The 222,727-nt window shown below is 45.1% G+C and overlaps 2 protein-coding genes across 3 annotated transcripts; one reads left to right on the forward strand and one right to left on the reverse strand.

The window, feature by feature from the left end:
* The first annotated feature begins 5,037 nt into the window (after nucleotides 1-5,037).
* GPX4 (glutathione peroxidase 4) lies at nucleotides 5,038-29,576 on the forward strand. Its single transcript, XM_034422672.3, has 7 exons — nucleotides 5,038-5,220; nucleotides 22,709-22,803; nucleotides 24,540-24,684; nucleotides 25,805-25,956; nucleotides 26,828-26,852; nucleotides 27,053-27,112; nucleotides 29,316-29,576. The coding sequence occupies exons 1-7, from the start codon at nucleotides 5,146-5,148 to the stop codon at nucleotides 29,346-29,348; spliced, it is 585 nt and encodes a 194-aa protein (XP_034278563.1). The 5' UTR covers nucleotides 5,038-5,145; the 3' UTR covers nucleotides 29,349-29,576.
* Nucleotides 29,577-38,912: 9,336 nt separating this feature from the next.
* On the reverse strand, nucleotides 38,913-201,090 carry SBNO2 (strawberry notch homolog 2). Of its 2 annotated transcripts, none has more exons than XM_087873738.1 (32): nucleotides 200,836-201,090; nucleotides 154,193-154,417; nucleotides 149,148-149,227; nucleotides 132,177-132,300; nucleotides 101,819-101,986; nucleotides 94,042-94,137; nucleotides 89,861-89,957; nucleotides 85,117-85,277; nucleotides 84,686-84,819; nucleotides 82,038-82,128; nucleotides 80,582-80,725; nucleotides 79,473-79,590; nucleotides 78,274-78,379; nucleotides 77,134-77,287; nucleotides 74,010-74,186; nucleotides 72,795-72,892; nucleotides 71,217-71,299; nucleotides 67,934-68,149; nucleotides 66,720-66,895; nucleotides 64,530-64,661; nucleotides 62,847-62,982; nucleotides 60,427-60,539; nucleotides 56,738-56,809; nucleotides 53,354-53,462; nucleotides 50,065-50,139; nucleotides 47,949-48,092; nucleotides 46,252-46,346; nucleotides 44,921-45,013; nucleotides 43,317-43,448; nucleotides 43,139-43,215; nucleotides 41,143-41,333; nucleotides 38,913-39,608 (listed from the first exon to the last, which is right to left on the reverse strand). In XM_087873738.1, the coding sequence occupies exons 2-32, from the start codon at nucleotides 154,319-154,321 to the stop codon at nucleotides 39,007-39,009; spliced, it is 4,323 nt and encodes a 1,440-aa protein (XP_087729864.1). In that variant the 5' UTR covers nucleotides 154,322-154,417; nucleotides 200,836-201,090; the 3' UTR covers nucleotides 38,913-39,006. The 2 variants fall into 2 exon arrangements, with proteins under 2 accessions (XP_087729864.1, XP_087729817.1); XM_087873691.1 differs by having other exon boundaries at nucleotides 94,033-94,137; nucleotides 200,836-201,041.
* Between the last annotated feature and the right edge of the window lie 21,637 nt (nucleotides 201,091-222,727).

Below are 222,727 nucleotides of genomic sequence, written 5' to 3' on the forward strand. Positions count from 1 at the left end.
TTAAATATAAATTAAATATAAATTAAATTTATACAGCTGTGAGTCTGACAGCTATTATTTATTTATTAAATTTATATGCTGTTCATCTCGCTATCAAGTACTCTAGTAGGCAGCTTAGCAGATAAAAAAAGAGAATGGAAATCATTACATTAAAATGACAAATATTAACATTAAAATATAAAAGCAATACAAAGTCAACCACAAAAATTGGAAAGAAACTTTAAAAAGCAGATAGGAGTCTTCCCTTTAAGAAGTTCAACCACTTCCCCTTAAAATATTATTTTATTCATTTGTATTCCATCTTATTATTTTTACAAATAATTCAAGGGGGCAAACATATCAACACACCTTCCTTTCCTCCTCACTACAACAACAGCCCTGTGAGGTGGCTTGGCTGAGAGAGGACTGACCCAAAATCACCCAGCCAGCTTTCATGCATAAGGCAGCATGAATTCAAACGCTCTGACTTTCCAGACTGGTGCCTTAAATACCTGAACAAACTGGCTGCCAATTATCCTGATTATCCTCCCAATCCTATACAGGTAGTCCTCAATTTACGACCACAATTGAGCCCAACATTTATGTTGCTGTTAGAAGAAATATCCTTCTGAGTTCAGCTCCAAGTGGGGAAAAAGACACTGGAAACATGGAGACTGCTTGGAAAGATGGTTTAATGGTGGACAGGATCACATGGTTTGAGTTCCTGAACAGAAAAGGGTGAGATGCAGCGAGTCCCCGGGTTTTATGCCCTCTCTGGCTTTGAACTTCCTGGGGCCCCGAAAGAGTATCTTGATTGGTTGTCAGACTCCCAGGGGTTGGGGGTCTTAGCTAGCTTTGCCGGCTGATGTAATCTTCCCAGGTGCCATGTGGTGAGTTTCTGTTGCTAGAAGGGTTCTATTGTGTTAGTTTCTGTTGCTAGATGGGTCCTATTGTGTTGCAGATGATGGTCCATTGACAAAGATGGGAGGGAATTGAGTTTCTGCCTCTGGCCCATTGACAAAGGTGTGGGGGGGAAGAAGGTGGGAGCTGCTTGGTCTTAAACATGCTTCTCCATTTCTCATCCAGGGAAACATAATATTCTGCCTTTTTAATATTTCCTAAAATATTTCATTCTTCTAGGAAAGGGGTGGGTGCTAACTTCTTACATTGCTAAGTGAAAAATTTGTTAAGTGAGTTTTGCCCCTTTTTACGACTTTTCTTGCCACATTTGTTAAGTGAATCACTGCAGTTGTTAAATTAGTAACATGGTTATTAAGTGAATCTAGCTTCCCCATTGACTTTGCTTGTCAGAAGATTGCAAAAGGGGATCACGTGATCCTAGGACACTGCAGCCGCCATAAATGTGAGTCAGTTGTCAAGCATCTGAATGTGAATCATATGACCATGGGGATGCTGCAACAGTCATAAGTGTGAAAAATGGTCATAACTCACTTTTTTCAGTATCGTCGTAACTTTGAATCATCACTAAATGAACAGTTGTAAGTCGAGGACTACCTGTATACAGTATTAGCACCATGGAAGAAAAAAAAGGGAATCTTATATGTATCTTTTTCCTCCTCTTTGGATGTGGATTTGGTTCTATATTCAATTTTAATTCTGTATTTCCATTTCTGTTCATCTTATGTGGAATGCTGTTCCTAAAGAAATACGTTGTTTAACTAATAGGCTCATTAAGTAGCCTTTGAACCTTTTTACTTTCAGTTTAAAATATCCTTGGCCAATTGACCACCTCCAGAAGAAAGGCTAGGGTAGTACTGCCTATGAACTTAATCTTACTTTGGCCATGGTGGCGCAGTGTTTAGACTGCAGTATTGCAGGCTAACTCTGCCCACAGCCAGCAGTTCAATCCTCATCAGCTCAAGGTTTACTCAGCTTTCCATCTTCCCGAGGTCAGTAAAATGAAGACTCAGATTGTTGGGGGCAATATGCTGACTCTGAAAACCGCTTAGAGGGAGCTGTAAAGTACTGTGGAAAGTCAGCACCCACCCACCCACCCACCTAGAAAATTAAATATTTCGGGGAATATTAAAAAGGCAGGATAGAATATTTCTAAAGAGAAATGGGGGAAAAAAATTTCTAAAGGGAAATGAGGGGGAGGGAATTAAGGGAGGCAGATACCAGCACCGGTCTCTCTGCCCCAAGCAGAAACTGAGGAGGCCACCTTTTAGAAATGCAGATTTGGTAATCTATTTAGAAAGACTGGATCAGACAGAAACTCCAGATAAGCAACACAATTAGGCAAGACAAAATTAGCTCAGACAAACACCTAGGATTTGCATTTCCCCTTTTGCCTGTAGAGCCAGCCATGATCTCTACATGACTCCATAGGAATCCAGAAGGCATAACACCCAGCCACTCTCAACTCCATTTTGTCATCTGTCCCAGAATCACATGGTTCTGTTTGTTGGTGGTTCTGTTCATCAATAAACCAACTTTCTTTCCAATCAGCCTCCATTTTATTCCTGGCTTGAACCAGGAATTTTTCTTCCTACAGTACTATGGCAAGGTATATAATATAAGTGTATAGAAGTCAAAGTGCTATTGCTATTTTGTTCTAATAAGACTGCTAATTGAATGATTTTGGGCAATTTTGGTAATTAACAAGGATGATGTATACAAGTACAATTAATTAAGAGTATAGAAGCCACTAAATCATGCTCAGATAATAGACTGAACTTCTGGGAAGGTACTACACACACCTTGGCTCCAGGTGTTCATTTTGTTGTTGTAGGAAGTTAGCACCCACCCCTTTCCTGGAAGAGTGAAATATTTTAGGAAATATGAAAAAGGCAGAATATTATGTTTCCCTGGATGAGAAATGGAGAAGCATATTTTACAGACAAAGCAGCTCCTACCTTCCTGCCCCCTACCCTTTGTCAATGGGCCATTAAGGCCTGGGCCAGTCTATTCTACATAACAAAGATCTGCCTCCTTCAGGCAGAGCCCTAGTAGGAATTGCCAAAGATCCAACAAAGATAGGATTAGCCCTCTACACAATAGCAGCAGAAACTCACCACATGTCACCTGGGAAGCACATGTGACCATCAGCCAGCAAGGCCCCCACCCCCTGGGAGTCTGACAACCAATCAGGATACTCTTTCGGGGCCCCAAGAAATGCAGAGCCAGAGAGAGCATAAAAACCTGAGGATTTACTGTATCTGCCCCCTTTTCTGTTCAGGAACTCAAGCCATGTACTCCTGTCCACCATTAAACCATCTTTCCAAGCAGTCTCCATGTTTCCAGTGTCTGTTTCCCCACTTGGAGTGGAACCCAGAAGGATATTTCTTCCAACATTGTCACATCTAAACATTTTTGACCAGCATATAAGGGCGTGATGATGAAGAGGTGGCACGCAGAGCCCTTTCTGTGGGCACACGTGTGGTCACCAGCTGCTCATCTGGTTTCCAGCCAACTGGTCTTCGTGGGCACCAGAGCACAGGAAAATGGCCCCAAAAAAGCCAAAACTCAGGCTGTTTTCCAGATCATTTTCTGGGCTGCTTTTGGCCCGAAAAACAGCCTGAAAACGGCCTGAAAAACAGCCCAAAAAAGGGCCTGAAAATGGCCTGAAAAAGGCCAAAAAACCAGGCCGTTTTCCAGATTATTTTTCAGGCTGCTTTTGGCCCAAAAACCAGCCTGAAAAACAGCCCAAAAAAGGTCCTGAGAACAGCCCGAAAAAGGCCAAAAAACAGGTTGTTTTCTTTTTCTTTTTTTTTATTGAAAAGTTTTTTAAAGAAAAACAACAATTTTCCCCAACCCCTTTTCCCATCCACCCACCCCCACCAACCCTTGTCACCCCTCCCCCCACCACTTCCCAGAGCAAAATACAAGGTATTTCAATTAACAATTAAACTAACAACCCCCCCACACCTTAACTGCACCATAAGTAACATAATTTTAAGATTTAACATTCACTCATAAGCTGTTTGATATTTTCTAGTCTGATACTTATTTTGAATATAATCAATCCATCTGCTCCATTCCAACATATATCTTTCTTGAGTATAATCCTTCAGATATGCTGAAATTTTTGCCATTTCAGCTAAATTAGCAACTTTCAACAGGTTGTTTTCCAGATAATTTTCCAGGCTGCTTTTGGCCTGAAAAACGGCCTGAAAACGGCCTGAAAAACAGTCTGAAAAAGGGCTTGAAAACAGCCCGAAAAAGGCCAAAAAACAGGTCGTTTTCCTGGCCAGCTGGTCTTGGGGTTTCTGGCACTCCAGCGTGTGCACAGTTTGGGCACTCAGGTGCCAAAAAGGTTTGCCATCACTGAGATAGGGCGTAAAAATAGCCACTTCCCTTATCTTATGGTTTTCCAATCCTCAACAAACCTCTCTAGCACTTGCTCTACCTCTCTGTTCGTTCATTACCTCTGATTGTTACGTTCTTGGAAATTTTTGCTGCTTTAGCAAATGGCAAAGAGGAACCCAGAGTGGGATGGAGCCCATTAAATGGCTCATGTGATCAGCTGTCGCTGGGGCGGGAGGTGGTGTGTGTGTGATTTTATTACATGAATTTATTTGATTTTTTAATTAGTTTTACTGTTTGTAAATGTGGTTTTTACATTCTGTAAGCCGCCTTGAGTCGCCATGGGCGAATAGGCAGCAATATATATTTAATAAATAATAATCTTCTGCCTTCTTGCCTGAAGTACCTTATGGGATAATTTTTTGATATATAATTAAGCCTATCACATTTTGAATGGGAAAAAAAGTGCTGGGTCAGAGAGAGAGAGAGAGAGAGAGAGAGAGAGAGTGTTCTACTGCCATCTAGTGGATGAGCGCATTTTGGCAGCCACCAGACGGCTTAAACTAAACGTGCTCGCGCTGCCTAACGGCTGGACCAAAGCAGTTGGGATGTAGTTCTTTCGGATTAGCTCGCTGAGCTGCCAATCACGGCAGGCCTCAGCCAATTGACGACCGTGTTCGAAGAAGCCAGAGAAGGAGGGCGGCACCAGCCCCTCTGTTGCGGCACGCAACCCCGCCCTCCAGCCTCCTCCCATTGGTCAAAAGGCTTTAGAGAGGCGTTCTCGACCGGTGGGGCTGGGCGCGGCCAACGAGGAGGAGCCATCTTGTGATTGGCTCTGGCGGGGAGGCGGAGGGGTGTGAAGGTCAGATTAAAGGAGGAGCGGAGAGACCTGCAGATGAGATGAGTTTGCGGCGTTTCGCTTGTAAGACGCTCCTTTGTGGGTTCTTGGTAGGGCGCGGCCTCACAAGAGTGATGGTAAGTTGCCAGCGGGTGTGGGTCTCCCGTCGAGGACGCTCTAGTCATTGGCGGTGTTCTCTATGGTCGGATCATAGAGCGGTCGCCCTGAAGGGGGCTACCTTGGATCTCCTTGGAGGACCCATATAATCTCCTTTTTTTAGAGCCCCTGGGAGGACTTTCCCCCTAATCCCTTTGAGGTTGTCGCTTTTAAAACTTCTCTTCCAATGAACATAATTTCCCCCAAAATATTAGGGTAGGACGAGGCTGGAGGCCAGTAAAATGGCATATGGATGGAGGGGAAAGTATTGCCCTAGGCTAGGGAAATATGAATTTTTATTGATTTTTGTTAACAATGGTTGGCTTTTGGGGATTGTTTTTATTGTTTTGGGAGTGCCTGGGGTGATTTAATGCAGCAAAGGTCTTCTTTGCAGGTGACTTAAACCTTAATTCCCAAGAACTCTTTGAAAATAGGGCAGAAACCATGTTTTTTTTCCCCTATAATACTTTGGGTGGGCAGATAGTCCTCGATGTATGACCACAATTGAGGCCAACATTTCTCTTAAGTGAGACCCTTGTTAAATGAGTGTTGCCCCATTTTACGACCTTTGGTGCCCCAGTTGTTAAGTGAATTACTGCTGTTGATAAGTGAGTCACACGGTGGTTAAGTGAATTCGGCTTCCCCATTGATTTTGCTTGTCAAAAGCTTGCAAAGGGGGATTGCGTGACCTTGGGGACCCAGCAATGGTCATAAGTGTGAAGCAATTGCCAAGCATCTTGAATTTTGATCACATCATCATGGGGCTGCTAGAAAGCTCGTAGGTGTGAAAAATGCTCCTAGGTCATTTTTTTCAGTGTTGTAACTTTGAATGGTCACTAAATGAACTGCTGTAAGGTGAGGATTTACCTGTATTTGGGCTTTAGGGTTACTGCTTTTCTAGAGCTGCTTGCCTGCCCCAACTGGGGTAAAGTAATGCTTTTAGGATATAAATTTCATTATACTATAAAAGGATCATGAAACGGAAAGCTACTCCTTCCCAGAGCAGGTGGTTGTAATTTTAAATGGATGTCTTCAGATGCCTTTCAGAGATAAAATTATACTCTTAATTGTTTATCTTAAAACAGTGATCTGGGGTTATTGGAGCTCCCTAGAGAACGGTTCTTAGATGAAAAAACAGCTGCAGCTGAGTGGCTGCATTGAGCCCTTGGGGATAGAATAAAGTAAAATACATCTGTGCAAAATGCATTTAAATATGTTTGGGCAAGTTGGTTTTTAAAATTTTAGTTAGGGATAAGGGCCAAAACGACGGAATCTACTGAGCCTCTGCTCAGAGTCAGTGTCCCATAACAGACTCTCTTTCATGCCTTATATTTATTAAACAATCTATCAACTGTGCAAGTCATCCAAGCAATTCTAGGAGAAGTCCTTGAGTTAGTGGGCGGCCATAGAAATACTCTTAAATAAAAATAAAATACCACAAATTAAAACGGAATATGCCAAAGGTGTTTTTCCAAAAGACAACAGGACTTGAGTTTTTGTTTTTTTTTTCCCTTTGAAAACGTTTTGTTTCTCATTCAAGAAGTTGTAAAGAAACTTCTTGGACGAGAAGGGAAACATTTTCAATGGGGAAAAACCCCAAGAAAGTCCAGTTGCCTTTTGGATCAACTATAATCTGAATGATGGAGAATCTCCGCAGATGATTAAAACAGAAGTAACAAAAACGCAGAGAACTAGATTTGTAAATCCTCATTGCTTTGCCCCCTAAGCCTAGTTAGATAAATCAGGACTTCACAACTCTTCTGAAGCCTACGATGATCCTACAGATACTCTTCCAGTAGGACTGAAGTGCCTACTGTTTAAAGAGCCTGCCTACTTCACAACTTTGTCCCTTTGTAATCTAGAAAAATCTTCTGAAAAGCTTTGTGTCTTCTCCTATGACAGCCTGATTCTGTAGACCAAACTGTTTCTTTACTAATAATGAATTTTACACCCCAAAAGGAGAGCTTCTGAATTTGGAAGTGCAGTCTGAGCTAGTTATCCTATTGTGCCTATACATATGCTATATATGCTTACAAGTTGATAAGAATCTGTTTTGAAACTTCCCTGAGCTGCTGACTTCCAGGTGAAAGCAATTAAGTGTTGCGTTCAGTAGTTAAAAGCAAGCCACTGTTACTCAAGGCTGCCTTTTGTGAAAACTTACACGCAATGGGGAAAAAAATATCTGCACCTCAGGGTTGAACTGTGGGGTCCTTGGTGCTCTCTGAGCTTGGTGATTTCCTTGCAGACATTTAATTACCCAACTAGGTAACAACATCAGTGCTAGTAGGGAGAGGGGTTTGCTCCCAATTTATATTCTAGCGGCTTGCCCTGTCAGTATTTATTAGTTACCCAACTAGATAACAGCATTCATGCAAGTGAGAGTGGGGGATTTGTTCCCTGTTTATATATAGTAGTCTGCCCATATTGGTGGGGGTGGGTTTCTCCTTGGTTGTCCCTTGGTTAGAGAAAGTAAACAAGTTAAATTGCCTTTCTATAGCATTCAAGAGATCCTAATAAAAACCCTGAGAAGAAAAAGACCAGAGAACAAAAAGTCAATACCCAGATAAGCAGGGTTTAACACCAAACAAACAATCAAGTAGAAAGCAATAGCTTAATCAGCCAAGCTCAGAGAGCACCAAGGATTCCACTTAACACAATTAAGTTGTTGCTTTGCTCCACCTTAAGTAAACATTAGAACTACACAAAAGCAGCTCTTTGAGTCAGGATTATATCCTCCCCCTATATGCCATGGGCTGGGAAAAGATTGTGTGGTTTTGCCAGAAGATGCCATGTAGGCCAAACGCTGAAGAGTTTGCAGCCTCAGTACATTTAGGGATGGGGGGGTTGGTTGGAGAAGGGAAAAGGTCAGCAGTATTCCTGCCAAGATTAAAGCGAGACATTTTCAGAAATATTTCTAGCTTTCCTTTTGATGTTAACATGAAGCTCTGAGTTAATTTATAAACATTAAACATAATTGGGATTTCAGGTTTACGCTCAGATGCAGCAAATTAATTTTTTTTTCATATTCTGACCCTCCCAACTGTGGAAAATCCCAGCATTTTCAAATATGACAAATTAAGAGCCATTTGACCATTAATGACTAATAGCTGTAATTATGTATTTTTTAAAAAATTGCTTCATATTACAGCTTGTAGAAGTGAGTGCAGGTAGCCTTCAACTTACAACCATTTGTTTAGTGACCGTTTCAAGATACAACTGCCCAGAAAACGGAGATTTGTGATCATTTTTCACAGGGCCATTGCAGCATCCCAGAGTCGCATGATCAAAATTAGGGTGCTAGGCAACTGGGATGTATTTATTTGCAGTGTCCCAGAGTCGTGTGATCCTCCTTTGCCACCTTCTGACAAGCAATGTGACTGGGGAAACCAGATTAATTTAACAACCGTGTGACTCACTTAATAACTGCTGGGATTCACTGCACAACTATGGCAAGGAAGGTTGTAAAATGGGGCAAAATTCACTTAACTCTCTCACTTAGCAACAGAAATGTTGGGTTCTATCCTGTTCCCCCCAAAATAAGACATCCCCTGATAATAAGCCCAATCGGGCCTTTGAGTGTGTGGCAATAAGGCCAAGCGCTTATTTCAGGGTTCAAAAAAATATAAGACAGGGTCTTATTTTCAGGGAAACACGGTATTGTATCATAAGTTTTTTTTTTGCAATTTTTTTTTTTTCAAACACACAAATTACATCTTTTTGGAACAGAGCTTTGATCCGGTCATCAATTTGTACAATTTTTTGTCATCTTTAACACAATTTTATCTATTCTATTTTGCCATAACACTTATCTCTTAATCTTAAATCACCTATCTCAATTAATACCATCTTAAAAAAAAAGTTCTCAAATTTACTTAATTAAAACAATTACCCTTCTATTAACCCACCTTAAATCCTAATTCAATTAATACCTCATAATACATTTCACAGTTCTTACCCTAAATCCTCACTATTAATAATACAGTAAAGACATGCTTATATTTCAAAATTATTTCCATTTCTAAAACTTCCTTACATTTATTACTTTATGTAATGCTCATTAAATCTTTATTCCATTATTACTTTATCAAATTTAAATCTTATCTCTTGTCTAAAAAATATGCAATTTAACATTTAATCATAGTTCTTAATTCAAATAGGAGCCTGGATAGCTCAGCAGACTAATGCATTGTAATTTAACTCCAGCTGTCTGCAATTAGTAAGTTCGAATCTTGCCAGGCTCAAGGTTGACTCAGCCTTCCATCCTTTCAAAGGTAGGTAAATTGAGGACCCAGTTTGTGGGGGCAATAAGCTGACTTTGTAAAAAATATACAAAAGTATGGAGGCTATTGCTTAACGCATTGTAAGCCGCCCTGAGTCTCTGGAGAAGGGCTGCATATAAATCAAATTAAAAAAAAAAGTGCTATTTAATATAATTTCCTAATTATTTCCCTAAAATTCTATCTATTTAACCATACCATTCATATAAACACCAATCAAGTAATTTTTGTAAATCATAATCATGTATTGTTTCAATTGCTTAAGTAAAAAATGTTCAAGTTGTTACAATTATTATGAACATTTAAATAGGCATTGTATCATAAATTGAGGACTACCTGCACTGCAAGCTAACTGAGTACAGTGTCTGGCCCTGCTGCTTCTCTTGGTCCTAAGAACATAAAAGCTTTTCTGAGCTGTTCTTATTGTTTAAAGCTTTCAAGCACTTCTGAATCTGTTTCCACAAAAAAACAAAAATTCTAGCAAAACTGGTTTTGTTTTAAACTCCAGGAAAAATAAAGCAACTTCTGGATGAGGAATACATGGGTATACCCATTCTCCCCCCCCTCTCTTTTGGGTGCAGTATATATTTATTTTCTTCTGGATGAAGATGAAAAGCTGGTTTTGACGAAAGGTTGAATGTGGGAAAGCAACTTCATCTTCTCCCTTGCTCTTTGCCTGCAATGCAGAAATGCAATTCAAAAAATAAAATAAAATACACAGCATCGTTTTCAACATAGTTTCCTCTGGAGGCCAATGGGAAGAGCCGAACAAATCATCAGTGCCAGGGCTTCTATCTTGTTTGACCTTGGTTTATTGTGGATTAATAGATTTGGGCTATAAAAATGAAATCCAAAGTCTCCCTTCTGGCGCAATCCGTTGTTCTCTGTCCCCTTTGTGCTGATAATTGCATCATAATCAGAGGCTCGTGAAACAGATTTGCTGTTGTTGGGAGGGCAATATGACTCCGCAATGTCTCGGCTCATGTGATTGTGATGAGAAAGCAGGCACAGATTAGAGGAAAGGGGCTGGGAAGGGAATTAACTTGCATTTCTGCTTCACATGGATGGAAACTAATCAAAGAGAGAAACAACCTAGAATTAAGGAGCCAAAGCTATAGGAAATTCGGAGTAGGAAGCATTTTTTAAATAGCATCAGAAATTCCCTTGTTTCTAGTCAAATGTTTTGCGTGATTTGCACGCAATTAATTCTGGTCTTAAGTCCCCCAGCCCAGGAAAAGAGCAGGTAGTCCTCGATTTACGACCACAATTGAGGCCAAAATTTTCCATTGCTAAGTGAGACAGTTGTTAAGTGAGTTTGGTCCCATTGTATGACTTTTCTTGCCACGGTTGATAAGTGAACCACTGTATCTCTTAGTAGCATGGTGGTTAAGTGAATCTGGTTTCTCCATTGACTTTGCTTGTAAGAAAGTCACAAGAGAATATCACATGACCCCCTCAGGACACGTCAAGCAACCGTCATAAATATGAATCGGTTGCCAAGCATCTGAATTTTCATCATGTGACCACGGGTATGCTGCAAGGGTCGTAAGTGTGAAAAACAATCATAAGTCACTTTTTTCAGTGCTGTTGTACCATAGCTGCAAACGGTCACTAAATAAACTGTTGTAAGTCAAGGACTACTTGTGTATAAAAAGTATAAAATCCAAATTCAAAATTGATGCTTTGTTTAGCAGCCAAAACTGGATAAGAAAAGTTTCCTTATCAATACGGTTCTCTCCAGAATCCCCATATAATCATGATGGCGAACCTATGGCACACGTGCCCATCTCTGTGGGCACCCGCGCCATCGCCAGCTGGTTGCCTGGTTTCCAGCGCGCACATGTGCGCCAGCCAGCTGATTTCCGTGTGAGCCAGAGCACCGGGAACTATAAGACCAGCTGGTTGGCCCTAGGGGAAGGCCAGCCTGGTGCTGTTAAGATGTTTTGACTTGCATTTCTCATAATCCCTAGCCATTAATCCTGCTGGCTGGAGCTTTGAACACTTGCAGAGGGCTGCCTTTCCCCCACTGCTAAACCATAATATGGCTTGTTTGTTTTAGAGGATAAACCTGGTTGTATTTTGTAAACCTAGGCTTTGTGGGCGTGGAAAATCAGCATACTGTAGCCAGCTTAACCAGCTTGTAACTAGCTGCAGTATATGACCTAGATCAGAGTTTATGAACTTCGAGCACCAAGGACTCTCATTTCAAGCTACAGATATGCTCCTTTATCAATTGCTAGAGTCCCTGGGATCTAACGAAGATGAAAACGGGGATTAACTAAGATAAGATAACCTTTATTGTCAGTTTTTACCGTGAGCACACTGGCACACATTAAAAATGAAATTCTGTTGCCTGCTCTCAAAAGAAAGTATATATCCATACAGATACATAACACAAATATACACATATATATATAAAAAATGTGTATATTTGTGTTATGTATCTGTATGGATATATACTTTCTTTTGAGAGCAGGCAACAGAATTTCATTTTTAATATATATATATATTTTAATATATATAATATATATATATTCCTATGGGGAGAACCCATAGCTTCTACATGAAACAAGAGCTTGAAGATGACAGGGTTGTGAGCCTGTCGAAACGTTGCTATAAGAAAAACTTTTAAAGTCACTGGTAGGATTTTAGCTGAGGTTTTAAAGGACCTTGCAGACTGCTCTGTAAGGATTTTTAGAAGATTTTAACTGGGATTTTAACCAGAATTTTAAACATTTTAACCAACTTATTTACAATGACGCGGGAAAACACCCGAGATTTTAATTTTTTGCATTATAATATATAATATATATATATTATATATTCTAAAAATACGAGTTCCAAGTATATTAGTAAAGAAAGAAGCAGACATACTGCGAACTCCGGAACTTAAAATTTTAAAATTTTAAAAGAATTAAAATTTTATTTTACTAAGCTTTCGTCAGCCATCTGCTGACATTGTCAGAGTATTAAACTACCATTACAGAGATCTCTGCCTTTATATGCCATTAATCAATTTGGCCCTTACGCGTGTAATCGGCCCTTCCAGCCGTCTCCCACTTGCAATCAGCTGTGTTGTTTTTGCTGTCTTCATGCTGGATGATGGAGGCTTGATTCCTACTGTTTCCTCCCTCCTAGCTTGCTTATCAGTGGGGGGTGATGTTAGCCTGTCAGCCATGGCAATTTGCTGCCTTATCTGTGACCTTGTGGTCGGCCAGGTTTGTTTCTCATTAATCCTATCTGTTACAGTTTGAGACAACGCGGGTTGCTCTGTGTTTGGTCAGGACTAACTATGCCTTCACAGGTTGAGTCTGCATGCCCAGAGGTGGGGTGGGGGTGCCTTTAGTCTCTGCTCACTGATGGAAAGCCGTCTCTGCTCCTCCTGCAGGGTCTTTCCTGGTGTCTCAAAACCTGGTAGGCCAGTGGCAGTTTGATTATATGCCTGTTGATAGAATTGTTATTGGAGAATCAGGCTTCTTTCAGTAGGCGTCCTCCTTTACTCCTATCAAGGGGAATAACTTCAGCTTCTTGAAAATCAAGTGTGTGGTTGTGTTCCTTCATATGAGTCCAGATCTGGGAGTGCTGTTCCTTGCGTCGGAGAGCCAAGGAAACTTTGAGACACCAGGAAAGACCCTGCAGGAAGAGCAGAGACTGCTTTCCATCAGTGAGCAGAGTATGTGCGTGTGTATGTGTGAACGGTGTAGCTTCTGCTTGAGCAGGAGGTTGGACTAGCAGACCTCCAAGGTCCCTTCCAGCTCCTATTCTATTCTATTTCTATTTCTATTCTATTATTTCTATTTACTCTACTCTACTCATTTAGATAGATAGACAAACAGACAGACATAGATTGATTGATGATAGATAGATAGACATAAACAGATAGACATAGACAGACAGACATAGTTAGAGACATAGATAGACAGATAGACATAGATAAGCATTCCATGGCATAGGACCCGGGTACCTTCGAGACCGACTTCTGCCACCAATAGCCTCCCACCGGCCAGTTCGCTCCCACAGAGAGGGTCTCCTCAGGGTGCCATTGGCCAAGTTATGTCGGCTGGCGACACCCAGGGGGAGGGCCTTCTCTGTGGGAGCCCCAGCCCTGTGGAATGAACTGCCCCCGGAAATACGTAAGATCCCCGACCTCCGGGTATTTCGCTGTGCACTGAAGACCCTGTTGTTCCGCCAGGCCGGGCTATCGACATGATAATTTTAAATTGGGGTATTTTAAATTTCTGGGGTTTTAAATGGAGCCAAATTTATTTAATAATTTTAAATTTTAAATTGATGTTTGTCTTGTGTTTTTAAATAGGCTGTATACTGCCCTGAGTCCTTCGGCAGAAGGGCGGTATAGAAATAAAATTATTATTATTATTATTATTATTATTATTATTATTATTATTATTATTATTATTGACAGAGAGAGAGAGAGAGAGAGAGAGAGAGAGAAAGACAAAGACAGAGACATATATATATAAATCACTGTCCATTTTGAATACGTAGTGGAAAGAGGAAGCTTGAGAGTTCACAAGGTTGATGCTATATGGCACAGAACTTCGGCCGAATCCAGATGTTCTGCTTTGGATACCACGAAACCTCCTTCCAGAAGGTAGCAAGGAAAACAGGTTGTGAAGAGGATGTGTAGGCTAGCAGAGGTTGTGTAGTGTGGGCTTTTTTGTTGTCGTCTGACAGTAACTTTCCACTTAAACAGCAATGTAAAATCCTGGCCAGGGGTTTGTAGGAGGAGAACTTGGGTCTTAGTGTGGCAGGCCAAAATCCGTGGCAAGAAAGGTTTTATGTATGTATGTATGTATGTATGTATGTATGTATGTATGTCCAAAGGGCTCTTATAGGCTGCCGATGCTCACTTCATCCAAGGAGTGGCTTAAGGGATGTTGAATTTAAATTGGCAGGGAGGGGAAGGGAAGGAGAGGGCGTTGTGGCACACAGAGGCATGTTATGTGGGAGGCAGATCCCAGGTATGGTACCTTCTTGATTAGCAACTAATCTGCATTAAAATCTAGTTATGCTTGTTGAGGCCTTCTGAGATAACTTGGGCTAGTTCAGAACAGTCTTTCTCAGCTTGATCAGTTCTTCAGATCTATGGACTTTGGCTGCCAGAATTCCCCAGTCAAGGTGTTGAAACTCATACATCTTAAAATGGCCAAAGTTGTGATACACTGGCTAAGCTACAAGGAATCCTTGACATACCACAATTGGGACTAGAATTTCAGTTGCTAAGCGGGATGTTATTAAGTGAGTTGTTATTAAGGGTTGCAGGGTGGATTTGATTTAAATCGAGTTGATTTAAATCACAATTTAAATCATGATTGAAATCACTAGTAAAAAGGCTTGATTTAAATCAACTCGATTTAAATCATAATTTTTAAAGAGCAACTGTCATCTCTGCTACTCCTTTGACCCACTGTTGACTCACCGATAGTCCCAGTGTTGCAGAATATACAGCCTCATGCTACATAACTAAGCTCCATTTCATGCTGAATAAACTAAATTATTTATGTATCTTAAATAGAAAACTATCTTACGATAGATTTTTACCCCAAAAGTCTTTTATTAAAATAAATTCGATAAAAATCAAAAAAATCCGTTTTAAATCAAAAAAAATCTGATTTAAAAAAATCTGATTTTTTTGATTTTTTAAAAAAAATAATTGATTTTTATTCACCCTGAAGGGTTGTAAAGTGAGTTTACAACCCTTTTGTGCCACGATTGTTAAGCAAATCCCGGCAGGGACTCACAGGGTCATTAAGCGAATCCGGCCTCCCTCATTGACTTTGCTCGTCAGAAGCCATTTTGCAACTGTTCTTGTCCCCGTTGTTAAGTGAATCGCTGCACTTGTTAAGTTAGTGACATGGTTGTTAAGTGAATCTGGCTTCCCCGTTGACTTCGCTGGTCAGAAGGTTGCCAGAGTTGATCACATGATCCCGGGACACTGCAACCGTCATAAATAGGAGTCAGTTGCCGAGCAATCTGAATTTTGCAGATTGTGAAGATGTTGCAATGTTCATAAGTGTGGGAACTGGTTATGGGTCAGTTCTTTCTGTTGCAAGTTTGGATAGTCACTAATTAAATGTTGGTAAATCAAGGATTTATCTTTCCAGATTAAACTTCTATTATTAAAAAACTTAACGACATGCCTTTTCGTAATCTTTGTTAGATAGCGCTACCATATTCCTCCTGATTTGGAGATCACCCTGAAATCTGCTGGTGTTTGTGAGTTTACTAAGAGGTTAATAAAATACTGTGTTTCCCCGAAAATAAGACCCTGTTTTATATTTTTTTGAACCCTGAAATAAGCGCTTGGCCTTATTGCCATGCTCTCAAAAGTCCAATTGGGCTTATTATCAGGGGATGTCTTATTTTGGGGGGAACAGGGTAAATAATTATTAATCAGCTTATTATATAGGTTACAGGTAGTCCTCGACTTAAAATTAATTGTTTAGTGACCGTTTGAAGCAGGGTGGATTTGATTTAAATCGAGTTGATCTAAATCACAATTTAAATCATGATTTAAATCACTAGTAAAACGGCTTGATTTAAATCAACTCGATTTAAATCATAATTTTTAAAGAGCAACTGTCATCTCTGCTACTCCTTTGACCCACTGTTGACTCACCGATGGTCCCAGTGTTGCAGAATATACAGCCTCATGCTACATGACTAAGCTCCATTTCATGCTGAATAAACTAAATTATTTATGTATCTTAAATAGAAAACTATCTTACGATAGATTTTTACCCCAAAAGTTTTTTATTAAAATAAATTCGATTTAAATCAAAAAAATCCGTTTTTTTTATTTTTTTTAAAAAAATCATTGATTTTTATCCACCCTGGTTTGAAGTTACAGCAGCACTGAAAAAGGCGACTTATGACCGTTTTCACACTTATGACCGTTGCAGCATCCCCAGGGTCACGTGATCAAAATCCAGCTGCTTGGCAACTGATTCCTATGTTAGTCCTGGACCGCCAGACGGGCCGGGGCCGCCATTCGGGGGAGTGGGGGAGGAGTGGAGCCACCACCCGAGAGACCTGCATTGCCTCGCTCCGTCGTCCACAGAATGCCACCTGGCGAGAGGGCCCCAAACTTTGACTGGCTGACCGCTCCTGCATCCACGAAGCTGCCGCCTGACTAGCTGTACCCAGCTCAGTGGAAAACAGCTGTTCGTCGGCTCAGGAAAACTGCTGATTGTTGAAGCGTTGGCGGCCGCAGGATGAGCCGGGATGGGTGGCTAGGGGCATGGCTGAACTGCGGGGCCGTCTAAGCTGTCGGTGTATATACACAGGGGAACTGGGGCACAATATAAGGGGCAGGTGAGCTAACCACAGTAGCACAAACTTTGATTCCTTTTGGCTGGTCGCTTCGTGCCGGGTCCGCGTTTCCAGATAAACAATCTAACATCAACTTGTGTTGCTGGGTTTTCTTGCGCGGGACACTGGAACGGGACTTCCTGTTTATGACGGTTGCAGTGTCCCGGAGTCACATGATCCCCTTTTGCAACCTTCTGACAAAGTCAATGGGGAAGCCAGATTCACTTAATAACCATGTTACTGAGTTGACAACTGCAGTGACTCGCTTAACAACTGTGACAAGGTCGTAAAATGGGGCAAAACTCCATTTCACAACTGTCTTGCTTAGCAATGGAAATTTTGACTCCACTTCGGCACATTAGTCCAGAACTAACTCTATTTATTAAAAGTTAGTTATTATATGTATCCTCACTGTAGCTATACAGCCTCAGCCTCAACCCAATGTAAATCTTACATCACTTTAGCTCCTCCAGGCCTCTGTAGCCCAGGAAAGCTTACGGCTTTTAATAAAATTTGAGGAATGAAAGCTCCCCTTAATACCATGACTCAGTGCATCTTAATTTCTGAAACAGGATACATTCTAATTTATAAAAACTGAGGCTGTGGCTGGCACACCTTATAATGGTGCCAAGTGGTTGGCTTGAACACGCAGGAAGGGTTTTTATGACCTCACCACCAAAATTTGCCCCAATTACAGCACCCTATCAAGTTATAATATGTTATATACGTTATAATCTCACTTGGTTTCTTCACACGTCATCCTTAGTGAAGCATGCAAACCAGCGTCTGCATTTCCTGCATCAGAGAAGGAGAGCACATATTTCTCCTTCTGTCCTGGCCACTTTTTACAGAGGCACGACTGAGAGTGTTTTAACAAACTGCATCATTGTTTGGTTTGGTGGCAGCAGCGGCTTAGATAGAAAGTTCATACAGAGAGTGGTGAGGACAGTGGAGAAGATTATAGGAAGCTGCCTTTCTGTCATTCAGGATACTGCTTATAAGCGCTATGTGCTTAGAGCTCAAAGCATTGTTAGAGATCCTACACACCCACTGTATGGTCTGTTTCTGTTGCTCCCCTCTGGGAGGAGGTTTCAAAGTATTTCTAGCAGGACTATCAGATTCTGTAACAACTTTGTCTACTATGTCATCCGTCCGGTAAATTTGCAGGATTCTTTTTTTTTTTCTTCCATGTATATGTATACATTCAAACTACAGGTAGTCCTCAATTTACAACCACAATGGAGCCCAAAGTGTATGTTGCTAAGTGAGAAATTTTTTAAATGAGTTTTGTCCCACTTTATGACTTTTTCTGCCACGGGTCGTTAAGTGAATCACTGCAGTTGTGAAAAACACAGTTGTTAAGTGAATCTGGCTTCCCTGTTGACTTTGCTTGTCAGAAAGTCGCAAAAGGGGATCACGTGACCCTGGCACACTGCAACCGTCATAAATGTGAGTCAGATGTCAAGCATCCGAATGTAAATCACAAGACTATGAGGATGGGTCATAAATGTAAAAAACAGTCAAAAGGCACTTTTTTCAGTGCAGTGGTACCTTTGAACAGTCACTAAGCAAACTGTTGTAAGTCAAGGACTACCTGTAGGCTGTGATGTTTCTCTCTGTCATACATGTGTGTGTATGTGGGTATATGCACAATGGTTAACTTTTGAGAGCTAAATGAAATTTCATTTTAATTTATGCTGATTAGTGTACATTTAAAGTGACAAAGTATTCAATTCAATTCTATTCTATTTTATTCAATTCGATTCGATTCGATTCGATTCGATGCTTATGCCTGTTTTTCTCAATCGTGGCAACTTTAAGATGACTGGACTTTAACTCCCAGACTTATGGAAGTTGATGTCCAGTCATTTTAAAGTTGTCAAGATTGAGAAACATTATATTATAGGGTTAATGTCACCCGTGAAACCAGCCATGATATCCATTCTTCTTAAAAATGTTTACTTACAAATTTTGAAAGCAACAAATTTTGAAAGCCCGTGCAAAGATACAGATGAAAAACGATTGCATAACTTAATCGGAGTCTATCGGGAACAGGACAATTGATCAACCTTTGCTAGTTGGGTCACTTGTGGGGCACCCCAAAAAGAGCAACTCATAAGCCATCTTGGCTGCAACAGCCAGAGCTGAGATGTCAGTGTTTTGGTGTCTCTTAACAATGTCTGTTTATAGTTTACAGCTTCCTTAGATAAGATACAAGATATAATATATATTGTTCCCAAGAAGTATCCGCCCATGCTATCTCTGCAGGCAGATCTTGCTAATGACAGGTGTCAATTTAACGACAACAACAACAAAATGACAAGATTATTGTGCATACACTCAGAGACACAAAAGGAGAAAGACTCAATGAAATGTACAGGTTGCCCTCGACGTACGACCCCAACTGAACCCAGAATTCCCGTTACCAAGCAACAGTTGTTAAATGAGATTTGCCCCATTTTACAAGCTGCCTTGCCACAGTTGTTAAATGAAACACTGAAGTGTTAAATTAGTAACATGCTTGTTAAGTGAATCTGGCTCCCCCGATTTTTTTGTTTTGTTTTGTTTTTTAATTTGATTTATATGCCGCCCTTCTCCGAAGACTCAGGGCGGCTTACAATGTGCTCAGCAATAGCCTTCATCCTTTTGTATATTTTATACAAAGTCAGCTTATTGCCCCCACAAACCAGGTCCTCATTTTACCTACCTTAGAAAGGATGGAAGGCTGAGTCAACCTTGAGCCTTGGCGAGATTCGAACCCTGCAGTAATTGCAGGCAGCTGGTCTTAATAACCAGCTTAATAACAGGGTGCCTTAAACCCCTGTACTACCAAGGCTCTTGCCTTGACTTTGCTTGTCAGAAGGTCGCAAAAGGAGGATCATGAGACTCCAGGATACTGCAACTGTCATAAATACGAGCCAGCGTCTAAATTTTGATCATGTGATCACGGGGACGCTGCCATGGTCGTAAGTGAAAAACGGTCATAAATCACTTTTTTCAGTGCCGTCGTTAACTTTGAACGGTCGCTAAACGGATGGTCATAAGTCAAGGACTACCTGTGCACGCCCGTCTTCTAAACGCCACAGCCGATCTCGCCAGCCTAAGCATTCTTTCCCTTTTTGTTACATAGGATTAGATTTCAGATTTAAAGACTTAATTAGCATTGCTCATTGCAATTCGTTATTTCACCATTTTGCTTTGGGGTATTTTCCATCCTTTTTGCGGGGTTTCCCCTTACAGAAGTAATGCTTCCCTTATTCTTTCAAATAAAACTTTTGTTTCCTGTCCTCTCTTGAGTGGGGTAATGAATAACCTCATAACGAAACTAGCAGCAACCCACTTCAAAAGTTTCTCATGCGAAATAAACTGTCTTTGTGAATCTACTGTACAAAAAGGCCCTGTACTTTAAAGCAATATCGGTCAAGCTTGGCGAGTTTTAAAATTCGTGGACTTCAGTTCCCAGAATTCCTTAGCCAGCATGGTGGCTGGGGGATTCTGGGAGTTGAAGTCCACAGGTCTTAAAGCTGCCAAGTTTGGGGACCCCTGTTTTAGAGCAACAATGTTACGTGGGCCTTTTGAGGGCTCCCTTAAAAAGCAGGAATTGGCCCCGCCCATTCATTCACAGTCAGCAAGGTTTGTCCAAACAGTTTTTCAAAGGAATATTTATCAACACAGACCTTATCTCACTTGGCAAGCTGCCAGGTAACTTGTTGCCAAACAAGGCAAAACTTGGCACAGAGTCTCTTAGAGTCACGAACAGAACTTTTCCTCTCTTGAAACTACCGAACGGAAAACCCCCTCCCCGTTCGTTCCTCTTTTGTTTCCTTTTTTTTTTTTAATACGTTTTTATTGTTAGAAAATTATAATACAATTCCACCTTTCCGGTGTCATGGTGTTAATAAACGCATACATATACATATACTTAATATTTACATATTATTTACATGGTATTACCTAATTATCTTAGCTTAAAAAGGTACTACTCGTAGGAGTTCTTACTTATATCACATTCCATTTTCTTCCTGCTGCCTGTAGTACAGCTCATTTCAATATACCCATTTAATTAATCATCTGATTGACCTTTAACTCTCTTACACTTCACTTCGATTTTCTTTTCTCTAACCACTCATACCACATATCCCACACGCTATAGTAGTCAGTTTCCTCTCTTTCATTGATTTCTAACGTCAGTTTGTTCATTTCAGCGCATTCCATTTTCTTCCCAATTACCTGCTCTTTGGGTGGTAGCTTTTTCTCTTTCCAGTGTTGAGCGAAGGAGATTCTCGCTGCTGTTATTATATATACGATAAGGTACTTCTTCTTTCTTGCAATTTCTGTCTTCAAGATTCCCAGGAGAAATATTTTTGGTTCTAATTCAATGGTATCTCCTATTATTTCCGACAACCATTTGCATATCATCCTCCAAAATTCTTTGGCTCGTGGACAGGTCACACTTCCAACAGTTTGGACTCAGATTTGGATAAATTTTAGCGATCCTGGCTGGTGCTAAGTGCCACCTATAAATCATCTTGTATTGGTTTTCTTTATAAGTTGTTGCCCTAGTCATTTTTAAGATTGTTATTCCAAATTTGATCCCACTCATCCAGATTAATGGTTTGTCCGATATTTTTAGCCCATGCTAGCATTGGGTCCTTAACCACCTCATCTATTAAATCATACTCCACCAGATAATTATATAATTTGGCCAACAATTTATTGTCCGTGCCCATCCATATCTTGTCAAACCCATTGCTGCCTATCTCTATACCATATTGCTCTTTATCTTTCTTATATCGTGATTGGATTTGTGCATATGTCCACCATTCGATATGGATGCCCTGTTCTTTCAATTGTTCCATTGTTTTGAGATTCCCTGCCCCATCTAGTATCTCTTTATATTTTACTGTTTTGACTAATTCCAGGACGTTGGGGTATATTATCGCCTCCATTGTACATAGCCATCTGGGGACTTTAGTATATTGTTTTTTCCTAATGTCTCCCCGTATTGACATTAACGTGTCCCTTACTTTATGTTTATGGAAATGTGTTTTTGTTCTTTTCCCTGTTTCCCAGAGCTAGGCATGCCAACCCTTCTGGAGGTCGTACCCTTCCAGTGTCAAAATTCTCTTGTTTCCCAGGGTTGCCCATTCTTTTAACCAAACTAAGATTGCCGCTTTGTGGTAGGTTTCCCAAATTGGGAGTCCGAGACCACCTCTATCTTTTTTGTCCTGTAAACTCCTAATTGCAATCCTCGGTTTCTTCCCTCCCCAAATAAATTTCCTGATAATAGAGTTAAGTTCCCGAAAAAATTTCCTATCTAATTTGATACTCTGGTTTCTCTTCAGATTGTATAAATCTTTCGCCTTTTTCCTCTTTTGTTTCCTATGGGAGGGGCCAATCACCTCCAAGGTGTGGCTTTACTCCCGAGTCGACCCTACTTTCTGAGTTGTTCTTGTCTTCTGGCAGCTCTGCGCATGGGCACACTGGGAACAGGCTCCAGCTGTTTCTCTGCCTCACTGATGTCTACCTCCCTCTCTGCCTCCAATGCAGAGCCCTCATCCGAGCTTTCCCCAGCCCCCAGGACTGGCCCATGTTCATCCCCAACCTCCTCGCTGTCTGACTCTGTTGCCAGCTCCGTTGGCCCCTGGCGGGCCACAAGACGTGGGGCACCGAATCTGAGTTTGTATTTGATGCTAAATCATGGTTTGATTCAAAAGCGGCTTGTTTGGGGCTTGGCATAAAACATGTGACCCTCCCGCACTCTGCGTGTCGTTCTTGTTTTTTTGGGCCTGACAAGAAGGGATATGCTCTCCATTCACTTTTCTCTGATTCCCCCCTCCCCTATATTTCTTCCCTGCAGTGTGCTCAGAAGTTTGATTGGCAGTCGGCCAAGTCGATCTACGACTTCCATGCGCTGGATATCGACGGCAACGATGTCTCGCTGGAGAAATACAGGCAAGTTGTTCCCATCTGAGGTTGATTTGCTCTGCTGTTGTGGTTTTGGTGTTCTTCGTTTTTCAATGTGTTTAACAATTTGTAATCGAGCAGTAGGTACAGCAGATGTGTCCAAGCTTACTGACTTTAAGATGTGTGGACTTCAACTCCAGAATTCCCCAGCCAGCCATGGGAATTCTGGGAGTTGAAGTGCACTGGTCTTAAAAAGTGGCCAAAGTTGGACACTCCTGGTATACCCTGTTCCCCCAAAATAAGACATCCCCTGATAATAAGCCTAATCGGGTATATGAGCGCATGCGCTAAAATAAGCCCCCCCCCCGAAAATAAGCCCTCCCCGAAAATATTTAAAAGCAGAGCTGGAAATCAGGTAAGACGGCAAGAGGAGCCCCGTCTTGCTCCACGCGCCCCAAAATAATAAGACCTCCCCAAAAATAAGGCCAAGCACTTATTTCAGGGTTCAAAAAAATATAAGACAGGGTCTTATTTTCAGGGAAACATGGTACCAATAGTCCTCGACTTTTCCACCATACCTGTCTGAGGGTACTTAACCCGATTCCAATTCCCACCACCCCTTGTGGTCATGTGATCGCATGCCAGACGCTTGACAACGCGTCTTTAAGGCCATTTGCAGCACCCTGCAGCCGCATGTTTTCGTCAACAACCAGCATTTGCTTCCGATTTCGGCAAAACCACCCATTGGTTCGCTTAACGACTGCAGCGTTTGCTTAACGACTGTCACAGAAAAGGTTGTAAAATCAGGCCGGTCATGTGGATAACCCTTTTTATAACCATCATGAAGTGGAAATATGGCAGGCAGGCTTCATTACAGTCATAGATCGAGAACTACTTGTACCTAATATATGAGGAGGAGGAGAAGTTTGCCTGATTATAGCCATTTCTTACGAGGTTGAGGCCTGGATGGCATTTGATTCACAAGCCAGCATTGCTTGTTAGTTTTTTTCAACTGTGTTTGGAAGAATAGGTAGACAGTCTCGGCTCCTAAATATCCCATCGTTTCTTAAGAACACTGTTGCCAATCAATCTCTCCTATGTGCAGTTTTTTTAAAAAAACACGAGTATGTTTGACACATTTATTATTTTACACTTTTTGTTTTATGCTGCCTAAAGTCCAAAGTCACATCGTGTGAGAAGGGCAGCTGTAGAAGCTTGATAAATAAATAACACAGCTTGGCAGGAAAGCAGAACTGCAGCTAGTGGAGAAATTAAGTACGATTCTGGGAAGGAAGGTTTAGACCCCAGTCAGCGTGCCTGGAATTTTGGGTGGCCCTTCCAAGGACAGGTAGTCCTTGACTTACAACAGTTCATTTAGCAACCATTCGAAGTTACGATGGCACCGAAAAAGCAACTTACGGCTGTTTTTCACACTTACGCCTGTTGCATTCTGACTCCATGGTCACATGATTGAAATTCAGCTGCTTAGCAACAGAGTCAAATTTATGACGGTCGCAGTGTTCCGGGGTCATGTGATCCCATTTCGCAGCCTTCTGACAAGCTAAGTCAGTTAGGGAAGCCAGATTCAGTTAAACAAGCGTTGTCACTAACTTAACCACCGCAGGGATTCCCTTAACAGCCGTGGCAAGAAAGCTCGTAAAATGGCGCCAAAATTCACTCCACCACTTGTCTCGCTTAACAGCGGAAATGTTGAGCTCAGCTGGGGTCGTACGTCGAGGACTACCTGTGACTGTCTCTCTTGTTGCATTTGTGTGTCTCTCCAGGGGTACGGTCTGCATCATCACCAACGTGGCGACGCAGTGAGGCAAGACTGACGTAAACTACACTCAGTTTGTCGAACTGTATAGTAGATACGCTGAGAGAGGTTTACGCATTCTAGCCTTCCCCTGCAACCAGTTTGGCAAGCAGGTAGGAAAGGGGAGACGGGGGGCTGTTATTGTGTTTGTGTGTGTTTTAATGTCACAATGAAATGATCCTCCTCCTCCCCACCCCTCCTCCTTCCTAATTATCCTCTAAGGCAGGGGTCAGCAACCCGTGGCTCTGGAGCCGCATGTGGCTCTTTCATCCCTCTGCTGTGGCTCCTTGTCGCCAGTCAGTTCCACAATTGATAGGGCTTTCGGTTAGGACAGGTAGAGGAAAAAGGACACAGCGCTTGGAGGAGACTCTATGGTGGGGGAACGAGACTTCCGGTCAGCAGAGGAAAAAGGTGCCGTGCTAGGAGGAGACTCTATGGTGGAGGAACTGGACTTCTGGTTAGCTCCAGAATTGAATGGGGGGCTTCCGGTTAGGACCTTTGTGGCTCTTTGACCATTTAAGGTTGCTGACCCTTGCTCTAAGGAGAGCCAGCATAACATAGTGGGGAAAGTGATGGACTAGGAGTGAGGATACCCAGGTGCTCCCTTAGCCATGGAAGCTGATCGGCTGAATTTGGGCCAGACTGTCCATCCCAGCCAAAGAGCCAATCAGTCATAGCGCAGAAGGGACCGGAAAAAGGAGTGGGAGACCCAGGTTCTATCCCCCTCAGCCATGGAATCCCATTGGCTGAATTTCGGTCAATCCTTCCCTCTCCGCCCAAGAGCCAATCAAGAGTAATATGGAAGGCCTGGATGAGGTGTGGGCAGAACCAGGTTGTAGTCCTGCCTCAGGTGCAGAAAGAAGCTCATTGGTTGACTTTGGGCCAGTCCCTTCCTCCCAATCCAACACCTAATCGAATAGTGGGGAAGGGGCTGGACTAGGGCTGGGGAGACCCAAATCCTAGTCGTCTGAGAGGAGACAGCTAGTGGACATAATGGGATGCTGGACTAGGAGTGGAAAAATGGCCAAGAATCTATGACAAGCTGGCTAAAACAATCTTCAGACCTTCCTTACATCATGCATTGATAGGTTTTCGCTGTAAACAGTGAGCGAACGCAGTTCAAAAACAGCTGGATCTGCAACTTAAACAGACTGAATGCTAGGAACAACTGTTTAAGATCGTTTTAACCATCTTAAAAACCATCTGTCTCCCTTTTGTTTTTGTTTTTAATAGGAGCCCGGTACCGAGGAAGAAATTAAAGCATTTGCTGAAACCTACGGGGTGAAATTCGACATGTTTAGCAAGATTGAAGTCAATGGGGATAATGCTCATCCTCTCTGGAAGTGGCTAAAACACCAGCCCAAAGGCAGAGGCACTCTGGGAAAGTGAGTTCTCGCTGCCCCCAATTCTGAAAAAGTCTCTGAAAATGGGCATAGCTGATATACCACACACACCTATTGATTTATTTTTAGTTAAAATAAAGGTCTAAAACAAGTGTTTTTAGAACTTGACAACTTCAATCCGTGGTGGACTTCAACTCCCAGAATTCCCCAGCCAGCCTGTTGTAATTATTTGAAGGTTTAATAACTTTGGTTTAACTTCCAAAATTGTTCTTTTTCTCTCCCTTTCTGGAGTCGTATTATTATTTTTATTATTTTTATTATTATTATTATTTCTTTTATTCATTAAAAATGAAAGTCGGTCAGCTGAACATTTTTAAAAATGTACCACAAATGTTAATATTGTTATTAGTATTGTTGTTATTCCTGCTTTTCCCAGTTGAGTGTGTTGGCCCTCTCTCTGGTGAGAGATATCAGCCACTATTCGTCTTGGCTAGGGGTCGGCAACCTTAAACACTCAAAGAGCCACAAAGGTCCTAACCGGAAGCCCCCCATTCAATTCTGGAGCTGACCGGAAGTCCAGTTCCTCCACCATAGAGTCTCCTCCTAGCACGGCACCTTTTTCCTCTGCTGACCGGAAGTCTCGTTCCCCCACCATAGAGTCTCCTCCAAGCGCTGTGTCCTTTTTCCTCTACCTGTCCTAACCAAAAGCCCTATCAATTGTGGAGTCAACTGGCGACAAGGAGCCACAGCAGAGGGATGAAAGAGCCACATGCGGCTCCAGAGCCGTGGGTTGCTGATCCCTGATCTTGGCTTTAGTGTGGTTTAGCACAGGAAGGTTTTGAGTGAAACACTAGAAATAAAACACTAACCTTTAGAGCTAAATTATGTTTTTTCTTTCTTTCTTTCTCCCTAGTGCTATAAAGTGGAATTTTAGCAAGGTGAGTACCTTCAACTCTTTTGGGGGGGGGGGGATGTGTAATTTTTATTAAAACTTGTAAACAAAAACGGGGCAAAACTCACTTAACAACTACCCTGCTTATCAGTGGAAATGGTGGGGCTCAATTGTTGTAAGTCGAGGACTACTGTCTGTCGTCAACTTTTTGTTCAGAAAAAAACTCCTCTCCTTTTCTCCTTGCAGTTCCTGATCAACAGGGAAGGGCAGGTGGTCAAGCGATTCAGTCCCATGGATGACCCATTTGTAAGTCTGCATATTATTACGGTCGGTTGCGCAGTCAGCCAGATGTTTCGACTGGGATATTTGGGCTTTTTAGGCCACCTATTGAGTCTGTCCCAAGAACCTCTGAGACATTGTCCAGTTGCAGAGCTGGCCCAGCTCAGCCTGAGTATCTGGCCACAATGCCGAGTTAGGTGGTTCGCACACCATGCTAAACCCAGCCAGGGTGTGTTGAAAACCGTGGCTTATCTGGAGGTGGGAGAATCCAACCCAGTTGTAATCCCAACCAAGAAGGAGACCACTCATGCAGGAAAAAAAACACCAATGGCCTGAAACCAGGGATGGGATTCTACCGGTTCGGGCAAATCTGTAGCGCCGATGATCAGCTGGGAGCGAACCAGTTCACTCCAATGATCAGGTCAGCCTGCCCACCCGTCCCTGCGCTTTACTTACCTTTATCTTACCAGCTGATTGGCAAGGCAGAGCGGATTGCCGCAGCTCAGCTGTGTTACTCCCAAGTGGTAACACAGAAGGTTAGTATTTGTAAAACCACGCACGCAGTTTTTTAAACTGGCAGCATCCCACCGCTGCCTGAAACACTGTGCAAATCAAACTAACGGTGCTTCGTTCAGTAACGTAAAGCGGTCTTTAGTGTGGATGCAAAACACACACCTCTTCCCCAAGTGTGACTGCCAGAAGGCTGTTTTTGATCCAATGGCTGCTAACAGGAGGGCAGCGATGACGAACCTTTTGGACTTGGCATGGTCAAAAAAACCATAATGTGTCCGATTTAACTCTGCTGGCATCTCATTGCTTCTCCTTCCAACAAAGGACAAACAATTCTCTATCTGCCCCAGCCCCCCATTTAGACCACTCTGAATGGTGGCACTCGGTGCATTGCCAAGGCTGGGCTTGAAGGACAGGGGTGGTATTCACTTACCTTCCCTACCGATTCGCAAATGTGTGTGTGTGCGCGCAAGGCCTTCCGCGCATGCGCAGAGCCTCGAAAACGTGGAAAAGTGGGACGTCGTGACGTCTGCACGGGTGGCCGGAGCATCTCGCAGTCGCCCCTACTGGTTCGGGCGAACCGGATAGAACCAGCTGAATACGGTCAATGCTTAGGTCTCAACGTCAGCCCAATAGCAATAGCAATAGCAATAGTACTTAGACTTCTTATACTGCTTCATAGTGCTTTATAGCCCTCTCTAAGCGGTTTACATCCCTACTGCTGCCACCCAAAAAGGCCACCTTGCACGATTCCCCAAGAAACCTTCTGGATGCATTTGCCCCCGCGGTGCAGCACTTCCCAAGATGTGCCATGCTTACCTGCTACTTACCTGCATGGGGTTCTCCGTCTACTGACAGCCTCCTGCAGCCCTACCTGAGGCTGCTTCAGGTTGCACGAGGCCTTTATTCTTGAAGCCGCTTCAGAGGAACGCCCATCTGAGGCCTCCGAAACCTGCAAAAGCACACACCGTTCTTGCACAATTTTTGTAGCCTCTCAGAGGCCGTTCGAGAGCACGGCCGTCTTGCCTGGCCTCCACAGCTCCCAAAAAATCAAGACAATGATCCGTGGCTTTGGAGAATAATCGTTGGGTGCTGGTGAACGCTGGTGTGTCACGTGAAATGTTGCAGCGTCTCATCTTTGAGACGGTCTCCAGTGTTTTTTTTCAAAAGGCAGCTGGCCTATGTTTTTTTCCCCCTTGAGGAAGAAGACGTTTCGCTTCTCATCTTCATCAAGAACCGATGAAGCTTCTTGGAGGAGAAGTGAAACGTTTTCTTCTCGCTCAAGGGGGAAAAAAAAACATAGGCCGGTTGCCTTTTGAAAAAGCACCTTTGAGACAATCCTGACCTGGATGACTGAGAATCTCCATGGAATAAATATATATAATTTTCAATGTAACGTACTTTCTATATCATCTTCATGCATCAATTTTACATCTCGTTTCAAGCCATTGATACCACATATTCCAACTCTTGTAATACTCTGATTCCTCTCTGTCTTTAAGCTCCATGGTAAATTTATCCATTTCCGCACAATCGAGGACTTTTTTTTATTATCATTGCGTTTGTTGGCATGTTTTCTTGTTTCCAATTCTGGGCAAATAAGAGTCTTGCTGCTGTTGTAATATGAAGTATAGTATATTGAGTATTAAGAGTGTAAATCCTGGCCAGATGCAGCCACCTCACACCCACCCTGTTGTTTTCTTTTGTTTCGCTTCTGCAGACGATGGAAAAGGACCTGCTCCGATTCCTGTAAGCCCCGCCTGCCTCTTGTCACCCTGGCCGTGTTCCGCCAGCGTTCCTCTGGTTTACCTGTGAATTTTGCCAGGATGACGGTCTGCCTTCAAGCCAAGCCTATTTGGTGAGGCGGGTCTGAGAGATTTGGCACAAGTTCACACGGGAGGCTAGCGGGAATGTCTGTATTTGCACCCCAGGCCACACCTTCCATCTTGTACAAATAAAGATGTTTTTTTTTTCTTCAGCAGATCCAGTGTCTTGAGGTTTATGTGTAAGAGCTCTCTATCAGGCTTGGGCTGAGGGAGGTGAGGTGAGGGAGGCAGCCATTTTAGAAATGCAAAGCTACCTGAGATCTGCAGGTGAAGACGGTTAGATCTGTGCTGTCGGGATGGGAAGTGGAAATTAATTTCATTTGTTAGCCTTGGGAGAGTTGGGGCAACTTCAGGTTCTCCAAAAGTTACTTTTATTTTCTTTTATTTGTATCCCACCTTTATTTTTTACAAATAACTCAAGGGGGCAAACCTATCCTCCTAGTCTTCCCGCAACAAGAAGGCTGTGAGGTGGGTTGGGCTGAGAGATTGAGTGGCCCAAAGTCACCCTGCCAACTTCCAGGCCTAAGGCAGGACTAGAACTCCATGTTGCCTGGTGATTGGCCCGAGGTTACCTAGCCAGATTTCATGCCTAAGGTGGGACTAGAACTCCACGTCTCCAGGTGATTGGCCCAAAATCTCACAGCTAGCTTTCATACCTTAAGGCGGGACTAGAACTCCATGTCTCCAGGTGATTGGCCCAAAATCTCACAGCTAGCTTTCATACCTAAGGCAGGACTAGAACTCCATGTCTCCAGGTGATTGGCCCAAAATCTCACAGCTAGCTTTCATGCCTAAGGCGGGACTAGAACTCCACGTCTCCTGGTGATTGGCCCAAAATCTCACAGCTAGCTTTCATACCTAAGGCGGGACTAGAACTCCATGTCTCCGGGTGATTGGCCCAAAATCTCACAGCTAGCTTTCATACCTAAGGCGGGACTAGAACTCCATGTCTCGGGTGATTGGCCCAAAATCTCACAGCTACCTTTCATACCTAAGGCGGGACTAGAACTCCATGTCTCGGGTGATTGGCCCAAAATCTCACAGCTAGCTTTCATACCTAAGGCGGGACTAGAACTCCATGTCTCCAGGTGATTGGCCCGAAGTTACCTAGCCAGATTTCATGCCTAAGGTGGGACTAGAACTCCACGTCTCCTGGTGATTGGCCCAAAATCTCACAGCTAGCTTTCATACCTAAGGCGGGACTAGAACTCCACGTCTCCAGGTGATTGGCCCAAAATCTCACAGCTAGCTTTCATACCTAAGGCGGGACTAGAGCTCCACGTCTCCTGGTGATTGGCCCAAAATCTCACAGCTAGCTTTCATACCTAAGGTGGGACTAGAACTCCACGTCTCCAGGTGATTGGCCCAAAATCTCACAGCTAGCTTTCATACCTAAGGCGGGACTAGAACTCCACGTCTCCTGGTGATTGGCCCAAAATCTCACAGCTAGCTTTCATACCTAAAGCGAGACTAGAACTCCATGTCTCCAGGTGATTGGCCCAAAATCTCACAGCTAGCTTTCATACCTAAGGCGGGACTAGAACTCCATGTCTCCAGGTGATTGGCCCAAAATCTCACAGCTAGCTTTCATACCTAAGGCGGGACTAGAACTCCACGTCTCCTGGTGATTGGCCCAAAATCTCACAGCCAGCTTTCATGCCTAAAGTAGGACTAGAACTCAGTCTGCTGGCGATTAACCCAAAATCACCTAGCCAGATTTCATGCCTAAGGTGGGACTAGAGCTCCTTATCTCCTGGTGATTGGCCCAAAATCTCACAGCTAGCTTTCATACCTAAGGCGGGACTAGAACTCCATGTCTCCAGGTGATTGGCCCAAAATCTCACAGCCAGCTTTCATGCCTAAAGTAGGACTAGAACTCACAGTCTGCTGGCGATTAACCCAAAATCACCTAGCCAGATTTCATGCCTAAGGCGGGACTAGAGCTCCTTATCTCCTGGTGATTGGCCCAAAATCTCACAGCTAGCTTTCATACCTAAAGCAGGATTAAGTCTCGCCTGTCTTCCAGTTTCTAGCCTGGTGCCTTAAGCACTAGACCAAACTGGCTCTCTATTTCTTCATTGAAGCTTTACTTTTAGCACCACTGAGAGTTGGAATTTGGTGTCCCAGTTCAGCTCCAGCTAATTTGTGTTGCCTTGCGGTGCCCCCTGATTTCTCCGTAACAGGCATTAATTATTACCAGTGCCAGTGCAAGAGCAAACAAGAAATACGATGCCAAAACCGGATGAGAACTTAATTCAGATCTCTCTCCTGCCCTTTGACTCTAGTGAGGGCTCAAGGGGAGGAATGCTTTCATGTAAACAAGAAGTTTTAAGAATGACTTACGAGTAAACGATCAAAATTGAAGGGAAGATTTACTTTGGCAGAAAAGGAGCAACCTAAGTAGGAACTAAGTCCCAAGGTGGGGATTCCCTAGCATGAATGCAAAGCGGGAATAAGTTTAATGGTTGTTAAGTCAAGGACTACCTCTGCCCTCTGGAAAAAAAGAATCCGTTGAGAAACTCTCCGCATGCCAATCATTCTGACTGCTCTGTTTTTTGTACGCAAGGAAGGTCTTCCGTGTCTGAACACAGGCTTGCAGAAAACTGCATATTACATAGAATGGTAGGGCCGGAAGGGACCTCGGAGGTCTTCTAGTCCAACCCCCTGTCCAAGGCAGGAGACCTTGTATACCAGCCCAGTCAAGTAGTTGTCCAGCGTATTTTTGAAAACCTCCAGGGATGGAGCCCCCACAAGTCCAGAAGGCAAGTTATTCCATTGATTGATGGTTCTCACAGTCAAAGCATTTCTCCTTAATTCTAGTTTGGATCTCTCTTTATCAGCTTCCATCCCTTCCTTTGACCTACCTACCTACCTACCTACCTACCTACCTACCTTTCTCCATATTTTCTCCTCCTTTGTCTTCCTTCTCTTCCTCTCCCTCCTCTTCCAATCCCTTTTTCTCCTCCCCTATTTTTCTTTCCTTCCTTCCTTCCTTCGATCTACCTATCTACCTACCTTTCTCCTCATTCTTTCTCCTTCCTTTCTTGCCTTTTCTCTCCCTCCCTCCCTTTTCCAATCCTTTTCTCCTTCCCTCCCTATTCTTCCTTCCTTCCTTCGATCTACTTACCTTTTTCCATATTCTTTCTCCTTCCTTTCTTGCCTTTTCTCTCCCTCCCTCCCTTTTCCAATCCTTTTCTCCTTCCCTCCCTATTCTTCCTTCCTTCCTTCGATCTACTTACCTTTTTCCATATTCTTTCTCCTTTCTTGTCTTCCTTCTCATCCCCCTCCTCTTCCAATCCCTTTTTCTCCTCCCTCCCTATTTTTCCTTCCTTCCTTCGATCTACCTATCTACCTACCTACCTTTCTCCATATTTTCTCCTCCGTCTTCCTTCTCTTCCTCTCCCTCCCTCCCTTTTCCAGTCCCTTTCTCCTCCCTCCCTATTTTTCCTTCCTTCCTTCCTTCGATCTACTTACCTACCTACCTTTCTCCTCATTCTTTCTCCTTCCTTTCTTGCCTTCCTCTTTCTCTCCCTCCCTCCTCTTCCAATCCTTTTCTCCTTCTTCCCTCCCTAGTCTTCCTTCCTTTGATCTACCTATCTACCTTTCTCATTTTCTCCTTCCTTCTTTGCCTTTCTCCTCTTCCCCTCCCTCCCTCCGTCCCACCTCACTCCTCTTCCAATCCCTTTTTCTCCCTCCCTCCTATCCTCCCTCCCTCCCTCCCTCCCTCCATTCTTCCTCTCTCCCTCCCTGCCACCCCACCCACGTACGTACAAAAACCTTTCATTTCTTCATTCAACTGAAATGCCAATATTTTAATCCTTCTGATGCAAGTACAAAATCCTGAAATCATTAGTCAAAAGGCACATTGTTCAACAGCGAAAAAGGAAAGAATCCTCCCCCACTTTTTACATATATACATTTTTTTTTCAATTCATTATAAATATGCATAGGAAAAAAAAACAAAACCAGGAGTCATCGAAATCGGTTAAAAAGTGCCACGGGGGGGGGTGGTTGGGGGGGAAGGAAGAAAAAGGGGCTGTTTTTTTTCCCATTTACAAAATACAATCAATAGAACAAACAACATAATAATTTAATCAAAAAGTAGCTATGACATCATCTTTTTTTTTTTCCTGATAAAAATGGAGACAGACCATTTGAGGGAAGTGGGATGGATGTCCTCTGGGGGGGGCCTCCTCGGCTTTATTAGCCACTTTTCCGAGAAAGCAAGAAGAAAAATTGCATTTTTTTCCTTCTTCGCTGAATGTGAAAGAGCCACCTAGCATTCTGAAAATCACGAAGAAAGCATTATTTTGAGGTGGAATAGCAAAGAGGACAGGAGGCACTCAAAACATCTTAAAATCTTTCCTGAGTCGTAAGGCTTTTTAAAAAAAATTCTCTGGCTGCTCGTGGGCCAGCAAAACCTCCAATCGAACTAACTGGGTTTATTATGGCTATTACATTTTTAAATCCTACTGGGGGTGTTTGTGGTTAGTTCAGGGGTTTCGAATCATCTCTGTCCTCAAGCGATTTTGCATAGTTTCCTGATTTTTCCTGCTCTTTCCAATCGTTATTTTCGAGGGAAAATAAGTCATCAGGACCAAAAAAAATGCTAAGCAGGTAAAAAGATCTAAAAGCAGCTTTTAAAGTTTAAAGCAAGTTTAAGACATGTGGAGACGTCCAGCTCCCAGAATTCCCCAGCCAGCAGCGATGCTTAAATAACTTGATTTAAACACTTGTGGGTTGGGGGCAAGAAGAGCAGGGGGTTAGACTAGAAGACCTCCAAGGTCCCTTCCAACTCTTGTTATTCTGTTAAAAAAAATATTCTTAATTTTGGTTCTTGGCTATTTAGAAATTTGTATCCCTCACACAGTTGTACCGGCAATGTGTGGTAGGGATACGGTTTTGTGTGTGTATGTGTGTGTGTAAACTGCACAAAAGTGTCCAGCTTCATGGGAAGAAACTCAGAGTTTACTCGTGTCATTTGATAACTGCCATGCTAGATAGTTTAAACCAGGGGTCTCCAAGCTTGGCAACTGGAAGCCTGGCGGACTTCAACTCCCAGAATTCCCCAGCCAGCTTTGCTGGCTGGGGAATTCTGGGAGTTGAAGTCCGCCAGGCTTCCAGTTGCCAAGCTTGGAGACCCCTGGTTTAAAAGATTTAACTAGTTTTTAAGAAAGTACAAAAGAGCTGAACGGCAAGAATTATCCAAGAAAATGAAACTTTCTGTCCTATACAAGGAATCCTTTTTTAAAGGTAAGATAACAGTTGAAATTTCTCTGGACGTAACTGGCTAGGCCGAGGCCCAGCGAAATGCCTGCTGAAATGTATGTTAGAGCCCTCCCACCCACCGATACAGGTAATCCTCGGCTTATGACCGTTCGCTGAGCGACCATTCAAAGTCATGATGGAACTATTTGGGGGGGGGGCTACTTATGACCCAGATCTGAAGATCCGACAGTCGCCTCCCCTGCAGTCAGATGACCGGATTTCATTCGCATTTGAGGCCATTTGCAGTCTTGCGATCATGTGACTGTGTTTTGCTGAGGGGAAAAATCGGTTTTCGGCAAAGCTAGGCCCATAGAAGATCGTTGGTTTGCTTTATGACTGTTACACTCACTTAATGACCACGGTGGCCACTTTAGGACCGTTGCGTTCGCTTAATGACCACTGGCAAAAAAAAAACAAAAAAAAAAAAGCTCGTAAAATCAGGATGTTCACACACTGACCCATTTTATGACTGACACGATTTACAACCATGATGGGAAAAGCTCCATTGTGGTCGTAAAATCGAAGGCTATCTGTAGTGAAATGTGTGATTAAGTTTGCCCCAGATGAAAACCATGTTCCTTTTGGGGCAGATTTATGCCGATTTTGGAGAAAGCGAGGAAAATCTGGAACTCTTTGCATTGCAAAGAGGAGTTTGGGACGATATCCAATAATTTAGGAAACTTGTACGAAGTTTTAATGCCAAGGATGGAAGAGAATTTGGTCTGGTAAGTAGCAGCAGCAGCAGCTTTGAGTCCAAAAAAAAAAGGAAAATATTTGCAGCAGAAACAGACAAAGGAGTCCTTAAGATTTTTAGGGCAGCCTGCCAGCTATTGAGAAGCATCTCACATTCCCACAGGTGTGGGGTTTTTTTTGCTGTGATAGTTAGTCCCCACACCTCTGGGGAAGGGAAGGGCACCTAGGCAGGGAAGGACATCCCGGCACAGAGGTGTGCAATTGCGGCACATTTATGCCCTGTGGACTTCATCTCCCAGAATTCCTGAGCCAGCCATGTATCCCAGCGGTCATGTGATCAGGAATTCTGGGAGTTGAAGTCCACAAGGCGTACAGTGGACGTCGTTGCAAACTCCTAGACTAGAGCGACACGCTGAGGAATTGGCACTACTGGAACAAACTACTTTCGTACCAAAACACAAGAGGAATTTCAACACTGGGTATGTGCCTTTTAAAATAAAAATCTTTCGTATAGGACCATAATAAGCCATCACTTTTGGAGCTAACAAGCTCTGCAATGTTATACCCTGAATTTTGAAATGGGGAGCAAGCTGGTTTAGCCATGAAGTGAACCGGGCTGCCTTAAGCTGCTTCCACCTCTGCCCACCCACCTACCGATTTTCCTGCCTTCATAGGATGAGGCTGAAAGCCAGGAGATTCGGCCTTTGCTCTCTTGAGCAACTCGGCAACGGGGAAGAGTTAAAAAAAAAAAGCAAAAAAACTAGAGGGGCTGGAAGAAAAAAGTGTGGGAGATTAAACATCAGACCACTTTCAATTGCCATTTCTCACAAGCAAGAAAACTCAAAAAGTGGTGCCTTTAAAAAAAATCTCAGCCTTTGCAAATGGGGTGGAGTGGAAACATGTTTTCCTAAATTTTACCAGGGCAGGGGAAAAAAAGAGAACAGTTAATTCCCACTGCTCCTTTTTACGAACTTTCTTGCCACAGTTGTTAAGTGAATCGCTGCGGTTGTTAAATTAGCAACCTGGTTGTTAAGTGAATTTGGCTTCCCCGCTGACTTCTGCTGGTCACAAAAGGGGATCACGTAATTCCCAAGATGCTGAAACTGTCATAAAAAGAGCCAGTTGCCAATCATCTCAAATCTGATCATCACATGACCTGCGGGTTATGCTGCTGCATCGTTAAGGGTGACAAACGGACTCATAAGTTACTTTTTTCACTGAGCGAATGGTTGTAAGGCGAGGACTACCTGCATAACTGGAAGGAAAACAGAAATATTTGACTTTGGGGAGCTGAATTCCAGAGTGTTTCTCAACCCCCTTTATCTGGCTAAATACAGGTGGTCCTCGACTTATGACCACAACAGAGCCCAAAATTTCCGCTGCTAAGTGAGACATCTGTTAAGTGAGTTTTGCCCCATTTTACGACCTTCCTTGCCACGGTCGTTACATGAATCACCGCAATTGATAAAGTTAGTAACCCGGCTGTTAAGCGAATCTGGCTTCTCCGTTAACTTTGCTGGTTAGAAGGTCGCAAAAGGGGATCACATGACCCCCCCAAGGACACTGCAACAGTCATAAATACGAGTCAGTTGCCAAGCGTCCAAATTTTGATCACATGATCGTGCGGGATGCTAGAGGTTATAACTGTGAAAAAAACAGTGATCAGTCCCTTTTTTCAGTGCTGTTCATTGAACGGTCATTAAATGAACTGTTGTAAGTCGAGGACTATCTGTGTCGCCTTCTCAAGTTGGGCTTATTAAAACCATAATTGAACCCCCTCCTTCGTTTTAAGCACTTGGTGTTGAGCTCTGGGATTGTCACACCTCACTGCTCCCCTTCAATAAAAAATAAAGACTTTTTAAAAGAGGGGTTGGGCTACACAAAATGCACAGACACACTTTCTCGAGCCTTGGAACCCCAAAAAAAGGTTTGACCTCAAAAAGGGGCGCATGATTTCAACGCTCCTTCTAGGCACATGGGAACGGGTGAGGAGAAACCCCACTGGGTGTCTTCAGCTCTAGATTTGATTTATAAATCTCTCCCCCCACCCCACCCCCCAATAAATACATGGCGCATTGAAAACTGGCTTTCTGTGAGAATCAGAAACTTTCAAGGCCCACCACCCAGCAGAGCAGTGACGTAGTCCTTGACTTACGACCACAGGGCATCCGTCACTAAAGCAAAGAGGTCATTCAGTGAGTCGCTCCTGATTTGACCACCCCCTGGGAAGGGTTGCACATGGCAAAAGCGCCCAAGGCTTGAAAAACAGGGGCCGGTTGCCAAAAAGGATCAGATCCCAAACGTGTGACTGGTAAACGAATGGTCGCAGATCGAGGACCCCCTGGAGCTGAGAATCTACCGCTAATCTGATTGTGCAACATTTTCCATTTGTGCAAAATTTAAAAAAAATTAAAAAAAAAATCAAACCAAGGACTTTGAGAAAGTTTCCCCACCCCCCCACCTCCCTTTGGACCGTCACTTGACTTCTTTTGACAAATCAGGTACAAGGGATACAGGCAGTCCTCGGCTTACGACCACAGCGGAGCCCCAAACCTCTGCCGCGAAAGTGAAAACTTTTTGTTAAGTGAGTTTGCTGACCTTCTGCGACCTTTCTTGCCACAGTTGTTAACTGAATCAAAGCAGTTTGTTAAATGAGTCAAACTGTGGTTAAAGGGAAATCTGGGTTTGCCCCCCCCACACACACTGACTTTGCTTCGTCAGAAGGTCGCAAAAGGGGATCACGCGTGACACCCCCGGGACACTGCAACCGTCATAAATAGGAGTCAACAGCCAAGGGCCTGAATTTTGATCCCAGGACCGTGGGACTGGATACAACGGTCGTAAGTGTGAAAAACGGAAAAACGGTCCTAAGTCACTTTTTTCAGTGTCATTGTAACTTGGAAATGGTCAATAAAAGAAGTGTTGTAAGTCAAGGACTACCTGTACACGTGTGGGTATCTATGCCTGAATATATATATATATACACTGTGTGTGTGTGTGTGTGTGTGTTTGTGTGTGTATATATATATATATATATATATACACATATACAAACACACACACACACACACATGTATGTATACATACATACATATATTCATTCATACATCCGTTCTATGATTCTCACTTTCCAAAGTCAGTAGTTTTTTTTGCTGGGTAGCCCAGAAACACAAAAGTTTGGGGCTGAGAAGCGACAGGCGGATAACGAAGCCGGCAAGCAGCCGTTTTTCTAAAGTGCCCAATTCCCCCAGTTATGTCGGCATTATTGCCCCCCCATTTATCCTCTCCCAGAACCCCCCTTTGTACATATCTCTCTATACATACATATAAAAAAATTAGTACAGGCTTGACTGTATATTATATATAAATAAACTTTGTTTCTGTTAACTAGACGCAGGGGTCTCCAACCTTGGCAACTTTGAGACTTGTGGACTTCAACTCCCAGAGTTCCTCAGCCAGCTTTGCTGGCTGAGGGACTCTAGGAGTTGAAGTCCACAAGTCTCAAAGTTGCCAAGGTTGGAGACCCCTGAACTAGATTTCTCTCCGCCCACCCCTTTTGTTTTTTTGAAGTGGTCCGTTCCAACCCAGGATTAAAAACATCCCACGCCCCACCCCACCCCCAACTCAGCTGGCATCGAAGAGGTTGGAGAGGGGCCCGCTGAACTGGATGACACTCTGGCGCTCCTGCTCGCTGTTCTCGCCCCCCAAACCGTGAGGGTTCAGCATCATCTCCTCCAAGAGTTCTCGGAAGTTCAGGCTGGCCGGGGAGAAACTGTCCGCCAGGGGGAGAGGGAGGGCTGGCGTCGGGGCCATGGGTTCGTGCTGGGAAGGGGAGCCGCTGAGCGCCAGGCTGCCCACCAACCCCGTGCTGTCGTAGGGAGGGTGGAAGTTGAACTGGGAGGGGGCCGGGGGCAGCGGGGGGTGCATAGCAGGAGGAGGAGGAGGAGGAGGAGGAGGAGATGGGTGCGTCCAGAAGTCCGGAAGGCCTTCCGCGGATGGGCTGGTCAGGTCCCAGACCTCGTCCTGCGTCAAGGAAGAGTGCTGGGCAGAGAGAAATCCTGCAGGCTGGCTAAAGTCCAGCGGTGGGATGACCTGCGAGTAGGGCTGGCTGGGCACGACGGCGGCCCTCATGGCTTGAATCTGCTTCTGTTTCAGTTTGACGTTCTCGTCCATCTGCTTCAGCTCCTTCAGCACCTGATGGACGCAATTCTCCGGTATCTTGATCCCTGCAGAAGGGATAAAAACGTACCGAGTCAATTTTCGGCAGGAGGCGAGACCGCTCCAACCCCGCTCGCCCACCTCCGCGGGACCCCAACGATGAGGACGTAATCGTGGCTTAGATTCCCGTGACCTCGATGGGAGGATGAGGCTCCCAGGATCCGGGTTACAGAGAAAGGAAGGGAAGTCGGTCAATGAGGAATGAGGGGAGAACATGGGAAAAACAGATGGTCTTCAATTTACAACTGTTTAGTTGTAACTTACAATCGTTTCGTGCCTGTTCGAAGTTATAAGGGCACTGAAAATGAAAAATGACTTACAGCCATATTTAAGTCTTGTTTAAGTCTTGTAGTAGTTTGTTTCCCAGGTAGTCCTCAACTTACCACCACAATTTCTGAGGCGAAGTGAGAACTTTGTTAAGTGAGTTTTTGCTCCATTTTTCAACCTTTCTTGCCACGGTTGTTAACTGAATCACTGCAGTTAAGCTAGTCACACGGTTGTTAAGTGAATCTGGCTTCCCCATTGACTTTGCTGGTCAGAAGGGCGCAAAAGGGGATCCCGTGACCCCGGGACATTGCAATCGTCATAAATATGAGTCAGTTGCCAAGTGTCTGAATTCTGAGCATGTGACAATGGGGATGCTGCAAGTGTGAACAATGGCCATAAATCACTTTTTTCAGTGCCCTTGTAACTTCCAACAGTCATTTCATTTCATTTATTGGATTTCTATACCGCCCTACTCCCGAAGGACTCAGGGAATAAAACACATAAATACAAAATTTAAAAACAGAATAAAACCGAATTAAACAATTTGGCCGAGACAAATTTAAAACACCCAGTAATTTTAAAAACAAATTAAAATTTACATTTTAAAGGGGAAAGATTTAGGCCAGGCCAGCTTGATGGAATAAAAAAGTCTTGAGAGCGCGACGGAAGGTACGCAGATCTAGGATCCTCCGTATCTCTGGGGGGAGCTCGTTCCAGATAGTAGGTGCCCCCACAGAGAAGGCTCTCCCCCTGGGGGCCGCCAGTCGACATTGTTTGGCCGACGGCACCCGGAGGAGCCCCTCTCTATGAGACCGTACCGGCCGGTGGGAGGCTATTGGTGGTTGCAGGCGGTCCTGTAAATAACCAGGTCCTAAGCCATGGAGTGCTCTAAAGGTGATAACCAAAACCTTGAAGCGCACCCGGAAGACCACTGGGAGCCAGTGCAGCTCGCGCAGGAGAGGTGTTACATGGGAGCGCCACGTCGCTCCCATAACCACCCGCACGGCCGCACTCTGCGCCAGTTGGAGCCTCCGAGTGCTCCTCAAGGGGAGCCCCATGTAATTCATGTTCATGTCACTAAATGAACTGTTGGTAAGGCTGTTTTTGCTGTTAATTGGCTGCTCTCTTTTCCATCCCTTTCTCTGCCTCCCCGCCATCTCTCAACCTGGTTTCCATGGCCTTTAGGGGCCCCCTTCCAAATCTGGCAATTGATTGTCAGGATCTGGGATGGAGGCGATGCCACTCTTTTTGCCCCAGCTTCGGTTGGCCACTCACCAACTTGCTTTTTCTTCTCTTTGGTCTTGAGGCGGACGATCTGCAGGTAGCTGGTGTTGGTGATGTTAGACATGATGCTAGCGATTTTGGTCCAGACACGCAAGAGGGCCCCGCAAAGCATGTAATAGTGGCGTAAACGCGTGCCTTGGAAACATTCCTTTCCTTCCTGGACAACCTTGCAGTTCCTGTTCCTGGGGGTGGGTGGGTGTTATTAATAGGGAAGGTTGGGGGATGTGTGGGGGGGGGGAAGAAAAGGAAACACAAGAAAGAAAACACACTGTCAGGTGCAAAAATTCACGTCCGTAGGTGAATCTGCAATTAAACTGATTTATTCGCACAAGAATCTTCTCAACTTAAGAGTTGGCACCTGCTTAGAGTTAAGTAAGAGTCAACAGCACTCAAGGAGGGGTTGGGCTTAGTTCGTTTCTGGCTATGCAGGGATTCTAGGCTGATCCCTCTTTTCACGCCGCCTCCCTCATCGTGCGGCTACGCTGAATGGGTGGCTGTATCGAAAAAGACGCTGCTTTCTTCCTGCTCTCCTTCCCTTCTGTTGTGGCCGGCCCCTCCAGCAGCTGAATCAGAGGAGGAGGAGGAAGAGGCGTGGGAGTCAGGGCCAGCATCAAGGCAACCTGAGAGCTCAGAGGGGGGAGAGAGAAGGGAGCTGGCAGAGAGAGAGAGAGACAGAGGCGGTACCTGGGCCATCTGTCAGCCCTCAGATGGAGAGTCAACAGCCCCCAGGTCTGGAGGTGGCTGATGAGGAAGAGGAGGAACAGCTGGGTCCAGTGCCTGACGTGCAGATGTGCAGAAAGCAGAGGAGAGGAGAGCAGTGGAAATCTATGGGCCGGTCCTTGGGACCAAAGAACCACCACTACTAGTGAAGCCCCACCCTAGGTCTGGGGATAAAAGGCAGGGGGCGGAGATGAATAGATGTGGCAGACAACCATCCATCTCCCTGCTGGACAGACTTGTTAGCCTGTGGTGAGAAACTTTTTGCCGGGGCTGCTGGCGCTCCTAATAAAGGAATCATTGATTTAAGTACAGAGGGTTTGTCGTGATTGGGGATCTGGGTCAGAACACGTTTCCTTCACCCCCTGAGCTCTGCAGATCTTTGCAAGGTAAGTGAGCAGTTGTGAGGAGCAGAGGATGCCGAAGTGGCTGTGGGGACACCAAGGGGTCAGAAGTGGAGTACGTGTTATCATGAGGGGGGTGGGCTTGGGAGGCCCAAGGCACGCATCCCCAAGGCACCCCGTGCACACTTCACACTCCATGTATTCGTTTAACGAATGCATTGGAGGTCTGCTGGGCCTGGTGGCTCAGCAGACTGATAGCATTGTGATTAACACCAGCTGTCTGCAATTACTGCAAGTTCGAATCTCCCCAGCCTCAAGGTTGACTCAGCCTTCCATCCTTTCTAAGGTAGGTAAATTGAGGACCCAGTTTGTGGGGGCAATAAACTGACTTTGTATAAAATATACAAAAGGATGAAGGTTATTGCTTAACGCATTGTAAGCCGCCCTGAGTCTCCGGAGAAGGGCGGCATATAAATCAAATTTAAAAAAAGAGATGATATGGGGCAGTCGTTAACGACGTGGCTCATTTAACATTCATCTTGACTTCCCACAATAATGGGCAGGTTCCATTGCTGTCATAACGGGAGGATTTCCTGTATATGCTAGTTGCCAAGCCGCCTATTTTGGTTGTCACCGCAGGGACACTGGGATGGTTTAAATCATTTTTTTTCCAGCACTGTTGTAATTTTGAATTCATTCATTAACTAACTAACTAATTAATTAAAATAAGCAAAGGGTCGGACATTGAGGACTATCTGTAAACATTATGACTCTATCAACACCGTCATCAGAAGGGCGTCCACCCTGGCCTAACAATCTGGCAACGGGCACCTCTGCCTGTCTTCTTCATTGTCCCTCTAAGAAACTAGAATGCCTGTGTTTTCTCGATGTTTCTGTCTTTGGAGCAACCCTTGAAGGTGACTTACCATACGGCGTGGTTGCAGTGCTTCAGGGAGAAGTCGTAACTGCTCTCCCAGTGGGGCTGAGCATCCGCTGGCGACACCTGCAGGAAAGACCAGCGAGAAGGAACCGTCAAGGATTGGCGGAGGAGAAAAAAAAATGGATCTGGGGTCAGAACCGCCACGGCTTCATCCTGGGCCTTACCGGCTGGTACTTCTTAAAAAGGCTGTCCATGGTCTCCAGCTGGCTCTGCTTCCCGATGTTCGGCTTGTAGAGGGTGAAGTATTTCCCACGGGTCTGTTCGGCTAGGAGGCAAATGTATTTGTTGCCTCGAACCTGCAGGGGGGCAGAGCACTCAGAGTTAGTTTAGGGCAGAAGTCGGCAACCTGCGGCTCTGGAGCCGCATGTGGCTCTTTCATCCCTCTGCTGCGGCTCCCTGTCGCCAGTCAGCTCCACAATTGATAGGGCTTTCGGTTAGGATAGGTAGAGGAAAAAGGATGTCATGCTAGGAGGAGACACTATGGTGGGGGGAATCGGACTCCTGGTTGGCTACAGAATTAAATGGGGGGGCTTCCAGTTAGGGCCTTTGTGGCTCTTTGTGTGAAGTTTCCGAAAGATGCCCTAATTAATTCATGAGCCATGAGCCGAACTTCAAAAGAAATACAGTCAGGAGCTCCATTTCGGCAATATTCGGATGCAGTTAGAACTAATCCCACGTAGATTTACGTTCCCCTATGACCCTGTCTCTCCCCTCCTCTCTGGCCATGTCATAAATGACATTCTTCAGTTAACCACTTTGGCTGGCTGTGAAATCCAACACCCTCCTTCTGATTGCGGTCAGGAAGAATGTATGGAATGCACTTCAGTTAGGGAAATCAATCAGCTCTATCAGTTCTCCCTCCCTCCTGCTCATGGCAACTTGAAAGCTTTGCAAGTTGACATTTTGAGTGTTTAAGGTTGCCAACACCTGGTTTGGAGACTGGGGGAGAGAGAGTGGTGCTCCCCAAAACTAGGTACTGAAGATTAAGAACTTGGGAGTCACACATAGCTGAATGAGCTCAACACATGGACAATAAAAAGCTGGCATTGATCAGGTAATAGGTAACGGATAGCAAGTCTGAAGCAGTATCACCACACAATCCAAAGTGGTTTGAGGCAGAGAGTAAATAGTAGAATCTTCAGCTAAAGTAGAGGGAAGTGTTAAGAGGAGGTCAAGCTTAGAGTCCTTGCACTGCAGAAAATGGCATGGGCTTGACCTTCCCCACAATCCCTTAAATCTTATCTGATCGTTCCCAAGGGACGAGATTGTCTGGTGAGATTCTTGTAACATAGGTGACTAACAATAAAACTTCTGCTTGAGACTAATGGATAGCTCTACAGACAGAGCTCTGTAATTTAACACCAGCTGTCTGCAATTAAAGTAAGATCGAATCCCGCCAGGCTCAAGGTTGACTCAGCCTTCCATCCTTCCTAAGATAGGTAAATTGAGGACCCAGTTTGTGGGGGCAATAAGCTGACTTTGTATAAATATACAAAAGTATGAAGGCTATTGCTTAACGCATTGTAAGCCGCCCTGAGTCTCCGGAGAAGGGCGACATATAAATCAAATTTTTTTTAAAAAATGGGTATGGTATGGAATGGAATATTTGCCAGAATAACCTCCTTCTCCAAGCCCCTTAGCAGAATAACTAAGGGAAGATTTTCACTTCTGATCAAGATCCTTGCCAACCTCTCCCCTTGTGGAAAAACTATCACCCCAAAATTTCCATCAGACCCTGCCCCCCTCCATCCCCACCATTTTTTCTTACCTTGTGGGACAGGTAGAATCCATCATTAGGGCCCGTCAGATGAAGTGACTTCTCATAGGCCTCCTCCCACTTCAACCCTCTGTCCACGCTGATCTAAAGATGGGACCGAAATAAGCAAAGAAGCTGTTTAGAGTACAGGTAGCTTTTGACTCGTGGCCATTTCCCTAGCAAAATCACAACTGCACTTATAAATAATGATTTATGGCCGGTCATCGCACTTATAACTGGGGCAGCGTCCCCATGGTCATATGATCAAAATTTGGGCGCTTGGCAACCAGCATTGTATTTATCATTGTTGCAGCGTCCCAGGGCCAAGAAAGTTTAAAACAGTTATGAGAGATCTACGAAATTGTACGAAGCATGAGAAAACAGACAAGAGGCCTTCTTGGTTTCAGTTTGGAATACTTTTTTGTTATTGTGAGCTCAAAATATTTTGTCACTAGTGTTGTGGCCCGTCAGTGGAGCTGGTGACAGACTCAGACAGTGAGGAGGTTGGGGAAGAACATGGGCCAGTCCTGGAGTCTGGGGAAGTCTCTGATGAGTGCTCTGCGTCGGAGGCAGAGAGGGAGCCAGGGCCGTCCGACAGTTATCAGCTGCCTTCGGAGTCGGATCTCAGTGGGGCAGAAGAATAGCTGGAGCCTGTTCCCAGTGTGCGCATGCGCAGAGCTGCCAGGAGAAGGGAACAGCTAAGGAACAAGGGTCAACTCAGGAGTAAAGCCACAGGTGGACGGTGAATGGCCCCTCCCATAGGGAAGAAAGAGAAGCGAAAGGGGAGTTTGCAGGAGACAATTAGTTCAATTCATTAGAGTGAAGATCTGTTCCTGACTTCTTGTCAAGTAGTGTCTGCTACATCCTGGCGTTTAGAAGATATCGGCCTGGCAGCTCTCCAAGCCTGATAAAAGTCTGTAAGTTTTGAAATCTCATGAAAGACTGTTGGCCGGGAGTTTGCTGGAGAGGAATTCCCTTTAAACTAAATAAAAGAGGTTTTATCGGGACGAGGAGTCGGCTTCATGCTTTTGGGAAGCCTAGGTCAGTAGGCTTTGCATGTGGAACAGTGTTTCTCAACCTTAGCAATTCTAAGATATATGGACTTCAACTCCCAGAATTCCCCAGCCGGCCTTGCAAGGGAATTCTGGGAGTTGAAGTCCACACATCTTAGAATTGCTAAGGTTGAGAAGCACCGATGTAGAAGATTGCCGATCCAGTGGCATCTCCACTAGGCAAAGCTAGGAAAATTGCAGCCTGAGGCTTGTAAGAGGCAGCCAAGTCAGAAGAAGCAAAGGTGGACCATTACCAAAAAGAGGTTCGTGAACCCTCTTGCAAAGTCTTACCTTGTAAAAGACCACCTGGCCATCTTGTGGGTGGCCTGGCGTTAGGAAAATCTCTTTGCTCTCCTCGTAGATTTCATCAATGCCCGGAGCCAAGTCTGAGGAATGGAGAAGGCGGTGAGAATATGGAGGGTGATACCTCAGGTTGGATGGAGCTCATAAAAAAATATGCAGATGGGAATCTCTCCTAACTTTTCTCTCCCTCCCCCGACATGCGCATGTATGACCATTGTTGCATCTCCCCTTTCTTTGCCCAGTCTTGTAGTTGTGTAATGTTGCGGTGTAGGTGGGGCTGCAAATTCAAAAATTGAGAGTCCACCGCTTTTTGCCAAGTAATCTGATTTATGGGACATCACAAAATAGGCAAGGTTCAATTCAATTAAGAAGAGAGCTGGAAGAGACCTTGGAGGTCTTCTAGTCCATCCCTCTGCTCAAGCAGGAGACCCTATATCCGTGATGGCGAACCTATGGCACGTGTGCCACAGGTGGCACACGGAGCCATATTAGTGGGCACGCCAGCTCAGCTCTGGGGCACATGTGCACGCCGGCCAGCTGATTTTGGGGCCTTCTGGGCCCACCAGAAGTAGGGAAACAGGCTGTTTCCTGCCTCTGGAGGGCCTGGGGGGTGGGTGGGTGGGCAAGGCCCGTTTTTCTTTCTTACCTGGCTCCAGATCCTCTCCATTTATCTGGGAAGGGCGAAAACAGCCTTTCCCACTCCCTTGGAGGCCCTACGGAGGCTGAAAGGGCCCATTTCCTGACTCCTGGTGGGACAGGAAGTGACTTTTTTGCTGTCCCCAGCCTCCAGAGACTCCTAGAGAGGCTCCTCTCTAGGAGGGGGGGAAGGGGGTTGCGCACGCATGCGCATGTGCGCCGTGACCCTCCCCCGCCCCCACCCCCCTCCTGGCACGCGATGGCAAAAAGGTTAGTCATCACTGCCCTATATCATTTCAGACAGGTGGCTTTTCAGTCTTTTCTTGAAAACCTCCAGTGATGGAGCACCCACAACTTCTGGTGGCAAGCTGTTCCTCTGGTTATTTGTCCTCACTGTTAGGAAATTTCTCCTTAATTCCAGGTTGTTTCTCTCTTTGATTAGTTTCCATCCATTGCTTCTTGTCCTGCCCTCTGGTGCTTTGCAAAATAAATTGACCCCCTCTTCTTTGTGGCAGCCCCTCAAATACTGGAATATTGTTATCATGTCACCCCAGTCCTTCTTTTCTGTAGCCTAGCCGCACCCAAATCCTGCAACCGTTCTTCATAAGTTTTAGTCTCCAGGCCTTTAATGTAGAGTTATAATAATTACTAGGTGCTGGCCTAGAAACCAGGTGACTGAGTTCTAGTCTCACTTTAGGCATGAAAGCCAGCGAGGTGACTTTGGGCCAGTCATTCTCTGCAAGGCTGGCGGAGGGAATCATGGGATTTGAAGTCCACACTTCTTTAAGCAGCTAAGGTTGAAAAACGCTGTTCATAGAAACTCCCAGTTCTGACACAAGGCCCAAGAAGAATATTTTAAGTCTTTACCCAATACTTTCTGGATATGGAAAATTATTTTTTTCTTACTTTCTTACTTGACTGATCACCACGATGGGAAGGAAGGAAGACCGCGGACTCTCATTAAGTTACTAATTCATTTCATAATCTCTCTAACCAGGAGTACAATACGCCAGCGGGGGTTGCCAACTAGGGGTGAGCCTCCTGCTTACCCAGAATCCCCATGTCATATTTGCCATCTTTCTTGTCCCGCTCGATCAGGTAGTCGAAAGTGTCGTTGAAGTACTGGAAGAGCAGATTCTGTTTGTCAACCTCCAGGCCCAACATGCGATTTAGGAACTTGGTGATGGAACAGTCTGTGAGTGAAATAAACAAACAAACAGAGAAAAGGACGTCATGCGTTTAGTTCGTCTTGGACACCAGTTTCCTGACTCAGAAACAGTGGTGGTATTCAGCCGGTTCGGGCAAACTGGTAGTGGCAAACCGGTAGCGGTGACCTGCGGGTGGGCCCGGGCCAGCCCCGGCACTATGCCATCTATTTAGCCACATTTTCTAAGCTGCGCGAGCAGAGCAGGGGTGAAATGCTTCCGGTTCGGTAGCAATGGCGGCAGGTGGTTCGGAGAACCGGTAGCAAAAATCCCTGTGCCCCCCCCCATGCCCAGCTGAGCCGCGCGATCATCAGAGGCTGTTTTTTAATTTTTAAAAGCATTTTTTTAACAACCTCTTCCGCCCAAAAAAATGCTTTTAAAAGTTTTTTTTTAAAAAAAGCCTCTGATGATCGTGCGGCTCAGCTGGGATCATCAGAGCCTTTTAAAAGCATTTTTTCTACAACCTCTATGGCTGAAGCAACCGGTAAGATCCCACAGAGTCGGTCTCCTCCGGGTCCTGTCAGCTAAACAATGTCAGCTGGCAGGCCCGCGGGGGAAGGCCTTCTCTGTGGCTGCCCCGGCTCTCTGGAACCAATTACCTTCTGAGGTCCGGACCGCCCCCACCCTATTGGCCTTCCGGAAAGCGGTGAAGACCTGGCTCTTCTGGCAGGCCTGGGGCCGTTGATCTCGTTATAATGATCTTGCGAGACCCGTCCACGAATAGGAGTGCATGTGTTTTAACGTTTTTAAAGTTTTTAATGTTTTAATGTTTTTCTTTTTAACATTTTTTATGGGATTGTTCGCATTGTTTTATTCTTTGTTGTAAGCCACCCAGAGTCCCTTGGGAGTTGCGCAGCATAGAAATGTAAATAAATAAATAAATAAATAAATAAATAAATAAATAAATAAATAAATAAATAAATAAATAAATAAATAAATAAATAAATAAATAAATAAATAAATAATATGAGTCAGTTGCCAAGGGTCTGAATTTAGATCAAGTGACTGCAGGGATGCCGCAACGGTGGTAAATGTGAAAACGGGCCATAAGTCACTTTTTTCAGTGCCGTTGTTACTTTGAACGGACACTAAACGAACGGTTGTAAGTTGAGAACAATCTGTATCAGATGCCTAAACTAAGAGTAACGAAAGATGGAGCCTCTGAACAAAGGTTTGCCCTCCAAATTTGTGATCAACACTGCAATTGAGCTTGCAAGTCTTCTCACTCGAAGTCCTGTCCAAGTTTTGTTTCAAACCACGGGAGAACCGAAGAGTCAGAATTTTTTTTTTCTATTTATACGAAAGAGTTGAGTTGAGTTTCCACAAAGAACTGGAGATGATTTATAATCAAACGAAAGTTCATTATAATGTTCCCCTGACTCATACTGCAGGCTGAGGAGAACCATGAGCCATGTCTTCTGACCTAAGTTTCCCCAGCAGCATAAAGCCGAGTCCTTGTCCCAACAAAAAACCCTTTTATTTAATTTACAGTGAATTCCTCTCCAGCAAAGTCTTTCAAGATAACTCACAATTACCGACCTTTATCACGCTTAGAGAGTGGCCAGCAATGAACTAATTGTCTCCTGCAAACTCCACTCCCCCTTCGTTCCTCTTTTATTCCCTCTGGGAGGGGCCATTCATCATCCACCTGTGGCCTTACTCCTGAGTCGACCCTTATTCTTTAGCGGTTCCCTTCGTCTGGCAACTCTGTGCATGCGCACACTGGGAACAGGGTCCAGCTGTTCATCTGCCTCACTGATGTCCGACTCCAAAAGCAGCTGATAACTTGCATATGGCTCTGGCCCCTTCTCTGCCTCCGACGCAGAGCCCTCATCAGGACTGGCCCATGTTCCTCCCCAACCTCCTCACTGTTCAAATCCGCTGGCCACTGACGGGCCACAACACCGTGTAGAACAGAAGATAGGCGAGTAAACTGAGAGAAAGGGTGTGTGTAGCTTACCTTTCTCCATGGTCATGAAGCCGTATCGCATCTCCTTGCAAGAGATTCCCACGGAGAGGAGGGACTGCTTCATTTCTAAGAAAACCCGGAAATTTATTTTAACAGATGGAAAGCAGGTAAATCGATCAGACACATTGAATCGACTTCCCTGTGGATTAACTATAATGCAGTGCTTTTAAAAACGGCCTCACAACCCAAGCGAGGGTGTTCAATCAAGTCTCAATCAGAATCAGAATTGGAATAGAGCTGGAAGGGGCCTTGGAGGTCTTCTAGTCCAGCCCCCTGCTCAAGCCGGAGATCCTATAATCATTCTGAACAAATGGCTGTCCAGTCTTTTCTTAAAAGTCTCCAGTGCTCGATCACCCACAACTTTCTGGAGGCAAAGCTGTTCCTCTTGGTTAATTGTCCTTACTGTTAGGAAGTTTCTCCTGAATTGCAGGTTGTTTCTTTCCTTGATTAGTTCAATCAATTTTTATTTTATTTTTTATTTTGTTTCGAATTTATATACCGCACCTTCTCCCGAGGGACTCAGAGCGGTGTACAGCCAGATAAAAACATACAATACAAACATTAAAAAACAATTAAAGGGATATATATTAATTTGGCCCCAATTTAAAATAACAAACCAATTAAAAATATTTTACAAATATGTTAAAAAATATGTTAAGCCAGCCCGGCTTGCTGAAAAAAGAAAGTTTTAAGGGCACGGCGGAAGGCACCGAGGTCTTGGATTCTCCTTATCTCTGGGGGCAGCTGATTCCAGAGGGTAGGTGCCCCCACAGAGAAGGGCCTCCCCCTGGGGGTCACCAGCCTACATTGATTGGCTGATGGCACCCCGAGGAGGCCCTCTCTGTGGGAGCGCACGGGTCGGTGGGAGGTCATCCGTAGCAGCAGGCGGTCTCGAAGATAACTAGGTCCTATGCCACGGAGCGCTTTAAAGGTGGTAACCAACACCTTGAAGCGTACCCGGAAGACCACTGGGAGCCAGTGCAGCTCACGCAGGAGAGGTGTTATGTGGGAGCGCCATGCGGCTCCCGTGACTACCCACGCGGCCTCATTCTGGACCAGTTGGAGCCTCCGGGTGCTCTTCAAGGGGAGCCCCATGTAGAGAGCGTTGCAGTAGTCCAGGCGCGAGGTGACGAGGGCATGAGTGACTGTGCACAGGGAATCCCGATCAAGAAAGGGCCGCAAATTCAAGGATTCTGCAAGGGAACAGATGCCATTGGTTTGGGGAGCTAGGCTTGACTAACCCTCAGAGTTTCTAATTAACCATTTAACCACTGGAATCCTGAATTGCGTCTAGTAGTCCCCAAACTTCATGTATTTGTGTGGCTGAAATGGGAAGAAATTTTTTTGAGGGGGGTGGGGGGGAAATCACAGCTTATTGGCAGCAGAACCATCTTTCCCTACAAACAGAAACAAAATACATTTATTTGGGCTGCATGTATTCTAGCAAATAGTGGCCTCCAATTGCGAAATCCTCAGATACGGCATGGGATACAGAATGCAGGATAACAGGAGTTGGAAAGGACTTTGGAGGTCATCTAGTCCAACCCCCTACTCAAGCAGGAGACCCTATATCAGGGGTGAAACGCTCCCGGTTTGGACCGGCTCGGGCGAGTAGGTAGCGATGGTGGGGGGCAGTTCGGAGAACCGGTAGCAAAAATCCCTGCCCCTGCCCCCCCCCCATGCCCAGCTGAGCCGGGCGATCATCAGAGGCTTTTTTTTTTTTTACTTTTAAAAGCATTTTTTCTACAACCTCTTCCGACGAAAAAATGCTTTTAAAAGTAAAAAAAAAGCCTCTGATGATCGCGCAGCTCAGCTGGGATCCTCAGAAGCTTTTCAAAGCATTTTTTTCTGCAACCTCTTGGCTGAAGAGGTGGTAAAAAAATGCTTTCAAAAGGCTCTGACGATCCCAGCTGAGTTGCCTGATCGGCAGAGGGTTTTTAAAAAAACCCTCTGCCGATCAGGCAACTCAGCTGGGATCGTCAGAGCCTTTCGAAAGCATTTTTTTACATGGTTTTACATGTAAAAAATGGTTTTAAAAGTAAAAAAAAATTGGCCACGCCCACCCAGTCACATTACCCCCCCCAACTAAGCCACGCCCACAGAACCGGTAGTAACAAATTTTAGATTTCACCACTGCCCTGGCCTATGTGATTCCAGAGGCAAGTGGTTGTCCAATGTTAAAGCACCCACAACTTCTGGAGGCAAGCTGCTCCATTAATTGTTAAAGCTGCTGATTAATTGTTCTCTGTGTTAGGAAATTTCTCCTTAGTTTCAGGTTGCTTCTCTCCTTGATAGGTTTCCATTGCAATGACCTCTGAATTCCTTCTCCAAGGTTAAGTTTTTGATTCGATGGTGGGAATCTGCTGGATTTCGAACTGGGAACCATCCAGAAGCTTTATAAGCTTTATGGAAGAGCACTTGAAGGCTGTGGCCAGGGGGACTTTTTATCAAGTCTGATTCACCAGTTGCGCCCCTTTCTGGATCGGGACTTGTTAAATACGGTCACTCATGCTCTCGTTACTTCCCGCCTGGACTACTGCAATGCTCTATACATGGGGCTCCCCTTGAGGAGCACCCGGAGGCTCCAGCTGGTCCAGAATGTGGCCGTGCGGGTGGTTATGGGAACGGCATGGTGCTCCCATGTGACCCCCCCCCTCCTACGCGAACTGCACTGGCTCCCGGTGGTCTTCCAGGTGCGCTTCAAGGTTTTGGTTACCACCTTTAGAGCGCTCCATGGCATCGGACCGGGGTATTTACGAGACCCCCTTCTGCTACCAATAGCCTCTCACTGACCAATACGCTCCCATAGAGAGGGGCTTCTCAGGGTGCCATCGGCCAAACAGTGTCGATTCGCGGCCCCCAGGGGGAGAGCCTTCTCTGTGGGGGCACCTACCATCTGGAAGGAGCTCCCCTCCAGAGGTCCGGAGGATCCCGGATCTGCGCACATTTCGTCGTGCTCTCAAAACATTTTTATTTCAGCAGGCTGGCCTGGCCTAACTCTCCCTTTTAAATTTTTAAATCGTTTAATCTGTTTTACAAATTGGGTGTTTTAAATTTGTTTTCGGCCAAAATATTTAATAATTTTAATGGACTTTTAATGTTTGTATTATCTGTATTTTATCTTGGCTGTTCACCGCCCTGAGTCCCCCGGGAGTAGGGCGGTATATAAATTTGATAAATAAATAGATAAATAAATATAAGCTCACATCCTTCCCTGTAGCTAAAGATCAGCACTGTCCTTGTCTTTATTAACGTTGTAGTCCGCCCCCTCCTTGCTTACCACTGAAAAAAGCCGCATCTCCTTCTTGATAAATCTTTGGCACAGGGACTTTGCTCTCAGTCTGTTGGAAGATGGTGCGCAGGACTTTATCGAGGGCTCTGATTCCATACTGGAGAGAGGCAGAGAAAGGCATCAAAAATCTAGGCCCTACACAGGTAAAGAGCATCCTGGCTAGATGCGAGTCACATTAAGGAAATCAACCACGTCCCCTGCTCAGCCACCCTACGTTCCGTGGCATCCTTGGGGGGTCTCTGAGCCTAGTTGTTTGCTTGCAGGCGTTTCGTTACCCCGCTAGGTAACATCATCAGTGTAAGGGGAATGAGGGGTTTGCTACCTGCTTATAAATCAAGTGGTGGATTTATTTATTTATTTTATTTTATTAATCATATTTCTATGCCGCCCACTCTCCGAGGACTCTGGGCGGCTTACAACAATCGACAGTATACTAAATAGCATATTGCCCCCAACAATCTGGGTCCTCATTTTACCCACTTCGGAAGGATGGAAGGCTGAGTCAACCTTGAGCCGGTGAGATTTGATCTGCTGATCTGTTGAACTAGCAGTCAGCTGAAGTAGCTGCAGTACAGCACTCTAACCTACAGGTTGCTACAGGTTCGGTCCGGTTCTTGTGAACCAGTAGTTAACAGCGGTGGGAGGCTCCACCCACCTGCCCAGATGTCATCATTGACGCTCTGCGCATGCACAGAAGCTTCTGCGCAAGTTGCAGAAGCGCCGTGCGTAAGCGAAGTGAGCACGTGCCCGCCAGGGGTGGGTTTCACTTATGTTTGCTACCAGTTCACTCGTGCACACGCCGCTTCTGCGCATACGCAGATTGTATTTGATGATGTCCAGGCGGGTGGGCGGAGCCTCCAGCCACCCGCCGCTACCGGTAGCAACCCACCACTGGTGCGCGCACGCACGCACTCCCATTGCAAACCGGTAGCGAAGATAAGTGGAACCCACCCCTGTTATAAATACAGGTAGTCCTGGAGTTACGACCATAATGGAGTCCAAGATTTCTGTTGCTGAGCGAGACAGGTCTTAAGTGAGTTTTTGCCGGCATTTTACAACCGTTCTTGCCACCGTTGTTAAGTGAATCACTGCCGTTATTCAGTGAATTTGGATCCACCATTGGCTTGGCTTGTTAGAAGGTCACAGAAAACCAGGGGTGAAATGCTCCCGGTTCGGACCGGATCACCTGATCCAGTAGCGATGGCGGTGGGTGGTTCGGAGAACCAGTAGCAAAAATCCCTGCGGCCCCCCCCCCATCATGCTCAGCTGAGTCGCACGATCATCAGAGGCTTTTTTTTTTTTAACTTTTAAAAGCATTTTTTTTTACAACCTCTTCTAAACCTCTTTTAAAATGCTTTTAAAAGTAAAAAAAAAAGCCTCTGATGATCCCGCGGCTCAGCTGGGATCGTCAGAGGCTTTTAAAAGCATTTTTTTCTGCAACCTCTTGGCCGAAGAGGTGGTAAAAAAAATGCTTTGAAAAGTCTCTGACGATCCCAGCTGAGTTGCCTGATCAGCAGAGGCTTTTCAAAGCATTAGAAAAAATGCTTTGAAAAGCTTAAAAAAAGAAAAAAAAGTTGGCCATGCCCACCCAGTCACACTACCCTCCCCCCCACCAAGCCACGCCCACAGAACCTGTAATAACACATTTTACATTCCACCCCTGCAGAAAAGGATCATGTCCCAGACCCTGGGACTGTCATAATTATGAATCAGTTGCCAAGTGGCTGGATTCTGATCACGTGGCCGTGGGGATGATGCAACAGTCATAAGTGTGAAAAATGGTAATAAGTCACTTTTTTTACTGCCATTCTAACTTCGAACAGTCACTCAATGCACTGTTATAAGACAAGGACTGTCTCTAGTAGCTTTCCCTGCCAATTTTGGTGGAGATGTGCAAGCTAATACAGAGATTCCTTGACTTACAACCGTTTCTTTAGTGACTGAGGTGGCAATGAAAAAAGTGATTTACAACCGTTCCTTGCACTTACAACCACTGCAGCATCCATGCAGTCACATGATCAAAATTTGGGTGCATGGCAAAGAGCATGCATTTATGACCGTTGCAGCTTCCCAGGGTCATACAATGGCCATTTGTGAACTTCCCAGCCAGCTTTCCGAAAAATAAAATCAAAGGAGGAAGCCGGTTTCGCTTAATGACCGCACGAATCCCTTAACAACTAATTTATGACTGTAATTTTGTTACTTGTATCCTTACGATTTATATTGATATTGTTTCCTGATTGCTTATTTGTACCCTATGACTATCATTAAGTGTTGTACCTTATGATTCTTGAGGAACGTATCTTTTATGTACTCCGAGAGCATATGCACCAAGACAAATTCCTTGTGTGTCCAATCACACTTGGCCAATAAAAAATTCTATTCTATTGTATTAACTTAATGCAACATGATCATAATTTGAGGACTATCTGTATATACAAACACAAAGTCCACACTCCCTTCTAGCACTGATGACATTACAGGTAGTCCTCAACTTACAACAATACATTTAAGTGACCATTTGAAGTTACGTCGTCACTGAAAAAAGTGACTTATGACCATTTTTCACACTTACGACCGTGGCAGCATCCCCATGTTTGCACGAACAAAATACGGAGGCTTGGCAACGGCTCGTATTTAGGAAGGTTGATCTTAACCTTCCTAACCTTTAGGAAGGTTACGACCTTCTGACAAGCAAAGTCAATGGGGAACAATCGTGTTACTAACTTCACAACTGGCAGTAATTGACTCAACAACTACGGCAAGAAAGGCCGTAAAATGGGGCAAAAATCAGTTATCAAAAGTTTCGCTTAGCAAGAGAAAAGTTGGGCTCAATTGTGGTCGTAATTCGAGGATGACCTGCAGTTTGTTGGGTAATGCAAGCAAAAAACCAAGCTCAGAGCATCAAAAATTGCACATTTTAAGGCTCAAACGTCTGTCCTCATTTTACCCGAAGAAAATAAGGCACTAGCTGTATTTTTCCACCTCGCGCATCTGCTTGAAATGCTCTCCTTGAGGACAAAAAAACCCCCACGTCCCGGATGCCATAAAAAATAAAAGCAAAAAATACAAATCCACAGCACCTTTTCTAACTAACAGATTTTACTGAAAGGCGGAAGTTTTGGGAGACCTTCAGGCATAACCTCACCAGAGGTGGTATTCAGCCGGTTCGGGAAAACCGGTAACGGAGATCGCGGGTGGGCCTGCCCACACGCCCCTACTCTATGAGGTCCTATTTAGGCATGTTTTTGAGGCCGGGAAGGCGCGTTGAGTGAGCAAAGTGCATGCACGGAAGACTGGGCACAGGTGTGGAAGATGTGTGCGCATGCAAACCGGTGGTAAGAATATTGGAAACCCAGCGCTGAACCTCACCTTATTCTCAAAGTTGTATTTGCTGAGGTCCCGGGATTCAGTCGCTCTTCGGTCACCATGAGTTAAGGCACCCTGTGGTAAAGAGAAGGTCACACATGAAGGGCGGTATAGAAATTTAATTAATAAATAAATAATAAATAATAAATAAATGACACTGGACACAACAGCAGTTTGTGTTTCGCCGTGGCTTATTCTACGTTTTGCTAACACGATTAAGAGTCCAGCTTGACTATCTGCTCTTGGAGTAATTTTCTATCGGAAAAACCCAAATCATTTAAGGGCTAGTCTCACTTCTCACCCCGTTGGTTTCTTTCTTACATGGTTAACTTTTAATGTTAGACGTTTTTCACATTCTTTAGACCAGGGGTTTCCAATCTTGGCAACTTTAAGACTTGTGGACTTCAACTCCCAGAATTCCTCAGCCAGCTTTGTGGGAGTTGAAGTCCACAAGTCTTAAAGTGGCCAAGACTGGAGACCCCTGCTTTAGACGATTGGGAAAGAATTTGGAACAAAAATTACACTGTAACAAAATCAGCTGCTTATAAGGAAAATCAGTATAAAATGCTCTACCGCTAGCACCTTGCCCCAGCAAGGCTGGCTAAAATGTACTTGAAGCTAAGCGCAAAATGTTGGAAATGTAACCATCATCAAGGTACCTTCCTTCATGCTTGGTGGCTATGTCCTGAAGCGAAAAAGTACTGGACTAAGATACAAGGATGGCTACAAGAGCTAATAAAATGTCGAATAGAATTAAACCCAGAAACATTCCTCCTGGGAATACTGAAAACAAAATTCGATAGAAAGATAAGATATTTGATTCTACACATATTAACAGCGGCAAGAATTGCGTTCATGCAATACTGGAAGGAACACAATACACCACCAGAGGGATTGATTATTCAGAAGATCTATGAATGTGCCAAAATGGATAAAGGTGACCCTAGAACTAAAAGAAAAAGATGATTCGGAATTTTATGCGGTTTGAGAAACATGGTACACCTGGATAGATAATAGAAATAAAATATACATAAGGCAATTGAGGATTAGATATTGAATGTATATAATGTATATATTGTATGGAATGTTAATCCGAAGTATATAAAAATGACATTGTCTGTTGATTATGTACTAGAGTTGTGTAAAGGAAAATTGTAATAAAAATTATTTTTTTTTAAAAAAAGAAGTTTTTCACATTCTAATTGTTTCACATTGTTGCTTTATGATGTTGTGAGCCCCCCAGAATCACTCGATGGTGAGATAGGCGGCATATCAATTTAATAAATAGAATAAAATTGAATAGTCATTATTGTTAATTGACTAGAAAGGATAATCAAATGAGAGTTATATGTTTGAAGAGAGCATTTCTTATAAGGTCAGCAGCTGGAGGCGGATCAAAAAAAAAAGGGGGGGGGATTGCATCTCTCACATCCTGCTCCTGAGCTAGACAGCAGGAGGCCAGGAACCTCATCTCCTTTTGATGTTTTCAGACTACAACTCCCACAATTCCTTGCTGTGGTGTTTGGAGTTGGTGAAACAAAAACCCAAATAGATTTGAAGCAGGAAAGCAGTCTGGGGAGTGTTTCTCCCTGCCATTTTCATTTCAATTGCCCATCAGCTTGGTCGTCCCAGGACTTCCCTGTTTTGTCTTTGGAAGACGTTTCGCTTCTCCTCCAAGAAGCTTCTTCAGCTCTGACAGGATAGTGGGGAATGGAAGGATTTATATTCCTTACAGACAGTTGACCATTTGCATCCTTTTAGAGGGTCGCTGAGGCCACTTGGAGGTTTATCTGTGTCCTCAGGGTCACCTGAGTGGTGCTTCTGGTTCCTATAGTTTGCAATTTTTCCCCCCTCTGGAGATCCATTCCTACTCCCCCACCATTCGAAGGGTGTCCATCCCAAATTGTATAGCTCTGTGATGGCGAACCTATGGCACGCATGCCACAAGTGGCACGCGGAGCCATATTAGTGGGCACGCCAGCTCAGCTCTGGGGCGCATGCGCACGCCAGCCAGCTGATTTTCGGGCCTTCTGGGCCCACCAGAAGTAGGGAAACAGGCCTCTGTTTCCTGCCTCTGGAGGGCCTGGGGGGGTTGGGTGGACAAGGCCCATTTTTCTTTCTTACCTGGCTCCAGATCCTCTCTATTTATCTGGGAAGGGCGAAAACAGACTTTCCCACTCCCTTGGAGGCCCTACGGAGGCTGAAAGGGCCCATTTCCCAACTCCCGGTGGGACAGGAAGTGACTTTTTTGCTGTCCCCAGCCTCCAGAGACACCTAGAGAGGTTCCTAGAGAGGCTCCTCTCTAGGGGGGGAGGGGAGTTGCGCGCGCAAGCACGTGGGCACGTGCGCCATGTCCCTCCCCTGCCCCCCCCTCTCCTGGCACGCGATGGCAAAAAGGTTAGCCATCACTGGTATAGCTAAAAGTCTGTAGAGATTCTCAGTCATCCAGGTCATGGTTGTCCTAAAGGTGCTTTTTTCAGGAAGCAACTGGACTTCCTTGGGGTTATTTTCAGTGGTGGGTTTCAAAAAATTTTACTACCAGTTCTGTGGGCGTGGCTTGGTGGGCGTGGCAGGGGAAGGATACTGTAAAATCCCCATTTCCTCCCGATCAGCTGGGACTCGGGAGGTAGAGAATAGATGGGGGTGGGGCCAGTCAGAGGTGGTATTTACTGGTTCTCTGAACTACTCAAAATTTCCGCTACCGGTTCTCCAGAACTGGTCAGAACCTGCTGAAACCCACCTCTGGTTTTTTTTTCTTAAAAAAAAAAGGGGGGGGCACCCTTCGGACAACCATGACCTGGATGACTGAGAACCTCTACAGACTTCCATCAACTTCGTTATTAACTCTTTTAAACTAGTTTTAATTGGGGTTTGTTTTTTTTTTTTTCACTTTTTAACTTTCTGTTACTTTGTAAGCCACCCAGAATTGCTGCACTAAGTGAAACGGCTGGCATAGAAATTTAAGAAATAAAAGACGTTTCCCAGATAAAAACTTTTCCAAGCCCCCGTAAACCGGAATGGGCCAACTTGCCGCGGGCCAACTCACCACGGACATTTATTTATTTATTTATTTATTGGTTCGATTTATATGCCGCCCTTTCTCCGGAGACTCAGGGCGGCTTACAATGCGTTAAGCAATAGCCGTCTTACTTTTGTATATACCTGCTTAGTAGGGCTTTCAGGCCCCCCAAGCGATGTTCTTTTTTATACAAAGTCAGCTTATTGCCCCCACAATCCAGGTCCTCATTTTACCTACCTCGAAAAGGATGGAAAGCTGAGTCAATCTTGAGCCTGGTGAGATTTGAACTCGCAGTAATTGCAGGCAGCTGGTGTTACTTAACAGCACTTTAGTCTGCTGCGCCACCAAGGCTCTTGCATTTCAACTCAATGGCGATAAATGTTTCTTTGACATTATTTCCATCGACAAAAATGGAAATTAATGTCGAAGAAACAGTGGCAGATAACATTGATCGCATGAAGCTATTCCGCACGGAATTGCCCCGTGGCAGATTAGCCATGATGAATCAGCTGAGGCCAGTTGGCTGTGCTGAGTTGACTGCAATGAGTGAGTTGTCCTAGAACCCCCCCTATAAAATAGGCTCAAAATTATTCTCTCTCAAAGGGAACAGAGCAGGAGGTTGAAAACGGTGACTTTTCTTAAGGGTTTTAGGCGGGGAAAGAGAGTAACTTACAAGGCTTTCTAAGCGTTTCGCCACAATGGATGCAAACCGTCGCTCGCCAGCCAGTTCGGAGATGAGAAAAATGTACTCTGGAGCAGACACCTGGTTGGAACGATGCGTGCGGCCTGGAAGGATAAAGCAGATTGAGTAGAATCAATTAGCTGGAAGGGACCTTGGGGGTCTTCTAGTCCAGCCCTCTACCTATACTATTTCCAATAAGTGACTGTCTAGTCTCTTCTTAAAAACCTCCAGTGATGGAGCGCCCATGATTTCTGGAGGCAAGCTGTTCCACCAGTTAACTGTCCTCACCATTAGGAAGTTTCTCCTTAATTCCAGGTTGCTTCTCCCCTTGATTAGTTTCCATCCGTTGTTTCTTATCTTGCCTGCTTTGGAAAATAATTTTGACCCTCTCTTTTTCGTGGCAGCCCCTCAAATATTGGAAGACTGCTATCATGTCATCCTTAGTCCTTCTTTTCACTAGACGAGACATATCCAATTCCTGCAACCGTTCTTCATCTGCCTCAGAATAACAGAGTTGGAAGGGACCTTGGAGGTCTTCTAGTCCAACCTCCTGCTCAAGCAGGAAACCATCTATCATTTCAGACAAATGGTTGTCCAATCTCTTCTTAAAAACCTCCAGTGATGGAGCACCCACAGTTTCTGAAGGCAACGCATTCCACTGGTTAATTGTCCTCACCGTTAGGAAGTTTCTCCTGAATTCCACGTTGCTTCTCTCTTTGATTTGCTTCCAACCATTGTTTCTTGTCCTGCCCTCTGGTGCTTTGGAGAACAATTTGACCCCCTCTTCTTTGGGGCAGCCCCTCAAATACTGGAAGACTGATATCATGTCACCCCTAATTCTTCTTTTCTTTTGATTAGCCAAACCCAAATCCTGCAGCCGTTCTTCATGTTGTTCTGTCCCCGTCTCACACATGCACACAGACAGCCAGGGGTTAAATAAACTGGCAGACAACCAATTCTTCCGATAAGACGCTTGGCAGCAACCCAGTAGCTGCTTGCCAAGAACTTTACTCAATAAACAAAATACACACAGTCAAGAATTGTCCAGTTCGTAAAATAAATCCAAGGCAAATAATGTTGTTTCCAAAGATGCAATGTGACTTGATAGTAGTTAGTTTTGTCTGTCAGAGTCTGAATGGCCACCTCACCCCCTTTTATACCCTGTGGAGTGTGGTCCAGTGACTCAGCCTAATCTCTGGCACGCCTTTTCTTCTGTGGCGCGCGCTTATCTCTGCGACGCTGCCGAGGATCCAGCCAAGACTCATTACCCTCATCACTGTCCACCTGTGGCTGCGTGGACGTGCTTGGCCCCGGCCCTATCTCTTGCCCTTCAGCAGACACTGAAGGCATTGCCAGAGAGGAGGGTCATGGAGAGGGAGGCCTTGCCAACTCCTCTCCTTCACTCTCGGAGTCCTCTCCTGCCAATGACACAGGCTCAGGTAATGGAGCCACAACACATATGTTGTGAATGGACCATCCCATAGCACAATCCAGCTTTGCTGTTTGCTGCAATGAGGCAAAATTGCTGGGAGGCAGAGGCAGATTTCTTTTTCTTGTTTTCCTCACCAGAAAAAATAGGTGCGTCTTATAGTCCTGAGCGTCTTATACGCCGAAAAATACGGTAGCTTGACTCTCTTTTCTTTGTGGCAGCCCCTGAGATACTGGAAGACTGCTGTTCTGTCCCCCTTCCCCACACAGGCAAACACACAACCAGGCACGCCTGCCAAGATTTTATTAAGCAATCAGACTAGAAACCCTTGCAGATGAAGAGTTTTGGTAGTAAACTGCGAAATGCTGCCAAGTCAGTTTTCACTCACAGTAAGCAAGAGAGAGTTTATCCTCAGTCCGATTCAGTAGCAAAAAGCAATCCACGAAGCAATAGTTCGCCAAGGTCCAATCCAAATATGCACAAGCCAAATTTCAGGTAACGCGATGTGACTCTCAGGTTTTTAACTTTGACCGTCACAAAGCCTGAAGAGCAATCACACCCACTTTTATCCCTTGTGGGGTGTGGCTCAGGGACTCAGCTCAATCTCTGGCCCTCCCACGCCTCTTTCTTTGCTGCGCACGCTTCTCCCTCCGACGCTGCCTGGGATCAAGCCAGGATTCATCATCCTCGCTCCCTATCTGTTGTTGTTCCGATATGCCTTCCTCCTGGCACATCCCAGGCTGTTCCTCCTGGCCTTCGGATGGAACCTGAGGCATTGCCAGAGAGGAGGGTCCTGGAGAGGGAAGCCTTATCAGTTCCTCCCCATCACCTTCTGAGTCCTCTTCCTCTGTTAGGACAGGCTCGGGAGTCGGGGTCACAACAACTGCTATCATGTCACCCCTAGTCCTTCTTTTTGCTACACTAGATTTCCTACTTCTGGACATTCCTACAGGAGACACCAAAGCTGGCTTGAGTGTCTTACCAAATTGCTGTATGGCTCGGTCAGCACTCCAGGGCAATTCCAGCGTCATGTGGACCCGCCGTTTCTGATTCTTTACCCGTCTGTCTGCTTGGAGAGAAATCCCTGAGCTGGAGGCCTCCGAGATTATTGCTACGAGCTAAGAGAGAGACAGAGAGAGAGAGAGAGAGAAGAGAGTCAATTTTCTCAGCTGGATTTTTGGAACATGACAGCCTCCTTAATGTTTTCAAGCAAGTTGGCTCAACCCCTGCCCTGCGAGCTACGTCGGGCGGGGGGGGAGTGTGCATTTTCAAATGGAAAGTGGAGTTGAATTGTTTGCAAAGGGGGGGGGGATAAGGAGGCTGAGTCAATCTTGAGCCTGGTGAGATTTGAACTGCCAAATTGCAGGCAGCTGGCAGTCAGCAGAAGTAGCCTACAATACAGCACTCTAACCACTGCGCCACCGTGGCTCATATACTAATACCCCAATCGAGGAACTGCCAAACAAGCTAATAGTAAACAGCCCAATCAAGGAACTGCCAAGACCACTCCCATCAATACCACTAGAATATAAACTGATAATGTTACCTAGTTGGGTAGTGAAATGTCTGCAAGAAAACAACCAAGCTCAGAGAGTGCCAAGGGTCCCACAGTACACAACTGCCTAATCAAGGAACCGCCAAGACCACCCCCAGCAACACTGACAGGGCAAGCCACTAGAATATAAATTGAGAGCAAACCCCACTCCCTACTAGCACTGATGATACTACCTGTTGAGGAGCTGGCACTGGAGTCAGACAGTGAGGAGGCTGGGGAGGAATATGGGCCAGTCCTGGAGTCTGGGGAAGGCTCAGACGAGGGCTCTGCATCGGAGGCAGAGATGGGGCCAGGGCCATCTGAGAGTGATGCGCAGACTCCGGAGCCTCCAGAGTCGGACAGCAGAGAGGCAGAGGAACAGGAGGAGCCTGTTCCTAGTGCACACATGCACAGAGCTGCCAAAAGGCAAGAGCAGCTAAAGCAAAAGGGACGACTCAGGAGTAAGGCCAGGAGATGAGTGGCCCCTCCCATAAGGCTTAAAAGAGAAACAGAGGCATTTGGGCCTTTTTGCAGGAAAGCAACGTTGCTAACTCTATTTCCAGTCGGCGTCTCTTGTTTGTTTCTGAACTTCGTGGGGCTTTGCCAAGACACCTTTGGCAGGGTGTCAAAGAAGATAAAGGTTGGTGATTATCCCGAAGGACTTCTTCCAAAGGGCTTGTTTTGCTATTAATTGGAACTCAGCTGGGAATGAACGTAATTCTCAGCTGTTACAATAAAATAGGTTTGTTTGGGACTAGTTGTGTATTGTAATGACTCAGTAAGCCTAGGTCACAACGATACCTAGCTGGGTTTGCACGAAAGCCACCAAGCTCCCAGAGCACCAAGGACCCCTCGTTTCATTTCAACCCTGAGCTACAAATATTTTCCTCTATCGACTTCTAACAATCTCTGAGCGGTCGGTCCTTAAGTGAGGACTACCTGCATTCAGCCTGCATGAGCACTCAAGAGAAACCACTGCTTCTTTGACCTTCTCCAGCCATGGGGAGCTCGAGGTCAAAACACAGAGGGGTCCAATGCCTCTCATGACTCTGGCAAGATGGGGTCCCTCCCCATCCCATTCCTGGGCAGCCCCCCTGGGCAGCCCCCCCCCCGCCCCCCACCAGCACTCACTTTGTCTCCATTCATGAAACGCTCCTTCTCCTTGAGGTTCACGTGGTCAATCGAAAGGCCTTGCTCAGCTCGCGATTCAAACACCACGGAGCCACCGGGCCTCCGCACGACTCGTCCCTTCCGCCCGGTCATCTGTCCGAGAGGGAAAAGGGGACACGGGAGTTGACCCTGTTTTGTGGCTGTGTGGACGTCTGTGAGGCGTGGCTGTTCTTTGATGGCATTGTGTATAGTTTTGCTTACGGTTTTTATTTCGCTTTGAACGGTTAGCTGCCCCAAATCACGTTATTTCAGATGGGCAAATCGTATCTAATTAATTAATTGAATCTATTTTATCTAGCTATCCCTGAGAAAAGCGTAGCCGGCCACAGTCACCCTGCAAGGATGCAAGGGGACAACTCGCCGCAGTCAACATGCCATGGACAACTCAACTGTCGCCAATTCGCTACGGGACAATTTGCCGTGAGGCCATTCAGCAATTCAATTATTTAAAATAATTTTAAAAATATGTTTTCATTTCTGTCGTTCGCATCTCATTTTGTCCCTCCTTTGGCATCCTTTCTTTCATGATTCTATTCCACCATTTCTTCGATGTTAGTGTAACTCTTGTCTCGTTGAGAGCTGTCCCACAGCAAGTTGGCCGTGGCGAGTTGTCCTAGATCCTAGGTGTGCCCTAGATCCTAGGTGTGTCAAAGTCAAAGCCCAGGGGCGGTGGGTGGATCCAGCCAATGGGGTTGTCAGATCTGGCCCATGAGGCCACCCTGGAAACAGTGAAGGACCGGCCCGTGGTGCCTCTGCCAGAGAAAATGGAGCTCGGGAGGGCCGCAGGCAGTCCTCCTGGATGTCAGCGCTTCGACGCTGGCATAGAGAGCAGAGGAGAGAGAGAGATAAGCTCTGAACTTTTGCCTGCTAAATCCCTTTGAAGTCGGGTTGTCGTGGAAATGAAAGGGGGAGACATTCCTGGGAAATGACGAGACAAGAAGTCTGAAGAATGACTTGGAAGATAGCCAATGAGAAAGAGATTTGGGGATCGGAAAGGGAGGGATTGGGGGGCAAAAGGTCAGTCTTGTCCGCATCGAGTCATGATCCGGTGGCTGTGCTCAATTAAAGAAAAGATTTCCTTAAAGATTGGCAGTTTGGAAATTCATTTATTTTGAGATAGCATCGAAGTCTGACACTGAGCTCCGTTTTCGCTCGCAGCGGGTTGTAGGAGGCCCTGACAGCTGAAAACGGAGCTCGGGTGCCCGTTTTCGCTGGCAGAGTGCTCGGGCCGCCACAGGCGCCCCCGACACGTGTGACGTTGAGCTGGCCACGCCCACCCCGGCGCCAAGAGGTCAAACACAACCCTGACGCGGCTCTCAATGAAATTGAGTTTGACACCCCTGTCCTAGATCCTTGTAAGGGAGATGGGTGGCATAGAAATTTAAACAAACAAACAAATAGTTCACACCAAGATGATCTTTTCAGGCAAGGATTTTCCCAGATTCTCTTTCATGAAGGAGATCCTGAACCCAGGATCTCAAGAAGGTAAGGTTGCTTTTGAAACAAATGAGTGGAGTCACTAAGTTCATGGCTCCTTCCTATGAAGGTGGGTGCCTGATCTATCTCTGTACGAGTCTCTGCTCTCACACTTTCTCCCAGTTGATTTTAAATGGGGCGGCTCTGCCAAAAGCTGAAATAGAGGAAAGCTTAACTTTAAATGGAGAAGAACTGATCAAGAACCTTGGCAGAGCCAGTTACCGTATATAAATAGGAAGCAAACCTCTCCCTAGTGCTGATGATGTAACCTAGCTGGGTCGTGAAATGTCTGCAAGGAAACGACCAAGCTCAGAGTGCACCAAGAACCCCACAAAATAACTTCTCTCTGAAGCAATGCTAATTCTGCACCGTCTCTAATGCCTTTATATATCAAAGATACGGGTCAGGGGTCTCCAAAGTTGGCCACTTTAACACTTGTGGACTTCAACTCCCAGAATTCCTCAGCCAGCCATTCTTGTGGACTTCAACTCCCAGAATTCCTCAGACAGCCATGGCTGGCTCAGGAATTCTGGGAGTTGAAGTCCACAAGTCTTAAAGTGGCCAACTTTGGAGACTCATGGCATAGGCCATCTGAGTGTGATTTGATTTTGTGAGGCATAGAAGTCAAAAATCCTTTTGTGACGCTTCCCCTTTCTCTGGTCCCTAATGTTTTACCTCTGCTACTTTTTCTGGGCCTCCAAAGTAGTCGATCAGCTCGTCCAAAGTGTTAAGAGGTAGCTCTTTGCCCAATTCCTTCACTTGAGACAGCAGTTCCTGCTTCATGCTCTCCACGCATTCCGGAGTCCCTGATCCGTTCATCTCCTTTTGGTGGTTCGGCCAATATAGGCCAACTGTAAAGGGGAAGAGAAAGAGATTGTAGCTCTTCTTCTCTTTTCGGAGAGAGGAAAACTGGAAGGCAGAGTAGGGCAATGGTAGCCTTGTGGCTTGCATCAGTTGTAGGATGAGTAGAGTAGAGTAGAGTAGAGTAGAGTAGAGTAGAGTAGAGTAGAGTAGAGTAGAGTAGAGTAGAGTAGAGTAGAGTAGAGTAGAGTAGAAGAGAAGAGAAGAGTTGGAAGGGGCCTTGGAGGTCTTCTAGTCCAACCCCCTGCTTTGGCAGGAAACCCTATACCTGTGATGGTAAACCTGTGGCACGCGGAGTCATGTTGCCTGGCACGCCAGCTCAGCTCTGTCAGCTGATTTTCGGCCCTTTTGGGCCCACCAGAAGGGGGCCTGGGGGGGGGGAAGGCCCGTTTTTCTTTCTCCCTGGCTCCAGATCCTCTCTATGCATCTGGGGAGGGTGAAAACAGCCTTTCCCACCCCCTCGGAGGCCCGAAACGGCCCGTTTCTCAACTTCCTGCCTCCGAAGGGGTGGGGAAGGCTGTTTTCACCCTCCCCAGATGCATAGAGAGGATCTGGAGTCAGGTGAGACAGAAAAATGGGCGTGCCAGGAGTGGGGGGGTGGAAGGGGAGTCGCGCTTGCATGTGCGTGGCGGAGCACATAGAATTATGGGTGTGGGCACACGCATGAGCAAACCTCCCCCACCCCACCCCTTCCTGGCATGCGATGGCAAAAAGGTTAGCCATCACTGCCCTATACCATTTCAGACAAATGGCTGTCCAGTCTCTTCTTAAAAACTTCCAGTGATGGAAGCACCCACAACTTCTGGAGGCAAGCTCTTCCACTGATGAATTGTTCTCACTGTCAGGAAATTTCTCCTTAGTTCTCAGTTGCTTCTTTCCTTGATTACTTTCCATCCATTGCTTCTTGTCCTGCCTTCAGGTGCTTTGGAGTGGGATTTGGGGGTTCTCCAAACTGCACAGAATCTTAGTTAGAGGTTCTCCCAATCCCCCCAGCTTGTCGTGTTTGGGAGCCCGGTCAGAACACTTACTTGGATCATTACACATGGTGCCATTGATGGGTTTGTATCTGCTGGCCACGTCCTCCATTTCCACCAGGGACTCCGGAGAGGAATTGAAATCGCTCTCCAAACCTGGCTCAGAATCCGTGCTGCTCTCGGAGCTGATCTTGATGATGTCGTTGCTACTGCTGTAGTGGTCGTGGGCGATTCGCATCACTTTGTTAAGGCCTCGGACTCTCTGCTTTACTGGAGGGGGGGGAAAAAAAACCAAACAAACCCAGGAAGGATTGAAAGACCAATTCAATTCAGATCAGAGTTTCTCAACCTGAGCAACTTTCAAGACGTGTGGACTTCGACTCCCAGAATTCCCTAGTCAGCACACTGACTGGAGAATTCTGGGATTGAAGTCCACCCATCTTAAAGTTGTTCACGGTAAACAGAGATGTCAAACCCAAGGCCCGTGGGCCAGATCCAGCCTAGAAACAGTAAAAGGACCGGCTCGTGGTGCCTCTGCCAGCAAAAACGGAGCTTGGAGGGATGGGGGCGTGTACACTGCCCCCGAGCCCTGTTTTCAGCTGTGACGGCCTCCGTCGAACTGGCCACCGCCACCAACACCCACCCCCACCCCACCCGGCCCTCCAAGGTCAAACACAACCCTGATGTGGCCCTCAATGAAATTGAGTTTGACACCCCTGATGTTGAAAAACACTGGCTTTAGACAGATGCAGAAGGAAGGCAGGGAGAAGCAGTGCAATTTGCAAGGCTTAGCAACGGAGACGAGAAAACCTGCGCTTTGGCTGCATCATTTTGGACAGGGCGTTATCAAGTCCACGAAGCTGCCAGACAAAAGTTGGATGATTGAAGACAGAAAAACTAGGATCTAATCCAACGTTCACCCCAAGGTACTGGTTCTTGAACTGAAATTATTCGTCTTATTTATTTTTTTCTTTCTGCTCAATCGTGCCTGATTCTCGGCTGCAGTTTTCCTGGGAGGGATAGGCCCAAGGCCACCCAAGCTGGCTTTTCTGCCTAAGGCGGGACTAGAACTCACTGTCTCCTGGTGATTGGCTCAAAATCACCCAGCTGGCTTTTGTGCCTAAGGCGGGACTAGAACTCACTGTCTCCTGGTGATTGGCTCAAAATCACACAACTGGCTTTTGTGCCTAAATGGGACGAGACCTCATTCTCTCCTGGTGATTGGCTGAAAATATCCCAGTTGGCTTTCATCAGGGTGGATTTGATTTAAATCGAGTTGATTTAAATCACAATTTAAATCATGATTTAAATCACTAGTAAAAAGGCTTGATTTAAATCAACTCGATTTAAATCATAATTTTTAAAGAGCAACTGTCATCTCTGCTACTCCTGTGACCCACTGTTGACTCACCGATAGTCCCAGTGTTGCAGAATATACAGCCTCATGCTACATAACTAAGCTCTATTTCATGCTGAATAAACTAAATTATTTATGTATCTTAAATAGAAAACTATCTTACGATAGATTTTTACCCCAAAAGTTTTTTATTAAAATAAATTCGATAAAAATCAAAAAAATCCAATTTAAATTAAAAAAATCCAATTTAAATAAAAAAAATCTGATTTTTTTGATTTTTTTAAAAAAATCATTGACTTTTATCCACCCTGGCTTTCATGCCTAAGGCAGGACTAGAACTCAGGGTCTCCTGGTTTCTAACCCAATCCCTTAACCACTCTACCAAATTGGCCCTTGCCTCTCTTACGGTTACATATTTATGTTAATGCTGCTTCTTAGCTCTCTGTAGCATCTTGCCACTGCGTGTACAAGAATTAAAGCAGTCCTCACTTACCAACCACAACCGGGACCAGCAACTCCGTCACTAATTGAAATGTCATGTGACTGTGGCCAACTTGCATCTATTCTGGCCGCAGCTGTTAAACGTGATGTCGTGTGACTGTGACCTGCGGCTTCCCGCTGGCTTCCCCATTGACTATGCTTGTCGGAAGCCAGCAGTGAGGGTTGCAAATGGAAATTGTGGGACCATGGGACACGGCAACTGTTGTTGATGTGCATTGGTTGCTAAGCACCCAAAGGGCAACCCCCTGACCGCAGGGATTCTGCCATAGCCACGAATTCGAGGACCGATTGTAAATCTACTTTTTCAGCCCCATCATAACTTCGAATGATCACGGAACTAGGTAGTCGGTATGCGAGGATTTTCTATATTAATTGCCTAAGCAGCTGAAAAATGGAGCAGCACAGGTGAAACACGGGGCGATTCCCTCAAAGAGAGCTAGGATTCACTTGGGGAGACATTTTTAAGCAGGGAGGAGCGAAAGCTACCAATTTTTGCTATAAGCTGAATGGAGGTTTTTTTTCCTTTTCTTTTTTTTGGGGGGGGAAACATCCAAAAAAACAGGAAAAAAAAGGAACATTCAGGACAGTGTTTCCAATCAAGGCAGGGATGGAGAACCTGAGGCCCAAGCGACGCTTGGAGCCCCTGTCCATTTCGAGTGGGTTTTCTGCAGATGGTGTGACCAAATTATGATTTTTAATACACTAACAGAAAATCTCCTTTGAGCCAACTTGCTGGTGACATCGCCAGTCTATGCTGTTTTTAAGTCCTCCACTTATGACCGTTTATTTAGCGATTATTTGGAGTTATGACGGTGCTGGGGGAAAAAAAAGCAAATTATGACCAGTGCTCACACTTATGACCATTGCAGCATTCCCCACAGTCACACGATCCAAATTTGGGAATTTGGCTACCGGCATGTAGTTATGATGGTTGAGGCTCCAACTGTTCACCTTCCCAGCCAGTTAGTGACAATGGGGGAAGTCGGATTCATTTAATGACTGCAGTGACTCACTTAACAACCACGGCTAAAATAAAGCATTATAAAATTGGGTGCAAACTCACTTAACCACTGCCTTCCTTAAGCAATGAAAATGCTGGTCCCAATTAAAGTCGTTAAGTCAAGGACTACCCATTTTTGGGACACGACAGGTTCTTCACCCCCTGGGTCAGGAGGAAGGGAGACTACAAGCCAGGATTAGATGGGAAAAGGCGCCAGAAATTGCGTGAATGTGAAAAGCACAGCAGACCTAGAACAAGCCCTGGCAGCAAATGAAGGGATGAAACAGCTAGAAAGTAAAAAACAGTGAAAAAGAAAAGAAGTTTGGAAGAGCAAAATGGAGGAATGGGGGAAAATGGGGACAGGATGAGGAGGGAGAGAACAGGATACAAACTGCGGGTGTCCCGCAGAAGGTCCGAGATATCAGGATTTTGTTTAAGGGGGGGAAGGGGGGAGGGGGTGAGGATAAGAAGGATCTTACGTTTTCTTTTATTGATACTTCCTCTTTCTCTTTTTCGTTTGGTTGAAGGAAAGTGCTTCCGAATTAGTGAAAGGAAGACGCCTCTGAAAGTTAAGAGGGGATATTTTTATTCTAGCTGCCCAGGACAACGAACTGCTCACTTGAAAATGAACATCAACAACAACAAAAAAAGGCACAGAGAAAAAAAATCAAAGCTTAAAACAGAACAACCTAAAGGAAGCTCAGCGCTGCAGAGGAGGGACAGGGTTTTTTTAAAAAAATTTTGCAAAATAAAGGGTCCAGAGTCTTGAACCTGCATTTGTTTAGCCGCACTAAAATCGGTAGCCATTACTCTTTCAAAAATAAGTGTGCATTTGTTTTTTTGCAGTGCTGCCTACGATATATAGGCATTGTGGGCAGGGGTGGGATTCAGAAATTTTAGCAACTGGTTGTCTGCCCAGGTGCTGGGTGGGGGGGGGCATGGTGGGCGTGGCCTACTCGGCCTCCTGCACCACCGAGGGGGAGGGTGTGTTTTCGCCCTCCCCAGACTTCGGAGGCCAGAAATTGGCCTGTTTTTGGACTTCTGGTACTTCCAGTAGGTTCACCCCTGATGTAAGGCCCTATAAAAGCAAGCAGCTGATGAGAAGGACGGACAACGATGTACTCTCTTCCAAATTAGGCAACCTTTATGCTTTGTCCTTCTTGCTTGGCTACAGACAGGAGTCTTCACAAGACCAGATAGGAAAGGACTAAACAATGCAAAGGGCGGAGGGGGAGGGGAAAGAGGGTTGTGGTGGGATGGACTCAATGTTGATGACAGAGCTTTTGGGGAGGGGGGGGAAATGCCCTTGAGATGTCTCCCATCTTTATCCCCACCTCCCCAAATGCACGGTAGGTCATGGAGAAAGCAGTGAGCACATACACTCAGAAAAGAAAAGAAAAAAAAACAAAACACCAAAATGAGGTGGCTGTGGGAATGGCGTGGCCTGAGCTTAGCGGCTTGTTTCAGACAGAAGTTGCAGAGGTTGAGAATCTCTAGGGCAGCCAATTGATTGCATTTCCATGGATGCCAATAAAAGACCAAAAGGAAGGGCAGCTTCTCTGAGAATGCCAATGATGGAAAGGACGTTCCGGGTTTCTTATTTATTTATTTTATTTATTATTTGAATTTTTATACCGCCCTTTGCCCAAGGGACTCAGGGCAGTGCACAGCCACAATAAAAAGACAACATCTCCAGAAAATTTAAAAACAGTTTAAAACATATTAAATAATTTGGACCGTATATTAAAAACCAAAAACCTAAAACACCCATTAAAATTCATTATTTAAGCCAGCCCAGCCTGTTCAAACAGTAAAGTCTTAAGGGCATGGCGAAAGGTACGTAGGTCGGGGATCATACGTATCTCTGGGGGCAATTCTTAAAGCCGCATGAAGGGTAACGTCCATAGATGCCTGCCTTTATCAGAATGCAACGGAGCAGTGACCTTCGGGGTTCCCTCCGTGCTTTCTGCAGAATTTTGGGGGTTATAGCCCCAACATCTTGGGCCGGGACGGTGCTAGAGTTTACAAAACGTGCATCCTCCCAATGGAAAACTCACTCGGCTGCCGACACAAAGCAGTTCAGGTGCCCTTCGTTCTCGTCCAGAACTTCCCGGGTGCGCGCTTCCCCCGTCGACTGCAACCCGATCACCACGCACTGCGGAAGGCAAGCCGGGCAGAAATGAGACCAAGGATGGGCAGCATGTGGAAAAGAACAAACATCAAGATGTGGAACAGAACTGGCTGATAAAACTCAGGAATCGAAAGTGATGGAGGAAGAGTGGGGGAGAAGGGGAAGGAGAAGGAGGAAAAGGAGACAGAGGAGGAAGAGGAAAGGGAGAAGGGAAATGGGAAGGAGGTAAAGGAAGAGGGAGGGGAGGAAGAGGAGAAGTAAAATGAGGAGGAAGAGTTGAGAAGGAAAAGGAAGAGGAGGAGGAGGAGGAAGAAATAGGAGAAGATAAGGAAAAGGAAGAGGAGGAGGAGGGAGGGAAAGGAGAAGGAAAAGGAAAAGGAGGAAGAAGAGGAAAAAGAGAAGGAGGAAGAGAGGTGGAGGAGAAGGAGGAAGAGGGGGAGGGAAAGAGAAGGAGAAGGAGGAGGAGGAGGAGGAGGAGGAGGAGGAGGAGGAAAAGGAGACAGAGAAGGAAGAGGGAGAAAGGAAATGGGAAGGAGGTAAAGGCGGAGGAAGGGGGGAGGAGAAGTAAGATGAGGAGGAAGAAGTGAGAAGGAAAAGGACAGGGAGAAGGAAGAAGGCAGAGGAAGAAAGGGGAGAGGAGGAGGAGGAAGATAAAGAAAAGGAAGAGGAGGAGGGAGGGAAAGGAGAATGAGAAGGAAAAGGAGGAAGAGGAAAAAGAGAAGGAGGAAGAGAGGTGGAGAAGGAGGAAAAGGGGAGACGGAAAGAGAAGAAGAATGAGAAGGAGGAGTAAAAGGAGAGAGTGGAGGAAGAAGAAGGGGAGAAGGGAAATGGGAAGGAGGTAAAGGAGGAGGAAGGCGAGGAGGAAGAGAAGTAAGATGAGGAGGAAGAAGTGAGAAGGGAAAGGAAAAGGAGGAAGAGGAAGAAAGAGAAGGAGAAGGAAGAGAAGGAGGAGGAGGGAGGGAGGGAAAGGAGAAGGAAAAGGAAAAGGAGGAAGAAGAGGAAAAGGAGGAGGAGGAGGAAAAGGAGAATATTTGAATGGTCAACTCAAACAAAATCTGCTCTCGTTCTTCTCGCTCACATTCATGAGCGATCAGAGGCGGAGCTAAAGGAAAGGGCAGGCTCCTAAGTTCTCCTTCCTCACCTTGCCCTTGCTGAGCTCCTCCTTGGCCAGCTCCACCAGACGCCGGACTTTGGCAGCAATGCAGAGGTACTTGAAGAAGCGCTGGTGAGCCCCCCAGAACTGACCCCAGAGAGACTTCCGGGACTCCAGGCCAATGAGGTCCGCAGCCTTTTGGAAAACCACCAGGGCTTCTGCCCACTGCCGAGAAGGGGGGAGGGGGAGAGAGGATGTTTTATTTAGCAGTTATAACAGCATTTTCAGGATTTTATTTAGTAGATCTAACCCTGTGAGAGGGGAGGGACCGGCCCAAAACCAGCCAATGAGCTTCCATGTCTGAGGAGGGATTAGAACCTGGCCCCTCCCACTCCTAATCTATCTTTTTTGTCCTATATATCTGATTGGTTCTTGGGCTGAGAGGGAGGGTCCAGCCCAGAGTCAGCCAATGGGTTTGAGAGGAGCACAAGGATCTGGACCAATGAGCATCTGTATTTGAGGAGGGATTAGAATCTGGGTCCTCCCACTTCTAATCCATCTTTTTATTATTATTATTATTATTATTTTAATTTGATTTATATGCCGCCCTTCTCCGGAGACTCAGGGCGGCTTACAATGTGTTAAGCAATAGCCTTCATACTTTTGTATATTTTATACAAAGTCAGCTTATTTATTTTATTATTTTATTTATTTAGAAAAACAATTTAGAATTATTTTTTTGCCCTATATACCTGATTGACTCCTGGGCTGGGCGGGAGGGGCCGGCCCAGAATCAGCCAATGAGTTTCCTCGGCTAAGGGAGGAAGGGGCGGAGAAACTAGATTTTCCCTCTCCTAGTTCCTCGCTAAATGGGAGGGACTGGCCCCAAGTCAGCCAATGAGCTTCTGCATCTAATGGAGGAGTAGAGTCTGGATCTTCCTCCTCCTAGACCAGCCTTTTCCCCAACTATGCTTCATTGGTTCTTGGGCTGAGGGAGGGTCTGGCCCAAAAGTTCCCTTTGAGGCTTTCTGGGGCTAAGCAGAGATTTGGACCCAGATCTCACAGCTCCTTCTCTAACCACTATGCCACACTGTCCCAAAACCCCAATGAGGGACCCAAGAGACGCTGAGGGGGTCCATTCCCTGGGCTCCCCTCTTCCAAACCAGCTACAGTGGTAGCCCTACAACTTGCAACAGAGTAACTGAGTTGGAAGGGATCTTGGAGGTCTTCTAGTCCAACCCCCTGCTTAAGCAAGAGATCCCTGCACCTAGCAAAATAGAGAAGCTTCAAGGAAGGCCAGTTCAACAGTGTTACAAAACCCACGACCTAAAATGGACACCCAACATCAAAAACGTCATCGAAAAAGCACAACAAAGAATATTCTTTCTGCGCCAACTCAGGAAGCTCAAACTGCCCAAGGAGCTGCTGATCCAGTTCTACAGAGGAATTATTGAGTCTGTCACCTGCACCTCTATAACTGTCCGGTTTGGTTCTGCAACCCAACAAGACAGACACAGACTTCAGAGGATAATTAGAACGGCAGAAAAAACAATGGCTACCAACCTGCCTTCCATGGAGGATCTGTATACTGCCTGAGTCAAAAAGAGGGCTGGGAAAATATTTACCGACCCTTCGCATCCTGGACATAAACTGTTTCAACTTCTACCCTCAAAATGATGCTTTAAAGCACTGCACACCAGAACAACTAGACACAAGGGCAGTTTTTTCCCCCGAATGCCATCACTCTGCAAAACAAATAATTCCCTCAACATTGTCAAACTATTTACTAAGATTGTATTACTATTACTCTTCTCTTCCTTTCTATTACCTATCTCCTCATGACTATAATCTTGTTGCTTGTAGCTTTATGATTTATATTGTTTTATTTAGTTTCCTAGTAAGATTTGATTGCTTATTTAATCAATTTAATTTAATCAATTTAATTTAATCAATTCAATTTAATCAATTGCTTATTTGATTGCTTATTTCAGGGCCCGACGATTTTTCGTCGGGCCCTGAAAACCTATTTATTTCAACTAGCTGGGCTGGCTTGAGTTAAATTTTAAATTGATTTTAAATTGGGTTGTTTTAATTTATGGCCAAAATATTTAATTATTTTAATACTGTTTTTAAATTTTGTATGCTCTGTTTTTTACTTTGGCTGTTCACCGCCCTGAGTCCTATTTGGAGAAGGGCGGTATAGAAATGGAAACAAATAAAATAAATAAATAAATAAATAAATATTTAGTATCCTATGACTATCACTAACTCAGGGATGTCAAACTTGATTTGCATCAGGGTTCTGTTTGACCTTGGGGGGCTGGGGGGGCTGTGGCCAGCTCGATGTCACTCGTGTCGGCGCCTGTGATGTCCCAAGCGCTCTGTCAGCGAAAATGGGCTCCCAAGCTCTGTTTCGGCTGCGACGGCCTCCTGCAACCCTATGCCAGCGAAAACAGAGCTTGGGAGGGCCGCCTGTGGCAGAGGCACTGCATGGCGGTCCTTCGTTGTTTCAAGGGCGGCCCTGTGGGCCAGATCTAAGCACCCCACAGACTGGATCCGGCCCCTGTGCCTTGAGTTTGACACCTCTGCACTAAGAGTTATATCTTATGATTCTTGGTGAATGTATTTTTAATGTACCCTGCTCTTCTTCCACACCTCTCAACTGGTCAAGGAAGTCTTGTGCTATACTCAGGCTCTCTATTTTAATTTTTCTTCCTTGCCAGGTTATTAGCATCCCTTCTGGAAGGAGCCACCTGAATAGTATATTTCTTTTATTCAACTGTACTGCTAGAAATCTATATCCCTTTCTTATCTCCCGAACTCTTCTTGGTATCTGTTTTAGGATTATTATTTCTTTTTCTCGATACGTTATCTGTTCCTCTCTTGTCATGTTGTATAGAATGTCTTTTACTTTTTTCCTTGCAAAGCGGACATGTACTTCCCTAGGGAGCTTGTTCCTTCTTGCATAATTTGTCTGGACCCTATATACGTCGTCCAACTCTCTAATTATCGCCTGTTTGTCTTGTTGAAGTACATCTGCTATCAACTCCGCCATCCTATTCCTATTCCTATTCCTATTCCTAGTCTATAGAAATCAGCTGACCATAGATTCCAGGTGGCTCAAGCAAATGAGTCCAGCTATATCAGACAGCCCCGAAGCATAAAAGCTTACCAGCTTCGCTGCCTTGTTGTACACGTCCTTATATGCCGCGTCCAGTGGGATTTCTTCTATCCGGAAAGTGACTCCAGAAAAGCTGAGCTGTCGAGCGATGTACATCCCATTCACTTTCATATCCATGGCAACGATCTCCATTGCCCCAACACCTCTGCGGAGGAGGAAGACAAGAGATACAGATGACCTTTGGAGCTGCGGATTTTCCATCACCACCACAAGACCGTTCATTCATTCTTTCATTCATTCATTCATATTTATAAGCCCTTTTTCCCCAAAAGAAGATAATCAAATCGGAATAAACACTACAAGCAGAGTTTTGAGATAGAGAGTGATGTCAATGTTTGTTAGAAAAATACATCGCTAGGTATAAAACTCCCACGCCTGTCAAAGGCCAGACACACAAGTCAAACAGATCAAACAAAGATAAGGCCACACAAACAACTGCAACAGCGTTTGCAGCCTGATAAAATGTTGGTGGAGATAAGTGAAGTTAGGTCAAAATAATATCCTTGTCCAGGTTGAAAAGAGAGCTTGGGTCAGTTTTAGCATTCAAATCTAAAAAAATTGTCAGATGGAAAATGCAGTGGGTTTATTTTTAATGCCCCAGAGCAGTGGTGGGATTCAGCCGGTTTGGGTAAACCGGTAGTTAAATTGGTGGCTGGCCCCTCTCCTTCCCTGAGTCCCCACGCGCCCCATTTGGTTCCCAGGTAAGTGCAGGGAGGCCTCCTAGGCCCAAAATAGGGTGCATGGGGCGGTGCATTCCACCCCCTCCTCCCACGGCCTGTTTTTGCTCCCAGGGGGGTGCAGGAGGCCGACTGCTGCCTGTCATACCCCCATGGCCTCGCCCACCATGCCACGCCCACCCAGCCGATCATTAGGGCAGAGAACCGGTTGTTAAATTATTTGAATCCCACCACTGCCCCAGAGGCATTACCTACAAGGGAGGCCATTCAGACCAAACATCAAGAGGAACTGTTGGGCCAATGGAACAGGCTGCCTCATGAACTGGGGACTTCTCTTTCACTAGAGGTCTTGAAATAGAGGAAGGAGGGGGGGGAGGTGTCATCTGCTAGAGGTGCTCCAGGAGATCCCCCCCCCCAAACTCTGGGGTTCTGTGATAACCAGATGCAGCTTTACCTCTTTTCAATGGCATGGAGGAAGTCTTCAAAGGAGCGAAAGGGGGTGCCTTCTCCCCATATCCCCAGCCGACTCATGTAAATCATATTCTTTGGCTCAGAGGCACCTGCCGAAGAAAAAGACAGGCCGGTGGGTTGGATTGGAGAAGGAATTGTTAGATGCATTATTTCAGTGGATCAGTCCATCTCTCCCTCCCTCCCCCCTCTATCTATCTATCTATCTATCTATCTATCTATCTATCTATCTATCTATCTATCTATCTATCTATCCTTTCCAACCATCCATCCATCCCCTTCTCCCCCCTCCCTCCCTCCCTCCATTTTTCAATCTGTGGACATGTGTGGACATCCTTTCAACCTACTCTCATGCTAGCTGAGGAATTCTGGGAGTTAGGAGTCCACAATAAATTGCTGAGTTTGAGAAACTCTTCTCCTCTCGTTTGTGTCTGCCTGCTTACCTACCTCTATCATCTATCTACCTATCTGTATCTATAATCTATTCCAGTCTATCTATCTATCTGTCTATTTGTCTGGCTATTATCTATCTTTCTCTCTCTCTCTCTTTCTTTCTATCTTTCTTTTTCTTTGTCTCTCTTTCTCTTTCTCTCTTTCTTTGTCTCTCTCTCTCTCTCTTTTTCTTTGTCTCTTTCTCTTTCTTTCTTTCTCTCTTTCTTTGTCTCTTTTTCTTTCTCTCTCTCTTTCTCTCTTTCTCTCTCTCTCTTTTTCTTTGTCTCTCTTTCTTTCTCTTTCTTTCTCTCTCTCTCTCTCTCTTTTTCTTTGTCTCTCTTTCTTTCTCTCTTTCTTTCTCTCTCTCTCTCTCTCCCTCCCTCCCTCCCTCCCTCCCTCCCTCCCTCCCTATCATTCTACCTCCCTACCTCCCTATCTATTCCTCCTAACTTCAGGTCCACTCAACAACATCCTTTGTTCCCCAGAAACGGATGTTCAGAGCTAGCCTGGCTACACAAACTTGGGGAAAAAGGTGTGTTAAACAAGAAGCTCGTGTGGAAGAGAAATGGTGGATGAGGCTGGCCTTCTCCAGCTGGGTTCATGCTGCCCTGGTACAGTTAGGAATGGAGCTTTGACATCCAGAAATAGTCTACCCCCAAGTGTCAATACATCTTGATTTGGCGCTGCCCAGAGAGGATACTCTGGCTATAGACTCCTCCTGCAAATGTGCTCAGCGCGATGCGCATTGCTCACCTGTGGCACTGGCGTAGACGACTCTCGCCTGAGGCAGGTTTTTCTGCAGGTCCAATACTGCTTTGCCCATCTTGGTAGAGCTGGCATTTTTGGCTTTGTGGCATTCGTCGAACACAATCTGAGAGCGGAAGGCTCGTTAAGGGGAAACAATTCAAAAAGGATGGAGGGATCCTGGCACACAGAGGAAGGGGGTTTATGACAAACCCCCCCCCCCCAGTTCTGAAGGCAAAGGAGAGGAGAGTAAATCACGATCCTGGGCAGGGCTGCCTTCAGATGTGGTCAAAAATGTCAAGATGGCATCCAGCCACAAAAGTACAAATGAATAGCCCGATTTGAGTTCGGGAGGGAAAAAACTACCCCCCGTTGTAAAGCAATAAGAAAAAGTTAAAGCAGTCGATAAATCCAACACTTATAATCTGTAAGGCGCCAAAAGGAGGGCCAAAGTACAGATAGTTCTTGACTTACAACTATAATTGAGCCCCAATTTTCTGTTGCTAAGCGAGACGGTTCTTAAGTGAGTTTTGTCACATTTTACGACCTTTCTGGCCAGTTTTTAAGGGAATCATTGTTGTTTAAGTTAGAAACCCGGTTGTTAAGTGAATCTGGCTTCCCCATTGGCTTTGCTTGTCAGATGGTCGCAAAGGGGGATCGCCTGACCTTGGGACACTGCAACCGTCATAAATAGGAGACAATTGCTAAGCATCTGATTTTTGATCATGTGACCACGTGGATGGCTGCAATGGGCGTTAAGTGTGAAAAATGGTCATCAGTCACTTTTTTCAGTGCTGTTGTAACTTCAAATGATCACTGAGTTTAGGTTTAGAAGAGAAGAGAATAACGGAGTCGGAAGGGACCTTGGAGGTCTTCTAGTCCAACCCCCTGCTTAGGCAGGAAACCCTACACCACTTCAGACAAGTGGTTATCTAATCTCTTCCTAAAAACTTCCAGTGTTGGAGCATTCACAACTTCTGCAGGCAAGTTGTTCCTCTGATTAATTGTTCTAACTATCAGGAAACAAATGGTGGTAACTCGAGGGCCACCTGCAGCCTGTGTATTAGCCAAGGCCCCAAAACCTACAGAGTCCGGCTGTTTTATTTCTGTTAGGATACAACACCATCAAAATCGTCCTTGCACCAATCCAGAATCTGGTTCAATCTGGTCCTGTGCTGGCCGCCCGCTTGGCTTTCACCGATCAAGGCGGAGTAAGTGGCGAATAAAATCCCCTCCGAGGTAGCCGTGTCACCGTATTTAATCTACATCAGGAAAAGATTTTTAAAAATGCAAAAGAGAGAGAGGGGGGGGAGAGAGAGAGAGAGGGGGAGAGAGAGAGAGAGAGAGAGAGGGAGAGAGAGGGAGAGAGAGAGGGAGAGAGAGAGAGAGAGAGAGAGAGAGAAGGAGAGAGAGAGAGAGGGAGAGAGAGAGAGAGGTTTTCACAATGCTGACATTTTAGACACAGAAATGCATCCCACGTAAATTAACCGAGGTCCTTCGGGGGGGGGGGGGGATCATGGATGACATATTTCAGTGTTTCCTTAACCTTGGCAACTTTAAGGCAGGTGGACTTCAACTCCCAGAATTCCCCAGCCAGCCAAACACACTGACATATTTAATGCAGGGCTATTGGTGACCCAGTCTGGGTGAACGTCTGCAAAAATGAATAGTTGAACCTTCCTTCCTCACAGTCGGGCATTTGGACTTTCTCACTCTGTGCAGGAAATGCTTTCTCAGCCTTGGCAATTTTAAGATGTATACAGAGTACAACTCCCAGAATTCCCGGCAAGGCAGAGAAATCAAAGGTGACTCCGGACAATCCAGGCAAACCTTGGCAACTTTAAAATGTGTGGATATCAACACTCAGAATGAGGGAAGGAGGGAGGGAGGGAGGGAAAGAAGGAAGGAAAGAAAGAAGGACGGGGAGGGAGGGAGGAGACGGAGGAGAGGGAAGGAGTGAGTGAGTGAAGGAAGGAAGGGAGGGAGGGAGGAGAGGGAGGGAGGAAGAGAAGAAGGGAGGGAGGGAAGGAAGGAGAGGGAGGGAAGGAGTGAGAGTGAGTGAAGGAAGGAAGGAAGGAAGGGAGGAAGGGAGGAGAGGGGAGAGAAGAAGAGAAGGAGGAAGGGAAGGAAGGAAGGAAGGGGAGAGGGAAGGAGTGAAGGAAGGAAAGGGAGAGAGGAAAAGAAGGAGTAAGTGTGTGAGTGAATGAGTGAGTGAAAGAAGGAAGGAAGGAAGGAAGGAAGGAAGGAAGGAAGGAAGGAAGGAAGGAAGGAAGGGGCATTTTTCTCTTTCTCTCAATAACTATGCAATGCCATCCAATCTATGATATTCTCAAAGGCTTAGAACAGCACCAAAACACAAATAAAACATCCAAACTCAAGAGAGCCTGTGATTATCTCAATTTCCTTTAAATGAAACTATCTATTTATCATAAACAAACATAACAAGGATAAATATGGGCAAATGCAGAATCTCTTGTGCCGAGTTCTCAGTGCTCCCGCTCAACTTTCCCCATGGGGTAGGGTGGGGTGGGGGTGGGGGGAACAGAAAGGAAGCAAAAGGGGGGGGAAACCCACCTTGTTTAAAGCATGGACAGGGAGGTTAGGCGCATCGATATCCTTCAGGTCCCTCTCGGCATCGTATTTCAGATCATTTGAGACGCTGAACCTGGAAAGGAGGGGTGGGGTGGATGAGCAGAAGAGCCAAAAAGAACATGGGGGAGAGGTTTTATAAAGGAAGCCGCTTGACTGGCCTCTCAAATACCATACTTTCATTTACAGCCAGTCCTCGACTTACAACTGAGCCCCAAAATTTCTGTGGCTACGTTGTTAAATGAATTTTGCTCCCCGTTTTACGGCCCTCCTTGCCAGAGTTGTTAAGTGAATCATTGCAGTTGTTCAGTTAGGAACACACGGTTCTTAAGTGAATCTGGCTTCCCCCTTGGCTTGGTTTATCAGAAGGTCGCAAGAATACCAGAACCGTCATAAATAGGAACGATCTGAATTTTGATCACGTGACCATGGGGAATGCTGCAAAGGTCGTAAGTGTGGGAAACGGTCCTAACTAAGTCATTTTTTTTCAGTGCCGTTGTAACTTTGAACCGTCACTAAATGAACTGTCGCAAGTCGAGGATTAGATTACCTGTATTTATTTTATGAAACTTAGAGAACCTCCTTCTCACTCACAATATTATCCATCTGTGGCTGGAAACTCCTTTTTAAAAACATCACTTCAACAGCTGGAGGCAGTTGGGATATTATAGGGGCGGGGGGGGGGCGGGGAGAGAACCAACTGGCAGAGTTCCTGAGCCCTTTTGCTGGCTCTGGGTGCCCCCAACCCTTATTTGAGGGTTTAATGCCTCTTATCTCTTTGGTCTCCCAGCAGACTCTAATAAGAAATCTCGCCAGTCGTCCTCAAGGATTCGACGTCACAATTTCAGCGGGGTTGCAAGAAAAAGTCGGAAAAATTGGTCGGAATGCAAGGCCGGTGGCAAATGAGTTTTTTGTTGTGGTTATGGTTGATTGAGTAAATTCGTTTCTTTCTGGTGAGCTGTCTAGAGCTACACTGTTCGAACTGGAAGGTCATCAAAGTTGGAGCCAATTTGACCACAGGAGGAATGATATTCCAAAGGTATCAGATATATTATCATACTTTATATATTATTATATTCTATCTTTCTTTCCTCTCTCCCTTCTTGCCTTTTACCTTCCTTCCTCCTCCTCACTCACTCACTTTTCTCTTTCTTTCTTTCTTTTCCTTTCTTTCCTCCTCTTCGTCTTCTTCATCATTATCTATCTATCTATCTATCCCCTAAAATAAGACATTATTATTATTATTATTTCTTATTATTCATATTTCTATGCCGCCCACTCTCTGAGGACTCTGGGCGGCATACACCAAAGACAGTATACTAAATAGCATATTGCCCCCAACAATCTGGGTCCTCATTTTACCCACCTCGGAAGGATGGAAAGCTGAGTCAACCTTGAGCCAGTGGGACTTGATCCGCTGATCTGCTGAACTAGCAGTCAGCTGAAGTAGCTGCAGTACTGCACTCTAACTTCTGCGCCACCTTGGCTCATCCCCTGATAATAAGCCCAATCGGGCTTTTGAGCACATGCACTAAAATAAGCCTCCTCCCAAAAATAAGCCCTCCCGGAAAATATTTAAACGCAGTGCTGGGAATCAGGTAAGATGGCAAAAGGAGTTCGATCTTGCTCCATGTGCCCCAAAATAATAAGACCTCCCCGAAAATAAGGCCAAGCGCTTATTTCGGGGTTCAAAAAAATATAAGACAAGGTCTTATTTTCGGGGAAACACGGTAGCTATCTATCTTCAGTCTATCTATTTCTTCTTGATACAGTTTGGTGTAGCGGTTAAGGTAGCAGGCTAGAACTCAGGAGGAGACCGTGAGTTCTAGTCTTGTTTTACATATGAAGCCAGTCAGGTGATCTTAGACCAATCATACTCTGTCAGGCCTACTAAGGAAGCAAATTACAACTCTTTTTTTTGGGGGGGGGGGATTTTGTGTAGTGGTTAAGGCTAGAAACAAAGAAACTGAGTTCTAGTCCCGTTTTAGGCATAAAAGCCAGCTGGGTGACTTTGGGCCAACTACTAGGAGACGTGAGTTCTAGTCTCACCTTATGTCAACTCGCAAAGCATCCCTTGCCTGCTCTCGAGTTGCCATAGGCAAGGGGGATCCACATTCCAGACATCTCTCTCTCAAGGCTGTCTCCCAGGGTTACCAACAGTGGCCAGAGGGGAGTGATCTCTTGCTCCTTGGCAAATGTGACTGATGACACAGCCTTGGGGGGGGGGGAATAGGGTCAAGATTGGGCCATAAATTATGTGGGGTCAGAGTTGGCTTCACTTGAAACAGCTCCTAATAACTGGATTTCTTTTGAAGCTTGGCTCGAGGCTCGTTAGTTAATTAGGGCATCCGTTGGAGCTATGATACCTTAGGCATGAAAGCCAGTTGGGGGATTTTGGGTCAATCAGCCTTAGGAAGGAGACAATGGCAAACAAAGAGTATCGGATGCAACTGAATGTAAGAGAGAGAGATAATCTATAATAACTCATATTATAGAACGGCTACTCAAATTCTCTTTCCTGAACTAAGTTGAGGCCTTAGCCTTGAGGACCCTATACGCTGGGAAAGGAATACAGAAAAGAGATGCAATTTCTGAGAGCTTTAAAACAGGGACGCAGGGACGTGATCACTCACCACAGAGCCTTCTTCCTTCCCTTCAGATAATTTTCATAGATGATCCCTGCAATGGTCCGGCCCTTCCCTACGCCCGCACCGTCTCCTATCAGGAATCCGGCTCTCTGCCCGTTGGGAAGCAAGTTTTCGTGTTCCTAGAAATCCCAGCAGAAAGGAACCCAATGTAGGAATCGAGTGAAGAGGCACTACAGGAGCGGCTTCCAGCCGCTCGGAAGCTTACAACCCGTCTTAGCCGTGTTTCATCAATCCTGACTAGGTAGCTCAGTGACTAAGACACTGAGCTTGTCGATCAGAAAGGTCGGCAGTTCGGCGGTTCGAATCCCTCTAGTACAGGTCTCCTGCGTGAGCAGGGGGTTGGACTAGATGACCTCCAAGGTCCCTTCCAACTCTGTTACTGTAAATCCCGCCCCAAACCCACTTCGTGTGTGTACCTGGCAGGCGTAAATGATAGCTTCCAGTTGCAGCGCAGAGAGCAACCCGTTTTCGCCAATCGATTCGGGGAGAGAGAGGACGTAGGTGATATCTGGAGGAGGGACGCTGGAAAGCGTGCTGGTTTCTACCACTCGGTCAGGATGCTGCTTCCCAATTTTCGCTGTAAGACAAAGCAAAAAGACAAGTGTCAACCGTTCGAATGTTTCTCAGCTTCTCTGGAGAAACTTTAAGTTCTCTGCAAGGATCAAAGGCCGTATTAGACCATACAAGCCAACAATTCAATTAAAACCGTATTTGAGGGGGGAATTTGGGGCCCTTAGCCAGGTTTCATTCATGTATATTAATGTATGTATGTATGTATGTATGTATGTATGTATGTAAGTATGTATGTATGTGTGTATAGATAGATAGATAGATAGATAGACAGACAGACAGACAGACAGACAGACAGACAGACAGATAGATAGATAATCACTGTCCATTTTGAATTGATCTCTGGCCACCATTGCTGTTGTGACCCAGGCCCAAGTAGTTAGTATTAAATACAAACAGTTCGAAAACAGACTTTATTAGAACAGCTGAGAATTAACTCATTCTCAGTGTAGTCCAAACTAAATTAAAGCAAATTCTTCAAAACACCGCTCCTCAGTTTATCACCTGACCTTGGGATAATTAGGCAAACTGCCAAAGGCTTTTCTTGGCAAAAGTTCAGAAGCAGAAGACGCCGACAAGAAATGAATACAGTGAAACAAGAAGCAAGTCTCTCAACGTTGTTTTCCGGCAAAGAGCCCAAGAGCCATTGCTGGTCTTTTAAGCCTTATGGGAGGGGCCAATCATCTCCTGGCCTTACTCCTGAGTCGTCCTCTCTGCTTTAGCTGCTCCTGCCTTCTGGCAGCTCTTCTCATACGTGCACTAGGAACAGGCTCCTCCTGTTCCTCTGCCTCTCTACTGTCAGCCTCTGGAGGCTCTGGAGTCTGCACATCACTCCCCGATGGCCCTGGCCCCATCTCTGCCTCCGACGCAGAGCCCTCATCCGGGCCTTCCCCAGCCTCCAGGCCTGGCCCATGTCCTTCCTCAGCCTCATCACTGTCCGACTCCGCTGCCAGCTCCGCAGGCTGCGGGCGGACCACAACAATCTCTTCCAGTCAGAGATAGTCTCTGCTGTTGTTAATTGCCCTATTCTGAGCCTTCGAATCTCCTCAGGGTTATCAATGGTTTCTCCATAACTGCTAGCCAGGGCATTAACTGCAAGAGTCAACAGCCTCTTCAGTCGTGCCCAGAAGACAAACAATGATCTAAGACAGGAGGAGGCAGGAGTTTACCAAATCAGGAAGTCAGGGATTAAAGAGTATTTTCCACCTCATCCATGGCTGCTTTGCACAGGGAAAATCTGCTAAATCTTGACCTCGGATTTTAGCCCTCCTCAATCCCTCACTCTTCCAGATGGAGAAAATCACCCCTTGGCGGCTTATCTGGCTGCCTGAACTCATTCGCAGTGACTACAGATGGCTTACAGAAATAAAACCCCAAATACAAATCTCAACAAACCCCCACCTCTTGAGTCAAAAGCTTTGTTCAAGCATTACAGTAAAGTGTGTGTGTGTGTGTGTGTGTGTGTGTGTGTGTAAAAAGTGAGGAAATGAGCAGCTGAGCTCATCAGGAGCCCTGGTAGGCAGTGCTTAGAATGCAGTATTGTAGACTAACTCTGCCGATTGCCAGCAGTTCGATCCTGACCAGCTCAAGGTTGACTCAGCTTTCCATCCCTTCTGAGGTTAGTAAAATGAGGACCCAAATTGTTGGGGGCAAGAGGCTGACTCTGTAAACCACTTAGAGAAGCTGTAAAAGCCCTGTGGAGTAAAAGCCCTGTGGAGCGCTCTAAAGCACCTTTAGAGCGCTCCATGGCTTAGGGCCTGGTTATTTACGGGACCGCCTGCTGCCGCAAATGGCCTCCCACCGGCCGGTATGCTCTCACAGAGAGGGACTCCTCCGGGTGCCATCGGCCAAACAATGTCGGCTGGCAGCCCCCAGGGGGAGAGCCTTCTCTGTGGGGGCACCTACTATCTGGAACGAGCTCCCCCCGGAGATACAGAGGATCCCGGATCTATGCACCTTCCGCCGCGCTCTTAAGACCTTTTTATTTCATCAGGCTGGTCTGACCTAACCTTTCCCATTCTTTTTTAATGTAAATTTTAATGTAAATTTTAATTTGTTCTTAACCTGGGGTTTTAAATTTGTCTTGGGCTAAATTGATTTAATTCTATTTTACTTCTGCTCTTAATTTTTGTATTCTATGTGTTTTATTCTGTGCCTGTTCACAGAGGCCTTCGGGAGTAGGGCGGTATACAAATTAAATAAAATAAAATAAAAATAAATAAATTATATATATATATGTCTAAGTGCTATTGCATATTGATACTAGCTCCAAAAAGCTAGTACTGCTACCTAAACTAGTTCTCCCTCCAAAATTGGGTCCATAAAATTCAGTCCCACCACTCCCAGTGATGTCCACGGAAGACCTGAAAGCCATTCTGCCTTCCTTCCACCAACCTTCCCATGTTGTCCATCTTTGCCATAACCCCACATCTCGCAAGCGGCAAAATGACTAGTTTCACACAATATGCCAGGGTCAAATTCATGCAAGCCACACTCTTGACTGTGCCCAACGTACGAGTCTATTCAAAGGCAATCGTGTGGGACGGAATGAGATGCAGGTCTCTCCTTGACCCCCGAATCTACTTCCCTGCATCACCAAATCCTGCCGATGGAAAGGAATTCCTGCAGCTGTCCAGTCCAACCTTCGGCTCAATGCAGAGTCCAAAGTAAAGAATCTTAATCAAGGAACATGTAGGCTCTCCAAAACAAGTTGTGACTGAGTCACTGGTTTTGTTGTCCCTTGTTATGCTGCTATCATGTTGAAACCAAGGAAGCACTTATGGTTAGTTATCCTGTTTACAGATACGCTAAGAGGGAAATGGTGATTTGGTTGTGAGGAGTTCTGGGGGATTTCCTACTCACACAACCTGCCCCACCCACTACCACCCACACAGTTTAGGCTTCAAATATTTGCAGAGTCAGGAAGTTGAACGACGCAACATTGCCCCTGCCTTCCATTGGTTGCTTAGAAGAAGGTTTCCCAACCTTGCCCACTTTAAGACATATGGACTTCATGGCTGGCTGGGGAATTCTGGGAGTTACAGTCCATGTGTCTTAACGTGGCCAAGATTGGGAATCTTTGCTCTAGAAAGATTAAATTCTAATCTAAAGATTAAATTAAATTCTTTAATTCCTCTGCTGCACGAGCTGCATTGGCTTCCGGTGGACTTCCAGGTGCGCTTCAAGGTGTTGGTGACCACCTTTAAAGCGCTCCATGGCTTAGGGCCGGGGTACTTATGGGACCGTCTTCTGCCACCAATTGCCTCCCACCGGCCGGTTCGCTCCCACAGAGAGGGCCTCCTCAGGGTGCCGTCGGCCAGACAATGTCGGCTGGCGACCCCCAGGGGGAGAGCCTTCTCTGTGATGGCACCTACTCTCTGGAAAAATCTACCCCCAGAGATTCGAGTGATCCCACACCTCCGGACTTTCCGTCGGGCCCTTAAAACCTATTTTTTTCAGTTAGCCGGGCTGTCCTGATTTTATGGTGGGTTTTTTAAATTGATATTGGTTTTGAATTGAAATGTTTTAAATTATGGGCCAAACTTTATTTAATTATTTTAAATCTATTTTAACTTTTGTGTACAAATGTTTAACTTTGGCTGTTCACCGCCCTGAGTCCGAAAGGAGAAGGGCGGTATAGAAATCTGAAAAATAAATAAATAAATAAATAAATAAATAAATAAATAAATAAATAAATAAATAAATAAATAAACAAACAAATAAACAAACAAACAAACAAACAAATAAATAAATAAATAAATAAATATTTTTTTTTTTAAATTTGATTTATATGCCGCCCTTCTCCGGAGACTCAGGGCGGCTTACAGTGCATTCAGCAATAGCCTTCATCCTTTTGTATATTTATACAAAGTCAGCTTATTGCCCCCACAAACTGGGTCCTCATTTAACCTACCTTAGAAAGGATGGAAGGCTGAGTCAACCTTGAGCCTTGGAGAGATTCGAACCAGCAGTAAATTGCAGGCAGCTGTGTTAATAACAGGGTGCTTTAAACCACTGTAGTACCAAGGCTCTTATTAATTAATTAATTAATTTCCCTTCCTTAAAATTCCCACAGCTTTGCTGCTTGAGGATTCTGGGAAATGAAGTCTAATAGATCTGGGAGCACCAAGCTGGGGAAGACTGGACTACCCACATAAGAAAATGCCTGGGATTTTAAGCCAGAACTATTTTCGTTAGGCATAATACCAGAAATATATGATTTGATACTACACTGTTTTAACAGCAGCAAGAACTGTAATGTGCACAACATTGGAAAAGCGAGGAAACACCTACGGAAGAAGATATAATAAAAAAAAATATTGCACGGTGCAGAAATGGGACAGATTAACACTGAAGTTAAAAGAAAAAGAAGACACAGAATATTTTCAAACTTGGGACTTGTTTTATCAATGGTTGGACCACAGGGGTAGAAATTAGGAATTTAAGAAGTATTCCTATGTAAACGAATGGACTCAGACAGTATGCCGTTCATTAAGCACATATTGAATGTAAAGAGAAAACCAATAATACACACACACACACACAAACACACATATAAAAAGAGAAAATGCCTGGGGTTGACCCACTCACATTTGGAAGGGATATAATCGGCGTACGTCTCTGTATGACCCAGTTCTTCTGTTTCGTCATCGTCACCCTCCTCTTCCTCTTCTACCTGAGTTTGGGACTGAAATAGAATGAAAAAACAGAAATGTCAGACAGGCGAGTAGCAAAGTGGCAACAGAGCAGGTGTGTGATCCATTAGTGATACTCCCAGAATCAGAGGTGAAGATACGGGAGGGATTTGGAGAGAGATTGAGAGGGGGTGGAGTCAAGAGGGAAATTATCTTAGAGCAGCGATGGATAACCTTTTTACCATCGCGTGCCAGGAGCAGGGGGAGTGCGGATGTGTGTGTGTCATGTGTGTGTATGCCCACACCCATAATTCTATGTGCCCTGCCCCCGTGCGTGTGGGACCCCCCCACACTCCCCCCACTCCTGGCACGTGAGGGCCCGGTAGGCCCGTTTCTCTCTCCCCCCAGGCTCCAGAGCCTTTCTAGGAGTCTGAGGGCGAAAACGGCCTTCCCCAGCCCCTCAGAGGCCACCCGGAGGCCGGAAACGGTCTGTGGGCCCAGATGGCCCGAAAATCAGCTGGCCAGCGCTCACATGCGCGCCAGAGCTGAGCTTGCGTGCCCACCGATATGGCTACGCATGCCATAGGTTCACCATCACAGGCTTAGAATCTCTACATAGTCACAAGACGACAAAGTCCAACGTCCCTTGATTGCCTTTGAATCTTACCTAGTTTTACACAGGTGCAAACTGTTAGTCCGAGAAGATTCCTGTATGTGGGCTTGAAATTGAAACCTTCACAGGTGGACCTAATTGTTCATGCCTGACATTATTTAAATTAGATTCTCTACAAAACATTAATGTCTCGGCAGCTGTTGGTTTTAAAACACATGTTCATGGGCTTTTAACAAAATATAGGAAGTGGGAAAGAATACACGTGATGTAGTTATTACTTTCTGAACGGTATAAGCCAAAGCACCAGGAAACCTATTGTTGAAAAGTCTTGACTTCTATTAAGAAACTGGAAATATCATTATTTCTCATAACAAAATCAGGAAGTGAGTAAAAATGTGGGCTGGATCAAATCTCCGAATCAAGAAGGAAATATGCTTCTTCTATTATTATTATTATTATTATTATTATTACTATTACCGGGTTTCTCAGAAAATAAGACTGAGTCTTATTTTCTTTTACACTTGACAATAAGCACTTGGGCTTATTTTCAAAGCGGTCTTACTTTTTTTGAGGTGCAGCAGGCCAGACTCGGTGAGCTGGACATGCCGTGCACGCACCGTCGCCTCCATTCCAAACCTTCAGTGTTTGGAATGGAGGCTTTTTGAGGAACGGGAGGAAAATAGGGAGGGGAATTTTCCTGCCTGTCATCCATTCCTCAGTCTCAGCACAGACTGAGGGAAGGATGGCAGGCAGGAAAAAAACCCCTCCCATTTTCCTTCTGTTTGCCAAAATGCCTCCCGTTCTCCTCCCAAAAAGAGGGAAAAATCAAAGCAGCTGGTTGCAGAGCTGCCGGCTTCGGGGAAGCGGCCCAACAAGTAGAAGCACTGCACCCAGAAAGAGAAGGGCAAAAGCGGTATTTGCGCGGCCTAAGGGGCCAGTGGGCTGCAGCTGCAGCCAGACAGTTGCCCCCCTCCCCTGGCCACGCCCATCCCCCCCAGGCCAATTTTCGGGGTAGGGGTAATATTAGGGCCATCCCCAAAAAATTAGGGTTGGGCTTATTATTTGGGTGGGTCGTGTTTTCGGAGTCCTTCCCAAGGATCTGGGATAGGCAGTTGTTATTATATATTATACTAGCATCAGAGCGTGTTAATAATAATATAGGAAATACTAATGCTCTGATGGTCATTTCGAAAAATCCTTTCTTAGTGAGCACCTAGGAGCCAAGAGGAAGATACGTGGCAAATTTCAAGTTTGTAGGCTTTACGGTTCTGGAGATTTCGTGATTAATGCGTGAGTGGTTTTTGCTTTTATATATATAGATATATCGTAATATGATATATATTATGGTGTGAAAGGTATTGTTGTTGGATGTAAGCTATTCCAAGTCAAGCTGCCTTTTGCAATTGACTGAGGGGGATTTTGTCAATGCCGATGGTGTTCAAGCAGCGCTCCAGGAGTTTTGGGACTGCACACAAGGCGCCGATCGCTACCTTTGCTTTCTTTTGCCACCGTTGTATTTCGATTTGCTGATTAATGGCCACAATAAACTTACGTCATTTTATTTTCTATTTGCATATCTTTATATTTTCTGATTTTTCTCCAGTTTTTTTCTCTTCTCTTCTGCTGTCTACATGTCCACTATCTGCTGCGGTCCACTATCCAGACATTTTTTGTCTTCCTTCTCAACGATTGTTAAGTCTGGTGTGTTTGTTGTGTGGCAGGTACTTCTCTATTTGCATTCTAAGCTCCCACAGCACTTTAACTTCTTCATTTTCTATTACTTCCTCTATTTTTGTGGTCCCATAGTTCTTCCTTGCAGGCAGTGGTGGGCTTCTACCGGTTCGGCCTGGTTCGGGCGAGCCGGTAGCGACGATGGTGAGCTGAGAGCGAACCGGTTCTCTCTGACAGTTAAGTTGGCCCTCCCGCCCGCCCTGCATTATACATACCTTATATTTGGTCATTTTTAGCTCAGCTGAAAGGCGCGGTAGAGTGGACTGCTGCATCTCAGCTGTTCCACAATACACTATGCTTGCGCGGAGCGCGTGCATGATGCGAACCAGTGGTAACACCGGTTGAAACCCACCACTGCTTGCAGGTAAATTTTCTGTGGATCTTCCAATGCACCCATTGTGGCTACTTTGTCAGGCCATTGTTTGCAGTCGGTCTGTGTGATCTTCTTGCAGCTGCTAATCAAGTAAGTTTGCAACGGCAGTACTTGCTGTCTGTTGCTGTCTTCTCGATTCAACTGGCTTTGTGTGCATTTCTTGTTAAGGCTTGGTCTTTGGCAGCCAGAATTAGCCTCTCTGCTCTCTTTCTTCAACTTTCCTGCTCTTAACAATTGCCAGTTCTTTTTGTTATTTCCTTGGCCTTCAATTGTGTGTGTGTGTATGTGTGTGTGCGCTGCCCACGTAATCCTTTGCTTTGCCTTGCCATGTCCCTTTTTTATTCTTCATTTATTCTTTCTTATAGACTACAACCATTGGCATTGACAAAAACCATATCAGTCAATTGCAAAAGGCAGCTTTACTTCTAACAGCTTAGATCAGTGATGGCTAACCTTTTTGCCGCTGCGTGCCAAAAGTGGGGGGAGCGCAGGGGGATTGCACACACGCGTGCCCATACTCAATGCCCCCCTGCCCCCCCCACGCCTACATGCATGACCCCCGTGCTCCCCCGCTTTTGGCACACGATGGCACGGTGGGCAGGCATGGTAGGCCCGTTTTCGCCCTCCCCAGGCTCCAGAGGCTTTCTTGGAACTTGGGGAGGGCAAAAACATCCTTCCTCACTGCCCCGGAGGCCCTCCGGAGGCCAGGAACAGCCTGTTTCCCAACTTCCGGTGGGCCCGGAAGGCCCGAAAATCAGCTGGCCAGCATGCACATGCACACTGGAGCTGAGCTAAGGCAACACTCGCGTGCCCACAGATATGGCTCCACGTGCCACCTGTGACACGCGTGGCATAGGTTCACCATCACGGGCTTAGATCCTACGATGAGACATTTAACACCATCAAATATCCATATCTGGCTATTTCAGGTCCTTGGGAAGAACTCCAAAGATGAATAAAAATGCCAAATGCAATCAATCTGGATCTGGCAGACTATGCATTCAACCATAATACAGGTAGTCCTCGACTTAAGACCATAACAGAACCCAAATTTTCTGTTGCTAAGCAAGACATTAGCTAAGTGAGTTTTGCCACATTTTACGACCTCCCTTGCCACGCTCCCTTGTTAAGTGAATCACTGCAGTTATTAAGTAACACGGTTGTTAAGTGAGTCTGGCTTCCCCCATTGATTTTGCTTGTGGTCACATGACCCGGGACACTGCAACCGTCATAAATATGAGTCAGTTGCCAAGTGTCTGAATTTTGATCATGGGAACGCTACCATGGTTGTTAAGTGTGAAAAACAATCACAAGTCATTTTTTTCGGTGCTGTTGTAACTTCAAACGGTCACTAAATGAATTATTGTAAGTCAAGGACTACCTGTGATAATGATTGCCCTGTCTTTATTACCTTTATTACCTGAATGCTTGAAAGACGAGGGATGTCCTGAGTGGCAGTGATGTGATTTTCTATTCCCTGTAAGCCTTCTAGATTTTCCAAATCAGGAGGCAAGACCTGAACGGAAAAAGAAATATGGAAATTAGAACCATGTTAAGAGCAAATCCCAGCCAACCTCATTGGGGTGCAGAAGCTAATCATGTTAATCAGTGGATGGGAAGGTACCAGAGACCCCTAGATTGAGAAATGGGGGTTTCTAACACTCCTTTGCTGGATTTTTTTCTCATTGTGTCAACTAGACACAAGGACAGTTTTTCCCCGAATGCCATCGCTCTGCTTAACAACTAATTCCCACAACACTGTCAGATAATTTACTAAGACTTTATTACTATTATTCTTCTCTTCCTTACTAGTATCTAACTCTTCCCACTTATTACTATAACCATGTTGCTTGTATCTTTCAATTATATTGTTTTTATTTGTTTCCTAATATGATTTGATTGCTTATTTGTTCCCTATGACTATCACTAAGTGTTGTACCTTATTATTCTTGATGAATGTATTTTATTCTCCTTATGTACACTGAGAGCGTATGTACCAAAGACAAATTCCTTGTGTGTCCAATCACACTTGGCCAATAAAGAATTTTGTCCTGTCCTGTCCTGTCCTGTCCTGTCCTGTCCTACCCTATCCTATCCTATTCTATTGCCACTTTTGTGATTGTCTATTTCAGTTGGATATTTGGAGGTGGAGAATAGCTGTTCTGAGGGCAGAAAGGCACATATGCACCCCTAGAATTTTTAGGCAAGGTTTAAAAAAAAAAAAAAAACCTCCCAAGAGTTCCTAGGAGTCCTGAGAGCATCCCAGCAAAAGGCTGAATGAACTAGTGGTGGAACACTAATCGCTAATTGTTATTTGGCTGGAAAATTTTAGAGTTGCTCCTGATGGTGAAATGGGCAGCATATCAACTTAATAAATAAATAAATGCGCACCTATAGATTTTGGTTGATCAATTGATCGATTGCTTGATTCTTGATTGCCCTGAGGAGAAGGAAGGTATAGGTTTGTTGCTCATTCCAGTGGAGAAACTATCTATCTCTCTCTCTCTCTCTCTCTCTCTGTCTATCTATCTCTTTCTATCTTTCTATCTATCTCTTTCTATCTTTCTATCTATCTCTTTTTATCTATCTCTTTCTATTTTTATCTCTTTCTTTCTATCTCTTTCTTTCTTTCTATCTCTTTCTATCTTTCTCTTTCTATCTATCTATCTATCTATCTATCTATCTATCTATCTATCTATATCATCCATCCATCCATCCATCCATCCATCCATCCATCCGTGGTGGCGCAGTGGTTAGAGTGCAGTACTGCAAGCTACTTCTACTGATCATTGGCTGCCAGCAGTTTGGCAGTTCGAATCTCACAAGGCTCAAGGTTGACTCAGCCTTCCATCCTTCCAAGGTCGGTATAATGAGGACCCAGATTGTTGGGGCCAAGAGGCTGACTCTGTAAACCGCTTAGAAAGGGCTGTAAAAAGCTCTGTGAAGCGGTATATAAGTCTAAGTGCTATTTGCTATTGCTACTGCTGTCTGTCTGTCTGTCTGTCTGTCTGTCTATCATCTATATCTATCTATCTATCTATCTATCTATCTATCTATCTATCTATCTATCTATCTTCCATCCATCTATCCATCCATCCATCCATCCATCCATCCATCCATTAATCTATCTATCTATCTTTCTATCTATCCTGCCTATTGCAACTCTGGGTACTATATAAATTCATTCATTTGTTCATTTATTCATTCATTTGTTCAATTTCTGTAGACGTAATCCTGACAAGGGGAAGACCCACCAAGCCCCCTCCATCTGTCAGGTGGACAATATTGTAGAAGGATTTGCTTTCTTGTACTCTGTCCAATCAGGATTAACACACAGGCTCCAAATGTCAACAGCCCTGGGATATCTACGTTGCCAAGAACCCGCAACCTTTTCCTCTCCAGCACTTGACCAAAGAGAAGAATATCAAGAATGTACCGGTAATCTCTCTCTACTTATCAACAGGGGGGGTTGCTGCCGCCAATCTCTTTTTTCCCTTCCTCTTCTTTCCCCCTCCATTCTTCCTCTTGCATTGCATGTTAAATTGCCCAATGCAGGAGACTCTGACATATCCTCCCTCCTGGGGCCTTGTTTATATTTATTGTTTAATTGGTTCTGAGGGTTGTTTTAGAGTATTTTAATTGCTTGTTTTATTGTGCACATCCCAGAGTCACATTTCTAAAAGCGGGGGAGAGGGTAAGTAAATTAGATAAATAAATTGCAACCCATCTTTTTATGTAGACTTTTATGTCTACTTTTATGCTTCTTGGAAATGGGATTTTTTTTTTTTTATGTTGGCACCGGAAGAGATTTGAAGATTCTCTCATTCAGATGCTCACTTTATTGTTCTCTATTCATGCTATTCATAATACATGTTAATGTGCAATTGGGGAGAAGCAGTAGCAGAGTTGGAAGGGACCTTGGAGGTCATCTAGCCCAACCCCCTGCTCACACAGGAAACCTATGCTAGGGATTCGAACCGCCGACCTTTCTGATCGACAAGCTCAGCGTCTTAGCCACTGAGCCACCTAGGGAGCCACCAAAACAGTGCAATAAACAAAAACAGCACTTGTTTGTGTGATGTTGAACTGAAGGTAGCCATGGACTTAAAACTTTTCATTTAGTGACTGTTCAAAGTTCCAAGGGCACCGAAAAAAAAGTGACTTACGACCCTTTTTCACACTTGTGACCATTTACAGCATCCTCTTGGTTACGTGATCAAAATTCGGATGTGTGGCCCACACACATGATTTAAATGATAAATTGCTATATTTCTAAGATCAGAGACAAGATTTAAATTTGAATAAATAAACGTAAGGAAGTTTTAGAAATGGAAATAATTTTGAAATATAAACATGTTTGAACTGTATTGTTACTAGTGAGGATTTAGGGTAAGAATTGTGAAATGTATTATGAGGTACTAATTGAATTAAGATTTAAGGAGGGTTAATCGAAGGGTAATTGTTTTGATTAGATAAATATGAGTAAACTTTTTCTAAGAAGGTATTGGTTGAGATATGTGAGTTAAGATTAAGAAATAAGTGTTATGGCAAAATAGAATATATAAAATGTTGTTAAAGATGACAAAAAATTGAACAAATTGATGACCGGATCAAAGCTCTGTTCCGAAAAGATGTAATTTGTGTATTGGGGGAAAAAAATAAAAAAACAACTTTTTGCAAAAAAAAAAAAAAAAAAATCAGATGTGTGGCAACTGACTCGTATTTATGACGGTTGCACTGTCCCGGGGTCACGTGATTCCCTTTTGCGACCTTCTGACCAGCAAAGTCAATGGGGAAGCCAGACTTGCTTCACGACCGTGTTTCTAATTTAAAACAATTTCAGGGATTTACTTAACAACTCTGCCAAGAAAGGTCGTAAAATGGGGCGAAATTACAACTGTGTCACTTAGCAATTGAACTTCTGCGTTCAATTGTGGTTGGGTGAAAAACAGGGATGCTGCAACGGTTGTTAAGTGTGAAAAATGATCATAAATCACTTTTTTTCAGTGCCACTGTAACTCTGAACTGTCACTAAATAAATGGTTGTAAATAGAGGACTATCTATATTTAAGAGGAAGCGTGTGCATCTAACCACAAATACAAGAAAAAGCGTCCGGTAACTATAAATTCATCCATCGTTGCTTTGAGTAATCAAAACCACACAGTAGTTTTTAAGTTTGAAGCAACACTGCCCCCCAAAAAAAACACAAAAAAAAACAGCCCCACAATTGCTAGAGTTTTTTTAAAAAGCCTTTTTTCAAAAATTCTTCTTCAACTTTTATAACCAGATGAAGATTATCTATAAAAGCATAAAAATGCATTCCTGAAACTGAACCGAAATCTGGATAAACCCTAAAAGCACAAACATACTGTAATTATTTCCCTTTTTTTTTTTCAAAAAAAAGAAAAAACATTTTTACAATCTCTCTTCCATTACTGGAAGTCTGAGTCACAATTACCAGCAGGAAGTTGGACAGCAAAGTAGGGGAAGTTTTGCGTATTTTCAAGGCTGACGAACTCCAAATTTACAGGTAATCCAGCTGTTGATGTTTTATTCTGCCTAGCAGCATTCAATCGGTTGGCTAATCACCCCACAGCCTCACATGGACAGAGCCCCCTTCCCAAATTAAAGGATCGCTGTGTCAGCAAATTTAAGATTGATTTTTGAATAAAAGGCAGGGTTTTTTTCTCAACAAACAGGGCAATATGTCAAGCATTTATGGAAAGAAATGTATCTGATTCCAAGAATCAGGTTGGAAGCTTTTACCAAGGGAGATCTCCAAATTTGAAATCATGATGAATTTCCTGATTCTGAGAGCTATTAAGCCAGTTTGGATTTTAGTGGTTAAGGCAGTGGTGAAATGTAAAATTTGTTACTATTGGTGGGCGTGGCTTGGTGGTGGGTAATGTGACTGGGTGGGCGTGGCCAACTTTTTTTTTTTTTACTTTTAAAAGCATTTTTTTCTACAACCTTAAGAGGTTGCAGAAAAAAAAATTGCTTTTAAAAGCCTCTGACGATCAGGCAACTCAGGTGGGATCCTCAGAGGTTTTTAAAGGCATTTTTTTTTTCGACAACCTCTTCGGCCGAAGAGGTTGCAGAAAAAAACTTGCTTTTAAGAGCCTCTGACAATCCCAGCTGAGCCGCGCGATCTTCAAAGGCTTTTTTTTTTTTTACTTTTAAAAGTGTTTTTTCGGCCAAAGAGGTTGTAGAAAAAATGCTTTTAAAAGTAAAAAAAAAAAAGCCTCTGATGATCGCGCGGCTTAGCTGGGCATGGGGGGGGGCAGGGATTTTTGCTACCGGTTCTCCAAACTACCCGCCGCCATTGCTACCGGATCGGGCAATCCGGTCCGAACCGGGAGCATTTCACCCCTGGGTTAAGGCACCAGGTTAGAAAGCAGGTGATTGCGAGTTCTAATCCTGCCTTACATATGAAAACTGGCCGGGGGACTTTGGGCCAATCACCAGGAGACAATGAATTTTAGTCCTGCCTTAAGCATGAAACCGGTTGGGTGACCTTGGGCCAATCATTAGGAGGCTAGGAGTTCTAGTCCCACCTTAAGGCATGAAAGTCAGCTAGATGACCTTGACCCAATCATGCTCTGTCAGCCTAACTCGCCTCACAGGATTGTTGTTGTGGGGGATATAATAGGAGGGAGATGGATATGTTTGCTATCTTGAGTTATTTGTAAAAATAATAAATAATAACAACTAATAGGAATAGCACTTGGACTTACATACTGCTTTACACAAGAATAGTTTTTTCCCGAATGCCATCACTCTGCTAAACAAATAATTCCCTCAACACTGTCAAACTATTCACTAAGTCTGCATTACTATTAATCATCATTCCTATTACCCATCTCCTCCCACTTATGACTGTATGACTAACTTTGTGGCTTGTATCCTTACGATTTATATTGATATTGTTTCCTGATTGCTTATTTGTACCCTATGACTATCATTAAGTGTTGTACCTTAAGATTCTTGATGAACGTATCTTTTCCTTTATGTACACTTGAGAGCGTATGCACCAAGACAAATTCCTTGTGTGTCCAATCACACCGTGTCCAATTTTAAGAATGTTTTTTGCCACGGTTGTTAGGTAAATCACTGCAGTTGTTGAGTGAATCATATGGTCGTTAAGCGAACTGGACTTTTCCCCATTGACTTTGCTTGTCAGAAACCGGCTGGGAAGACGGCAAATGGTAATCACATGACTCCAGGATACCGCAATCGTGAATACATGCCTGTTGCCACGCACCTACATTTTGATTATATGATTGCAACTTAGAACTATGGAGAAATTTCCTGACAGTGAGAACAATTAATCAGTGGAACAACTTTGCTTCCAGAAGTTGTGAATGCTCCAACACTGGAATTTTTTAAGAAGATGCTGGATAACCATGTGTCTGAAGTGATGTAGGGTTTCCTGCCTGGGCAGGGGGCTGGACTAGAAGACCTCCAAGGTCCCTTCCAACTCTGTTATTCTATTCTATTCTATTCTATTCTATTCTATTCTATTCTATTCTATTCTATTCTATTCTATTCTATTCTATTCTATTCTATTCTACAGTGCTTTACAGCCCTCTCTAAGCGGTTTACCAAGTCAGCAAATCTCACTGGAGATTTTCAAGAAAATAGTTCATTTCTGTTTTTATTTATTTATTTACTTATTTCTATCCTGCTTTTATTATTTTGTGTAAGTAATTCAAGGCGGTGGATATACCGAATACTCCTTCCTCCTCCTATTTTTTTCCACAACAAACACCAGTGGTGGGTTGCCCCTGGTTCGGACCGGTTTGCAAGAACCGGTAGTAAAACTAGCACGAGGCTCCGCCCACCGCCCCAGATGTCATCATCAGCAATCTGCGCATGCAGATCCCGTTTGCGAACCGGTAGTCAAGGTAAGTAGAACCCACCCCTGACAAGCACCCTGTTGGGTGGGCCGGGCAGAGATAAGAGTGACTGGCCCAAAATCAGCAGGAGTTTGGACTGGAAGATCCAGCTCTATGATTGTTTTTTTCAAGACTAAGTGTACTCTTCACAATATCGTATTGCAGTACAATTATGGTAATTGTACATGTTACAATTACAAAACCGAGGAAGAGAATCCAACACCAGGTTGGGGGGGGGAGGGAGGGAGACAGAGAAAGAGACATGGGGTCAACTTATTTTCCAAATCATCAGAAGGCAGGACAAGAAGCAACGGATGGGAACTAATCAAGGAGAGAAGCAACCTAGAACTAAGGAGGAATTCCCTGACAGTGAAAACAATTAACCAGTAGAATGATTAATTGCCTCCAGAAGTTGTGGGTGCTTCAACACTGGAGGCTTTTAAGATGAGATTGGACAGACACTTGTCTCAAATTGTGTAGGTTTTCCTGCCTGAGCAGAGGGTTGTACTAGAAGACCTTGAAGGTCCCTTCCCTATTCCGTTCTGTTCTATTCTGAAAAAGAAAGAGAGAGAGAGAGAGAGAGAGAGAGAGAAAGAATTAGAATTAGAATAACAGAGTTGGAAGGGACCTTGGAGGTCTTCTAGTCCGACCCCCTGCTTAGGCAGGAAAACCTACACAATTTGAGACAAGTGTCTGTCCAATCTCATCTTAAAAGCTTCCAGTGTTGGAGCATTCACAACTTCTGGAAGCAAGTTGTTCCACTGATTAATTGTTCTGTCAGGAAATTTCTCCTTAGTTCTCAGTTGCTTCTCTCCTTGATTAGTTTCCACCCATTGCTTCTTGTCCTGCCCTCAGGGGCTTTGGAGAATAGCTTGACTCCCTCTTCTTTGTGGCAGCCCCTCAGATATTGGAAGACTGCTATCATGTCTCCCCTGGTCCTTCTTTTCATCAAACTAGACATACCCAGTTCCTGCAACCGTTCTTCATATGTTTTAGCCTTCAGTTCCCCTAATCATCTTTGTTGCTCTTCTCTGCACTCTTTCTAGAGTCTCAACTTTTTTTTTTACATTGTGGCGACCAGAAAGAGAAAGAAGAAGAAAAAGAAAAAGAGAGAGAGAGAGAGACGGAGGGAGGGAGGGAGGGAAAGAGAGGAGAAAGAGAGAGAGAAAAAGAGAAAGAGAAAGAGAGAAAGAGAAAGAGAGAAAGAGAAAGAGGAGAAGGAGAGAGAAAGCAAACGCAAAAAAGAAAAAGCAACAGAAAAAACAATAGAAAAAAGAAAAAGAGAGAGATCAGGGGCTGACCTCCATATGGTTCTGCTGTGGCACATTGACGTTGACGTCCCATATCGTTGGCACCTGGTTGAGGCTGTCAGCAGGCAGGAATTCCTGAGCATCGGCAATATCCGAGAGGGAGTCAGCGGGGGAGGAGAAGAGGGAATGGTTGGAGAGTTCATTGAGGTATGCAGAATCCTGGAGGGTTAGTAGAAAAACAAACAAACCAGCGTTACCCATCATTCGTTACAGCAGCATGAGGATTACCCGTATCCCTGGAACATTCCTGAAGCAGAAAGGTGAGTGATTTATAGCAGAGGTCTCCAACCTTGGCAACTTTACGACTTGTGGACTTCAACTCCCAGAATTCCTCAGCCTGAGGAATTCTGGGAGTTGAAGTCCACAAGTCGTAAAGTTGCCAAGGTTGGAGACCCCTGATTTATAGCATCTAGAAATCAGACCTAGCTTGATATTGTTCAATTACGCTACACAACCCTGCTTACACCTGTTTACAGTTTTACTTTCTATCACCTTAAACGAACCCGGCTGGGGAAGGTTAATCCCTGATGTTGCTATTGGTTTTTTATTTGTAGTGATTTATTTAGCTGAATAATAAATATTGGGCTCTAATGGATTGCGAGCAGGGAACAAACCGCCGACCACATTTGATAACGCTCCAGTCATGTTTCCTGGATGAAAGCAAAGGCATTGTCTACAACAGGGATCTCATCCCAAAACCCCCAAAACTTTAACCTAAAACTGTCTACTGTTGACCTCACCCCATTCCTAAGAGGCCAGACACATGCACGGAAGGCGCGCGAGCGAGCAAAGTGCATGCGTGAAGCAAGCGTGCTCGTCACGGGGTAAACTGGTGGTAAAGGTAAGTGAAACTCAGCCATGTCTACAGTCTGTCTGGGAGTTGAATATGCCCATGAGCCCATACACAAAACACACCCCGGACAGTGGTGGGTTTCAAATTTTTTTACTGCTGGTTCCGTGGGTGTGGCTTGGTGGGCGTGGCTTGGTGGACCTGGCAGGGGAAGGTTACTGCAAAATCCCCATTTCCTCCCAATCAGCTGGGACTCGGGAGGCAGAGAATAGATGAGGGCAGGGCCAGTCAGAATTTTTACTACCGGTTTTCCAAACTACTCAAAATTTATTATTAATTTATTATTTATTTATTAATTTTATTTCTATACCGCCCTTCTCCCGAAGGACTCAGGGCAGTGTACAGCCTAATTAAAAACACAAAGACAGACAAAATTAAAAATAATTAAAATTATTAAATAATAGGCCCAATTTATAAAACCCCAAATTTAAAATCCCATTTAAAACCAATTAAAATCTTTACATTTAGCCCAGCCTGGTGGAACAACATGGTTTTGAGGGCACAGTGAAACACACGGAGATCAGAGATTTTACGTATTTCTGGGGGCAGTTCATTCCACAGGGCTGGGGCTCCCACAGAGAAGGCCCTCCCCCTGGGTGTCGCCAGCCGACATAATTTGGCCGATGGCACCCTGAGGAGGCCCTCTCTGTGGGAGCGAACTGGCCGGTGGGAGGCTACTGGTGGCAGAAGACGATCTTGTAGATACCCAGGTCCTGAGCCATGGAGCGCTTTAAAGGTGGTAACCAACACCTTGAATCGCACCCGGAAGACCACTGGGAGCCAGTGCAGCTCGCACAGGAGGGGTGTAACATGGGCACGAGTTGCGCCCATAACCACCCGCGCGGCCGCATTCTGGACCAGTTGGAGCCTCCGGGTGCTTTTCAAGGGGAGCCTCATGTAGAGAGCATTGCAGTAGTCCAGTCGGGAGGTGACAAGGGCGTGAGTGACTGTGCGCAAGGCGAAATTTCTGCTACCGGTTCTCCAGAACTGGTCAGAACCGGCTGAAACCCACCTCTGACCCCAGATAAGGTAGGCAGAGCAGAAAAGTTGAGGCAGAATGGTGTGAATCAATAGCTATAAAATGTAAACGAATTAAAGCAGCCAAATTAGCTTGGTGGCTTAAACAAATTTAGCTTGAGGGCTTAAGCTCCATTAAGCTTAATGTGAACAAACCGAAGCCACACAATTAGCTTGAGGGCTAACGGTGAATTCTAGACGTAACCTTGTCCCTAGTTCAAAGCCTTGGTAGTACAGTGGTTTAATGCACCCTGTTATTAACACAGCTGCCTGCAATTTCTGCAGGTTCGAATCTTACCAGGCTCAAGGTCGACTCAGCCTTCCATCCTTTCTAAGGTAGGTTAAATGAGGACCCGGATTGTGGGGGCAATAAGCTGACTTTGTATAAATATACAAAAGTATGAAGGCTATTGCTTAACGCATTGTAAGCCGCCCTGAGTCTCCGGAGAAGGGCGGCATATAAATCAAATTAAAAAAAAAAAAAAAGCACATCTCCTGGCACGAAACCACTAGTCATTGAGGCAGTCTGGTCTAGTAGTTAAGGCACCAGGCCAGAAAGAGAAGACAGTCAGTTCGAGTCATATTTTAGCTATGAAAGCCGGCTGGGTGAGCCCAACACACCTCACAGAGTGGTGGTTGTGGGGAAAAGAGGGGGAGGAAGGTGTGTTGGATATGACTGCTGCCTTGAGTCATTTGTAAAAATAATAAAGGCGGGGTACAAATAAATCAAATCAAAATTAAAAAATCTTGTCAAGTGAAGAAAATGTGTACAGTAGGACAGACAGGGGTGGAATCAAGAGAGTGATCAGCCTGGAATCTTTACGTTCTCACAAATGTTCTATCAAGTTCTATCCATCTTGAATTCCGTTCACTTTTATTTAGCACCAATTTAGTGGACTACAGGTAATCTTCGACTTACAGCAGTTTGTTTAGTGATCGAACAAAGTTACAGTGGCACTGAAAAAAGTGACTTGTGATCGGTTTTTTTTTTACACTTAACGACTGTTGTAGCATCCCGGGGGATGGGTGGGGGTGTCACGTGATCAAAATTCAGATGCTTGGCAACCGACTTGTATTTATGATGCTTGCCATGTCCCGGGGTTGTCATGTGATCCCCTTTTGCGACCTTCTGACAAGCAAAGTCAATGGGGGAAGCCAGATTCGCTTAACGACCGTGTGCCTAACTTAATAACTGCAGGGATTCACTTATCCACGGGAGCAATAAAGATCGTAAAATGGGGCAAAACTTACTTAAGAAATGTTTTGCTTTGCGACAGAAATTTTGAACTCGATTGTGGTCATAAGTCGAGGACTGCCTGTAGGTCCCTGTGTACAGGTATGAAGAATAAATCATCTTCACTGGAATTTAACACCTGACAAAATGACAAAATGACACCAGATACGGGATCACTAACACAGCCACAGTCAGATTTTCTTAATGCAAATTGAAAGAGTTTCTTTCACTCTGGAACTGGGATCCTTTCCTGAGACTGTTCACTGCAACCACATTTGCTTTGATTGACAGCCAGCTCTTGCAAAACTGCCATTGATATTTTTTCTCAGCACCAGGACTTATAGATTGTCCTCAACTTACGACCATTATTGGGGAACAGAATTTCCATTGCTAAGCAAGGCGCTGCTTCAGTGAGCCGTGTCCAATTTTAAGAATGTTTTTTTGCCACGGTTGTTAGGTAAATCACTGCAGTTGTTGAGTGAATCATATGGTTGTTAAGCGAACGTCAATTTTCCCCATTGACTTTGCTTGTCAGAAACTGGCTGGGAAGACGGCAAACGGTAATCACATGACTCCAGGATACCGCAATCATGAATACACGCCTGTTGCCACGCACCTACATTTTGATTATATGATTGCAACTTAGAACTATGGAGAAATTTCCTGACAGTGAGAACAATTAATCAGTGGAACAACTTTGCCTCCAGAAGTTGTGAATGCTCCAACACGGGAAATTTTTAAGAAGATGCTGGATAACCATGTGTCTGAAGTGGTGTAGGGTTTCCTGCCTGGGCAGGGGGCTGGACTAGAAGACCTCCAAGGTCCCTTCCAACTCTGTTATTCTATTCTATTCTATTCTATTCTATTCTATTCTATTCTATTCTATTCTATTCTATTCTATTCTATTCTATTTCTATTTCTATTTCTATTTCTTTCTATTTCTATTCTCTATCCTATTCTATTTTCTATCCTATCCTATCCTATCCTATCCTATCCTATCCTATCCTATCCTATCTCCTATCTATCCTATCCTATCCGCAACCCCATCCTCATCCCCATTTCCATTCTAATTGTGGGAATGGTGCCATGCCTATTGAGATTCTCAATCATCCAGGTCACAGTTGTCCCAAAGGTGATTTTTCAAAAGGCAACTGGACTTTTTGTTTTTCCTTGGGAGACATTTTGCTTCTCATCCAAGAAGAAGTTAACAAGAACTGCATAAGAGAATTACTTGGCAAATCAGCACCAATTAAAATACACTCCTCCTATGTTATTTTTATAAAGTAGATTGTGAGAATGAGAAGGGTACAATGGAGTTCTGTCTATTGTCTACCCAAAAGCAAGTTCTCCAGTGTTCAGTGTTGTTTATTTCCGACTAAGTGAGTAAAGAACGGCATGACTGAAATTATTCTCTAAAAGGGAGACTTTTATAACTTCTCAGTTCTGAAGAAGCTTCTTGGATGAGAAGCGAAACGTCTTCAAGGAAGAAAACAGTAAGTCCAGCTGCCTTTTGAAAAAGCACTTTTGGGATGTTCTTAAGTACAAGGACCTTTTTTCAGTGCCGTTTTAATTTTGAACAGACGCTAAACAAATAAGAAAGAGGAATACACCGTCTGGTTCTTTGTAGGATGATATTCCATCATTACAGCCACCATGGATCTGGGTAGCTTCGAACCCACTTTCTGGAGCCTTAACAGCAAATTTATTTATTTATTAAATGCATATGTCACCCATCTCACTCTGCAAAGCAACTCTGGAGACCTTATTCTTATTTTATTAATGATGTATAGAGCTGACCAACTCACAGCAGTCTCTCGTAAACTCATGACAGCCCAGTTAAATAATAACTCCTTCTCAAAAAAAAAAAAAAAAACCACATCATCACCAGCTGCCTCACCCAAAGCTCTGGAGATAGGTAGGTCTTCAGAGGCTTACGAAAGTTAAATACAATTTTATTACTGGTCTCCATTTCCCAGTTTAAGGTCTCCAAAGAAAAAAATTCATTCATTTTAGGATGAATCCAACGAAAAAGTCTAAAACGTGGCTAAAAAAGTCTAAAAAGTGACTAAAAAAATCATTTGTTGTTTGTTTGTTTGTATATATCCCATCTTTATTATTTTTGTAAATAACTCAAGGTGGAGAATACACATAATATTCTTTCCTCCTCCTGTTTTGCCCACAACAACCCTGTGAGGTGGGTTGGGCTGAGAGAAAGGAACTGGCCCGAAGTCACTGAGCTGGCTTTCATGCTTAAGGTGGGACTAGAACTCACAGACTCCTGGTGATTGGCTCAGAGTCACCGAGCTGTCTTTCATGCCTTAGGCGGGACTAGAATTTACAGACTCCTGGTGATTGGCTCAGAGTCACCGAGCTGGCTTTCATGCCTTAGGCGGGACTAGAATTTACAGACTCCTGGTGATTGGCTCAGAGTCACCGAGCTGGCTTTCATGCCTTAGGCGGGACTAGAATTTACAGACTCCTGGTGATTGGCTCAGAGTCACCGAGCTGGCTTTCATGCCTTAGGCGGGACTAGAACTCACAGACTCCTGGTGATTGGCTCAGAGTCACCGAGCTGTCTTTCATGCCTTAGGCGGGACTAGAATTTACAGACTCCTGGTGATTGGCTCAGAGTCACCGAGCTGTCTTTCATGCCTTAGGCGGGACTAGAATTTACAGACTCCTGGTGATTGGCTCAGAGTCACCGAGCTGTCTTTCATGCCTTAGGCGGGACTAGAACTCACAGACTCCTGGTGATTGGCTCAGAGTCACCGAGCTGTCTTTCATGCCTTAGGCGGGACTAGAACTCTCAGTCTCCTGGTGATTGGCTCAGAGTCACCAAGCTGCCTTTCATGCCTAAAGCAGGACTAGAACTCACAGTCTCCTGGTTTCAAGCCCAGGTGCCTTAAACACTAAACACAATCGGTCCCAGGATCCTTGGAAATACAAAAATTCAGGGATCCTGGAATAATAGCATATAAATCCTTGTGCTTTCAGGTTGAGACGCTGCAATAGAAGAATCCTAAGATTGTTTTGGTCGATGCAATTATTAAAAGAACCCTGAGGCTGTTTTGGGCTTTTTGAAATAACAGGCAATCATTTCTATTATACTATTTTGGATGCATTTGTCCTGAATGTATGATCACACTTGCATGTGTTGGTAGGTTAATCTTTTAATCTGCTGGTCTTTTGACCATCACAAAGTAAAGAGCAAAAGAATATTTGGCACACACAGTACCACAAGGCCAGATTTTTCAAATTTCCTCTATTTTCAAATTTCCTCTATTTCTGCTGAGAGAGTAAATTTAGGGCCGGAAATGCCAAGAAATGGCAATTTGCAGGACGGCTGTCTGTAACCGATTATACAAAAATGTATTATCCCCACCAAGCGAGGGTTTGTTATGTCAATGATAAGATGCAGACACCCATGTGGAGAAATGAAACAATTTCTGAATGTAGTTGAAATTTCCTGTAATTGGGTCGCCCAACCCTTTTCCATATAAATCTGCTATTAAAAGGGAGGGAAATACAAATAGTCCTCGACTTAAGACCATCCGTTTAGCAACCGAAGTTACAATGGCACTGAAAAAGTTGACTTAATTTAATTTAATTTAATTTAATTTAATTTAATTTAATTTAATTTAATTTAATTTCCAATTTATATACCGCCCTTCTCCCTGAGGACTCAGGGCGGTGTACAGCCAAGATAAAAAACATAGAATACAAATATTAAAAAACATTTAAAAATATATATAACCAGTTATATATATATAACCATATATATGACCAGTTCTCGCACTACAACCATTGCAGTATCCCTATGTTCACATGATCAATCTTTGAGCACATAAACTTATAATACATAAATATTACACACACCAGTATTACATATAAATAAATATATATATAGGAGCCACGATGGCGCCGTGGTTAGAATGCAATATTGCAGGCAAACTCTGCCAACTGCCAGCAGTTCGATTCTGACTGGCTCAAAATTGACTCAGCCTTCCATCCTTCCAAGGTCGGTAAAATGAGGACCCAGATTGTTGGGGACAATATGCTGACTCTGTAAACTACTTATAGAGTGTTGTAAAGCACTATGAAGCGGTATATAAGTCTTAAGTGCTACTGATATTGCATATATCATATCTCAAGACCTAAAATGGACACCTAGCATCAAAAACATCATCAAAAAAGCACAAAAAGAATGTTCTTTCTGCGCCAACTCAGGAAGCTCAAACTGCCCAAGGAGCTGCTGATCCAGTTCTACAGAGGAATTCTTGAGTCTGTCATCGGCACCTCTATAACTGTCTGGTTTGGCTCTGCAACCCAACAAGACAGACAGAGACTTCAGAGGATAGTTAGAACTGCAGAAAAAAACAATTACTACCAACCTGCCTTCCATTGAGGACCTGTATACTGCATGAGTCAAAAAGAGGGCTGTGAAAATATTTACAGACCCTTCGCATCCTGGACATAAATTGTTTCAACTCCTACCTTCAAAATGACGCTATAGAGCACTGCACACCAGAACTAGACAACAAGGACAGTTTTTTCCCCAACGCCATCACTCTGCTAAACAAATAATTCCCTCAACACTGTCAAACTAGTTACTAAGTCTGCACTATTATTAATCTTCTCATCGTTCCCACCACCCGTCTCCTTCCACTTATGTATGACTGTAATTTTATTGCTTGTATCCTTACGATTTATATTGATATTGTTTCTTAATTGCTTATTTGTACCCTATGACTATCTTTAAGTGTTGTACTTTATGATTCTTGACGAATGTATCTTTTCTTTTTATGTACACCGAGAGCGTATGCACCAAAGACAAATTCCTTGTGTGTCCAATCACACATGGCCAATAAAGAAATCTAATCTAATCTAATCTAATCTAATCTAATCTAATCTAATCTAATCTAATCTAATCTAATCTAATCTAATCTATATTTATAATGGTTGCAGCATCCCAGGGTCATGTGATCACCGTTTGTGACTTTCCCAGCTGGTTTCCAACAAGCAAAGACAATGGGAGGAAAGCCAGATTCATTGAATGACGATGTTAACGACTGCAGCGATTTGGCAAAATGGTCATAAAAATCGGACGTGACTCACTTGATAACATCTTACTTATGAATGGAAATTCTGGTCCCAATTGTAGTTGTAAGTTGAGGACTAGCTGTGGTGTTTTTCGTCGACTTGCCAATCCTCTCTAATATCTTTGTCAAACAATCTGCGATGATGCTTAAAGTATAGGTAGTTCTCCACTTATGACCTCAACTGAGGCCAAAATTTCTGTTGCTAAGGGAGACATTTGTTAAGTGAACTTTGTTCTGTTTTACACAGTCTTATGTGAATGACTGTAGTTGTTCAGTTAGTAACAAAGTTGTTAAGTGATTCTGGCTTCCACATTGACTTTGCTTGTCAGAAGATCGCAAGGTGTGATCATATGATCCCGGAACTCTGCAACCGTCAGAAGTATGAGTCAGGGGTCCTTAGTGCAAACTCAGAGAGCACCAAGGACCCCTTATTTCAACCCAGAGCTACAAATATTCTCCTTTATTGGTACCAAATGTGAGTCAGTTACAAGCACCTGAATTTTGACAACGTAACCATGGGGGGTGCTACAACCATCGTAAGTGTGAAAAACGGTCATAAGTCACTTTTTACGGAGCTGTTGTAACTTCAAGCGGTCACTAAACAAATTGTTGTAAATACAGGTACTCCTCGATTTACAATAGTCCATTTAGTGACCCTTCAAAGTTACAGTGGCACTGAAAAAAGTGATTTATGACCGTTTTTCACACTTATGACGGTTGCAGCACCCCCATAGTCATGTAATCAAAATTCAGACATAGGAATATGATTAAGAAATATAGAGAAAGTAGGAGAACAATGAAAGGTACAGGTAATTATCGTCACTGGACATTAAACTGAACACACTCCATTCATGCAGTTGTTCGCTAACAAAGCGATAAACTGTAAGTGGTACGTGAGATCAACCAGTAAGTTATTGATCGTTCTAGAGATAAGAAAACCCAAATTTCGGATGTGGCACAAAGCTGAACTCCACATCTGATTTAGTTTTTTTATGGGGTTATTCATGAGGTGGAAACATACTCCGAGAATTTATTTATTTATTTAAATTTATTCGCTGCCCATTTTGCTGCCCTGCGACTCTGGGCGGCTTACAATAAAACGATACTGTAAAAGAATTAAAACTGTAAGATAGTAAATGCACATTAATAAAGAAATAGCGAACATGGTAGGAAGGATATACAATAGAGAGGAGGTGGGATCTTCTAATCCACTAACCAATCCCAAGATGACCTACGCCCCACCTGTCCGGGCTTCAGGCCAATCGGAAGAGCCAGGTTTTAAGGCCTTTACGGAAGGTCAAAAGGATGCGGAGTTTAATTATTTGTTTTTAGTTTAATTTAATTTATTTAGTTAGGATTAATTTAATTTAATTAGTGATTCTTCCAAAGAAGGAATGAGAGAATTATTCTGCTGGAAAGCATGGAAAACCCTTATTTAAAAAAACAACATATACAATGCCAGTTTGGTATATTTTCAAGGGATTTATAATTCAGTGAAGTGAGTATTATTAATATTTTTAGTGATGTACGCTGCCCTGAGTTGTGTGCTGAATATGTGGCTATATAAAATATATAAATCGAATAAATAAATAACTACATTTACAAATAAAGACTGTAATAATTAATGCTGTATTCCCTCTCTTAATAAGGATCGTTCTGCAGCAAGCAAATACTAAAATCGCAATTCTTTGACTCTTTTTTTCCCTCCTGCTGTAAGCAGTGTTAACCAACTTCAACAACTTTAAAGAAGTGTGGATTTCAATTTCCAACCAGTAAGTCTGACTGGGGAATTCTGGGAGTTGTAGTTCACACATATTAAAGTTGCTGAGGTTGACAAACACTGCTCTGGAGCCACTGGAACGTTGTTGTTGTTATTGTTGTTGTTAGTTCTACTGTTTTAATGCATGTTAAGAAAGCCAGTTTGGGGTAATGGTTAAGACACCAGGCTAGAAACTGGGAGACTGTGAGTTCTAGTCCTGCCATAGTCATGAAAGGCTGCTAAGCCAATCACCAGGAGACTGTGAGTTCTGGTCCTGCCTTAGACATGAAAACCAGTTGGGTAATTTTGCACCAATCACCAGGAGACTGTGAGTTCTAGTCCTGCCTTAGACATGAAAACTAGTTGGGTGATTTTGCACCAATCACCAGGAGACTGTGAGTTCTAGTCCTGCCTTAGACATGAAAACCAGTTGGGTGATTTTGCACCAATCACCAGGAGACTGTGAGTTCTAGTCCTGCCTTAGACATGAAAACCAGTTGGGTGATTTTGCACCAATCACCAGGAGACTGTGAGTTCTAGTCCTGCCATAGGCATGAAGCCAGTTGGGTGATTTTGCACCAATCACCAGGAGACTGTGAGTTCTAGTCCTGCCTTAGACATGAAAACCAGTTGGGTGATTTTGCACCAATCACCAGGAGACTGTGAGTTCTAGTCCTGCCTTAGACATGAAAACTAGTTGGGTGATTTTGCACCAATCACCAGGAGACTGTGAGTTCTAGTCCTGCCATAGGCATGAAGCCAGTTGGGTGACTTTGAGCCAGCCAGCCTCTCTCAGCCCTGAGCAGGAGGCAATGGTAAACCACTTCTACAAAAACCTTTCCAAGAAACCAGAAGGGACTTGTCCAGGTACACTTCAAGAATTGAGCACAACTGAATGGGGAAAAAAAAACATCCATGTTAACTGTTGAGTCTCACACAAGTGGGGAGTTGTAAAGGTTAAAATTACAAATAAATTCAGAAAATGAATTTGGGTAGCCTTGGTGGAAGGTTTATTAAAGACAGGAGGATGGATGAAGAAATTTTTAAAAAATACAAACAGGAAGACAGCGGATAGCGTGCGATTTCTGGCAAGCGATGATGTTTGTGGAAACATAAGGCTAAATTGGGTAAGTTTAACAGCGCGCTATTGCCAATTTTGTTTTATTGAAAGAAGAGTTGGCTATTCCAGGATAAATATATATATAAAAAAAACTTGAATGCGAATGGGCTAAAATGAGAAGACATAGGTTAAAAAAAAAAATCAATGGATGAGGATATGAAGTGTCTGCCGTGAAAGAATTGGCTTGGATCCAATTTCAGGTTGCTGATGATAAGACCTTAAAAAAACGGAGGTGAGTATAGCATATGGCAAATTTAGCTATATTTCCTTATCTTTTTCTCATGAGTTAATTTGACTTGCTCTTTTCTATTTTTCCTTAATCAGGGAGAGAAACAACCTAAAACTAAGAAGAAATTTCCTGACAGTGAGAACAATTAATCAGTGGAACAACTTGCCTGCAGAAGTTGTGAATGCTCCAACACTGGAAGTTTTTAAGAAGATGTTGGGTAACCATTTGTCTGAAGTGGTGTAGGGTTTCCTGCCTAAGCAGGGGTTGGACTAGAAGATCTCCAAGGTCCCTTCCAACTCTATTATTCTATTCCTATTCCTATTCCTATTCCTATTCCTTTCCATCCCATTCCACCCCACCCTATCTTATCCTACCCTATTCCTATCCTTCCCTCTCCCTCTCCCTCTCCCATTCCATTCTATTCCTTGTGGCTTGGCATCACGTTCCTTACTCCCAAAGGGAATAGGGTAATGGCTATGAATGGTGTATACAGGTAGTCCTCAACTTAAAGGTAAAGGTTCTCCTTGCGCATACGTGCTAGTCGTTCCTGACTCTAGGGGGTGGTACTCATCTCCGTTTCAAAGCCGAAGAGCCAGCGCTGTCCGAAGATGTCTCTGTGGTCATGTGGCCGGCATGACTCAACACCAAAGGCGCACGGAACACTGTTACTTTCCCACCAAAGGTGGTCCCTATTTTTCTACTTGCATTTTTTATGTGCTTTCGAACTGCTAGGTTGGCAGAAGCTGGGACAAGTCATGGGAGTTCACCCCGTTCTGTGGCACTAGGGATTCGAACCGCCAAACTGCCGACCTTTCAATCGACAAGCTCAGCATCTTAGCCACTGAGCCAGCGCGTCCCTCTGTCCTCAACTTACAACTATTTATTTTGTGACCGTTCGAAGTTACAACAGCACTGGAAAAAAGGGACTTGTGACCATTTTTTTCACACTGAACAATCCTTGCAGCATCCCTATGGTCACGTGATTAAAATTTGAACGTTTGGCAAGTGGTTCATATTTATGACGGTTGCAGCGTCCCTGGGTCACGTGATCCCCCTTTTGTAAAGTCAATGCGGAAGCCAGATTCACTTCACAACCACGTTACTGACTTAATAGCTGCACGGATACACTTAACAGCTGCGGCAAGAAAGGTCATAGAATGTGGCAAAATTCAGAGAACCAACGTCTCGCTTGGCTACAGAAACTTTGGGATCAATTCTGGTTGTAAGTCATGGACTATCTGTCATAAGGGCGGAATAAATAAATAACGAACAAACGAACAAACCAACAAATAGATAAGTCTCCTGTCATAAGGGTGGAACCAATCAGTAACAGTAACAGAGTTGGAAGGGACCTTGGAGGCCATCTAGTCCAACCCCCTGCTCACGCAGGAGGCCTGTACTAGGGATTCGAACCGCCGAACTTTCTAATCGACAAGCTCAGTGTCTTAGCCACTGAGCCACCTAGTCAGGGTTAGGGTCAATCAATCAATCAATCGGAAGCCATTTTTATCAGCAGCATAAATCCAAAAGAACTTCCCCACCTAATTAACACATACGTCAATACGCTGACATTAAAAATTTGCAGAAAATGAGCAATTCAGGAAGGAAGATGCTTAGAATTTATCGCCAACTAGATAAATCAGACTTAAACTAGACTTCTAATTCCCCCCCCCCCCAGTTCATTTTTCACAACTGCAACTTGCAGAGCCTACAAGACACCAAGAAACTAATCAAGGAGAGAAGCAACTGAGAACTAAGGAGAAATTTCAGAGGGCTGGACTAGAAGACCTCCAAGGTCCCTTCCAACTCTGTTATTCTATATTCAATGGGTGGAAACTAATCAAGGAGAGAAGCAACCTAGAACTAAGGAGAAATTTCCTGACAGTGAGAACAATTAATCAGTGGAACCACTTGCCTCCAGAAGTTGTGAATGCTCCAACACTGGAAGTTTTTAAGAAGATGTTGGACAACCATTTGTCTGAAGTAGTGTAGGGTTTCCTGCCTAAGGACGGGGCGGGACTAGAAGACCTCCAAGGTCCTTCCAACTGTTTTTCTATTCTATTCTATTCCTCTTGTATTTAAGACCCTAGTGATGTAGAAAGCCCTACATACTGTATACTCCATTGCATGAAATCCGTGAGGCTGCAAGGAAGCCACATCAAAAGCATCCTAAGAATAAATTCACATGGAATTCACCTTTGTCGGCACTGCTTTCCAAGAACAAAGCGGTCGCTAGTCACAACAAGAACACCATAATCGGATGCCCCAGGTTGAAAAAACAGAACTAGGAGGGAAATTCAGGAAAGGGGGCATTTTGGGGAAGTGGAAAAAAGGGGCCATGTTTTAAATTCTTCCTTGAAAAGTGCTGCCTGGCTGCTTCCCACTCCAGACAACTTCCTATTTTTTTACCCATCCCAGACAGACTGCAGCCTGACAAAGCTTGACGAAACACTGTAGAAGAAACTTGGCTAAAACCGGGCATGCCAAGTTTCTTACTCAAAAAAATTCAGGGGTGCATATGAAACTCAGGTTGCCGAAATCGGTGAGCAATTTGGAGACTTGTTATTAACCAGGGAAGATGTTGAGGTGTGAAAAATCATATTTCCATTCTCTACTGCCAAGTCCTTTCCGGAGCTATGTGGCCGAGCCAAATGATTGAAATAATTTTATATTAGGAGATTCTTAGTTAAAGACATTCTTCCCAATGCCAGTTGCATATTTCACAGAGATTCGGAGCCAGCACCTGTTTCAAGGGATTTAAGAAAGACGCAGGGTGGAGATCAACATTCAATAGCCAATTAGTTTTCCAATGTGTGCTAGAAACTTAACAATACTTCTGTGCTGCTCGCGGCCAGAGAGAAACTTCAAGCAGCTATTAAACATAATCGCCCTTATCCTGTTAATTATGTAAATCTCCAGGGAACAAAGAATAAATAAAAAATAAAGTATGCCTTTTGATCGTGCCTTTCTCCTCCTCCGGATCTAAGCAAATTTAAGCCCTGCATCATTTTAATAGAAATTTAATCAAAGTTAGCCTAAATTAAGAGGACCGGCTTCTCTGCTCAATTTTTAATCTTTTTAATCTGCTTTCTCTAAAACCATTTTTAAGGCTTCTAACTGGAAGACAGAATAATTCATCAGCTAATTCATCTGCTTTTGTTTTACGCTGTTTATTTATTTTTTAATAAAAAGAGAGACCTTCCAAGTGATGCTTTAACTCAGGGGGTTCTTAACTTTTTCTTCATCATGGATCCCTTTTAAATACCTTTTGTGGCCACGGAACCCCAAGACTTAACTCAAAATTTAAAGCACCAGAATTAACAAACAATTTGCGAACCTCCTGTGACACTGCGCCCCCACCCCAGGGATCAGCAGACCCCCCCAGATTGAGAACCACTGCTTTAACTAAGTATTTCGAGATCAAAATCCTTCTGTCCCATTTTTATAATTCTCACCCTTTTTATCCAATGCATGCAGCAAGAGATCCTATTTTATTGTCACAACGGTCTTATAAGGTGGACCAGGCTAAGAGGTAGGGATAAAACAAGGATTGGCATCCAGTTTTTTTATGACACCCAACTGTACGATATGTCACTAGGGTTCTGCGTCATTTCAATCAGAGTTTTGGCACGAATATATACCTGAAATGGTGCTCTAGATATAAGCACACCCCACTAATCTAGAGCAGCAACAAAAGGACTTAAAAGGAGAATAATTTATTAGCATTAAACCTTTCATTCAATGATGGCAAATAAAGAGAAAGAGAAATATAAAAAAGCTCTAATATTTAGAATGTATACTGACTTTATATAGGCAAGAGTTTTCAAGAAAGGCAAACTGAAGTTGAGGGTATTTTTACAACCGTTCTCATTTCCAATCATTCCAATTTCCTGGCTAAGCTTCCTCTTCTACCCATCACACATGGAAGAACTTTTGAAGAGTCCCTGCAATTTTGGGGGAGAAGACCTTAATCTAAATCCATGGAAGGCAGAGAAGCAAACAACCAGCATTTCGTGCCCTTTTCTCCGATGCAGAGTTTCCCTTAATCCTAGCTCCAGGGGGAAAATATTTCAGAAAACAAACCAAGCTGGCTTAACTTTTTCAGAACCAAAAAGCCATGTTTTTCTCTGGGACTTTCTTTACCAAATAAAAACCACTGGGTAAAAAAAAACCCACAACCCCTATGCAGAAAACTCTCCCTGTCTTTTCCTTTGAACATTTGACCGTTGACGCCTCTCCTGCAAAGCACCGAAGACCTTGGCCACGGCAAGGCAACCCAACCTGCCATTTGTCAAGGAAACAAAGTGAACTGAGAATTCAGAGCTTCACCACCTGCCCGCCACCACCACCTTCGTTTCCCCTCCAACCTACCCCTCTTCAAAGGAAAAGACCAAAAAAAACCCCAAAACATGTGCACACACATCCACGGCCATCCTTCTTCCTTCAACAGGGAAGGTCGAAAAAAATTACCTTGAAGAGCGAAGCGTACTTGAGCCAGAACTGCACCTGGGACATGTTAAGCCGGCATGCAACGAAAACCGACGCAGCAGGCTGGACTCCGGCAAAGTGGCTAAGCGGACGTTTCCTACCGTAAAGGTTGGCAAAGCTAGACTCATGACAGCTCGCGTGTCAGGGTCCAGCCCCGAAAGAGCCACGGAGGGTGAAGATCTGGCATGAATTTCGAAAAAGAGAGAAGACACGCCGAGAATGGGATCTTACAGGAGGGAGACGGAGGAGGAGATGGTGGCAGTGGAGGAGAAGGGGGAGGAAGAGAAGAATCTAATGTCAAGCAATGTTGGGAGAAAGCCGGTTCTTCTCTTCTCACCACCACCACCACTAAAAGAGAGAGAGAGAGAGAGAAAAAGAAGCAAATTCTCTGCTGGTAGTGATTGGTTTAGTCATCAAGGGGACGGGCGCTTTCTTCCTCTAAAAGCCTTGCCCGCCTGATTTTCAGGAAATAAAGCTTGCTTGGTAAGTCAGTGAAATTACTGGCAATGAGCACAGAATTACTGTACTGCTGTGTAATTTAAACCACAGAGCCACTGTAAACACAGCAGATATGCACCCAAGGGCTGGAATTAAAAAATAATTTTTAAAAAAAGACAGAAAGTTTGTCCCCCTTCTCCACCAGCTCCACCAATCCCAGCTGCTCCCTTCTCTCCTTTTTGCCATAAGAACTCTGGAGTTCTTGGCTTCCTAAAATTCGGGGGTTTTCTCCCCCTCCTTTATTTGGTTCAGACATTTTCCCCACCCACCCACCCACCCCAGCAAACTAGCATCAAAGGTTAAAATTAGAAGGGTCACGAGGCTTGCCGAAAAGCTGACCGAAAGAGAAACCAGACTAAAAAAAAAAAAAGCCCACGAGGTGCAGAATTCAAAACCGTGTCACATGGAGCTAGGAGTCCCTCGCACCCGGACCCCGAAGGGAGGTAGCAGCGTGCCCTGACCTGAATTAACCTGAGTTTGAGTCCTCGGTGAACCTAAAGCGGAACAAAGGAACTTTAAAAAAAAAAAAAAAAGGAAAGAAAAAAGTGCGTGGTTTGTGATTAATGGTTCCAATAACTGCAGAAGAGAAATGATGGGGCATCGTTTTGCATGAGCCACGAACGTGTACAAACAAATAGCTCTGCCTTGGGGACTTCAATTCCCAGAATTCTCCAGCCTGACTAGGGAATTCTGGGAGTTGAAGTTCCAGAGGTCTCGAAGTTGCTAAGGTTGAATCATTATGCTCTAAAGCAGTGTTTCTCAACCTTGGTAGCTTGAAGATGGGTGGACTTCAACTCCCAGAATCCCCCAGCCAGCGCTGCTGGCTGGGGCATTCTGGGAGTTGAAGTCCACCCATCTTCAAGCTACCAAGGTTGAGAAACACTGCTCTAACAGCATGGGGCAATATATTTTTTTAAGTTATAAATCAGGTTTATTTAGACTTCTAGTGAACCACAAATTCTTAAGCTCAGGCGCCGGAGTTGAATATGATCACCACCTTGGAAATAACTCCAGAGACCTGCAGTTCTGATTTTTAATCAGACAAAAGAAGAAAATTGAGTATGTCACCATACTGACTGCAGGTAGTCCCCGACTTACAACCAACAATGGAGCCCAACATTTCTGTTGGCAAGTGCAATATTTGTGAAGTGAGTTTTGCCCCATTTTACAACCTTACTTGCCACCGTTGTTAAGCGAATCACTGCAGATGTTAAGTTAGTCACAAGGTTGTTAAGTGAATCTGGCTTCCCCACTGACTACGCTCGTCAGAAGGTCACATGGCCACGGGGACACTGCAACCGTCATAAATACGAATCAGTTGCAAAGCGTTCAAATTTTTATCCTGTGACGAAGAGGATGCTACTTCGTAAGTGTGAAAAAGGGTCTTTTTTCAGTGCCGTTGTAACTTTGAATGGTCACTAAATGAACTGTTGTAAGTCAAGGATTAGGGACACAGTGGCTCAGTGGCTAAGACGCTGAGCTTGTCGATCAGAAAAGTTGGCAGTTCAGCGGTTCGAATCCCGAGTGCCGCGTAACAGAGTGAGCTCCCATGACTTGTCCCAGCTTCTGCCAACCTAGCAGTTCGAAAGCACATAAAAAATGCAAGTAGAAAAATAGGGACCACCTTTGGTGGGACCACCTTTGGTGTTCCGTGCACCTTTGGCGTTTAGTCATGCCGGCCACATGACCACGGAGACGTCTTCGGACAACGCTGACTATTCGACTTTGAAACGGAAATGAGCACCGCCCCCTAGAGTCGGGAACGACTAGCACATATGTGCAAGGGGAACCTTTGCCTTTACCTTTAAGTCAAGGACTACCCGCATATTTTCCTTGGAATTTCATTTAACAATACAGGAAAATAATTTAAATAACTTATTTTGCCTGGGGTCCTATTCCTTTGGGGGCGTGTATAGCCGGGCATTGCGTAACCTTGGCATGAGATCAACTTCCCTCATAAAAAAGGAGCTTGTAAAAGCAGGATTATCTCTGCTGTGTTTAAAGTCGAAAAGCCATCGGCTATAATCAAAGAGTACATTTTTTAAAAAAAACTTTTACAAAAATGTTAGGATCTTTACAAAGGACTGTTTTGGGTTCTTTTTCTTCTTTGGATGCAAAACCACCAGTATCTTTGCAATACTTTCAAACCGGGCTAGAAAAATCCTTGCTCGGAAAAATTATTGGATTAGGTATAAAATTGCTCTGTTTGAAGGGGTGCAAAATACAGACGCCCTACATTCAATTTTGGATTTATTTCCACTTATAAACAGGAAGTTACCTCAACGTGGTGGCCTCCAGATTTCATAGAATCATAGGAGGGACCTAAGAGGTCACCAATTCAACCCCCTATAGCAAGCTTTCTCAACCTTTCTCAAGTTTGAAGATGGGTGAACTCCCAGAATTGTCCCACTGGCAGGAGAATTCTGGGAATCGAAGTCCACCCATCTTCAAGTTGCCACACCAACCTCAAACAGATTATGATCTAGCATCTCTTTGAAAAGCTGCAGTAAAGGGCCACTTCTGAACTTCATTGCTTGAAGTGGAAAAGAGTGAAACTTTGATTTTGGGTTTTACCGAGTAGATTGATAGATCTTTACAGAAAGGGCTGGTTCATATTATTATGAAAAAAAAGCAAAAAGTTGTGATTTGATATTAATGCCTTCTTTTACTGCAACAGAGGGAGTAGGAAGTCAATGTTTCCTTTCCTTTCCTTTTTCCCTTATCCTTCCTCACCTCTCTTCCCCATTTTCCTCTCCACTGCTTTTCCATTTACTTTTGCATTTTGTATTTTACAGTATTTTATAACTCAATTAAATGTTAAACTGCGAAAAAAGAAAAGCTCCAGTAAAGGGGAAGAAACCAATGCAAGCGGTAACATGTTCCACTAATATTTTTTTTTATTTTTTTTTTTATAAACAGCTCTTCCAGTCAAGTTCCTCCTAATGTCTAATCCAGCGTGTTTCTTAACCTTAGCAACTTTTAAGATGCGTGGACTTCCAACTCCCAGAATTCCCTGTAACTCACCAAACTTTTCCACATCTAAATTAAAGCGCAAAGGGAATTAGAGGTAACCCAGAAAAGTCTGTACTGCGGTGGGCAGAATGAAGGCCCAAACTTTGATAGGTTTGAAGGCCGATTCATGCTCGGCTTGCCAGTTCCGGCAAGTTTTGGTGTGGAGTTGACTTCGTCACAGTTGTTAAGTGAATCCCTGCAGTTGATAGGTTAGTAACCCTTTGGCTGTTAAGCGAATCACAGCAGTGGGTAAGTCAGCAACATGGTTGTTAAGTGAATCTGGGTTCCCCGGGGACTTTGCTTGTCAGGAGGTCGCAAAAGGTGACCACATGACCCTGAAACTGTCATAAACATTAGTCAGTTGCTAAGCATCTGAAATCTAATCACATGATCATGGGAATGCTGCAAAGGTCGTAAGTGTGAAAACGGTCGTAAATCACTTTTTTCATTGCCATTCTAACTTTGAATGGTCACTAAATGAACTGTTGTAAGTCAAGGACTGCCTTTACTTTCTCATGATAAGTACAATTTGACAATAGCCACAACAGGCAATCCACAATTTATAACAGTACGTTTAGTTATAATGGCACTGGAAAAAAAGGACTTTATGACCCTTTATGACCCTTTTTCACATTTATGATCATTGTAGCATCCCCATATCTCAAAATCAGAATTCAGACGCTTGGCCACTGACTCATATTTATGATGGTTGCGGTCTCCAGGGCAGATCACCTTTTGCTACTTTCTGACAGGAAAGTCAATGGGGAAGCCAGATTCACTTAACAACCGTGTTACTAAGTTAAAAACTGCAGGGATTCACTTAACGACTGCAGCAAGAAAGGTGGTAAAATGGGCCAAAGCTCACTTAACAAATGTCTCACTTAGTGAAAGAAATTTGGGGGCTCAACTGTGGTCATACGTCGAGGACTACCTGTAAATTATGGATTAATAGCTAGCATCCTGCCTAAACCTATCTTGAGAAAAATGTGTTTTGGGGTCAGCATTTACAACCTATACAAGGTTGAAATTTGGCAGTTAGGAGAAAAAAGGAAGGAAAGGAAGGAAGGAAGGAAGGAAGGAAGGAAGGAAGGAAGGAAGGAAGGAAGGGAGACGGATGGAAGGAAGGAAGGAAGGAAAGGAAGGAAGGAAGGAAGGAAGGAAGGAAGGAAGGAAGACGGACGGAAGGAAGGAAGGAAGGAAGGAAGGAAGGAAGGAAGGAAGGGAGACAGACAGACAAAAGAAAGGAAGGGAGGAAGGGAGGGAGGGAGGGAGGGAGGAAGGCAGACAGACAGACAGACAGACAGACAGACAAAAAGAGGGAGGGAGGGAGGGAGGAATTTGGGACTGAAAACACGGTGAAGGCCGTACTGCTCAGTTCACAGCGGGTAGGACATCTTTGGGCATACATAAAAATAGCAATTCCTAATTTAATTGAATTAATTTTAACTTAAAAGTTCAGGAGAGAACCCTGAATCTGATCATTGGTAGGATAGGTGGTAAGGAACATATTTTCTTGAAAATCCTGGCTCCGACCTCTGACTTGAATCATTCAGGGGTAAGAAGTCCACTGTACATATTCTCAGAAGCCCTCCGCCACCAATGCTCACACCTCTTCCCATAATCGACCACAGTCATGACTACCGCTAGGAGCAGCATGGGGGTTTTCGGCCAGCAAGAGTTATCTTTAACTTCTTATGCTATGTTTGCAAAATAACTTATGATTCAGAAAGCAATTCTGCAGCCAAGGCAGCTGCCATCTAGGAGTAGAATCCGAGTAAGTCAGTGGAAATAAGGATCCTTGCAGGTGTTTCTAAGCTAGAGCAGATAGTCCTCAACTTACAACAGTTTTTACTGTAGTGACTGTTCAAAGATCACCCAAAAAAGTGACTTATGACCGTTTCTCACAATTATGACCATTGCAGCAGCCCCCTGGTCATGTGATCAAAATTCATCCGCTTGGCAACTGACTCACAGTTATGACGGTTGCAGCGTACCAGGGTCATGTGATCTCCCTTTGCGACCTTCTGACAAGCAAAGTCAAGGGGGAAGCCAGATTCACTTAACAACCCTGTTACTAATTTCACGACTGCAGTGGTTCGCTGAACAACGGTGGCAAGACCCCAAAGGTGCTTTTTCAAGAGGCAACTTGGACTTTCCTGGTTTTTCTTTGAAGACCGAGAAGCTTTTTCAGCTCTTCAAAAAGCACCTGTGGGGCAATCATGACCTGGAGGACTGAGAATCTCCATAGACCAGGGGTCTCCAACCTTGGCAACTTTAAACTTGGCGGACTTCAACTCCCAGAATTCCCCAGCCAGCTTTGCCAAGTTGCCAAGGTTGGAGACCTCTGCCATAGACAACTGTGGAAAGAAAGGTCGTAGAATGAGGCCTGGCCTAAATCTTCTTCCCTTTTTAAATGTAAATTTTAATTTGTTTTTTAAATTATGGGGTATTTTAAATTTGTCTCAGCCAAATTATTTAATTCGTTTTTATTCTATTTTAAATTTTTGTATTTATGTGTTTTATCCTGTGGTTGTTCACCGTCCTGAGTCCTTCGGGAGTAGGGCGGTATAGAAATCTAATAAAATAAATAAATAAATAAATAAATAAATAAATAAATAAATAAATAAATAAACAAACAAACAAACAAACGCCAATTAACAAATTTCTCACTTAGCAACAGGAATGTTGGGCTCACTTGTGGCTGAGGACTGGCTGTATTGTCAAAAATGGGACAAAAATGAAGAGAATTTGCACTAGGAAGCGTGAGGGACTCTGCTACAGGGCCCTTGCCTCAGAAGGCCCTCCGGACAGAAAAATGGAGGGAACTGGCCCAGTTTTGACAAATAAGCTTCGCAAACCCCCAAAATGCAGTGGGGGAGAATGGTTTCCTATTTAGTTCTTACTCTTACTTAGATAAAATAAATGCAGGTAGTTCTCGACTTATACCCATTTGTTTAGTGACTGTTCAAAGCAGTGGTGGGTTGCTACCGGTTCGCCCCGGTTCGTGCGAACCTGTAACGGCAGTGGCGGGAGGCTCTGCCCACCCACCCGGAGGCTTCTGCACATGCACAGAAACATTACAAACACGTGGACATGAGCGAACCGGTAGCAAACTTAATTGAAACCCACTACTGGTTCGAAGTTACAAAAGCACTGAATAAAGTGACTTGTGACCATTTTTCGCACTTATGACCTTGGGGATGCTCACGTGATCACAATTTGGACGCTTGGCGACTGGCATGTATTTAGGACGGTTGCAGTGTTCCTGGGGTCATGCGATCCCCTATTGTGACCTTCTCACAAGCGAAGTCAAAGGGGAAGTCAGATTCACTTAACAACCGTGTTACTCATTTAACAATTGCAGTGATTCACTTAACAACTGTGGCAAGAAAGGTCATAAAATGGGGCAAAATTCAGTTAACAACTTAACAAAATTCACTCAGCAATGGAAATTTTGGGCTCGATTTTGGGTTGTAAGTCAAAAGATGTTCTGTAAACCCAAATTTATCTCAACCAACAAAATCTACAGCCGAAATGTACATGAGTCTGGGGATTAATCATCATCGCACCAAATAGACCTGGTCAAAAATAAAGTGATGACGATCAGGAACATTGTGCCAATTTTAGCATATCAGCTAACGAAGAAAATAATGTTGGGGTCAGGCGGAACAGATCCCTCCCGAGTCCCCCCAAAAAGGGAGACAAGAACAATCACTGGGCTATAACAACATCAGCTTTCTCTGCCTTGCATTGGACCAAGGCCGCTTCCAATCCCCCTCAGGCTGCACAGCTACTGGTGGGGATGATGGGATTGGAAGTCCCATTCCTGCTAGCTTTTCACCACTCAAGCTAGAAACTGGCAGAGTATATTTGTCTATGGAGATTCTCAGTCATCCAGGTCATGGTTGTCCCAAAGGTGCTTTTTCCAGAGGCAACTGGACTTTCTGGTTTTTCTTTGAAGATGATCTTAGAATCAAGATCACATGAAGTGTTAATACCACTTTATAATGCCTTGGTAAGGCCACACTTGGAATACTGCATTCAGTTTTGATTGCCACGATGTAAACAAGATGTGGAGACTCTAAAAAGAGTGCAGAGAAGAGCAACAAAGGTGATTAGGGAACTGGAGGCTAAAACATATGAAGAACGGTTGCTGGAACTGGGTATGTCTAGCTTGATGAAGAGAAGGACTAGGGGAGACATGATAGCAGTCTTCCAATATCTAAGGGGCTGCCTCAAAGAAGAGGGAGTCAAGCTATTCTCCAAAGCCCCTGAGGGCAGGACAAGAAGCAATGGGTGGAAACTAATAAAAGAGAGAAGCAACTGAGAACTAAGGAGAAATTTCCTGACAGTGAGAACAATTAACCAGTGGAACAACTTGCCTCCAGAAGTTGTGAATTCTCCAACACTGGACGTTTTTAAGAAAATGTTGGATAACCATTTGTCTGAAGTCGTGTAGGGTTTCCTGCCTAAGCAGGGGGCTGGACTAGAAGACCTCCAAGGTCCCTCCCAACTCTGTTATTCTAAAAATGTTTCGCTTCTAATCCAAGAGAGCTGAAGAAGCTTCTCGGATGAGAAGCGAAACACGTCTTCAAAGAAAAAAACAGAAAGTCCAGTTGCCTCTTGAAAAAGCACCTTTGGGATATATTTGATCAGGTTAGGGAAGACCAATCCAGAGCACTCTTAGTGGGAGGAAAAATGATCAATTCAGCAAACCGCCAGGCTAAAAAGAGAGAGACAATACTGAGCATTAATAGCAAAATGAGAATGTCAGATTCCCAGAAAAGGCCTTGTAAAATCAGGGGGGAAAAAAACCCACAGTCGTCACATCTTAAGCTTCTCCAATAAGGTAACTAATCAAGGAGAGAAGCAACCTAGAACTAAGGAGAAATTTCCTGACAGTGAGAACAATTAATCAGTGGAACGACTTGCCTCCAGAAGTTGTGAATGCTCCCACACTGGAGGTTTTGAAGAAGAGATTGGACAACCATTTGACTGAAATGATATAGGGCAGTGATGGCTAACCTTTTTGCCTTCGTGTACCAAAAGTGGGAGGAGCACAGGGGGGGTCACACCCACGTGTGCCAACACCCATAATTCAGTACGCCTTGCCCCCACGCGCATGCGCACACGACACCCCAGCGCTTTCCCCACTTTTGGCAAGTGATGGCACGGTGGGCCCAGTAGGCCCGTTTTTCGCCCTCCCCAGGCTCCAGAGGCTTTCTTGGAGCCTGGGGAGGGCAAACACAGCCTTCCCCACCCCCTCCGGAGGCTCTCAGAGGCTGGAAATAGCCTGTTTGCCGACTTCCGGTGGGCCCGGAAGGCCCAAAAATCAGCTGACCGGCACATACCTGCGTGCCAGAGCTGAACTAGGGCAAAGCTCACGTGCCCACTGATATGGCTCTGCGTGCCACCTGTGGCACGCGTGCCATAGGTTCGCCATCACGGATATAGGGTCTCCTGCCTGAGCAGGGGGTTGGACTAGAAGTCCTCCAAGGTACCTTCCAACTCTTGATATTCTGTTTGTCTGTTATTTTGGCCACTAAATGTGTGGACTTCAAATCCCAGGACTTTTCAACCAGCGTGGCTTACTGAGGAATTCTGGGAGTTGAAGTCCAGGCGTTTTAAAGTGACCATACTTGAAAAGCATTGGTTCAATCCATCTGGAGGTCAACATTTCTGAAAGGTTAAGGAATTTACAAGCAGGATCTAGGCAAGGCAGAACAAATACATGCCCCCCCTCCCCCCAGTCTACCCACTACAGTGTTACGGGAAGCCATAGCTTGTTTCTCCGTGATTGCATCAGCCAATTGCACAGGTCACTTTTGAAGTGTCAGGTTCCTGTTTGTCAGATCACAACACTTGAGAAACATACTCCAACCGTTTAAGAGACCCCGGCTCTACCCAGACAGCAGTTGAAGCTCAAAGACCAAAAAAGAAAACTTCCAATTTTGAATCGTCCATCCCCATGGATTCTAGATGGAAGGAAGTGCATTTTAAGCCAAACAGGAATTCCTTCAGAGAGAGCGCCTGATGGTGGATCATACAGGAGAACAAAGAAATCAACATCCATTTTTTAAAATTATTATTTTGTTCTTATTGTCTATAGCAGTGTTTCTCAACCTTGGTAGCTTGAAGATGGGTGGACTTCAACTCCCAGAATCCCCCAGCCAGCAGCAGTCCACCCATCTTCAAGCTTCCAAGGTTGAGAAACACTGGTCTATAGGTTTTGTAACAATTTTTTATCTTTTTAATATTGTTAAATTGCCCAGAGGGATCTTGTCATAAGACGGGCGGTCAAGAACTTTAATAAAATAAAATAATAAATAAATAAAATATTCCAGAGGACAGGATGAGAACTAAAATCTGGAAAACTGTAGGGATTTCTTTAGACACGGGTTTGTGGGTCGGTGGATTCCCCAGACTGCCTGGGAAAGATGGAGCTTGGTTACAGAAGAATATGAAAAAGATACTATATACATCTTTGTAATATACATTCAGAGTGCCAGTTTGGTCTAGTTACCGTAGTTAAGGCACCAGGCTACAAAGCAGGAAATTGTGAGTTTTGGTCCCACTTTAGCTGGCTGGGGGACTTTGGGCCAATCACCAGGAGACGGTGAGTTCTAGTCCCATTTTAGGCTTAAAAGCCAGATGGGTGACTTTTGGGTAAATCACCAGGTGACAGGACAAAAGCAGGCTGGGGGTGTTTGCACCAATCACCAGGAGAAGGTAAGTTATAGTTCTGTTTTAGGCATGAAAGCCGGCTGGATATGTTTAGGCCAATCACCAGGAGATGGTGAGTTCTAGTCTCGCCTTAGGAGAGAAAGCTGGCTGGTTGATTTGGGGACAGTCACTCTCTCCCAGCCCAACCCACCTCACAGGATTGTTGTTGTGGGGGAAAAAAGAGGAGGAAGAAAGAATGTTATGTATATTCGCCGCCTTGAGTTACTTATACATTAATAAAGGTGGGATAAAAATAAACAATAAATAAAAGGCAATCCAAATCACCATAACATATCTAGATCAGGGGTGGGCAAATATGGCCCCTTCACGACCTGTGGACTTCAACTCCCAGAATTCCTGAGCCAGCTTGGCTGTCTCAGGAATTCTGGGAGTTGAAGTCCACAGGTTGTAAAAGGGCCACATTTGCCCACCCCTGGTCTATTTTCTCATATTCGTGCCGGAAAATATGAAATAGATGAAACAAGATAGGGTAATAGCACACATGCATACTAGAACATTTATCACAGGGGTGTCAAACTCAAGGCCGGTGGGCCGGATCTGGCCTGCTGGGTGATTAGATCTGACCCGCAGAAACAGCGAAGGACCGGCCCGCAGTACCTCTGCCAGTGAAAATGGGAGCTCTGTTTTCCCTGGCAGAAGGTTGCAGGAGGCCTTCGCAGATGAAAACAGAGCTCGGGAGCCCGTTTTTGCTGACAGAGCTCTCAGGCCACCAGAGATGCCCCCTACACAAGTGACATCAAGCTGGCCATGCCCCCGCTGGCCACACACACTGCCCCCCCCAAGGTTAAACACAACCCTGATGCAGCCCTCAATGAAATCGAGTTTGACACCTCTGATTTATGCTCTTCCTAGAATTAACATATAGATACCCTGTTTCCCTGAAAATAAGACCAAACTTAGGAAAATAGGTCTTAGCATGATTTTTCAGGATGCTCGTAATATAAGCCCTACCCCCCAAATAAATCCGAGTTAAGATTGTCAGCCAGATGGATGCATTTAGTACCGTATTTTCCCCAAAATAAGACCTAACCAGAAAATAAACCCTAATGCATATGTTGGAGCAAAAATTAATATAATTAATTTAATTTTGGTCTTCCGGGTGCGCTTCAAGGTATTGGTTCTCACCTTTAAAGCACTCCATGGCTTAGGGTCCGGTTATTTACGAGACCACCTTCTGCCACTGATAACCTCCCACTGGCCAATTCGCTCCCACAGAGAGGGCCTCCTCAGGGTGCCGTTGATCAAGCAATGTCAACTGATGACCCCCAGGGGGAGAGCCTTCTCTGTGGGGGCACCCGCCCTCTGGAACGAGCTACCCCCAGGAATACGACTGATCCCGGACCTCCGGACCTTCCGTTGAGCTTTGAAGACCTTCCTATTTCAGCAAGCTGGGCTGGCTTAAAATTTTAATGGGTTATTTTAAGGGTAATGGGTTTTAATTTTTGGGAAACCAATTCGATTTAATTCTGTTTTTAAATTATTTTAAATTTTATATTGTATGTATTTTAATTTTGGCTGTTCACCACCCTGAGTCCTTCGGGAGAAGGGCGGTATACAAATTTAAACAATAAAATAAATAATAAATAAATAAGACCCGGTCTTATTTTCGGAGAAATATAGTAGTTCTCGTTTAGTGACTATAATTGGGACGAGCAACTTGGTCATGAAGCAAAGCAGTCACTAAGTGAAACTGTGACCGTGGCTTAAGGTTTTAATTCCACTTTGCTTTGCTTTCCTTTCCAAATTGCACAGAGGGTCAACGTGAGGGGTTGGTTGGAAAGTTACTTTTTCTTCGTAATTGCGAATGGTTGCTAAACGAGGCAGTCACTAATCGAGGACCTGTAGATGTCTGGGATTGTTGAAAAGTGGTGGGGCAAGGAAAACTGGGCTATCCCTTCCCTGTCCTACAAGGATTATATCAGCTCTCCCGATAACAGCATAAATCGTTCAAAAGACAAGCTGTTAACGGTAAGGCCCTTGTTTTCCTTGGACCGGTGCCCTGATCCGCAGCTTACAATTAAGCGAGCTTTAATTGCTTCCAGGTAATTGGTTACACACCCTCAAATCTGCCTGTTCATTCATAAGTGTCAAAGCAAAAGACCAGTGAGATCACCAGACTCCCAGTGAGAAACATCAGGCTCAAGTAAAAAAACCAATAGAAGTTATTTTTCTCTACAGGTAGTCCTTGACTTACAATGGTTTGCTTAGCAACCCATTGATGTTTTCACAGAGCTACCTGGGGGGAATTACCTAAGATCCAAATTCAAACTTCCAACAGCCGCTCACATTTATGGCTGTTTCTAGCAACTCGCAGTCATGTAACTCTGTTTTTGCCGAATACCAACATTTATGAGCTGTGGTGGCGCAGTGGTTAGACTGCAGTACTGCAGGCTACTTCTGCTGCCTGCAATTCGGCAGTTCAAATCCCAGCAGGCTCAAGGTTGACTCAGCCTTCCATCCTTCCCGAGGTCAGTAAAATGAGGACCCAGGTTGCTGGGGGCAATAGGCTGACTCTGTAAACTGCTTAGAGAGGGCGGTAAAAGCACTGTAAAGCACTGTAAAGTCTAAGTCCGTGATGGCGAACCTATGGCACGCGTGCCACAGGTGGCATGCAGAGCCATATCGGTGGGCACGCGAGCGTTGCCCTAGTTCAGCTCTGGCACGCAGGTATGTGCTGGTCAGCTGATTTTTGGGCCTTCCGGGCCCACCGGAAGTCGGCAAACAGGCTATTTCCAGCCTCTGAGAGCCTCCGGAGGGGGTGGGGAAGGCTGTTTTTGCCCTCCCCAGGCTCCAAGAAAGCCTCTGGAGCCTGGGGAGGGCAAAAAACGGGCCTACTGGGCCCACCGTGCCATCGCATGCCAAAAGCGAGGAAAACGCAGGGGTGTCGCGCGTACATGCGCGTGGGGGCAAGGCGTACTGAATTATGGGTGTGGACACACGTGGGTGTGACCCCCCCATGCTCCTCCCGCTTTTGGCACACGAAGGCAAAAAGGTTAGCCATCACTGCTATTGCTACTGCTATTTTCGGATTAAAACAATGCCCATTACCAAATTACTCGTTGGTTTTAACAACCGCTGTGTTTGTTTAACGAGCACAGCGTTCACTTAGTGACCAGCTGCTGCAAACAAGCTAGTAAAATTGGGCCAGTCCCATGATTTTCCAACTGTCACAGGTTATGACAGTGATGGACAGGCTCCATTACAGTCATAACTCAAGAACTACCTTTATATAAATTAGGCCAGGGATCTGCAACCTTAAACATCCAAAGAGCCATTTGGACCCGTTTCCCACAGAAAAGAAAACACCGGGAGCCACAAAACCCTTCCCGTGCCTGACTATTTCTTGAGTGGCCACAAAACTAGCATATGTAGTTGAATTAAACATTCTGTTTTCTTCTGAAACTTTTCTTTTCTTGGATTTATCCATGGTTGGCCTACTGGGGGTTGAAAAGCTCAATAAATCACATGCCAGCGGGTGTCACACATTGGCGGTTGTGACACATAATTTGAGTGACAGGGAGCCGCAGCAGAGGGGTGAAAGAGCCACATGCGGCTCCAGAGCCGCAGGTTGCTGACCCCTGAATTAGGCAATGTAATAGGTAAGTCTCAGAAAATGACAGGAAGCAGCTCCTCTTGAAATCCCCGATTTTCATCAGCATCAAATTTTTAGGTAGAGCAGAACCTATTATACAATGTAACTACAGGTAGTCCTCGACTTATGACCACAAGGGAGCCCCAAATTTCCATGGCTAAGCAAGGCAGTTGTTAAGTGAGCTTTGCCTCGTTTTACAACCTTTTGTCCTATAGTTGTTAAGCGAACGAATGCACTTAAATGAATCACACGGCGGTTTAGGGAATCCAATTTCCCCCATTGATTTTGCTTCTCGGAAGCCAGCTCGGAAGGTTACAGGAGAGATTAATGGTTTATGTTATTAGAATAACAGAGCTGAAAGGAACCTTAGAGGTCATCTAGTCCCACCCGCTGCTTAGGCAGGAAACCCCATAGCATTTCAGACAAATGGTTATCAAATCTCTTCTTAAAAACTTCCAGCGTTGGAGCATTTACAATAGAAGGTGACTCCAAGGCACTGCAACCGTCATAAATATGAAGCAGTTGCCAAGCGTACTGAATTTTTGATCACCTGACCGTGGGGGGGATGCCGCAAAAATCAGTCATGGTTAGTTTTTCAGCGCTGTTTTAACTTCAAACGGTCACTAAGCGAATGGCCGTAAGTCGAGGGCTACCTGCAAAGCTTCGCCTTCGCAAAAGAAGAAAAAAAAAAGTTTGGCCTTCCTTACCTGAGCGAAGTCGCCATTTCTGGGTAAGAAATCAGCAAGGCCTTGAGGTGCGAAGTTGGGATCCGAGAAGAGCTGCCCGTTGGTGGAATTGGTGTAGAAATTCGAAGGGGCATTAAAATATTGCCTGTAAAGGAACGGAAAGTATTATCGGATCGGAGACTTCGTTTTGAAAGCGCTTTGCCCTGTGACTGCAGAGCAGTGGTGGGTTCCTCCCGGTTCGGCCGAGCCGGTAGCGGTGACGATATGACGTCACCGAACTGGTTCTGCTCCACCCGCCCCCCCATTATTCTTACCTTTTATTTGGCCCCACCCCCAATCTATTGCTGCCTCCTGAGTCCCAGCTGATTGGCTGGAAGGAAAAAAACTGTTTAAACTCTTGCAGGGCTTCAAAGGGCCACCCTACAGCTGATCAGTGTGGTGGTAGACCGGTGCCTCCAAAAACAAATGAGTAGACCCAGGGGTGGGTTCTAAATTTTTTTACTACCAGTTCTGTGGGCATGGCTTATTTTGTGGGTGTGGCTTGGAGGTCATGTGACTAGGTGGGCGTGGCTAGCTGGTCAGAGTCATTTCTGGAAGGTCCTCACACTTACGACCAGTCCTCGCACTTACGACCCGACTCATTTGTTTGCTTTTAACACTGATCAGCTGTAGGGCGGCCCTTTGAAGCTCCGTGGCAAGAGTTTAAACAGTTCTTTTCCCTCTAGTCATCATTTGGGACTCAGGAGGCAGCAATAGATTGGGGGTGGGACCAAATAAAAGGTAAGAATAACGTGGCGGGGTGGGAGGGCGGGGAGGAGAACCAGTTCGGTGACGTCATATCGTCACCGCTACTGGCTCGGCCGAACCGGACCGAACCGGGAGGAACCCACCACTGAGTAGACCGGTACAGCTCTGCAAGCAGTTAAAAGCCTGGTAGACCAGTACCTCTGCTAAATCCTAAAGAATTGTCACATGACCATCAAGCCACGCCCACAAAATAAGCCACGCCCACAGAACCAGTAATAAAAAATTTTAGAACCCACCCCTGCTGCAGACACAGGGGTGGAGTGGGGCTTTTATTTAAACAAAACTAAACAAAACAAAACAATAGAGCAATAGAGAAAATAAAGTAGAAAAACAAGGAACACAAAGCCACAATCAAAAGTGAAAAACAAATACGACACAGCCAAATTTACGTATCTAAGAACTACGCCTTTCTATATGTATATTATACAGGTGGTCCTCGACTTGCGACCACAACGGAGCCCAAAATTTCCCTTGCTAAGGGAGACATTGGTTAAGTGATATTTGCCCCATTTCTGGCCGCAGTTGTTAAGCGAATCACAGCAGTGGGTAAGTCAGCAACACGGTTGTTAAGTGAATCTGGGTTCCCCGTGGACTTTGCTTGTTGGAAGGTCGCAAAAGGGGATCACGTGACCCCGGGAGACTGCAACCGTCATAAATATGAGTCAGTTGCCAAGCGTCTGAATTTTGATCACGCGACCATGGGGAGGCTGCAACTGTCGTAAATGTGAAAAATGGTCATAAGTCCCTTTTTTCAGTGCCGTTGTAACTTTGAATGGTCGCTAAATGAACTGTTGTAAATCGAGGACTACCTGAGTGTAAAACAAAGGGTGACTATATTTCACTAGCACTGACAATGAATGCTTGGAAGGATACCGCATTTAAATATTTTGGCACATCGCTACCCAAACGCCCCCAAAAGTTTTAGATGACCTGATTCTGTCCTTACATTCTACCCACAATCAGCAGCTCTCCAGAAGTTTGAAATTACTAGGTACCATTGCTTTGGTCGCTTGCAATTACGTACTCACCAAGAGGCTAGTCCTCACCCTTGAAAGGGAAAGCATCTGACTGATTACAGACAGGAAGGAAAAAGAGATCCCAGCTGATCTGGATGGTATCAGTGAGTTAATTATCAGAATCTGGATTTACATTCGCCGAAACTTTACAGGTAGTCCTCGACTTATAAACATTCATTCAGCGACCGTTCAAAATTAAACAGCACTGAAAAAAAATGACTTATGACCAGTCCTTGAACTTATGAATATTGCAGCATCCCCACGTTCACATGATCAAAATTCAGGAGCCTGCACACTGGCATTTCAGATAGTCCTCGACTTACAACAGTTCATTTAGTGACGGCTAATGGCACTGAAAAAAGTAACCTGTGACCATTTTTCACACTTGATTATTGCAACATCCCCATAGTCACATAATCAAAATTCAGACGCTTGGCAACTGACTCACATTTATGACCGTTATAGTGTCCTGGGCTCATGTGATCTCCTTTTGAGACCTTCTGACCAGCAAAATCAACGGGGAAGCCAGACTCACTTAACAACCGTGTTACTAACTTAACAGCTGCAGGGATTCACTTAACAACTGTGGAAAGGAGGTCGTAAAATGGAGCAAAATTCGACCCCTGACCACAATTGAGCCCCAAATTTTTGTTGTTAAGTGAGACATTTGTTGAGCGCTGTCCCATTTTACGGTCCTTTCTCGTCTCGGTTCTTAAGTGAATCACTGCAGTTGATAACTTAGCAACCCGGTTGTTAAGTGAATCGGGCCTCCCCCATGGATTTCGCTTCTCAGAAGGCGGCCAAAGGGGATCACGTGACCTTGGGAGTCTGCAACCGTCGTTAAGTATGAACCGGTTGCCAAGCGTCTCAATTTTGATCACAGGACGCTGCCAAGGTCATAGTTGTGAAAAACAGTCATAAGTCGCTTTTTCAGTCCCCTTGAATGGTCACTAAACCAACTGTTGTAAGTTGAGGACAAAGGAGGAAGTGGGTATGTTGGACAACCTATCTCTCCTTTAAACCCTCAGGTGCTTAACTTGAGAGCTGGATAAATGCAGGCCAAGTCTTCAAGATTAGAGCCTTGGTGGCGCAGTGGACTAAGTGCTGTCAAAGTAGCACTTAGTTGCCAGCTGCCTGCAATTACTGCAAGTTCGAATCTCACCTGGCTCAAGGTTGACTCAGCCTTCCATCCTTCTGAGGTAGGTAAATTGAGGACCCGGTTTGTGGGGGCAATAAGCTGACTTTGTATAAAAAAGAACACTGTTTAGGGGGGGCCCGAAAGCCCTACTAAGCAGGTATATACAAAAGTATGAAAGGCTATTGCTTAACGCATTGTAAGCCACCCTGAGTCTCCGGAGAAGGGCGGCATATAAATCGAACTAATAAATAAATAAATAAATAAATTCAATATTAAATCTGGTTGCGGGGGGGTCAGAGAAGTGGCCTGGGCTTCATTAGATCCACAAGATCTGTGTTAAGGTTCATTGTGTTGGCCATTTAAAGCACTCCATGGCATCGGGCCTAGCTATCTTCGAGACCGCCTGCTGCTACCAACGACCTCCCACTGACCAATACGCTCCCACAGAGAGGGCCTCCTCAGGGTGCCATCAGCCAGACAGTGTAGGCTGGTGACCCCCAGGGGGAGAGCCTTCTCTGTGGGGGCACCTACTATCTGGAATGAGCTCCCCCCAGAGATAAGGAGAATCCAAGACCTCAGTGCCTTCCGCCATGCCCTTAAAACCTACTTTTTCCAGCAAGCCGGGCTGGCTTAGGAAGAAATTTTTTAAAATTTTTAAATGTTTAATTGGTTTGTGGTTTTCTAAATTTTGGGCCAAATTTATATAGATTTTAATTGTTTTTAATATTTGTATTTCATGTTTTTAATTCTGGCTGTGCACCGCCCTGAGTCCTCAGGGAGAAGGGTGGTGTATGAATTGAAAAATAAATAAATAAATAAATTCTTTTTAGATCTCCTGCCCACACATCCGTCGCCTAAGCACACACTCATGAGTTCCGCCTCCAGGCAACGGTGAGGACCAGCCACCTGAAGAGTCCTCCTTCAATAAGGGAGAGACGCACGCACACAAAGCCGCCCCCTCGGTTTACGCAAAGCAGGATAAGCAGTCGCCAGTTCACATCCTGGAGAGCGGGCGGGGGAGGGGGGGCTGAAGCCACGATAAGGAGGAGGACACTGACGCCGGCTTTCCACCCTTTAAAATCCTCTCGGTCGAAAGAGTGAGTCTGCTCGGCCGAAACCTCTGCCCACAAAGCTTGACACATGGCACCACCTTAAGTTTTGCTTTTACTCTCCCAGCCTGGCTGGTGGGAACGTCCCCGGTTCGGATGCCTCATCTTTCCAGTAAAAGGACGGCCGCGCGCTGCTATGGGACGGGCTGAGCCACAAAAGGCCAGGCAGGGCGCCAAGGCTTACATCCTGCAGAGCGGCTGAGAGCATGTGGGGACCCCTGCAGGAAGGCTGCTGCATCCCCACGGCTGGAGAAACTGCTCCTGTGTTCGGGGTTCCAAGCCCGAAGAGACAGGACCCTAAAACCAGGGCGGATCGATTTATGAAAATGTGTTTAGCTCTCTTTCTCTCTCTCTCTCCTCGAGCCGGCCGGGATTCCCAACGCAGCCGGGGGAAGTGCAGGAAGAACCTGTTTGATCTACGCTCTCTGTGGGTTTTCATCAGAGGTGGGTTTCAGCCGGTTCTGAAGAACTGGTAGCGGAAATTTTGAGTAGTTCAGAGAACTGGTAGTAAAAATTCTGACTGGCCTTGCCCCCATCTATTCTCTGCCTCCCGAGTCCCAGCTGATTGGGAGGAAATGGGTATTTTTTTCGTTTTTTTTGGCTTTAATTTATATGCCGCCCTTCTCCAGAGACTCAGGGCGGCTTACAATGCGTTAAGCAATAGCCTTCATCCTTTTGTATATTTATACAAAGTCAGCTTATTGCCCCCACAATCTGGGTCCTCATTTTACCTACCTTTGAAAGGATGGAAGGCTGAGTCAAGCTTGAGCCTGGTGAGATTCGAACCTGCAGGAATTGCAGGCAGCTGTGTTAATTACAGGGTGCATTAAACCACTGTACTACCAAGGCTACCAAGGATTTTGCAGTATCCTTCCCCGGGAGTGGGGTGAGAATGCCAGACCCACCAAGCCACGCCCACCAAGCCATGCCACACCCACCAAGCCACACCCACAGAACCGGTAGTAAAAGTTCTGACTGGCCCCGCCCCCCTCTATTCTCTGCTTCCCAAGTCCCAGCTGATTAGGAGGAAATGGGTATTTTATTTATTTATTTATTTATTTATTCGCATTTCTATACCGCCCTTCTCCTTTCGGACTCAGGGCGGTGAACAGCCAGATAAAAAACATCTATACAAACATCACAATTAAAATAGAATTAAGATAATTTATAAATTTGGCTCGTAATTTAAAACTTGTCAATTAAAATAAATATTAAAATTTTAAAAATTTTAAAACTAACCCTAAAATCAGGACAGACCGGCTAGTTGAAAAAAATGAGTTTTTAGGGCCCGACGAAAAATCCGGAGGTCGGAGATCACTCGTATCTCTGGGGGTAGATTGTTCCATAGGGTAGGTGCCACCACAGAGAAGGCTCTCCTCCTGGGGGTCGTCAGCCGGCATTGTCTGGCCGACGGCACCCTGAGGAGGCCCTCTCTGTGGGAGCGAACCGGCCGGTGGGAGGCTATTGGTGGCAGAAGGCGGTCCCGTAAGTACCCTGGCCCTAAGCCATGGAGCGCTTTAAAGGTAATCACCAACACCTTGAAGCGCACCCGGAAGTCCACCGGAAGCCAATGCAGCTCGCGCAGGAGAGGAGTCACATGGGAGCGCCCCGTCGCTCCCATAATCCCCCGCGCAGCCGCATTCTGCACCAGTTGGAGCCTCCGGGTGCACCCCAAGGGGAGCCCCATGTAGAGAGCGTTACAATAGTCCAGACGAGAAGTGACGAGTGCTTGAGTGACCGTGCGTAGGGAGTCCCGGTCCAGAAAGGGACGCAACTGGCGTATCAGGCGAACCTGACAAAAAGCCCTCCTGGCCACGGCTGTCATATGCCCTTCTAAGGACAGCCGCGCATCCAGGAGGACACCCAAGTTGCGGGCCCTCTCTGTGGGGGCCAATGATTCGCCCCCAATAACCAGCGATGGCGTCAGCTGGCTATACCGGGACGCCGGCAGCCACAGCCACTCGGTCTTGGAAGGGTTGAGTCGAAGCCTGTTTCTCCCCATCCAGACCCGCACGGCCTCCAGGCACTGGGACATCACTTCCAAGGCATCATTGGGATGGTCTGGGGTGGAAATGTACAGCTGAGTGTCATCAGCGTACTGATGGAACTCCACCCCAAAACCACGGATGATCTCACCCAGCGGCTTCACATAAATGTTGAACAGGAGGGGCGAGAGGACCGACCCTTGCGGCACCCCACAAACAAGGCGCCTTGGGGTCGACCGCTGCCCCCCTGTCAACACAGATTGCGACCGGTCGGAGAGATAGGAGGAGAACCACCGCAAAACAGTGCCCCCCACTCCCAGTCCCTCCAGCCGGCGCAACATGATACCATGGTCGATGGTATCAAAAGCCGCTGAGAGGTCTAATAGGACCAGGATAGAGGAATAACCCCTATCCCGGGCCCTCCAGAGATCATCCACCAACGCGACCAATGCCGTTTCCGTGCTGTACCCAGGTCTGAAGCCGGACTGGAGCGGATCCAGATAGACAGCTTCATCCAGGTACTGGGGAAGCTGTCGCGCCACCACACTCTCAACAACCTTCGCAATAAAGCGAAGGTTGGAGACTGGACGATAGTTAGCCAAAATAGCCGGATCCAGGGATGGCTTCTTGAGGAGAGGCCTCACCACCGCCTCTTTCAAGGCGGCCGGCAGGACACCCTCGCTCAAAGAAGCGTTAATAATCCCCTGGAGCCAGCCTCGTGTAACCTCCCGGGAAGCCAGCACCAACCAGGAGGGACACGGGTCCAATAAACATGTGGTTGCGTTCAGCCGTCCCAAGATCCTGTCCATGCAGTATCCTTCCCCGGGAGTGGGGTGAGAATGGAGATTTTACAGTATTCTTCCCCTGCCACGCCCACCAAGCCATGCCCTGTCCTACCCACCAAGCCACACCCAGAGAACCGGTAGTAAAAAATTTTTGAAACCCACCACTGGTTTTCGCGTTTTACTTCTTAAATGTTTTTAACCTTCTTGACGTCAGCAAAAAACAGGTAGTCCTCGACTTACAACAATTCGTTCAGTGACTGTTCGAAGTTACAACGGCACCGAAAAAAGTGACTTAGGAGCCCTTTTCACACTGCAGCGTCCCCCATGGTCACGTGATTTGCATTCAGATGCTTGACAACTGGTTCACATTTGTGACGGTTTGCAGTGTCCCGGGGTGGGGTGGGGGTGGGGATGGGGTGTGTGTCATGTGATCCCTTTTGCGACCTTCCGACAAGCGAAGTCAAGGGGGAAATTGTTACTTATTTAACAACTGCAGTGATTCACTTAACAAAGCTGCCAAGACAAGAAGAGTCGTAAAATGGGGCAAAACTCACTTAACAAATGTCTCACTTAGCAACATGAATTCTGGGCTCAGTTGTGGTCATAAGTCAAGGACTAACTGTATTGGGGGCCCAATTGGCAAAAGAAAGCTCAGGACCGTATTGGTTGGAAGTATGAAGAAGAGGCCTTCATCCTGCAGTGGATAGGCAATAGCTAAAATGAGGATGAGGCAGGGGTGAAATGCTCCCAGTTCGGACTGGATCGCCCGATCCAGTAGCGATGGAGGCGGGTGGTTCGGAGAACCGGTAACAAAAATCCCTGCCCCCCCATGCCCAGCTGAGCCACATAATCATCAGAGGCTTTTTTTTTAACTTTTAAAAGCATTTTTTCTACAACCTCTTCGGCCGAAAAATTGCTTTTAAAAGTAAAACAAAAAAAAGCCTCTGCTGATCAGGCAACTCAGCTGGGATCGTCAGAGGCTTTTGAAAGGATTTTTTTTTTACAATCTCTTCACTGAAGAGGTTGTAGAAAAAATGGTTTTAAAAGTTTTTTTTTAAAAAAAATTGGCCACGCCTACCCAGTCACATTATCCACCACCACCAAGCCACGCCCACAGAACCAGTAGTAACAAATTTTAGATTTCACCAGTGGGATGATTGTTATATATTATGTTCTCCTACAAATAATCCTCGTCTTACAACCATTCGTTTAGTGACCGTCAAAAGTTAAAACAGCACTAAAAAAAAGTGACTTATGACTGTTTTTCATGCTCATGACCAATATCGCATCCCCATGGTCATGTGATCAAAATTCGGACACTTGGCAACTGGTTCATATTTATGACGGTTACAGTGTCTGGAGTCACGTCATCCCCTTTTGGCAACCTTCTGGCAAGAAAAGTCAATGGGGAAGCCAGATTCACTTAACAACCGTGTTACTAATTTAACAACTGCAGGGATTCACTTAACGACTGTGGCATGAAAGGTTGCGATAGGGAACAAAATTCACACTATAACCCTCTTGCTTATAAAACAGACACTGTTGGGCTCAATTGTGGGTCATAAACTGAGGATTGTCTGTGTTTTATCTGGCATGCTGGTTTCCAAGCACCCGGATTTTGATCGCCTGAACTTGGGTTGTTAAGTGCAAAGACTGATTGTAAGTCACCTTTTTCAGTCCCGTTGTAACTTCGAATGACGGCTAAACAAATGGTTGTAAATTGAGGATTGCCCTATAGGTGCTCCTCGATTTACAAGCAGGTCGCTTAATGACTGTCCAAAGTTACAACGGCACTGAAAAAAGTGACTTATGGCCATTGTTCACACTTACGACCTTTGCGGCATCCCCATGGCCGTGTGATGAAAAGTCAGATGCTTGGTAACTGGTTCATACTTATGACTGTTGCTGTGTCCCGAGGTCACATGGTCCCCATTTTGCAACCTTTTGAGAAGCAAAATCAACGGGAACCCACTTAACAACCGGGTTACTAACTTGTCCCCCTCAGAACGGGCTCACAATCTGGGTGTCCTCCTAGACTCACAGCTAAGATTGGAACAACATCTGACAGCAGTGTTGTGGCTCCGTTGCCTGAGCCTGGGCTATCGACAGATGCAGACTCTGAGAGTGAGGGAGAGGAGTTGGCAAGGCCTCCCTCTCCAGGACCCTCCTCTCTGGCAATGCCTCCGGAGGACACCGAAGGCCAAGAGATAGGCCCAGAGCCAAGCACGTCCCCGCAGCCACAGGTGGACAGCGACAAAGGAGATAAGTGCTGGCTGGATCCTCGACAGTGGCGCAGGGAGAAGCGTGCGCAGCAGAAGGGAAGGTGTGCCAGAGATTAGCTGAGTCACTGGACCACACCCCACAGGGTATAAATGTGGGTGTGGTGGCCGGTTCAGTTTGTGATGAGCAAAAACTAGAAATAATCCATGATCTCTGCGTTACTGGACTTCTGCCTGCCTTGTCGGACTGCATTTGGACTAATCCTTGTATTGCTGAAACTTTGCCTGCTTTATCGGAATGCTTGCAGTCTAATCTGTTTTGTGTGAGTAAAGTCTGAATTGGCAGGTAGCCACTGGGTTGCTGCCAGCTTTATCTTCAAAGACTTTGTCATGTGGCTTATTAACTCCGGGCCGTCTGTGGGGATGCGTGTGTGGGACAGGGACAGAACAAGCTGTGGCTAGGGGGACCTTTGCACAGGTTCATCTGGTGCACCAATTACAACCCTACTTGGATCAGGAGGCTCTCCTCACAGTCACTCATGCCCTTGTCACCTCACAGTTGGATTATTGCAACGCGCTCTACATGAGGCTACCCTTGAAGAGTGTTTGGAGACTACAGTTGGTCCAGAATGCAGCCGCGCGAGCTATTGTGGGTGCACCTAGATACACCCATATTACACCAATTCTCCGTGAGCTGCACTGGCTCCCTATCGGTCTCCGGACGCAATTCAAGTTGTTGGTTATTACCTTTAAAGCCCTACATGGCTCAGGGCCAGGCTATCTTCGAGACCGCCTTCTACTGCATAGCTCCCATCGACCGGTAAGATCCCACAGAGTTGGTCTCCTCCAGGTCCCATCAGCTAAACAATGTTGGTTGGCGGGCCCGCAGGGGAGGGCCTTCTCTGTGGGTGCCCCGGCTCTCTGGAACCAATTACCACCTGAGGTCCGGACCGCCCCCACCCTATTGGCCTTTCGAAAAGCAGTGAAGACCTGGCTTTTCCGGCAGGCCTGGGGCCGTTGATCTCGCTACAGCGATCTTGCTAGACCCGGACATGGAATGGAGTGTATGGGTTTTTAATGTTCTTTTAAATAATTTTTTACGGGATATTGTTCGCATCGTTTTTTTGCTGTAAGCCGCCCAGAGTCCCTAGGGAGTTGGGCGGCATAGACATGAGACTAATAAATAAATAAATAAATTATCCACTGCAGTGATTCACTTAACAACGGTGGCAATAAAGGTCATAAAAGGGGTGCAAAACTCACTTAACTGAGCCGTAGTGGCACAGTGGTTAGAATGCAGTACTGTAGGCTACGTCAGCTGACTCCCAGATGCCTGCAGTTTCGCAGTCCGAGTCTCACCAGGCTCAAGGTTGACTCAGCCTTCCATCCTTCCGAGGTCGGTAAAATGAGGACCCGGATTGTTGGGAGCAATAGGCTGACTCTGTAAACCAGCGGTCACCAACAAAATTTTGGTGGTCCGCAGAAAAATTATTTGCATTTTTTATATTGCACTAAATCAGGGGTCCTCAAACCTTGGCCCATGGGCTGGATACGTGCAATGAACGTTTGTGTTGCTGCAGAGAGTCTCCCCCTTCAGGGTCTTCTTGTGTGGGTCAGAGGGGGGCAGAAATTCTGACTTGGGATCTGCTTCGGCCTCCTGGTGCCAGGGCTTTGGGCAAAGGCTGGAGGGAAGTGCCACTGGTGGCGAAGAGCCGGAGACAGTAGTGGGATTCAGATAATTTAACAACCGGTTCTCTGCCCTAATGATCGGCTGGGTAGACGTGGCTGGGTGGTCATGTGACTGGGTGGGTGTGGCCAACTTGACATCATTCACATTGAGGGGCACCTCATTTCGCCCAGCCTCTCCTCGCCATGCCTGGCCCGACCCCGCCTCTCTCCTCCCCTCCCAGCCATTCCTTGTCACGCCCAGCTACTCGTCCCGCCACCCAGCCGGGCGAGTGGCCAGGTGGCCAGGCGAGCAGGTGGGCGGTGAGGCAAAGAGTGGCTGGGTGGGGAGGGGTGAAGCGAGGCGGGGCCAGGCATGGCGAGGCACGCTATTCAGCCAGTTCACCAAACTGCACAAAAAGTTAGCTACCGGTTCTACCGAACCTGTGTGAACCAGCTGAATCCCACCATTGGCTGGAGGGCCTCGTTCCAATTGGACTGCATCATGGCCTGAAACCGGCTGACCATCTCAGCCCACTGAGCCTCCAGGCACCTGTACCTGGCCTTGCACTCCCACAGGTCTTCCCTCTGCTTCAAAAGCCTATGCTCGTAGTCCTCAGTGAGGGACTTCTGCTGAGCCTCCTTCTCAGCCAGATCCAATTTGAACTGAGCTGTTTTGCCAGCTCTTTCTTGTGGTGGCTGCTTAGCTCCAACAACTGCTTCCTGTTGGGGCCCTAAGGAGCCCGGGCGGGGAGGCAAGGAGCAGCGAGTAGAGCCTGGCAAGGCGCCCCTTGACGTGAGTGACATCGAGTTGGCCACACCCAGCCAGTCACATGACCACCTTGCCACGCCCACCCAGCCGGTCATTAGGCAGATCACATTAGTGGTCCGCGGGATTTAAAATTATGAATTTAGTGGTCCCTGAGGTCCAAAAGGTTGGTGACCCCTGCTGTAAACCGCTTAGAGAAGGCTGTAAAGCACTGTGAAGTGGTGTATAAATCTAAGTGCTATTGCTATTAACAAATGTCCCACTTAGCAACAGAACTTTTAACGAATGTCTCTCTCGTCCACAGAAACGTGGGCTCACTCAATTGCGGTCGTAAGTCAAGGACTGCCTGTAGTGCAGAGTTCCGAATCCTCGACCTGCGCCAAAGGAACCCGAGGTTACGTTAAGCCCCACGGCTGGCGTTGAGCAAAGCCGGGTGAGAACAGCCACGGAGAGAAAAGGGAGGATTGAATCCTAATCAATAACCTTCATCCACCATCTGCTACTCAATACACAGCAAACAGAAGTAGTAGGAGTAAGTAGAAGAGGAACCTCTCTTATCAATCCCCCAAGAGGGTTCAGAAAGTAGGATTTACAGTAATACTCTTGGAGAAAAAACGACCTATACGCTCTGTTCCAAGCATAGGCGGTGTCCGCTGCAGCCCTCCAGCTGCAAATAGAGCTGAGGCTGCCGCACTGAAGCAGTTCTTTCGTCTCTGCCTCCCAATGCCCAGACCTAGATGGAAAAGCACCGTTTGCAAACTCTTTTCAAGCGGTGCCGAGTTCAAAAGACACGAGAAGCTGTTCTGTTGCTGGTCTTGTGTCGGCTAGCTGGATTATCAACTGTTTTCAGCAGTTTACCCGAAAGATAAATTGGGATCTGCTGAACAGGTCTCTTTGGGAAGGTTGCAATAGCATGGGTGGACTTCAACTCCCAGAATAGCAATAGCAATAGCATGGGTGGACTTCAACTCCCAGAATTCCCCAGGCAGCATGGCTGCCTGGGGAATTCTGGGAGTTGAAGTCCACCAATCTTAATGGGGCCAAAGTTGAAAAACATTGCTCAAAGTGTAGGCTTAGAGAAATGAAGCAGGATTAACAAGCATTGTCTTGCGTGGGAAGTCCTCGATTTACAACAGTTCATTTAGTGACCGTTCAAAGTTACAACGGCACCAAAAAGGGCCATTTTTCACACTTATATGACCATTGCAGCATTGTCACATGATCAAAATTGAGCCTTGGTAGTACAGTGGTAGTACAGTACTAAGAGCCTTGGTAGTACAGTGGTCTAAGGCACCCTGTTATTAAGCTGGTTATTAAGACCAGATGCCTACAATTACTGCAGGTTCGAATCTCGCCAAGGCTCAAGGTTGACTCAGCCTTCCATCCTTTCTAAGGTAGGTAAATTGAGGACCCAGTTTGTGGGGGCAATAAGCTGACTTTGTATAAATATACAAAAGGATGAAGGCTATTGCTTAGCGCATTGTAAGCCGCCCTGAGTCTCCAGAGAAGGGCGGCATATAAATCAAATTTTTTTTAAAAAATTCAGACGTTTGGCAACTGGTTTGTATTTATGACGGTTGCAATGTCCCGGGGGTCACACGATCATTTTTTGTGACCTTCTGACCAGCAAACTCAATGGGGAAGCCAGATTCACTTAACAACTGTCTTACTAACTTAACAACTGCAATAATCCACTTAACAATTTGGCAAGAAAAGTCGTAAAATGGAGCAAAACTCACTTAACAAATGTTTCACTTAGCAACATAAATTTTAGGACCAATTGTGGTCGTAACCCGAGGGTTACCTGTAATTCGTCTGGGCCATGACTGGACTCATCTCTGGAGGCTTGACTAGCAGAGAACCAAAACATCCAAACCACAGTTTCTCTCCCAGGGCGCAAAGAAAAAAATATCTGCTGTGAACTTCACATGGCGTCAGGAAGGGCATCCGGTCAGTAAATGCTCAGCTCCATTCGGTCACCCTGACTCTAGCCCGAATTAAGGGATTACAGGGTCATAAAAAGGGAATTTTTAATTGTGGTCGTAAGTTGAGGATTACCTATAGTTGTTACGGGAGGCAGCTTCCTGTCAGCTTCCCACAACCGAGTCAGTGGGGAAGCCGGCAGGAAATTGCAAGTCCCACACCAGCAAGCTGGCAAGTGGTTGTGGCTGGCTGGAGTGGGGTACACGGGTTGGCTGGGGAGGGTGCACTAGGGTGCGAGAGAGGTGTAGCAAGGCTCAAAAAAAGTATGGAGGGGTGCTTGAATGGCTGGCATGGCATGAGTACACAGGAGCTGGGAGAGGGTGCATGGGTGAGGAAGACTTATCCAAGCAACTCCTGGCCTTTTCTGATGGCTTCCCCATTGATTTAAATGTGAGCCACTTGACAAGTGCCCAGGTCACAATCATGTAACGATGGGGGTGCTGGGACAGCTGGAAGTCCAATAATTAGTTATAACTACCATTAGTTATAACTACCATTCATCCAGCTTCAGACTGTCACTGAATGAACAGCCATAGGTCGAGGACTATATAAACACACAGGGATTATATCTTCCTACATATAGCATGCTTATTACTGGATTGTCGCAAAGGTGCTTTTCCAAGAGGCACCTGGATTTTGTCGCTTTTCTCTGAAGACTTTTCGCTTCTCATCCAAGAAGCTTCTTCAGTGCTGAAGACTGAAAGCAGAACAGAAGAAGCTTCTTGGATGAGAAGCGAAACGTCTTCAAAGAAAAACCACGAAAGTCCAGTTGCCTCTTGAAAAAGCACCTTTGCGACAACTATGACCTGGATGATTGAGAATCTCCATAGACATTTATTACTGGATTGTATCTCCCTACATAAGATTCCTGCAACAAAATCTTTATACAGTGATACCTCTCGGTACTCATCCTTAATTGGTTTCAGGAGATGCAATGAGTATCAAAAACAAGGAGTACCAAATAAGTCTTTTCCCATAAGGAATAATATAGCGAGTCACAAGGCAGCCGACATCGACAAATTCTAGATTTTGCGTTGAGTATCAAACAAATGAGGAGTATCAGGACAAAGTTTTTGTGTCAAAATGCGTTGAGCATCAAATTCGATCCGTTTCAAAGCAATTAAGTAAAGGTAGTCCTCGATGTACGACCACAATTGAGGCCAACATGTTCTGTTGCTAAGTGAGACATTGGTTAAGTGATATTGGCCCCATTTTGCGACCTTTCTTGCCACAGTTGTTAAATGAATCACAGCAGTGGGTAAGTCAGCAACATGGTTGTTAAGTGAAACTGGATTCCCCACTGACTTTGCTTGTCAAAAGTCACAAAAGGCGATCACGTGACACACACCCCCAGGACAATTTTGATCAGGCGACCCATGGGGATGCTGCAATGGTCGTAAGTGTGAAAAATAGTCACCAGCTCCTTCTTTCAGTGCCATTGTAACTTTGAACAGTCATTAAATGAGCTCTTGCGATCTGGTGAGATCAGGCCATGAATGGTGTGAATGAGTTTTAATGTTTTTAATTCTTAAATGTTTTTTATAATGATTTTAAATGCATTGTGAGCCGCCCTGAGTCTTCGGAGAGGGGCGGCATACAAATTGAATTAATAAATAAATAATAAATAAATAAATAAATAAGCTGTTGTAAGTCGTGGACTACCTGAATGTTTCAAAAAAGGATGACTGTATTTCGCTAGCATTGACAAGGGATGCTTGAAAAGATTCACAATTAATTTTATTTATTTATTTATTTATTTATTATTTGATTTGTATACCGCCCTACTCTCGAAGGACTCAGGGCGGTGAACAGCCAAGCAATAAAATACATAAATACACAAAATTTAAAACCAGATAAAATCAAATTAAATCATTTTGGCCCAGACAGATTAAAACACCCCAATAATTTAAAAACAGATTAAAATTTACATATTAAAAGAGGGAGGAGATTAGGCCAAGCCCGCTTGATGGAATAAAAAAGTCTTCACAGCGCGGCGGAAGGTGCGCAGATCCGGAATCCTCTGTATCTCTGGGGGGAGCTCATTCCAGACGGTAGGTGCCCCCACAGAGAAGGCTCTCCCCCTAGGGGTCGCCAGCCGACACTGTTTGGCTGACGGCACCCAGAGGAGTCCCTCTCTATGACAGCGTACTGGCCGGTGGGAGGCTATTGGTGGTAGTAGGCGGTCCCGTAGATAACCAGGTCCTAAGCCATGGAGCACTTTGAAGGTGGTAACCAAAACCTTGAAGCGCACCCGGAAGACCACCGGGAGCCAGTGCAGCTCGCGCAGGAGAGGTGTCACATGGGAGCGCCATGACGCTCCCATTACCACCCGCGCGGCCGCACTCTGCGCCAGTTGGAGCCTCCGGGTGCTCCTCAAGGGGAGCCCCATGTAGAGAGCATTACAATAGTCCAGGCGGGAGGTGACGAGGGCATGAGTGACCGTGCGTAACGAGTCCCGATCCAGATCTTTGAATGATTACGGACAGAAAGGAAAAAGAGATCTCTCATTATCCCAGCTGATCTAGGTAAAGATAAAGGTTCCCCTCGCACATACGTGCTAGTCGTTCCCGACTCTAGGGGGCAGTGCTCATCTCCGTTTCAAAGCCGAAGAGCCAGCGCTGTCCGAAGATGTCTCCGTGGTCATGTGGCCGGCACGACTCAACGCCAAAGGTGCCCGGAACACTGTTCTCTTCCCACCAAAGGTGGTCCCTATTCTTCTACTTGCATTTTTTACGTGCTTTCGAACTGCTAAATTGGCAGGAGCTGGGACAAGTAACGGGAGTTCACCCCGTTCCGTGGCACTAGGGTTTCGAACCGCTGAACTGCCGACCTTTCAATCGACAAGCTGAGTGTCTTAGCCGCTGAGCCACCGTGTCCCTTCCAGCTGATCTAGATGGTATCAATTAGTTACCAGAATCTGGATTTAGATTCGAGACAGGTGTTAAGTGGATTTTGCCCCATTTTACAACCTTAGTTGTTAACTGAATCTGGCTTCCCCACTGACTTGTCAGAAGGTGGCAAAAGGGGGATCCCATGACCCTGGGACGCTGCGATCCTCATAAATTATGAACCGGTTGCCAAGCATCCGAATTTTGATCCCATGACCCTGGGGACGCTGCAGCGGTTGCAAGTGTGAAAAATGGTCTTAAGTCACTTCTTTCAGCCATGTTGTAACTTGGAGCGGTCACAAAATGAAGTGCTGTAAGTCGAGGACTACCTGTACCAAGGTACCACTGTGGAAATAAGATGCTCTATTTCTTTATCTTTTAGGCCTGGTTTTTATTTATTTATCGTTCAAAATGATCCCGAGCCATTTTGGTTTTTGTATATCAACACAAATTTTGACAACTGTTTTCCTTCTGGGATTGTTTTGGGTTTTTTTTCCCCTTAATTTCCCAAACTAGCATGCAGCCCTGATTATTTCCTAGCTTGAGCAGTGGGTTAGACTAGAAGACCTCCCAGGTCCCTTCCAGCTCTCTTCTGTAGTTTTTTGCGATCTCCCACAAATGCACTTACTGGTTTTCATTCAGGAAAAATGGTGCTGAATACGAAGGAGGTGCAAACAGGGATGAACTCCAGCAGCCGGAAGCAGAATTCTGCAGAACGACAAAGCAGGTTTCAAAATACGTGCGGTACGTTCAGGAACTTTCAAAGCCTTTTCAGACTGCAACTGCGGTATCCGTAGTTGATAATTCAAGGACAAATACGTGATGCAGAAACAATGCTTCTGAGAAGCAAGAGAAGCATTGAAAGAAGCCAGAAGTTTGCAGAGAAATATTTTAAAAAATTTGGGGGAGAAAAAATCACAAAAACTCCCCCCACTAGGACTGGCCCATCCCACCCGGGCTGGCAGAAAAGGCATGCTATGGGTTCCGTCAGCCCAATTATTCCAGCTGCCGGAGTCCAGGAGCAGGGCCTTCTCTGCTGTGGCTACTGCCTTCTGGAACATCTTGCTCCCCCCACAATGTGAGCTTGCCCCCCCCCCACCCTCCCATCCTCTTGTAAGGGCCTAAAGGCCTGCCTCTGCCAGTTGGCCTGGGACTCCAGTGGGGGAATAGCACAATGGAGGAGGTTGATTGAATAACAACAGATTCCCCCCCCTCTTCCACCCCCCCCCCCTAATTCCATCCTCACCTTCCCCACATATCCTTCACTTTAATCTTTGGCTTTAGTTTATTTAGATTTTGAAGTGTATGTACTTTTTATGTCTGTAAACCACTCAAGAGTTACCTCATGATATGATGAGCGGCAAATAAATAAATAAATAATCAATCAATCTTTGGTTTTAATTTATTTAGGTTTTAATGTGTATGTATTTTTTATGTCTGTAAACCATTATATATATATATATATATATATATATATATATATATATATGTATATGTATATGTATATGTATATGTATATGTATATGTATAAGAGCCTTCGTGGCGCAGCAGACTAAAGCACTGTTAAGTAACACCAGCTGCCTGCAATTACTGCGAGTTCAAATCTCACCAGGCTCAAGGTTGACTCAGCCTTCCATCCTTTCTAAGGTAGGTAAAATGAGGACCCGGTTTGTGAAGGCAATAAGCTGACTTTGTATAAAAAAAGAACACCGCTTGGGGGGGGGGGGGGGCAAAAGCCCTACTAAGCAGGTATATACAAAAGTATGAAGGCTACTTCTTAACGCATTGTAAGCCGCCCTGAGTCTCCGGAAAAGGGCGGCATATAAATCGAACCAATAAATAAATAAATAAACACACACACACACACACACACACACACACACACACCTGTCTTATATTTTTTGAACCCCAAAATAGTGCTTGGCCTTATTTTTGGGGAGGTCTCATTATTTTGGGGCGCGTGGAGGAAACCAGAGGAAATGGCAGGGACTGGCTGCGCATGCGTTTAAATATTTGGGGGGGGGGCTTATTTTCAGGGGGGCTTATTTTAGCGCATGCGCTCAAAAGCCTGATTGGGCTTATTATTAGGGGATGTCTTATTTTTGGGGAAACAGGGTATGTGTGTGTAATTTATTGGCTGCCCAGCCTATCTATCTATCTATCTATCTATCTATCTATCTATCTATCTATCTATCTATCTATCTATCATTTATTTATCATTTATCTATCTATCAATCATCTATCTATCATCTATCTATCTATCTATCTATCATCTATCTATCTATCTATCTATCTATCTATCTATCTATCTATCTATCATCTATCTATCTAAAAATAGACAGGCAGGCAACCTTTGGTTTTAATTTATTTAGGTTTTAATGTGTATGTATTTTTATGTCTTTTCCCAAAGTTATCTCATGATAAGATGGGCAGCCAATAAAAATTTTATAAATAACTAAATAAATAACATACATACATACATATATACTCGATTAATGTTTGGTTTTATTTAGGTTTTAATGTGTACAGTATGTATGTCTGTAAACCGCCCAGAGTTACCTCGTGGTAAGATGGGCGGCCAATAAATTTTATAAATAAACTTAACTACGTAGGTACTCAATTTACAAGGGTTACTGAGTATCTACTTGCAACTGGGAGCACAGAATGACTGAAACAGCAACAGCAGAATGTAGAGCAAAGCATGCTAAATCAAAGTCCTTTGCTACAGAAGATCCCCCTTTATTTCACAAGTGCCGGTAATCCTCCACTTAGCGACCACAGAATTTCCATTGCTAGCAAAGCAATTCTTAAGTGAGTTGCACCCTGTTTTAGGACCGTTCTTGCCATAGTTGGTAAGCAAACCTTTCAAAAAATCCTCAAGACATGATTTTGACAGTAGGCCTGAGGACCCCAGGGTGAGGTGGTTTTGCATTGGGGGAGGTTAATTCTGTAAGCCGCCCAGAGACACTGTAAGTGAGTTGGGCGACCATATACATCAGAGGTGGGTTTCAGCAGGTTCTGACCAGTTCTGGAGAACCGGTAGTGGAAATTTTAAGTAGTTCGGAGAATCGGTAGTAAAAATTCTGATTGGCCCCGCACCCCTCTATTCTCTGCCTCCCAAATCCCAGCTAATTGGGAGGAAATGGGGATTTTGCAGTAACCTTCCCCTGGATTGGGGAGGGAATGGGGATTTTACAATATCTTTCCCCTCCCATGCTACCAAGCCATGCCACGCCCACCAAGCCAAACCCACAGAACCGGTAGTAAAAAATTTTTAAACCTACCACTGATATACATATACATTTATTTATTAAGCTGTCCAGAGTAACAGCAGCCTCTACATCTCATAAACAAGCCAAACCATAAATAAAGAACACCATTATGGAACGCAGAACTGGCGCTGCTTCCCCAAACATGGAAATATGGGAAGCAGCGAATTCCCTTTTTAAATTTCCTCTTGAGCCTATATTTTCAGTTTAATGACTTAGAATTTACTCTGCTAAAAAGAATTCTAATAAATGCTACTCAAGCACAGATCCGTCTAACCGTCCTCTCCTTGATTAAATCTGTATACTACTAAAACTCTTGTGTCTGTAACAGAATAACAGAATAGAAGTAGTTAATACCACTTTATAACGGCTCGGTAAGACCACATTGGGAATGTTGCATCCAGTTTTGGTCGCCACGATGTAAAAAGGATGTTGAGACTCTAGAAAGAGTGCAGAGAAGAGCAACAAAGATGATTAGGGGACTGGAGGCTAAAACATATGAAGAACGGTTGCAGGAACTGGGAATGTCTAGTTTAATGAAAAGAAGGACTAAGGGAGACATGATAGCAGTCTTCCGATATCTCAGGGGTTGCCACAAAGAAGAAGGAGTCAAACTATTCTCCAAAGCACCTGAGGGCAGGACAAGAAGCAATGGGTGGAAACTAATCAAGGAGAGAAGCAATTTAGAACTAAGGAGAAATTTCCTGACAGTGAGAACAATTAATCAATGGAACAATTTGCCTCCAGAAGTTGTGGGGGCTCCATTACTGGAGGTTTTAAAGAAGAGATTGGAATTGGAAAGCTGTTTTCATTAAAAGGCATGTGCTTTTGTGCATAAATTTGAGAGCCACTTTGGTCTAGTTCAGTGTTTCTCAACCTTGGTAGCTTGAAGATGGGTGGACTTCAACTCCCAGAATCCCCCAGCCAGCGCTGCTGGCTGGGGGATTCTGGGAGTTGAAGTCCACCCATCTTCAAGCTACCAAGGTTGAGAAACACTGGTCTAGTGATTAAGACACCAGAGAAGAAACCAAGAGACAGTGAGTTCTAGTCCTGCCTTAGGCATGGAAGTCAATTGGGTGGCCTTGGATCAATCAATAGGAGACAATGAGTTCTAATCCCACTTTAGGCATGAAAGCCATCTGGGTGACTTTGGGCCAATCCCTCTCTCTCAGCCCAACACACCTTACAGAGTTGTTGTTGTGGGGAAAATAGAAGGAGGAAGGAATTTTAGGAGTTTTAGTTTAATTTAGTTTTAGTTTTGCTGCCTTGAATTAAATTATAAAAATAGCGTAGGTAGGATAAAAATGAAATAAATAAATCAGCTGCACCTCATGAATATGAACCTGTTCATTAGAAAAGATGCCCCTTCCCAAATTCCTCTTGAATTTTTAGCCAATCATTGTCTCCTCCTACAGTGTTGGCAACAGGCCAAAAGCGTGGGGAATGGGGAAAGGATAACTATCACCATCACTAAAAGCAGGCCCAAAAGCCAATAAAAGCAAAAGGACTACTGGTGAAAATGGACATGTCTAGAAAGTAAGCCAAATAAAACAGAGCAAAGCAAAGTAAGTAGCAGGAAATCGAAAGGATGGAAAAAAGCCTTCTAGTCAAGATTAGGACATCTTGATGGAAATCCTAGATTGGTCTGTTGTTGCTGACATGAAGAATCAAACCAGTTGATCTCAGGAGTATAAATGTAGTATTAGAAGGTAATGCTGACTGGGTACACAATGCCATAAGCAAAACTGGGTTTGAAGGGTGAATATAATTCAATGTTTGTCAATCTTGGCCACTTTCAGAGGGGGTGGCTGGCTGAGGAATTCTGGGAGTTGAAGTCCACCTATTTGAAAGGGGCCACGATTGACAAACACTCCTGGCTGAGGAATTCTGGGAGCTGAAGTCCACCTATTTCAAAGGGGCCAAGATTGACAAACACTCCTGGCTGAGGAATTCTGGGAGTTGAAGTCCACCTATTTCAAAGGGGCCAAGATTGACAAACACTCCTGGCTGAGTAATTCTGGGAGCTGAAGTCCACCTATTTGAAAGGGGCCAAGATTGACAAACACTTCTGGCTGAGGAATTCTGGGAGTTGAAGTCCACCTATCTAAAACTGGCCAAGGTCAAGAAACACTCCTGGCTGAGGAATTCTGGGAATTGAAGTCCACCCATCTAAAAGTGTCCAAGATTAAGAAACACCGGCATAATGTGTGAACCTGAATGGCTGTGGCTTGTAAACCACGGTTTATGTCTTAGCGTAACATAGGTACCCAGCTAAATCAAGACTAAGCAAATTAGAACTTAGTGCAAGAGGTGAACCAAGTCTTGCGGTGAGGGGTAATCTAAGAAAGGCTGACCTGTGGCTAAATCCCTTATATCTGAGGACTCATCTCCCAGGGACACTCACCTCAGTGGTGGGCAAGCCAAGCTGGGTTTGAAGGGTGGGTGTCCTATACAGTGTATTGCCGGGCTGCTGGTGTGTACATGGCGGGTGGTAACTCCTCCCCCTGTCCATGGTGAGGGGCAAAGTGGGCATCAGGCTTTGTGCTGCTTCATGGAGGAATCGGAAGCCGGTCGGTCTCTGGAGGTCCAAGGAGATCCCTTATCTCGGCCCTTCCCTCTGCAACATATCCTGAGGGGGGAAAAAAGAAAGGGAAAAAATTAGGAACAGAGCAAATGTGCAGGCAGTCCGTCATAAATACGGGTCAGTTGCCAAGCATCTGATCACGTGACCATGTGGATGTCGCAATGGTCGTAAGTGTGAAAAGCGGACATATTTTTTCAGTGCTGTTGTAACTTTGAACTGTCACTGAATGAACTGTTGTAAGTTGAGGACGACCTGTACTAAGAGTTATATGCAGTGGTGGGATTCAAATAATTTAACAACCGGTTCTCTGCCCTAATGGCCAGATGGGTAAGCGTAGCTCGGTGGTCATGTGACCATGTGGGCGTGGCCAACTCAACGTCACTCATGTCGATGGGCGCTTCGACTTAGCTGTTACAATGTAATAAGGGTTAACCAGAGAGGCAGTTTCTGTAAGCAGGGCAATAAAGATTAGGCTAGAAACAACACCAGAATGTTTCCTTCCTGCCTTCCTTACAGGATTAGCTCTGTATAAAGTGGAAAAAAACAAAATAAGATTTCTTCCAACAACCGGTTCTCCGAACTGCTTAGAAAGTTAACAACCGGTTCTCCCGAAAAGGTGCGAACTGGCTAAATCCCCAAAGTATCATTTTCTCCCATCTAAAATATATCACAAAGGGAAATAATGACTTTGGCAACTTTTCAAAATAGCATTTGTTTAACTGAAATAATACGTTGGAACCGCTACAATTTCCAAATAAATCTTGATTTGCTGAGCTATTTGAAACTCATTTAGCGCATGTCATCTAATTTGAATTAAAAATATTCCGTATTCTTAGAAATGCTGTGGGCTAAAGGAAGAAAAATTAAGCTGTTTGTGTAGCAAACAAAATTAATCTGGCGTAATTTTCAACTTATTTTACTAAAAAAAAAAAGGCATCAATAATGCTTAATTTAGATTCCAGACCATTGAGGACATTGGAAAAAATTTCCAAGAAATCCAACATAACTGCAGTCTCCTCTACTGGAAATAAAAGAAAAAATGATCTCAACTGTACGCATCAAACGTTCACAAAATTGCTTCCAATTGTAGCATTATTTAAAAAATAAAAATAAAATTATTTGGAACATTTTCTTGAATAAGTCCCCTTTTGACCGGAAATTGCCAAATACTTGGCAAAAAAAAATGGCAGCTGTTTTTTTCTTTTTTAAAAGATTTCTACAAACTGAGCTTGACTTTTCATGGATACATCCATCATGTTTTCTTAGCAATTAATATGTAAGCAACTTCTTCAACGCTTCTCCCGGGATAATTTCCAAATTCGCAATCCGATCAATATTAGCAAACCTATGACATGTGTGTCAGAGATGACAGAGCCATGACATTTTGGATGACAGGCCAGTGTTCACCAACACTGTCTGGTTTAATGAAAAGAAGGACTAGGGGTGGCATGATAGCAGTCTTCCAATTTTGGAGGGGCTGCCACAAAGAAGAATGGGTCAACTTTTTTTCCAAAGCACCTGAAGGCAGGACAAGAAGCAATGGAGGGAAACTAATCAAGGAGAGAAGCAACTTAGAACTAAGGAGAAATTTCCTGACGGTGAGAACAATTAATTGGTGGAACGACTTGCCTCCCAAAGTTGTGGGTGGCTCCATCACTGGAGGGTTTTAAGAGGAGCTTGGACAACCATTTGTGTGGAACGGTGTAGGGCCGTGATGGTGAACCTATGGCACACGTGTCAGAAGTGGCACGCAGAGCCATATCTGTGGGCACGCGAGCGCTGACCTAGCTCAGCTCCAGCGCACATGTGTGCGCTGGCCAGCTGATCGGGCCTTCCTGGCCCACCGGAAGTTGGGAAACAGACCATTTCCTGCCTCCGGGTGTGTGTGTGGGGGGGGGATGGCTGTTTTTACCCTCCCCAGGCTCCAAGAAAGCCTCTGGAGCTTGGGAAGGGTGAAAAACGGGCCTTCTGGGCCCACCGGAAGTCGGAAAACAAACCGTTTCCGGCCTCCGGAGGGTCTCGGGAGGGTGGGGAAGGCAGTTTTTATTAATTATTTATTTATTTTTTGATTTGATTTGATTTGATTTGATTTGATTTGATTTGATTTGATTTGATTTGATTTGATTTATATACCGCCCTTCTCCCGAAGGACTCAGGGCGGTGAACAGCCATAATAAAACAATGTACAAAATAGAATTTAAAAGCAGATTAAAATAATTAAATCATAGGCCGAATTTAAAACTCTCATTTTAAAACCAATTTTAAACCCCCATTAAAACCAAATTAAAATCATTTATCCCATCAGAGCAGCTTGCTGGAATAACAGGGTCTTCACTGCACGACGGAAGGCGCGGAGGTCGGGGATCCTTCGTATGTCCGGGGGCAATTCATTCCAGAGGGCAGGGCCCCCCACAGAGAAGGCTCTCCCCCTGGGGGTCGCCAGTCTACATTGTTTGGCTGACGGCACCCTGAGGAGACCCTCTCTGTGGGAGCGTACCGGTCGGTGGGAGGCAATCGGTGGCAGAATGCAGTCTTGTAGATAGCCAGGTCCTAAGCCATGGAGCGCTTTAAAGGTTTATTCTTCCCAGGCTCCAAGAGAGCCTTTGGAGCCTGGGGAGGGTGAAAAACGAGCCTTCTGGACACACTGGTAACCTTTTTGCTGATGCGTGCCAAAAGTGGGGGCAGCGCGGGGGGGAGATTGCTTGCGTATGCGCAGGGGGGCAGGGTACTGGGGGGATTGAATTATTGGTGTGGTCACAAATGCACATGACACACACACCCGCACTCCACTCGCTTTTGGCATGCAACAGCAAAAAGGTTAGCCATCACTGGTGTAGGGTTTCCTGCTTGAACAGGGTTGGACTAGAAGGCCTCCAAGGACCCTTCCAACTCTGTTATTCGTTTATTCTGACCTTGGTGCTGAGGAGCATAATCCCAAAGAATTTCCTTTATTTTAGATACTGTAGAGTTTTAGATTTAGGCCAGGCTTTCTGATCTTTAGTTATGGTGCCTCTGTTGTTTGGAATGGTATAGGGCAGTGATGCTAACATTTTTGAGGTCACGTGCCAAAAGTGCACAGGGTGGGTTGCGTGTGCCCACACCCATAATTCAATGCCCCCCCTGCACCCTGCCCCCCCCCCCGCGCATGCGCGCATGGCCCCCGGGACTCCCCCCGTTTTTGGCACCCAACGGCAAAAAGGTTACAGGTTACAGGTAGACCTGTTTTTTGCCTTCCCCAAGCTCCAGAGGCTTTCTTGGAGCCTGGGGAGGGCGAAAACAGCCTTCCCCACCCCCATGGAGGCCCTCTGGAGGCCGGAAACAGTTCATTTCCCGACTTCCGGCAGGCCTGAAAATCAGCTGGCCGGTGCATGCATGCGTGCTGGAGCTGAGCTAGGACAACGCTCGTGTGCCCACAGATATGGCTCCACGTGCCACCTGTGGCACGCATGCCATAGGTTCGCCATCACGGGTATAGGTAGTCCTTGACTTACGATCACAATTGAACCCAAAATTTCAGTTTGCTAGGCAAGGCAGTTAAGTGAGTTTTGCCCCATTTCATGACCTTTTTCCTCACGGTTGTTCACTGAATCATGCGGTCATTAAGTAGATCTGGCTTCCCCATTGACTTGGCTTGTTGGAAGCTCGCTGAAAACTTGTAAATATATATATATACGTATACAGATGCTGCTCACATGACCCTGGGACAGAATGCATCAGGGTTGTGTTCGACCTCGGGGGAGGTGAGAGGGGCGTGGCCAGGGTGGGTGTGGCCAACTCAACGTTACTCGTATCGGGGCCACATGTGATCTGGGCTGTTTTCAGCTGCGACGGCCTCCTGTAGCCCTCTGCCAGCAAAAATGGAGCTCGGGAGGGCCAGTAAAAGGCCAGTCCTTTGCTGTTTGCAGGGCGGCCCCAAGAGCCAGATCTAAGCTCCCCACGGGCCTTGAATTTGACCCCCCTGGTCCAGTCTCTTCTTAAAAACTTCCACTGATGAAGCAGCACCCACAACTTCTGAAGGCAAGCCGTTCTACTGGTTAATTGTCATCGCCGTTAGGAAGTTTCTCCTTCATTTCAGGTTGCTTCTCTCCTTGCTTGGGGTTCCTAATCAGGGCTCTCCAACGCCTGAGCCATGGGCCGGTACCAGTCCGTGGCCTCTTGGGAACCAGGTCACAGAAGCAGCAGGCGAATGAGTGAAGCTTCATCTGTGCGTGTGGGGGGGGGGTTCTGGGTTGTGCACAATGAAACCATTTCCCACTCACCCAAGTCCGTGGAAGGCATTTTTTCTTCCGAAACCGGTCCTTGGAACCCAGAGGTGGGTTTCAGCAGGTTCTGACCAGTTCTGGAGAACCAGTAGCGAAAAATTTGAGTAGTTCGGCGAACCGGTAAATACCACCTCTGACTGGCCCTGCTCCCATCTATTCTCTGCCTCCCAAGTCCCAGCTGATCGGGAGGAAATGGGGATTTTGCAGTAACCTTCCCCTGGAGTGGGGAGGGAATGGAGATTTTACAGTATCCTTCCCCTGGAGTGGGGTGGGAATGGAGGTTTTACAGTATCCTTCCCCTGCCACGCCCACCAAGCCACACCCACAGAACTGATAGTAAAAAATTTGAATCCTATCACTACTGGAACCAGAATGAGTTGCAGACTGCGGATTTTTTTTTTTTTAATTTGATTTATATGCCGCCCTTCTCCGGAGACTCAGGGCGGCTTACAATGTGCTCAGCACATTGATTCAGACAACCGCCCATCAAACCCACATTACACCAATTCTCCGCGAGCTGCACTGCCTCCCGATTGGTCTCCGGGCACAATTCAAGGTGTTGGTTATTACCTTTAAAGCCCTACATGGCTCAGGGCCAGGCTATCTTCGAGACCGCCTTCTACCGCATAGCTCCCAGAGACCAGTAAGATCCCACAGAGTTGGTCTCCTCCGGGTCCCGTCAGCTAAACAATGCCGGCTGGCGGGCCCGCGGGGAAGGGCCTTCTCTATGGCTGCCCCAGCTCTCTGGAACCAATTACCTCCTGAGATCCGGACTACCCCCACCCTATTGGCCTTCCGGAAAGCGGTGAAGACCTGGCTTTTCCGGCAGGCCTGGGGCCGTTGATCTCGCTGTCCAATCTTGCGAGATCCGGCCATGGATGGCGTGCATGGGCTTTTAATGTTTTTAAAATGCTTTTATAATGTTTTTTTTAAAAAATTATGTTCATTGTTTGTATTATTTTTGTTGTGAGCCGCTCAGAGTCCCTTGGGAGTTGGGCGGCGTAGAAATATGATTAATTAAATTAAATTAAATTAAACACTGGACATCTCTCAATCACCATTGTTGCCCCCCCAAACGCACCCCCTAACCCTAACCCCTTCTAGACTAGCTTTTACTTATTGGGCAGAGCCCTCCAGTGAAAACCCTAACTGCTCCCAGCTGTAGGGACAGCAAGCTAATGCAGAAGAAGGTTTCTCTCCGTCTCCTTTATTGATTTTCTCCCCTCCGTAATAAGTTACCCTCCGTGAAACCGTAAGTAAGTGAAGCTCGTCCTTTGCAGCTCTTACCGGAATCGCCGGCTGTAGATTTCCTATCAAATGCGGTTACAAACTTGGGAAAACAGGAGGGGGTGGGGGTGGGGGGTAGGGAGCAGAACTGCTTACTTAAGACTTAGAAATTGTGGGGTGGGCGAAAACCAGAAGGATCCAGCGATGTGCCAATAGCTTCACGTCAGTTTTTTTTTTTCAGCTGCCCTGCGTGGCGGCGGCGGCTTCTTTCTCGTTTTTGGTTTTCTGGTATCTCGTTCGCTTTCCCGCAAGCGACCGCTAATTTTACATTCGTTGCGATAAATAAAGGATGACGAGCAATAAAAGGCTGGCTCTTTTTGAGAGCTGCGATAGGGGATGTTTTTTTAATTGCCTAATTATACCTCCCAGCAGGCGGGCAGAGAGCTGCTTCTCTATCTGATTGCTTTCTACAGGATTGTGTATTAGAAAATTTGGGTACAAGTAGATCTCGATTTATAGCAGTTCGTTTAGTGACCGTTCGAAGTTACAACGGCACTGAAAAAAGTGACTTATGACCAGTTTTCACGCTTACGACCGCTGCCGCATCCCCCATTGGTCACGTGATCAAAATTTAGATGCTTGTCGACTGACTCATGTTTATGACGGTCGCAGTGTCCCAGGGTCACGTGATCCTCTTTTGCGACCTTCCGGCCAGCAAAATCAAAGGGGAAGCCAGATTCACTTAACAACCGTGTGACTAATTTAAGAACTGCAGCGATTCTCTTAAACACCTGTGGCAAGAAAGGTTGTAAAATGGGGGCAAAACTCACTGAACAAATGCCTCACTTAGCAACAGAAATGTTGGCCTCCATTGTGGTCGTTAAGTAGGTAGTCCTTGAGTTACGGCAGTTCGTTTAGTGATTTTTCGAAGTTACAGCGGGACTGGAAAAAGGGACTTATGACTGTTTTTTCACACTGAACAACCCTTGCAGCGTCCCCATGGTCACAGCTTGGCAACTGACTCGTATTTATGAAGATGGGCCTTCTACGGATTTCCTGGTTTTTTTGCCATCTTGTTTTCACATTCAGTTTCATCATGAATTCCTTAGGACAGCAGTCCCCAAACTTTCTGGCTTTGCAGATTGGCGGGATTGTGGGTGGAGAGGGGATGGTTTTGTGTGAATGGTCTCTTTCTCTCTTTCACTCTCCCCCTCCCTCCCTCTCTCTCTCTCTCACACACACACACACACACACACAGAGGGGTGGGTTCTAAAATTTTTACTACCGGTTCTGTGGGCGTGGCTTATTTTGTGGGTGTGGCTTGATGGTCATGTGACAATTCTTTAGGATTTAGCAGAGGTACTGGTCTACCAGGCTTTTAACTGTTGCAGAGCTGTACCGATCTACCCATTTATTTTTGCAGGCACCAGTCTACTCATTTATTTTTGCAGGCACCGGTCTACTCATTTATTTTTGCAGGCACCGATCTACTCATGTATTTTTGCAGGCACTGGTCTACCCATTTATTTTTGCAGGCATTGGTCTACCCATTTATTTTTGCAGGCACCGATCTATTCATGTATTTTTGCAGGCACCGGTCTACCCATTTATTTTTGCAGGCACCGGTCTACCCATTTATTTTTGCAGGCACTGATCTACCCATTTATTTTTGCAGGCACTGATCTACTCATGTATTTTTGCAGGCACTGGTCTACCCATTTATTTTTGCAGGCACTGATCTACTCATGTATTTTTGCAGGCACTGGTCTACCCATTTATTTTTGCAGGCACTGATCTACTCATGTATTTTTGCAGGCACTGGTCTACCCATTTATTTTTGCAGGCACTGATCTACTCATGTATTTTTGCAGGCACTGATCTACTCATGTATTTTTGCAGGCACTGGTCTACCCATTTATTTTTGCAGGCACTGATCTACTCATGTATTTTTTGCAGGCACCGGTCTACTCATTTGTTTTCTTTTAACTCTGATCAGCTGTAGGGCGGCCGTTTGAAGCCCCGCGGCAAGAGTTTAAACAGGTTTTTTCCCTCTAGCCATCAGCTGGGATTCAGGAGGCAGCAATAGATTGGGGGTGGGACCAAATAAAAGGTAAGAATAACGCGGGGGGGCGGGCAGAACCGGTTCGGTGATGTCATATCGTCACCGCTACCGGCTCGGGAGAACCGGGAGGAACCCACCACTGCACACACACACACACACACAAAGAAAAGAGAGACAATTCTTTACATATTTCACTTTCCAGTGGCCACAAGAGAGCACGCCCATCTTGTGTGGCCTCCAAACCTTTCTGAGAACTGGGGGGCACTTCCAAGAATAGTTGTCATCAGGTGTAATGAAAAACAGAATAATATGGTTGGAAGGGACCTTGGAAGTCTTCTAGTTCAACCCCCTGCTCAGGCAGGAAACCCCTATACCCGTGATGGCGAAACTATGGCACACGTGCCCAAAGTGGCATGCAAAGCCATGTTGCCCGGCACGCACAGCCTTGCCTGTTTGTCTTCTGGGTTTCTGGTGCACATGCGTGCGTGAAGATCAGCTGGTCCTTTCCACGCACGGCAGTGCCAAAAATCAGTGTGCGCATGCATGCCCGCCAGCTGATTGTCAGGTGCACATGCGCGCCACATGCTCCTCGTCCCTCGTATGCCTGGATGTTGACGAGGAGCGTGTCCCTGATGGTCTAGGGTTCTCCTGGCTCTTGGCCCTCTTCGCAAGCTGGGTCCCGGAGCAGCCCTCCTCTGGATCGGGCCCTCGGGCCCGTTTCTCCCTGCTCTTCTTAGAGCGGGAAACTACTTTTAAACTGGCGTCCGCCATCTTGAAAAGCTGCTGAGGAGCGGTAACTCAAACTGAGGCAAAAATTAATAAAAAACTCACTGCGCCGCCCGCTCTAGCCTCCCGCTGTTAATCCGAAGCTGCCAGGCGAAGAGGAAAGCTCTCAGCGTCCTTTGATGAAGAGGGAGGCTTTCCAGCTGCGGAGGCAAATTGGCGCGAAGAAGCGGCGCGGAATGGCCCTCACGCCTCCCAGCTGCAGGGCAAAGCCCGAGTCGCAGCCCCAAGCTCGAAATCGGCGAATTCTGCGTAGCGCGGAAGAGCAGGCTCGTGCGCGCCGAGGGCTCAGCCAGCCGGCCGCCCTACCGTCTAGCGGTCTTCAGCGGAATCCGATGCCGTTCACGCTGGAAATTCGCTAAATTAGCCGGGTTTGTAGAGGAAAGGATATGAGACACGCCTGTCCTACTCTACCGAGTCGAAAAAACTGACTCCTGGAGCAGGGAGGCGGGGCTTCGTTTCCTCTGCAGACTCGGTCCTAAACAGCTCGCACCCGTGTCGCCTCCCCATCCTGACTGCCGTGACCACCCTGACAGGAGAACCCGAAAGTTTGGCTTTTCCGGAGCGCGATCCGTTCGCTCACACGGTAGTGCCGAAAACTGGCCTGACTCGCCATCCCTGACCTATAATCTCTTTTCAGGCACAGAGGTTCATTGCCTGAATTTGAACAGTCCCTCCCTCTCTCAGCCCAAGAGCCAATCGGGTACAATGGAGAAGCGGCCGGTCTAGGAACAAGGGGACTCGGGTTCTAGATTCTGTTAGCCACAGTAATTTATTGACTGATTTTGAGAACCGGTAAATACCACTGGCCTCGCTCCCATCTATTCTCTGCCTCCCAAAACCCAGTTGATCGGAAGGAAATGGGGATTTTGCAGTAACCTTCCCCTGCCCACAGAGCCGGTAGTAAAAAAATTTGAAACCCACCACTGTTCTGCACCCTGCCAAACTTACAGATTTTGCAATTTACTCAGTCAGTATTGCAATTTACTCAGTCAGTATTCCGTTTATCGTTCTGAACAGCACAACAATACTCTGAAAAGGAAACAAGACCAATTTTCTTCCAGTATTACAAAGTCTAGAAGCCCCAAAATATTTTTACTCGTCGTGGGTCCACGACTATCGACTCTCCTCTGACCTACAAGGTGCAACCAAGAGCTTCTGAGTTCTCCTATTTTTAAAGCCAAGACCTTGATTATTTTCTTAATTCCGGGCCCTGATAAAAAGTCAAATTCTTGGAATTCTGAAGCCTGCAGCAGGAAGAAATATGTAATGCAGATTAGCTCGAGTGCCAAGGAAGATTTATTCCCAGTTGATTTAGGACTGTAAACCAGAATTTCAAACAATATCAATGCCCTCGGAGACCATCGGGTCAGGAAGGGCTGAACGGCCCACATGGAGAGATTCAAAGAGGGGAAGAAAACGGTACAGGTGGTCCTCAACTTAACGACCACAAATTGAGCCCAAACTTTCCACTGCCAAGCAAGATGGTTGTTAAGCCCCCATTTTACCACCTTTCGTGACACAGATCTTAAGTGAATCACCACAGTTAAGCAGGGGTGGGATTCAGCCGGTTTCTGACTGGTTCGGGCAAACCGGTACCGTGTTTCCCCGAAAATAAGACCCTGTCTTATATTTTTTTGAACCCTGAAATAAGCGCTTGGCCTTATTGCCATGCGCTCAAAAGCCCGATTGGGCTTATTATCAGGGGATGTCTTATTTTGGGGGAAACAGGGTAGTTACCGGCAGGGGCTAGGCCCGCCCGCCTGCCCCGGCTCTATCCCGTCTTACACAATCGGTGTTTTTAACGCAGCGTGCATGTGTATAAGGGGCATGCGCGAGAGAAGGTATCCCATCCTATACAATCACCGTGTTTTTGAGGCAGCGCGCTTGTGCGCAAGGCGTGCTCCCATTTTCGATTCTGGGCAAACCGATTGTTAAATTCTGTGAAGCCCACCTCTGCAGTTAAGTTATAAGATGGTTTTGAGGTGAATCTGGCTTCCCTACCGACTTGGCTTGTCAGAAGGTCGCAAAAGGGGATTATGTGACCGCCGGGGACACTGCCTCCGTCGTAAGTACAGGACAGTTACCAAGCTCATGAATTTTGATCACATGACCACAGGGAAGCTGTTCGGCAAAAAAAAAAAGGGTCATAAGGTTCTGCAACCCAACAAGACAGACTTCAGAGGATAATTAGAACTCCAGAAAAAACAATGGCTACCAACCTGCCTTCCATTGAGGACCTGTACACTGCACGAGTCAAAAATATTTACAGACCCCTCACATCCTGGACATAAACTGTTTCCACTCCTACCTTCAAAATGACGCTATAGAGCACTGCACACCAGAACAACTAGACACAAGAACAGTTTTTCCCCGAATTCCATTACTCTGCTAAAAAATAATTCCCTCAACACTGCCAAACTATTTACTAAGTCTGCACTCCTATTAATCTTCTCATTGTTCCCATCACTCATCTCCTTCCACTTATGACTGTATGACTGTAATTTTGTTGCTTGTATCCTTACAATTTATATTTATATTGTTTCCTCATTGCTTATTTGTACCCTATGACTATCATTAAGTATTGTACCTTATGATTCTTGAGGAACATATCTTTTCTTTTATGTACTCTGAGAGCATATGCACCAAGACAAATTCCTTGTGTGTCCAATCACACTTGGCCAGTAAAGAATTCTATTCTATTCTATTCTATTCTATTCTATTCTATTCTATTCTATTCTATTCTATTCTATTCTATTCTATTCTATTCTATTCTATTCTATTCTATTCTATTCCAGGGTGGATTTGATTTAAATCGAGTTGATTTAAATCACAATTTAAATCATGATTTAAATCACTAGTAAAAAGGCTTGATTTAAATCAACTCGATTTAAATCATAATTTTTAAAGAGCAACTGTCATCTCTGCTACTCCTTTGACCCGCTGTTGACTCACCGATAGTCCCAGTGTTGCAGAATATACAGCCTCATGCTACATAACTAAGCTCCATTCCATGCTGAATAAACTAAATTATTTACGTATCTTAAATAGAAAACTATCTTACGATAGATTTTTACCCCGTTTTTTATTAAAATAAATTCGATAAAAATCAAAAAAATCCAATTTAAATTTAAAAAATCTGATTTTTTTTATTTTTTTAAAAAAATCATTGATTTTTATCCACCCTATTGTTCTGTTCTGTTCTGTTCTGTTCTGTTCTGTTCTGTTCTGTTCTGTTCTGTTCTATTCTATTCTATTCTATTCTATTCTATTCGTCATTTATTTCAGTGCCATTGTAACTTGGAATGGTCACTAATGGAATGGCTATAAATCAAGGACTGTGTCTGAGAACCCTCTCTCCCCCACACAATCTCCAACCCAAAACTGGCTGCTGAACTATCCGTGAGGCTCCTTCAAAGGAGAGTGAAGTCACATCAGCTCAAGAACTGCTTTATAAAACCTTAGGAAGGCCACACCCGGAATCCTGCATCCAGTTTTGGTCACCACACTACAAAAAAGATGTTGAGACTTTGGGAAAAAGTGCAAAGAAGAGCAACTAAGATGATTAAAGGCTTGGAGACAAAAATTTAAAGAACATGTTTAGTAACTGGGTAAGTCTAGTCTAGAGAAAAGAAGGACTAGGGGTGACTGATAGCAGTATTTCAGTATTTGAGGGGCTGCCATAAAGAAGAGGGGGTCAAATTATTCTCCAAAGCACCTGAAGGCAAAACCAGAAACAATGGATGGAAACTAATCAAGGACAGAAGCAATCTGGAATTAAGGAAAACCTTCTTAACAGTGAGGAAAATTAACCAGTGGAACAGCTTGCCTTCAGAAGTTGTGGATGCTTCATCACTGGAGATTTTTAAAAAGAGACTGAACAGCCACTTGTCTGAAATGGTATAGGGTAGGGGTCAGCAACCTGCGGCTCTGGAGCCGCATGTGGCTCTTTCATCCCTCTGCTGCAGCTCCCTGTCATTCAAAATATGCATCACAACCGCCAATGTGCGACACCTGCCGGCACACAATTTATTGAGCTTCTCAACCCCCGGTAGGCCAATCATAGATAAATCCAAGAAAAGAAAAGTTTCAGAAGAAAACAGAACGTTTAATTCAACTACATATGCTAGTTTTGTGGCCGCTCAAGAAATAGTCAGGCACGGGAAGGGTTTTGTGGCTCCCGGTGTTTTCTTTTCTGTGGGAAACGGGTCCAAATGACTCTTTTGAGTGTTTAAGGTTGCAGACCCCGGGTATAGGGTCTCCTGCTTGAGCAGGGGGCTGGACTAGAGGACCCCCAAGGTCCCTTCCAGCTCTATTCTGAATTGAAATTTAAAAAGGAGAATATTTGCAGCTCAGGGTTGACAGGAGAGGTCCTTGGTGCTCTCCGAGCTTGCTTGTTTTCTTGCAGATGTTTCATTACCCAAATTACCGTAGGTAACGTTATCAGTGCTAATGATGTTAGCTAGTTTGGGTAAGGAACTGAAATTGAACTGAAGAACCCTGCAGCCGGTGCACAGCTAAAACCCTGCTGACCCAGCGTCCTAACCATTAACCAACGCTTCCCTGCGAAATATTTCCATTATGACACCGAAATACAATCCCTGTGGGGCCGTATCCAATTACCCAGGGCGCATTTAAACCGGCAGGAGCGGTTCTTTGAAGAGGCAGCATTTAATTAGCTGCATTGATAAAACTTTTGGCTGACTCTGACAAATGGCTGCAGAGGTTTGGCCGCAGAGAGCTCGGAGCAGTCTTGGGGAGGGGGAGAGGGAGGGAGGGAGGGAGGGAGAGAGGGAGGGAGAGATCCTCACCGCTAGTAAATTATGCCATCAAAGGCATGGGGGACAGTCACAATTTCGGAGGAGGAAAACTCTATTTTTCATCTCCCAGAGGTGCAGCTATGTTAGATTTTAGAGTGGGTACAAGTACAGATTAGGCGAAACCTGGCTCACAAACAATTAACTGTGAGAGGGGACATTGGAGTCCCAATGGAGCAGTGGTGGGTTGCTACCGGTTCTCCCCGGTTCTTGCGAACCGATAGTGGAATTTTTTTTTTTTATTGAAAAGTTTTATAAAAGATACAAACATTTTCTCCCCCCTCCCACCCCTCCACCCTCACCCCCTCCCACCCCCCTTACCCACCCATCCACCCTTCCCCTCCCCCCTTCCCCCCACCCCCCTCCCTAGACTTCCCAGAACAAGCACAGGGTATAGCATTCACAAACATAAAACTAAAATATGCTAACAATTTGTTGACTTCCAATTCTCCCTAGGTCTTTAACTCCTTATAACTCAAAACACTATAAACATAAAACTAAAAAATTAAGAATGTTTCATTCATAAGCTATATGAAACTTCTTAGTCTGGTACTTGTTTTGAATATAGTCAATCCATCTTCTCCATTCCGATATATATCTTTCGTTTGAGTGGTCTTTGAGATATGATGAAATGTTTGCCATCTCTGCCAGATGCGCGACTTTTAATGTCCATTCCTCAATAGTAGGTGGATCTTCCTTCTTCCAATACTGTGCCACCAGTAACCTGGCTGCTGTTATTAAGTTTAAAACCAATTTAGTCTCTGCCACAGTACAATCCGTAACTATTCCCAACAAAAAAAGCTGTGGTGTAAATTTGATCTTTTTCTTTAAAATATTTTGAATAATCCACCATATTTTTATCCAAAAAGCCTTAATTTTTTTACATGTCCACCATATATGAAAATACGTAGCATCTTCACACTCACATCTCCAACATTTAGGTTGTAAATTGGGATTCATACAGGCTAGTTTTTTTGGATCGAAATGCCATCTATAAAACATTTTATAAAAATTCTCTCTTAAATTTTGGGCTTGTGTAAATCTTACATTTCTAACCCATATCTTTTCCCATGTTTCCATCATTATTGGTTCTCCTATATTTTGTGCCCATTTTATCATACAATCCTTGACTAGCTCTGTTTCTGAATCTATTTCCACTAATACATTATACAACCTTTTTATATGCATTTGACTTTTATCTCTTATTTGTTTTTATCAAGTTCTCATCCTGTTGCAAAATACCAGTTTTCTGATCTTCTCCCCATCTGGCCTGCAGCTGTCCATACTGAAACCAAGTTCTAATTATTCCTTCTTCTCTTAATTGTTCCATAGATTTTAGTTGTAATCTAACTCCTTCTTTATAAAGGAGTTCTTTATATGTAATCTTATCTTGTTTTTGCTCTACATTTATATTCTCTATCGCGTGTCTGGGTACTGTCCATATTGGTAACTTATCGTTTAATTTGTATTGATACTTCTTCCAGACACGCAATAAAGCATTCCTTAATATATGACTTTTAAAAGTCTTATCTACTTTCTTATCATACAATAAATAAGCATGCCAGCTGTAGACCAGACCATATCCTTCAATGTTTAATATCCTTTCCTCCGTTAAATTTATCCAATCAGTAACTGCTGAGAGGGCAGCGGCTTCGTAATACAATCTTAAATTGGGCATTTTAAGACCTCCTCTTTCTCGTGTATTTTGCATTATCTTTTGATTTACTCTCGGTTTCTTCCCTGCCCACACAAGCTTATTTATGCCCTTCTGCCATTCCTTCAAATTTTCATCTTTTTTAAGTATAGGTATCATTTGAAAAAAAAATAATAAAAACCTCCGTAAGACATTCATTTTTACTGCCGCTATCCTTCCCAGCAAAGACAATTGTAATTTTTTCCACTTTTCCATCTCTTTCTGTATTTTTTGCCACAACGGTTCATAATTGTGCTGATACAGTTTCATATTTGTGGTCATAATATAAACTCCTAAATATTTAACCTTCTTTACTATCTCAAATCCTGTTACCCTTTCTCCGATAGTGGAAATTTTGAGTAGTTCGGAGAACTGGTAAATGCCACCTCTGCCTGGCCCAGCCCCCAATCTATTTGCTGCCTCCCGAGTCCCAGCTGATCGGCTAGAAGGAAAAAATCAGGGCTCACTTGACAAAGAAGAGAAGAAGAAAAAAAAAAAAAAGACACCGTCGCTTTAAATTGAGAAGCCAAGAAGCCTCACAACTGATCGGCTAGAACCGATACACTCCTTGTAAACTGCTCGGTGGTGGTAGATTGGCAATTGAGGCCAAGCTGCCTGAAAGCAGTTTCCAATGCTCTCGATGGTGGCAGAGCGTCAAAAAACTGTTTAAACTCTTGCTGCGGCGCCTCAAAGCTGATCAGCGGTAAAAGGCAGAGTGGTGGTAGACCAGTGCGCTCCAAAAACAAATGGGTGGACCGGTACGGCTCTGCAAGCAGTTAAAAGCCTGGTAGACCAGTATCTCTGCTAAATCCTAAAGAATTGCTTGTCACATGACCATCAAACCACGCCCACAATTAAGCCACGCCCACAAAAACGGTAGTAAAATTTTTTAGAAACCACCCCTGCAATGGACACTCACTTAAACATGAGCCAGCCGTGTGCGGCAGCAGCCAAAACACTAATACAATCCTTCGTTGTATAAAGAGAAACAGAGAATCAAAAAGACATGAAGTATTAGTACCGCTTTATAAAGCCTTCGTAAAGCCACACCTGGAATCCTGCATCCAGTTTTGGTCACCACATGACAAAAAAGATGGTGAGACTTTGGAAAAAGTGCAAAGAAGAGCAACTAGGATGATTAAAGTCTTAGAGACAAAAACATAACTGCCGCAGAGGTGGGTTTCAGCAGGTTCTGACCGGTTCTGGAGAAACGGTAGCGGAAATTTTGAGTAGTTCGGAGAACCAGTAAATACCACCTCTGACTGGCCTCGCCCCCCATCTATTCTCTGCCTCCCAAGTCCCAGCGATCGGGAGGAAATGGGGATTTTGCAGTAACCTTCCCCTGGAATGGGGAGGGAATGGGGATTTTACAGTATCCTTCCCCTGGAGTGGGGTGGGAATGGAGATTTTACAGTATCCTTCCCCTGGAGTGCGGTGGGAATGGAGATTTTATAGTATCCTTCCCCTGGAGTGGGGTGGGAATGGAGATTTTACAGTATCCTTCCCCTGGAGTGGGGTGGGAATGGAGATTTTACAGTATCCTTCCCCTGGAGTGGGGTGGGAATGGAGATTTTACAGTATCCTTCCCCTGGAGTGGGGAGGGAATGGAGATTTTACAGTATCCTTCCCCTGGAGTGGGGTGGGAATGGAGATTTTACAGTATCCTTCCCCTGGAGTGGGGAGGGAATGGAGATTTTACAGTATCCTTCCCCTGGAGTGGGGTGGGAATGGAGATTTTACAGTATCCTTTCCCTGGAGCAGGGTGGGAATGGAGATTTTACAGTATCCTTCCCCTGGAGTGGGGTGGGAATGGAGATTTTACAGTATCCTTCCCCTGGAGTGGGGAGGGAATGGAGATTTTACAGTATCCTTCCCCTGGAGTGCGGTGGGAATGGAGATTTTACAGTATCCTTTCCCTGGAGCAGGGTGGGAATGGAGATTTTACAGTATCCTTCCCCTGGAGTGCGGTGGGAACGGAGATTTTACAGTATCCTTCCCCTGGAGTGGGGTGGGAATGGAGACTTTACAGTTTCCTTCCCCTGGAGTGCGGTGGGAATGGAGATTTTACAGTATCCTTCCCCTGCCACGCCCACCAAGCCACACCCACCGAACCAGTAGTAAAAAAATTTGAATCCCACCACTGAACTGCAGGAATTGCGTATGGCCAGTCTAGAGACAAGAAGGACAAGAGGGTGGACATGATAGCAGTATTTCAGTATGTGAGAGGCTGCCACAAAGAGGTGGTGGTCAACTTATTTTCTAAAGCACCAGAGGGCAGGACAAGAAACAATGGATGGAAACTAATCAAGGAGAGAAGCAACCTGGAATTGAGGAGAAACTTCCTAACAGTGAGGACAATTAACCAGTGGAACAGCTTGCCACTAGAAGTTGTGGGTGCTTCATCATTGGAGATTTTTAAGAAGAGACTAGACAGCCACTTGTCTGAAATGATAAAGGGTCTCCTGCTTGAGCAGGGGGCTGGACTAGAAGACCTCCGAGGTCAATTCCAGCTCCATTTTGTTTGACTACCTTTGAGAAATGAATTAAAGACATTTTTACAGCTTCTGCAAATGCAGCAAAAAAGTGACACGATAGGGCAGTGATGGCTAACCTTTTTGCCATTGCGTGCCAGGAAGGGGGGGCGGGGGAAGTTCGCGCACGTGTGTGCCCACACCCATAATTCTATGTGGGCCATTTCGGGCCTCCGGAGGATCTCTGGAGGGATGGGGAAGGCTGTTTTCACCCTCCCCAGATGCATAGAGAGGATTTGGATCCAGGTGAGAAAGAAAAACGGGCCTTCCCCACCCACTCCAGGTCCTCTGAAGGCAGGAAAAAGCCTGTTTTCCTACTTCTGATGGGCCCAGAAGGCCCGAAAATCAGCTGGCATGCGCGCTGGAGCTGAGCTGGGGTGCCCACTGATATGGCTACGCATGCCACCTGTGGCACGCGTGCCATAGGTTCGCCATCAAGGCGATAGGGCATCATAAATCAGAAGTGGGACAATTCGCCACGGCCAATTCGCCGCAGTCAACACGCCGCGGGACAATTCACCAAACCAAAAAGCTAATTTCAATGGAACCGCGGCCAATAATAACCAAATAATGAAAGTCAATCCAGAGTTGCAATAATTTCGACGAAAAGGTGGTCACCCCGTAATAAAAGTAACTGAATGAAACAAATTGAATGGAATACAGGTAGTCCTCAATTTACAACAGTCCATTTAGTGACGGTTCAAAGTTGCAACGGCACTGGGAAAAAAAACGACGCCTGATCATTTTGCACAGATGGAGACAGGTGGAGTCCATGCATCTTAAAGTTGCCAAGTTTGGGGAACCCTGCCATACACGGATGTGAGTGTCAACCCCAGCACCCAGCTTCTCAAGAACTCCGCACTGCTGCCCACTCACCCACTCGCAGGAGGAAGCAGCTACTCGCAAATTCCTAATAAAGCGACACAGATGGATAACTTTTCAGCTCTGCTGCTTTTCAGCTCTAACTTCCTCCTCCAAACTTCTGTTTCCAAAGTGGCAAAGTAAAAAACAAGAATAAAAGATTAACAAATGCAGAAGCAGCCCTTCGTGAGTGGGACGGCCAAAAAGGCAAGACACAGACTGTCCAATTCATCATGGTTCCCCCCCACCCCAAAATAACCAAACAAACAGGAGCTATGCTTATATTTAAGGGCTAGTGCCGTGATAGCGAAACTATGGCACGCGTGCCACAGGTGGCATGCCAAGCCATATTGGTGGGCACACAAGCATTGCCTTAGCTCAGCTCCAGCACGCATGCACTTTGGGTCTTCTGGGCCCACCGGAAGTGTTTTCCGGCCTCCAGAGTGGTGGGGAAGGCTGTTTTTGCCCTCCCCAGGCTCCTAGAAAGACTCTGGAGCCTGGGGAGGGCAAAAACGGGCCTACCAGGCCCACCAGGCCATCACATGCCAAAAGTGGGGGAAGCATGGGGGGGTTGCACGCGCATGCGTGGGGGGCGCAGGGCACATAGAATTATGGGTGTGGGCACACGCCCGTGTGACCACTCCGCAGTCCCCCAGCTTTTGGCACGCGATGGCAAAAAGGTTAGCCATCACTGGGCTAGTGTGATAATCTCAGGTGAAACAAAATCTTATAGGCCTGTGATGGCGAACCTTTTTTTCCGCAGGTGCCAAAGGTGTACAAGTACGTGTAATAGCGCGCACGCCTTTGCCGACACCCATAATGCAATGTCCCCCCGCAGGGCCCACCCACCTGCATATGCGTGCACAACCCCCCGCTCCCCACGCATGGGCGCATGACCCCCCCCGTGTTCCCTCCACATACCACCATTTTTTTTAATTTGATTTTTTTAATTTGATTTATATGCCGCCCTTCTCCGGAGACTCAGGGCAGCTTACAATGTGTTAAGCAATAGCCTTCATACTTTTGTATATTTATACAAAGTTAGCTTATTGCCCCCACAACTGGGTCCTCATTTTACCTACCTTAGAAAGGATGGAAGGCTGAGTCAACCTTGAGCCTTGGAGAGATTCGAACTTACAGTCATTGCAGACAGCTGGTGTTAATCACAATGCTTAGTCTGCTGAGCCACCATTTTGATGCTAGCAGGCCTCCCTGAAGCCTCCTGGAACCAAAAATGGGGCGTGGGGGGGGGGGTGCTGCACCACCCACCCACCCATCCCCCGTGTATGCGCATGCGTCTCCCAGCAGAGACCCAAAAATCAGCTGGCCTGCGACAGGTCCGCAGGCATGCGCACTGGAGCTGACCTGGGTGTCGGCTTGCATGCCCGCAGAGATGGCCCCATCACAGCAGGGCGGAAGGGATATAGGTAGTCCTTGATTTACAACCACTCATTTTGTGACCATTTGAAGTTACAACAGCATTTTAAAAAGTGACTTATGACTGTTTTTCACTCTTATGACCGTTGCAGCATCCCCATTTGATCATTCGCATGATCAAAATTCAGACACTTGGCGACTGACTCATATTTATGACCGTCGCAAGTGTCCCGGGGTCCTGTCCCTTTTGCGACCTTCTGACAAGCAAAGTCAATGGAGAAGCCAGATTCGCTTCACAACCCTGTCACTGACTTAACAAGTGCAGTGACTCGCTTAACAACTATGACAAGAAAGGTCATCATAGTCTTGCTTAGCACTGAAAATTGTGGGCTCATTGTGGTCATAAGCTGAGGATTTCTTGCAGTCTGTCACGGACTTCAAGGTATCAGTTCTCTTCTTGCTAGCCGTAGCTCTGACCAGCGCTTTGCAAATGATTTGGCAGTAAGAGCACAGCAGCCTTGCAAAATGCGCTGAGAAGTTAGGAAATGCAGCTTCCTAGAAATTTAAACTTGCAAAAGAAAAATCTAGCCTTCGTAGTTGTTTACTTCCTTTGAGTACAGTGTTTCTCAACCTTAGCGCCTTTAGGATGGGCGGACTTCAATTCCCAGAATTTCCCAGCCAGCTGTGCTCTGAAAGGATGCAAATGACCAGCTGGCTGCAAGGAATATAAATCCTTCCATTCCCCACCATCGAGTCAGAGCTGAAGAAGCTTCTTGGATGAGAAGCGAAACGTCTTCAAAGAAAAAACAAGAAAGTCCAGTTGCCTCCTGAAAAAAAGAGCCTTTGGGACAACCGTGACCTGGATGACTGAGAGTCTCTACAGACTTCTGGGAGTTGAAGTCCACCTATCTTAAAGCTGCTAAGCTTTAATGAGCCTCGGTGGCGCAGTGGTTAGAGTGCAGTACTGCAGGCTATTTCTGCCGACTGCCTATAATTTGGCACTTCAAATCCCACCAGGCTCAAAGTTGACTCAGCCTTCCATCCTTCCGAGGTGGGTAAAACGAGAACCCAAATTGTTGGGGGCAAGAGGCTGACTCTGTAAACCGCTTAGAGAGGGCTGTAAAACACTGTAAAGCGGTATATAAGTCTTAAATGCTATTGCTAAGGTTGAGAAACACTGGAATACATCATCACTGCTTTATCTCCTACATTTCCAAGGTGGGGTCCAATCAATAAAAAAAAACCTGTTGCCAAATTAAACCAAGAGCATTAGGCAGTGCTCAAAGTGACTCAAAAGGTTTGTACGAATATAACCCGGCCCAAAATTGAAATCCATTTTAACCAGTGGTGGGTTCCTCCTGGTTCGGCCCGGTTCCGCCGAGCCGGTAGCGGTGACGATATGACGTCACCGAACCGATTCTGACCCCCCGCCCCCCTATGTTATTCTTACCTTTTATTTGGCCCCACCCCCAATCTATTACTGCCTCCTGAGTCCCAGCTGATCGGCTATTTATTTTTTTATTTTAAATTTGATTTATATGCCGCCCTTCTCCGGAGACTCAGGGCGGCTTACAGTGCGTTAAGCAATAGCCTTCATACTTTTGTATATTTTTATACAAAGTCAGCTTATTGCCCCCACAAACTGGGTCCTCAATTTACCTACCTTAGAAAGGATGGAAGGCTGAGTCAACCTTGAGCCTGGCAAGATTCAAACTTATTTTAATTGCAGACAGCTGGTGTTAAATTACAGTGCTTTTGTCTGCAGAGCTATTCCAAGCTAGAAGGAAAAAGCTGTTTAAAAACTGCCATGGGGCTTCAAAGGGCCGCCCTACAGCTGATCAGTGTTAAAAGGCAGTGTGGTGGTAGACCGGTGCCTCCAAAAACAAATGAGTAGACCGATTCCTGCAAAAAATAAATGGGTAGACTGGTGCCTCCAAAAAGAAATGAGTAGACCGGTGCCTCCAAAAACAAATAGGTAGACCGGTACAGCTCTGCAAGCAGTTAAAAGCCTGGTAGACCAGTACCTCTGCTAAATCCTAAAGAATTGTCACATGACCATCAAGCCACGCCCATAAAATAAGCCACGCCCACAGAACCAGTAGTAAAAAAATTTAGAACCCACCCCTGATTTTAACCTAAATACAGGTAGTCCTTGACATATGACCACTGCTGAGCCCAACATTTCTGCTGCCAAACAAGGCAGTTGATAAGGGAGTTGTGCCACATTTTGCAACCTTTTTTTTTTTTTTGCCACAGTTGTTAAGTGAATCACTGCAGCGGTTAAGCGAATCATGCAGTTGTTAAGCAAATCTGGCTTCCCCCACAGTGACTGAAACTGGCTGGGAAGGTTGCAAAAGGTGATCACATGAATCCGGGACAATGCAACTGTCATAAATACACGCCAGATGCAACACACCGAAGTTTTGATCATGTGACCATGAGGATTCTGCGACCGTCGTAAGTGTGAAAACTCATCAGAAGTCACTTTTTTCAGCACCGATCGGTTGCTAAATGTACGGTTATCGGTTTACCACCATGACCGCGCCCCAAAACATTTCTGTTGCTAAGTGAGACATTTGTTAAGTGAGTTTTGCCCCATTTTACGACCTTCTGGCTGCAGTTGTTAAGTGAATCACTGCAGTTGTGAAGTTAGCAGCACCGTTGTAAAGTGAAATCTGGCTTCCCCGTTGACTTTGCTCGTCAGAAGGTCGCAAAAGGGGATCACATGACCGCAGGACACTGCAACCGTCGTAACTATGAGTCAGTTGCCAAGTGACATGACCACAGGGATGCTGCAATGGTCGTAAGTGTGAAAAACAATTGTAAGTTACTTTTTTCAGCATCATTGCTTAGAGAGGGTTGTAAAGCACTGTGAAGCGGTATATACTGTAAGTCTAAGTGCTATGGCTATTGTAACTTCGATCAGTCACTAAGTGAATGGTTGTAAGTTGGCAACTACCAGATGGATGGTGACTATGCCATCCATCTGGTAAACTTGCAAGATTTGTTTCTCTCGCCATGTACATGTATACATCCGAACTAGACATCCGCCTGCTGCCACCAATAGCCTCCCACCGGCCGGTACGCTCCCATAGAGAGGGGCTCCTCCGGGTGCCGTCGGCCAAACAATGTCGACTGGCGGCCCCCAGGGGGAGAGCCTTCTCTGTGGGGGCACCTACGATCTGGAACGAGCTCCCCCCGGAGATACGGAGGATCCCGGATCTGCGCACTTTCTGCCACACTCTAAAGACCTTTTTATTTCACCAGGCGGGCCTGGCCTAACTTTCTCCCTCTTTTTTAAACAATTTTAATATTTTAATATTTTTAATATCTTTAATCCTCAAAGTTTAAATTTGTTTTAAATTGATTGGGGTTTTAATCTGTCTGGGCCAAACTATTTAATTTGATTTTATTTCTGCTTTTTAAATTTTGTATGTATGTATTTTATCATTGGCTGTTCACCGCCCTGAGTCCTTCGGGAGTAGGGCGGTATACAAATCAAATAAAAGTAAAAGTAAAAAGTAAAGACAGAGAGATACAATGAAGATCAAGGGGAGTACTAATACCACTCTATAAAGCCTTAGTAAGACCACACTTAGAATGCTGCATCCAGTTTTGGTCATCACACTATAAAAAAAAGATGTTGAGACTCTAGAAAAAGTGCAGAGAAGAGCAACCAAGATGATTAGGGGACTGGAGGCTAAAACATATATGATGAACGGTTGCAGGAACCGGGCATGGCTGGTCTAGTGATGAGAAGGACCAGAGGAGACAGGATAGCAGTCTTCCAATATTTGAGGAGCTGCCACAGAGAGGAAGGGGTCAAGCTATTCTCCAGAGCACCTGAAGGCCAGACAAGGAATAATGGATGGAAATTGATCAAGGAGAGAAATTCAACCTGGAAATAAGGAGAAACTTTCTGACAGTGAAAACAATCAACCCATGGAACAAAAGTTGCCTTCAGAAGTTGTGGGAGCTTCATCACTGGAAGTTTTCAAGAAGAGACTGGACTGCCATCTGTCAAAAATGGAGTAGGGCTGTGACACAGGTGGCACACGGAGCCATATCTGTGGGCACGCGAGCGTTGCCCTAGCTCAGCTCCAGCGCACATGCGTGGGCCGGCCAGCTGATTTTTGGCCTTTATGGCTGTTTCTGGCCTCTGGGGGGTGGGGAAGGCCGTTTTCGTCCTCCCTAGGCTCCTAGAAAGCCTCTGGAGCCTGAGGAGAGAGAAAAACGGGCCTTCTGGGCCCACCATGCCAAAAGCGGGGGGAGCGCAGGAAGGTTGCATGCACATGCACGGGGGGGTGTATTGAATTATGGGTGTGGGCACACACGCACGCGACCCCCCCACACTTCCTCCCCCGGTTTTGCCACGCAATGGCAAAAAGGTTAGCCATCACTGGAGTAGGGTCTGTTGGGCAGGGGGTTGGACTAGATGACCTACAAGGTCCCTTCCAACTCTGTTAATTTGTATCTGTAGACTGTGTTGTTTCTCCGTGTCGTATAATATATGTGGGTACATGCATAATTTTGTATTTATTTATTTATTTATTTATTCATGTTTATGTTTATATTACAGGTGGAGACCCTTTGAGGGCTGAATGCAATGTCATTTCATTTTAATGTATGCCGATTAGTGTACATTCAAAGTGATAATAAAGTTATTCCAAGTCTAAGTCTAACCCATATACAAACAGTAGAAGAGGGCACTCTAACTTAAGGGTGCCATGTTTACAGAAAAAAATGTTAATTTCCAATGGGGGATGAAGAGGTTTCCTACAGCAAACTTTAATATCCAGGCAGATAAAATACATGCAAGGAATAATTGGGTCTCAATTTATTTAAGGCTTGGGCATCTAATCATCCCCGAGACCTCCAAAACAATAAATAATAAATCTAAGGTGATATAAAATCATTATACTAATGGGAATCATCATGTACTGAATTCATGTAACTTGGCTTACACACAAATGTAAAGTAAACGAAACTTCCATTTTCACGAGTCATTTGGACAGTGGGATGGGCGGTGTTTAAATCTGCTAAATACATAATTTTGATGAATAATATATTTTTTTTGCCTTAGCTCAGCCTAGTTAGTCAGCCTAGTCTCGGCTCTGCTTCATCCAGGGCTGGCAGTTGTTAAGATAGAGCAACCAAAAACTATGTGCCACTCAGCACCACAAAGTTGTGCATTTCCAGAGTTTTAAATGTCCTGATCTGAACTTCGCCATGATTTTTTTTTCTGTCCTGGCAGCAACTTTTTAGATCTAGGATTCTCTGAATTCCAGATGCTGCCCATGACCCGCTGAATTTTATACAAGCTGCAGCTTCTGCGTCATCCCCCAAGAACCAAAAACACTTCCAGAGCCCAAGGATGAAGTTGAAGAGCCCTGTGCTTTCTTGTGACCACCAAGCCAGAAAAATAACAACATCATTTGGTATTGCAAAACAAGGCAGCGTTTTTGGCCAAGAAAGAACGAAAACAGGACCGGCAAAAAAAAAAATTGAACTGCTGATACATTTTTCCCAGCACTGAGTTTTTCTTACCACAGCATTATTCTAAGTGGGATTTCGGTTTTCTTTGCTGGAAAACACAAGGGTGGACAGAGATTCGGTTTAAACCGGGGTGTCAAATTCGAATTCATTGAGGGCCACATCAGGGCTATGTTTGATCTTGGGGGACCGGAGGGGGAGCTGTGGCCAGCGGGGGCGTGGCCAGCTTGATGTCACTCCTGTCGAGGGTGCCTGTGGTGAGCCTAGCGCTCTGCCAGTGAAAATGGGCTCCCAAGCTATGTTTTCGGCTGTGACAGCCTCCTGCAACCCTCTGCCAGGAAAAACAGAGCTTGGGAGGGCCACATGCTGGCCTCCAGAGCTCCATTTTTGCTGGCAGAGGCACTGCAGGCTGGTCCTTCGCTGTTTCCAGGGCAGCTCTGTCGGCCAAATCCAGGGGTCGGCTGCTGGGGGTTCGCAGGGGTTCGGGAGAACCTTTAGCTAAGCTTCTGTGCAGTTCGAAGAACCCCCAAATCCTGCTCCTGGCTGGCCCCGCCTACCCCACCCCTCCCAGGAGTCCCCACGCGGCCTGTTTTGGATGCAGGTAAGTGCAGGGTGCGCGCAGAGTCTCGGGGAGGGCAAAAAACGGGTCTACCGGAAGTTTGGGAAAGGAAGTTCTTTAGCGGGCCTCCGGAGCCTGGTGAGGCTGTTTTCACCCTACCGGAGGCTCGAGGAAAGCCTTTGGAGCCCGGGGAGGGCAAAAACATACGCCCCTGCCGTGGTGCAGGAGGCCGACTAGGCCACACCTACCATGGCCACGCCCATCCAGCAACCGGGCAGAGAACCCCTTGCTAAAATTTTTGAAGCCCACCCTTGGCCAGATCTAAGCACCCCGTGGCCCGGATCTGGCTCCACAGGATTTGAGTTGACACCCCTGGTCTAAACGGTGGGAATGTAATCTGAATTTTGAGGCTCTGAATTCATAGGATGGCAAGCAATTCCTTCCTTCACATATGAAATGTGATTCACTGTCGGTCTAGATGGGTCATCTTCCTCGGCCCCCCACAATTATCCACCCAGCTGGGTGGATAAATCTGGGGGGGGCGAGGACGATGGGATGTTTTCCCATCAATTGGGAAATTCTGCCAGAGATTGAATGGTAACATTTCTATTGCAAAGTGCCCCCTGCAGGTTGTCTTTGACTTACGACCACAATGGAGCCCAAAACCTTCGTTGCTAAGCAAGATAGTTGTTAAGTGAGATTTGCCCTACCTTTTTGACCTTTCTTGCCACATATATAAAGGGAACTGCACTTGTTAAGTTAGTGATACGGCTGTTAAGTGAATCTGGCTTCCCCGTTGGCTTTGCTTGTCAGAAGGTCGCAAAAGGGGATCTCGTGACCCCAAGGACAGTGGAACCGTCATAAGTACATGCCAGTTGCCAAGCATCTAAGTTTTGATCGCGTTACCACAGGGATGCTGCAACGGTCCTAAAGTGCGAAAATTGGCCATAAGTCACTTTTTTTTAGTGCTGTTGTCATGTTGAACAGTCACTAAACGAATGGACGTAAACCAAGGACTATCTGTAGATGGGTGAGCTGAAATCCCTACCCTGCAGTTAATTTGTCCCTCCAGCTCAATCTACAGTTCTGATAGGGGAAATTTTTCCAATTTGCTTCAGGCAAGGAAGATTAATTCCATCGTCGGCCGTCTTCTTCCAAGAATTCTTCCAATTCTTCCTTGTTTCCTTTCTGACTCCCTCTGCTTTGCCAACGTGCTTTGCTGCACTCTTGAAATTACAAGTAGTCCTCGACTTAGTGACCGTTCAGAGTTACAACGGAGCTGAAAAAAGCGACTTATGACCGTTTTTCACACCTACGACCGTTGCAGCATCCCCATGGTCACAGGATCAAAATTCAGACGAGACGCCTGGCAACGGCTTCGTATTTATGACGGTTGCAGTGGGGTCGTGCGATCCGCTTTGGCGACCTTCTGACGAGCAAAGTCAACGGGGAAGCCAGGTTCACTTAAGAACCGTGCAGCTAACTTAACAAATGCAATGATTCGCTTAACAATGGTGGCAAGAAAATGTGTAAAATGGGGGCAAAACTCACTTAACAAGTGTTTCGCTTAGCAACATCAATTTGGGGCTCAATTATGGCCGTAAGTCGAGGATTTCTGATGTCCAAAAGCCGCTGGCCCCAAATGGGGAGAACATTATATAAAGCATTTCACTGAAGGATTGCCTCACGCCTTGCCGGGTCAAGAAACAATTCCACCTGTGTAAGACCAGGTGTGCAGGAGACATTCTTCACAAAACTAAGACAAGAGACTGCCTGCAGCCCCGAAAAAGTAAATCTCCAAAGGAGGCGGGGTGGGGGGAAACTCCTCAGGCATGAAAGTCAGGATTCAAGAAAAAGTCAGCCTGGTTCTGGAGAACCAGCCTCTATTTCTAGCTTAACACCCAACAGAAGAACACACTGCTGAATCCTTGGGATATTACACACACACACAAACACACACACACACATGTATATATCCAGCCTTTATTATTTTCACAAGTAACTCAAGGCGCCAAACATATCCAACAAATCTTCTTCCAAACTAGGAAAATATCCCCACAACACCCCTGAGAGGCAGGCTGGGCTGAGAGAGAGGGACTAATCCAAAGTTACACAGCCAGCTTTCATGTCTAAGATGGGACTAGATTTTTTTTTTTTTAATTTGATTTATATGCCGCCCTTCTCTGGAGACTCAGGGCGGCTTACAATGCGTTAAGCAATAGCCTTCATACTTTTGTATATTTATACAAAGTCAGCTTATTGCCCCCACAAACTGGGTCCTCAATTTACCTACCTTAGAAAGGATGGAAGGCTGAGTCAACCTTGAGCCTGGTGAGATTCGAACCTGCAGTAATTGCAGGCAGCTGGTCTTAATAACCAGCTTAATAACAGGGTGCCTTAGACCACTGTACTACCAAGGCTCTTGAATTCACCGTCTCCTGGTGATTGGCCCAAAGTCACCCAGAAAGGCTTTCATGCCTGAGGCGGGACTAGAATTCACCGCTTCCTGGTGATTGGCCCAAAGTCACCCTGTGGGCTTTCACACCTGAGGCGGAACTACAATTCACTGTCTCCTGGTGATTGGCCCAAAGTCACCCTGTGGGCTTTCATACCTAAGGCAAAACTAAAACTCACAGTCACCTGGTTTCTAGCCTGGTGCCTTAGTCACTACACCAAACTGGCTATATTGACAAATTACTGTATGGCCCACTTCTAAACTATTCACTTGGTTCAGTCTATAGGTCCATCTCTGACTTGGATCCTGACATAAATCAAATCCATCCCCATCCCGCCCAATATTCCTCAACCTTGGCCATCTTGAGCTGTGTGGACTTCAACTCTCAGAATCCATCTCAAAGTTGCCAACGTGAGGAAATACTGAGGTAGCCGAATGCTACCTATAGGAGAGTAGCTACTCGTTGGAGTACCAGACAGAGGAGGCCTTTATTTCACTGCTGGCTCTGTTGGCCAAGGTCCCTTTTTCGGAGAAATAAATAAGAAACTGATTTGGGTAGCATGCAAACCATAACCCCCTTCAAATGACTTCCTCTCGAAGCTTCATGCTAGGTCCCAGGAGAGGCAACCGCTAACTTTTCATTTGACAACCGCAGAAACACTCCAGCTGGCTGTGTTACAGAGACCCGGCTACTGCCAAACAGGGCTTCCATAGATTTGCCTCTTTTTTTAAAAACCCAAATTTGGTGGGATTCAAATAATTTAACAACCGGTTCTCTGCCTTAATGACTGGCTGGGTGGGCGTGGCCAGAGTTGGCGTGGCCAGGGGGTGTGACAGGCAGCACTCGGCCTCCTGCACCCCCCTGGGAGCAAAAATGGGCCCGGGAGGGGAAACGCCCCCCCCCCGTGCACCATCTTGGGCCTAGGAGGCCTCCTTGCGCTTACCTGGGAGCCAAAATGGGGCGTGTGGGGACTCCTGGAAGGGGTAGGGCAGGGAGGGGCCAGCCAGCAATTTAACTACCAGTTTACTCGAACCGGCTGAATGCCACCACTGGGTAAAAGACCAAGATATATTACTCTTCAATTGAATTAATTATTTGAAGACAGAAATTCCTCCTCCTACTCTGAGCCGGCTACCAATTAGCCCATTTCACGATGTGGCCCAGAGTTCTAATATAGCACAGGTAATCCCCAACTTGCGACCATTTTGTTTAGCGGCCGCTCGAAATTCCAGTGGCACTGGAAAAAAAAGTGATCAAGGACCGTTTTTCACACTTACGACCGTTGCTACAGCGTCCCTGTGATCACGTGATTTGCACTCGGATGCCTGACAACTGGTTCATATGTATGACAGTCATAAGTGTGAAGGGGTCATGTGTTCCCCTTTTGCGACGTTCCGACAAGCAAAGTCAATGGGGAAGCCAGATTCATTGGACAACTGTTGTTACTAACATAACAACTGTGGGGATTCATCTAAAACATAGGATGAACGGTTGCAGGAACCGGGCATGGCTAGTCTAGGGAAGAGAAGGACCAGGGGAGACATGATAGCAGTCTTCCAATATTTGAGGGGCTGCCACAGAAAGGAGGGGGGGGTCAACCTATTTCCCAAAACACCTGAAGGCCAGACAAGAAACAATGGATGGAAACTGAACAAGGAGAGATATTCAACCTGGAAATAGGGAGAAATTTTCTGACAGTGAGAGCAACCAATCCATGGAACAGAAGTTGCCTTCAGAAGTTGTGGGAGCCTCATCACTGGAGGCTTTCAAGAAGAGCCTGGACTGCCATTTGGCAGAAATGGTGTAGGGTCTCCTGCTTGGGCGGGGGGGGTTGGACTAGATGACCTACAAGGTCCCTTCCAACTCTGTTGATCTGTTAAAGAAAGGTTGTGAAATGGGGCAAAACTCACTTAACAATTGACTTGCTTAGCAATGGAAATTTGGGAGTCCATTGTAGTCGTAAGTCAAGGCTTACCTCTAAAAACCAGGTTATCTCCCTGATAACCAGGGTCTCTCCCACTTTTGAGCCAACATAGCCTATCATTGATCTTACGTTACAGTTCTCTACCCAGAAGGCTAGGCCGTTTAAATGAATCCCTCGTCCTCAGCATACGGCTCCATTTCCAGAAAAAACCACAAACTTCCTAGGAAACCTAACATCAATTGCCAACAATCGAAAGCCATTTTTATCAGCAGCATAAATCCAGAAGAACTTCCCCACCTAATTAACACATACACCAATACGCTGACATTAAAAATTTGCAGAAAATGAACAAAACTGGAAGGAAGATGCTTAGAATTTATCGCCAACTAGATAAATCAGACTTAAGCTAGACTTCTAATCCCACCCACCCCAGTTCATTTTTCAAAACTGCAACTTGCAGAGGCTAAAAGACACCAAGAAACTAATCAAGGAGAGAAGCAATTTAGAACTAAGTAGAAATTTCCTGACAGTGAGAACAATTAATCCGTGGAACAACTTGCCACCAGAAGTTGTAAATGCTCCAACACTGGAAGTTTTTAAGAAGATGTTGGATAACCATTTGTCTGAAGTAGTGTAGGCAGGGTGGATTTGATTTAAATCAAGTCGATTTAAATCACGATTTAAATCATGATTTAAATCACCAGTAAAAAGGCTTGATTTAAATCAACTCGATTTAAATCATAATTTTTAAAGAACAACTGTCATCTCTGTCCCGCAGCGGCTCCTCCTCTGACCTGCTGTTGATTCGCTGACAGTCCCAATATTACAGAATATACAGCCTCATGCTACATAACTAAGCTCCGTTTCATGCTGAATAAACTAAATTATTAATGTATCTTAAACAGAAGAGTATCTTTAGATGGATTTTTACTTCAAAAGCATTTTATTAAAATTTAAATTTGATAATCAAAAAAATCCGATTTAAATCAAAAAAATCTGATTTTTTTGATTTTTTTAAAAAAAATCATTGATTTTTATCCACCCTGAGTGTAGGGTTTCCTGCCTAAGCAGGGGGCTGGACTAGAAGACCTCCAAGGTTCCTTCCAACTCTGTTATTCTCTATTCAATGGGTGGAAACTAATCAGGGAGAGAAGCAACCTAGAACTAAGGAGAAATTTCCTGACAGTGAGAACAATTAATCCGTGGAACAACTTGCCACCAGAAGTTGTAAATGCTCCAACACTGGAAGTTTTTAAGAAGGTGTTGGATAACCATTTGTCTGAAGTGGTGTAGGGTTTCCTGCCTAAGCAGGGGGTGGACTAGAAGACCTCTAAGGTCCCTTCCAACTTTGTTATTCTATTCTATTCTAAATGTTTCGTGCACCATGCTGCCTGGTGCTCCCCGATCAGAAGGAAAGGAGACCACTTAGGCTGCTTTGAGCTGTCCCTCCACATCCCGATGGGAGTCAAAAAAAGTCAAGATGGCAGCCACCATGATGTGATCCGAACCCTCTCAGCTTCTGAACAGTTTCTGCTGTACCGGCTTTTGAGTAACAACAGGAAAAGGGGATGAAGAAAGCAACAAAACTACTGACTGACTGGCTGGAAGGAAGGAAGGGAGGTTCCTCATTTCTTAGGAAACACAGACGAAAATGGTAGCTGAACGCAACGAGCTTCCCTGCCCTATCTGTGGTATTGCTGCAGCTAGCATGACCCCTTGGCCAAGGGAGGACCTCCAACCCAATGAGACAGCAGTTATTTAAATAGAAAGTGTGTGCAAGGCTCAACCTTTGACCATCGGAGTGAAGGGGCATCAGAAAAACCACCTCTGACCATATTTCTCAATACGGGTAAGTCCTCGACTTAATGACCACAACTGAGCCTGAAATTTCTGTTGTTACAAGAGTTTTGCCCCCATTTTCTGATCTTTCTTGCCACATTTGTTAAGCGAATCGCTGCGGTCAATAAGTTAGTAACTCGGTTGTTAAGTGAATCCGGCTTCCCCGTTCAGACTTTGCTTGTCAAAAAGGGTCACAAAAGGGCGATCGCGTGACCTTGGGACCCAGTAACGGCCGTAAGTATGAAGCTTCTGAATTTCGATCCCGTGATCCTGGGGATGCTACAAAGTTTGTTGCAACTGTGAAAAATCGTTCTAAGTCACTTTTTTCAGTAGCATTGTAACTTTGAACCGTCACTAAATGAACTGTTGGAAGGTGAACGACTACCTGTATTTCAACTTTTAAGATGTGTGGACTTCAACTCCCAGAATTCCCCATACCACCACCTTGAATTGCACCCGGAAGGAAACTAGGAGCCTGCGCAGCTCACGCAATAAAGACGCAACATGGGTTGAAGACTAAATCATGTGTGGGTATGTTATAAGTAATCCTCGACTTACGACTACAACTGAGCCCAAACTTTCCCCTGCCAAGCAAGACAATGGATCAGGGAGCTTTGCCCCATTTTGCAACTTTGTTTGCCACCGTTGTTAAGTGAATCAGTGCAGCTGTTAAGTTAGCCACACGACTGTTAAGTGAATCTGGCTTCCCCCTTGATGACTTTGCTGGCCAGAAGGCCGCAAAAGGGGATCACGTGACACCCCCCCGGGACACTGCAACCGTCATAAATACGAGACAGTTGCCAAGCGTCCCAATTTTGATCACATGACCACGAGGATGCTACAAACGGTCGTTACGCATGAAAAATGGTCGTTAAGGCAACTTTTCTCAGTGGCGCTGTAACTTCGGGTTGCCACTTGAACAAATGGTTGTAAGTCAAGGACTACTTGCACTGGCTTGTGGACCAGTTGTAAACTGGAGTGGTCTTCAAGGGCAGCCCCATATAAAGCTCAACTGCAGTAATCTAACCAGGAAGTGACTAAAATATAAGTGATTGCAAGCAAGGCCTTCCAGTCCAGGAATGGGGGCACCTACCACCTCCCCTTCTGCTGAAAGTGAATCACCCTACCCACACACCCCTGAATCCAGTACAGATAGTCCTCGTCTTACAACAGTTCATTTAGTGACCGTTTGAACTTACAGTGGCACTGAAGAAAAGTGAGTTCTGAGCCTTTTTCACACTTACAATTGTTGCGATCAAAATTCAGATGCTTGGCAACTGACCCATATTTATGACGGCTGCAGTGTCCCGGGGTCATGTGATTACCTTTTGCGACCTTCGGATAAGCCAAGTCAACAGAGAAGCCAGATTCACTTAACAACCGTGTTACTAACTCCACAATTGCAGTTGCTTAACAACTGTGCTTAACAACTGCAGTTGCTTTAACAACTGTGCTTAACGACCGTGGCAAGAAAGGTCGTTAACATGGGGCAATACTCACTTAACAAACGTCTCACTTGACAACAGAAATTTTGGGCTCAATTGTGGTCGTAACTCGAGGACTACCTGTACAACACCAATCCCCGTTTCAGAAGCAAGCGTCTGGGATTTCTGCGGAGTCGACCGATTTCACACGCACGCACGCCACGATTGCACAACTAAATCTCCTGGGAGGTAGCCTGCGAGCCGCTCCCTGCCACCACCCCCATTTAAATCTTTGCCCCATGGGACCGAGAGGAAATATTTGGGAAAAAAAAAAAATCATATATTCAAATCTCAGTCACGCAGAGAAGATTTTTCTCCCCAGGGCCAAATAATCCTTGCCAAGTTTTGCTGATTTATCTATGCCTCCGTGCCCTTGCCGGCGGCTAAGCCAAGCAAGATTCACAGGTTCTGCTATCCTCGTAGGCCGGGGGCAAGAACAGCAGGGCTGACGGTTTGACGGCTAAAAGAGAGGAGGAGAGGTTCAAGCCAGCGTAAGCCCTTCCTTCGGCTCGTCTCTGTCTGAGAAGGGTTGGCTGCGATGGCTTGTGGTTGTAGAAATGTTTCGTGGAGAACGCCAACAGCGCCTCGCTTTTAATAAGAATTGACAGGTCCCGGAGGCGCTTTTTCTTTTCTTTTCTTTTTTTTTTATTGAAAAAGTTTTCAAATACAAATTTTTTCCCCACATTTTTCTCCCCCCCTCCTCCCTAACCCCCCCCTCACCACCCATCCCCCTCATGACTTCCTCACAACAAAAGCCTAGTTCATAACAGATTATATAATATTTTACCATCCCCTTACTCCCTCCTCTAAATACTGACCCTTATTTACTAATAATATTATTAATATTATTACTTACCATACATTTCAAAGTATCATTTTACTATAGCATTGCGTAATAACTTCTAATTTAACATGATATTATTATTATAACTCTCAATTTAACAGTAATCTGCCCTATTTCTCCTCCCCATGCTTATATCTGTATATTAATACAACATTTCATAACAACCTTCCCTTTTAAAACTATGTAATAAGTCCTGCTTTAACATTTAATCTTTTATATATATTAATATAACATTTCAAAGCGGAGGCGCTTTTTCAAAAAGCAACTGGACTCTCAAAAGTCCAGTTGCCTTTTGAAAAAAACACCTCTGGACACAACTGGAGGACTGAGCATCTCCACAGAGAAGAATATCAGGCTTACTAAGCAACAGGAACAGTGTTTTAAGTGTATTTTATCAGGGCACCCTGACCTGCCCAATTACGGGATGTCGCATACTCTTCCGCTTTCGGAAAGCTCCGTCTCATAATTAGGTAGGCAGGTTACCCTGATTTTTAAAAAAACACACTCAATCTTTCCCCTGGTATAGCCGACAAAGTGAGAAGAGCCTGTGGCTTAGAGGTGAATACCCTGTTTCCCTGAAAATAAGACCTCCCCGGATAATAAGCCCAATCGGGCTTTTGAGCGCATGCGCTAAAATAAGCCCTCCCCCCAAAATAAGCCCACCCCGAAAATATTTAAATGCATGAGCAGCTGGTCCCTGCCATTTCCTCTGGTTAGAGTTAGAGAGACAGAGCTGGAAATCAGGTAAGACTGCAAGAGGAGCCCCGTCTTGCTCCATGCGCCCCAAAATAATAAGACCTGCCGGAAAATAAGGCCAAGCGATTATTTCGGGGTTCAAAATAAGGGTCTTATTTTCGGGGAAACACGGTACGTCTACCTAATATGCAAGTAGCCCGGGTTCGAATCCCAAAAGGGTATGGCCAGTGGTGGGATCCTACTGGTTTAACAACTGGTTCGGTGATCGCCAGATGCACGCTATGCGTATGCGCAATTGAACAAAAAAATCACCTTCCGCGTTAGTGCTAGGGAAGTAAATCAGCTGAGGCGGGGCAATCCGCTCTGCTGCACTAATCAGCTATGAAGATATAGGTAAGTAAAACGCAGGGGCGGGCAGGCGGACCCAGCTGATTGTCGGAGTACCGATTCGCCCGAACCGGTCTGAACCGGTAGAATCCCACGCCAGGGTATGGCTAGCTGATGAGAGCTAAATAGCTTGAAATAGATCTATACTAGTCTCCCTTTATTTCTTAGTCAGTAAAACATAAATTCAACACAAAAATAGTTGGTTGCAAAAGCGATTGCCTGCGAAGGCTCCTGAATTGGGGCTGAAAGGCGAAAGCGGCTCCATCCCATAATTGGGTAGGTCAGGTTGCCCTGATAAAAAACAATCTTTCCCCTGGTAGAGCCAACAAAGTGAGGAGAGCCTGTGGCTTAGAGGTTAATACATTTACCTCATATGCAAGTGGCCTGGGTTTGAATCCCAGAAGGGTATGGCTAGCTGATGAGAGCTAAATAGCTTGAAATAGATCTATACTAGTCTCCCTTCTTTGTTGGTAGAACATAAATTCAACAGTACAGTGTTTAAACGAGACATCTCCATCTAAAAAGATGGACACAAGTCCTCTTTGTTTATTTATTTACAGTCCTTCCACTTACAACTTTCGTTTAGTGATATTCAAAGTTACGACAGTACTGAGGGAAAAAAAATGACAATGCTGCTTTTCACACTTATGACCATTTCTGCATCCCCGTGGTCCTGGAATCCAAATTCAGACGCTTGGCAAACTGACTCATATTTACGACGGTTGTACTGTCAGTCAGGTGAGCCCCTTTTTGCGACCACTCCGACAAGCAAATTCCATGGGGAAGCCAGGTTCACTTAACAACCGTGTCACCAACTTGGCAAATGCAACAATCCACTTAACAATTTGGCAAGAAAAGTCGGGAGCAAAACTCACACACACACAAATTGTAAAATGGAGCAGTACTCACAAACTGTCTCGAATGGCAACCGAAATTTTGGGCACCATTGTGATTGCGAGTTGAAGATTACCATACCTGTCTTAAGAAAATTTACATGGCCAACCAATTCACTCACAGGCACTCGAAGTGGGTAACAGAAATAAAATCACAATACAACAAAGATAATGATAATGATGCTGGATTTAACAGTAAAAATAAAATGACTATGCTGGGATTAACAGCCAAAAAATAAAAATTATTATGCTGGGTAGGACAGCCAAAATAAGGAGGAGTATGATGAGATTAATAGTAAAAATGAAATGAATGAGTTGGATTCAACAACAGAAACAAAGATGACAATTCTGAGTTCCACATTAAAAATAAAATGATTAAAATGAAATGATTGTGTTAGGATTAATACTAAAGTAATGAAGATGATTAAATTGGGAACAATTATTAAAATATTTTTTAAATGCTTACAATAACTGTAATGATTTACATTGTTAAAATATATCCATCTAAGCAGAAAAGAGAAAAATGGAATGATATTTGGTTAGGATTTAAGATTTAAGTAACGGGTTTTGGGGATAATGGCATAGTTAAATAGATAGAATTTAGGGAAATAACTGAGTAAAAGATTAAGTTGTGTTAATTGAAAATTAAGATCTGTTAGTGATATGTATTAATTTGTGACCGGATCAAAGCTTCGTTTTGGAAAAGATCTGTTTTATGTTTATGTTTTTTAAAAAAAAAAAAACTTTTTTCAAAAAAAGAAAAAGAAATAAAACCACAATACAATACATGGGGAGGGGGGGGCAGTTACTACAATACTTCTTGTGGGTCCACAAAAGGGGACCTGTAACAGATCCTGACTCCCCAATCTGGTGGATCCCAGGTAGATGTAAGTAGGAAAAAGAAAGTCCTTCAAATAACTTGGCCCCATATTATGTAGGGTTTTAAAGATGGCAACCAGCACCTTAAATTGGACCCAGAGGCGAGTCAGCAGCCAATGCAGCTCCTGCAAAAGAGGGGACACGTTTGGCAATCTAGACTGGTACAGGTAGTCCTCGACTTACGACCCACAATGGAGCCCAATATTTCCGTTGCTAAGGGAAACATTTAAGTGAATTTTGCCTCGTTTCACCTTTCTTGCCAAAGTGGTTCAGTGAACAGCTGCAGTTGTTAAGTTAGTAAGATGGTCGTTCAGTGAACCAGGTCTCCCCACTGACATTGCTCGTCAGAATGTGGCAAAAGGCGATGACATGACCCTGGGATGCTACAACTGTCCTAAATATGAATCAATTGCCAAGCATCTGAATTTTGATCATATGATCAGTGCGATGCCACAACGGTTGCTAGTGTGAAAAAGGGTCATTTTTTTTCCAGTGCCGTTGTAACTTTGGACGGTCACTGAACGAACTGTTGTTAAGTCGAGGACTACCTGTACAAAACCCTTGTGGGCTGCTGCATTTTGAACCAACAGAAACATTTGGCTATTTTTCAAGGGCAGCTCCATGTAGATCCCATTGTAGTCGTCAAGGTGGGAGGTGATTAAAGGGTGAGTGATTGTGAGAAGGGCCTGAGAGAGCATTGGCCATGTTCCTAAATCTTGGGACTTGTAGTCCAACAGGGAAAGACACACCATTTGGGAAAAGGTGCTTTTGATTTGGCGGACAACTTCATCTATGAAGCACTCCGGGGGATGTGATGTGAGCGATTGTTTTATTTACCATATACAGCTTAGAATGATCTCCCAAAACTACTAGGAGGATACAGTACTGCATTCAAAGTGAAGTAAAGCTACAAATGCCCGCAAGTCAAACTTGACTTCTCATGATTCCTCCGATAAAACCACACTTTTCTTGGCATGGAAATCATTTGTCTTTGCAGCCTTTGGGTGTGGTATTTTGACTCCCCGGTCTAGGTTTTAGCTATCATATTCACTAGTAGTGGCCCATCCAAGCACTAACCGAGGCTGACCCTACTTAGCTTCTGGATCCAGATATGGTTGGTCAGGTGCTGATCTGCGTTGGGACAATTAAATTTTGTAAATAAAATATATTCTAGGACAGGATTTTGAGGTAGAAGAAAAAGAGGAAAAAGCACAAAATTGGTTTAGGTAACTTGGGAGGGAGGGAGGGAGGGAGGGAGGGAAGGAAGGAAGGAAATCATGCAGTTAGCCTCCACTTTATTTATTTACTTATTTATTTACTTATTTACTTATTTACTTACTTATTTATTTATTTATTTATTTATTTATTGGTTCAATTTATATGCCGCCCTTCTCCAGAGACTCAGGGCGGCTTACGTGTTAAGCAATAGCCTTCATACTTTTGTATATACCTGCTTAGTAGGGCTTTCGCCCCCCCACAAGCGGTGTTCTTTTTTATACAGTCATCTTATTGCCCCCACAATCCGGGTCCTCATTTTACCTACCTCGAAAGGATGGAAGGCTGAGTCAACCTTGAGCCTGGTGAGATTCGAACTTGCAGTAATTGCAGGCAGCTGGTGCTACTTAACAGCCCTTTAGTCTGCTGCGCCACCAAGGCTCTTATAGTGTTTAGTGTGAACTCAGAATATTGATTTAATTGAATAACCCAATTCAAACGTTTCCAAAAGTGCTAAGTAAATTCAATAGCCAAATGAGTCATTTACCCAAGTTTAAATCAATCATGGTTCAGTCAACCCAATTTTCTGCATTCACACAATATACTGAAATGTGAAGTCACCTTTTGGGTTCATACAACACACTAGGCCAGGGGTCTCCAAACTTGGTAACTTTGAAGACAAGCTGGCTGAGGAATTCTGGGAGTTGAAGTCCACAAGTCTTAAAGTTGTCCACCTGGACTAGCACGCTACCCTGCACTAGGCTAAAATAAGATAAGCCAGCCATAGGAACCCAACCACAGAACTGGAAAGAGACCATTAGGCCACTGAATCTAATAACCCACTCACCGGTTGAAGCCAAATTAAAGTACCTCCAGCTACATCCAAATGAAGTCTTGTTTTTTTTTTTCTCATCAGGCAAATTGCATGGTCTCCTTCAAAACATCGTATGGGATGCCCAAAGCACCTTGTTTTCCATTTCTGGCCCTCACATGCTCTCCGACCGCTTTCTTCGCTTTGTTCCATACCATCAAAAAACCCATTAAGGAGAGAAAGGCTGAGCTGAGCATCCTGATCAGTTCTAGATCGGTAAATTAATGGTTGCCTTTTCCTTTTTCTTAAGTCTCCTATGAGTCAATCCAATTCCTGGAGATTTTGTTGGGTTTTTTTGGTAAGATGTGGGTTTTTTTTCTCTTAAGATGTTATGTTTTTTTCCTGATTTCACAGTCTAGTCGACTGGTTGGTCATTTTCTGATGGCCTCCCTTCCAACCACTAACCAGGCCTGACCCTATTTAGCTTCTGAGCATAGATGAGGTCAGCCAAATGTTTTTAGAAACCACCGAACAGCACAGTTGGTGCCAAATTGAAAAGGAGGGGAGAAAAATGCTAGATATCTAATGGATCGATTTAAGAGGCGACGCCCAGAGCCGCCTCTAGACAAGATGGGCAGCACACAACTCTAATAAAATCAGAAGAGGGTTTCAGCAGGTTCTGACCAGTTCTGGAGAACCCGTAGCGGAAATTTTGAGTAGTTCGGAGAAACGGTAGTAAAAATTCTGACTGGCCCCGCCCCCATCTATTCTCTGCCTTCCAAGTCCCAGCTGATCAGGAGGAAATGGAGATTTTACAGTATCCCTCCTCTGGAGTGGGGAGGGAATGGAGATTTTATAGTATCCTTCACCTGGATTGGGGAGGGAATGGAGATTTTACAGTATCCTTCCTCTGGAGTGGGGAGGGAATGGAGATTTTACAGTATCCTTCCCCTGCCACGCCCTCCAAGCCATGCCCACAGAACCGGTAGTAAAAAATTTTGAAACCCACCACTGAATAAAATATAATAAAGTAGAAATAAAATAAGATATAGTGGCCTGCCTGTTGCTGGAAACATAGTATGGTACAAGTAATCCTCAATTTACCACAATTGAGCCCAACATTTCTGTTGCCAAGTGAGACACTTGAATTTTGCCCCATTTCATAACCCTCCTTGCAACAGTTGTTAAGTGAAACACTGCAGTTGTTAAAATTAGTGATCACGGTTTTTAAGTGAACCTGGCTTTGCCATCGACTTTGCCTGTCGGAAGGTTACAAAAAGTGATCGCGCAATTCCACGGGATACTACAATCGTCATAAATATGAGTCAGCTGCCAAGCGTCTGAATTTTGTTCATGTGACTGTGGAGATGCTGCGATGGTCGTTAAGTGTGAAAAACGGTCAACGTTCACTTTTTCAGGGCCGTTGTAACTTGGAACGATCCCTAAACGAATTATTGTTAAGTTGAGGACTACCTGCATATATAACAGTATATACAGAAAGAAATCTGCCTCTGCCTCTGAGCAATTTTGCCTCCTTGCAGCAAACAGCAAACAGCCTGCTTTACTTTCATTTTCAGCATAACTTGATTAGCACAAGGGGAAAAAAAAATCTGCTTCAGCAATTTACCTCTTTGCAGCAAGCAGCAGAGCCCTGCGCAAAACAGCTGAGAGTCGGGAGGCCGATCGAATCACCTTGTGCTAATTAGGCTGTGCTGAAGCTGAAAGGAGCTGTTTTTTCTTGCTGTTTGCTTGCAAGGAAGTAACTGCTGGGAGGGGCAGAGGCCAAAGGGTGGGCGAGGCTACATTGGGTGTATAAGATGCACCTAAATTTTCACCCCCTTTTAGGGGGGGGGAAGGTGCGTCTTATACTCCGAAAACTACGGTAACTAGTTCTAATCCACCAGAACCTGATTTTATGCTCTTAACACAGATTTAAGAGCAGAACCGCAATACCCCTTAGCCCAGGGATGGCGAACCTTTTAGATACCAAGTGCCCAAATGGCACATGCGCGCGTGCCCAAACTGAAAGGTGTGAAGGCGCATGCACGGACCATGCGCGCACGCCAGGGGTGGGTTCTAAATTTTTTTACTACCGGTTCTGTGGGCGTGGCTTATTTTGTGGGTGTGGCTTGGAGGTCATGTGACTAGGTGGGCGTGGCTAGCTGGTCAGAGTCATTTCTGAAAGGTCCTCGCACTTACGACCAGTCCTCGCACTTACGACCCAACTCATTTGTTTGCTTTTAACACTGATCAGCTGTAGGATGGCCCTTTGAAGCCCCCCGGCAAGAGTTTAAACAGTTTTTTTCCCTCTAGTCATCAGCTGGGACTCAGGAGGCAGCAATAGATTGGGGGTGGGACCAAATAAAAGGTAAGAATAACGTGGCGGGGTGGGGGGGGAGAACCGGTTCGGTGACCTCATATCGTCACTGCTACCGGCTCGGCCGAACCGGACCGGGAGGAACCCACCACTGGCGCATGCGCAGCAGAGACCTGAAGACAAGCTGGCCGGTGGGAGACGGGGCATGCCAACATTGGCAGCACGGCAAGAGGCAAGATTCTTTTTCTTTCGTGAGCTTCTGTTTCATCTTTTGCAGGGAAACAGATGCTCACGAAAGAAACGCCACGGAGATCTGACCTGGGGCGACGGCGCAAGCGCCAGCAGAGAGGGCTCTACGTGCCACCTCTGGCACGTGTGCCATAGGTTCGCCATCACGGCCTTATGCTGGGAATTTACAAACCGAGAGGCAAAACTGGAGCAACATCAGTTCCTCTCATTTTGCTAATAAATAAAACTGAGCTACCCACGCCAAAGCGTACCAAAGCAACTGAGGAATAGGTCAGCATCCAGGGCGCACCTTCCCAGAGCCTTAAGTTCCATTGCCCTGATGTTACCTGGGCAAAAAAAAAAAACAAAAAAAAGTCAGCTGCCCCACCCAAGGTTCCTTTATGAGACAGGTGAGATTATCAGAGAGAGCCCAAAGTCACACCCTTGGCCCTAGGCAACCTCAATATGATTCCAGGAAGTGACTCACCCTGGGTATTCCCTGAGATTTTCAATGGAACTCAACAATGATTTGGGAGGGAGGGGTTTTGAAAAGGAGAAAGGGGTCAAACAGAAATAAAAAGATCTGAAATTGGAAAAACACAGGTAAACCAATCCAGGTAGTCCTCGCCTTACGACCAGTGGTTTAGTGCAAGGGTCTCCAACCTTGGCAACTTTAAGCCTGGCAGACTTCAACTCCCAGAATTCTGGGAGTTGAAGTCTGCCAGGCTTAAAGTTGCCAAGGTTGGAGACCCCTGGTTTAGTGAACCAAAGTTACAGCAGACCTCCTTGGGGGTTACTTACGACGCAGATTCGAAGTTACAAATGGTTGCCTTGCCATCACAGTTATGCGACCACATTTATGATGGTCATGTGACTGGTTTTGTTTTGTTTTTTACCAAATATCGGCGTTTTACTTCGACGTTTTTTGGCAAAAACGGCTCGCAGCGGTTTGCTTAACGATCACAGTAAAGGTAGTCCTCGACATACGACAACAGAGCCCAAAATTTCCGTCACTCAGCAAGGGAGCTGTTAAGTGAGCTTTGACCCATTTTACGACCTTTTTTTTGCCACGGCTGTTAAGTGAATCACTGCGTTTAAGTTAGTAAACCTATTCTTAAGTGAATCTGGCTTCCCCATTGACTTTGCTTGTCAGAAGGACGCAAAAGGGAATCATCGCACGACCCCTGGAGCACTGCAACCATCAGAAATGCATATTTTGTTTCAATAAAACATTTTATTGTTATAGAGTAAAATACAAATATACAGAAGCAAATAGTAGGACACAGCGGGGAGGAGAAAAGGAAAGAAAAGTGAGGAGGGGAGGGAGAAAAGAGAAGAAAAAGGCTTTGACTTCCGACTCCCTCTGTTGCAGCAGAATAAAGCATTCATATCGAACATCAACTTTTTCCTTTTCCATAATAATATAAACTAGCCGTTTCTATAACAACAAATCAATCTAATCAGTGAAACCCAAAATCAAAGTTTCTTCCCCCACCCCCACCCCAAGCACAAAGTCCAGAAGCGGTTTCCATGTACCGGTAGCAACAAAAGTACTTACAGTACTGTATATTCTTTTCTTTTGAGCAAAACGGTCAATTTTGATCACATGACCATGGGGATGCTACAAGTCCCTTCTTTTTTTTCCCTGTGCTGTTGTAACTTCAAACAGCCATTAAACGAATAGCAATAGCACCCTTAAGACATAGACCGCTTCATAGTGCTTTTACAGCCCTCTCTAAGCAGTTGACAGAGTCAGCATAATTGTCTGGGTCCTCGTTTTACTGACCTCAGAAGAATGGAAGGCTGAGTCAAAACCTTGAGCTTGGTGAGATTTGAACTGCCAAATTGCAGGCAGCCGGCAGGCAGGCAGCAGCAGTAGCCTGCAGTACTGCATTCTAACCACTGTGCCACCGAGGCTCAGAATGGTTGTAAATCGAGGACTACCTGTAAAATCTCCACCTTTGATAGGGTGCAAGAGAATAACCAACAGTAATGAATTGGAAGGTGCTGGAAAAGAAGGAAGAACTGTTCTCATTTCTACCTATCAGGCCAATGAATCAAGGCTAAGGAAGCAACATGGGAGTTTTTCGATGCCTCTTGAGACAAGCCTTTCTTTTGAAAAAAAGGTGTGGCCCTGATTGCCTTCCATCAGAAAATGGTCTCCTCCTTAATCAGCGACCAGGTAGGAAAGCAGAGGCACCAGCACCTTAGCAAGACACAAAAGTTTCCATCCCATATGTTAGCAATTGATGACCTTTTTAAATTGTCGCCGGGCGACGATTTCCAACAGACTTTGCCATTAGTCACTTTAGCCACGCCAACCGGGTCTACTGGATGCTATAACTCAGCAACATCTGGATACCACCAGTCCAGCAGCAAAAAAACAAGAAAACAAAATCAAACACGCAAAAAGAAAGAAAGCAGCAGCAGCAGTAAAGTGGACTGTTCTCTTTCCTTTCGAAAAGAACTTGACAGGGCTAAACTTTGAAAAAGCAGGAAGAATTATTTCTGCAGACTCAAGAAACTTGCCCACATAATTCATCCAACGAAACCCCTTATTCCCAAAATGAATAAGCCTCAAGGGTGAAACACAGGCAAGAGAGAAACTAGCAAAGATAAGGCGCCGTTCTCTATGGCTTCATTCACTTCCTTATCCTTTCAATCAGGTGGAGCAAAGACCTCTGTTCAGGAATGGGGAAATGCTTTCTGTCCTCGTAGCACAATTATCTCAGCAAACATCCCCTTGAGGTGTTGTAACCCAGAAAGATTATCTCCTTCCCTTCCCAAGAGATCTGAGGATGAAGGGGACTCTTATCACAATCAGCCCTCCAGATAGAGAGAGGATGCACCGTAGTTATACACCATTAAATAAGTGGTATAAAGCATATTATCCTAAGGGAAGACAAGGAAGATTCCACAGAAAACTGTGGTACTTGAACATTTGAGAGAGGGCAACTGAACTGGAATGCAACCTCAAGAAGATCAAATCAATTTATTTGGCACAGTACAGAGGTAAAAAAGTTCAACCAGGCAGCCTCTAAATACAATGAGGCCATAATGAGCAGAATGTCCCAGCAACCAAGAACAGGGGGATCCTGGGAAATTCAGAATAACAGAGTGGGAAGGGATTTTGGAGGTCTTCTAGTCCAACCCCTGCTCAAGCAGGAAAACCTATACCATTTCAGACAAATGGTCTCCCAATCTCTTCTTAAAAACATCCAGGGATGGAGCATCCACAACTTCTGGAGGCAATTTGTTCTAACTGTCAGGAAATTTCTCCTTAGTTCTAGGTTGCTTCTCTTCTTGATTAGTTTCCATCCATTGCTTCTTGTCCTGCCTTCAAGTCCAATACACTGTGACTGTGCCAAGCTGGGGAAAGTTGAAGAGGAACAGAAGGTTCTGCTTCCCCAAATCCTTCCCTTAAAACCTACCTGAAGGGGAAAGAAAGAACGAGGAAGCAAATGTACCTCAAGGTCCCAGAAGTCAGCAGCAGGAAGAGAGGAAAATATGATAGGTAAATGAGAGACAGAAAGTACTACAGTATTCCTGCCTGGGCAAGCTAGAATCCAACGGGGCTGTCCAACACATTGCATGATGAGAGAGTCAAGAATGAAAAGAGGGTTTCCTCCCACCCTACCCCCAGAGAAAATGTCCTAAACCGCAGAATTTGCTATTGCACAAAGAATCTAGTGATGGACATCGAGGTGGGAAAGCTGCTGGCTTTCAGGGCAGCCTAATCATTTTGGCTTTCCATTAACTCTAACATCCCAGCCCACATATTCCACATTCCCGTTGTTAAGAGCTGGAACAGGAAGGGTGGCCTCGCCAAAAGATCTGGAAACAGAAGAATCCAAGACTCGGATCAGCTTGATCCAGCACTCTTTGCTCTTCTTACAACCTCATGAAAGTTTGTCGTGATGTGTGGCTTTGAAGAGGGGCTTCTTTTGCCACTCACTTTTGCCCCTGTCCCTCAGGAGGTGACAACAGGAAGGACGGAAGCAAAGAGCAGCAGGGGGAAAGGGGAAGTCCGCTTCCCCCAATTTGAGGCTTGCTGGAGGGAGGAGGGGAAAGAGGGAGAGGAAGGGAGGAGGGGAAAGAGGCAAAGAAGGGCAGGAGGAACCCCCAATCTCAATTTAGGGGATCCCAAACATATTCCCAGCCTTGCCCCCCAAAGAACTGGATCCTTCTAAAAAAAACAAAACATTGGCTTGCCTTCCCCTCCCCAAACATTGACACAATCTCCTTCCACCCCTCCCACACAAACATATGTTGGGGGGGGGAGTTGGACTACACCTCCCATGCTGGGTGGGGATGGTGGGAACTGTAATCCCGCACAAACTTTTTGAGCAGGGGGTTGAAAGCGTGCTAACAGGTTGAACTAAAGGGAAGCGAGTCTTTTTTTTTTTTTGGAGGGGGGGGAAACCGAACCCCCCCCCATAAAAAACTTCCTTTTCTCTGCTGGGACTTTGCCTGGCAGCCTGGACGAGACAGAAGCCTCCGAGTGGAACCCCATCATGAAGTGTTTGGGAGGGGGGCTTTTCCCCCCCGGGATCTTGCCGGGGGGGGCAGCGGCCAAGAGAAAAGGGGAGAGCCAGGAGCCAAAGGAGGTTGAGGGGCGCAGGGCTAATTAACCCCCTCCCCAATTTCAGAGGCCCTAAAGGGGCTTTCTCCGAAACTCTGATAAAGGGGGGGGCTCAAATAGAAGGGGGGCTCTTAGGAGGAGGGGCTTCTCCTGAGGGAAGGGACCCCCGTCATCCAGAAAGAGGGGGGGGCTCCGGTGGGAGGGGGCTCGTGAGGTCACTGAAGGGAGGGGGGTCCCGCTCACCTGGTCTTCGCGCTCTCCCCCAACACACGAACAGGGACCCTCGGCCGGGAGGTGGGGGGAGAACCAAAAGCCCCGAGGCGGCGGCGGCGGCAGCAGCGGCGGACTTAAGGCTGCCGGCTTCGAGCTCCACAGCGGCAGCTCCGGCCTTGACCAACTTCCGGGTATGCGGCCGCCATCTTGGACTTCCGGCCCGGGGGGGGAGAGGCGAAGGGGAAAGCCCGATGACTACGACAAGACTTCCGGTTCTCCCCCCCTGAGCGCCGAGGTGCTGACGCAGGGACGTAGCCCCGGGTTGTCCAATGAGAGGCGCGCGCGCGCGCTCCCAAGGTGGGAGTCCACAGCTGACGCACACGCGCAACCCGGACGCCCGGTTCCCAATCGATAGGATGAGTGGAGCTCCCACCTCAAAACGGGGTGGTGGTGGGGGGAAATCCTTTTCCTCACGGGCAAGGATAGTCAAATGCCCTGAGCGATCGGGAGGTCTAAAGGGGGAAAGACGGAGCATCGACTCACTCCACCGAGAGGTGGATAGAGCGGCTTTTTTAAAATACCGTGGTGGAATAGAAACCGGTCGTCGATGCGCGACTTTTGTCCGTTCTTTTTTAATCTCCTTGCTTCCGATTTCATGAGAAACGCGGAAATCAGACCATAGGGGGCGGGGCTAGAGAGGAGAGGGCGGGGCGCTGGCAGAAAATGGGAGAGTTTGAGAAATGCTATTGATTTATTGCGTGATTTATATACACGCAACCTTTGCAGTATTAATGTTATGAGCAATGTCAGCAAAGCTTACAAGGATATATAATGCTCCCAATAAAGTATGCAGGGCACAACTTGTATTGAGTGGGAATGAAACCTATGGAAGTTTGAGGCTCCTTTTTAGGGCTACAGACTTCTACTGAATAAATCATGGTTTACATAACATTGGTCAACTGATTATGTGGCATCAGGTTAAGTGTCAGCCCTTAGCAGCCAGGCAGAGCAATGTTTCTCACAACTTGGCCACTTTAACATCTGTGGACTTCACTTCCCAGAATCCCCCAGGCTGCAATACTGGCTGGGGAAGTCTGGGATTTGAAGTCCACCTATTTTAAAATCGCCAAAGTTTTTTTTTTTTTTAATAGTGTAAAATGGAAGCAATGCTATTTGCAGCTACATTTCTCTCTGTCTCTGCGAATCAGAAGAAACAGTGAACAATAAAAAAAAACACTTCTTCCAGATCTAGACAACACAGGGAACCAAATGAGTTTTCTTGATTAGTTTCCACAAACAGAAAACAATAACTTAATCGAGGAGAAAACCACATCCCCATCGACACTGCAATGGCAATTCTATATAAAAGGAGCAAACTTCATTTTGGTCGCCATGATGTGAAAAAGATGTTGAGACTCTATAAAGACTACAGAGAAGAGCAACAAAGATGATTAGGGGACTGGAGGCTAAAACATACGAAGAACGGTTGCAGGAACTGGATATGTCTAGTTTAATGAAAAGAAGGACTAGGGGAGACATGATAGCAGTCTTCCAATAACTCAGGGGCTGCCACAAAGAAGAGGGAGTCCAGCTATTCTCCAAAGCACCTGAGGGCAGGACAAGAAGCAATGGGTGGAAACTAATCAAGGAGAGAAGCAATTTAGAACTAAGGAGAAATTTCCTGACAATTAGAACAATTAATCAGTGGAACAACTTGCTTCCAGAAGTTGTGGATGCTCCAACACTGGAAGTTTTTAAGAAGATGTTGAACAACCATTTGTCTGAAGTGGTGTAGGGTTTCCTGCCTAGGCAGGGTGCTGGACTAGAAGACCTCCAAGGTCCCTTCCAACTCTGTTATTCTATTCGATTCGATTCCATTCCATTCCATTCCATTCAATTCCATTCTATCACACTTACTAGACCTACGTACTAGATAGATAACGTAAATAATTGGATAATGAAACTTCTGCAAGAAAACAACCAAGCTCAGAGAGCACCAGCAACTCCTCAGTTTTGATGGTAGCAGGAAAGGGGGAGAGGCTTTTTGAGTAATGTTTTCAGTAACTAGGGATGTCTTTGATTCATATTTTGAGTTCCTTGAAATTAACAAAGCAAGTTCTCCATGACAAATGTAGAATCTGATAAGAACCGGTTCAAACCTGCCAAGGATAAGAATCATACATAGATCTGAACTTTAATAACTCGCAAAATCATTATAATGTGGGAAGCACACCTCCTGAATATGACAAGTATTAACAAGATCATACTAAGAATATTATGGGATGCTAGGAAATGCTGCATGTTACACATAAAGTTCCTGAGCGTGCTCACTAGATCACTAGATGTGTCGAATGATAAGTGATGAAAGAACTCATTCAGAGTAATAGAATAGGAGAATAACAGAATCGGAAGGGACCTTGGAGGTCTTCTAGTCTAACCCTCTGCTCAAGCAGGAAACACTATACCAGGGATGTCAAACGTGCATCGTCACGTCGTCATGTGACGTATTGTGACTCCCCCCCCACTTTGCTAAATTGGGGGTGGGCATGGCCAGCGCATGACACATTTAACCTACAGGCCACAAGTTTGACACTCCTGCTTTATACCATTTCAGAGATTGAAATGGTACATTTCAATGAACAAATGCTTGTTCAATCTCTTCTTAAAAGCCTCCAGTGTTAAGAGCACCCACAACATCTGGAGGCAAATCACTCTTAACACAATATGTTTGAACAGTATATGAGGTGATTTTCTACATTTCTAAGTGGCTTCCCCCCTCTTTCAGAATATCTGCCTTGCCTTATTTGTGTCCATAAACATATTTTAATCTATCTTTCCACCTCAGGCTCTCTTTGGGCAAAGCACACTTTGTTACAAGATCTCCCAAAATGTATGGGTAAGATTTAACTCTGAGCTACAATTATTATCTACTGTTGGTATGCAGAATGATTTCATCCTTGTTCTGGGGCCAATGCTGCAACCTGAAGATATTATCTCTTCCTGAACTTCTTTTTGAATAATACAGCTGGTCCTTGAGTTATAACCATTCATTTAGTGACTGTTTAAATTTACAGCAGCACTAAAAAGGGGGCTTATCCAGGAGTGGGTTTCACTTACCTTTACCATCAGTTCGCCGTGCATGCACACGGCCTTCCCACATGTAATTTGTTCACTCCTGCACCTTCTGCACATGTGCCCGGCCTCAAAAACGTGCCTAAACAGCATGACTTGGAGCCAGGGCAGGGGCGGACCCACTTGGGATCGCCACTACCAGTTCGTCTGAACTGGTGTGAACCAGCTGAATACCACCTCTGTGGTTATGACAGTTTTTCACTCTTACAACCATTGCAACATCCCCATGGTCACATGATCAAAATTTGGATGCTTGGTGATTGGTTGCCAAGCCCAGGGATCATGTGATCACCTTTTGCGACCTTCTGACAAGCAAAGTCAATGGAGAAGCCAGATTCATTAAACAACTGTGTTACCCTCTTAACAACGGCAGCGACTCTTTTAACAACGGTGGCAAGAAAGGTAAAGCAGGGCCAAAAGTCACTTCATAGCTATCTTGCTTAGCAATGGAAAATTGGGGTTCAATTCTGATTGTAAGTCAAGGACTATCTGTACAAGTAGTCCTCAACTGACGACCACAATTGAGCCCAAAATTTATGTTGCTAAGTGAGTTTTGCCCCATTTTGCGATTTTTCTTGCCACATTTTGTTAAGTGAATCCCTGCAGTTGTTAAGTTAGTGATACGGTTGTTAAGTGAATCTGGCTTCCCCATTGATTTTGCTTGTCCGAAGGTCGCAAAAGGGGATCGCACAACCCCAGGACACTGCAACCGTCATAAATGTGAGTCAGCGATCAAACCTCCGAATGTAAATCGCACGACCATGGGGAAGCTGCAACGGTCGTAAGTGTGAAAAAATTGTCACTTTTTTCAGTGCCGTTGTAACTTCGAACCGTCATTAAGCGAACTGTTGTAAGTCAAGGACTCCCTGTATTTGCATCTAATACACGTCCTCGTGAATTGGAAGAACTGGCAGGAGTTCATGAATAAAACAGAAGCATCATCTGAGAATGGCTAAATTGAGAAACTGGACACCAAGTGCATCAACTGTAAGAGAGCTTCAAGTTCGCCTAACGCCCAGCTCAGAAAAAATAATTCTCTTAACAGAAAGCAAAATATTTGACTGCAAATCAGGACTCACTCCTACCCTGTTTTCCACAAAATAAGACCTATCCCGAAAGTAAGCCTTAGCATGTTTTTTACGCATGCGCATAATATAAGCCCTGTCCCCAAAGTAAACCCTACTTAAGTGCCTGTGCATCCACCCACCCACCCATTCCGTCTGGTTGCTTCGATGCTGCCAACATGAGGTGAGGCGAGGGGGGATGGATCTACCTCACGTGTTCCACACTGGCTTATCTCAGGGCCCCCACAGCCAGACCATCCATGCCCCGACAATTGCCTCCTGGCCGCAGCACTGGCGTGTCGCTCGGCCTTCTACTCTGTTGCGGCCGCGAGCAAGCAGAAGTGAGCCAGCGGCTATGTGGAATCCTGCTGGACAAGGCTGCCAGAGTCGTCACCATGAGGCAAAGCGGGATGTGGGTGGCCTGGATGCGGGGGCCCTGAGGTAAGCCAGCACGGGGCGCATGGGGCACCTCCACCCCCTGCCTCACAGCAGCAGCACTGACACACCACACAGCCTCCTGCCCCACCATAAGCAAGCAGAAGAAGTGGGCCTCCCATACATGAGGAAAAAAAATAAGACATCCCCTAAAATAAGTCCTAGTGCTGTGATGGAGAACCTATGGCACGTGTGCCACAGGTGGCACGCGGAGCCGTATCTGTGGGCACGCGAGCGTTGCCCTAGCTCAGCTCCAGCGTGCATGCACGCTCCAGCCAACTGATTTTCGGGCCTTCCAGGCCCATTGGAAGTCAGGAAGCAGGCTGTTTCCTGCATCCGGAGGGCCTCCAGGAGGGCAGGAAGGCCGTTTTTGCCCTCCCCAGGCTCCTAGAAAGCCTTTGGAGCCTGGGGAGGGCAAAAAAACGGGCCTATCGGGCCCACTGTGCCATCACGCAGCATCTCCCTTGTCACGTCATCAAAATGTGAGCACCGTATCCCAGTGCTAGATGAGCCACACAGCCTGAGACTACCCCTCCGTCACTATTAGCAGCTGCTGATAGTTCCAAAAGTGCCAAACATTTTAATATTTCTTAACAATAATTAAAAAATTAAAAAAAAAGAGCGATGGTGGATTTTAGGTGCCGTACTTAAAAACAGAGCAGCTTCAAATCCGTCGGTGAAACCTACTGCGGCACCGTTAGCAAGATGCAAAAGTGAAAACAAAAGAGAAACTGAGGCAAGATGGCTACAGCAGCCACCTTCTGTAGCTCTGGTAGCCTCCTCCCATTTCTGGGTCTGGAGAAGAGAAAAAGAAAGTTCATTTCAAACCGACCCTCCTGAGTTCACTTCTAGGAAATCTCGAGTCAAATTTGCTCTTAAGGCATTTTCGCGACGGTTTGAACCGAGCTCGGAGATCGTATCTGAGGTCTAAAAATATCCTAGCTTAGAGAAGAAAAGCGACAGGCAAAAAATAAAAAATAAAAAATTAAGATCCATATGTTTCTAAACTCAGGACAGACACGGTCACACACAACAGGTCTCTCCATTTTTTAACACACAACCTCACTGCCCCCTTCCCTCCCTCCTTTTTGTCGGCACCTGGTTGTAGTAAAGAGCAGGCGTGGAAGAATAATTTTTATCAGCTGTTATGAAACCGCCGGGAACTGAAAACTCCTTACCAAAAGCCAACCCAGACCCACTTCCTACCTGTTCGGATTTGAGGGGCCTCTTCATCCACATTTAGTTTGCAGGCTTACCTGAGATTATGAATCCCTTCGCTGTTTGGTTTTTTTTTGTGGATGTCTTCTCTCCTTCAGACAAAGCCTGTCAAGTCGCTCTGCCTTCTCTGAGGCTCATGTCATCACCCACTGAGTTTCACTTTCATCTTTGCAGACACTCCTTGGTTTGTTTGTTTTTTAAAAAGATCTTGTTTCAATGTTCCTGCTTAACTTTAATTTCTAATTTCCAGCATCCAATACTTACAGGCAGGGGTGGGCTTCAAAACTTTTAGCAAGGGGTTCTCTGCTCAGTTGCTGGATGGGAGTGGCCAGGGTGGACGTGGCCTAGTCGGCCTCCTGGACCACAGCAGTGGGGGGTGCGTTTTTGCCCTCCCCGGGCTCCGGAGGCTTTCCTCGAGCCTCTAGGAGGGTGAAAATGGTTTCCCCAGGCTCCGGAGGCCCTCTGGAGGCTGGAAACAAGGCTTTCCCGAACTTCCAGTATGCCCGTTTTTCGCCCTCCCCGAGTCTCCGTGCGTGCCCTGCACTTACCTTCACCCAAAACGGGCTGCGTGGGGACTCCTGGGAGGGGAGCAGTGGTGGGTTGCCCCCGGTTCAGACCGGTTCGCAAGAACCGGTAGTAAAACCGGCAGGGGGCTCCGCCCACTAACCCGGACGTCACCATACGTGATCTGCGCATGCGCACAGGCACGATGTAAACCGGTAGTAAAGTTAAGTAGAACCCACCCCTGGAGGGGCGGGGTGGGCGGGGCCAGCCAGGAGTGGGATTTGGGGGTTCTCTGAACTGCACAGAATCTTAGCTAGAGGTTCTCACGAACCCCTGCGAACCCCCAGCAGCCGCCCCTGCTTACAGGGAGCTCTCGACTTACAATAGCTTATGTAGCAACCATTCAGAGTTACAACAGTTCTGAAAAATGTGACTGACAAGTTTTTCACGCTTAAGACTACTGCAGCATTCCCCGTGGTCACATGATCAAAATTCAGGGACCATCAACTAAGGAGTGCTGGCTGACAGAGCCCACACTTTTGAACCTTATCCCCCCCACCCAAGATTAGGTTGGCTCCCTCCCTCTTGGCCTTTCATAAGGCCTTAAAAAACCTGGTTTTGTGCTCAAGCCTGGGGCCCTGAGATAGAGCTGTCCCCTGGCTGTGGGAATGCCCTGAATGGATAAAATTCAGTTGCTCTGTGTTTCATTTTATTTTATTTTTATATTGTGTATTTCATGTATTTTATTGCAACCTGCCTAGAGTCACGTAAAAGTGAGATGGGCAAGGATGGATGGATGGATGGAAAAGAAAGAACAAGAGGAAGAAAAGAAGGAAGGAGTAAAATGAGAGGAAGGAAGGAAGGAGGGAGGGAGAGAAGGAAGGAAGGAAAAGAAAAAACAAGTAAAGAGAATGAATGGGAGGGAGGAGAAGAAAGGAAAAGAAAGAATGGGAGGAAAGAAGGAGGGAGAGAAGGAAGGAAGAAAAAGAAAGAACAAGAAGAAGGAAAGAGAAAGAATGGGAGGAAGGGAGGGAGGGAGGAAGGAGAAGGGAGGAAAAGAAAGAATGGGAGGGAGGGAGGGAGGAAGGAAGGAAGGGAAAGAAAGAACAAGAAGAAGAAAAGAGAAAGAATGGGAGGAAGGAAGGAGGGAGGGAGAGAGAGAAGGAAGGAAAGAAGAAAGGAAAAGAAAGAACAAGAAGAAGGAAAGAGAAAGAATGGGAGGAAAGGAGGGAGGAGAAGGAAGGAAAAGAAAGAATGGGAGGAAGGGAGGGAGGGAGGGAGGCAGGCAGGCAGGAAGGAAGGAAGGAAGGAAGGAAGGAAGGAAGGAAGGAAGGAAGGACATCAATCTCTGTGGAGAGATCATTCCAGAGGGCTGGGACTGCCACAGGTAAGTCCTCTCAGGTAAACAAGGCAGGGAACATGACTAGATGAGCTAATTCTATTTTAATGTAAGACTTTCAACAGAATCTCGCAAGTCTGAAGTTAAAATGGAGTCCAAATTGGAGTCATCCCTAGTAGAGAGGGAGAGTCAGGGTTAGCTCCCCTTCACTTTTTTTGTCATACAGATAGTCCTTGATTTATGGCTGTAATTGAGCCCAGAATGACGCCCAGAATCTCTCTCTCTTCCACAAGAGAGGAACAGCTCATCTTAAGAGAATAAACATAAACATAAACTTAGCAACCAGATAAGGAAGCTCCCGGCTCTATAAAAATGGGGTATTTTCTGTAGGGCCATACAGAAAAAAATAGGAAGTACCAGCAATATGTACTCCGGAAATTGGAGACCAGGGAAAAGGTGCTTTCCAGATTATTGTGTCAGGTGTCAAAGTACAACTCTTTTACCTGTTGATCCTAAATTGTGACTTCTGCTTGGTGAAATTATTTCCTGGCTGGCTGTTCCCGTAATCTCAAGGTGGTTGAACTGGAGATGTTGAGATCTGTGTTTCTCAACCTTGGTGGTTTTAAGATGTATGGACTTCAACTCCCAGAATTCCTCAGCCACCAAGTCTTGAAGTCCACACATCTTAAAGCCACCAAGGTTGAGAAACACTGGTTTAGATCCGAGATCTCCAACCTTGGCAACTTTAAGACTTGTGGACTTCAACTCCCAAAGTTCCTCAGCCAACAAAGCAAAGCTGGCTGAGGAACTCTGGGAGTTGAAGTCCACAAGTCTTAAAGTTGCCAAGGTTGGAGACCCCAGATTTAGATGATATGAAGATCTTGTTCTAAGGGGTCTTTGGTGCTTTGTGAGCTCGGCTGTTTTCTTGCAAACTTTCATTACCCAAATTAGATAACATCCTTAGTCTTGATGATATTACCTAGTTGGGTAATGAAATGTCTGCAAGGAAACAAGCTCAGAGAGCACCAAGGACCCCTCATTTCAACCCTGAGCTACAATTATTTTCCTTTGTCGAGAACATCAAGAAATTTATTGAAATGGCACAGCAGCCAAATACAGATGCACATTCCACGCTTTTCTCTCTCAAGGCTGTATCCCACGGTTACCTACAGCAGCTGAGGGGAGTGATCTCTACAACCCACGAAATTGCTCCTTTGGTGAATGTGATTGATGACACACCCTGGGGGGAGGGGGGAAACAGGGTCATAATTGGAGCGTAAATTACGTAGGATAAGAGCTGGCTTCACTTGGGAACGTGCAGACATGAAGCTCCTAATAAACAACTGGATTTCTTTTGAAGCTTGGCTCGAGACTCATGATTTAATTAGGGCATCTGTCGGAACCCTGACACAGACTTTGTGGTATTGAGAGTCGGATACATCAGAAAACAAACAAACATATAAGCCAGTTGAATGAAGTGGAAAAGGGAGAGATAAGATCTGTGGGTGACAAACCAGATCAGATCAGCCAGGCATGAATGAGAGCTGAAGCGATATGGATTGACTACTGTATAAAAGGGAGGGGCCAGCAGGCTAGAAATAGATTCCGGCGTCTGAGTCATACGGGGAGGATAAATGAGGACGGAAAACACAAATATGGACGATGAGTGAAGTTGCAAGGCCTCTTCTCTGGAATGATCTGCCCTCCGCCCTCTCCCTGAGGTACAGGTAGTCCTCAACTGACAGCCATTCATTTAGTGACCGTTCAAAGTTACAACGGCGTTACAAAAGTGACTTATGGCCCTTTCTCATATTTACAACTGCGGCAGTCGTTAAGCAAATGCCTCGATCATATAAAGAATGCTTCAGTCTTAAAACAAATGCATTGGTCGTTAAATGAATGTCATGGTTGTTAAGCCAACCCATTGTTTGCTCTCGGCCGATTTTTGCTAGAAACCAGGAGTAAACCCTAGTTTCTGGCAAAGCAGTCCTAAATTATGGCCACATGGCCACAGGTCATTGCAAATGGTCGTAAAGGCAGTAGGCCAGTTGCAAAAGCATCCAAACTGCAGTCACATGACCACGGGCTGAGGGGAGGTGCTGACATCTCAACTTCAAAAGTGGGTCCCAAGTAGCTTTTTTTGGGGGGGGGTCTGTCTTAGGTTTGAACATCTGCTAAGCGACCAGTTGTAAGTCATAAGCCCATAACTTATTTAATCATGGTTTGTGGCCAGGATGGATGGGTGGGGATTATTGTTTTTTATCTTTTTTTTAATCTTTAGGTTTTTTTCCCCTATTTTGTGTTTTTACTGTTTTTAAGCCGGCTAGAGTCTCTGCTGAGCGAATAGGCAGCTATATAAATGTTCTAATATAAGTAAATAAGTAAGTAAGTAACACTTAGCAATAGCACGTAGACTTATATAGCGCTTCACAGTTTTTTACAGCCCTCTCTAAGTGGTTTACAGAGTCAGCCTATATGGCCCCCAACAATCTGGGTCCTCACTTTATTGACCTCAGAAGGATGGAAGGCTGAGTCAACCTTGAGCCGGTGAGAATTGACCTGCCGAATGGCTGGCAGCTGGCAGTCAGTAGAAGTAGCCTGCAGTACTGCATTCTAACCACTGCGCCACCACGGCTCTTAAGTCAGTCAGTCAGTCAGTCAAGAACTACCTGTACAAGCAATCCTGGCACCCAACAGCTACATTAGTTAAACAAATAAAACAAATAAAAATCCATCTTAAAGAGCAACAAAGATAATGAGGGGACTGGAGGCTAAAACATACGAAGATCGGTTGCAGGAATTGGGTACGTCTAGTTCAGGGGTCTGCAACTTTAAACACTCAAAGAGCCATTTGTACCCGTTTCCCACAGAAAAGAAAACACCGGGAGCCACAAAACCCTTCCCGTGCCTGACTATTTCTTGAGCGGCCACAAAACTAACAGATGTAGTTGAATTAAACGTTATGTTTTCTTCAGAAACTTTTCTTGGATTTATCCATGGTTGGCCTACCGGGGGTTGAAAAGGTCAATAAATTGCGTGCCGGTGGGTGACGCACATTGGTGGTTGTGACCAGTGGTGGGTTCCTCCCGGTTCGGTCCAGTTCGGCTGAGCCGGTAGCGGTGACGATATGACATCACCGAACCAGTTCTCCCCCCACCCCACCCAGGTTATTCTTACCTTTTATTTGGTCCCACCCCCAATCTATTGCTGCCTCCTGAGTCCCAGCTGATGACTAGAGGGAAAAAAACTGTTTAAACTCTTGCCGCGGGGCTTCAAAGGGCCGTCCTACAGCTGATCAGTGTTAAAAGCAAACAAATGAGTCGGGTCATAAGTGCGAGGACTGGTCGTATGTGCGAGGACCTTCCAGAAACAACTCTGACCAGCTAGCCACGCCCACCTAGTCACATGACCTCCAAGCCACACCCACAAAATAAGCCACGCCCACAGAACCGGTAGTAAAAAAATTTAGAACCCACCCCTGGTTGTGACGCATATTTTGAGTGACAGGGAGCCATAGCAGAGGGATGAAAGAGCCACATGCAGCTCCAGAGCCGCAGGTTTCTGACCTCTGGTCTAGTTGAATGAAAAGAAGGACCAGGGGAGACATGATAGCAGTCTTCCAATATCTCAGGGGCTGCCACAAAGAAGAGGGAGTCAAGCTATTCTCCAAAGCACCCGAAGGCAGGACAAGAAGCAACGGGTGGAAACTTGTGAAAGAGAGATCCAACCTCGAATTAAGGAGAAATTTCCTGACTGTAAGAACAATTCATTGGGGGGGGGGATGGCTTCCTCCAGACGTTGTGGCTGCTCCATCACTGGAGGCTTTTAGGAAGACATGGGACAGCCATTTTTCTAGAATGGTATAGGGCGGGTGTCAGCAACCTGCAGCTCCGGAGCCGCATGCGGCTCTTTGGGCTCTCTGCTGTGGCTCCCTGTCGGGTGATCCAGGGTGAAATCCAGCAGGTTCTGACAGGTTCTGGAGCTCCGGTAGCGGAAATTTTGAGTAGTTCGGAGAACCGGCAAATACCATCTCTGGCTGGCCTCAGAGTGGGGTGGGAATGGCGATTTTGCAATATCCTTCCCCCAGGAGTGGGGTAGGAATGGAGATTTTGCAGTATCCTTCCCCTGCCATGCCCACCAAGCCACACCATGGCCATCAAACCACGCCCACAGAACCGGTAGTAAAAAAATTTGGATTTCATCACTGGGGTGATCCCACCACTGGCTGGCCCCGCCCCTCGCCCTCCCCTCCCAGTCACTCCTCGCCTGGCCTGAGATGGTAAGGGTGACGGCGCGGGATGGAGAAGTAGCTGGGGCAGAGACAGAGAGATACAGAGAAAAAGGGGAAGAAAGAAGGAGAGGGGGGAGGGAGTGGGAGAGAGAGAGAGATGTCAAAAGGGTTTTGTGGTTCCCAGTGTTTTTTAACAACCGGTTCTCTGCCCTAATGATTGGCTGGGTAGCAGTGGTGGGTTCCTCCCGGTTCGGTCCGGTTCGGCCGAGCCAGTAGCGGTGACGATATGACGTCACCAAACCGGTTCTCCACCCACCCACGTTATTCTTACCTTTTATTTGGTCCCACCCCCAATCTATTGCTGCCTCCTGAGTCCCAGCTGATGACTAGAGGGAAAAAAACTGTTTAAACTCTTGCCGCGGGGCTTCAAAGGGCCGTCCTACAGCTGATCAGTGTTAAAAGCAAACAAATGAGTCGGGTCGTAAGTGCGATGACTGGTTGTAAGTGCGAGGACCTCCCAGAAATGACTCTGACCAGTTAGCCACGCCCACCTAGTCACATGACCTCCAAGCCACACCCACAAAATAAGCCACGCTCACAGAACCGGTAGTAAAAAAATTTAGAACCCACCCCTGGTAGGCATGGTTGGGGGGGGGGTCATGTGACTGGTGAGAGTGAGTGATGTCAAGTTGGCCACGCCCACCCAGGTTTTGTGGCTCCCGGTGTTTTCTTTTCTGTGGGAAACGGGTCCAAATGGCTCTTTGAGTGTTTTAAGGTTGCAGATCCCTGGTATAGGATCTCCTGCTAGAGCAAGGGTTGGATTAGAAGACCTCCAAGGTCCCTTCCTTATTCTGCAATCTGAAAATCAAATGTCACGGTCCATCTAGCCTTTTATCCTAGAAGGGAGGATCATCCCCCGCACTAGATCCAAAGGACGCTTTTCATTTTTTGGTTCTTCCAAGACAGCCTGCAAGGTTAGCTCGCCCTACAAGCCGGCTTCTGTTTTTGCAGAGGCAGCTGCCTGGCGAGATATTTTTTTGTCCTGGCTCCATATCCTGCAGAGAGAGACAGACAGGCTGGCTCTCAGGAGGCAGGGTGGGGGTGTGTGTGGCAGTATCTTGTTCAGATGCAGCCGATGCAGGCCGTTGCAGCTGAGCTCCTGCCTCCTGGCGGTTTGCACCCTCTCCGGCCAAGTCCAGTTAATTCAGCCCTCCCCTCTTCTGGGAACCAGCTTACCCCTGGAAGGTAGATTTCCCAGCAGTTCGCTCAGGGGCAGTTTCCAGAACTTTCAATCAGAGGCCAAAAATGGATCACCCAAGCCGAGAGGCCACCTTGGCACCAAAAGAAGATGATGAAGGAGGCTTCTTTTGGGTGGGGGGGAGACCCATTGCATCGCTTTTCAGGTGTGCCAGCAGATTCCAGGAAATGAGAGTATTTCCCAGGTGGTCTGTCGTAGGCAGCTTTGGGTTTGATGATTCCTCCCTTAGATTTCTCTGCAGCCTGGCCATGGTGCGAGCAATGTACAAAAGTAATACAGGTTGTTCTTGACTTAAAGGTAAAGGTAAAGTATGTGCTAGTTTTTCCTGACTCTAGGGGTCGGTGCTCATCTCCGTTTCAAAGCCAAAGAGCCAGCGCTGTTCATAGACGTCTCCGTGGTCATGTGGCCGGCATGACTCAACGCCAAAGGCGCACAGAACGCTGTTACCTTCCCACCAAAGGTGGTCCCTGTTTTTCCACTTGCATTTTTTACCTGCTTTCGAACTGCTAGGTTGGCAGAAGCTGGGACAAGTCACGGGAGCTCACGCTGTTATGCGGCGCTCGGGATTCGAACCGCTGAACTGCCGACCTTTCGATCGACAAACTCAGCAGTCTTAGCCGCTGAGCCACCTCATCCCTTTTGTTCTTGACTTACAATCATGTATTTAGCGACCGTTCAAAATTACTACCACCATGGTGAAAAAAGTGACTTAGGGCCGATTTTCACACTTACGACTGTTTTAGCATCCCCGTGGTCACGCGATCAAAATTCAGATGTTTTGACCACTGACTCATATTTATGACGGTTGCAGTGTCCCGGGATCATGTGATCCCCTTTTGCGACCTTCTGACAAGCAAAGTCAATCAATGGGGAAGCTGGATGCACTTAACAACCATGTTACTAACTTAGTAACAACGGCAGGGATTCACTTAATAGTTGTGGCGAGAAAGGTCGTAAAACGGGGTAAAACTCACTTAGCAACAGAAACAGTGGGCTCAATGGTGGCTTTAAGTCAAGGACTACATGCAAAGGTGGTCCTCCATTTATAACCATTCCTTTAGCAATTGTTTAAAGTTATAACGGCACTGCGACTTGCAACCAGTCCTCCTGATACATTTGAGCATTGCAGCATCAGAAAATTCGGGCACTTGGGCAACTGGCATGTCTTTATGTAGGTTGCCACATCCCAGGGTTGCACGATTGCCATTGGCTTCTAACAAGCAGTCGTTGACAGAAACCAGATTTACTTCATGACCGCCTGATTCACTTAATAGCGGTTGTTAAGTGGTTTGCTCAACAAGCATGGCAAAACAAAATTATAAATTGGGACGCGGCTTACTTAACAACTGTCTTGCTTAGCAATGGAAATTTTGATCCCAGTGGTGGTCGAACATCAAAAACTATCTGTAAATAAAATAAAATATAAATAGTTTGTCTTCAGAAAGACAAACTAACATCAAGATAGACAAAGATATCAAGGCTTGGATTTCCAGGGTCCTTTAATTCCAAAGCCTTCTGAGATATAGATGAATAAGCCTCACATCTGTCCAAAAGCATAGTGACATGGATCTGGTGTCCAATTGGACCATCAATAGAATATGAGCCAATAGTGTGCTCCAACTGCCCAAAAAGCCAATGTAAGGTGACCAATCTCCTCCTTTAGGGAGGACAGTCCTTCTTTTGTAAATTCTGTCCTCTCTCGAAAAGTGCTCTCCTATATATCCTTCTTTTCAATATTTGAAGACTAATCTGTAAATCTCTGTAATCAATCGATGCCGATCCGATCCATTGTGTATGATGTGAGGTATTTGTATTTGACATGACGATTCGTCAAGGCTCGGTACAGTGCGGCGAGACGTGATTATGAGACGCATGCGCTCCACACGGGAGAATTGTTTTGAGAGAGTGCGCCGCGCGCAAGTGGCTTTGTTTACTTCTTACCGAAATGCGACACAGCACACACGCACATATTCCTCCTTCTCATTGTAAAAAAGTTGGTCACCTTACAATGCAGTCCTGGGCTGCATCAACAGAGCAGAGGTGAGTTTCAGCAGGTTCTGACCAGTTTTGGCGAACCGGTAGCGGAAATTTTGAATAGTTCGGAGAACCGGCAAATACCACCTCTGACTGGCCCCGCCCCCATCTATTCTCTGCCTCCCGAGTCCCAGCTGATCGGGAGGAAGTGGGGATTTTGCAGTAACCTTCCCCTGGAGTGGGGAGGGAATGGAGATTTTACAGTATCCTTCCCCTGCCATGCCCACCATGCCTCGCCCACAGAACCGGTAGTAAAACTTTTTGAAACCCACCATTGCAACAGAGGGTCCCAAATGTGCTTTTCCAGGAGGCAACTGGACTTTCTTGGTGACAGGTTTTCGAAAACGATGGAGAGAAAGAATGATGGAGTTGCAGCAAGACCAAGAAATGACATATGCAGAAGAAAAATTAGAGCACTGAGACAGGGGCCATTCTCCTTTCTTCTCCTCTGCAAGAGAAAAAACCCAGTGGACTTGGTTCTTAGTCTTTGCGTGTCTTGACTGCCTCTTAGTGGTGTGTGCCTGACGTACAGTAAGCAGGATGCAAAAGGAGGTGTGATATATATTTCTGGACTTTTTTTGTTGCTGTTGTTCACTCAAATTATCTGCAGTGCAACTCAAAGGGCAGAGAAAACCAAAACATTGTTCTGGTTTCCCAGACAGGAAATCTTTCTGCCTCCCTTGGCACCGTGAAACATGGATTCCCTTTTGAGGACCGGTATACTGCACGAGTCAAAAAGAGGGCTGTGAAAATATTTACAGACCAGTGGTGGGTTGCTCCCGGTTCGGACATGGTCCGAACTGCCGACCTTTTTTACTACCGGTTCTGTGGGTGTGGCTTGGTGGGTGTGGCATGGCTTGGTGGGCGTGGCATGGTGGGCGTGGCAGGGGAAGGATACTGTAAAATCTCCATTCCCTCCCCACTCCAGGGGAAGGTTACTGCAAAACCCCCATTTCCTCCCGATCAGCTGGGACTTGGGAGGCAGAGAATAGATGGCGGTGGGGCCAGTCAGAATTTTTACTATCGGTTCTCTGAACTACTCAATATTTCCGCTACCGGAGCTCCAGAACTGGTCAGAACCTGCTGAAACTCACCTCTGGCCAAATCCTGTCTGAACATCTGGCTGTCTGTGTGATAAACTGTAATAATAATGCCAAATCAGTGGTGGGATTCAGCTGGTTCTCTCCGGATCGCACGAACCGGTAGTGGCGACTGCGGGAGGCTCTGCCTACAGGCCCGGATGTAATGCACCACTACTACGCATGCGCGTTCACGCTCACATTTCGGAACCAGTAGGGAAGGTAAGTGAATCCCACTTCTGTGCCAAATCTATAGTCTATAGAGCCTGAGTGGCATAGGAGGCTACTGCCTCCTACTAAGGCAGCATTTTAACATCCAGCTGCCTGCAATTACTGCGAGTTCAATTCTCACCAGGCTCAAGGTCGACTCAGCCTTCCATTCTTTCTAAGGTAGGTAAAATGGACCTGGTTTGTGGGGGCAATAAGCTGACTTTGTATAAAATATACAAAAGTATGAAGGCTATTGCTTAACACACTGTAAGCCGCCCTGAGTCTCCGGAGAAGGGTGGCATATAAAAATAAAAATAAAATAAATAAAATAAAAAATAAACATCTGGCTGACTGTGCAGTGAATGATAATAATAATAAATCAGGCAATGAATAAGAGCAGGAAAATTGAAGAAAGAGACAGAGGAGCTAATTCTGGCTACACAAAACCAAACCTTAAGAACAAATGCATGCAAAGCCAGAATGGAGAAGACAGCAACGGAGAGCAAATGCCACCGCTGCAAAGAAGCTGAAGGAACAGTGGACCATGTGTTTAGTCACTGTGGGAAGACCATACTGACTGACCAAAAACATGACAAAGTAGAGGTAGTCCTCAATTTACGACCGCAATGGAGTCCAAAATTTTATGCTGCTAAGTAAGTGAGAAATTTGTTAAGTGAGTTTTGTAAGCCCCGTCTGATGACTTTCCTTGCCACATTTGTTAAGTGAATTGTGGTTCTTGAATTAGTAACACGGTTGTGAAGTGAATCTGGCTTCGCCGTTGACTTTGCTTGCCAGAAGGTCGCAAAAGGGGATCGCATGACTTTCCAATTTCAAAAAATTTTGAAAATAAAAGCAGGGGGACGAGCAATACCTAAGAAGGAAGTGTTAATGAAGAAGAAGGACTGGAAAAAATACAGAAAGAAAGGAAGAATGCGAGGTTAACTTTTTGAAGGGATATTTGGAAGACTATTGATGTCTAATTAAAATGTTTAACTAAAAATGGATAGCTCTTTAAGAGTTACTGAGGTATTAAAAGGGTCAATCAAAAATTTAAGGGGTAGCTTTTTGAAAGTTTTGGAATCTATGTAATACTTTTAGGGTTATCTTTGAACAATGCTTTATTGAAACAAAAGGTTTAATTAAAGTTGGATAGCTTTTTGAAATGTATTGCAGTTTTAAAGTGGTTAACCTAAAACTTAATGGATAGGTTTTTTTTTAAAAGGTCTGGAAATTTAGATCATGAAGAATGTTTTACTGAAACATGAGGAAGTATTAAGATATTTTAAAATGTTTAACGTGAGATTATAGAACTTTTAAAAGGTATATATAATTAAATGTTTATGTTTGATGTTATTGAATATTGAAGAATTTTAAAAGGGGAGTTAAAGAGTGGGAGGGACTTTTGAATTTAATAGTAAGTTACTATATGTTAGCTTAGGTTTGCTAAATGTTATATCCTGTTTTTGCCCTGGGAAGTCGGGGGGAGGGGCTGAGGGGGGGTTGAGGGGTGCTGGGGATAAAATTGTTTTATGATTTTTAATAAAAAGAAAGGCAAATGTATTAATAGAGAAGTAAGAAGAAGAAGATATAAAAGATGTATTAGATGATATATTCAATGATTGATTATGTATTGTTTGTATGTTTGATTATAAAAAAAGAGAAAGAAGTGTAAAAAAAAAAAGGGGGACCGCATGACTCTGGGACACTGCAACCGTCATAAATGTGAGTCAGTTGTCAAGCATCCCAATGTAAATTATGTGACCATGTGGATGCCGCAACGGTCATAAGTGGGAAAAATGGTCATAAGTCACTTTTTTTCAGTGCCGTTGCAACTTCGAGCAGTCACTAAATGAACTGTTGTAAGTCGAGGACTACCGGTATTGCAGATACTATTAGAATCAGAATAGAGCTGGAAGGGACCTTGGAGATCTTCTAGTCCAGCCCCCTGCTCAAGCAGGAGAACCTATACCATGTTAGATAAATAACTGTCCAGTCTCTTCTCCAGTGATGAAGCACCCACAACTTCTGGAGGCAAACTGTTCCACTGTTAATTGTCCTCATTGTTAAGGAAGTTTCTCCTTAATTCAAAGTTGCTTCTCTCCTTGATAAATTTCTATCCATTCTTTCTTCTCCTGCCTTCTGATGCTTTGGAAAACAAGTTGACCCTTTCCTCTTTGTGGCAGCCTCTCAAATACTGGAATATCATATTCCCCTAGTCCTTCTTTTCTCTAGACTAGCCAAACCGAAATCCTGCAACCATTCTTCATATGTTTTAGTCTCCAGGCCTTTAATCATCATAGTTGCTCTTCTTTGCACTTTGTTCAAAGTCTCAACATCTTTTTTTGTAATGTGGTGACCAAAGATCTGCAAAAAAAAAAATACTATTTATCTGTCAGCAAGAACTGGTAGGTCCACAAAATAGACAAAATAATGGAAAATAAATAAGTTAAATGGCTCTGGGACTTTAGAATTCAAATAGACAAGCACCAGTCACATAACACCCCAGGCTTAAAAAATGGTAAAACTCTGAATAGTGGATGTGGCAGTGCAAGGAGACAGCAGAAGAGAAGAGGAAGAACTGAGGAAATTCATAATATACAAAGACCTGCAAATAGAATGACTATGATAAAAGAAAGCAAAGACAGTACAGTTCATTAAGTGACCTTTCGAAGTTACACTGGCATGAAAAATGTGATTTATGGCCATTTTTCACACTTATGACCATTGCAGCATCCCCATAGTCACATGATTTATATTCGGATGCTTGGCAGCTGACTCACCTTTATGACGGTTGTAATGTCCTGGGATCATGTGATCCCCTTTTACGACCTTCTGACAAGCAAAGTCAATGGGAAAACTAGATGTACTTAACAACTGTGTTACTAATTTATCAACTGAAGTGATTCACTCAGCAACTGTGGCAAGGAAGGTCGTAAAATGGGACAAAGCTCACTTAACAAATTTCTCATTGAGCAACATCAATTTTAAGCTCAATTATGGTTGTAGGTCAAGGACTACCTGTACCAATAGTAATAGGCAGTTTGGATGTAATCCCAAAGCAACAGGAACACCACTCAAACACTATCGACATTGACAAAATCCCCATCAGTCAATTGCTGACATCCTGCAACAGGAACTTTAAGACCATCATACAACATCTGGCTATCTCAGGTCCTTGGCTAAGATTTGATAGATGCATAAAAATGCCAAATCCGTCCTAAACATTTGCCTGACTGTGACAAATCGCAATAATGATTTTTAATCATTAAAAAATACAAAATTGTAAGGCAATGGTTTACAACTGGAATAAAAAAAAAAGGAAACTGAATGCTTGATATTGGTTGTGCAAGACTAAGCTGTTCGAATTAATGCCATCAAAGCCAGAACTGGGGGGAAAAAAGTCAAATGATTCAAAGTGCAGATTGTGCAAAGAAGCAGAAGAAACAGTATTTCAGCTTGTGCAAGAAGATTGCACAAAGTGATTCTAAACAACGAGTACATAGTTGCCAAAATGATTTACTGGAACATCTGTGAAAAAACTATCATGTGCCAATAATGAAAAATTGGTAAGTGTTTAAAAAGTAGTCGAGAATGAGCAGCTTAAAATATTATGAAATTTCCAAATTTAAATGCCACCAGATAATACACCAGATATAATTAATTGAAAAGGAGAAAGTGTGGATAATTGATATTGGCAGCACCAGGGGATAGGTGATAGGTACTGTAGATAAGGGTGCATCCATCCTTAATTATCTGAAAAGTAATTGAAATCAAGTAAATTATGTTTCCAGGAATTAGTCAAACTCATGGTTAAACTTAATCACAATGTACTTACGTCATACAGATTTCAGTGCTCGGTTTCACACAAGCAATAAAGCATGAGCAGTGGTGAAATCTAAAATTTGTTACTACCGGTTCTGTGGGCGTGGCTTGGTGGTGGTGGGGTAATGTGACAGGGTGGGCGTGGCCAATTTTATTTTATTTTTTACTTTTAAAACCATTTTTTCTACAACCTCTTCGGCGAAGAGATTGTAAAAAAATGCTTTCAAAAGCCTCTGACGATCCCAGCTGAGTTGCCTGATCGGCAGAGGCTTTTTTAAAAAGCCTCTGCCGATCAGGCAATTCAGCTGGGATCGTCAGAGGCATTTAAAAGAAAAAAAAGGGGTTTTTTTCTTTTAAATGCATCTGACGATCCAAGCTGAGTTTTTTAAAAAGCCTCTGCCGATCATGCAACTCAGCTGGGATCGTCAGAGGCATTTAAAAGAAAAAAAGGGTTTTTTTCGGCCGAAGAGGTTGTAGAAAAAATGCTTTTAAAAGTAAAAAAAAAAAAACCTCTGGGCTCAGATGGGCATGGGGAGGGGAATGGGGCAGGGATTTTTGCTACCGGTTCTCCGAACCACCCGCCTCCATCACTACCGGATCGGACAATCCGGTCCAAACCGGGAGCATTTCACCCCTGAGCATGAGTTGTCTGAACATCACTCTTGCTCATAGTGAATACAATCATGTTTGCATAATCACGTTTAACAATAAGCCCAGTTTTTATGTTGCTTATTTTTATTTAATTTATTGCATTTGGATACTGCCTGGCTCCCACTAATTCTAGTGGTGTTGCAAGTCACTGAACCATAAACTATCCTCACAAGCTAGACCCATGATGGCGAACCTATGGCACACATGGCCAAAGTGGCACCCAAAGCCATGTCGCCCGGCACACGCGGCCTTGCCTGTTTGTCTTCCGTGTTTCTGGTGCGCACGTGACGATCAGCTGTCCTTCGCGTGTGTGGCAGTGCAGAAAACCAGTGTGCGCATGCACCCTGGCCAACTGATTGTCGGGCACGCATGCATGCCAGAACCCAGAAGTTCGGCTTTTCCGGAGTACGATCCCTTCGTGTACGTGGCAGTGCTGAAAACAGGCCTGCGCATGTGCACCGGCCAGCTGATTGTCAAGCACACATGCGCACTAGAACTCAGAAGTTCGGCTTTTCCGGAGTGCGACCTTGATGAGCGCACACACCTGCGACATTTCCGCACAACTTTTTCGGCACTTGCATAAGTATACAGAATAAATGAAAGGCTAGGCTTGAGGATTACAGGCAGTTCTTGATTTATGACCAGTTTTGTTTAACAACTGAGGTGTTTGCTTTACAACCATGACATCACTCTGAGTCATGCCCTCTATGTGAGATGGGCGGCTCCCTAACTTTTCCAAAATAAATGAATAAATAAAATACGAATGTAAGTGTGCTCTCTCCTTTTGTGAACACTTAGCATAATCCAGATTTTGTTCAGCCTTTTGTGTGACTTCAACCACTGGCTTTGGGAAGCCACCATTCATGGTTTAGTGCAGGGGTGTCCAACTTTGGCCACTTTTAAGTGTTGAGAACTTCAACTCCCAGAATTCCCCAGCCCATCAAG

This window comes from Pantherophis guttatus, chromosome 1, assembly GCF_059756535.1.
Source record: "Pantherophis guttatus breed Tessera chromosome 1, ASM5975653v1, whole genome shotgun sequence".
NCBI lineage: Eukaryota > Metazoa > Chordata > Lepidosauria > Squamata > Colubridae > Pantherophis > Pantherophis guttatus.

What these genes read in the sequence shown, in the direction of transcription:
- SBNO2 (XM_087873691.1), bottom strand. Translation starts at nt 154,321, where the DNA reads ATGCCCACTTTGCCCCTCACCATGGACAGGGGGAGGAGTTACCACCCG. An exon ending in TTGGCTTGCCCACCACTGAG is followed by an intron (nt 149,228 to 154,192) that starts GTGAGTGTCCCT and finishes GTCGTTCTGCAG; the next exon opens with AATTCTGCTTCCGGCTGCTG. An exon ending in CTTCATGACCATGGAGAAAG is followed by an intron (nt 48,093 to 50,064) that starts GTAAGCTACACA and finishes TTTCACTCACAG; the next exon opens with ACTGTTCCATCACCAAGTTC.